A 247,318-nucleotide genomic window follows, 5' to 3' on the forward strand; every position below is an offset into this window, starting at 1 on the left:
TTAACATTTTCATTATTTTCAGTGTATATAATAAATGATATTTCAATTATAACAAGTATTTAATTGTAGTTTATGTCTTACTGTGATGGGTTTTATCAAGTCAACACAGCACACTCTCCCTTTACTCAGAAAACACTTTCTATTAAGATACTGTCATTCTTATTTTTGTACTGACAAAATTCATTAATTAGTTTAAAGAACAGTAACATCATACACAGTGATAATAAACTGCTACCTGTAAATGTTTAGTTAGAATACGTGAAAGGTAAAATCATGGCATTATATAACTAGTTTAATTCATCTGTGATGCTATTATATCACTCAACATATAAAAACAGTAGCTGTACATTAATTTTTTCATTTGATCTGATCATTAACCAAATAATTTAACATGCTTATGGAAAAAATGTCATTCATAGCCTCAATTCTCTTTAATTTTTTATCACATATTTCAAGAAGTAATACTAATGAAGTAATGCCATCATTTCAGTAACAGGGAACTGTTGACTGAAGTATTTGAGTTGTAATAAGCCAAAAACATAAGATCCGATGAACATAAGAAGCTAAAATTCCAGATAATTTTTTCTAGAGTTGCAGGTCATTGTTTGTGTTATTTAACTCGTAAACTAACTTCAACAGTTTACTAAACATTGAATATGACAAAAGTATTAAATGTATTATTATATTTAAAAGTCTGTCAAGTTGTGGTGGTATTTGAAGCTGACAAACTCTGATCTTGCAGACTATTATTTTTCTCACAACAATTGTAATAAAATAATCCAGTATTAATGTTTTTCAAAATTAGTGCATTATGTCTTCTGAACTACTTTAGAAGACAATTATGAGGCATTGCTAGATATTTGGATGCCATGTATAATTAACTGTAATAATAAACAGAAAGCAGTGAAGTATAAGAAAACATGTTTAAGGCAATGATGTTTATAGAATAACGACAGCTCAAGGAGACACACCATGAAACTTGTTGCCATGTGATTAATTTATAGCTAGTTTATGAAGAACTGATGCTATCAAGGACAACAGAGGAGTTATTTAAAACAAAGTTTCAGAGAAAACCACTGAAAAACATCCACTATTTACTTAAACTGGAACAGATAAGCACTATTAAGTTTAAAAGAGGTTATTCAAGCTATAAACTAAAGAAGAGACACTGTCCTTTGTATGTTTGAGTTGAAACCAAGAAGAACCTAGGATGGCAAGACAATGTGACATTATGGGCTATGGCGACTGATTAACCAATGTAACTCATGAGTTTTGTAGTTCATGAACAAGAAGAAACTCTGACTGCTTGGCAACATGTTAGTATAAGTTATTATGAAATGAGCTTAAATCATAAACAGGAAGCCAGTTGACACCACGGTACTATGAATAAGCCAACATAATGCCTGTCCACTAGTATAAAAGGATCTGAAACATACAACATGATAGAGATCATCATCTAGAAGGCTCACATCTCATCTTCATCATCAGAAGAAGAAATTGAGGAACAAGTATAAATGTCTCTTGCGATAAGTGAAAACCAGGCCATTTTACACCCAAGCTCTTTGTAATTCTGATGCCATTATTTCATGACATCATTGTTAATCTTAATAGAATTAAAAGAATTATCTATGATAAACATTAATAAAGACAACTGTATATGTGTGTGTAAATACTACCGTGTTTCTCCAATAATAAGAACTACCCATAAAATAAGACGTGTGATTTTTGGGGATAGTTTTAATATAAGCCCTAGTTAAGAGTGGCAGGAAGATGAAAGAAATAAAAAAAATTAATTCATTAATTAGTTTAATAGTTAGTTAATTAGTTTGTTTAAGTATTAATCAGTTAGTTTAATAATAGTTTATTTTAAATGGTTAGTTTAATAGTTTTACTTTGCAACTTCATTTTTTTAATATATCAAAATAAGACATCCCCCGAAAATAAGCCCTAGTGTCATATTTTGGAGTGAAAATTAATATAAGCCCTGTCTTATTTTCGGAGAAACACGGTAAGCGTTTGATAACTAAAATAAATATGTTACTGGAAGTCTTAGTCTCAAGTCTGTGTGCTCCATCATTCACTATATCCTCACTTCAAATAAATATTTCATGTGACAGCAGGTAGTATTAGTCGAAGTCCAATGGCTACACCGAGATAATCCACACAGTCTGCCTGCAAGTCAGCCCATGACCATGTTACAATTAAGCAATAGATATGAGAAAAAAGGGAATAATGGAAATGTCTAAATGTTTTACTCATTCTACTCAACATGAAAGATGTTAAAATAACATCCAATAAGATCAAATTCTTCAATTATATTTTAGCTATAAAACAAAACAGCAGAATCTGTTGTTCTAGTAATGTGATGTAGTTATGTACAGTCATGTGAAAAAATTAGGACACCCTATCAAAGCCTATGTATTTTTGCAACATTTTTGGATATACAGATATTTAATCTCAATTTTAACAATACTGAGAGATTATAGGAATATAACTAAACAATTAAAACTGAAGAAAAGACTTTTCAAGATCTTCTGTAAATGTAGTTCTACAAAAATGCATATTCTAACTGAGGAAAAAGTTAGGACACCCCCACATTTATTCCCACTTAAAATGGCTCAACTCACATACAGGTGTATCACACCAGGTGCACATGATTAGAAGATTTGAATGAGCATTTTGAATGAGGCTTGCCCTATTTAAACCTCAGACATTTAGTTTGGTGTGCTCCTGACTGTTGAAGTGAGAGTGAGCACTATGGTGAGAGCAAAAGAGCTGTCTGAGGCCTTCAGAAAGAAAATTGTAGCAGCTTATGAGTCTGGTAAGGGATTTAAAGAGATTTTGAAATCAGCCATTCTACTGTCTGGAAAATAGTCAACAAGTGGAGGGCTTTCAAAATAACTGCCAACATGCCCAGGTCTGGTTGTCCAAGCAAGTTCAAACCGAAAGCAGACTGCAAGATGCTAAAAGAGGTCTCCGAACACCCTAACATGTCATCACGGGACCTACAGCAGGTTCTGACTACTGTTGATGTGAAAGCGCATGCCTCTACAATCAGAAAGAGACTGCACAAGTTTAACTTGTATGGGAGGTGTGCAAAGAGGAAACCTTTGCTCTCTGAAGGAAACATCAAGGCCAGACTGAAGTTTGCCAGAGAGAATGTAGACGAAGACCAGGACTTCTGGAATAATGTTCTTTGGACAGATGAGTCCAAAATTGAATTATTTGGACACCAGAACAGAGGACATGTTTGGTGTAAACCAAATACAGCATTCCAGGAAAAGAACCTCATACCAACTATAAAGCATGGAGGTGGAAGTGTCATGGTTTGGAACTGCTTTTCTGCAGCAGGACCTGGACAATTCACAATCATAGAATCCACCTTGAATTCTAGTGTGTATCAGAGGGTGCTTGAGGATCATGTGAGACCATCTGTAAGAAAATTAAAGCTGAAGTGGAACTGGACCCTGCAACACGACAATGACCCAAAACATACCAGTAAATCCATCAATAACTGGCTGAAAACTAAGAAATGGAGAGTCCTGGAATGGCTGAGTCAAAGCCCAGATCTTAACCCCATTGAGATGCTGTGGGGTGACTTGAAACGAGCTGTACATGCAAGAAACCCCTCAAACATCTCACAGTTGAAAGAATTCTGCATTGAGGAGTGGGGCAAACGTTCTTCAGACCAATGTCAGAGACTGGTAGATGGCTACAAGAAGCATCTCACTGCAGTTATTTCAGCCAAAGGGGGTAACACTAGCTATTAGGGTGTCCTAACTTTTACCTCCGTTAGAATATGCATGTTTGTAGAATTACATTTACAGAAGATCTTGAAAAGTCGTTTATTCAGTTTTAATTATTTAGTTATATTCCTATAATCTCTCAGTATTGTTGAAATTGAGATTAAATATCTATATATCCAGAAATACACAAGTTTTAATGGGGTTCCCTAACTTTTTTACATGACTGTAACTGTGCAGTTCCTTTTACTGTAATATTTAAATTAATGGTTTTTATGGAAAATAAACATTTGAAATTCACCATGACAGCTTTGTGCACTGTTCTGATCCATGCCTTGGAAATATTATGCTTCTAGCTTGTTATCTCAATATTAATAAAGCTGTGTATCACAGGAGTGTTGGTCTTACCTACATCAGTTATCATAAACACTAGTAAAACCATCTTACTATTTACACAATATATTCTCTTACATTAGAAGATAACATTTCAACACAAAATATATCCAATACTTTATGACATAATGTTTAATTGACTTCTGCAGCAGATTCTTAATACCATTAATATTACTGTAAGTCAAAAATGCAAAATATAATTAATACTACTAAGTGTTTATGTATATCAAATCTCAGGTCCTATACATAACATTTTATTGACTTAAACTAGAAACTACTGTCTTGATCCACAAACTACCATACTTTCACACTTTCATTACATTGGCCATTTCCACTGATTTGGAGGTGGTTCTTGAACTAATGGTTCCCAGGGTTTCCAACCCAACATCTTTCGAGTTAACAATAATTCGTTCTCTGCCTGCAAGATAAAGTACCAATATTTTTTTAAGAATATTCTTAAGCCATCAACCTTTAATGTTTACAGTGACAGAGCCACAAGGTATGTGTAACTAGCCAGACATGATGAAGTGAAATGAGACAAACTTATAAGATTAAAAGGTAACCCAAAAGCATGTGTTCTCTCACAGAGCAATAACACACCATACAATATGGTTAAAAAACATTCTTGATAAAATTACAATAGACCAATACATATAACATTAAGATTTAACTGAAGTACAACTTTAAACAAAACAAGAGTTGGAATTATACTATATACTTATATAAGATATTTTTCATCAATAAGAATTAGAGATATACAAAATAAGTAATATTTTTCTGATGTTTGTCTTATTAAACCTTACCCTATAATTTAGAAATCATCAGTGAGAAATGGTATTACTGTAATATTCGTGTTTTCAATTTCATTTAACAACATAATAGGTATAGAAGGGGTAGTAACAATCTGTATATCCAATCACATTGTCTCAGGCCCTCTATAAACATTAAATGTTGTGACTCTTCTTGTTGCAATTCAATTGATCCATAATTACATAAAAGTGTGATGGACATATAAAGTGGCTCCTTATTGGAGGGTTATATTACAGGCATTTTCAATAAATAGTTCTATTCCATAATTATAACAGCTTGCAAAGTGTAAAGTTTTAAGCTTTCAAAAAAACAAACTATTTTATTTGTAAAAGATTAATTCTAGAAGAGAAAAACATCAGGGTATTCCATAACCATGGCATACCAAAGATGGCAAATATTGTTAACCCTCTAGATATGGGTAAGTCAAACTGTGCCTGTCATGACCTTTCTATAGATTTACATTCAAAATGTAATTATCTTATTATCAATGTAGGTCAATAAACTTCCAATCAAAATATAGTTTATAATTAATCTTTTAACACAAGTTTTAATTTCATTTCAAAAGAAAATATTAAAATTCCTATTCTTTACTTATGTATCACATGACACTTCTTTGTTTTTAGTTGACCATTTTGGAATATCTTTTTAACCCTATATTATTTTCTAAGTTTACAAGCAGTTAAAGCTCTTATAAATTAGATATCCTGAAGTTAAAATGAAATTTTATTACCTAATTTTATTTTGCCTTAATGAGTTATATGCCATAAACTTAAATTTACCACACCACCTCCTAACACAGTCTTTTAAGAAATATTAATAATTTTCTCTGATATTCATTATTGGATTAATAATAGCCAGCAGAAAGAGAAGATCTTGATTTCCTTATAAAGCTAGCCTGTTCTCATAATTGGTTTGAGTTATCCTGTGTCAAGTAATTTTGTAGTTTGCAACTGACCCAACCAGGTACTAATAATTTTTGAACACAAATATAGCTTTGTTAGAAGGCTGCTTAAGCTATAATACTCTTAGGACACTGCTTTTTTGTTGTGTATTAATGTTTTTTAAGTTGCATATTTAAAATAAATGAAAATTAAATAAATTTCTAACAACATCCTCACAACTAAATTGGGGAATCTTTTGTTGAGACTTTAAGAATAAAAAAAACACAAGATACACATGTAAGCACTAAATTACTTATTTTTAATGCATATTTTTTAATTATTATTAGGTTAAATAAAAATACTTGATACCATGAGAACATCTTATGAGTGTAGTATGTTTTCCCTTGACCAAAAGTGCTCATAAGTTGATGCTGTATTTACATAAAGCATCTCCACTATGACTATTAATTTTGCTGTTAGAATTAAAAAATGTACAATTGTCTGTTACAATATGCAGTTATTTTAAAAGAAAAAAGAAATTTAGATTCATTTCATATTTTTTGTGGTGGTTACAAGGTTGGTCAAATGGACTAAACACATATACAGTGTTACATTAGAGAGAATAACAGTAAAATATAAAGTTAAAATGATGTTGATGCCAAGTATATTTTGTAAGCAGGATATTCAACATGAAATTTTTAGGAATTAATCACACCACTATTCACTTTTCAAAATGTAGATTTACCATGGACAGCTCTTAGCATGACTGAACTGCTCAACAATCGCTTTTGCTGTGTATGGAATAAGTAACTCTGAGCAAAACCACAAGTGCAACACAAGTAATCTTTATAAAGTCCATGAAATAAATTAATATATTAACTTCAACTTTTCTTGTCATTGGGGATGGGTAATTTTACTTGTTTTATATACTTTTAGGCTAACTGCAAATAAGTACCATATCTGAAGGGGCTGGAATGCCAATAAGTTATGACTTTTAATAAGACAAATCCTATCCAGCATGGCTGTTACTTCACAAATATAAACAAGAATTCATACCATCCATTCAGAAACATCTACAATTCATCGTACAGGCATTTGGAGTCATTGTCAGTGGACAATTAATGAACTTTGGAATGCAAAGTTACTTTCCTTCTAAAGTTAAAGGACTTCCTTTGTATGTGTTAGATAAGAGCTTCATAAATTATAGCTCCAAAACATACATCTTGTTTCTATCTACATAAGTAGTGTCTAACAGGTGAAAGAAAATGATGATAAAAACATTACAAAAATCTAGAAGGATCCAAAAACATATTCCCTCAACAAGTAAACACTCTACAACACGTCTTTCACCATTTCCCACTGGATGTTAATAATTCAGAAAAATGGGTTTGATGGGCTTCTCAGTGGTGCAGGTGATACAAGTAAAAAAAAATCAAAGAAACAATTTTATTTAATTTTTTTTATACTGTGATAATCATACTTAAAATGCTAAACCTTTGGAGAGCATGCACTTCACTAATGTGTCAATCAGGGAAGAGCATAAACAAACATTTTGTATTTTTGATAAGCCAAAGGACTTAACTGTAGTTTTAGTGAGCTTTACCATTGTCTGAACATTAGAAAAATGTTTAAGATTTTATATAAATTTGTAGTGGAAAACTAGTTGTTCACCATGTTAAATTATATCATAAATTTAAAAATTCAGTTAATAACTTCTAAAATTAAAACACTATTTTTATATTTTTTTTATTCATTTGAGGAGCATATTGCAGAATGGTAATATGGAACTTAGATCCCTATAATGACTTGTCCTACCTGTATTATTAACTCTTCCACTTGTCCACAACCAATTTTATTTTCCAATGTACCTATATCTTCTTCCTATAATAAGAAAAAGAAGTTTTAGAATATACAGGATCATTACATTAACATAGAAAATTTGTGGATCCTTAAATCAGCATAGAAAATGGTTTCTTAACAGATTAGCTGTCTTGCCACTGCTTTTGTCCAACTTCTACTATCAAATGTTACTAGTATCCAAGGTTTTGAGCTTCTTAGACAAACACAAGATGCAAGACAAATCATTCTATAGAATGTTGCAAGTTATGCACCACCAATCTATTTCTAAGTCTCATGTTCACCCTGACTTTTCTAAGTAAATTTCATTTTATTTTAATATATTAATTGGCTGGAATGTAATTATTCTTGTAGAATGTGCAGGGATCCTGCATGTTCACTTGATTTTACACCATTAGTTGTTTGTTGAATTTTTGTGCAGAGATACTTGAGGTCTAGTTATCCTTAATTTTGAAATAATAGACTGAAGATCAACTATTCAACACCAATCCATAAGATAATCTTATTTAGGTAGTAAATATTTTGAAGTATTAGTTTAAATATATTAATTGCTCACATTGAAGCTAAAGATACAAGGATTCCAAAAGTACATTTCACTTTTTCATAATGGCTCATTTTCTTCTGTATTTTTTTAATTTTGACAAAAAAAAGAAAGAAAAAGATATTGATCAAACATAAACCACATGAAAATTTAAGAAGAAACTATTCCATGGTAGGAGAGTATACATGTACACAGAATTCTGTGTAATTCACAACTTGCATGATCAGAATGTTGCGAAAATGCCAGTTTCACAGCTGTTGTTGTTTTTTTTTATTTGGGAGATAACTTACAAGAATGGTTACAGTATCAATTTAAAGACTGTTCCAAAGAAGTGAAGGAAAAATTAGAATACACATTTGGATTCCCTGTACTTCCAGATTCTAGTTAATAAATATGCTATCTATTTATGATAAGTACTTTTAAAAGTGTGAAATACTTGACTTGATCTTTGAGTTTAAAGGTCAAACAGTAAACTAAAATATATTTGCAACACTGGGGCCAGAAACCTCATAAGGTTTCCTATGAAACTATTGTCTGTAAATCATTTCCCTAAGCTATTTTTATTTCTCACTTCTTGGTATTTCTTGATTTTTTTTCTATCTAAGCACATGTTTACATATAACAACATCATAGAACAAGGCTAAACTAACAATAGAATAATCCCAAATAGTTTAGTTAGTAAAACAAAGAAGAAAAAAACAAACCTTTTGGGATAATTTCAGATTTTTATTCATGCTAAAAATCTGGATAAAGAATGATTTGTAATTTTAAAATATGTGAACGATTTCTGTAAGATAATGTTTTAAGAGTGGAAATTTTGTCATAAGTTAAATCAGTAAAGTTTAGGTGTAACTTGCAAGCTTTACATAAAAATTAATTTGAGCATGCAATCAAAAACAACAAAAATCATATTAACAATCTCATACATTACAAATTATGATGTATGCAAATTAAATTAGATATTCAGGTCTCATAACTGGTCCTTCGCTAAATTTCATATGTAACTTATTTTTTGACTGTATTCCTTTAAGTATGCAAGAATCAATCTTGAATCCTATAATTCACTATGTAACAAAATTTTAATTTTTTCTTGTTCCTGGGCAGAAAGTGTTATTTCCAAATTGCTTATGCCTAAAGTAAATGGAAAAGACCATTTCTAATTTTCTCTTTAAACTTTGTTTTTGTGACCTGGGAGCGTATAACAAAAATATGATGGGAGACTATATTTGGGGGCTGATACGTGAAAGTGATTTACCATACAGTCGCAAATCTTGAAAAACTACTCACTTCTAAACATTTTTGTATAACTTTAGTATAAATATATGTAAATCTTGATTCATATGTTGTTTTATTTAGACTTTATGTAAATGAAAATGTGCAAATTTGTCCATTTTTACATAGAAAATAGGTTAATTTCTAAATTTCATTATCTAGGTCACAAAAGCAAAGTTTGAAGGGAATAATGGCCATTTTCTGTACTTTTACAACACAAGCAATTAAGAAATAACACATACTATTCAGGTACAAAATTTATATTACATAGTGTAATTTATCACAAGTCATGAAAACTAGTACATACATTTATCAAGATAGCCTTGATTACTAAACATCTCTTCTTCCTTTTACCCCATCTATAGTAGAGCCTTGGCATTATGGGCATCCTCCTGACTGTGTCCAAATGCCCTCTTTAGTAAGGTGCCTAGAGTTAGATTGCATACTGACCATACTAGGGTGATGTATTTTAAGGGCCCCTATCTTATTTCGTACATGCAAGACATGGGTGTTTGTGAGTTGCACGTTCCCACGACAAAGTTGTCAACAGGAGATTTCAGGGGTGGATTAGTTGTACCCTTTTCCTTTAATATTGGTCACAACATTTCAAAGTACTTCTGTTCAGAGACTGAATTATTAAATATTTCACATTTATTTTCTGTGTTTATTTTACTGAAGTAGAAATCTGCTGAAAATAAAACAACAAATCACTTTGTGTCATTAGACTGTTTACATAATACAGTATTATTTTACACTCAAGATCAATAAAGCACACAAACACATAGAAATAAGCAACTTGAACCCTGGAATTTATCAGCTTATCTATCCAAGCGTTTACAATGAGAATTCCCCAGAGTAATACTACTGAACTTTGAATATGTGAATTAGTGCATTCCAGTGTCTCTCTCACGAAAATCATCATGTGTCATCTATTAACTAATAGTAACAGTGCATGCTCATGTTGCCAGTGTTAGTCCCTCTACACTTCTCTACCAAATCTTCACTTCAACATTTAGCAAATGTGAACACTGGAGAAGTGAGGAGGAAATGAGGGAAGTGCAAGAAGAAATAAGTACCTATCACAAATATATTTTCATTGTATGAAAACTGTAACGTCAGATAAGGTACTTATCTCCTCTCAAATCATTAGCTAGAAATCCTATATTGAGAAGAAAGAGGGACCAATGCAAGGGAACAATAGAAATACTCTTAGAAGCATCTGAAGGAGACCTCTGACCATAAGAGAAACAGATAAGAGGAGAGGATTGGTTGATTTAGTGTTTTATGGCACAAAGCAGCTAGGCTATCTGCACCAAACATCTGGTAAAAAGGTAAAATTGAAGTAAATTTAGTAAAATTCATAAAAGGAAATTAAGGTAAAATGAAACAAAGTTTAAAAAAACATAAAAAGCATAAAGCCAATGTTTACATCTAGTCTACAACATTAAGAGAAGAACTACAGTAATACAAGTTGTAAAGGACTTTCTGTAGCATAATTGTAATTATATCTTGCCAGGAAGGCTAACAGGTAAGTACAAAAACCACTGTCAGTCACCTGAAGTTGGCCTATCCAGTCCTGGTTCTGAGTTATTTGATGTTATGGCCATTTTCAAAAAGTACTAAAATTTTTAAAAGATGTGCAGCAAAATTTTAATAATAACTTGCCACAGTGACTAAAGTATAGTTCAAACAACAGCATTAGTCACCTGAAGTTGGCCTTCCAGTCCTGGTTTCGAGTTATTTAAAGTTATGGCCATTTTCTAATTTCAAATTGAACTAGATGGACCGTGATTCTTAATGAGGAACCATATTAAAAAAAGGTTGAATGTATAAATTAAAAAACTTAAATGGCATTAAAAAGATTAATGGCCTTTGAAAAACTAAAAACATTACCAAGGTAAAGTGTCACCATCACCAATAACACTGTCTAACGTTATGGACAAACCACAGGACAGAACATGTTTAAAATTGTGCCATCGTTGAGAGTCATTATGACAGCAAGAAAGTAACATGACTTAATGTGATCTGAGTGTTACATAGACTACACACTGGTGCTTCAGTTCCAGATAAAAGAAAACAATGAGTTAAAAAACTGTGACCAATGCGTAGTCTAGTGAGAACACCTTCCTCTTTCCAATCCTTATGAAAGCAAGATGGCCAAAGTCCAATATAGAGTTTTATTTGGAAAAGCTTGTTTTCACATTGTCACTCCAAGCTGACTACCAGCTGACATGGAGCCGAGCCTTGAATATAGGACCATAGTCCACGTATGGAACAGGCACAGCAGTGATAGTGCCAGAACTTTGTCTCAGGGACCACAGGCAGCACAACTTCACCAATATGGAGTTCAGGATCAGGGTGAATACCCCATTGGTTTGCTGTGGTCCACTTCAGTAAACGATTGAAGGTAGTGTGTAACTACTGCTCAATATACTTCATGTTAGACGACTGACATCAGATGTGAAAGTTGTCGACATAGAGCCCGTTTGCAACAGTGAGAGGGAGTTGTTCAGTGATGGCATTAATTTTCATAGTGAAAAGTGTGGCACTCAAAACACAACCCTGAAGGACTCCAAGTTCCTGTAGAAAAGAACAGGAAAGTGTCAAACCCCAACGAACTTGGAATCTCCTGCCTATTAAAAATTTTTAATAAAAATAAACAAATGACCATGTAACCCACATATATGGAGGTCTTGCAAAATGCCATACCTCCATGTTGTATCATAAGCCTTCTCAATGTAAAAGAATATTGATACAAGATGTTGTCATTTGAGAAAGGCTTCTCTGATTGATATTTCAAGTTGAATCAGGTGGTCCATGGTGAAGGGCTGTCGTCGGAACCAACACTGGGTGGATGAGAGAAGGTTGTTTGATTCGAGAAACCAAACAAGACGAGCATTAACCATCCTCTCCAAGGTCTTAGAGAGACAGTTTAACAAAGCAATTGGAAGATAGTTTGAAGAAATCTTGGGATTCTTCCCAGGCTTAGAGAAAGGTAGGACAATAGCCTGGTGCCAAGCATCAGGAAAAATATTATCCTGCCAGATCCAGTTAAAAACAATCAGAAGAATAGCAAGAGAAAAAGGAGATAGATGGTGCAGCATGTAATAGTGTACATCATCAGGCCCAACCGATGTACTGCCAGACCGATGAAGGGCCAGTTTGAGTTCCACCAGTGTAAAGGGACAATTATAGTCATAGAGACAATCAGCTCAAAAGGAAAGAAGTGATCACTGTGCCCAAGTCTTGATGGCTAAGAAGGTGGAAGAAGAAGCAAAGTGCTAGATACTCAGCAAAAGCTTTCACCTAGAGTATCAGTGATGCTCCAAGTATTAACTACTTCCTGGCCATCATAGAGCAAGATTGAGAGGAGGATAGAATTATATTCCCCACTGACCTTTTGAATCTTGTCCCATCTGACTTTGGAACTGGTGGTAGAAGATATGCTGGTTGTGAACTTAATCCAAGATTCCTTCTGGCTTTGACATCTTATCCACATAGCATGTGCATGGGCCCACTGGAAAGCAATGCGGTTCGAGAGTGTGGGATTTCTATGAAAGATATCCCAGGACCGTTTTTGAGCCTTCCGTGCCATGTGGTAGGCAGGATTCCACCACAGACGAGGATGTAGTGGAAAACGTGTTGAGGTTTTAGGAATACATTGAGCAGCTGCTTGTATAATACAGTCAGTTACTGCTGCCACATAGCCGTCTACTGATGGCTTACAGATGATGGAAGGATCAAGTTCTGTGAAAGTAGTGAAAGAGGGCCAGTTTGTCTGATCCAGCTTCCACCAGGGCAGGTGGATTGGGTGGCACTGACTACAGCCAGTCTTTCTCAAATTTACAGGAAAATTATCACTGCCTCGTGGATTTTTGTCAACCCTCCATGAAAAATGGGAGAATAATGAAGTGGAGCAAATTGAGAGATCAATAGCAGTAAAGAACTGACTAGGTGCATGAAAATAAGTAGAAGAACCAGTATTGAAAGGAGAAAGGTTGTGATCAGAGAGCATATGCTCTACAGAGCTATCCCTCCTATCAATATCAGCACTTCCCCAGAGGGGATGATGTCAATTCAAGTCTTCCAGGATTAAAAAGGGAGACAGCAACTGTTCAATGAAAGCATCAAGGTCTGATTGGTCACAGGTCTCTCCATGCAACAGGAAGAGAGAAAGAAACAGTTATGGTACGACCCAAGGAAATGCAGATGGCTACAGCCTCCACGAGTGTGTCGAGTGGCAAAGACAGAGTGGGCACATGCTGATCAACTAACAGTGCCACCCCTCAATGCACTTGTCCATCACACAGCCTGTCATTTCTGTACAGAGAAAACTGCCAAAAGGTGACTGTATCAGCAGGTTTCAGAAACGTTTCCTGTAAGGAAAGACATTAAGGATGGTAGGAAGCAATCAGTGTTTTGATGTCATCCAGATTAGAATGTAAACCTTGACAGTTCCATTGTATCAAGATGGCCACTTTTTATTTATGTGTAGGCGAATTGGGTGGAGAACCCTTCTGTTTACGACCACGTTTTTTTCCTCACTGTCCTTATTCGAGGGAGGTTATTCGACCTCCATAGATCTTGCCTGGGTCGACTGGGCAAGTCTTTAATGTTGAAAGGGGATTCCAGTGACTGAGGACATGAATGAATGATTGTTTTGCATCTTGGGGTGGGAGAAGATGTATCTGAGGGAATGCCTGTACCTGGAACCAAAGAATGTGGATCTTGGGGTTTGTTGGTATGTATGTAAGGGACAGAGATGGGTGTTGAAGTTGATTCATCAACTTTTTTTAACCATGGAGGTCAAAAGATGTTTCATTTGTTTTGAGAACAATTCTTTAGGAGGCACAGAGAGATCTGTCTGCACTCCCACTGTAGTTGTGGAACAAAGTGCAGCAGCATATGTCTGAGATGAAGTGGTGGACAGCAACTTTCGTGCCTTAGGATAAGTGATGTTATGAATTGTTTTTAAATGCTGCACCTCCTTTTCTTCCAATCATTTAGGGCAAGAACGAAAGTAGGATGGGTGAGAACCATTGCAATTGATGCAATGAGGGTCCATTTCACACTCATAGGCATCACGGTCCTTGCCACCACAACAAGCACACCTTAGGGAACCACAACACAATGTCTTTCAGTGACCAAACCTCTGACACTGGAAACATCCGAAAGGGTTTGGAACGTATGACTGTACCCTGCAATTCAGATAACCTACCATGATGGTGGCAGGTGGACATGGTGATGTAAACGTGAGAACGAGGATATTGGTCGGCATCGTGATTCCATTTTTGCAAGTGGAGATATGCCTCACTGCAGAAACTCCTCGAGTGGAGAAACCAGCAATAATCTCTGACTCAGGGATGTTTTTCAAATCCCTCTCAACAATAACTCCTCATGATGAATTCAAAGTAGCATAAGGTGTAACCTCAATAGGTATATCTTCAATTACCTTTGAATACAAGAGGAGTTTGCTGTGTTAAAATGTGGATGTTTCCACCAATATGTTACCAAATCAAAGCTTCTTTACTGACTTTGGAGAGCCAGCAAGTCCCTTCAGTCCCTTCTGAATAAAAAAAAAAGGAGACATTTCCCCTAAAGATTTTTCTAAAAGAGAATGCAGGATAAGAAAATGAGGTACAGCAGGTGGTACAGATGTTGAAGATTGCTGCTCAGAAACTTCAAGGTGCAGTCATTTACCTATGGACTGTTTTCCACTATTTTATTTAAGTTTTTATTTGGAGAATCCATAATAAAACAAGGGAAATTTTGGTGCTCACTGACCCCACCCACCATGAAGCCCTACGAGGGGACACACTACAATGTCAAAAAAGGATACTGCAGCAATGCCAGGGTTTCGTGAGCACTATACCCAAATACTAGCATCAAATACGATGTCCACAATACCTGTTGAGAACATCCAACACTGGTTATTGGTTAACTCTGGCCCAAATGGACCAGCCGATTGACCCAAGGGGGGCCACCCCAAGGCCACCCGTCTACAGGAATTCAAGGCCAAAGTGATGTGTTAGGGTTGGACCCCTCAACCACTAGGATCCTCTCCTCCCCTTCACGGGTCACCACGCACAGCAAACACATTTGTTTAGACCCCAGAGGAGGTAAACTGAAAGAACAGAACCTTCCCTGGGAGGTCCTCTCATCACATACAGGAATCCACACCGAGAAGCAGCGTAGAGGAAATGTATCACTTCTGAGGCAGGTATACTCTTTGCCCATGTGTAGAAATTTGTAAAACACAAAAGTAGAAATTGCTGCAATTACACCATATGCATATATGTATAAGCTATTAAGACTTATTGTTAACTCCAAATTTAAAAGTATTTTTTGAATAAAGAATAAAATTAACCTCACTAATAACTTTCATTATAAACTCAGTTTTAAAGCACTGTCATTGATCAAACTGGTTGTAAAAATATATATATAGCCTGAGGTAAGATTCCAAAACATAAACCTGGTACAGACTTTCAGAGATATTCTCTTTGCTGCATTTAAGTAATGGTGTCAAGAAACAACATAAACTAAAAAAGTAAAAAAACAAACAAAGAAGGATTACACAATGTTCATTTCACAAAATTTCCAGTGAAATAATAAAGATAAAAAATAAAATTTTCTCAAAACAAACTTACAGATTCAACAACAGTTAGCCTCCCCTTCACAATTTCCTCCGTGTGTTTACGATAAGCTGCTTCCTGAGGCATTTTTTTTAAAGCTCTTAGAATTTTGTTGTATAGCACACTCAATGTCTAGAAATCAAATGTGTAAATGTAAGTGACTGAAATAACACATTCAGTTAAGAATTCTCAATCACCATACCTTTGTAACATTAATTTTTATTCAGCATCTTTTTATCACATAATAAAAAATATTATTTCACAAAGAACAAACACCAATTAACTCTTTCAACAGGAGTTGGTTCTGGGACCAACCTCATAACCACTTTTTTTTTATAGTTTTCATGTTATAACTCTTAAATTAGTTAATGTACATTAACAAAATTCATTAGATTATCAGCAAACATTACAATGTTTTCATACACCAAATATCAATTTTTTTTTACCAAGCCTTAGCATTTGTTAAGTAGTGTTTTTCTTGCACATTTATTTTTCTTTCTGTATGTTGTCAAAACAACATGCAAAGTAATTTTCATTTCAAGATTAAAACTACATTTATGCATCAGAAAATTTTCAAACACTACATGCAAAATCTTTAATCGCCAGACAGTTATCAAACATTTCCTAAGAATAAAACTTTTTTTCTGTTACTTCTATCAATGAATCTCTGCAGAGGTTCAGTCAATTTGACCAATTTCGTAACCATTGTAAAAAATTAGGAAACAAATATAAATTATGTCCAAAAATTATAAAACTTTGCATTATAACAAAGTGACAACACATTGTAACATCAAAACTTTGATGTTTAGACTAAACAGCTTAAATCTCATAACATTTTACATTCATTTATATATTTAATATTTTTATTGTATTGACCTTTCAACCTTGTCTAGCTAACAATACAAAAGCTACAATGAGGTGGTAAATATGCAATCATCAAACCATATTCAATTATGTAAAACTGACCTTTAGTCTTTACAAAGAGACATGGCTTGGCTGTATTTTAGTAGACTAATATTTTGTAAAATACACTATGTCACATTTCAATTATTAAATGTTATTATGTATTTAGATTATTACTCTTTAGAAATAAATTAAACACACTTGTCATAAAACATAGAATTGTAAAACAAGAAGTAAAGCAAACAATTATCTTCTAGTTATAACCTTTATACTCAGTTGCTGCCTGATTTAGGTTGCTAAGCCTTTTAATATTTTGCACATGGAGGATATGAAACAAATGTTTTTTTAGGTTTGATATATACAGTTGAATAATCAAAAAAGTCAATAATTACTATTGATACCATAGAAATTTTACTATAAGTTATCAGGTTTAGAAATTAAACTGAATTTCGGTCTAAAAAATATGAAATTTTAAGCAGACTAAGGACAAAACCTCTTTGAAACCTTAGCTCTAAAGAACAAGATATTTTAATATAGCTGAGAAAGCCACCAGGAAAATATTCTGAGCTTTCAATTGGTCATGTCATATAATAAAGTAAATATATAAGGAATTGTTTCCAAAAATAGAAAGATGAGCAGAGCCACTGTTTAATTCAGTACATAAGTGATATCTCAGCACATAGGAAAGATATAAGGATCTTATTTTATATTCCAGCTTGTCAATGTCAGTTATCTGAGTTCCTAATTCAAATAAAACTACAAACTTAATATGTTGACATCACAAACATCTACTCTGAATCAGTGATGCATTTAACATAACTATGTGGCACAACAAAATTTAATGTTTAACTGTATTTTATAACACTTTTAGATTAAGAAATTAAATAATGTATAATATTAAAATTTGAATCATAATCTACAGTTTGATACCAAACTTACTGATATAAATTAATGAAATAGTAGTTCAATAAAATTCAACAAATGCAATGACATGGCCTTTGACAAGTGACCTGTTTTGAAAAGGTTAAAGTTTTTTGTACATTTGACAAGTCTATGATGCACTCAACATTCAATGATAATCCTCCATCAATATGAGGGTAATACATCTTCCATACAATATCACTCTTGAGCCTACTGTACATACAAAATACTCATTTTTAAAAAGGCAAAAGAAACACATACATTTTCAGGTAAAGACAATGTTAACTATAAAAATGCTTCTCACATTTCCAAAGAACAGACAGTTAGAATCCAACATTTATATAAAAGTGCAAGGATCAGTGTAGAAACAGAAGTGAAAAAAGATTATCTGTTTTTTGAGAATATGATGGCAAAAAGGGAGAATTTATGAGCATACCACAAACTGAAGAGGGTGACTTAGTGGGAGAATCACTTGGTTGAACATCTCATCCATATAATGTTGAGAATACTATTTGCTCAAAAGAATTAGTATGGCAAAAGATACTGTCAAAAAGAACATCCTGCATGGTGTTAAAAAAGCACAAAGGTGGTTAAAATGTTCAAGTTGCTCAACCAATCATGTATATGTAGTGTGGCTAGGGCAATAAGTCAAGACATCCAGTACCTAGGAAATATTTATCAGAATACACAAAACTAAGATGATTATATACCTAAACCTGTACCTAGAAGAGAAAGTTTCATCCAGTTAGCCATGACTACTAGAAAGGAATCCTTAATACAGTGGATGACCTGTACAACAATTACAGGAAAACCATCCTACCTCTGACTGAATGGTGCATCCCATCATCCTTACACCAGTGTGATTATACCATTCACAAAGGGAAATGCTCCATATCAACCTCCCCAGCAGTTTAGTACTGGGAAAGAAAGAGTTCTCATACTCCACTAAAAGAAATGAGGGATAGGGATAAAATTTACGTAAGTGGAAATGCCACAGAGATGCACAGGTAAAACAAGAATTTTCTATCATCTATGTAAGGTCACGTACTGTTTGTTAACTTGCACAATGGAACCATACCTGAGGCTTTTTTAGAGCAGCTTGCAATGTAAAATATATAAACTGCAACCAGTCTTGTGAAAAACCCCATCTCAACATTGGTCACTGAGCAAGGACAATGGGCTTAACATTTTCTGTTATCTCTTACTCATTACAGATTTCAGGAGAGAGAAGTATTTCCTGCAAGGCAACACTGGATTTAATTGTCTCCACTATATATACGTTTTTTTTTTGTACGTTGGGTCAGTTTTTTCTTGTTTTTTTTTCATGGAAACTGCAATAGAAAGTAAAAACTAACAACTCACTTCTTTAGAATCTTTTGGAAAATTGGAGAATGGCAATAAGAGAAAGATCAAACCCAATAAAAAAACAAAAGTGCAATATGATTCAAATAATGTGTCACAGAGGTATTAGAAGTCATCCACATAACCTCAATACAATATTACATCTCAATGATGTTGAAAGCCAGATTCCAGATATAAAAAACTATAGTATACAAGAGAGAGTATGAAAAAGACAAAATAAGTGACTTCACATTGAAGATGAAATAAACCACATAAGATATTTAATTCAACCATTCAAGGTCAAATAAGATAAATAACAAAAAAAGAGTAACTCCCATTACTGATTGCCTTGAAAGCAAAGCCACACTGGGCTATCTGCTGTGTCCATTTAGATAATCTAATTCTTGATTTTAGTATTATAAATCTGAGGACTTACAGCTGTCTCACCAGATAATGCCTTGAAAGGGAGCAGTGCAAGCAACATCACAGAAAAATACCTGAACAGGATGTAAGAGATAATTAGGGCCTGTATGACTGTATAGAGATGAAAGGGAAGAGAGGACAAATGAAAAACAAATTCAATCACTCTTTCAAACAGCCGAAGTCATGGGGAGAAATGAGTAGTATAGGAAGAAGATCAACAGAAATGAGAAGAGACAGTGAAACATAACGAACGTCAAATGATTTATCAGAATCTACTGAAGGGCACACAAAAGAAGCAAGAGACTCATAAAGAGATAGAACCTCATTCATAGGAGAAAAAAAGAAGAAGAAAACTAGAGTGTCTTGAAAACCAGAAGTTCCACACCTTGAAAATGTAATGGTGATGGTTGAGCTGACCCAGCAAATAAGGTAATAATTAACAAGGTATTGAATGGAAATCAAGAGACAAGAAGTAGAGAGGATCAGTGGGAAATATAAGTGGAGGTATTGATTGGACATGTATTTTCAGTTTAGAAAAACTTCCAATACAATATCTTACCTCCTATCACAATTAGATAAAATTCCACACATGAATTAGTGAAAGGTCCTGTATGAGATGATCCCTTTTCAGAAAATATCCACAGCAAGACCATGGAAAGTGTGAACAAATGGAAGACAACACCTCCTTCGGAAGACCGCACCATTCCTAAGCTTGGTATACTATTTCCCTTGTGAAATTGTGTCACAGTAAGAGAAGAAACAAAGGAGTGGCTTCCTAGCACATCCAACAAGGAAATTACCATATTTGCCCAGAACTGACATCTGGAGGACAGCAAAGTGAAGGTACATCTCCAGTCCATTACAATGTGGGGTTTGAAATGTATTGTTTAATCTGCTTTAGGAGGAGAAAACCCAGCCACACAATAAGTGTGATGTTAAGGAACCCCAAATGTAGAGTGGCTAGGGTGCATAGAAGTCTAAACAGAAGACCAACCTCAACCAACACCAGCTGAACTGTGATAGGGATATGCGACCCATCAAAAGAAGCAGGGTCCTCAAGCTTTAACCTCTGATATTGGAATTGGTAGGAAAAATGAGCCTCCATACCTTAGTAAGAATCTGCATTATTATGTCCACACAACCATCACCATACACACTGAAAACAGACATCCAGAGTGCAGTATGAATGTGGATAGCAAAGTGGGGGTGAATCTCAAGTCCATCACTAGATGGCCTGGTAAACGTATCATCCAGTCCATGGTAGGAGAAGGGCACTTAGCCACACGAGAGGACTTATGTGACTGTTTCAGCTCCAAACATCACCATATACACTGGAAACTAACATCTGGAGGACAGTAGGAAGGAAGATACCTCAGCAAGAGTGGCAAACTACTAGTTGGCAGAATGCATCACCCAACACCAGATGGCATCAGGTCTGCAGTAGGATAAGCATCAATGCCATTTACTCTAGCAGTACACTGCAACCATATCCTTAAGCTGGTGGCTAGAAACTGATATCAAGAACTTGCATACTCTACTAAAATAAGGGAAGAAACAGTGCACTGGAGAGTTCAAAGAAATGCTGCACCAGAGACAGTGCAAATAGGTAACCACAATACCTATTTTGAAAAGCAGGCTGAATCTTGGGATGGGTAGTAATCCCAGTCTGCTTTACTTATGGCAGTCCATGAGTGTAAAGACTGTGTTGAGCATCTTTATGAAGAAAAATATCATGAGGAATAGCTACAAGCAGTTTTACAAACCACCCAATCTCAACAGTTGGTGTATACGACTCACAGATTGTACAGTGCAGATTTAAAAATAAGTATATGTGGTCAGGCAAAACCCACCACTGATCAGGATTCAAACTGTGTCAAAAGTCCTTTCAGAAAAAATGGTCATTTACCCACTCAGAGAGAAATTGTGGAGCTCACAATAGTGATATGGAGAAGAAAACCTGCAGAACAAGTAACAGCGAAGTGGTGAAAATAATGAGCAGTAAAGGTATGGGAAGTAGTCCACATACTGACACAAATGATGAAAATGAACAGCCAAGGACATGTAAGTTGATGTATTAGATGGAAAGATAATAAAAAAGACAATCATTGTTCAACAAAGGGTATTTGATCTGTATGTGTAATAGGAAAAATATCCTGGAATTGTGAAAATGTCCAATGAATAAACAAATGGTAGCATAAACCATGGAATGAATCAGTGTGCACCATATAACAACAGAGAGCCTTGATCAGGCAGAGGAGGAAATCAGGAACAGAAAGATAAAAAAGGTGTGAAATGAAAGGGTATGAAGGTGGAATAACTCTCTCAAGCAGCTGAAGTTTTGGGCAGAATATAATAATCATGGAAAAGGACCACAGAGGAACTGTGAAATAAAGTGTAGTGGACATCAATAGTGAACATATTCACAGGAGGATGAAAAGGTGAAGTAGTGAGCAGGATGATGAGAGATAAGGACAAGAAGGATGACAATGAAGTTCCAATAAAGAGGATATGAAATAAAAAGGGCAGGACAAATGAACGGAAAACACTGGTATATTGTGTTAAATGAAATGTGACTGATAAAGGAGGGAGGTTGGACAGAATGGAGAATAACCATGAAAAATAATGATAGTAGATGTACCACTTCCATTAGTGCACAGCCATGGAGAAAGGACATATCAAAAGGAAAATCAAAGATGTCACATGCTGGAAAAACCCTGTCTGCCAGGTAAGGGAGCAAAGAAAAGCCACACATGAAGATGGAAAATGGGATCAGATGGATGATTTATGCCAAATTGGGGCTGAGGTAGGAGGGTGAAGGAAATGAGAGTGGAAGAGGAAGCAACATCAATAGACAGTGCAAAATGGAGTTACCAAAAGAACCTAACATAAAGAGTGGTCTAGATGATGTTTCTAAAGGACACAGAAAAGCCAACAAATGAGAGGGTAAACACTGAAGTATAAATGTATCCAGTCATAGCTGAAAGCATCTATCACTTCAGCCAATAAATGTTGAACAGAAAACCAAAATAAGAGAAACCAAGAACTGTCATGAGTGCAAAGGTATTCAGATCTGGAACATCCCAATGGGCACATAGTAGTTTTACTCCCACAGGACCCAAACCAGCAACACAGACACCAAGACTTGCAGTTGTCCCAAAGACAACACCTAAAGCACCAAAGGCGAGTCTCAGTAACACAAGAGGCCAGAACTAGCAACGAAAAGTATGCTGTGAGTATATGTAGGGAAATACAAAATGAAAACATGCCCAAGCATGGTTGTCCAGAGTATGTGTGGGACAAGGCATACTGACAAGAAAATATTACTGGTCCCAAAAATGTCTCATGCAAACCACAATAACCGGAGACAGTTGGAAACACTAAATCATGACCCAACAGCTCATCATTTGGAAGGGCAGAAAGTAGAAGCATAGGACACTGAAGATAGAGAAAAAACATAACATACCTGATTAAGTATACAAACGGGGAAGGAGGCCTGAGCACCTCCCCAGAACAAAATGTTACATTGAAACAAAGAGAGGAGGAGAAACAGTGTGTCCAAATCCTCATCATAATGGTAAGGGAGGACAATCATCAAGTGACTCATAAGATTTCATAAAGGTAGTTAACTCCCTACACACCAAATCTGTTAACTCCTGAACAGATAAAGTTTGCTGAAATGACACTGAAGTGACAGGCAAATCAGTTGCAGTAGGTACAACAGCTGTGGTAAATGCTACATGGAATTTAGAGCACATAATAGATTAAGTTGACTGGAAAAAGAAAATTATCTCCAAAAACAATCCTCAAAATTGTAAACATTTGATAAAATGCAGGTAAAATAAAATACATGAGTGAAAAAACTGTAAACACAGAGCACTTACAGTACCATGCAAGTGTTAGGACAAGAAATTTTTTTGTAATTCTTTCCATTTTATGAGGTTAACTATTCCATACCTTTACAGAAGGTAAATGTTACACCATGATAATGCTTCACTGATCCCTGTTGACAACTGAATGGGTAAGGGTTAGAATAGTTACCATTCTTTAGAATTCCCATATACTTGTACCAAGGGCATGTCATAAAGGTTCTGCTTGAATAAGCATACTGATCAAATTTAAAGCCTGTAATAAGTGTTATGGTACCCCATGCAGTGTCCTAACTATAAAGGAAGGAGCTGGCATACGATACTGGTATGTGGTATAAGAAATCAATTTAATAACACTCCATAAACAAACCTTGATAAAAATATTGTTAAACACTATATATAAAGTTTAGTAGTCATGCCACAGCCCAAAATGTATAGAAAATTGTCATTAGAGCAGAAAGTTAGCATAAAAGCTGGTTGGACTCTTGATAAATTGCTGCAGACTTGAAATGCTTCCCAAATATTGTACTCACTAAATCATTAAGCCGAGACAGGAAAATTTTGAAAATAGGAAGGAAAGAGATAAAACACCTGAACTCATTAATACTGATGTTAAGTATCTTCATTATGCAACCTTTGGGACAGAAGTAAGACTATCAGAGATGAGACAAAACACCTAAACTTAACAATACTGATGTTAAGTATCTTCATTATGTAACCTTTGGGACAGAAGTAAGACTATCAGGGATGAGACAAAACACCTAAATTCAACAATACTGATGTTAAGTATCTTGAAACAATGCCTGAATGACTGTCTACAATTATTAAACTTAAAGGGGTACACATAAAATATTAACTGTTTGCTGAACTCAAGCATTTCCAGAGTTTCTGTTGTTCTAGATATGAAGATTAATAAAATTCTAATGTTTCACCTGTGATTTACATTTCATTGTTCTCTGAAAGTAGCCCAAAACCTAATTCTTGACTTTGTCCTAATACTCCTGCACAGTACCGAAAGTTAAAAAAAAAGTCTCAAAACATGTCTGTCAGACTACCAACTGAGAATTGATTTCAAGCTTCACAGAAGAGAGCTGTGTTGCCCACTTATTGGTGAAGGGTTGCTGTAAGATGATATGTATTATAGCATGCAGATACCTCAAATGAATATGCATTAGGAGAGATAGAAGTATCAAGTCTAGTTGTGAGGAAACATTTTCACCTGTAGAGTGTAGTATAAGTTGAAAAAAGCTATTTGTGACAGAGGGTGAGATACAGTCATGTGAAAAAGTTAGGACACCCAATGAAAGCCTGTGTAGTTGTGTAACATTTTTGGATATATAGATATTTAATCTGAATTTCAACAATACTGAGAGACTGTAGGAATATAACTAAACAATTAATACTGATGAAAAGACTTTTCAAGATCTTCTATGAATGTAATTCTACAAAAATGCATATTCTAACTGAGGAAAAAGTTAGGACACCCTACCTCCTAATAGCTAGTGTTACCCCCTTTGGCTGAAATAACTGCAGTGAGACGCTTCTTGTAGTCATCTACCAGTCTATGACATCAGTCTGAAGAAAGTTTGCCCCACTCTTCAATGCAGAGTTGCTTTCAGCTGTGAGATGTTTGAGTGGTTTCTTGCATGTACAGCCCGTTTCAAGTCACCCCACAGCATCTCAATGGGATTAAGATCTGGGCTTTGACTCGGTCATTCCAGGACTCTCCATTTCTTAGTTTTCAACCAGTCCTTGGTGGATTTACTGGTATGTTTTGGGTCATTGTCGTGTTGCAGGGTCCAGTTCCGCTTCAGCTTTAATTTTCCTACAGATGGTCTCACATGATTCTCAAGCACCCTCTGATACACAGTAGAATTCATGGTGGATTCTATGATTGTGAGCTGTACAGGTTCTGCTGCAGAAAAGCAGTTCCATACCATGACACTTCCACCTCCATGCTTCACAGTTGGTATGAGGTTCTCTTCCTGGAATGCTGTATTTGGTTTACGCCAAACATGTCCTCTGTTCTGATGTCCAAATAATTCAATTTTGGACTCATCTGTCCAAAGAACATTATTCCAGAAGTCCTGGTCTTTGTCTACATTCTCTCTGGCAAACTTCAGTCTGGCCTTGATGTTTCTCTTAGAGAGCAAAAGTTTCCTCCTTGCACACCTCCCATGCAAGTTACACTTGTGCAGTCTCTTTCTGATTGTAGAGGCATGCACGTTCACATCAACAGTAGCCAGAGCCTGCTGTAGGTCCCGTGATGACATGTTGGGGTGTTTGGAGACCTGCTGTCACATGATATATTTATTTGAAGTGAGGATATAGTGAATGATGGAGCACACAGACTTGAGACTAAGACTTCCAGTAACATTTTTATTTTAGTCATCAAACACTTAGTATTTACACACACATATACAGTTGTCTTTATTAATGTTTATCATAGATAATCCTTTTAATTCTATGAAGATTAACAATGATGTTATGAAATAACGGCATCAGAATTACAAAAAGCTTGGGTGTAAAATGGCCTGGTTTTCACTTATCGCAAGAGACATCTATACTTGTTCCTCGATTCCTTCTTGACTTCTATCCCTTCTTCTTCTGATGAAGATGAGATGTGAGCCTTCTAGATGATGATCTCTATCATGTTGTATGTTTCAGATCCTTTTATACTAGTGGACAGGCATTATGTTGGCTTATTCATAGTACCGTGGTGTCAACTGGCTTCCTGTTTATGATTTAAGCTCATTTCATAATAATAACTTATACTAACATGTTGCCAAGCAGTCAGTTTCTTCTTGTTCATGAACTACAAAACTCATGAATTACATTGGTTAATCAGTTGCCATAGCCCATAATGTCACATTGTCTTGCCATCCTAGGTTCTTCTTGGTTTCAACTCAAACATACAAAGGACAGTGTCTCTTCTTTAGTTTATAGCTTGAATAACCTCTTTTAAACTTAATAGTGCTTATCTGTTCCAGTTTAAGTAAATAGTGGATGTTTTTCAGTGGTTTTCTCTGAAACTCTGTTTTAAATAACTCCTCTGTTGTCCTTGATAGCATCAGTTCTTCATAAACTAGCTATAAATTAATCATATGGCAACAAGTTTCTTGGCATGTCTCCTTGAGATCTTGAACAGTCTTTTCTTCAGTTTTAATTGTTTAGTTATATTCCTATAATCTCTCAGTGTTGTTAAAATTGAGATTAAATATCTATATATCAAAAATGTTAAAAAATACACAGGCTTTCATAGGGTGTCCTAACTTTTCACATGACTGTACACTGGAATTTCTTTTCACTTTACATTGATTATTTAGCCACATTTAGTACTAGGCTACAGAAAATAAATTATAAAATTTTATTAAAAAACGTGTGACATTCATTTAGGACATTCTAGAAGTTATGCAAATGAAATATGAAAACTGTAAGATCAAACAAAGAATTTGTATTCTTAGTACAAAAATCAACTTTCACACTAGTAAGTATCTCAAACCAAACTGACTTTGTAAACTCAGACTAATTTGTAGTAAAAATGCTTTATCAAAAAATATTTTTTTGTGTTTAAAAATACTTGTAAACTGTAGTAAAAGGTTGCTATATTTCATGAAGATACACACAGCAAATTCAGAATTACAGCATAGTTATTTTCATGGTTACAAAGTTGGTCAAAATGACCAAGCCCATATACAGTGGGTAAAAACAGAAAAATAATTTTCCCTAAAGCATATTATTACTAACAAGTTTGTCATCTGTTTATACTCAATAATTTTGAACTTGTTACTGCTTTAAATGCTGAAGTTTATTATGTTATTTTATATCAAGTTATATTTTACAATGTATGTAAAGAAAACTCCAAATGAATTGGTCTTCACTACACTAAGTCCTAAAGTTCTTAACTGGTCTTTGAAGAACTGTAGAAGATCTCAGAAGATGACCCCATCATTTGTTTAATATAATAATTTGAAGTATAATAAGACCATGTTATGAGTTTTCATTCTGAAGTTTACATGTGTTACTAATAGCAGTTAACAATTAAAAAGAAGCACATTTAATATTCATATAACTGAGAAATTTTATGAAATAAATTCAAAATCACTCACATGATGAGGATTTTTGGCAACAGCCAATCCTGTTAAATATGTTGTCTAAAAGAAGAAGAAATAACAGAATAAGTGACATATTAATACATAAAAATAACTACATATATATTCTCCATAATAAAATTCTACTTGGTTAAATATTTCATTTTAACAATTACAATGCCTTTCAATCTTAAAAAAAAAAGGCTACAAATATTGGTCGTCACAAACAGTAATTATTTATACAACCTTGCAATGGAAATTCCAGGTGAAGTCTCTTAAGTCCAGTTCAGTGGTGCACAAACTTTATTTATGGCACTCCCCTTTCTAAACATGCATTTTGTTGTGCACCCCTCTCTAAAAGATAAAACAGTCTGCATGTGCTCACAAATACATCTATATATATTATTCTAGGACTTTTGCAATAGCTTGATAGGTGTGTAAACACTTACAGGAAGATGAATAATCAATCTGGATTTCTCTAGAGATTTTTAGAAAGAGCCAAGACCAAATTCACTCAACAGCTTCAAAATTGGTCAGGATATATAAATCACACATTAATGAGAGCCCCTTTGATAAACTGATTCTGTTCAAGGCATTATTGGATGAGAGTGGTATGAACAGCCTTAGAAAAGTCACAATGTATAAAATACCTTTCTCAACACAGAAATTGTACTGAGAATTTATCTCCCACTGACAATATCCGACTCCAGTAGTGAAAGATCATTCTTTATCAACTTTATTTTAGAGAATGATCTTTCACCACCAGAGTTGGATATCATCAGTGGGAGAATCTTGCATTCTTGCATTTGAACCAGATATTCTGGAGCCCTTGGACGTTATAGACATTTTACTTAATTCTGCAAGATGTAAAATAACAAAGAAATTTGTCAAGAAATTTCACCTGTTCTTGTGTGACTACAAGTTTATGTGTGAAAATAAATGAATAATTTGAAAAGAAGATGACTTGTCATATGTATATAGGCCAATCCTATTATTTCAAGCTCTGCCTTTGGGAAGGGCCTCATCATAAAATATTTGTCCTAGGTCTCTCACAACTTTAATCTTGTATTGATGATAATTGTTGTATTAATTAATTAACAGTTATACTATTTACATGGCAGTTTTAAAACTACATCTATACATTTGTATTTTCAGTTTGTTGGTAAGTATAAACATAAAATGGGCTACCTATGTTGTGCCCACCACAGGTATTAAAATCCATTTTTTAGTGTTGTAAGCCTTCAAATTTACTGCTGAGTCACTGGAAGACTGTATTTTGAAATATAATTTACATGCTCCTATAGCCACACTTGCATGCCACTTTGGTTGATTCTCTGCAGCTCCAAAAGGAAGGGGTGTTCAACAGTTTATTCACCCTGATTCTAATTGACAATGTATATTAGATATTATAAGCTGTATACATAAAAATATCATAACAAAGTGGAAGGTTTTCACCATTCATTTTTGAATGTGCTAGTTACACCTGATTTAGAATGTTGGCTTTAGTTTTTACTGTATTTAAAAAAGAGGGTTGAGAGAACAGCAACCAAAATGACTGAATGTTTTATGGAGAAATGTAGATAGTTTAAAACTGATAAGGTAATGTAGATAGTTTAAAACTTTGACAAGGTAATGTAGATAGTTTAAAACTCTGATAAGGTAATGTAGATAGTTTAAAACTCTGATAAGGTAATGTAGATAGTTTAAAACTCAGGCAAGGTAATGTAGATAGTTTAAAACTCTGGCAAGGTAATGTAGATAGTTTAAAACTCTGGCAAGGTAATGTAGATAGTTTAAAACTCTAGCAAGGTAATGTAGATAGTTTAAAACTCTGGCAAGGTAATGTAGATAGTTTAAAACTCTGATAAGGTAATGTAGATAGTTTAAAATTTTGGCAAGGTAATGTAGATAGTTTAAAACTCTGATAAGGTAATGTAGATAGTTTAAAATTTTGGCAAGGTAATGTAGATAGTTTAAAACTCTGATAAGGTAATGTAGATAGTTTAAAATTTTGGCAAGGTAATGTAGATAGTTTAAAACTCAGACAATGTATTGTAGATAGTTTAAAACTCAGACAATGTATTGTAGATAGTTTAAAACTCAGACAATGTATTGTAGATAGTTTAAAACTCAGACAATGTATTGTAGATAGTTTAAAACTCAGACAATGTATTGTAGATAGTTTAAAACTCAGACAATGTATTGTAGATAGTTTAAAACTCTGACAAGGTTTCTCTGGAAAAAGGGAGGCATGACCAAGATTTTTAATATTGGTGAAGTTTGTAATCATTAAATCTAGATGATGTTTCCATAAGAACTTTGAAGGTTTAAGGTATGGAAAATCTCAAATATGTCTTCAGTACAGATAAGTTTACTTTTCTAATAGGATGGTTGGCCTATGGACTAGTTTACCTTGAGGTATGGTAGAAGATTAGAGAAGAATTTTAAAGATAGGAATAATGGTAGAGAGAAGTTTGTAAGGAACTCCACCTTCCCTGTTTTAAAGATATGCTTAGAACAACAAATGGGGTAGTTGGACATAGGGAATATTTTTTCAAGGTAAGATTGAATTGTATGCAAGATATGGATTTTGCTTATTTAAACTAGATAAGATATTTAGGGAAACTAAAAAAGCTTTATTACACACATTATAAACTAAAATGATATAATGAGAATTGTTTACTCTTGGTTGGATTTGGAGAACACTAATACAAAAATTTATTTTGAACTTCCAAATAGTGATTTAACAAAGATATACTTTTCAAAAGAGTGAATTTTTATATAACAGATGAACTACATCCTGTTACGAATGAAGACATAAAAAAAGGTTGTTAAGAAACTGAGTCTATGTGTTTTACTATCATCAGGAAAAGAAATAGTTTAACTGTCAAATGTTATAGGCCACCTATTCAGACAGATTATGTCAATAAAAATGTATATAATGAAATCAAGGTAATTATCAAGAAGGATCCTGACACTATTGTTACAAGAAACTAATTTCACACAAATTGATTAGCACAATGAGTGAGAGACTTCTTGAAGTAACTAAAGATGATATTCTATGCTAAGTGGTCAGAGAGCTAACCAGAGGGGATGCAATTTATGATTTGTTAATAACCATTAAGAAGGATGTGTTTGCAAAAGTTAACGTGATGTAGACAAACAACAATATATAAGCACAAGAAAAAGGTTTATTGATGGTGGATTGCTTAGTAGTGATCACAACTGAAAAAGACAGGTCAATGTTCTGTTGAAACATGCATGTTCTATCATCAATAAAACATTTCCTTATACTTATAAATTGTTGTTTGCCTACCCATTGTATTAGCATATTGTTCTCTTACTCAAGTTGCAAGCATTGAAACAGAGGAACGTTTGGGACAGAGTAATTATTACATAATTAGGTTTGGTGTTTTGGTAAATGTTAAGATAAAAATAAATTTTAGTTCCTAATTTTTAGAAATTTGATTTTAAGGCAATGAAAGGTATATTTGGACGATGAGTTCAGAGGTAATACAGGATAAAACTGGGAGAGATTTAAAAATAAACTACTTGGAATTCAAAATTGGGATTTCTTTAAAAAACATGGAAAAAATAACAGGGAAGATCAAACCTAACTGTCTGACTGAAAACACAAAAGAAAAAATCAAGGATAAATACCTTAAATTTAAAAGTTTTAATCTGACAGAAAGAATGAAATATTTATTGAAATAATGAAACCTGTATATCTGGTTTAAAACAAAGTTAAAAAATCCAAAGGTGCTCATAAGAATAATATGGATGCATGATCATCAGCTGGTTGACTTTCAAATGTTTTCTTTGCTTCTGTTTTTATAAGAGATGGTGCAATATTCCTGACACACCCTTCTAAAATACATGTTAGGACTGGCCTGAATTGTGTAGATACTACTCCCTTGTTGTAATAATAATAAAAAAAATAAAAGACTGATATATTACAAACAGATAAAGCACTAAGACCAAACAATGTTTTCCTATGGTTTTAAAAAGAGATAAAAAATTATATATGTGAGCCTTTCTTTTTCACTTTTTGTATAACAATAGATAGTGGGCAGGTGCCTGCAAAAGGAAGAAATGCTGTTGTTACTTTTTTTTTTAAAGAAAGTGGCAAGAGTTGCCCTGGGAATTACAGATCAGTTACTGAAATATGGCATCATAAAATCTACATGGTAGGTTTACTGAACAGAAATCTTCTCTTACTAATCAGGAACTTATTTTTTATGATGTTACATGTTATCTGGATAATTGAAAGGATGTACACTTGGTGTGCTTAGATTTTCAAAATGCTTTTGATAAAGTGCTGCACAAAATATTACCTAAGAAAAATCACATTAACTGGAGTTGGGAAGAATAAGTAAACTGGATGGTAGCATGATTAGATGGAAAAAGCAAAAATTTATTACTGATGGAATCCAGTCAAAATGTCCCATGTTTCTAGTGATATGCCCAAGAAGTCTATAAATGGACTTTTGCTTAATTGTGAAATTGACAAACTTTGCAAATGACATTAAACTCTTGTTATTTATATCTGTATCAGGATGATGAGATACTATAGAATAAGTAAGATCACCTACTTAGTTGGAAAAATATTTGCTAATTTATCTTTAATTACATTAAGTACAGGATAATGTATTTGGGTTACAATTTGGATCACACATTTAATATGATAGAAGAAAAGTATCTTGGCATAGTTGTGGATAAGCCACTCAAACTATCTACACATTGTTCTGTTGCTAGTACTAGAAGTAATGCTTAAAAATGTTTGTGCATTTTAAGCATACTCGTTAAAAGTGAATAGAAACCTCTTTATATAAATTCAGGGTTATACATTAACTGTTTTAAAATACTAACTTGAAGCTAATGGCTTTATTAGATCATTACCTCAGACCAAGTCCTACCAAAACTGTTTTGCTGATAAAACAATATGGACACAAAACACCTATAAAAGCATTATAAAATGTTCAAAATCTAAATACCGTTTAGTAGTTGTTTAAAATATTTAATCTCTTTAGTAAATTAATTAAAAGGATTAAATACTTCAGGTACAATATATATACATTCAAAGATGCTTTGGAATAGCAAACCACTACAATTGTAGTCTTTGAAATAAATTGCATAGTATAGCAATGTCAATTTGCAAAGAAAGAAAAGTTTTGGATTGGCTGTTAAGTTACTTCCTTTTATACTTTTGGAAATACACAACTTGAGCATGCAGATTTTGAGAAATTAATATCATGATTTTGTTGAGAAAAAGCAACAAATATGTAAGCATACACAAATTTTAAATATAAAACAGCTACTCAATATAAATCATATAGCTCCATTAGACTAACATGTCACATCACCAACTTGACAAAATGCATTTCCTATTTGTTCTTGGCTAACATTGATGTTGAGCCCTACACAGGCATCGATTTTTGTCTCCTTTTCTAAGAAAGAACATCTTACGGAAAATAAAAAAGTGGTTCAGAGGAGGGCTACTAACAGCAAGATGACTTTTACTTAAGGATGAATTTGAAAACTCTATCTTACGAGCTACGTAAGATAATTTCTCCTCTCTTGAGAAAAGAATGAGTGGAAATAGAGGATGTAATGTTTTGAAGTTTACAAGATTACCTGGGAAATCAGCAGGATAAAAACGTGTGATTTCAATCAAATTAAAGTTTAATCACTGAGTTATGTATAACATTCTGGAAAATATAGAGCGAAAGGGTATACGTTAAAGATTTTGAAAAAGAAAAGTTGGACTCAATTATGGTGGAATCTACTAAAATAATTTTAAGAATAAGACTAAAATTATTATATTAGTTAAATATTCGACTTAAATAAATAAATTTCGTTTATACTTTCTCACCTTCTTCAGGACACCAGCCATTTTTCCCTACGCCCTCTAGTGCTAAAATGCTATTAGGTTTTAGTGCTTCATTTTTATTTTTAAAAAAATGCCTACTTCGTCTTATAACTGATAAATGTTAGATAAAATTGATGCAACTAATTTATTTATTAAACTTCTAATGTATGTTATTCTTTATAAACGAAAAGATCATAATTTGAATCTTAAAGCAATTTTATGTAGTGGACCTAAGGCCAATTTTGTCCAGTAATAATTTCCGGATAAGTTGAAGCTACTACATAACTGGAAGTGTGTGTGTATGTTTTCTTATAGCAAAGCAACATCGGGTTATCTGCTGTGTCCACCAAAGGGAACCGAACCGACTGAAAGTGGAATAATAAACCATGTTTGACGCTATCTTTGAAGAAGGCATAAATTTCTGGTTTTATAATAAATACGTTAGATTCATTTTTTAAAATCTTTGGATTTAAGACAAGCTTTGCAATCAGTTTCTTTTGTCCACAAGTAAAGCGCATAAAATACAAGGCTTTTGTAATTCATAATAAACTTTCTCTCATAGTGAAAACACAGACTAAAGAATCTATAAAGGACTAAATCAAAGCGTTTTACAGACGTGGTAAATGTTTTCAATATTGTTCTTTTGCAATGCTAAATACTAGAAAATTAGAGGTTTTAATTATAAGTTTAGGTTACAAAGAAATACTGTAATATCTTAGATACAAAACAAACTCTTCAGTGATATAATACAAGTTATTTGATATAAAATAAACAAAAATAAAATGCAATACAAAATAACCCTTTTACAAAACCGTAAATATAAGGTACAAATTAAACCTATTAATGTTTAGAATTGATAATGACAGTTACAGTATAGTTTTATATGACTTTTTTTTGCAAAATATAAAGACAAACCCACATAGTAATCAGTTTTTAAATAGTAATTATCTACACAACTATAACAGTTAGAAGAAAACAAAAACTAAAAAAAAACCCTTCCCTAAATACTTAAAACACGCAAGACTTTATTTTACTTATGTTTGAGAAAAATGGCGAAACATCACATTATGTATGTATATGCAAACACACATTTGACTGTTTTTATTTTATAAAAATATTACTAAAAATAATAAAAAATGCAAAACGAGAATAGTATATAAATCTGTAGCAGTCGTGTGACTTGTACTGGTGAATAAGTTTCACTTCAAAGTAGTGACCATAGTCATCATGGTTTTGAAAACAATACTGACACAGTAATTTTGATATATAACTTTTCGGGCTGGATGGGAAGCCTTTTAGTAAGTCTTCTCTTTAGCTATGTTTATTTTTTACTTTTTTATGATTTCTAGAAAACCTTGAGCTATTCCTTGAGAAGAATATCTTTCTATGCGAGAATTTGGGTGATTCAGTAACTGCACTTGTTTCGGTATAGTTTTCTTCTTTACGTGTAACGTGCATTCTTTACTGTGTGTTGCGCAAGACCCACCTGTTCTCGAAATTTGTAGCAGATTATTGAGAGTAAGAATTAACAATATTTGTTTTAGGAAAACGCGCCAATGTTACGAGCATTATTGAAACTTCGAGAAACTCGCGTACTTTGTAAAAAGGTGGCTAGTCGAGTGACAGAAGTTTGTTTTTGAATTTTGCACAAAGCTACACGAGGGCTATCTCCACTAGCCATCCATAATTTAGCAGTGTAAGACTAGAGGGAAGGCAGCTAGTCATCACCACCCACCGCTAACTCTTGGGCTACTTTTACCAATGAATAGTGGGATTGACCGTAACATTATAACGCCCCCACGGCTGAAAGGGCGAGCATGTTTTGGTGTGACGGGGATTCGAAACTGCGCCCCTCGAATTACGAGTCAAGCACCTTAACCACCTGGCCATACCGGGCCGTTAGCTCGTAAAGGTGTAAGAGGCTAACCAAGAAAGGAGAGCGTTAGCTTAAGCGAGGTGTGACAATATCAACTCAGAATTAATTTGTTCGTCGTGGACCTAGATCGTCAATGAAATATTATGTTGTAGGCCTGATATAAACATCAGTATTGTCTGTAAGTTTGTAAAACTCTTGTATATGAACCATTATTTGTTATAACTATTAGTAATAACCGTTATTATAAGTTGTATTGTTTTGTTTTTTTGCATATTAAAATATATTTGTGTTAAAAAATAAATAGTGTGTATTAATTGTGTTGGAAAATATCATAAGTTTAATATATATTAACATTTACTGAACTTCAAAATTTAAATTTCCGATTCTCTGAAATAGTAATACGTAACATAATAAATCGGAGACTCGTCCGAGATAAATTACAATGCGTAACATAATAAACTGAGGGCTAGTGCCGAGATCTGAATCAGAGACAAAATTGATTCTAAATTAATATTCAAATCTTAATTCAATTTATATTTACCCGTGCCAACAAGATTTCATCGTGTCTGATTATCAAAGTTTTCTTGAATCACTCTCCCTCGTACATAGAGAAAAATATAACAAATGTGAATTGCTCGAAATAGCCAAAATTGTAGAATTAGAAGTCAGAAACTCAATGAGATAAAATGAACTAAATGAGCATAGTTGAAACATTAGTTGATCATGATTTTTTGCCTGAGAAATGATTAGAGGAATACTCTAGTGTTTCCACTAGCCAATCAGAGTTGAGTGATAAAGATATGTTAGAAATCCACTAAAAGGAGCCCAGCATGGCCAGGTGGGTTAAGGCACTCGACTCGTAATCTGAGAGTCGCAGATTCAAATCCTCGTCACACCACACATACTCGTTCTTTCAGCCGTGGAGGAGTTATAATGTTACAGCCAATTCCACTATTCGTTGGTAAAAGAGTAGCCCAAGAGTTGGCGGTGGGTGGTGATGACTAGCTGCCTTCCCTCTACTCTTACACTGCTAAATTAAAGGACGGCTAGCGCAGATAGCCCTAGAGTAGCTTTGCGCGAAATTCAAAAAGACAAAAACAAAACAAACAAATCGAGCGTGAAAAAGCTCGCATCGAAGCTGAAAAAGAGGAAGCCCTTATCGAGGTGGAAAGAAAAAGTAAACGTCTCGAGTTCGAACAAGTTTTTATCGAAGCCGAGAAAGAAATTAAGCTGAAAGAAATAGAAATTAGATTAAACGTCGATCGACCAAGGCAAAATGATAACTTTCGATATATTAAAGTACCACCACTCAATGAAATTGAAGTTGATAAATATTTCCAACATTTTGAAAAGGCTGCTAAAACCATGGAATGGTCCAAAGAAAAGTAGTCATTATTGTTACAAGCTGTTTTGACTAGTAAACCATAAGAAGCTTATCATGCTCTCTCTCTGGAAGGTCGTACAGATTATGATAAGAATAAAGCAATTATCCTCCAAGCATACAAGTTAATAACGAAAGTTTACCGTCAAAGGTTTTGAGGTTATCACAAGCAAAATAGTCAAACGTGTATGGAATTTGCCCACAAAAAGGAGTTTTATTTTGATCGATGGTGTAATTCTATGCATATTAGCAACAGTTTCGACAAATTAAGACAATTATGTCTAAGTGAGGAATTTAAATGCTGTACAAGTGATGACCTCAGAGCTTATTTGGATAAAAAGAAAGTTGAAACACTACAGTAAGTAGCTGTTCTTTCCAATGCTTTTACTTTAACATATAAAATCACTTTTTATAAAAAGAAAATCCTGCGAATCTACTAAAGTTGAGGATTCTTATAAAAATTCCAGTTCCTCTAGTTCGATATCTTCTGACATTCAGGATAAAACTTCATCAAGGCTTGTCTGTAATTTTTTTGCGAAAAACCTATTAATGTTATGTCTGATTGCTGGAGTTTGAAAAAGAAAAGAATGCAACACCAAGTTTGTGTCCACATATGGATGTAGTTTAACCAGATCACTCGATGTTGTTTACTTGGCCACTGATAAAAAGACTGATGTAATTAGGGGGAATTCAGACCTTTTATGTCTATTGGCTCTGTGTCTTTGACAAATGGCACTGCTAATTCCATACGTATTTTACGTGATACTGGGGCGACTCAATGATTGTTGTTAGAAGTTATATTGCCTGTAGTTTCGAATTCTGCCACTGTTGAGTGTGTTAGTGCACATGGTATTGAGAACAGTTTTTACTAATGTTCCTCTTTATAACATTTATTTAACATCAGTTCTAGTTTAGGGACCAGTCGTGATTGACGTAAGATCTACTCCGCTAATTAAGGGTCTATCATTATTGTTTGGAAATTATTTGGTTGGGGGAAAGTTGCTTAACCCAAGATGGTTAGCGAGCCAATCACTATTTCATCTAAGAATGATGTTGTTGTTGAAGAGAATCCAGATGTATTTCTCTTGTGTGCTGTGACTTGAGCTCAGGTTAATAAATTAAGCCGAAAAAGAGATGTCAGACACGTGTTCAAAACACTACAAGACAGATTTATCTCAGAAATATTTTGGACCCGACGAGGATCTTGGAAATGACTGTCCTATTGACAATTCATTAGCTAGTGACAACTATGAACGTGAAGGATCTGGTTCACCTGGTGAAGTTCCGTGTGCTAGAAGTAAAGTGACTGCTGAGCAAGAAAAATATCCAAAGCTCTCATCACTATTTAAATATGCAGTCCCAAAAGATGAACTTGAGAAAGTTCAAAATGGTTATTTCTTCAAAAATGGTGTACTTATGAGAAAATGGAGACCACTAAATATACCAGTTTTAGAGGCCTAGACTATAGTTTATATTCTCAATACGGCTAGTGTGGATATTAACACTTTAATTAAAATAAAGTACAGAACAACATTTTGACCTTCTTAGGTCATCTTTAGATTGACAAACCTAAAGATGACCTAAGAAGGTCAAAATGTTGTTCTGTACTTTATTTTAATTAAATTGTTAATATCCACACCAGCCATCTTGAGAATGCATTTTTACTTCAAGTTGGTTTCTCGTCATCAAGAATTAAACTGTAGTTTATCAAATCGTTGTTCCAAAAGCATATTGTTCTGAAATATTAAAAGTTACCCATGGACTTCTCATGCAATGCCATTTAGGACTCGACAAGACGTATAACAAAATTATGAGATATTTATTTCATCCAAAAACTAATCAAGATGTTTCTCAATTTTGTAAAACTTGTCATGTGTGTCAATTGGATTGAAAACGTAATAAGAAAATCCCTCTTATTTTTTGAAACTTGTCCCAGTTTTCGAAGAACACCTCAGTCATGTGATTATTGCTTGTGTTAAGCCAAAAATATAACATTTGTGTTTAAGCACTCTCACGTGCAATATAATTTTATTATCATAAGGTTATTTGTATTGATTATGTTACATATTGTCATGATTATTGAAGTTGTATAATTGTTTGACAATGTATTATACTTAATATTGCTATTAATGTATATATATCTAACATCTTAGTTAAAATTGTTTAACGCCAATGGTACATTTATTTTAATACCTACGCTTGTTTCTGTACAGTTTTCTCTTTTATATGTTATGTATATTCTTGACTTGTATTGCGCAAGTACTGCCTGCTCTATAAATTTGTAGAAGATTCCTGAGAATAAGAATCAACAAGATGAAACTTCGAAAAGCTCGCGTAATTTGTACAAAACCGACTAGCCGATAGACAAAAGAAGAATACTTTTGGCCAGCTGTATTCAGTGTGCTAGAGGCCTCGGAAGCTATAATTGTGATGAACGCTTATTAACAAGAAAACTAGAGAATTGGACCAGGAACATTTATAGATTTTGAACATTACAAACTTCAGTGAATTAATCACGGACGTAAGTATTTCTACGAAGACATTAAATGTCTTGGTCGGAGAAAGTCAACTTGTAAGGATGTGAGGCTAGCCAAGAAAAGACAGCGTTAGGGAGGTATGATAATATCAACTCAAAATTAATTTGTTTGTCGTGGACCTGGATCGTCAATGAAATATTAAGTTCTAGAACAGATATAAACATCAGTATTGTCTGTAAGTTTGTAAGACTCTTATATATAAACCATCATTTATAATAATTATTAGGAAAAACCGTCATTATAAATTGTATTGTTTTTTGTTTGTATGTTTGTATATTATAATACATTTGTGTTAAAAATGAAAATTGTATGTATCAATCTTGTTGGCAAATAAAAATAAATTTAATACATATTAACATTTAATTAACTTATAAATTCAAATTTCCGGTTATTTGAAATAATAATATCTAACGTACGTAACATAATAAATTGGAAACTCGTCTGAAATAAATTATAATATAATTAACAAGTAATAGAATTAGTGCACTAAACATTAGGGAAATAAAGTCAAAGATGAGATAGCACAAGTAAACAAAACAACGACAATAATTTGATTATATATAACAAAGGTCGAAAATAAATGATGTGTGGTTAATTGAATTTTGATTGGTGAAAAACCTCAGATAGAAGGGTGGCCGTGAAAGGTGTGACAATCTGGTCATAACTACCAACTAAATATAACATTGGTCAAGGGTCATTGCTACAGGTTTACGTGTACTCATGTATATATTGCCTGTAAGTAATGTCCTTTTCATCTGTGGATGCCACAGTCCACCAAGTTTCAATGGTTTGGTTATTTGTTTAGAATTAAGCACAAAGCTGCACAATGGGCTATCTGTGCTCTGCCCACTACTGGTATCGAAATCCGCTTTTTAGCGGTGTGAGTCCGCAGACATTCCGCTGTGTAATTGAGCGAGACATTTTCAATGGTATCATATTTAACAAACATTCAGTTTTGCGACATATCTGTGTCAGTCCTATGACAAAACTACGCCAGAACCTAGACACATTCCTTTTACTAATCTCTGTTTGTTATACAGGTAGATTTCAAGTTTTGTATGAAAAAATCGGGAGTGGAACTACAGATATTGGTTCCCACACAAATGACCAAAATGGACGAGAACAACACAGGTGATAACCTCTCTAACCGTAGAAATTCATTAGTACTGACGCATGGTAACTATCAGATTCCTTTCAAATGCAAGTTTTGTACAGGTTAAAAAATGACTATAAAGTAATGCTGCACGGGTATAATTTCTTGCCTCTGGGTGAGCACTCATAACATGAACTTTCAGGGATTTCAACTGCAAATTTTAAGGACACATTGTTAATATAATATATATAAAAACAAGGGGGTTATTAAAATACAGTTTGTATGACTGAAAATTTCAGTCTTAACCAAATATGTGAGGTCTAGTCTGATACTGTGTGCAACTTATGGATTTCTTTTTTAAGAGTTTCACCAATTCACGATTATTTCGATTGTTTCTAACAAAAATATTGTTCACAACTGCTAGAGAAAACTTTAGATTTAACTGTGTTTTGTTCCACACGTAGTGTGAGCTTAGTCATTATTTCTATTCCTTTTATGAAAATACTCCACCTACCAAATACTTCAGTGTTAAAACCGAAATACTTTTTAGCAGCATTCATGAAAATATCAGATGTACTGTATCTTCAAATAACTCTCTACAGACCAGTAATAACAGTTGACCTCATATATCAAAGTTTAACTATTCAGAACAAATCCTATGTTTCATTAATTTCTTTTGCTGGATTTCTGTGTTTTGAGCGTAATTGATTCAGTTATGCTATATAATGTTCGTGAACGACTTTATTCACCATCTATATATATTATATGTTCAACACATGTATTACTATATACATATGTCTCATCATTACGCATCATAATACATACTAGGGCATTATACAGACTACGTAGCTTTGGTGCTATAATGTGATGCCATACACGACCACTTAAACTCAATATGATATCTCGACATCACTAGCAGAATTTAGATGGACTAAAACGTTTCAGTAAAATTCTTAGAGCCAAGATTAATATTCTTGTTGTCTCTATAGTGTTTAATAATGTCCTTTCAGACCAACCTAGTCTAAGTATAATTTCCTGCAGAAAATACATTTCCTGCTCTAGATGGTAACCAAACTAACGATATCAGTGATGCCGAGAAAACCCACTTGTAGAGAAATATATATGCAAAAACGGCTCGTTTGGGTTGAGAAAATATTTTACATAGAAGAGCGAACAACGTTTCGACCTGACGATGAGAAGGACGAAACGTTGTTCACTCTTCTATGTAAAATATTTTCTCAACCCAAACGAGCCGTTTTTGCATATAAACTAGCGATATATGTATTGTATCACCATTCATAAATTGGTCCACTCACTACAGCTGGTGTCATAGAACAATAAATACAGAAAAATACATTGAAACTTAGATTATTTCAATTAGATTTACAGTAATCTTATTTATATTCTGTACTAAGAAAGAATACAGCTCCCTCACTGACATGGAGGGATGATATACACTTAATTGTACTGAGGGAAGTCTAGGGAGTGTTATTTGGGTTACTCTATAGAACTTCCACTACTTGGTTAGATAGGGTGAACAACTTATGTGGAATGCAGGATGACGTTTTGTTTAAGAAAATTGATTCCAATCTCAAAAAGCAAGAGCTGCTCTTTCAGTCCTGTTAATATTACAATAAAGAAAACTAAACTAACTTTGTAATGACCATGGTCATCACACACATTATACTGCATACAGTTCACCTCGAGACATCACTTGATAGCTTGAAAAGCAAGTAATGTCACTTGTTGTCAGTCATTGATTGACTTTACAATCAAGTAACTGTTTTAACTGCTGGTCTGTAACAGTGAAGAAGTCATATTTGTTATATTGGTTGACCACTACAACTATCTTGCACTTGTTCTTCAAATGCTTCCACATCTGACTCATCTTCCACAGTTGGATAAATACTTTCAACATCTTTCTCCTCATCAGATGAGCTGAAATGAATTTAAATAATACCGTCATTTCTCTGAAACATTTAGGTTTCGACTTTTAATTCCTGGTCAAGCAAGTGCATTAGAGGTTCATCATTAACATATGACCTTAACTTGTTCATGTATTTTGCGTGCTTATATGTATCAAACGACCAGTGTAACTCATATTTCAATGTATTGACCTGTCTGAGTACTAGATAAGAACCTGTCCAGCCAAAGCTGGAGTGCTTCCATGTTATTGACATGTACTAAAACCTTATCCAGTCTCAAAATTCTGTTTCTTCTCCTAAAAGCAGGCAGAATTTAGTATGAAGCAGATACAAGACTGCCAGAACACTTGAGATTGTAGGTCGATGATTATACAAGTAATTTGAATTACACATAGAAACAGACATTCAGAGAGTTTCTGGTTAAATATGCCTATGCGATTGTGGAATTCAAATGACTTTATGAGTTAGATATCCATAATTTACCACCAAATAGATATAGGTGGCATGAATCTGATAAAACAGTCACCATGCAGTCTTATCTGAAGCACTGTGGACGTAGCTACTGATAAAATACAAGGGGTGTTGAAGGATTGAAGCACAAAGCATTCACAAATTGGTCGATGGTGATTGTCATGAAAAAGGAGAGCATGTCAAAATTCTGTTTCAATTTTTAGATGGACAGACATGGTGTCCCACACTGATGCTTTTCCATTCCCATGGACAGATGAATGTTTGGATGTACTGGAAGGTTCCTGTTGGCTCAGCTTTTAAACCTTGCTTTTAGATACTGGCAAGTCAAGCAAGATGACCAAAATATGTATAAAAACTACTTTCAGAACCCGATACCGCCTGTATAAATGCCATATCACGCTATTCAATCTTTGTAGCATTATTGCAACTTTTGAGCTTTTGATGGAGCACTAATAGGGCCACAATGAGAGATATGTGTGATTTACGTTGACAATTATAATGTCTTGGTTTTTGGTCGAAACTTCCTTTCTGCTATTGAAAACTTCAGCAGATATGAAAGGCAGGATTGAGATTTAGCAAAACTACATTTATGTATATGCAGTTGGAGTTCCGTGACTGTATTGTTGGAAAGGATGACATTTCAGTTAATCTGGCATTTTCCTTCCAAGATTACTGCGTAATTATCTACTTTTGCTAAAATTGAAACACATTTTAGATTTTAGATAGAATGAGGACTATGACTTTGAATTTCCATTATTAAATTGTGTTTTATTCGCAAGAATCTGTGCCAGCACACTCAAGGTGAGATGATATGTTCCTTTTTAATACTGATACCCGTAATAGCAGAATTGTAGTGGCATTGTTTCAGCTGCAGAATAGAGTAGAATGTGTAAGGGCATGTGGTAATTGTACTCTGATGTCTTCTAAATGCAGATGTTGAACAATAAAGAAACAACTGCTTGCATTTATAATACATGTTAAACATTACCAACACTACTTGTATGGTAGAACCTCACTATTTACGTTAGCAATGCATCAATGAAATGGCTTGTGAACTTTAAGAATCCTAAGGAGTGATTGCACATTTGGTCACAACTTTGCAGATGTACAATATTGTTGTGCAGCAATACCTATGGATTTTTTGTTTTTGAATGTTGCGCAATGCTACGCGAGGGCTATTTGCGTTCCCTAATTTAGCAGTATAAGACTAGAGGGAGGCAGCAAGTCATTACCACCAACCACCAACACTTGGGCTACTCTTTTACTAACAAATAATGAGATTGACTGTCACATTATAACGCCCCCACGGCTGATAGGACAAGCGTGTTTGGTGTGACAAGGATTTTAACCCGCAACCCTCAGATTAAGAGTCTAACCTCTTAACCCACCTGGCCAATTCTTTATTAAAATTTTCATACTGTGCTTTAAGTTGTTTAGTCTTTGATAAAGCTTTACTCTTTACACGTAGGTTGTGTTAGGCTTAAGTACATAATTTTACTCACATAACAAAATAAAATCCCAAATCTACCTATACGTACATTTCGTTTATTAAATAATAAGAATACTCTTATATTATGAGTTTGGATATTTGGGTTTTTTTTTAGGTTCACGCTGAGTATTTGGGGGACGTTTTCTGAAGTTGTCGCAGCTAAGGATATTATTTTCATATTCTTTATAAAACATCCTCAAATCTGTCGTCCCAAAAATAAGGGAAAAAAAAAACCTTGTACCACCTCAGTCTACGACGTTCCTTATACAACTATAAACACCAACCCCGGTAGCCCAAGTCTGGAAGCTCATAATGCTACAAAATGGGTTTCGATACTCGTGGTCAGCACAACAAAGATAACCCATTGTGTAGCTTTGTGCTTAACAACAAATGAGCAAGCAAACCACCAGCACCTTGACTTCAAGTAAGGAGGTATCGTGTGTACAAACTGGACTATTAGTGAAGTGTTGTGAAATACATAGGTACAGATTCTACGTATTTCAAATATTTATCCAGTGAATAAACAAAATCAAAATCCAAGTCACTACTCTAATGTTACTCCTTTTAAGCTTTTTTATAAGACAGAAACGTGTCCTTTTTTTCAGTGAAACGATTTTCTGTTTACTCTGGTGTTATACTATTGATCAAACCTGTTATTAAAAGCTTTCCCTGTTTGTTTTTGTTTTATTCTTGGTTAAGTTCTAATCGCATGTTTTCCTACCTGTACACATAGCATTTTCGGAATCATATATATTGAATGTAGAGAAAGGATGTGATATTGATAGGTATACTATATTTCTTTATTGTAGTATTATATATATAATTTAAATTTTTAATTCTGTAGGCGGAATCCCAGATTATACTTTTGTAATTCATTAAAAAGTAGAAACACCAAAATGTGTTATTCTTAACAAATACCTTATCATAGCATCCCTCGGTTCCGTAAGTATACAATACTTACGCACACATGAATATATATGTATATTAGTATCGTTGAACAAACTGATTATTAGAAATTTATTCTTTACGTAGCTCGCCAAGTGGCTAACTATTGATCTGAAGTTCCACAGTTCATGTTCTAAGACCAACAAAAAAATCGCGCTCTGCATTTTTGGACTATGAGTGCGTTATAAGTGTGTCAGTCAGTTAGTCATTTCCTACTATTCGGTCACACAATAGTTAGCGGTTAGTGATGTTTATTAGCTGCATTCATATCAAAATTAGAAGCGGCTAAATAGCCCTTGTGTAGCTTTGCGCGAAATTCAAAAAAATCTGATATAAGCCAATATATATATTTTAGCAAGCAAGCATACATTGCAAATATGACAATCTGGCTCAATCGCATAAGAATGATGACGATAGAGAATCCAGTTTATCTTGTTCTGAAACTTTTAATATGAATTAGTTGTGTATTTAATTTTGTAAGATTTGCTGCATGATTCTATCAAATTTTTAAAAATAATGTTACCGTAATTCCATAAAGAGTTTGAGTGACCGTCTCTTTGCTTGATTTTTTGAATGTCGCGAAAAGCTACACGAGGGCTATCTGCGCTAACCGTCCTTAATTTAGCAGTGTAAGACTAGAGGGAAGGCAGCTAGTCATCACTACCCACCAACAACTCTTGAGCTGCTCTTTCACCAGCAAATAGTGGGATTGACTGTAACATTATAACGCCCCCCAGGGCTGTTTGGTATGACAGGGATTCGAACCAGCGATCTTCGGATTACGAGTCGAGGGCCTTAACCACCTGACCATACCGGCCCATGTGACTGTCCGTGTATAAGAAAACTATTTTCTCGGTGACATTGAAAGAAGTATAACCCCATATAAATTAAAACAATTAAAGACAAACCACATATCATAGTTTGAATTCAGAATAAAGATATTTCTAAGTTTGACAAGCCTTAAGTTGTAATGTGCCCGGTGTTAATATATATGAAACCCGTAAATGAAAGAAAGCACAGATAGCCTAGTTGCTTTGCGCCATAAAACACGACCAAAGGAAAGGAAATGGGTTTTTCTCAGCACCAGATGTTTCAAGTTCTTCCAAAATCTTGACATTTAAATACATCAAAAGTACATTATTTAAAATAATGATGTGTTTACATATACTTAGTGTATTTTCGTATTTTACTCGTGTTATATGGTATATTTTTATATTCTAGATGTGGCTGAATAAAAAATACAATGAATAAACTATTATTAAAGAAAACAAACGAACGAACAAGAATAACAGGTAAGACAATTTTGTTCTTAATCTAGATGGCGCTAATATACGTTTTGTTAAAGCGTCAGTTTGTAACCGTTTGCTTGCGAAAGTGTGTACGGCTGTATTGTATTTTACGCTAACATCTCCTGGGGTGGGCATGACAGACGACGTCTGATATCCACTCCTCTGTTAATTTTTGTGTGTATTGCTCTTTCCAGTTATAGCCTAAAAAGGTAAGACATTTAGTACTTTAAAATATTAAAAAATATGTTTTTCCCTTTAATCAGTACTGCCTTAAGACCTTCATAACTAAACTAGTTCTTAAAATAAATATTATTCGTTAACCATTGGAGAGTAGAATATGGAGAAATCTACCGGCGATTACGGTTACGAAACGAGAGATGCTGAAACTAGCTTGCTTCTTCTTGAAACGACTAGGATGAACCTAAGAACAACGTTTTTCTGTGTATGTGTGCAAAAATCCTTCAGTAAATGGGGAAGAACAGTAAAAAGGAAACATACATCATTTACGAACTTTGCACAATAATATATTTTTTTTTTACGATTAACCTACAAATACGAAAGCAAAAATGAAATCCATGACTGTTTGAAAATAGCTATAAATGAACTTAGCTCCCTTTATAATATCTTAAATTCCATCTATATATGAATATTGCATTGTAAATATTTAACAGGAAGTGGTAGTCGTATTGGCTCCTATGTTTGGAAAATGAAAATAAAAAAGTTTATTTTTCTGTATTAAGAATTATGTTTTAAGTTTTAAATGATATATCAGTTGCTTATTATTAAAGAGCCTATACGAATGAGAGACGGTTTTTTTTTTTTTTTTGAAATACTCAATGGAAACATACAAGTATTATTCAGACCTTCTACATTATAGTGAAGCAGTTAATACGATTAAATAAGTTTGTGTGAGAGAACCTTTTAATGTAGGATAGCTTAACATAAGCAGATAAAGCATGTCTAGCTATTTTTAAAAAGTAGTGTTAATTCCGATCCGCTACCTTAAATATTTCGGCGATCGTGTCTTTTAGAAGCTTTACGCTGTATTATTTCTTCGAGGGCGACTGATTGTCGGGGTGAGTCAAGTGATGACGTCACCACCTACGTAACTTATCGACTTTACTGTTTCCGAACCGAGTATTTTTCAACAAGTCTCTTTCAGTGATCAGTTCAGATAATTAAGAATAAATATAATAACCCTGGAATGCCATTTGGCTAAAATGTTCGTTAATTCCTTCCCAATGTTTATCCTGGCTGTGGTCACCGTGTAGCAGATGTTACTTGATATCGCGATTGAGAAGATACGGTACTGAGAAAATAAGTTCTTAAAATTATCTAGTCATGATTTTGATACAACTTGTGTCTAATTTCGTTTGTTTTATTTTGTGTATGTGTTTTTTGTTGTTTCTTTTATAGAATTGAGACTAACAACGCAAAGCCAGTTTTTCTTTAACCTAACATGTTCAAAATAAATAAACCAATCTGAAGTTCGCGCAAGTTCTAAAAGGTACGTACAATGGAAATTAATCACAATATTTCATTGAATAGCACTACGGTAAAGAAACTGGTCAACTACAAAAAAAAAAGAAAAAAAAAGAAATGACAGAAACAATTGTGTTTAACAATTATCTGAAGAAAATGAAACGCAAGTAAACCTCAAACAGAAATACGTACTGGTACTGGAGGTAATTTAAACATTATTTTGCATATGTAAACAGAGGAGATGCATGGTTCGATGTGTTCCGGAGACAATATTTTGGGAGTATAAACAGATGAGGTATCTGATCATAATGTGTTCGCGGAACAATTATTTTGGAGATTTAAACAGGAACTGTCTGATCTTAATTTCCATGAAACAATGAACCATCCAAAGGTTAGTTTCTACAAAGGCTTCCTTCGAACATTCAGCCCACCACTGCGTGAAATGAATAAAACTAATAGAAGAAACAGAAAAAAGGAGCTGAGTTAAAAAAGAAAATCCGTACAATGATTTTAAGTGCAGATCGAAACATGAAAATAAATTCAAAAGAGGATTATACAACCGTGGCACGTTTGTTTTTGGTTTTGGAATGGGAGCAATTACCTTATAAAATTAGAAATGAGTAACAGTTTCAAACTCTTAAACTTAAGTGAAAATTTATAATATTGAAAATGAGGCCCCGCATGGCCAAGCGTATTAAGGCGTGTGACTCGTAACCTGAGGGTCGCGGGTTCGCATCCCCGTCGCGCCAAACATGCTCACCCTTTCAGCCGTGGGGGCGTTATAATGTGTCGATCAATCCCGCTATTCATTGGTAAAAGAGTAGCCCAAGAGTTGGCGGTGGGTGGTGATGACTAGCTGCCTTCCCTCTAGTTTTACCTTGCTAAATTAGGGACGGCTAGCGCAGATAGCCCTCGAGTGGCTGTGTACGAAATTCGAAAACAAACCTTTTGGAGGTACTAAGGTTTCGTAAATCGTTAGTACTATAATCGAGTGTTAACGAAACGTATTCTGTAACCGAAAAATGTTTTGTTAACGCTCGTGGAAATCTTCAATAATTTATATTTCATTCAAAATAATGTTGAAATATTTTTATTTTTCCCTGCGAATGCTTTGTATTTCATTTGACACATTCGTTACTCGTGCGTTGCCAGCTTATAACATCCATTATATAAATCCATTAAATAAGATATAGAAATATGTCTGTAGAGTACCAAATTGTTAAATTTTATTTTTTTTATTCAATACAGTATTTTGCATTATTTTGTTTGTATTTGCACCGAAGAGTGACAATCATATTTTATTTATTTGTTGTTAACCACTAAGCTACACAATCTATATCTGTTATGCCAATCACAGGTATCGAAACCAGATTTCTAGCGTCACAAGCCCATATATTTATCATATGATCCTCTTTGTGTGTGGTTCTTTGGTTCTAATCTCTTTCTATTCCAGCTTAGAGAGAGCACGTGCAGTTTGAAAGCATAGTTGAGATAGAGTTGATATTGAATAATATAAAATGTCGCAAGTTAAGTAAAGATTTAAAAAAAGTTTCCTTGGGCTTATGTACGAATTCTTTCTTCTATTATTTTCGTTAATCCGTGTCACATGAGCTTGTATTCTTGATATAGATTCTAATCTTAAAACACAGTCTTTGTTTGCGTCTTCATTTATAAAAACAATATATTTAATTTCTTGTCAAGACACCTGTTTAACAGTATATTATTTCAGTTTCCAACAGGTTTCTTTCAGGCTGTTCCTGAACCTCATCTATTTATTAAGAGAAATATTACAAATAAGTTAAACCTTATTATAGTCAACGTTTTTGAGAGCGAAAGGTAAAATGCAATATGTAGAATACGTTGTAAACCCACCGTTAGTGATTAATTTAACTTTATTTAAAAACAATCAGTATTAAAAAAATATATATACATAAGGGTGTGTTTGTGTGTTTTTCTTATAGCAAAGCCATATCGGGCTATCTGCTGAGCCCACTGAGGTGAATCGAACCTTTGATTTCAGCGTTGTAAGTCCGTAGACTTACCGCTGTACTAGTGGGTGGCGTATACATGAGGAAGACGATAAAAATGTTGAAGAATAATGATGTAAAGTTATGAAAACATTAATTAATTAATTTCATTTTTTTTAAACTTTTATTTCAATTTTTTCGCCCCATTAACACATCGATATGCCTGTGGACTTGTAACGCAAAATACCGGGTTTCGATACTCGTAGTGGGCAGAGCACAGATAACCCCTTGTGTAGCTTTGTGTTTAACTTTAAACAAACAACCCCCCCCCTTCTTTTGTTTTGCTCACACTGGTAGTTCTTATAGCTTCTTGGTGTTTTTGTACAGCAATTTGTAGTGTTCGTTGGCGAGTCAATTGTATTAATATATATATCGACAAAATTATGAGGACATTACAGCTAGCCACTGTAGTCACTATTCATGTCAAAACTGGCCCTTGTTTTCCCGCAATGACGTGACTAGTAGCTGAACAAAGACATCCAATATTCAACATGGTAACAGACTGCTTCGGTTTGGGCTATAAGAATGCCTAAAATTGATTGTGTATTATAGATGCCTGCTATGCTAATGAACGTGAAGGAAACCATTCTGCAGATGTAGCTTTTTGTATATCGAATAGTTTCATTCAACCGTTTACAACGTCACCTCAATGATCAAGCCATCGTTGTAATAAATGATGTCCACAGATTCGTGTTGAAGTTAGTAAATCGAAGATCTGTTACTATATAACAAAGATTTAATTTTATCTATATTTGAACAATTCAGAAACTTTTATAAAAGTCCTGTACAAACATTAATTATTTATTTTTTTATGAAATGATTTGTTTATTTTGCCTCTTTTATATTGCGTAAAACTACACGAGAGCTATCTGCGCTAGCTGTCCCTAATTTAGCAGTGTAAGACTCGAGGGAAGGCAGCTAGTCATCACCACCTACCGTCAATTGGGCTGCTATTTTACCAACGAATAGTGGAATTGACCGTAACATTATAATGCCCCTACGACTGAAAGGGCGAGCATGTTTAGTGCAATGGGGATTCGAACCCCCAACCCTCAGATTACGAGTCGAGCTCTTTAACCACTTGGCCATGCCGGGACTGATATAATGGAAAAAGAGTTATGTTATTGTTGTTTTTGTTTCTTTCTTGAATTTCGCGCAAAGCTACTCGAGGGCTATCTGCACTAGCCGTCCCTAATTTAGCAGTATAAGACTAGAGGAAAGGCAGCTAGTCATCACCACTCACCGCTAACTCTTGAGCTACTATTTTACCAACGAGTAGTGGGATTGGCTATCACATTATAACGCTCCTACGGCTGAAAGGGCGAGCATGTTTGGTGCGGCGGGTACTCGAACCAATGACCATCAGATCACTAGTCGAAAGCCTTAACCCACCTGGCCATGCCGGGCCATTATTATTGTGAAAGTAAATAAATACTGTACTGTGATATTCACAATGCAGTTTTTAGATAGGATAGTGCATTATATAAAGACTTCTTCTTTGTAACGGTGGCTTGTTTTAATTGTATATAGACAGATACTTAGTCAAAAAAATAATTCTCACTGTCATTCTTAAAGGTGGGGAAAAAGACCAAACATTTATTCGTGACACTGTATTATAGATAAACGGACAAGAAGAAAGACTGGCAAACTGATTTTCATATAACAAACAGAGATTCGTGAAATTGCTCTTAGGAATTAAACAAAATGAAAGAATAATTGCAGGAAAAAAGTGAAACGAATTTATCCAAATATTCCCCCGCTGGGACAGCGGTAAGTCTACAAAATTGTGTAGCTAAACTGAGGGATTCGACTTTCCTCGGTGGACAGAGCAGATAACCCAATGTGTCTTTGCTATAGGTAAAACACAAATACACACAGCCTGGCATGGCTAGGTGGTTAAGGAACTCGACTCGTAATCCGAGGGTCGCGGGTTCGAATTCCTTTCACACCAAATATGCTAACCTTTCAACCGTGCGAAAGTTATAATTATGTTGGTCAATCCCACTATTCGTTGGTAAAAGAGTAGTCCAATAGTTGGCGGTGGGTGGTGCTAAATTAGGGACGGCTAACGCAGATAGCCCTCGTGTGGGTTTGCGCGAAATTCAAAACAAACCAAACCAAATGCACACTCAACTAAATAAACAGTCGATAGATTTCTCTCACACAATTGATCAGAGACATCTGTTTTTTTTGTTTTGTTTTGTTTTATTTTTAGTTCTTAAAACATTAATACAAACTTGTTCTAGATGAATTAGGATAAACGTTAGAGATAATACATTTAGTGTAGATAAATCAATAAAACTGAGGGAGGTGATACGTTTGTAAAATTTTAGTGTAGATAAAGTAATAAAACTGAGGGAGGTGATACGTTTGTAAAATTTTAGTGTAGATAAAGTAATAAAACTGAGGGAGGTGATACGTTTGTAAAACATTAGTGTAGATAAAGTAATAAAACTGATGGAGGTGATACGTTTGTAAAACATTAGTGTAGATAAAGTAATAAAACTGGTGGAGGTGATACGTTTGAAAAACTTTAGTGCAGATAAAGTAATAAAACTGATGGAGATGATACGTTTGTAAAACTTTAGTGTAGATAAAGTGATAAAACTGATGGAGGTGATACGTTTGTTAAACTTTGGTGCGGATAAAGTAATAAAACTGATGGAGGTGATACGTTTGTAAAACTTTGGTGCAGATAAGGTAATAAAACTGATGGAAGTGATACGTTTTTACAATTTCAGCGTGGTTTGAATAATAAAACAGATGGAGGTGAGATACTTCTGTAGATTTAGTGGAGTTGACTTAGGTAAATCAATAGAGAAGAAACGTTTCTAAAGTTTTAGTCTAGGTGAAGTAATAAAACCGCTAGAAATCTGCTATATTTCAAAGAGCTAAATTTAATATCTGAAAATAGAATTGTTTTCCTGGGTTCCGGTAGGGAAGATTTATATTCTTTAAGGCTACACTAGTGTCCACTGAATAACAGGTAATGGGTTGTTCAAATTATTCCCAAATACCAAATAAAGAAAATGTGAAAGTTTGTGTAATGTCTGCTGTTGTATGTACACGTTGGATTTACAGATGAAGTCCAAAAACACGTTAAAAATGGTTAAAAGTGTTGAATGCAGAGCGACCTAAATATTTGGTTTCGCCGTTGAATATCTACTCAATACGAATGTTTTAAATTTGAATTCAATTTTAGTGACGGCTAAGCTAACATCACATAATTTCCAGTATTTTTTTTTAAACGGAAGTCATTTTAGTAGAAATTAATCGCGAGATTATATCAAAACTATAGATGTTACAAAAATTCCCCCAGTGGTTCAGTGGTAAGATCACTGACTTAGAATACTAAAAATCGGGTTTTGATACCCAAGGTGGGCTAAACATAAATTCACTATTGTGTATATTTGTGTTCAACAAAAGAACTACAAAGGTTACAAGAAACATCACTCGTTTACAAATCATTATTAAAACTTGTATAATATTAACGTATGTTTAAATTTTCCCTTGTTTTATTAACTTGTAAGCTTAATATCACATTTTGATAAATTACTATTAGGATTCTATGGCTTTTGGCTTTATTTCTCAAAGTTATTTTATTTGTAAATTTAATTCTATAAACAGAACAGCAAATTGTGTTACTTGGTTAAAATGTAAAATAAACATTTGTTATTATAACAACAATATCTGCCATTGTTGTTTTTTAATTATAAATAAAATGTATTAATAGAGTTCTTAATCAAAATGAACTTTTCACAGTTTTAATAAGTTTAGGCGAAGGTTGACTCTATAGTAGAGCTCTGTATTTCTGATTGTTTGTTTTGGAATTTCGCACAAAGCTACTCGAGAATTATCTGTGCTAGTTGTCCCTAATTTAGCAGTGTAAGACTAGAGGGAAGGCAGCTAGTCATCACCACTCACCGCCAACTCTTGGGCTACTCTTTTATCAAAGAAAAGTGGGATTGACCATCACATTATAATGACCCCACGGCTGAAAGGGCGAGCATGTTTGGAGCGATAGAGATTCGAACCCGCGACCCTCAGATTACAAGTCGAAAGCCTTAACCCACCTGGCCATGCCGGGCCCTGTATTTCTGAGCTGGCAAACCAAGTTTGAATCCTTGCTATACTACAAAATTTTTCCTTCACTTTAAACTGTGAGTACGCTAAAAGAGTGACAGTCAGTTCCTTAGTATATACGGTGAGTAGGAGTGTGCTGGTGATTGATTGTCTTCCCTCTGGTCAGGGGCCCGACATGGCCAAGTGGTTGAGGCACTCGACTCGTAATCCGAAGGTCGCAGGTTCGAATCCCCGTTGCACCAAACATGCTCGCTCTTTTAGCCGTGGGGGCGTTATTATGTGATGGTCAATCCCACTATTTGTTGGTAAAAGAGTAGCCCAAGAGTTGGCGGTGAGTGGTGATGACTAGTTGCCTTCCCTCTAGTCTTACACTGCTAAATTAAGAACGGCTAGCGCAGATAGTCTTCGTGTAGCTTTGCGCGAAATTCAAAATAAACCAAATCCTCTGGGCAGTAGTCCGAAACTAGGGATGATAGAAGATAGTCATCTTGCCATAAATGTTAATACTATTAAACAGTCAATCAGTAATTCCTAAATCTCAGTCGTTTTTGACAAGCAAGAGTCAAGCATGCTGCATTTTTTAAAAAGAACGGATTTACATATTCACCACTAGGGGTGACCGAGATTGAGTTACGTATACTGTAATTTTAAATCCGTAAAATAATTGGTAAAATACTAAAGAAACCTATGTATCACTTCACAATAGTTTTAATTAGTTTCTTTGTCACACCTTATAAAAAACAACTTTGTAACTTGTGCTCGTTTTCTTCGTCACCTTGCTATTTGTCTATTAAAATTCGTTATTTATATAACATTATAGTTTATTTAACTAAACTTTACATTTTGTACAAATAACCTAGTTCCTAGTTCATTCTAAGCGTTTTTTTAATATTGATGCCTGAACTATTTTACTTATAAGTTTTTATGCTGAGATCAGTTAATCATATGCTGATGACACAGCTTATTGTATCAGCATGGTATGTTATATAACGAAAACAAGCTAAACACCGTCTACTTTTCTTATAAATATGTTTATGAACAAAGTACTGATAATCCTATATAAAGAATATACTTCTTTTCCCCATATTGAACGCTTTTTATTTTCATAACGCTGAGTTAGTTTGCCTGCACTAAGTATGGATACTCTTTTATCTATTAACTGTACAAGTGTTTTTTTTATTTCAAGGATTATGATATTCAAAAGCAATTTCATTTTTTAAACTAACATTAGACAAGAAGAAGCTTTCAGCTTATTAATCAAAACTTCTGTTACGTGTACCTTGCAGTAATACTTATATGTCAGTATGATACATTTCAAAGTCGTTTGCTCTAAAAAAAAAAACTAATTAATGGAATGTATCCATGTATCTCAAAACGGCTGGTAGGAGTATTAACACTTTTACAAATAAATTAGAGAACAATGTTTCGACCTTCTTAGGTCAACTTTATATTAACCCAAAGATGGCCTAACAAGGTCGAAACGTTGTTCTCTGCTTTAGGCCTAACAAGGTCTAAACGTTGTTCTCTGCTTTATTAGTAAGTGTTAATACCCATACCAGCTGTCCTGAGATATATTTTTACTTTAAGTGGGTTTTTCGTCATTACGAATTAATCAATGTAATATGTAATGACTAAATAAGTCACCTACCTTCTTTTATTTGTTTGTCTTATTTATAAATGGGACGCATGCAAAATTACATCATCATGTTGTCCCCCTCTTTTAAAACCAGTTTCATGTCCATATCCAGATGTTGAAAGTGTTACTTTTAAAATAAAGAAAATTATAATTGAGCCAACTTCACGCTATATCTAAAACGTGTGTTTTTTTTAAGTTCTCTAAAATATTACTAAAATCGTGTTTGTCTGTATGTGAGAATTAAATAATGATTTGTTAAACTAAGAACGTTTTATTAGCGGAAAAATGTTTTCAAAGACTTAATGTTTAATAAAAAGCATTCGCTTGAAGGGAACAACAACATTTTTTACAATGCATGGCAATCGAACTTTAACGAGCATACCGTGCTCTAATGGTGTAGGACAGTGATAAGTATTGTAATTTACAACGTTAAAATCAGTGGTTCGATTCCTCTCGGTAGCCACACAGGTACATCCAGATGTGGCTTTGTTGTAACAAAACACACATTCTTATGTGCATAATTACACTTAACACCAGCGAATGTGCTGGTACTCTTTTCCAGTCTCTAAAAATAGTTTAATGGTAGTTATTTGGAATAAATTAAACCATAATTAAACTTAAAAGGCAAACTAATGTGTAATGTTTCTTAATTCGAAAAATGTGCAAATATATCGACAGACACACAGACGGATAAACTGAGATATTAGACAGATATGAAGGGATATAATTATCATATAAATTGGAATTGCTGCTAGTCTCATGGTGACTTACGTTGCGTCAAACATAATAACTTTATCGACTTAATGTGAAAGTAGCTTAAGAAAAGAGCAGGTGTGGCCATTGTTTTGTTGAAGAAGGCTGTTGCCCACGCCTCCATTGCAAATTGTGAAGAATATTGGTTGTCAGGAAAAACTTATGACCTTTGACATTTCTGGAAAGAACGATGCAGGGAAGAGCACTGCGTGGGATCAATAGACAAAGAATCCTGTTCCTTTAGACTACAAGAATCAATTGAAACTTGTATTCCTCCGCTTATATTGATGAAACGTTTTCAAAACATGATTCAGACATGATAATGACGGCAAGTATGCCAGATCTCGGGGACAAGTGTATCATTAGTATGATGGATTAAAGTTGTTGAAAAAAAACAAACGTGAATCCTTTTTTGGTGAGGATATTTGAAGAAAAATCTTGGGATTTTCTCATGTGTAAAAAATTCTTTAAACATATATAATTCCAGAAGTCGCTTTCAAAAGTATAGGTGTAGCTTTCAGTGCAAAAACTCGGTGTTTTCAAAGACATCTGACGAAATAACATGAAGGTTGGTGAGGTGTGTGGCTTCAACCAATGTAACTTATTAACGTTTGTTTTCTCGCATGCACGTTGAAAAATATGTTTGAAATATATGAACTATAAAAAAAGATTTATTTTTGTACAATAATTTACTGTCCGACATTACGGTAACAGTACATGTGTGAAGGAACGTTGTACACCAGGCTGGTTTCAGTGATTTAAACCAGTCTTGTATCAACAATGGTTCGCAATCCTTGATCGATAATGGCTAATGAACAAACAGATATTTCGACAATATTGACATTAGGACTTGTAACGCTTTACTGCTGATTGAGAACTGGGTACTTGTTCACGAAACTAACGGTTTTATCAACAGTTTGTGCACCAATCTGGGGATCAGTGAAATGACAAACATTTTGTTCTACTTCTATTAGAAGTTCTATTTAATCATACACCAACAAAGACGCACAAAACATTTGTGGTCAAATTAGCATCTTTATTGCAACAGAACTTTTTTAGAAGTACACAGGCTCTATAGAATAATACAAAATAATTTTAATCGTAGACTCGAAAATCTGTTAAGTCCACATGTCTTAGGCTTAACATTAGTTAAGCTTTTATTAAAATAAGTCTATATGAAATAAAAAGATAAATTCACACTGCACGTTTTTCGCTTTAGTTTCGTTATGGATAAATTTTACCGAACTTAATACTGTAAATAAATTCATTTGTAGCGTGATGATATGACCTGGTATTAGACATGTAAAAACAAACAACAACTTCGATGAGCTTACAATACATTGTTGCACAAAATGTCAACTAAATATACATTTAAATTCGTCTTTTGTTTATACAGGGTGTTCGGAAAGTCACTGTACAATTTTGTCTGTTAATAAATATATAAGTGCACAGTGACTTTCCGAACACCCTGTATTTGTTGAAATTAAGTGCGCTCGCATGCGCATTTTGATATTAAAGATCACGCAGTTTTCAGGATAGGCAAAATCTGAGTGTCATTATAATAGATTAAATAAATATAGGCGAACGACCTATGTACATCCTGCAAGGTATCAAGTCCATTGTGATCAAAATTGATTATTTTAAGCCCAGTTTATAATGTATTTTAAAAGTGTTTTTTTCGTCAGAGCAGTGTCAGGCTTTGTTGTGCTTTTAGTTCTTAATTAAGAGTTTTCGTACGCTTTTTCACGCAATGATTCCAGACGCTTCAAAAGTCTAAACAATAACACAGAAACTGTTTATTCGATACAATTACGTAGAAAAAATTAATACATTTTTTGAAATAAGATCACAGATGAAACATTCTCACAAATTTTGATTACTCACTTCCTAACGTCTTTCTAGAGATGATCATCAGGAAAAAAACTACTTATTTTTTTATGCTTTTTTTAGAATTTTTCCACAAAGTTTCCCAAGAGCTATCTTCGCTGACCGTCCTTAATTTTGAATACTTACGCAGTAGACAGAAAACAGATAATCAACAGAACCCACCGCCAAGTCTTGGGTTACTTTGATCGAATAGTGGAAGTTGGCCGTCATTCTTACAACGCAACCGTGGACCCAGATTGTGAATTGAGTGCCCTAATCATCAAGCCATGCAACTGACCGAATAGTGATATTTGACAATTACTTTTGTAGCTCTTCCCCGGTCTAAGATGTGGACCATGTTTATGCGGTAACGTGACACGAACCATTAAATATCAGAATCAGACGGTAACCACTAGGCCACGCCTGGATATAGAGAAACATTTAATGGAAATGTATGGTTGTCCTCACATATGATACTTTAGAATTTCCACAGTGAGATAGTTTTAGCTACAATTTTACAAGATGGGGCCCATTATGCTCAGAATTTATCTGTATCTAAAAGAGACACCTCTATATTGTGTAGGCTATTAAACATAAAACTACCGGGTTTGAAACATGCACATCAACATAAATCATTTTTAAATATTTCGTATCTCTTACCTAATTAACTAGTATTTGTATTAATATATTCTGCGTAAAGGTAGTTTGCGATCGCCATTAATAAAATAGTTTCTTACGCCACCACGATGGCAGTTTAACTTGCGACAGTTTGTCTGTTTATTGTTATGCTTATAATTACCCAATAGGCTATCTGTTCTCTTCCTACTGCAGATGTCGAAATCCGATTCCTGGCGTTATACAACTTGCGACATAAAAATTCGCTTTCCTCACTTCGGGTTATGAGTGCATTACAAGAGTAAAGGTCAGACTCCAGTATTCGTTGGAGTAACTCACGAGTGAGATGGATGGTGTAGATTAGTTGAATTCCGTCTAGTCTATCACTTACAAATTAGAGACGATTTGTATAGTTTCCATCGACTAAATTTCCACAAAATTTAACGAACACGTTCAATTATCCTGCATACCGCCCAAAATGTATTTCACATTGATGTGGCTACAATTCCCAATTTTTGTCTGATAAGAATGATTTATAAAGGCACTATAACCGCGAGACACTGACAAAACATAAACTGGATATACGTACGTGGTTGAGCAAGCCAATGGAAAATTCGCGCTGTATATCAATTTAAAACGTGTATTACCACACTTAACTGGTTGACTTTTACGGACGGTGTACATAGTCGATAATAAAATACAAGATTTTGCCATTCTTGTCTAAACATCATACACTTATAGTCCTTTTTTTTCATTATCCAGTCAAGCCGTCTCTAAATTCTTATTTTCTACAAAGTAGGTTCCTCGTTATCAAGATGTAGGTTCAAAGTGGAAACAGTAATTTTTGTAAATGGCTTTACGACTCTTGATGAAAACTGGCGGTAAATATAAAATTCTTTCTCACAAACTACCAGAACATTAGCTAAAAACTCTTTATTACCCGTCGTTACTATTTTGTCCAATTTATAATTTGAAGTTCAAGAAGTCTCACAAACACTACATGTTTCAAATCCTGAGGAATATATAACAAAAAGATAAAAAAAACATAGCGTGAATTTTACTATTTAATCTGTTTACGTAGCCCTCTAGTGACTCAGTGGTAAGTCTAAAGGCTTATAACACTAAAAAACTGGGTTTCGATACCAGTGGTAAGCATGGAACAGATATAAACTTTGTGCTTAGTGTAAAGGAAACAATATATTCTCTTTGTTTTTGTATTTTGTTAAAGTTACAAAATTTTAAATTAATTTTTAAGATTATGATAATTTCGTGCTTGTTTGATTTGAATTTTGCGCAAGGCCACACGACAGCTCTATGCGCTAGCCGTCCATAATTTAACAGTGTAAAACTAGAGAGAAAGCAACTAGTCATTAAAATCCACCGCAAATTTTTGGGCTACTCTTTTTAACCACGAATAGTGGGATTGACCATCACACTATAACGCCCCCACGGCTAAAAGGGGTATCAGTTTGGTGTGGTTACGAGTCAAGCGCCTTAACCATCTGACCATGTATTTCCTAAAGATGGATACAAAGACAGAAAAGAGCCCCCTGAGAAGTGACATGGTGGGGTGAATCTGAATACCAATATTGGAATAACTCCAAAAGTACCTTCAAAGTTTAGTAGATATCAACAGAATAGCACCGGAAACACACAGGTAATGCTTGCTGAAAGGAATAGGATGTTTTGTGTAAGGGGGATTCGAACTCATGACCCCAGATTACGCATCGAGCGCCCTAACCACCTAGCTATGCCAAGCCAGTTTCGTGTTGAGATTGACATAGTGAAAGTCATGGTGACGATAGTAAAAACATTAGAAACTGTCATCGAATAATTCTGATATATTTTCTTTGTTTCAGTGCTAAGCTACATAGTAGGCTAGTTAGCGCCTGCCCACTATGGGGAATTGAATCCAGGTGTTTAGCTTTGCAAGTCCGTAAACTTACCACTGACCTACTGGGAGGCTAATAATTGTGAAGAAATACAAACGGACAAAGAAAAATTATATTTTCTTTTTTTTTAATACAAAAATGAATTGAAGTTTTAAAATATGAATAAACTAGTAAATCCTATCACTTGTATGGTTTAACTGAGCATGAGAAACTGTGTATCAAAAATAGTAGAAAAAGTGTAATAGTACAAAATATTTGTTAACGCGAAATAAAGGTCCAGTGGCGTTTCTATTAATATGTTTTCAGTTCCTGTTCCGAGTGCATGTACACACAATGTGTAGACACTTAAAAAGATGTAGATAGTATTTTGTGGGTCATTTGTGTAACCGTCACAGGCGAATGAAAGAGACAATGTTGTCAAACTGGTGCTCATTGAACCTGATTTGATCGCAAATATATTTACAGTTTTGCTAATAGAATATATGAAAAGTTTCCAGTCATTTCGTGATGACGAGAAACCTACTTGAAGTAAAGATGTGTTCTCAAGACAATCAGCAGAGATGTTAGCACTTTAATTAAAATAAACTTCATAACAACGAAGGTCGAAACATTGTTCTGTACTTTATTTTAATTAAAGTGCTAATACCCATATCAGCCATCTTGAGAATACATTTCCTGTCATTTCTTTTCTGAGTTTCTATCAGCAACGTCATGTTTGTGTGTCTTTTACTACCTGTATATTAGAAAGTCGAGGTTCATTATACGTCTTTTCATTGTGTTCATGTTGTCTTTTAATTCATTATTCTCTATCTGGTTTTATTTTTCTTTATCTGTCAATTTATTGTGCCACGTTTGTGATTACTAAGTGTTCAGTGTACACCAAACATTTATCTTTTATTTTACACTGTTATTTGCCTATTGGGTTGTAGAAAAGTGTGTGTATAAAGTTGGTCTATTGAAATTACTCCTCTAGTTTCCGTTAAAACTGTTCTCGTATTTCAGACAACCACATTTCTATCCCACAGGACAAATACGTACAATTGAGTCGAACATACATGAACTGATATCTCACCAACGCTGAAGGACTTGTGAAAAGTAGAAAGACTCTACCTAGTATTGTAAGTGATATGTAAACCTGTATCCACCAAGTACTTCAGCCTTTGATTGTTAGTGGTCACTCTGAGTTACTGATTCTATTAGCCATCTTAAATTCGTTGGAGTTGAGGTGTAGTCATAAGTGGTGACCAGCATTATTTGGTCAGGTTGTTCTACCATTTATTAGACGTTAGTCAGTGGTTCCTCTTCGTTGAAACAGATCAATGTAAAAGAAGTGGCCGATAGATTGTTTTATTAAAATTATACCACTTTTCCACTCGATGGAGATGAATTTAAAGGTTATTTCAGATGGTGTATCCTCCTTAAAAGAGTGATTACAAGGTGGATAATAAATGGGAATGAATGTCCTACAAATCAACAAGATAACATGTTTGCATGCTTAGAGAGCACAAAATTCATCTGGATTTGGAACAGTGTTTTGCCTTCATAGAAAGGCAGAGATTCAGTTACACTTGTATCTATACCCATGTGTATCGTAATTAGTAGTTCTCTCTCAAGGCCTGGCATGGTCAGGTGGTTAGGGCGCCAGACTCGTAATCCGAGAATCGCAGGTTCAAATCCCTTCACACCAAAGATGCTCGGCCTTTCAACCATGGATAGGTTATAAAGTGGCAATCAATCCCATCATTCGTTGGTAAAACAGTAGCTCAAGACTTGATGGTGGGTGGTAATGACTAGTGGCCTTCCCTCTACCATTACACTCATAAATTAAGGACGGCTAGCACAGATAGCCCTCGTTTAGCTTAGTGAGAAATTCAAAAACAAAAAACTCTCTCTCCACAGATCGTATTTTAAGCATTGGCCTAACCAAACTTTTCGGAGAATGGTGAGAAAAACGAATCAGCCTAACAACTTACAAAGAAAAAACAAATAGGTATTTAGATAATTCTTTAGCAAATTATTAAAGGTAACTGTATAACTTATATACCATATTACACTATACAGCAACAAATAACGTAACTATATAATATTTATATACCAATTTACACCATACAGCAACCTCAAAGATAACTGTATAACACCTATATACCAGATAACACTATACAGCAACTTGTAAGGTAACTGTACAAATTATATGCTATATAACTTAAAAACCAGATTATACCACACAGAAACTTATAAAGTAATTGCATAATACTTCTGTACCAGACAACACTATGCAGCAACTTATAAGGTAACTGTATAATACTTCTGTACCAGATAACACTATACAGCAAGTTGTAAGGTAACTGTATAAATTATATACCAGATTACACTATACAGCACCTTAACAAAGGTAAGTGTATCATGCTTGTATACAAAATTACACCATACAATAACTTGTAAGGTAAGTGTATATTACTTGTATACCAGATTACACTACACAGCAACTTATGAGGTAACTGTACAACTTATATACCAGCTTACACTATACATCAACATTATAAGGTAATTGCATATTGCTTCTATACCAGATTACGCTATGCAACAGTTCCTGCTGGCCCAGATTAGTAACTGGAGGCTTATTGTAGGTAACAGCTAATACATATACACTCTTTTGTAAACCGTGTTATCCACTGAACAAAATATATAGTTGTTATGTAGGCACAGTGAAAATGAGTCGCATTACTATAGTATACAATATAAGATTTTCTTCGTGGATAAATTGAGTCTGTTTTATGTAGTTTCATTGCATCACTTAAACAAAGGAATGTTTTGGACCCTTGGAGTAGTGTCGGTGGTGACAAGGGCTTGAGGCCGTCACCATGTGGTACCTCTACAAACTGCACAGCTTCCAGAGGCTCCTTCAAAATAAACCCGAAGCAGCTCAATTCTTCAAACCTTTGTGTGCTCCAATAAGACTAGGATACAAACAGCCTGTCACACATACAAAATCATTTATGTGACAAGATAACCTTCAAGCTAACACCATGAAATTAATCAAGGCAGCTATTATAATGGTTCTTATCCTGGACATTAAATGCGTGAAAGCTTTCATCTTATTTGAATTTTGGATATAAACCATCAGATTCCATGTTTAACTAGTGTTGAATAGCATCAGGAAGGGTGAAGAAAAAAAGGCCGAATAAAGTAGTTGGCCCGAGAGTGGATATGTCTACCACTCTTGGAAGATACAGTGATTATTTGTGTCAGAGTTCATAGTAACTTGCAGGGTACCAAACGTTTCATTATCGCTCTTAAACTCTAGCTCTCTGTCGGGTTTAAGCTAAAAATGAGTGGAGAAACTGACTCTTGTTTTGTATTGATTTTAACTTGCAGTTATAACAGATATAGGCCTGAACATGATATATTAGACTACATGAATTATCTGTAAGTATGAACTATAAAACGAGATGAGCTGAAGATGTGAAAGAGTCATTAAACCTGGCAAAGTAAAGTCAGGTAAAGCAGTATCCGTATGGTTTGTTTTGTATTTTGAGCAATGCTACAGGAGGCTATCTGCGCTAGCCGTCCCTAATTTAGCAGTGTAAGACTAGAGGAAAGGCAGCTAGTCATCACCACCCACCACCAACTCTTGGGTTACTTTTTTTACCAACGAATAGTGAGATTGATCGTCACAAAGGCGAGCATGTTTGGTGCGACGGGGATTCGAACCCGCGACCCTCGGATTACGAGTCGAGTGCCTTAACCACCTGGCCATGCTGGGCCGGTATCTGTATGTACACTTAGATAATATGACAACAGTCTGTTCGCGAAGAATGGAGTTTACACGTGGAAAACGGATTTCTCTCGTGTTTACTCATACGATATATTATAGTGTTGGTATATATATCTGGAAAAATAAAAATGAAGTTACGAGCTGGAAGAATGATACAAAAGGGTGTTGCAGGTGTTGCTTTAATTTCACCATATATGTGTGTGTGTGTGTGAACACAAATTTCGAAATTAAGGTCTCTGTTACAAGATTGTAGCAAATTGATCTAAAAAGTATAGAGTTTTCAGTTTCATGTTTAAAACTTCAAAATATATTGACTAAAATAAACGTCTTCTCGTGGTGTCTGAAAATCGACCACAAACCGTCGTCTCCTGTTGAGATGGTTTCAGACAAGAACGAAGTCTGCAATGGTTTTGTACTGTTGCTCTGATCTGAACGGCCAACTCCAAGTACGCGTGTTTTTATGTGTGAGTGTTCGTAAACTGCTTCTTATTTTATTAAATAACTAAAGTTAAGAGCATTACGACCCGAAACGTGTTTACCCAACCGTATTGTTAAAAGTTTTCTCAGCTATAAGGTTTTGTGTCGAGACTTTGTAAAATTTATTTGTTTTATTTAAAAAACACGTACTGGGTATCACCCCAAGGTAACCTTGAGGAGTTACGACGCTAAAATTCTAAATTTGAACCCAGCGAGAACACAATGCATATAAGCCTTTGTGCAGCTTTGTACTGTAACAACAACCAAATCAACAAATGGAATCTTTTACGGATGGAGGCCACTTCTTATGTTTCGTTTTCTTTTTATAACATTTTGATCTATATTCTGACGCCTTCTTGTATCTGAAGAAAGCTTCGCAATAGAGAATGAAACGTGTCAAAAGTGAAGAAAACATAATCTATTGTGTATACAAGAAGTCCATAACTCTGTCTAAACCAACACTAAAATAAGGTTTACTGGATAATAACAACATTTAATAAATGAACTGAAGATATAACAGTTTTGAGTGCAGCAAACTGATGTTCGAATCACAACGTGGAAGTTCTCGAATACGATCTTGTAATGTAATACATTCGACCTGGGAGAGGAGACGCCATTTTTAGTACAAAGGATGCCAGCATTCATTTCAGCCTCATATCTTTAAAAGTAACTGACTTTTAGTACAAATAATGATTCATTTTAATTGTTTATTTGTAATTAAGCACAAAGCTACGCAATGGGCTATCTGTGTTCTGCCCATCACTTGTATCAAAAACTTGGGTTCTAAGTTTTAAGTCCACAGACATATCGCTCTGCCACAGATAGGGAGCGATTCATTTTAAAGGGATAAATACTATAAAAGTAATTTGGTAGTTGAATATTAAAAGTTAGAAAAATAAGATACAAATATAAAAGTTGTTACATTGTTCATTTTCACATCATTTTCCTTTCTGTTTCTATTTCTATTATATCTTAGCCCCAATATTTTATTAATAATAATAATAAATACATATTTTAATTATTAACACGTAACGTATTAGCATACCATTCTGTGGTGCTTAAAGATTCATCTGTTAGAAAGGTATAATTTAACATAAATTATTCCCCTCGGTGAACTCAACAGATAGCCCGATGTGGCTTTACTATAAGAAAACACAAATATACGTTAACATAAATTAGTTTTAGTGATAAATTAATAATGCAATGTAATGATATAATATAATACAATAGACAAATCAGAATGTATTCTCAAGATGGATGGCATGGGTATTAAAACTTTAATTAAATTAGAATACATTTTTACTTGAAGTGGATTTATTTGGTTTTTGAATTTCGCGCAAACTTACACGAGGGCTATCTGCACTAGCCGCGACTAATTTAGCAGTGTAAGACTAGAGGGTGGTTGTTTTGTTGTTTAGAATTAAGCACAAAGCTACACAATGGGCTATATTTGCTCTGCCCACCACGGGTAACGAAACCCGATTTTTAGCGTTGTAAGTCCGCAGACATACCGCTGAGTCACTGGGGGGCAAAAGACTAGAGGGAAGGCAGCTAGTGGTCACCACCCACCATCAACTCTTGGGCTACTCTTTTACCAACTAATAGTAGGACTGACCGTCACGTTATAACACCCACACGAATGAAATGGCGAGCATGTTTGGTGCGACGGGGATTCGAACCCGCGATCTCAGATTACGAGTCGAACGCCGTAAGCCACCTGGCCATGCCGGGCCGCTTCAAGTGGGTTTCTCGTCATCACAAATCAGTGTTTCTACTTATGTATGCCAGTAATTAACATTAACTATTATTTTGTTTTTATCGGTTTTTAAACATTAACATATATCTTAAATTCCACTAAACTTCTTGGAATTATATTAAATAAACTTGATACTTGAAAATTATTTTTTCCCATAAATATATTTTACTTTAGGTAATTTATGAAAACTTTTTCTTTCTATTTTTATCATTACCTCTCTTAACCTTAAAAGAGCGATAACAAAATAGTGTTTTTCCTCAAGAATCACAGCGGTATGTATGCGCATTTACAACACTAGAAACCGAGTTTCGATACCCGTGGTAGGCAGAGCACAGATAGTTAGTCGTGTAGCTTTATGCTTAAGTTCAAAATAACAACAAAAGCGTTTTATTATGATTATGTACTGGTATGATTTTAACATTATTATGATTATGTGCTGGTACGATTTAAACATTATTATGATTTTAACATCATTATGATTATGTACTGGTATGATTTTAACATTATTATGATTATTTACTGGTATGATTTTAACATTATTATGATTATGTACTGGTATGATTTTAACATTATTATGATTATGTACTGGTATGATTTTAACATTATTATGGATATGTACTGGTATGATTTTAACATTATTATGATTATTTACTGGTATGATTTTAACATTATTATGATTATTATGTATAATTTTAACATTATTATGGATATGTACTGGTATGATTTTAACATTATTATGATTATGTACTGGTATGATTTTAACATTATTATGGATATGTACTGGTATAATTTTAACATTATTATGGATATATACTGGTATGATTTTAACATTATTATGATTATTTACTGGTATGATTTTAACATTATTATGATTATGTACTGGTATAATTTTAACATTATTATGGATATGTACTGGTATGATTTTAACATTATTATGATTATTTACTGGTATGATTTTAACATTATTATGATTATGTACTGGTATAATTTTAACATTATTATGGATATGTACTGGTATAATTTTAACATTATTATGATTATGTACTGGTATAATTTTAACATTATTATGATTATGTACTGGTATGATTTTAACATTATTATGGATATGTACTGGTATGATTTTAACATTATTATGATTATTTACTGGTATGATTTTAACATTATTATGATTATGTACTGGTATAATTTTAACATTATTATGGATATGTACTGGTATAATTTTAACATTATTATGGATATGTACTGGTATGATTTTAACATTATTATGATTATTTACTGGTATGATTTTAACATTATTATGATTATGTACTGGTATGATTTTAACATTATTATGGATATGTACTGGTATGATTTTAACATTATTATGGATATGTACTGGTATGATTTTAACATTATTATGGATATGTACTGGTATGATTTTAACATTATTATAATTATGTACTGGTATAATTTTAACATTATTATGATTATTTACTGGTATAATTTTAACATTATTATGATTATTTACTGGTATAATTTTAACATTATTATGGATATGTACTGGTATGATTTTAACATTATTATGATTATGTACTGGTATGATTTTAACATTATTATGGATATGTACTGGTATGATTTTAACATTATTATGGATATGTACTGGTATGATTTTAACATTATTATGGATATGTACTGGTATGATTTTAACATTATTATGATTATGTACTGGTATGATTTTAACATTATTATGATTATTTACTGGTATAATTTTAACATTATTATGATTATTTACTGGTATAATTTTAACATTATTATGATTATTTACTGGTATAATTTTAACATTATTATGATTATTTACTGGTATAATTTTAACATTATTATGATTATTTACTGGTATAATTTTAACATTATTATGATTATTTACTGGTATAATTTTAACATTATTATGATTATTTACTGGTATAATTTTAACATTATTATGATTATTTACTGGTATAATTTTAACATTATTATGATTATGTACTGGTATGATTTTAACATTATTATGGATATGTACTGGTATGATTTTAACATTATTATGATTATGTACTGGTATGATTTTAACATTATTATGGATATGTACTGGTATGATTTTAACATTATTATGATTATGTACTGGTATAATTTTAACATTATTATGATTATGTACTGGTATAATTTTAACATTATTATGATTATTTACTGGTATAATTTTAACATTATTATGATTATGTACTGGTATAATTTTAACATTATTATGATTATTTACTGGTATAATTTTAACATACCCAAAGCTTTTTTCTTTCACAAGTAAACATATTCTCATTTCTTTTTTTCTCATTGGTGACAGATTATTTTCTATAGTATCTTGTAACTGCAGCATTTTCTTTGTATGTGAATTGTAAGTGGATCCACATTTTGATAGACCACAAACAATCACGGATTCACATTAAGCCTTGATTAAGATGTATAAATCAAATGGCATACAGAAGGAAGATTATTGAACTGATTTTGTATATCTTACATGTGATTTCTATGTAAAATGAGTGTCTATAATAATTCCTAATTACTTGAATTTTGTTACGTTTCAAATTATTTTACAAATATATTATTGTGCAAAGTCAGTCGTTATCAGGAAAACATTTAGTCAAACAGACTAGTACATGTAGTTAAAACAAGATACGTTTGAAGGATTTCGTTCACAGTATGAATGCACGTCCATTTCATTCTTTGGGTAGGTATGACTTAGACTGGACAATATTTCGAAATACCAATAAAAACCACCTTGCATTTTATATCTTATTTTACATCATTTATTGGTAAGGGAATTTTATTTTCGTTCGTAAGAATAGAGTAATTTAAAAGAATATTTTCTACATCATTTTTATCTATTAAAAAGGGGCCTAGCATGGCTAAGCGTGTTAAAGCGTTTGACTCGTAATCCGAGGGTCGCGGGTTCGAATCCCGGTCGCACCAAATATTCTCGCCCTATCATCAGTCGTGAGGGCGTTATAATGTTACGGTCAAACTCACTGTTCGTTGGTAAAAGAGTAGCCCAAGAGTTGGCGGTGGGTGGTGATGACTAGCTTCCTTTCCCCTAGTCTTACACTACTAAATTAGGGACGGCTAGCACAGATAGCATCTCGTGCAGCTTTGCGCGAAATTCAAAACAAACAAATTTCCCATCTTTATTCTAGATTAATTTTACATCTTTTCTTTAGCAGTAATTTTCGTCTTCCATAAGAATTCTTTGTTCATTTGAGTTAAAGTTTCATGAATATAAATGAGCCATTCTTCTTGTATCAAAAATGTCTAAGTGACCGCTTTAACTGTTGAAACTTTCCAAAAGAACATGCGCTCTAAACTTCTCTCATTTGCACCTTTGGTAGACGCTCTACTGACTATCTTGATTCCTTTAAGACACGCACATTTTGCCTCCGGATCCTAAGCAGTAGAAATAAATTCACCGTTAATGTTAGTGTTGAATAGTTAGAGCAGAATTTCCGACCCACGCTCTGATCCGCTGCCTCAGGGAAGGGGAGATGTCACCAAAGACAACGACGTCATATTTCCACAAATTTTCACCAGAGGCGTAACTAACTTAACGTACATTGAAATTAGAGTCCAATACCAGACAAACAGCTATGACGTAATAGTCCTATGAATACAAAAAGTTATTTTAGGCCGCCATAACAGGCAGCCATGACGTCACAATTCCACAAAGTGAAAATGGTACAAATTTGATCAATATATCTGAATATGACTATATTTAACACAATTAGTTTAAATCACTAATTTATTAGTTAATTAAGTTTCCTGTCCGTTTATAATTAAATCATCTTCAATTAAACGCTTAACACTAATTCTTTAGTTATATACATTTCTAGACCATTTATATGTAAACAGTCGAAAACAAAGGTTTATTAAATATTCTACTTTAATTTAAACTTACACTTCCGCTAGTTTGACTTTGTTATCAATATAACTTCACAAATAATTAATTTACACATGTTTTACAAATGTGAATGGAATTCTACATATACATCCTGTTACTGAAGCAAACTGTTTCTCACTGTGTCTCATTGAGACAATGGAATGAATATTACGTAATAATAAATCTATCCTTTCACTAGTTTGACTTCATGCTACAATTTGACAAAATATTTCGTTTTACACATGATACTCTATAGTCTTCCCTTACATGAGTTTTACAAGGGAGGACACACTTCCACATATGATCAATGTCTATATTTAATATATTAAAACCACTATTTTAACGATTCTCCATAAGATTTCAACAAACGTGCTACGATAGTGTGAAATTTGTCATGTATTTATATCATTGAATATAAGTTTTTGTGGGTCTGTAGTGGGAAACTCCGATTATCTTAGTGTTTGTTTGCAATTTTTACACAGTATGAGACTTTCGAGACTGTCGTAAATATATTCAACACTGTACACCAGTTTATCATTAAAGGAATAGCTTTCATGGATGGTCAGAAAAAAATATATAGCTTTCTCTCATCACTAAACTCAGGATATCTGTAACTTAAGGATGATCATGTGACAATGTGTGGTGACTTTAACTTATTTCTGTAACGACAGTATAACTATTATTTACTGTGATTTAAATAAGCCATAATTACATGAAAGTTAATTCAATCTTGGCAATCCATACATATGTCAGTTTGGGTTATTTGTAGATATCAAACGTTATTATCATCAGAAGAATTTGTTGCTAGATATAGATGACGAACACTGTTCAAATTGGAAAATAAATTCTACTGATGTTTTTTTTTTACGTGTCTGAAGAATTACACCTTCGGAAAGATAGGATGTGTGTGTATACATATATATATATCATTGTGTGTTATATTTGTAAAATTATATTTAAACGACAAAAACATGAGCTCTAGATCAAAAATGAAAACTAGTGATTTAGAAATAGAAAATAATAGTTTCATATTGTATCATCAAATATGAAAAAAATTCATAAATGTATTCAGATTTCTGTATTGTTATGTTAAAGTTCGTGTGTAGAGTTAATGCATAGTATGCATGCAGGTTGTTTTGATTGCAAAGTTTTGGTATGAAACGATAGACAGTAAACCAAATGTTTTGGTATATGTGATACCAAGTCTTTACTTACATATATTGAATATAACGCATCAGATTTAAGTTATAGGGGAGCATGACGGGGGACGGTCAATTTAGCTATGGATTTCAAGCGCAGGATATGTTTTGTTTAGTTTGAATTTTGCGCAAAGCTTCACGAGGGCTATCTGCGCTAACCATTCCTAATTTAGCAGTGTGAGGCTAGAGGGAAGGCAGCTAGTCATCACCACCCACCGCCAACTCTTGGGCTACTCTTTTACCAGCGAATAGTGGGATTGACCGTCACATTATAACGCTACCTTGGCTGAAAGGGAGAGCATGTTTGGTGTGACGGAGATTCGAACCCGCAACCCTCAAATTACGAGTCGAGTGCATTAACCACCTGGCCATGCCGGGCCTCAGCTTAAGTTATAAATACAAGCAACCTAACAATTTTAGCACAGTTCAAAATATTCATTGAATAAAAACACATTTATAATAAAATTTTAGCTGGAAATATTCAACAATAAGATTCCAGGTTTGACATCGTTTAATTTCTCATATTTCAGATACATGATCACTTCATAGATAATTTACAATAACTTCTGGTCAAGCCAAGCTAGCCCGGCATGGCCAGGTGGTTAAGACATTTGACTCGTAATCTGAGGGTGGCGGGTTTGAATCCCCGTAACACCAAACATGTTTGCCCTTTCAACCTCGCGACCCTCAGATTACAATTTCAGCGCCTGGCTATGCCAGGACACGTGGTTTAATCTACTTATTAAATTTCTTTTCATTATGAATCATAATGTTTGAGCAAGTATCAGAATGAGAAACCCGTGTACATTCTACCATTCTGAATTTGATAAAACGAAAAGAATGTTATCATATGTCATACCAATAACACGATAACCATATCAATACGTAAACAAAATAGAATAAATATTATTAACACATCCAACACGGATTACACCATTCCATCCTTCTGTACAGCTACACAAGTGTTCGAGATCTACTGTTTACCCTCTGGAAGAAAAGATGGTATCTTCCTTGGTTGGATATCGTTTTCATTTTCCAAAGCCCTTGAACTGTCGAATATAAATATTAAATTATTCCCGAAAGTTGATAGAGCGACTTAACGATCATTCCCAATAGGATAGGCACAAGACGAGTCACGTGTTTCTTCATGTTGTACAATAGTAGAAAAACCTAACTGTCGTTTTATTTGTTTTACTGGTTCGTCTTCCGTGCTGGATTTGATCTTTTTCACCATTTCGTTTTTATCAGCAGCACTTTTTCTTTACAATAGACTAAAATATAAAAAAGTATATAATTAGTAAGTCACAACAACCATCATTATGTATTAATATAATGTGAATCACTAAAAACAAACATTGCTATATCAAAGAAATGCAGAAATTAGATTTATAAACAAATATATATATGTAACTTTATACTTAAGTTTAAAGGCTGGTTCCTGTATATTCTCTAATGAGTGGCCTTGAACTCGTCAGACTGTGACCAAACTGAACTTTAAATTTTATCAGGCTCCTTTCTTCTTAGTCAAAGGTTGATAGAAGAGTGGATGATAATGACGTCAGCATTGTCACCATGGTTTCGTGCACTGGAGAAGAAAGATGTACGGGTGATAAACTCTAACTGTTACAAACAAAGTGACGTCGGTGTCTACTTTGCGTACCTGTGATTTCCTAATAGTGTCTTAGCATTAGACAATTTCAAAGTGTTATGCAATGTTAATCTTCAAGCGAATATTATTATTTTAAATAACAGTTAAACAGTAAGTCGCGAAATTCAAAACAAACAATAATGTTTTTACGTTCTGGAATTGGTTTCATTAATAACTTTATATACTGATATTGGTTTCAGTGATGTATATATTGATGTCGCATTCAAAAATGTCTTTATGCATATAGTGTTGTTTTTTAGTAATGTCTATAAATACTGATGTTGGTTTCAATAATGTCTTCATATAATGATGTTGGTTTCAATAATGTCTTCATATAATGATGTTGGTTTCAGACGTATCTTTAGATACTAATGTTGGTTTCAATGATGTGTTTATACATCGATGTTGATGTCAAAAGTGTTTGTATATACTGGTGTTGGTTTGGGTAATGTTTTCTTGTACTGATGTTGGTTTGGGTAATGTTTTCTTGTACTGATGTAGGTTTCGGTAATGTTTTCTTGTACTGATGTTGGTATGGGTAATGCTTTCTTGTACTGATGTTGGTTTGGGTAATGTTTTCTTGTACTGATGTTGGTTTGGGTAATGTTTTCTTGTACTGATGTTGGTTTCGGTAATGTTTTCTTGAACTGATGTTGGTTTGGGTAATGTTTTCTTGTACTGATGTTGGTTTGGGTAATGTTTTCTTGTACTGATGTTGGTTTGGGTAATGTTTTCTTGTACTGATGTTGGTTTCGGTAATGTTTTCTTGTACTGATGTTGGTTTGGGTAATGTTTTCTTGTACTGATGTTGGTTTCGGTAATGTTTTCTTGTACTGATGTTGGTTTCGGTAATGTTTTCTTGTACTGATGTTGGTTTGGGTAACGTTTTCTTGTACTGGTGTTGGTTTGGGTAATGTTTTCTTGTACTGATGTTGGTTTGGGTAATGTTTTCTTGTACTGATGTTGGTTTGGGTAATGTTTTCTTGTACTGATGTAGGTTTCGGTAATGTTTTCTTGTACTGATGTTGGTTTGGGTAATGCTTTCTTGTACTGATGTTGGTTTGGGTAATGTTTTCTTGTACTGATGTTGGTTTGGGTAATGTTTTCTTGTACTGATGTTGGTTTGGGTAATGTTTTCTTGTACTGATGTTGGTTTGGGTAATGTTTTCTTGTACTGATGTTGGTTTGGGTAATGTTTTCTTGTACTGATGTTGGTTTGGGTAATGTTTTCTTGTACTGATGTTGGTTTGGGTAATGTTTTCTTGTACTGATGTTGGTTTCGGTAATGTTTTCTTGTACTGATGTTGGTTTCGGAAATGTTTTCTTGTATTGGTGTTGGTTTCGGTAATGTTTTCTTGTACTGATGTTGGTTCTGGTAATGTTTTCTTGTACTGGTGTTGGTTTCTGGTAATGTTTTCTTGTACTGATGTTGGTTTCGGTAATGTTTTCTTGTACTGATGTTGGTTTCGGAAATGTTTTCTTGTACTGATGTTGGTTTCGGTAATGTTTTCTTGTACTGGTGTTGGTTTCGGTAATGTTTTCTTGTACTGATGTTGGTTTGGGTAATGTTTTCTTGTACTGGTGTTGGTTTGGGTAATGTTTTCTTGTACTGATGTTGGTTTGGGTAATGTTTTCTTGTACTGATGTTGGTTTGGGTAATGTTTTCTTGTACTGATGTTGGTTTCGGTAATGTTTTCTTGTACTGATGTTGGTTTGGGTAATGTTTTCTTGTACTGGTGTTGGTTTGGGTAATGTTTTCTTGTACTGATGTTGGTTTCGGTAATGTTTTCTTGTACTGGTGTTGGTTTCGGTAATGTTTTCTTGTACTGATGTTGGTTTGGGTAATGTTTTCTTGTACTGATGTTGGTTTCGGTAATGTTTTCTTGTACTGATGTTGGTTTGGGTAATGTTTTCTTGTACTGTGTGGGTTTCGGTAATGTTTTCTTGTACTGGTGTTGGTTTGGGTAATGTTTTCTTGTACTGATGTTGGTTTCGGTAATGTTTTCTTGTACTGATGTTGGTTTCGGTAATGTTTTCTTGTACTGATGTTGGTTTGGGTAATGTTTTCTTGTACTGTGTGGGTTTCGGTAATGTTTTCTTGTACTGGTGTTGGTTTGGGTAATGTTTTCTTGTACTGGTGTTGGTTTGGGTAATGTTTTCTTGTACTGATGTTGGTTTCGGTAATGTTTTCTTGTATTGGTGTTGGTTTTGGTAATGTTTTCTTGTACTGATGTTGGTTTCGGTAATGTTTTCTTGTACTGATGTTGGTTTCGGTAATGTTTTCTTGTACTGGTGTTGGTTTCGGTAATGTTTTCTTGTACTGATGTTGGTTTCGGTAATGTTTTCTTGTACTGGTGTTGGTTTGGGTAATGTTTTCTTGTACTGGTGTTGGTTTGGGTAATGTTTTCTTGTACTGGTGTTGGTTTGGGTAATGTTTTCTTGTACTGGTGTTGGTTTGGGTAATGTTTTCTTGTACTGGTGTTGGTTTGGGTAATGTTTTCTTGTACTGATGTTGGTTTGGGTAATGTTTTCTTGTACTGATGTTGGTTTGGGTAATGTTTTCTTGTACTGATGTTGGTTTCGGTAATGTTTTCTTGTACTGGTGTTGGTTTCGGTAATGTTTTCTTGTACTGGTGTTGGTTTCGGTAATGTTTTCTTGTACTGGTGTTGGTTTCGGTAATGTTTTCTTGTACTGATGTTGGTTTCGGTAATGTTTTCTTGTACTGGTGTTGGTTTCGGTAATGTTTTCTTGTACTGATGTTGGTTTCGGTAATGTTTTCTTGTACTGATGTTGGTTTCGGTAATGTTTTCTTGTACTGGTGTTGGTTTCGGTAATGTTTTCTTGTACTAATGTTGGTTTCGGTAATGTTTTCTTGTATTGGTGTTGGTTTGGGTAATGTTTTCTTGTACTGATGTTGGTTTGGGTAATGTTTTCTTGTACTGATGTTGGTTTGGGTAATGTTTTCTTGTACTGATGTTGGTTTCGGTAATGTTTTCTTGTACTAATGTTGGTTTGGGTAATGTTTTCTTGTACTGATGTTGGTTTCGGTAATGTTTTCTTGTACTGATGTTGGTTTCGGTAATGTTTTCTTGTACTGGTGTTGGTTTCGGTAATGTTTTCTTGTACTGGTGTTGGTTTCGGTAATGTTTTCTTGTACTGATGTTGGTTTCGGTAATGTTTTCTTGTATTGGTGTTGGTTTCGGTAATGTTTTCTTGTACTGATGTTGGTTTCGGTAATGTTTTCTTGTACTGATGTTGGTTTCGGTAATGTTTTCTTGTACTGGTGTTGGTTTCGGTAATGTTTTCTTGTACTGGTGTTGGTTTGGGTAATGTTTTCTTGTACTGGTGTTGGTTTGGGTAATGTTTTCTTGTACTGATGTTGGTTTCGGTAATGTTTTCTTGTACTGATGTTGGTTTCGGTAATGTTTTCTTGTACTGGTGTTGGTTTGGGTAATGTTTTCTTGTACTGGTGTTGGTTTGGGTAATGTTTTCTTGTACTGGTGTTGGTTTGGGTAATGTTTTCTTGTACTGGTGTTGGTTTGGGTAATGTTTTCTTGTACTGGTGTTGGTTTCATTAATGTTTTCTTGTACTGGTGTTGGTTTCATTAATGTTTTCTTCTACTGATGTTGGTTTCGGTAATGTTTTCTTGTACTGATGTTGGTTTGGGTAATGTTTTCTTGTACTGGTGTTGGTTTGGGTAATGTTTTCTTGTACTGGTGTTGGTTTCGGTAATGTTTTCTTGTACTGATGTTGGTTTCGGTAATGTTTTCTTTTACTGGTGTTGGTTTGGGTAATGTTTTCTTTTACTGGTGTTGGTTTGGGTAATGTTTTCTTGTACTGGTGTTGGTTTCATTAATGTTTTCTTGTACTGGTGTTGGTTTCGGTAATGTTTTCTTGTACTGATGTTGGTTTCGGTAATGTTTTCTTGTACTGATGTTGGTTTGGGTAATGTTTTCTTGTACTGGTGTTGGTTTGGGTAATGTTTTCTTGTACTGGTGTTGGTTTCATTAATGTTTTCTTGTACTGGTGTTGGTTTCGGTAATGTTTTCTTGTACTGGTGTTGGTTTGGGTAATGTTTTCTTGTACTGGTGTTGGTTTGGGTAATGTTTTCTTGTACTGGTGTTGGTTTGGGTAATGTTTTCTTGTACTGGTGTTGGTTTCGGTAATGTTTTCTTGTACTGGTGTTGGTTTGGGTAATGTTTTCTTGTACTGGTGTTGGTTTGGGTAATGTTTTCTTGTACTGGTGTTGGTTTCATTAATGTTTTCTTCTACTGATGTTGGTTTCGGTAATGTTTTCTTGTACTGATGTTGGTTTGGGTAATGTTTTCTTGTACTGGTGTTGGTTTGGGTAATGTTTTCTTGTACTGGTGTTGGTTTCGGTAATGTTTTCTTGTACTGATGTTGGTTTCGGTAATGTTTTCTTTTACTGGTGTTGGTTTGGGTAATGTTTTCTTTTACTGGTGTTGGTTTGGGTAATGTTTTCTTGTACTGGTGTTGGTTTCATTAATGTTTTCTTGTACTGGTGTTGGTTTCATTAATGTTTTCTTCTACTGATGTTGGTTTCGGTAATGTTTTCTTGTACTGATGTTGGTTTGGGTAATGTTTTCTTGTACTGGTGTTGGTTTGGGTAATGTTTTCTTGTACTGGTGTTGGTTTCGGTAATGTTTTCTTGTACTGGTGTTGGTTTGGGTAATGTTTTCTTGTACTGGTGTTGGTTTGGGTAATGTTTTCTTGTACTGGTGTTGGTTTCGGTAATGTTTTCTTGTACTGATGTTGGTTTCGGTAATGTTTTCTTGTACTGATGTTGGTTTCGGTAATGTTTTCTTGTACTGATGTTGGTTTGGGTAATGTTTTCTTGTACTGGTGTTGGTTTGGGTAATGTTTTCTTGTACTGGTGTTGGTTTCGGTAATGTTTTCTTGTACTGGTGTTGGTTTCGGTAATGTTTTCTTGTACTGATGTTGGTTTCGGTAATGTTTTCTTGTACTGATGTTGGTTTGAGTAATGTTTTCTTGTACTGATGTTGGTTTGAGTAATGTTTTCTTGTACTGATGTTGGTTTGAGTAATGTTTTCTTGTACTGATGTTGGTTTGTGTAATGTTTTCTTGTACTGGTGTGGGTTTCGGTAATGTTTTTATATATCAATGTTTGGTTTAATAATCTTTGCATACTGATGTTGGTTTATTGATCATTTAATAAATGAGACTGGTGTAAGAAGAACAGAATATTAAGCATCTGATCTCAGTTACAAACAGTGATGTGTAATTCACGCTTCGGATTTATGGGTGCTAATATATTCACGGGCAAGTGTGCTCTTGAAACTTGATATATAAACGATTCTACTAAATTCAGCAATTTTATATTTAAAGAAAAATTTATCTTTAGACATGCTACTACGATCCTTGGACGAACTATTTAATATGAATTTCGTCTTATCTTCGTTGCAAGAATCTCAAAATACATTTTCAGTTGAAAGGGAACTTTAATTATTTTAGTCTCACAGAAAAAAAAAAAACAACACATGAAGAATTATAATGTGTGAAAGTCTTCGTTCGATACTTTTCTCTCGTAACTATGGCAACAAAACAGAAGAAATTTTTAGTTTTCTGACTACAGCCGAGGGTGAAAGGCAGCCAGACAGACGTACCATATATTCACTTCATAAAAAACGGTAACTTCGAATGATTCGAGTGTTTTGCGATCCATTATTTGAAAGCATGACTTCTTCATAAACATTGATCCTTCCATTAATTCGATTTCAGTGATCACACTAGTTTATACCTTCGCAAATTTATATACAAGACAGAAGAAACTCCAAATCTAATTTCAAAGTATTAATTTACAAAGTATTCTTAGGAGTGTTACTATACAACCAATATCTTTCCACTTATGTTTATTCTACAAGCAGTTATGTAGTAGTTTTTTACTAAATTGGTGGCATACAGTTAATCTTACTACGATATCTTACGTAATATGCAAATCCATAAAAACATGATCTTGAACGTCCAGCTTTTTATACACCGATTAGTTGTATTAATATAATTTTATGTCTAATCAAATATCTCTTGCTAACTTTTCCTTAACGTGCTGTTTCAAAGAAACCTTTCCCCAAATTATGAAAAAGTAATATCCGAATCTTTTACGTTTTTATAACAGTGTATATTTCCCTTGTGACACTTCTGTCAGAGTGTAAACAGCAGTTTTTATGAGCGTTATAAATAAAGAGTAGACGGGTAGTCGAGACTGTACAGTTGTTTTTGTCGCCTGTGGCTCTAACACGCTCTGTGTTCAAACTCGTGCTTACACGAAAAAGAATCAAAACCGTTCAAGATAAGAAATTAGAGAAGATCTAATCGTTTGATGTCTATTTTTCTTTAGCCACCGCCAGGGATCTAGTTAGTCTACAAAACGTTCTGCTTCACCTGAATTATTAGTGAGTTTACGAACGCTTTTATGTATGAAGTTGGCGAGTCTGTTGAAGCGAAAAAAATGTGAATTATTATAACGTTGTTCATAAAGTGAAAAACAGCAGACGTTTTATTTTGAACTATACTTGTGTTGGATACATTTATCTTGTTGGGTAAGAAAGAGTTTACTTCCTGTTTTCTTTAGTTACGTTTACATTTTGTGTTTCTTTCTCTTTATACTTGGAACATCAGCCTCTAAGTATGCTGTTGTTCATCACATAAAAACGTTAAAATAATGATATATTTAAATTACTAAATCCAATCCATTGAACCCGTTGAACGACTAGCAGTGCGTTATTTGCGGTAATAAAGATATTTATATTCCCATGTTTGTTATTCCTTACAATTATATATTTGATCACTGATATTTTTAACCTGCTATCATTTTACCAAATAAGAATTTATTTATACTTTATTATCCTTATAGTGTAAAACTGTTACGCAACAAGACCAGTTGAGAAAACTATAGTTAAAATAATTTAATGTGTTTTAGGTTTTAAAATAAATTCGAACTACTTGTACAAGGAATTTATACCCACACATTTAATTTTTGAATGTCGTTTATAGACACAATGTTCCACAGAAGTCGCTGATGACCGTATTAATTCGTCGAAAAGGATTCAATAACTGTGTGTAAAGACAAATGTGGCAAACTTTGCACAGATTGATTCATCGTATTTTGTAGAACATAGGGTTTATTTGTAATTAATCACGAAGCTACACAATAGGCTCTCTGTGCTCTGCCCACCAAAGGTATCGAAGCCCGTTTCTAGCGTTGTAAGTCCACAAACATAACCGCTATGCTACTGAGGTGCCATATAACATGAGGAATTCAATAAAACTAAATTGTTCTAAACTTTGATTTTATGAAGACAGGTTTTGGTATGAAAAAATCATGTTGTGAGGGAATATAATTCATTATATCGTCACTAGAGGCGCTGAAAGAAACAATATATTTATGTGTATTTGTTATCAAAATTGCTTAATCTGTGATACATTCAGAACATTGTAAGGGCTTTGTTAAATGCTATCTTTCAAGCATCAAGTATAAGATACCTGTATGTGTTCAGAAATTTTGGGGCCTCAGAGAAATTCGAAAATACGGAATAACAGTTGTCAGTATATTATAAATTCGCTTGTAATTTATACTACTCTAAATACAATTAAACAGCAGGGTCATAACTATCAAATTCCAAAGTAGCGATAAGGTTAGGCTATTTAAAATCGTTAATTATATCCAAAAGTGTAAACTATCAAGATCAGTGCCACATTAAATCCAAAGTTATTTAACTTATGGTGGATAACTTTTAATATAGCAAATGTTATGTTTTGGGTGATGGGGAAGATAAGAAAAAGGAATTCCTGGACCATTCTGCCCAGGAATCTCGGTAACTGGTACTCTGTATGCAAATTTTTGACAATGATCCTGGGTAGATGTCGAAATGTTATTGCCATGAATGGAATTCAAAAGGACTATATTCTAACATTTGTTTACCTCTTCAACAAAGAAATGTTAATAACTTTCTAACACGTCAGCTTTACAAGTTCTGTAACCTGACCTTACATAATTACAAAACCGAAATGTAAGGAATCTCTTTACTTGTGAAGCCCTTTCCTCCAGCAGTACAGCTGTATATCTGCAAGCTCATAACGCTAAAAATTGAGTTTTGATACCCATGGTGGACACAGCACAGAGAGTCTACTGTATACCTTTGCACTTAACAAACAAATAAATTGTACTATAGTTAATCGAATCGCCACCAATCGACACTACATTGAGAATTATATTCATAAATTATTTGTTTATTCTTTTACAGTTTAACTTAAATTTTAATTTTGTACTAACAAAATTTATCAAAATAGAATGAAAAATACACAGTAGTTCACTCTGTCGTCACTATGAGGTATAAGACATATCATACTATAATGGAATTCTTATATGATACTGGAGAAACTTTTTTTTCTCGCGATGTGCAACATCCAACTTTGCGAAATTTTTATCCTGTGTGCATATGGATTTGCAATAGGGGTCAAGATTTTCCCGTTTTGCCTTTGTTTACCATGATGGAGAAATGTATTTTTCTTCATTCTCAGGGTGCATATGTGACGTTATGAATACGCCACACGCGAATTTAATGCACTGGAACCACGAATAATTAAAAATCATCTTTCTACTTACAAAATAGTAGAACCGATCCTCCAAAAAATAACTTTTAGACTAAATAAGTAAATCTATCATAGAAACATCATTGCAGTTACTTGAAACTCGCCGTGACAAAGAATGTGAAAGTATTAAAACCAAAACAAACGTTATTTACTTTTATTACGTAAATATAAAAACGTGAACCTTCTAGGCATACAATAATGAAACTCTTGTTTATACGTACGATACTGGAAAACGTTTTTATTACGCGGTGTGTAACCTCCAATTTTGCAAAATTTTTATTCTATATGCATGTATATTTGCAATAAAGGTCCCGATTTTCCCGTTTCCCCTTGCGAAGAACTTTATTTTTCTCCATTCTCAGAGTGCAGATATGACGTTGTGAATACGTCACACGCGGATCTAATGCACTGGCGCCACGGGTAATCGACTAGTGAATAATAACTTATTTCTAAATTAGACTTTCAAGAAAAATGTCACAAATAAATGCCCGTGTCTTTTGAATCTTGGTTAAAGTCATGTTGTAAAATAACAAAATCTCGCTACGAGTAATGTGATCTGCAGGACAAAACTCCAACTTAATAATCTTAACTTTACATACCTTTGTATCTCAGAACGGCTGCTATGGGTATTATAACTTTCATTGAGAACAACGTTTCGATCTTCAAATGAAGTAAACTTTCAATTTATCCTCATTTCTTCATCAGTCACACAAGAATTATAGTTTCTGAACGTAGAGTCGTGTTAATAATTTATTTAATATGTTTCTAGACTTCCATATGGTTCCTGCATGTAATTAATCACACATGCGTTGTCGGGATGCCTAAACATATACCAATTCTTTTACACAGGTACAAGCTATATACTGACACCTCTGTTATTAAGCCTCAAGCTAGCATGTATATGTTTCTTGAAAGGTATCTTATTCAAATACAATATAAAAACTGTTACATTGGCTTGGCTTGTGATTGTGTGTAAAACACTGGTTGAAGTATATAACCTATGGACCAGTGACATACCATACTTTATTTCTTTCGTTAATGTATTTAAGTCAGATATTTTATAGTTTTGTTTCTTAGTCTTGAATTTATTAGTCTGTTCTTGAGCTTCGGTTTCGCTAATGTCAACACCAAGAGTCAGAAGATCCCGGCTAGTTTAGATAACCTAACATCGTGTTTGGTAATCAACGGATTTTTGTTTCAATCTACACTTGTGTTTATTTGCTTTCCCATAATGTCCTTGTTCAATTTAATTTTCGATTAATAGTTCTGACTCCTGAATTTGCGTTTTTAGGGAATTTTAGGCTTTTTTGTAGGGCATGATTTTAACTGAAAACCGCAGCCGAATGTCTATCTGTCTTATATCTAACTGTTCAACTGTCTGACAACATATCTCATCTCTTGACCATCCACCTATTTTATATCTGGCTGTCCACCAGCCCGCTTGTCTGTCTAATATTTTATGCTTTTATTATTGTGTCTACAACTGCTGTATCAACTGTAAGTCTGAGAGCTTATAACGCTAAAATTCGAGGATTCGGTCCCTGCAGGGGCATTTAAAAATATCTATTTTTATACAGACATTTAAATATATTATTTAATAAAACTAGCTTTACAAAAACACTGATTGTTTGTTTGTTTGTTTGTTTTTGAATTTCGCGCAAAGCTACTCGAGGGCCATCTGCGCTAGCCATCCCTAATTTAGCAGTGTAGGGCTACAGGGAAGGCAGTTAGTCATCACCACCCACCGCTAACTCTTGGGCTACTCTTTTACCAACAAATAGTGGAAACTGACCGTCACATTATAACGCCCTCAAGGCTGAAAGGGCGAGCGTGTTTGTTGTGATGGAAATTCAAACCCGAGACCCTCAGATTACGAGCCGAACGCTTTAACCCACCTAGTCATGCCGGGCCATCATATATATGGAACTTTTGAAATTATATTGATATTGTTTCACATCAATGTCTGCGTAACAAATTAACGCCAAGTTCAAGCACATTATTTGTTTCTGATTTGTTCTAACGAATTGCCTTTTTGCTAAATTTTAAATTATCTAATAAAATTATTATTTCACAAAACAATCTGATCTCACTTTACTTTTTGTGTCCACTTTGTACACAATATAGTTTAATGCGTATATGGGGTTGCAAAAAAATCAAATTAACATCACTATACAATAAAACAAACAACAATTTCTTGCAGGTCGTGTTTTAAAATGTGAATAATGTAGGTGTTTTCTAAGAACGTTAAAAATATTCCCTCAATTTTCAGAGATTTCATTTGGAAATAATAATCATCTCTTCAGTTACTGCTAGTACAAAAAATATTCTAAAACACTTCAAAAGCAAATTTTGCCGCGGGATCTCTTCCTTGTTAACCTCTGTTTCGTCCTGCAGTTGACAGTTTGTGTAGACTACCTAGCGAAATTATCTTACACAAGAAAGATAACTGACTCAGATTGAAACACTCTCAAAAATGGGATTTCGACCAAAAACCTATTTCTCTATAAAGATTTTAATTAAAGTTAGAAATTGTAGGAAAACTACCAGATAAAAAAAAATAGGATTGTAGAAGTGTTCTGAATATATAAACGAACTAATTTACTCTCACTTAAAGGAACTGGCTGGAGTCGTTGTTGCAAGATTGGTTCCTGCGCTTTGATCTAAGAGTGACAGTCAAATCCTACTATTCAATCAAACAAGAGTAATCCAGGAATATATGGCTGGTGGTATTTAGCTTCTTTCCCTCTAGTCTATTAGCTCAAAATTAAGTACGGCTATAAATAGATAGTCTTTATGCAACTTTGCACAAAATACTGAAACAAAGAAATGAATTTACTCATATGAATTAGCTTCAAAAAGGTTTTACTGAAATTTGAATGTTGAAAAAACACGAAAAGATATTATATTATCATTGGTAGAAGATTTAAAATGTGAATCCAGTAAAAGTAACGGTTAAAAAGAGTAGCAAGTAGTTTGTGATAAACTTGTACAGTAGTGAAATGACTCGAAAACGTTGCCTAGCATTTCTCTCGTGCGTTCTGCGGTTTTGAGATATTGAAGCTAATAGTTTGTTTCCGAATTATCGATCGTACAGAATTTTTGTTGTAATGGGTTTCAAACTGTTTGGTTACAGTTATTGGACAACTACCAGGTTCCATAGGTTACATGTACAATATACAAAGATATTTCACCGAACTAAGGGGCATCTTCAATTTTCTTTTTACCGTTACAAATTAATCGAATGTTCCTATTGTTCAAAGTATTGATAACAACAAAGCTGCCCTGAGTATCATATTGTTATATCCTGTCACTAAACGAGTTCCTTAACTATGATACATTCCGGTTTTTATAATGAGGTTCTTCTGATTTCTTGAGAATGTAGGGATTTCTATTGCTAGTTCTCATCCATCATTAATAATTTGCGGATTTCTGTTACTGGTTTTTACTTCTCATTAAAAAAGTTCGGATTTCTCTTGATAGTCTTTACTTCTCATTAACAATGTTTAGATTTCTGTTGATGATTTTTACTTCTCATTAACAATGTCCAGATTTCTGTTGATTATTTTTACTTCTCATTAACAATGTTCAGATTTCTGTTGATTATTTTTACTTCTCATTAACAATGTTCAGATTTCTGTTGATGATTTTTACTTCTCATTAACAATGTTCAGATTTCTGTTGATGATTTTTACTTCTCATTAACAATGTTCAGATTTCTGTTGATGATTTTTACTTCTCATTAACAATGCTGAGATTTCTGTTGATGGTTTTTTATTTCTCATTAACAATGTTTAAATTTCTGTTGATGGTTTTTTATTTCTCATTAACAATGTTTAAATTTCTGTTGATGGTTTTTTATTTCTCATTAACAATGTTCAAATTTCTGTTGATGATTTTTACTTCTCATTAACAATGTTCTGATTTCTGTTGATGATTTTTACTTCTCATTAACAATGTTCAGATTTCTGTTGATGATTTTTACTTCTCATTAACAATGTTCAGATTTCTGTTGATGGTGTTTACTTCTCATTAACAATGTTCAGATTTCTGTTGGTGTTTACTTCTCATTAACAATGTTCAAATTTCTGTTGATGATTTTTACTTCTCATTAACAATGTTCAGATTTCTGTTGGTGTTTACTTCTCATTAACAATGTTCAAATTTCTGTTGATGATTTTTACTTCTCATTAACAATGTTCAGATTTCTATTGATGATTTTTACTTCTCATTAACATTGTTTAAATTTCTGTTGATGATTTTTGCTTCTCATTAACAATGTTCAGATTTCTGTTGATGGTGTTTACTCCTCATTAACAATGTTCAGATTTCTGTTGATGGTGTTTACTCCTCATTAACAATGTTCAGATTTCTGTTGATGGTTTTTACTTCTCATTAACAATGCTGAGATTTCTGTTGATGGTTTTTTATTTCTCATTAACAATGTTTAAATTTCTGTTCATGGTTTTTTATTTCTCATTAACAATGTTTAAATTTCTGTTGATGGTTTTTTATTTCTCATTAACAATGTTTAAATTTCTATTGATGGTTTTTTATTTCTCATTAACAATGTTCAAATTTCTATTGATGATTTTTACTTCTCATTAACAATGTTCAGATTTCTGTTGGTGTTTACTTCTCATTAACAATGTTCAAATTTCTGTTGATGATTTTTACTTCTCATTAACAATGTTCAGATTTCTGTTGATGATTTTTACTTCTCATTAACAATGTTCAGATTTCTGTTGATGGTGTTTACTTCTCATTAACAATGTTCAGATTTCTGTTGATGGTGTTTACTTCTCATTAACAATGTTCAGATTTCTGTTGATGGTTTTTTATTTCTCATTAACAATGTTTAAATTTCTATTGATGGTTTTTTATTTCTCATTAACAATGTTCAGATTTCTATTGATGATTTTTACTTCTCATTAACATTGTTTAAATTTCTGTTGATGATTTTTGCTTCTCATTAACAATGTTCAGATTTCTGTTGATGGGGTTTACCTCTCATTAACAATGTTCAGATTTCTGTTGATGGTTTTTACTTCTCATTATCAATGCTCAGATTTCTGTTGATGGTGTTTACTTCTCATTAACAATGTTCAGATTTCTATTGATGGTTTTTTACTTCTCATTAACAATGTTCAGATTTCTATTGATGGTTTTTTATTTCTCATTAACAATGTTTAAATTTCTATTGATGGTTTTTACAATAGAAAAAAATGTTTTGTTTTATGACGATAGAACAAATGTCTTAACATAAAGACATTTTTATATGTTAAAAATTGTTTTAACACTTGTAGATAGTGTTAACTATCTACAAAAGTAGATATTTTGTCCAATGTAATTCTGCTCTTGTTGTGAAAATTCCAAATTGTTTAATATCATCGTAAACAAAATCCGACTTAAACATTTATATAAATGAGTTACTTCTTATATTTCCTTTAGATCCATACTCCCCAGTGCCACAGCGGAATTTCTCTGTACTTACAATGCTAGAAACCGGGTTTCAATACCCGTGGTGAGCAGAATATATTGCGTTGTGCTTAACTACAAACAAACACATCCCTTTGGTTCTTATTGAAAATCATATTTCACTATGATGATAGAACAGGAATAATCCAGTCGGGTCGATTTATGGTGTAACGAAAAATGAAATGAAAAAAAAACTTCATAGTTTGTTTGAATTTTCCGTTTTAAAATGTTGGTTTAAACTTTTAATATTAAATATTATATTTCCTCTTCTTCCATATGTCGTGAAGTACAGATGAGAAGACGCTTTTACAGGCGCATTCTCAGTGCTTGACCTATAAACATTTCAAGCTTTTACAAATGAAACGTATATGTTATCAGTTGGTTATAATTATGTATTCAGCCATCTGCCGTTTTGTATCTTAAACGTTATGCAATTACATGTTTAATTCAGACAATGAAACATTAAGCACTCGCTGAAAGTTAAGGTTATAAAAGACGTATAAAAAAGTTTGTTATAATTATGTATTCAGCCATCTGCCGTTTTGTATCTTAAACGTTATGCAATTACATGTTTAATTCAGACAATGAAACATTAAGCACTCGCTGAAAGTTAAGGTTATAAAAGACGTATAAAAAAGTTTGTTATAATTATGTATTCAGCCATCTGCCGTTTTGTATCTTAAACGTTATGCAATGACATGTTTAATTCAGACAATGAAACATTAAGCACTCGCTTATTGAACTTTAAGTGTTTTTTTTTATTTATTTGTTTGGAATTAAGCACGAAGTTACACAGTGGGCTGTCTTTGCGCTTTCCATCACGGGTATCGAAACCATGTTTCTAGCAGCGTGAATCCGCAGAGATACCACTGTGCCACTAGGGGGCTGAACTTTATGTGAATTGTTAAACAAAACCGTTTCACCTTTAATATCGACTCCAACGTACTCACCGGTAAGTCAGAAGGCTTATAACGCTTAAAACAAAGCTTCTGTACTCATGATGAGAACAGTACAGACACCCTCGTGTAACTTTGCGCTTAACTACGAAGAAACCCTTCAACTTCATTGTCACATGATATCTATCCTTGCCTTGTTAGTATTAAGTTTCAACTTGTTTTCTATTAATTGATTTGCTTGTTACGCAGCCTTTCTTTCTGTAAATGTAGCTGTAGAAACAGAATTCTTAAACACGCTATAAGATTGGTTTAGTTTCTTCTGAATTTTTCGCAAAGCTACACAAGGGCTATCTGCGCTAGCCGTCCCTAATGTAGCAGTGTAAGACTAGAGGGAAGGCAATTAGTCATCACTACCCACCGCAAACTCTTGGGCTACTCTTTTACCAACGAATAGTGGGATTGACCGTAACATAATAACGCCCCCATAGCTGAAAGAGCAAAAATGTTTGGTGTAACGGGAATTTGAACCCGCGATTCTCAGATTACGAGTCGAGCGCCTTAACCACCTGGCCAAGCAAGGCCTTTGGTGGTGGGGGAGAGTATTATTATAGTGTTGGCACGAAATCGAAAACAAAGTCAACCAAAGTTTGTTTTCTTTTAGTATGTCTGATTACTAAGCAGTAAACATAATAACTTGCATCTTAACATTTAGTGTTTGATCCCTATGTATATAGTCCACTCTGCAGCTTTGCATTCATGTAACAAACAAATGATGTTTATACGTATGTTACTTTTAACCTTTAACCTGTTGACTGCCAAGTATTTCAGCTGCTACAACACAACTCTAATGCTTCTTCATTTTGTAACTTTTTTCGTGACGCTACTTTGGATCGAAAGTGAAACAATTTGTAAGTAGGTCACATGCATGTATGGTGCTGGCATCTAGCGTTGATGTTAGGTATTATTGAGAACGAATTAACTCGTCCGTGGCACTGTTACCGATCGGCTTGGACGAGTTATCTCGTCTATGGCATTGAATAGGTTAATTTTATAGAAATGTCTTATTTATAACTCTATATGATACATCGCACAATACATATTTAACAGTTGAAATTTTTCAGTGAATATTGTTAGCCTTTTAATAGTCCTTATGTCCAAAATATTTGAAAGTTTCTCCTTTTTATTAATTTTCTTTGAAGCAAATTTATGAAAACAAGCTAAAAATTATTGAGTTAAAGTTTTAAGTTTAATCATATTGTATTCTGAAAAATACAAGCTTTTATTTGTATCATTATCCACGATGCTATAATCTTTACTTCTTTACGTTCCAGCCATTTAATAGGTATTACGTCAGCTACAGGTGAATCCTTTAGCTCAACTTCTTCAAGACGTTTTGCATTCCAACCGCCAACATTTCTTTCGCAAGCTTCCGTCAGGGTTTTGCCTCCACGACCAATTATTTGCGGAGGCGATTCTCATCTGGGGATCTTTCAGGAGAAGCACAGAATGACGGAGAAACGAGTGACGTTCAGAAAGCCAAGCGGCAGACTTCCCAACAGTCACGTGACCCGGATTCGTCCACTAATCTGAGATCTAGTTCCATTACTAGTGCTCCAACATCTCCTGCCAAATCAGTGACTTCCGTTTCGTCACGTGGCTCCTCGCAACCAGGCACATGGCACGGTCGATCGAGTTCAGTGAAGGAAAAGCAAAAGACTTTGTTAATCATAGACGACCACCATACAGACTGGTGAGTCTTTGTGTTTGATTTTCACAACATATATTTGACACGAATGTTACTGAAACATACTTTCTTCGATCTCAAAAAGCCTATAAGTAGTATGTCCATTTTTTTACTAAACGCAATTTGCTGAGCAAACTATTCAAAACAAGTGCGTTTTTCTTATAGCAAAGCTACATCAGGCTATCTGCTGAGCCCACCGAAGGGAATCGAACCCCTAATTTTAACGTTTAAATCCGTAGACTTACCGCTGGGCTAGCGGGGGACTCTAAACAAGTAAATGATGATCCAGATTTGTAACAAGACACAGAAAAGAAAACACTGTTATAAAATTTGGCAATCAGTCCCTGGGCCTCAGTAGTTATTGTGATAAAAATCGGGTATCTGATTGTCAGTTTGATTTGTCATATGATCTGAAATCCTAGTTATTGGTCATTGAGTTTCATTAAATCTTGCTTCACTTGTCATTTTGAAGTTAATAAAAGAATTCAAAATGCTTCGAAATGTTCATGAACCATAGCCTGACCTCAAAATAAGCGAATGTTTTTTTTTCATGTGAAGAGCCATCAAGGAAATGAAAGCCACCCAATCATAATCGTCTGCAAATGTCTCAAAGTGTTATTAGCAAAATCTGCAATTGCTTCCAAATCAATGCTACAGTTGTTCGGGCGCTTGAACTAGAACAAATAATCATATGCGACACTAGTAGGTAACTCCTATCTGTATATTATGATTCATAGCACTCGTACAATAATGTCTCCAGGATTGAATCAGATGTTCGCAGCCACAATCTGACATCGTGAGAGATGGTTAGAAACAAGCTTCGTAAGGCCAATATGTATGTCAAACGCTAAAGATACTAACGAACCCCATAATAAGGTATAAAAAGGGTAACAACAGCATATGAAGCAGTATTACCTTCACAAACAAGTCACACTTTATCCTGTAACCAGATAACATGTTTATACTCAATTACTAAAAATCTGGATTCTTTTCATCCGATTTTCATAAAAGAACATATACACACTGCAATGGTGAAGGTATAATGTAGCTATGGGTGAGGCATTTGTGGACATAAAGACCTATAAATCCTGTGGGATGTTATAACTGATGATTAAGAATATTGAGACTAGCCTTATAACTCTTACCACTACCATATGCTTATGAATATGGTCCTCACTATAAACTAATGGATGACAATGGTCGATCCATTCTGCTAAACTGGTCGAATAGAGTACTTGCACGCTCTCTAAACGTAATCCTATTGGTTATTTATAATATGTTCTTGAGAGACTTATTATATTGCCTCGAACGACTCCAACTATTAAAAATGCTCCGCAAATAATTATTTCCGTTGGGAGATCTGTTACATTGTGTTAGGTGACTTTAGACGCTAAAGATGGTCTAGAAACAGCTCCATCCGTTAGAAGACACGTTATAGTACATCAAGTGACTCCAGATACTAAAGATACCCTTAAAACAGCTCTTTCAGAAAGCCAAATGCCAAATGACCCTTGCCTTTTTTGTGACCATTGTCCATAGTGAAGTACATACAGTAAAACTACTTGTATGGAATGTTAATTTACGATAGTAGGCTGAATGACCAACCACTGCATTTCTAGTCATACAGCGATACGTCAGTAATATTAATACAGAAAGAGAAAGTAACATTATCTTATAGCAGGAATTTCTCGTTCATCATAACTATTATATTACAAATTCGAATATTCGTTTGGAGCAATGTATTTGCCTTGTGATATTTAAAGAATATCACGAACTTAATGAATTCAGAAAGTGCTAAATAGATATGAATCCACTATTCAATATTGAACCCAATTTTACAGAGCTCCAGTTTGAAAAACGAATTTTATAAACCCTTTAGAACAATATGAATTTTTTAAACCCTTTAGAACAATATGAATTTTTTAAACCTTCGAGAACAATCTTCAATGTTGGGTTGGGATGAGTGTAGTAATACATCCTCATAATAAATTACTTATATTACTCAAATATTCTTGCTATTTACAAAATAGACCCGGCATTGCCAGGTGGTTAAGGCACTCGACTCGTAATCCGAGGGTCGCGGATTTTGTTAGTTTATAGATAACACAAGTTAGTTTCATACGAAACGTGTCATTTACCCCATCACAATGTCCAATCATATCATACGTTAGAAAAACTTCCTAGTCAACTAATATAATTAGGCTTAGCAAAGTGCTCTATTTCTCCTTGTTCTTTTATACTAAGTATTTCATATTGTAATTATGTAGCTAAAACTATTCCTCCGTTTAAAAGAAATGTTCGTTATTATATTGATATGTTTACATTGCTAAAACAAAATTAAATGTCATAATATTTTTTATATTTATTATGACTTTAACCCACATTTTAAAGAAGAACAATGGTTTTTTGACCCCAAACATTCTTTCCAGACAACGCAGTGTTAGTTGCTGAGATTTAAAAGTTTTGATTTAACATTTAGTAATATTATACTTATAAACTATTAATTTCTACGAATCCCCTTCACATCAAACATGCTCGCCCTTTCAGCCATAGGAGCGTAATAATGTGACGGTCAATTCCACTATTCATTGGTAAAAGAGTAGCCCAAGAGTTGGCGGTGGGTGGTGATGACTAGCTGCCTTTCCTCTAGTCTTACACTGCTAAATTAGGGACGGCTAGCGCAGATAGCCTACTAGTAGCTTTGCGCGAAATTCACAACAAACCAAACAAAATTACAAAATAGTTCGGCATGGTCTAGTGTTTAGGGCGCTCAATTCCCAATCTGAAGGTGACGGGTTCAAATATCTTCCCTGAATAGGTTCACCTCTTTAACAACGGAAGCGTTATAATGTAATGATCAATTCCATGATTTATTGGTAAAGAATAGCCCAATATTTAGAAATGGATAGTGTTGACTAGATGGCTTCCTGCTAGTCTATCACTTCAAAATTTCGCTTACGCAAATAACCCTTGAGTAGTTTGGGATGAAATTCAAAACAAACAAATAAGTACATACAAACATATTCCTTATAGCAGACACTACTACTTGAGTGCTTCCACTGATACAAACAATCTCACATTTTATTAACCATCATCAATAATTATTAACAACGAAAAAAATGCATTTTCCGACTAATGTTATTTTCGTAAAGTTTTTCAAAAAAGCTTAACAATAGCCATTAGCCATATCATCAGGTTTGAAAATTGCACGTTTGTTCGCACCCTTTGAAAATGCACGTCGTTTCCCTGTTGAGTCGATACTTGGAATAGAATCCCCATCTAGTGATTAGAAAGTGAAATTCTTTAACAATAACAGAAAAATATTCATGTCAACCATTATTCAATTTGCAGTATAAGTCAGTCATGTTTGAACTTACTTTTACTTACTACTATTATAAATGTTGCTACTTAATTATTATTGTTATGATTACTATTATTTTAATTCAGAATATTCTTCTTTGTTTGTTTTTTGTTTAAAGTGAAAAATATTAACATATAAACAACTCTTTTTTCTAGGTCCAAGTATTTCCGAGGAAAACGTCTTCAAGGCGACTGGGAAATCAGATTAGAACAGGTTTGTTTGTTTCTATTATCTCATCCTTCTCTTCATCTGGTTCTTTCATAATGTTTTAGTTTTCATTTTATTACTGTTTGTCCCCAGTGGTACAACGGTATGTCTACGGAATTACAAGGATAGAAACTGAGTTTCGATACCCGTAGGGGAAAGAGCACTGATAGCCCATTGTGTAACATTGTGCTTAACTACAAGCAACCAAACAACAGTTATTGTTCTTCATGTTTTTACTGAAAAAAACTAGAAATGAAAGCGTAATAATAAAAAAGTGGAATACGCAATAAATTTACGGTTACTTATCTTGTTAAAAATTCAAATTTTCAGAAAAAGGAATAAATCTACTCATATACATTATTAATATCCATATTAATATAACTCTTAACAATTGCATAGTACAGATAAATAATAAAAAAATGTAACTTGAAATAAAATCTCCATTAGGAATGGCAATAGAAATTCATGAGAGTTAGAAATGTTGACACCATCAGTATCCTATATTGTATTCATGAGAGTTAGAAATGTTGAAACCATCAGTATCCTATATTGTGTTCATGAGAGTTAGAAATGTTGAAACCATCAGTATCCTATATTGTATTCATGAGAGTTAGAAATGTTGAAACCATCAGTATCCTATATTGTATTCATGAGAGTTAGAAATGTTGAAACCATCAGTATCCTATATTGTATTCATGAGAGTTAGAAATGTTGAAACCATCAGTATCCTATATTGTATTCATGAGAGTTAGAAATGTTGAAACCATCAGTATCCTATATTGTATTCATGAGAGTTAGAAATGTTGAAACCATCAGTATCCTATATTGTATTCATGAGAGTTAGAAATGTTGAAACCATCACTATCCTATATTGTATTCATGAGAGTTAGAAATGTTGAAACCATCAGTATCCTATATTGTATTCATGAGAGTTAGAAATGTTGAAACCATCAGTATCCTATATTGTATTCATGAGAGTTAGAAATGTTGAAACCATCAGTATCCTATATTGTATTTATGAGAGTTAGAAATGTTGAAACCATCAGTATCCTATATTGTATTCATGAGAGTTAGAAATGTTGAAACCATCAGTATCCTATATTGTATTCATGAGAGTTAGAAATGTTGAAACCATCAGTATCCTATATTGTATTCATGAGAGTTAGAAATGTTGAAACCATCAGTATCCTATATTGTATTCATGAGAGTTAGAAATGTTGAAACCATCAGTATCCTATATTGTATTCATGAGAGTTAGAAATGTTGAAACCATCAGTATCTTATATTGTATTCATGAGAGTTAGAAATGTTGAAACCATCAGTATCCTGTATTGTATTCATGAGAAATAGAAATGTTGAAACCATCAGTATCCTATATTGTATTCATGAGAGTTAGAAATGTTGAAACCATCAGTATCCTATATTGTATTCATGAGAGTTAGAAATGTTGAAACCATCAGTATCCTATATTGTATTCATGAGAGTTAGAAATGTTGAAACCATCAGTATCCTGTATTGTATTCATGAGAAATAGAAATGTTGAAACCATCAGTATCCTATATTGTATTCATGAGAGTTAGAAATGTTGAAACCATCAGTATCCTATATTGTATTCATGAGAGTTAGAAATGTTGAAACCATCAGTATCCTATATTGTATTCATGAGAGTTAGAAATGTTGAAACCATCAGTATCCTATATTGTATTGCGTTCAGTTCCGTATTTTTTGTTGGTTTATAGATAACATAAGTTAGTTTCATACGAAACGTGTCATTTACCCCATCACAATGCCCAATCATATCATACGTTAGAAAATCTTCCAAGTCAAATAATATATTTAGGATTAGCAAAGTATTCAATATTGAACCCAATTTTACAGAGCTCCAGTTTGAAAAACGAAATTTTATAAACCCTTTAGAACAATATGAATTTTTTTAAACCCTCGAGAACAATCTTCAATGTTGGGTTGGGATGAGTGTAGTAATACATCCTCATAATAAATTACCTATATTACTCAAATATTCTTCCTATCTACAAAATAGACCCGGCATTGCCAGGTGGTTAAGGCACTCGACTCGTAATCCGAGGGTCGCGGATTTTGTTAGTTTATAGATAACACAAGTTAGTACGAAACGTGTCATTTACCCCATCACAATGTCCAATCATATCATACGTTAGAAAAAATTCCTAGTCAAATAATATAATTAGGCTTAGCAAAGTGCTCTATTTTTTCTTGTTCATTTTATACTAAGTATTTCATATTGTAATTGTGTAGCTAAAACTATTCTTCCGTTTAAAAGAAATTTTCGTTATTATATTGATATGTTTACATCGCTAAAACGAAATTAAATGTCATATTATTTTTTATATTTATTATGACTTTAACCCACATTTTAAAGAAGAAAAATGGTTTTTTGACCCCAAACATTCTTTCCAGACAACACAGTGTTAGTTGCTGAGATTTAAAAGTTTTGATTTAACATTTAGTAATATTATACTTATAAACTATTAATTTCTACGAATATAGTCTATTAAACATGAACCCACTTAATATGGATCAAAATAAACACCCTTTACATCAAACATGCTCGCCCTTTCAGCCATAGGAGCGTGATTATTCTTTCTCAATAATTTTAGTCCTATCTCGTTTCCTCCTTAATCTAATTTGATAAAGTACTTAACTTCAATTTAGACAGTTTCAAGTACACGTAGAATTTAAAGCGTACTTTTCAACTGTTAGTGTTTTAATAAGAAGTTTACGTTAATTCTTCCAATATCGAGTTTTTACAATTACTTTTAATTTTTTTACAACATATTAAAACCGTTAGGCGTAAACCAATAGGAAGGTTTGTAGTTAATATTTTCGCTTTTCATCTTAAGTTTGTTTTGAATTTCGCGAAAAGCTACACGAAGGCTATCTGCGCTAGTCGTTCCTCATTTAGCAGTGTAAGACTAGAGGGCAGGCAGCTAGTCATCACCACCCACCGCCAACTCTTAGGCTACTCTTTTACCAGCGAATAGTGGGATTGACCGTCACATTATAACGCTACCTTGGCTGAAAGAGAGAGCATTTTTGGTGTGATGGAGATTTGAAACCGAAACCCTCAAATTACGAGTCGAGTGCATTAACCACCTGGCCATGCCGGGCCTCAGCTTAAGTTATAAATACAAGCAACCTAACATTTTTAGCACAGTTCAAAATATTCATTGAAGAAAAACACATTTATAATAAAATTTTAGCTGGAAATATTCAACAATAAGATTCCAGTTTTGACATCGTTTAATTTCTCATATTTCAGATACATGATTACTTCATAGGTAATTTACAATAACTTCTGGTCAAGCCAAGCTAGCCCGGCATGGCCAGGTGGTTAAGACATTTGACTCGTAATCTGAGGGTGGCGGGTTTGAATCCCCGTAACACCAAACATGTTTGCCCTTTCAGCCGTGAGAGCGTTATAATGTGACGGTCAATTCCATTATTCGTTGGTAAAAGAGTAGCCCAAGAGTTGGCGGTATATAGTGATGACTAGCTGTCTTCCCTCTAATCTTACGCAATTAAATTAGGAACGGCTAACGCAGATACACCTCGTGTAGCTTTGCGCCAAATTCAAATTAAATCAAGCTACCCATAAAGATCAGAACCAAACGTTAACCATTTATGAATACAGGGAATTTAATATATTCTTCCCCTATTAGTTCTTATAACCATAGAAACACATGTTTCTCATCGGTTAGAGAACCCCCGCTGTTAGTGACATCTCAGATCGTATTACTAATTGTAACAGTAAGAGAAATGAAAAAAAAAAAATGCTGTGGGGTGGGGAGTTTAAATCTCTGACTTAACTGAGTTTGAAGAAAAAACAGAACATGGTATTAAATGAAGTTAATATTTATTTATGACAGAGCAAATCTAACAGAATGATTGCCCAGAATGTTGGCAAAAAACCTGGCCAAAGTCGAAATGAAATGACAGCTAGATTGAAAGAGATAATCATTATATAGAGAGAACACAATATGATGATTTCTCTTCCTGTTTGCAGTAGTTATTCTAGTTACTTGGTCACTCCAGGAGTTCAAATATAATGGAAATAGTTTCCAAATATTGCTCAACTTCTACACTGTTGATTTACTAAAAAGATATATAATGCAAACCACATAGTTCTTCCATTGAAAAGTTAATCACCACCAAAGGGGTGAAGACCTGGCACGCTAGCAAGTTAGTCAAAATTCAGAATTGGTCTTTCTCTATCGCGTGCTCTAATACGAAGACTTTCGAAAGGGTTTGTTCAGCTTTCTAAAATATATTAAAAAGGAAAAGAAACATCTGGTGCCCAAAATGTAAAAGTGTTTTTGTTCTGATGACGTTTTTCTTGTTGCAGGCTGAGCTGAAAGACATCAACCTAACAGCCAATTCAGAATCAGGAACAATTGTCAGCATGATTGTGGATAGAAACGGCACTAAGGTTGTGAGGTTAGTGACATACCTGACAAAACGTATCTTTAAAATATCGTATCGACCACGCAATTTTACTACAAAAACATTAGTTTAAGTTTCATTAAGATTACGAAAATTTGACATTCTGGTGATTTGGCGCAAATACTGATCTATTTCTCGCAATGTACTCCTTTTTTTTTACGTTAATTATGTAAGAGCAAAAATAATGGCTAAAAGAAAACACCATAAAATAAAATGTAAAAGACCATTATGGTAGGAAATATTAATCTTGAATATTTTCCTCTAGATGTCGCTAAAAAGGAATTTGTATTTTCCTGAAGAATCTAATTTACATTTGTAATAGCAAGTATATTGTTTTCATTGTTATTATGTAGAGACAGAACAATGACAGTTCTTTAGAATAGTTACAAAAATTAACATAAGAGGGAAAAGAATTACAACCAATAGTAATAAATGTTTCATTTTCAACATATAATAACACGTGTTTTCCTTTATCGTTTTTTCTTTAGGTCTTTTAGCCCCGATTTTGTTCTCTTTCGCCAAAACATCCGGGACTCCAACAATGACTTCAGAAATCTGCTGCTGGGCTTTAAATATGGAAGTATTCCGAGCATTAACACGGTTCACAGTTTATATAATTTTCAGGACAAACCTTGGGTGGTAAGTTTTTGTAGTTCTTTCAATACTACAGCACTGAGGACTCTTATTTAGTTACTTTAATTCATAAACATCAAAGATCTGGTATGGCCAGATGGTTAAGGCACTCGACTCGTTATACGAAGGTTGCGGGTTCGAATCCCCGTTACACCAAACATGCTTGCCCTTTCAGTCGTGGGGGTGTTATAATGTGACGATCTATCCCACTATTCGTTGATAAAAGAGTAATTCAAAAGTAAGCTGTGAGTGGTGATGACTAACTGCTTTTTCTCTAGCCTAACACTGTTAAATTAGAGACGGCTAACGCAGATAGTCCTCGTGTAACTTTGCGCGAAATTCAAAACAAACCAAAACCACAAACTTGAAAAAGATCTAAGCTATTTCTTGTGCAGTCTTGGAGTTAAAAGGGGTAAAAACAAGGTAATCAGCCAGTAGTAAACGCCGCTACACGAACTATGTATGACTCTTAGTTTATTGTTTTTATAACGTACTCCACGCTTAAAGTTTGGAGAATAACTTAGGGTCATTACCTCTCAAATCTTGTAGTTCTTAATGCGTTAACCACCCAGCCGGTATCAATTAAGTTATGCTAGAAAATGTTTGTTTTCAGATTTACAGTGGTCACACAATATAAATATTTATGAAACTAATTGTTACTAAATAAAAGTGTTTAAGTGTGTGCTTTTCGAATTTTTTACGTGAATCTATGCAAGTGTTATCTATGCACAGCTATCGCTAATAGCGAACTGATACACAAAGGGAAGCCAACTAGTCAATAGCGTCTACTATGACTTCTTGGGTTACTCTTGTCTTGTCAGTTTTGCTGCTTCTTCCTTACAGGAATCCATGCTTCTAAAGTGTGGATTGTGTTTCTGCAGAACAAGGCACGAACCCTGATCTTTCAGATTCCTCTATCCACCAGACTCAGTATTTTTCACCCTCTTTGGATTTCACGAAAACTAACAATTACACAAAAACTGATAGAATATTAATTTGTACTTCGTAATGCTTTTCGTTGTATTTGCTTGTTAGTACTACCAAAAGTTTAGGATGGTAGCAAACCAGTTCCTGGTGTGTATGTTTTGAATTTCGAGAAAAGCTACACGAGGGCTATCTGCGCTAGCCGTCCCTAATTTAGCAGTGTATGACAAGAGGGAAGGCAGTTAGTCATCACCACCCACCGCCAACTCTTGGGCTACTCTTTTATCGACGATAGTGGGATTGATCGTCACATTATAACGCCACCACGACTGAAAGGGCGAGCATGTTTGGTGGGACGGGGATTCGAGCCCGCGACTCTCAGATTACAAATCGAGCGCCCTAATGACCTGGCCATGCTGGACCCTGGTTTCTGGTATAGAAAAGTTTGAGAAACGTTACACTAGACCTTAGTTTTTCAAACTATGCTCCGCGAGGAAATTTTGGAATGTTAATTTTTTTTCCTAAAACTATAAAATTGAACCAGAATACGCTGTACAAAAGAAGTAAAATATATATTTAATCTAATACGTTTATTGCGTATTAGGCCTTTTAATATTTTATTCTGCCTAACGTCAGAGGATTTTATTTAGCTTATGGGAAGTCCTCGTGGTGAAAGTGTTAATACAATCTCATTTAACTTCGACAGTGGCACCACTGGTTGCTAGAAGATATGGTACCATCTCAAGACCGCATGCGTCATTGGAGATGCAAGTAATTTTCGTATGAAACATCGTTCAGCCGTGGGTAGTGACGCCAACTCTCTCTTGAAACCCAGATCTGGATTAGCGGCTAAATCTCGAAGGAAATGAAGCAAAGTGAAACACGACGTCATGGTTGAAACTTGTCCAAATTTGAAACATTGTGATGCAATTAGATGCAGTATCAATTTCAAAGTATATTTATATGAAGTATAATTATATTTCTGACAATTATAAGTGGTAATTGTTAGGTTAGGTTAGATTCATTGTAGTTTAATTAGATAAACTTGGTACCAATGAACTCTATGACGTCATACGCTCGCATGACGTCATGTTTCGTTTTGTTTCATTTCGTTCGAGATTTAGATGCCCGTCAGATCTGGCTTAATATTTTGTTATTTGGCTTAAAATTTCTGCTTAAAAAACAAAAAAATAAAATAAAAATAATATGTTACCATTTTCTTTTAGAAAAATATATTATTCTAGAGGCCTACTCTTTTTTTCAACAAATCTTTATTTCTGACTTCGTTATGACAACACTGACCTTAGGTCAGCATGTCATTGTATGATGATAAAACTCAAGTTTTTAAACGAATTTTCAGGCCGGGCATAGCCAGGTAGGTTAAGACGTGCGACTCATAATCGGAGGATTGGGGGTTTGCATCCCTGTCGCACCAAACATGCTCGCTTTTTCAGCTGTTGGGGCGTTATAATGTGACAGTCAATCCCACTATTTGTTGGTAAAAGAGTAGCCCAAGAGTTGGCGGTGGGTGGTGATGACTAGCTGCCTTACACTGCTAAATTAGGGACGGCTAGCGCAGATAACCCTCGAGTAGCTTTGCGCGAAATTCAAAAACAAACAATGAACGAGTTTTAATTAAGAAGGTATTTTGTGCCCGTGAAAATACTTTTGAAGTGCTACTGTTTGTCCACCAGGATAACAAAGATGCTCTTATTGCTTCATATCGTGTTAGTTACCGCATTGCAAAAGCAGGTGAAGCTTATACATTTGCAGAAGATTTGTTAAAACCATGTGCCAAAGATTTGGTAGGGTGCACGATTGATGAGAATTATCTTAACATTAACTCTGTGCCCTTTTCTGATAACTCAGTTTCTCGAAGAGTCAAGGATATATCAGCTAATTGATTAACGGAGTTAATAAGGCGAGTAAAAGAGTTCAACTTTCTTGCTTCAGATGGATGAATCAACAAATGTCGCAGGTTGTGTGATGTTGCATATGTTTGTTCGCTATATTCACGAAGCTAGTTTTGAAGAAGACATGCTAATTTGCAAACCTTTGCCTACTCAAACAACAGGCGAAGAAATACGTACAACTGATCGATTTATTTATGGAAGAACATGAGATCCCATGGCAGCTTTGATCAAGTACTTGCACTGACGGGGCTGCAACTATGACTGGAAAATTTTCAAGTGTAGTGGCACTCAAAAAAAACCGGATATCGAGAGTATCCACTGCTGTCTTCATCACTTGCAGTGAAACGAATGCCAGAAGACACAAGGGGTATTGAGTGATATCATAAAAAATATTTAATTTTATAAAATTGAGATCACTCAACATGAGGATCTTCAGTTTACTCTGTGAAGATATGGGAAGTTTTCATAAGCATTTGCTGCTTCATACTAAAGTCTGATGGTTTTTCTCAGAGAAAAGTGCTTGTTCGGTTTTACCAGCTGCGTGAGGAAATGGGTTTCTCTTTATCTGAATGTCATTTTGAACTTGCATGCAAATTAAGGGACAAATGCTGGATACATAAAATGACTTACCTTTCAGACTATTTGCCTATCTAAATGAAGTGAATGCTACAATGCAGGGTAACGTACTTCAAAGCTCAGAGTAAAATGGAAGCACTTCAACGTAAGCTAAATTCTGAGGTGAATGTATACTTATGGAAGAACTCAACTGCTTCGAAAATCTCAGTGGGTTTTTACTTATGAATTAAATTTTTTAAGTGAAGATGTAAAGTTTGTCTTGCAGCACACATCTGATTTGTGTACAACTACTGTGGAGTACTTCCCTCCTCATTTAGAAAAGTTACTGTGGATTCAAAATCCCTTTGTTGACTCTGCAAATATCAATGATTTACCTTTGAAAAAGGAAAAACAGCTTATAGAAATTTCAACTGATTACACCCTAAAAACAAAATTTCAACAGAAAGAAATTACACAATTTTGGATTCAAATGTTCATGGAATAATTTGAAATAAGTAACAGATCTTTGAAAATTTTGATGGTTTTCCAACAACATAGCTTTGTGAGCAAACATTTTCACTGTATACAGCTACAAAGACCAAATTTAGAAACAGGCTAAATATTAAAGATGATTTGCGCTTACAGGTATCAACTATGACTCCAAATATTGAATTACTTTGTGAACAAAAACAAGCCCATCCGAGCCACTAATAAATAAATACACTGTACTTTTACTGATAGACTTTTTGCAATCAGAAATTCCTGAACAAGTAGAAGTAAAAATATTTCTTTAAATATTGATACTTTTAATAAATTTATATTCTAAAACAACTGAAGTAAACTTTATCTAGTGCTAGTGATCGATCGTTTGTATTTTTAGTGTATTTTGTATTAAGGCTCCAGAATTTTTTTCTTTCTTACGTGAAGCTCCGCAGGTGTAAAATGGTTGTGAACACCTGCACTAGATTATACTTGGTACAGTAAATGAAATAAAGAAATACAGTCAAACATCGATATAAGGCGCTAGTTGGGGTCCAAAAAATTCGACCGCGTTGTATCTGATTGCGCCTTATACCGATTTGATTATATATTTTTTTGACCCTCGGGGTGAGCGATAATGCAAAATTTACGCGTTTTGTAGTGAAATAAAGAAAAACAAACAAAACTACTTACACCAATGATATAGCATTTTTTTATTTATTTTTATTTATTAAACTCAATTTTAAGACTGAAATTAAATGTAAAAAGCAGAATTCTAAAGAAATTTATCGAATTCATTACTTTGATGGGGGGTGATATTCTAAAAGTAGTTCCGTCAGAGCAATCATGTGATCGTTTTTACGATTAGACGCTGATTAAAATTAGTTCAATTTTAAAAGTTAATACATATAGTAATTAATTTTGATAATTTATTTACTAATTATTAAAATCTAAGTACAAACTGAAGTCAAATAATTACCAGATAAAAAAAATGTCATGGCAAAGTTTAAATTACGAATTCAGTACTGAAACAAAAACGGATTTTTGTAGAGTGCGGTAATCTTTCCATCTCTGCTGGTAAGGTTCTCTGCCGGCGGGTGTGCTGGGCAATTATCCAATAGTAGTACGGCCTTCTCTTCTTTCTTCTGTGTTCTGAGGTGCTTCCTGACCGCTGGGACGAATTCCTGATGAAACCATTCTTCAAAGATTGTTGCTGTCATCCATGCGTTTTTTGCTGCTGTTGTAGTCAAGTGGTAGTGTCTTCATGTTGAGGTGATGGAAACATCTTGGTTGTCGAAACTTGCCAATGAGTAGTGGTCGAATCTTGTGGGTGCCGCTCCAGTTACAGGTGAAAAGTAAAGTTGCTCTGTCTTTGACTTGCTTGTATCCTGATGTCTGGGTCTCTGTCCGAAGTGCGAATGTCCTATCTGGCATAGCCTTGTAGTAAAGTGCTGTCTCATCACAATTGTAGATCTGGTTCAGTTCCAAGTTATTCTCCTTGATGTAATCCTGTAGTTGAGGGATGAATTCCACTGCTGCTGCTATATCTGCCGACTTTGCCTCTCCACAAATCTTGATCTGGTTGATGCCGTGCCGCTCCTTGAAAATTTGGGGCCTAAGACCCCATCGCGCCCAACTGATTATCGCGCTTTATCGATGCGTTTTATATCGATGTTTACCTGTATTATAGAGATTTAATATGTAAATGTTGTTGTCCTAAAAACGTGTAATTTTTTCATGATTAATGAAAATTATTATTGGAATATTATCACAATACGTTTTGATTGAGAAGAGATTATTATAAGAAATTTATTTTTGTTCCAGTTCTCCCAGTTGTTGCATATTCAGAGGCGCCTGGGTAAGGAAAACTTTCCACTTATTGAACAGACGTTTTATCCCAACCATCAAGAAATGGTAAGCTGAATCTTAACGATATATTTCTGAAGTCTCTCTTTCATGAGTTGATTTACTATTTATTGACGGTTATCTTAAGATTCCTCTACATGTGAAAATAACTCAGTGAAATCAGGAAGTAAAACGTGTGGAACTAAATAAGTATTCAAAACTAAGGAAAGACAGCAATTAAAACTTACAGAACAATTCACAATCAGAAACTTAAGTCTTGCAGAATGCACAAAACAAGGAGAAATCAATAATAAATTATCAGAAGAAGCAGAAAATAAATTTTACAGGATCTACTAAACATAGAAGAAAATCAGTAATTAAAACTTGTAGAACTAAATGGACTCGTCAGGCGTAACAAAACTAAATGAAATAGCTAGGTAACCATCAAAACTAACCGCAATCTCAAGTATAACTAGGTTCGTCAAAACACACGAAACTTTTAAATATTACAGTCTCAGCAAAAAAAAGTATTGAAGAAATAAGATAAATAGGTAAGTACGTTCTTCGATATCTTATTACATATTTTTAACACCTCTTCTTCGTAAACTTTCGGTTCAACAAAATAGCATAAATATGGCGATTCCTGCACTGGTTAATCACATACATGTTACACTGTTTTTCTGCTGGAATTCCTGCTTTTGTACCTAAGATATGTCGTTGCCAAGGTTACATTAATAACCTCAGCCTCAACTTACGTTCTAATAGACAGTTGGTACCATGCGTAATTAAATAAGGTTAAGATACTCACTTGACAGTTATAAATTATAAATTAAAATGTAAGGAAAATTTATTACTTCTAAGTCTAGAACCCAAAGTGCATCATATTATAATTCTTTCTCCACTTAATCATACTGAAACTTTACAGTCGTTTCGAAAGTTTGATTTATTAGTAAATAATTAACCTATTCATGAGTAACCGTAACAGGGAGCAACGCTGGTCTTTAGAGAAACTTGAGTAAATGGTCGAAACGTAATAAGTGGAAAACATATTTCGTACGGGGTGATACGTTTTCAATAAAAATAGTTATTATTTGGGATGGGCGGAAGAATTCTAAAACAATTATTGACGACTTCAAAATGGAGATATTTTGTTTGGAGGCAGAAAACTTTGCTGCTGGTTTAGTAATGAAAATATGATTATTTTATGTTCGTGAATTGAATCTCATGAATGTCATAATATGTCAAAACTATTCTGCATTAAAACTGTTTAAATAGAGTTAGAATTAACATACGAAATTATATTGTACATTTATGGTAAAAACATATCGAAAGCTAAAGGAAATACTTTCTTTAGACACACAATTTAGGGATACACCAAAATGTATCATACATAAAAAATTAGTACAAAGCCTGTTTGTAACAACTTGAAAATATGATTACTAGCCTTCCGTGGGTTTCTCCCTACAAATTTACACAATACTGCAGTAATGAAAATTATTTAATTGTAGTTGATAAAAATAAATATATCGTTTCGTGACATTTTCAAACAATAAATTTCTATGTAAAGTTAACAAACTATATCGTCCCAAAAACATCATATATATATAAATATAAACACAAGTATAGTTTTAGTTATCTACATATATATATATATATATATCATCAGTAGTGATAGTAGAGATATAGTTATATGTATTCATCAGTAGTGATAGTAGAGATACAGTTGCTTCTCTCGCCTCACGCCTTTTTGTAGTAAATTTCTACCATCTAGTGAGTTTTGACATCTTTTTAGTTGTTCTATGAATATCCGTATTGTTCGTCCAATCGTATGTATTTATTTTTGTACGTCATTTGAAAGTTTATTTCCAGTAATGAAAGAACTATGTAATAACTGACACACAATGTAGGCCTATAACTAAAATCTTGTGTTTATATATACGTATACACATGTGTGTGTGTGTATATATATATATATATATATACATATAACTATATCTCTACTATCACTACTGATGAATACATATAACTATATCTCTACTATCACTACTGATGAATACATATAACTATATCTCTACTATCACTACTGATGAATACATATAACTATATCTCTACTATCACTACTGATGAATACATATAACTATATCTCTACTATCACTACTGATGAATACATATAACTATATCTCTACTATCACTACTGATGAATACATATAACTATATATCTCTACTATCACTACTGATGAATACATATAACTATATCTCTACTATCACTACTGATGAATACATATAACTATATCTCTACTATCACTACTGATGAATACATATAACTATATCTCTACTATCACTACTGATGAATACATATAACTATATCTCTACTATCACTACTGATGAATACATATAACTATATCTCTACTATCACTACTGATGAATACATATAACTATATCTCTACTATCACTACTGATGAATACATATAACTATATCTCTACTATCACTACTGATGAATACATATAACTATATCTCTATCACTACTGATGAATACATATAACTATATCTCTACTATCACTACTGATGAATACATATAACTATATCTCTACTATCACTACTGATGAATACATATAACTATATCTCTACTATCACTACTGATGAATACATATAACTATATCTCTACTATCACTACTGATGAATACATATAACTATATCTCTACTATCACTACTGATGAATACATATAACTATATCTCTACTATCACTACTGATGAATACATATAACTATATCTCTACTGTGAATACATATGATATACTACTGTATACATATAACTATATCTCTACTGTCACTACTGATGAATACATATAACTATATCTCTACTATCACTACTGATGAATACATATAACTATATCTCTACTGTCACTACTGATGAATACATATAACTATATCTCTACTGTCACTACTGATGAATACATATAACTATATCTCTACTGTCACTACTGATGAATACATATAACTATATCTCTACTATCACTACTGATGAATACATATTACTTTCATTGTTTGTTTTGCTTATAAACTATACGCTGTTAGCAAATTTAATAGGAAAGTTATCCGCAAAGCCTACAACAGTCATAGTCAGTACGATCAGCGATTTCAAAGTTTATATCTTTATTTATATTAATGTGTTTGATATTAAAATAAAGAAGGTAAAGACGAACACTTCTCATTTTGTAAATAAAACTAAACAGTTATAATTATATTTGGCGTTCGTGAACAGGATGCTTGGTTTGTACTTTAGATGTTGTCACTCGCACAGTCATTTCAAAATAAGTGAAAATATACGACCAGAAACATCTTCCTCGCAAATACTGTAACTTCGAAACAATGAAAAATCGATTCTGCAACAAGTCTACGCGTAATGATAAAAAATTTTTGTTATAAGCGTGTGTTTTAATATTTGTTCGTTATTGTTTCCACGTCTTGCGGTCTTTTTCCACTGAATGTTATAAGAGCTGTAAAGCGCCTAACCAGTACTAACTTTGATTTATTTTTTTTTAAATATTAGATATATTGATACAATGTCTGATAGAAACCAAGGCGTAAAGTTTTATCTTCCTACTGCAAACTGACATTTTTACCGATTTATTCGCTTAGAAATAACCATTTACTGACTGAGACGGTAACCACTTCGCTGTAGATTCCAGCAGTGTTAACTTCAGAAAGCCCGTAAAAATTTTTTACATTAATTAATAGACCAATCAGTTAAAAACACACGTTAATTTTTGTTTATTTCATGTGGTAATGTAAAGATTGTTTTTATTAGTTTCTGAAAATGAAAAGGATTTCCCACCAATCTGCACCTATTTATATTACATTGAATAATAGTTATTAATTTCTCAAAAAAATAGGTGAAGGAATGGGATCAGGGACCATTCCTCTAGATCCACTACTGTTGGTATCAAATAATGTAATTATTAATTCATAAAAAGGCCTGGCATGGCTAGGTGGTTAAGGCATTCGACTTGTAATACGAGGGTCGCGAGTTCGAATCCCTGTCGTACCAAACATGCTCGCCCTCTCAGCCATGGGAGCATTATAATGTTCCGGTCAATCCCACTATTCGTTGGTAAAAAGGTAGCGCAAGAGTTGGCGGTGGGTAGTGATGACTAGCTGCCTTCCCTCTAGTCTTACACTGCTAAATTAGGGACGGCTAGCGCAGATAGCCCTCGTGTAGCTTTGCACGAAATTTAAAACAAACAAACAATTCATGAAAAATGGTTCAGATTCCTAGACTCCACCTCCCCTAGTGTGTTTTTCTTATAGCAAAGCCACAAAGGGCTATCTGCTCAGCCCACCGAGGGGAATCGAACCCCTGATTTCAGCGTTGTAAATCCGGAGACATACCGCTGTACTAGCGAAAGGCCCACCTCCTCTACATCCACGTTTGTTAATACAACATTAACCAATACAATCGTAACTAAAAAAAACACACACACAATGTAAAAATATAGTAAATTTGCACTTTCTTAACACTGGCAACTGGTAGTGAGCGCCACCAACCCTTTGACTTCTATCTATTTAGCAGCTCAAAATTAGTTAATTGTGCTTAACAACAACCAAACACGACGGCAGTGTTTCGACTACTTTAAAGTTGGTATAATTGGAAATCCTAATTTCGATTACTTTCGTGATAATTGAATCCACTTCAACAGGGCATGGCAGAGTGTTTAGTGTGTCCAAGACCGTGAATCCAAAGATTCGTGGTTAGCGACTAATTGCCGCAAAAATGCACACAATAGTTGAGGGAGTTTAGTGCTCCATAAGAATGAGGCTGAAAAATAACCCAAGAGTTAGCGATGAGTACTGTTGACATCTTCCTAAACTATCAGTTCTAATTTGGGGACAGATGTGCTTAAATAACCCTTAATAAACTTTGCGCTAAATTATGGAACAAACACACTTACAAGGACATTCTGTGTGGCAACAAATCCTTCACAAAGCAAGGGCTAAGAAATTAAGTAGAGAAGTGCCAGTCAAAGTTAAAAAATTCATATAGCTGATATAAAAATAAATAAACTTTTGAAAATTTTCATCATAAGGCTTAAAAGGTAAAAAACAAACCTGAGGGTACCTTTCAAACGTATTAAATGACGCTTTAGCTGATTCGGCCTAAATATTTTCACTCTGTTTTCTAACTTTTCCATATGAAAATATTTTTCTCCGCAAGTATTTGCTACCTTACTTTAATTTTACAATTTCGAACAGTAATTATTTTCTTTGCATATTTTAGTAATTTTAAAAATATCCAATTGTAACATAGAGAGATTAGGATAAATCTCATCGTTCATGGTTAGTCTGCTTTAGATTTAAAACTTTATTCATCTGTCAAAAAAGGAAGATTGTTTGTTTATTTTTGAAATTCTCGCAAAGCTACACAAGGGTTGTCTGCGCTAGCCGTTCCTAATTTAGCAGCTAGTCATCACCACCCACCGCCAACTCTTGGGTTACTCTTTTATCAACGAATAGTGGGATTGACCGTCACATTATAACGTCTCCACGGCTGAAATGGCAAGGATGTTTGGTGCGACGGGGACTCGAACCCACGATCCTCCGATTAACCACCTGGCCATGCCGGGATCAAAATCGAAAAAAAAAAAAAAGGAAGAAACGTACACTCCTATTACCACATGACGTTTCTGCTGAATTTTTTTTTTGGGGGGGGGGGAATTTTAAATTACTTTCGATTGCTCTAAACTTTCAGACGATAGTGAAATACACCAAGGGACATTTGCTTGTGTTTAAATGTAAAATTGTAAACTATTCGTGAATAAATGCAGTGATGAAATTTATATAGCAGTAATTTTAACACCAGTTATACCTGTTTTTGATTAATCTAAAAAATAGATGGCGTTGACCTCTTCATGTTTATGCCAATATTTCTTAAAGTAAATAAATAAGAAACGTTGTTTTGAATTTGTAAACTATTGTTCATGTTATAAATTTAATCAAACGTTTTATTTAAAGGGTGTGTTCTCGCAGTACCAGGTAAAGTTATTACCTGAAAGCAATTAAACTTTATTAGTGATGTAACACGTAGTGAGTAAGTAGGTCAGTTAATAATAAGTTATGAAATTATAATTTAATTTCGTTCTATATTTTAACAAGTGGTATGTGGCGTTATTTTTTAAATTTTCTTTCTACTCTGTATAACACCGTATGTGGTGGTGATTTAACCTTTGTTTGTAACACTTTATAAACACATATGTGATATGATGTTATTTAACTTCATTTGTAACAGTATAATCCACCACAAGTTGTACTTTTATTTGTAACATTATATTACACGTTATGCGATATTAATTTTAACTTCATTTGTAACACTGTAAATCACTTTAATTCGCGCTGTATAACGAACAATGGCAATTTTATGGATTACGCTATGTACAGAACAAATATCTGAATATTTCAAGTTCATGTTAGTAACCGAGCAAACAGTGCCGGCTCTAGGAAGGTTCCCCAAAAACTTTCATTATTCTTATTTTTAAAGTACTATATATTATTGTCGTTTTTTATGCTTTCTGTAATTGATATTTTACAATATAATTTCATTTGTATATTTTCTTTAAAACTATTTAAATGACTCCATTAAAAGCTAAGCCTCCACAAGATGGCGACACAAAACTTGGCACCAGGCCTGCGTGCAAAACGTTATACATTGAAGAATCATTACAATTAACACAAATTTAATAACACCAAATGTCACTATTTTGTGTTATATAACAGAACATACACAATGATAACCCGATTACCAACTTTATTGAATATAATCTGTAATACAGAACTATAATGTACTAATTTTAATATATTGGTTGGAAACAATGGTTGAACGTTAAATATCAATATGAATTACTCCATTTCTGTCTTTTGTGCAGTAGCAGTCGCCACCTCCTTTTCTAATTGGATAATTTACAAAACTTTACTTTATTATTCACGTACCATAAAACAAAAACACTGTAATAAAAAGTTATAAAACTGAAATAATATCTTCTAATTATAAAACACGAATTTAAAAAATAATAACTTTTAAAATAAAACTTTTTTGTATTGATAACGATCATTTTAATTTCAGTTGTTTTCGAAAAACCAACAACACCATATTTATTTTTAAGCTAATATTCTTATGTTGTCAGCTATTGGTTAAAGGTAAAGAAAAAAGTCCTATTAAGTTTTTTGGTGAAATTTGTCTCAATTTTCATATCTTTCTTCGAAAAGCCTTTAACATTAGAAAGAAAAGGGATTATAGCATTTGAAACTATGGTTTTTATACGATTGTTTTAGTTCGTTGGATTTTTCTTAACTAGTTGTATATATGTGTGTACACACACACACACATATCCTCTAGGTTACTGTGTATGTCTGCGTATACGTATGTGAAAAATAGATAGAAATTACTTATTTTGGTACTGTTGATCTTTAGACTTGAACTGAACATTACATACTCAATTTAACACGTACAAATAGGATAAGTTCTAATTCATGAGGTAACTATATATATATATATATATATACATATTATACATATTATACATACATACATTCTGTACATAATAATGATACACATTTTGATATGGTTACTGCTCCTTGCTACTCGTGTAGCACTACGCATCACATACAGGTAACCATGGTAACGCCTCATGTAATCCTCTAAAGAACATCGCACGAAAAAAGACTCCAAGGTTACTCTTAAAATAGTTAAATATCGTACGTGCTGCCATCTATTCACAATTTGTGAAAACTATTTGCAAATAAATATAATAAAACACGATAACTTACACATTATTGAACGAATTTTAATAATCAAATCATAATTACTTGTCGTTCACTAGCGTAACACAGTTTCGTATCGTTCTAGGTGAACAGATCTGGCTTGAAACTATAAGAAAACAATGTGATGCTCTGAGTGTTTTGCGATTTATTGATTTTCACGGCAATAACTCTTTTCTATTGAACTTTTAAGTAAGTGTCGTAATTATAAAAAAAAAATATTTGTTCTGTTATCTTAAGATTCGCAGACTTGGAAGGACTATTGATAAATTACATAAGTTATAGATTTTAAAACAAGGTTATTTAAAATATCCAATAAAAAGTAAAAATAGTTACAGAACATTACTTGCTAAGATATTAATATTAAATATACAGTATAAAAAGGAATGAATCATTTTGCCATGAAAACTAGAAGAACAGGTTAAAATATAATTTTAAAAATAACTAATTACAGTATGCGATATGGCGTAAAAATACGTAGCGATTTGACATACAGAGCTTCTATTGGTCTAGGTATTTCTACTGTTGGGAAAAATACAGATATACTTTACAGTACCAACCACTTACAAATACACACAAACAAACACGTATACGAGATCTCAACTAATCTATAGTATCTCTGTGTCCGCAGAATTTCTCACTGACCGTTGTACATTGTTTCACAAACCACGGTTTCTTACTGACCAACACCTTAGTCCTACAACTGACAGAACATTTATGGTTCGTGTTCCCTTTCCAGTTCTTTTTTCTTTTGCCTGTCCTTCATGCATTTCCTATAACGCCTGTTTCGGCTCCAAATACACCCTTTGTTTTCGCGATGGTTTGGCACGCACATAGTATATAGACTCTGGCAATCATCTTTTCCCTCATCAGCTGTGTCCCATAGACAGTAGCGCTCTCTGCTGGATCGAAACGGCCTGGGCATTCGAACCTAAGAGTGTTAAAAAAAAAAAAGGAACATATATATTTTTAAATGAGGTGTTGCGACTTTTAAATGTTTTTACAAGACCTAATTAAAGTTACAGCTTGGAATATTTTCACAAACCGTGTAACTTGATTCGTTAGCTGATACTTTGTCAAAATGTTGCTGACTTGATATTATTTAAGTGTAAAAAAAAAATGATTATTCAAGGTTTAAAATTGTTTCTTTCTCTCCATCTTGTAAAATACAAAGAAAACAAAAAATATTTCTTATTATTATGTTTATGTTTATTTATTCTTAAACACTAAGCTACAAAATGGGCTATTAGCGCTATTCTCACCCTGGGTATCGAACCACGATACTACCAGGGGCATTTAGATTTTAACAAATATTCTTCAAATAGTTAAAAGCTTATCATACTTTGCACTGACATCCTTGGTGGTAAAGTTTTCGGAATCCTTTTCTTTGTTTTCTGGACAAAGTAGACCACTCCTGCACAAAGTTACAGCGCCACACCCAAGCCTTTTCTCCAATTACTCGTCCTAAATCAGAAAAAAAAAAAAAAACTCAAATTTTTTTCCGCAGATATCGTCAAAAGATATAATCGATTATAATTCGTGATGTTAGGAAAACACGTAGCTTAAAGAAATTCATTTAACAGAGAAGTTCATAAAGTTTCCTATCTTTGTGTTATCAAGAATAAAATAGTTTTGTGAATATTCAGTGGGCACGGCCCGGCATGGCCTAGCGCGTAAGGCGTGCGACTCGTAATCCGAGGGTCGCGGGTTCGCACCCGCATCGCGCCAAACATGCTCGCCCTCCCAGCCATGAGGGCGTTATAATGGTCAATCCCACTATTCATTGGTAAAAGAGTAGCCCAAGAGTTGGCGGTGGGTGGTGATGACTAGCTGCCTTCCCACTGGTCTTCCACTACTAAATTAGGGACGGTTAGCACAGATAGCCCTCGAGTAGCTTCGTGCGAAATTCTAAAAACAACAACAACAGAATATTCAGTACCAACGTCGCCCTCTATCGAACCTTCTTACATCATCTCGCCACTGGTTCATACATCTAAAACTATTTTTAAACTATATCTATAAGAATTGATAGAAACTACAGAATATTTTAATTTCTCCTGTTCAGATTTTTTTGTTCGTAAAGAGCTAGAGCTAAGTTTCTAATTTAACGTAAGTTATCTACTTTTCACAGATTTTAACATATATATTATACAATGAATTCGCTGTTTAATGATTCTGATAAATGGATGTGTAGTTATTTGTTCACTTTACAGCTTAAGTCTAGATGCTATTTAAGCTAAAGTTGAGATATGTTTACGACAGTTTCTTTATACACTGCGATTCACGTGAGAGATAAATACGATTGTTTTTTTGTCTTAAGCTGAACTGGAGTGTTTTTTTCTTCGTATTTTGCGAGAAGTTGAAAATATGTACAACGTCTTTTTTTCTTTTTCTTCTTGCTATAAGGGGAGAGACGCGAATAGTGTTTTGCCTTGTGATCTAAGCAACTGTCTCTCTACCTTTTCGTGCTAAGTAGGGAATTTAGTGACCGTATACAAGTGCAATGTTTTTTCAGCAGTTTATTTACCATAACAACTTTTGTATGGTTGATTTCTTACTATTAACTATATACATGTTTTGCCTGAAGTAAAAGTTAACAAACTCCAGTTTTATTTTTCAATTTCAACCTTAAAATTATACCAGGGGCTTTAAAAAAAAAAAAGTTTTTTTTTTCTTTCCTAGTCTTTAAATGTGAATATACTGCTGTCGACAAATGATCTCGATAATGTATCAATACCCCTTTCCCCACTAAAAGTTGCAATACGAAAATGCTAGGCCTTGTACTGCTCGCCGTGCAGTGATTTCGAAATGCGGATTGACAGTTCTTCCATGTCCGGTGTATAGGCTTGACCTATACCTCATTATTTTTATCTTTTTCTTGTCTTCTTAAGAACAATCTTCGAGACCTCCGATATTCTTAACGCAACTGTAAACAGCGAGATTCGTAATACAACTACTACTACACCTACATTTTACTGAACTGGATAAAGAAAATTATGCTTATATTGTGCGCATACCCAAAATTATTTATATAAATTTATTGTTTGACATGTAGTATGATTAGTTTGCAGGAACTTAAATTCAATCTCTTACCGAGTTCCCTTCAATAGTAGTAAAAACTAAAGATTTCAGTAGTTTATAATCTAAGTTAAAGTTAAGATTTTTAAATTTAATAAAACGTGAGTTAATCGAAGTTTTTTTAAACTTATTTTGGAAATCATAACACGTATGAAAGTATTTTTTAATAATATATACATATTAAAATATTTCGTTAATTATAAAATTACTATTAATTATTATTATTAATTCCCTCTAGAGAAAGTTTATATAGTTTTGTCATAGAAATATCTATTACTACTCAAGAAGTAGTTTGATGTTTAGTTCTAAGTGTTTTTATATTTGGTTTCGGTTATTTTAAATCAACTGAAAGTTTATAATTGGTCAATCTTTAATATTAAGTTGATTTTTAAAATCAATACGTAATCATGTATTTCATAATTTCTCAATGTTTAGTTTAGCAAATGTATAAATAGTTTGTTTGTTTTTTTTCTTTTATGGTTGATTATTCTTTGCTGTGACTTTATAATTAAAATTAAAATATATACCTGAAAACAATGAAGTCGGTAAAACTCATTAAAAATTGCGTAAAATTGAAGAAACCTTATTCAAAACAGCAGTAAGCTAATATAACGAAGAAAAATGTTTCATGAGATTTACTTTTATTTCATGTGTTTAATGAGCAGCTTTTTCTAAAATTTAATATCATTGAAATAAAACATAAATAAATATTACTATGACTAGATGGCGCTACGTACCAGTGATGAGATATTTAGTATTATTGAACTTTACTCCACAAACGTCGTCACCGGCAGGTGTCCAGATTAACCCATGACTCAAGGCTTGACGGGCCTTTTCACTCATCTAAAACAGTAGAAAACACATGTTTACTTATAGTAAGTACCGCCTCAATATAGTCAGAATAGCATGTTTTCACATTAACGCTGCAAATATGTTTCAACACAAGCTTAATTTTTCAAGTGTCATTTTACATCAAAATGTATAATTTTCTTGCTTTGTCAAAAGGATATTGTTTGCACCGTATTGTAGGCACTTCAGACTATACAGTGTTACTCATATTTGGCGTTCACCTCATGAATATTTAAAACCGATGCTTCAAAACTTGATACCTACGCTAAGAATCCGAAAGTTTGTTTATTGATTGGTATGCAGGAAGTGAAGTCATTTTGGCTACATCTGATATAATATTAATAGTACTGATAGATATTCGAAACCAAAACACATGAATGAATTTACTCATTGCGATACAATTTTTACTATTTATGAATACACTTTATAAAACAAAACAAAATATGTTTGAGATAAGTTGACTTGGCTTCGTTTATTAATAGGAAAACTGGAACCGATTTTATTGTCAGACTCCAGTTACAGATAAAATACTAATTTCTGGTATATGAACATAACACTTCCAAGTGATCTTGAAATATGACACTTATCACTAATGTTAAATCTTCTGGTAGAATTATTATTATTTTATTTTGTAATTTTGAATGCAAATCATTGCTATAGTTATTTCTGAAATATCACTAACTATCTAATTCTGACGGTTTGTGGCATGACGAAAATCGACGAAAAATTACACTTCAATTTAATCAAGTTCTCACTGCAACTGTTATTTTCAAACAATTTGCTGATATAAATGTCGTCTCAACCATTAATATGTCCGTCGTATCCCTGCTGGTCTGAAGAGCCCTGGTATTAGGTAAAAGGCCTCATCGGTATTGGATATAAAAGATGTAGTGTGATTGGTATATTATTATCTTCTATACTCTCATTCATAAATTATTCTTATTTCAATTAGTCCAACTCCTTTAATTTAAAATCGCTATTTTAAGTAGTAACGGATAATATTAATTAATAACTGGAATTATTAATTTTTCTGAACTGAAATATTTACCTTAAATTCCTTCTTCAATCGGATCTGGTATGATGGCGCCATCCCGTCACTTTTGCCTTCTTTTTTTACTTTCACAAGCGCCACTGTGATTGAGATTAAAAATATATATTGTTATTTATATTCGCTCACCATATAATCGAGTACAAGAAATATATGGTTAGAAATCTTACAAAATTCTCGCCAACAGCAAATTCTACAGTGTATCCAAATTATTCATTTATTTTTATATCGAGTGTCACACCATCACACAAAGTGGTTGACTTAACTAAATGCTATTACAAACAAAATCATGTTAGATTCCCTTTGTCACACTGATAATCTCGGAATGTTACAAAAGAATTATAACAATATTCTGTTATTGTAATTTTCAGTTTTATCTGTCCTGAAAATGCACGCGCACCTTTCTAACTAAATAGCTTGCAAAATACAAAAGCCGGCTGTAAATATACTTTAGTAGACATTTTGTACAACACGCTAAGAAAGAACTCATGAATTTTTTTAAAAGGTCTAACGTTGTGTCATAGAGAAACATTCATTTATTGATAGTATTAAGTACGGTAAAGTTTAATTTAACTAAAATAAAGCATAAAATGTACACAAGTTACATGTGTGAATTTATCTCTATGAAGTATAAGCCATACTTGAGAAAGGCTTAAGTAATGTTAGGCCTAAGACAGGTAATGTATATATTTCGATGTCTAAGATTCTTTAAGTATAGGTCTATAGGACTTCTAGAAGTACTGTTGCAATAATTAACCACAAATTTTACGGGTCTCTGATAATAATAATAACAAAGACGTGCGTTTAAGTAAATTGTCCATAGTACTACAGTCTGAGTATATTTTTAATGAAGCGAAGTTTTGATATTTTGCTTCGATCAATACTTACAAATAAAGTGTATTTGTATCTTTAAATACATCAAGTCAGATTATCATTTCTATCTTTTGTATTAGCACAAAGCTATTGCAACGAGACAAATAAAACTAACAGTCACTGATAATATTTTTAAATCCAACATTGTTGACAGTCAAGACACATGGCCCGGCATGGCCTAGCGCGTAAGGCGTGCGACTCGTAATAGGGTCGCGGGTTTTTAAACATGCTCGCCCTCCCAGCCGTTGTATAATGTGACGGTCAATCCCACATTCGTTGGTAAAAGAGTAGCCCAAGAGTTGGTGGTGGGTGGTGATGACTAGCTGAGTCTTACACTGCTAAATTAGGGACGGCTAGCACAGATAGCCCTTTGTGCGAAATTCCCAAACAAACAAACAAACAAATATAACAGCTATGTAACACGGCCATAACACAGAATGAAATGTTATTGTTAAAATAATGGCTTGAAATTGTGTGGTGATGCAAGCTAACGTTTGAGGAAGTATTGTTATATGAATAACAATAAGCATTTAGAACGAAGCTATGTACATATATTACTGATAGATTAAGTCCAAATCCGATCAAGTGATAAATATTTCATTCCAATTAGTTAAACGATAAACGACATACGGTCTTACCCGTCTAAAACTACAGTATTGCGCAACGCGTAATATATTAACATGCTTGTTTCTAGCTGAGTCCTTGGCCTTGACATCTCAACAGCTGGATCACGCCTCCAGCTGATCACGTGATAGCTCCTATAGAAGCTCGTGGCACCCTTTCCTATCAGAATAAATAAATAGTACAAGTGCATAAAGCTAGTAGAATTTGTAATGTTTGTACCCATGTGTCAGTTTCAGTGTCAAAACGAAATAAATATTTATGCGCAATTCATATACATATATGTTGACTATTTCTCCGATAGCGTTTATCAACAGGTTTACAGGGCGAGACACACAAGTTACACAACCACTGGGTTTTTCCTCCATTTTAAAACCATTAATGTGCCCGTGGTGTTAGTTGAAAAACAAAAAAACTGTCACCATAATCTTGTAAGACAATAGTCTTAAGGTTTACACTTCACGATTACCTAAATTGATAAGGCTTTTACCTCCAGCCGTTTGTTTTGACTCAAACTGATCTATCCGATTAAGACATACATGCACCTGTTGCTGATACCAGCTGGCTGAACCAACTTCCATTAAATGTGGTAAAATTACTCAAGCAAACCTCTCCCAAAATCGTGTTTAAAATCGATAAGCAATCGAATGCACCATTCAAGTTTCACAGCATTTCAGTTATACTCTTTTGATACCTGGAATGATGGCTAAATTAGTGGTTAAAGTGGAGCTACATACCGGTAAGAAAAAAAATGACGGCATGGCATCTCATTAAGGAGAGTTTGTTTGTTTGTTTGTTTGTTTTAAATTTAACGCGAAGCTACACGAGGGCTATCTGTGCTAGCCGTCCCTAATGTAGCAGTGTACGACTACAGGGAAGGCGACTAGTCATCATCATCCACAAACAACTCTTTGGCTACTCATTTACCAACGAATAGTGGGATTGACCGTCACATTGTAACGCCCGCACTATTGAAATGACGAGCATGTTTGGCGTGACTGGAACTCGAACCCGCTACCCTTAGATAGGGGATAATTATCCGGCAATGCCGGGCCGTAGCAGGAGGAACAATAAGCTATTCTGCAACAAGACACTCAGCTTACTACTCTTTGGTTTCATACAAAAATAAGTTTCGATTTGTTGTTTCTACAATTACAACGAAAGTATGTTTCCCCTCAGATCAAATACTGAGCTATCTGCATGCCCCTCAAAGTCAGACTTTATCAGACTAATTTATACACAGGGCTTAACCGAACGAAGAGGTTGACAGTAAATTTCGAAAATTCAAAGCCAGATGAAAGTGGTCCACCCAAAGGACCTAAATATCGAGATTGCCGTGTGTAACACAGGTGCTGTTTCATCGAACGATCAGTTCGTGTGCTATAACCCAAAAAGTAGCAGAGAATGGCCCACGCTACCATTTACAGCGTTACGTTTTGTGTCCGGCAGTTCCGAGTATCTTTACTGGTCTTTTTATGCTTAGAACCCTTATAAATCTGCTCGTATCATTATGTTATAACAAGACCACACTTGTGGCTGTTCATAGTCATTACTGAACGAAACAAATAATCGTTAAAATATTACCATTTTATGAAAACGTAAGGACTATGTGAAAGATAACACTTCTTTAAATTAACAGGACAAGGCCTGAAGTGGTTTAACTTCGCAATCGTGAAACACCTTATATGTGGCTACTGTTAGAAAAAGCCATGCAGAGTTCGATGTAGGAAAAGTCCCTTAGTGGCACAGCAGATATGTCTGCGGACTTGCAACGCTAGAAACCGGGTTTTGATACCCCTGATAAGCAGAGCACAGATGGCCCATTGTGTAGCTTTGTACTTAACTAGAAACAACAATGACCAAAAAAACAAACAAAGAATAAATGGTTCTTATGGTAATCAGACAGTTTAACAGCTGTATGTCATAGAAGCAGAGTGTCTTAAACATCTGAAGTTGGATCAACAGAAAGTTTCTGATCATAGTAAGCTAAATATGAAGATCAAAACCTAAATAAAGTAGTATACATGTTAATGAAGCAAGTTCCGTTAAAAAATATATCAAGCTAAAGAAATCGGCTCCAAAAAAATGTTCGATTCAATTTGCCTTCTCAGTGATTAGTTTGGTTTGATTTGTTTTGAATTTCGCACAAAGCTACACGAGGGCTATCTGCGCTAGCCGTCCCTAATTTAGCAGTGTGAGACTAAAGGGAAGGCAGTTAGTCATCATCATACACCGCCAATTCTTGGGCTACTCTTTTACCAACGAAAAGTGAGGTTGATCGTAACTTTATAACGACCCCAAGGCACGGCTGAAAGAGCGAGCATGTTTGGTGTGACGGGAATTCGAACACGAGACCCTCAGATTACGAGTCGAGTGCCCTAACCACCTGGCCATGCCGGACCTTGTCCTCCAGTGACACAGCGGTATGTCTGCAGATTTACAACGTTAGAAACTGGGTTTCGCTACGCGTGGTGGACATAGCACAGATTGCCCTTTGTGTAGTTTTGTGCTTACTACAAAAAAACGTGTTTCAGTGTTTTGCGTACAACTCACAAGGAAAATCGGCTCATGGCCATTTTTATTTCTGAAATGAATAGAGAAAAGGTGACTAGTCAATAATGACAACAGTCAACTGTTGGAATAATCTTCCCTTAAGTAGCTCGACTCGTAATATGAGGGTCGCGGGCTCGAATGCCTGTGTCACCAAACATGCTCACTCTTTCAACCGTGCCGTGGGGGCGTTATAAAGTTTATTTTAATCCAACAATTCGTTGGTAAAAGAGTAGTCCAAGAGTTAGTGGTGGGTGGTGATGACTAGCTGCCTTACCTCTAGTCTTACACTACTAAATTAGGGACAGCTAGCGCAGAAAGTCCTGACCATCTGGCCATGCCTGGCTTTTCCTGGTGTGAATTGCCCACCTACCAACCCACGGAACCCTTTAGTGACATCTCCGATTAACTACCCACCAACCTGTCGTTTTAATCATGTTTTATTAACACTCAAAACAGTGAAAATACGTAACCTTAGACCTAATTTTTCCAAAATAAAGTTCCTGTTACTAACTTCTGAAACATATTTTAATTCACCAACAACTCAGGTCCATTTGAAAACAAGATGCTTTTCATTAATTAGCTTTTAGAGACGAAAACCAGCTTTATCATTATGTTTATTTTCGCCTAAAATTACCATAATAATAGCACGTGAATAAATATCTGCGTTTATATTGTAAAGGAATTTTAATTTCTATCCCAAGTAACCCTGGGTAAAACCTTGAAGAAGTTATGGTTTCCAAAGTGCTTGTAAGTAATTTAGAATTACTCAGTCTAGATAATTACTTTAAATTTGTAGAGACGGTGGTTCTTATCCTCACTTAAACCAAGGAGTTTGTATTACTTTCAAGTGGTAGCTTCGAGGAGACAAGCCTCGTTGTCGTTGCCCTTGAAGTAGCCCCTCTCTTTTCATTTCTCTCTTACATCGGATCGCTGTGAAAATATTAAATCACCCAACCCACTTCACATACCTTTGTGCCTACTTCTTCTTAGAATCTAGAAATGAATGAGGACGTTAACCACAATCGTCGACCATCGCCCACGTGCTTCTATATACCTAATGATAATCTTTGATTATGGAGTAAACCTATTGGAGATAACGGACAATCCAGCTTTAACTATTATCATTTTAGGAAAAGAAAAAAAGAAATTGGGTAAATCAGAAATTGCTGAAAAAAAATTTTAATATGTTTAAAGCTAATGTAGCCACCTGGTTTGTTTGTTTGTTTCTTGTTGGGTTTTTTTTTTGTTTTTTTTTTTGCTTTTCCTATAACAATCTCTGATTATAATGTGAACCTGTTGAGAGTAATTGATAATCCAGTTAAAAGTATAATTATATAAAAAGAGTTAGATAAATCTGCAAAGATTTCTTAGAGATTTGGGTTGTTTGAACTTTCGTGCAATGTCGTCCCTAATCTAACAGTAATAGACTAGAAAGATGGCAGCTAATTAACATCACCCGTCATAAACTTTTGGACTACTCTTTTGCCAACGAATAGTGGGATTGACTGACATTATAACGCCACCATGGCGTAAATGATGGGCTTGTTCGATGTGACAAGGATTCACTCCGCGACCCTTAGATTAGGAGTCGAGCGCCTGGCCCTTGCTAGAGAAAATGTCTACAATTTCTAAAGGCTCATGTAGCCATCAGATGTTTAATTATCTGTGAAGAGAATAAGTTTATACACCTTTGTACATAAAAACTACATCAATCAGAAAAGTGTGCATAAACGTAGATGTATTTTTTGTGTGTATTATATTATAAAACACTAAACTGTAAAACAAACACTGATCCTGGAAGTTTATTATTACAACCCTCGGGTTGACCTCGTTTGATGTGTGAGGTTAGCGAAGAAGGCGACACTCTCGATTCTACCTAAAGGTGGTGTGTATATGCACTTTGTAAAGTATTTTCCTTGTGGTTCCCATTGGAAGATGCTATTTTTGAGGTGCGTTTTTTAATTAAAAATTATCTGTATTTGGCACTGTTGGTTTATTAAAAAGACAAACTGTTTTAAAATAAAAATTTAGTTAAGAATTAACATTAGTGCAAGATTTGTTTTGTTTTTTTTATCTTTCCTTGTTGATTTACGATACCATAAAATTCAAACGTTGAGTCCAGTTCGAGTGAGTGAGTGAGTGTTCATGTTATCGGAATGCAATTACACATAATGCAATCGTTCCAAACTTGATAAAGTCCTGCGATGCACACGCACACACACACACTGATATCGTGCGATCACGTTCCCCTTATAATGCAGCTATTGTAAATTTAAAAAAATCATTATTTCAGAAAACTGATAACGTTGACATGGATTAACGAGCGGTTAAAAACGAGCAGAAATGTAAGGGCGCCCTCTGTGCACAACTGGGGGAAATGACCGATACAACAATGAGATATTGCTCGGTGTACTCACAAGCAGCTATATATATATATATATATATATATATATATATATATATATATTTATTTTGTTTGTTTGTTTTGGAATTTCGCACAAAGCTACTCGAGGGCTATCTGTGCTAGTCGTCCCTAATTTAGCAGTGTAAGACTAGAGGGAATGCAGCTAGTCATCACCACCCACCACAAACTCTTGGGCTACTTTTTTACCAACGAATAGTGGGATTGACCGCAACGTTATAGCGCCCCCACGGCTGAAAGAGTGAGCATGTTTGGTGCGACGGAGATTCGAATCTACCACCCTCAGATTACGAGTCGAGCGCCTTAACTACCTGGCCATGCCGGGCCTTGAATATTTTAAAACAGAATACATTATTTTTAATTAATTGTAGATAAGACACTAATTTTTACATGTTTACTTTCCTTCCTGTCTCTCAAAACATAATAGTCGATTACACGGCAAGATTATTCTAGTATCAAACCTGCACATCCGTTAGTTATAAACAGAGTAAGTTTAAAAATCGGGCCTCAAATGACATTAAGTTTTACCTTTAAAACCGAAAAGTGACACCTTTATACCAATCTAATGATGCATTAAAATAGGGTTTTCTTTTAATGAATACGCTACTATAACTTTAGGTTTCAATATTGTTCGGTAATTTCTATAAACCTGAGTTTTTAATCCTTAAGAAAATGTATCCCGCGTCGGAAAAAAAGTGGGTTCCATGCAATGTTTACTAAAGTCGCTATTGGTGGAAATATTCAGCAAGTTTTTGTTGTTGTTTTTTTTCCCCACAAGTGAATACCTGCCTCTCATGAACTTCGTTTATGGGCGTGACAGTTAAAACAAGTTTGTTTTATTTTCCCTTAAGAATTTCGTTTTATAATTTTTAAGTCGATTCTTTATATCTGTACTTGTATTAATATATATTGTACGGAACGCACCAGATTCAAAATGTACTGCAGTTTGGTTGTTTTACGACAAACCCGCATTGGGCTATCTATTGTGTCCATCGCACGGAATCGAATTTTAGGACAAAGTCGAATTAGGTTATCTATTGTATCCATCGCAAGGAACCGAATCCCGGATCTGAACTTTGCAACTACAAAACGTTACTGCTGTCCCACCGGGAGACTGAACTGTAGACTTGGTGTGATTATTGTTTACTTCAAATGACGTGATGTCGAGCTCTTGCTTGACGGTCTTTAAAAAGAAGTTTCTGTTATCTCTACTTTTTCATTTAGACGCAATTAATCAAGTGTTCATATAATTTATATTCTACTTTAAGGCACCAGTTTACTTTTGTTTATATATTTGATATTATTTATGTTCAGTAAGTAGTCGTAACTGTCTTAAAACTTACTGGCTACTATGGTTACATCAACTTTGGGATCCAGACACACTTTAACAAGTGGTTTATAACGAAACTAGTTCTACGAGACGAACTGAAACGTGCATTGTGTGCGCAACAAAAGCACCCAAATGAATGTGCCAAACAACGTCTCGGACGTACATACGAATACTTTACGTAAATTCCATCCCCAGCACATTTTAAATACTGTAGTCAGCGTGCTTTATGTGCTCTGTTTCGGTAATTTTGTCTCTTCTGTAATTACTATTTGGATAAAAATATATTCACAATTCAACACATTTGTATGTGGTATTAGTTTTGTTAATTTCGTGTTCGATTAATGACCAATACGTTCATTGGTTCTTCGTGTCTTCGTCCGAATCCAGTCTGTTCACGTGCTGTTCAATTTTACGCTTCACTGGTTTAAAGTAATCTGTTTCCGGACTTGAACATTAAAAACTGGTAGAATCTCGATCAGAATGTTTCATATCCATAAAGATTTTTTGTTTGTTTTAAAACATGAAAAAAGCAGGCAAACTGTAAGGCCTAATCAAATTATGTTTTTAACTCGTAAACAAAAGCCAAATTGTAATTTGTAAAGCTTAAACAAAGTAGGTTTTTGAATTATATATTTAAAAACAAAAAGAATCTTATGGTTCAGGCAAACGTTTTGGTGACAGTTGAAGTATTTTTGTATTTACTTCTATATGATTTTTATTCGACTAGAAATTAATGATCGATCAATCAGAAAAAAAAATCAAACTTTATCATGAAGAACGAACTATGTAGTTATCAGAAAAGGAAGGAAAGTGTGTGTCAGTTTTACTATAGGCTGCAGAACGAGCCAGCTAAAAAGTAACATTGCGTTGCTTACGTCATATCCCTAACCCTTAATAATAGATATACCAAAAATTTATTTTCAATATCTATAAACATTTCCCGAGTTAGAGATTATTTAAAAAAGGTGAAATGTCGTGTTTTAGTGTTAGAATTTTTCTGAGACCGTATGGCCTCCACCCTCCAAATTGTACCGATAAATGACGCTTATGACCGCTGATCACCATATCTTTGCTAAGAACTACAACTTTTCTCGGTACGTCTTTACCTATTTGTGCTGTGTAGTATAGTAGCGTTATAAATTTATTTATTGTTAAATCATTGTATTAAACAGTAAAGTTTATCTTAATACTGCCTAGAAATTTGTGTTGAAAAGTTAAGCTTACGTTATTAGTACTTGCTAAATTACTTCGAACTGTGTCAGAAATGTGTATACTAATACTATAACTTACCAAAATGTGCAGAACAGTAGTGTTCTTGGGGATGAGATGACAAACACACACATCCTTCAGTATCAGGTAAGAAAACAAGAACCATCATCACTCCGTACGCCAGCCACGTTCTACAGCGCCACCTGCTGGTCAGCATGACTGAAATTGTTTCTTCGAGACTCTGAAAAACCGAGAAAACTTATTTGCGTCAAGTTCTTTTAAAATTTCTCAATTCTTAGTTACTTGCAAAAGTTTTTCATTTGAAAATAATACCACTTTGCATATTTCTAAGTGTATGAGAAATTCGTGAAGAGATCCATTTTTAGTTCGAGATTTTCTTTTTTAATCATTCAACTACAAAAACCTGTGACACTCCTGGTGTTGAAAAAATAAAAAACACAAACGCCTGAATGCTTTGCCGTCTTTCGCTACTCATGAATTAGGATTTTTTTTCAAAGCATAACTACCTGTTTCCAGCGAGTGGTTGTGCGATAACTGTAAACACACAAACCTTTATTTATATTTGAGTTGTTCGTGACATGAACTACACGCCGTTCTGAGATACATTTTTATTTCAACTGCAAAACTTGACACGAGTATTACCTAAAAATGCCATGAACTATATTTTTACCTCGTTCAGTTTTGTCCTTAGTATGCTCTATATAATTTTAGTCTTTTTTTTTTTCTTAGCTAGATCTTATAAACAACATTTTTCTCATAATTCGTAGAGATAATTCCTGTGGTAACGAAGCAAAACAATTTAACAGATTTTGCTTGCATAAGATAATTCATGGTTGAGTTGATTGTAAGATCATTTTGTTTTCCAAAAAACATTATTTATATATTTCAATCTTTATTACCGTCATTTCGTCAGTACCTTGAAGAAACCAAAACCGAATCACGTGAAAATGTATCTCAGAACGGCTGGTATGGGTATTAACACTTTTATTGATAAACAGACAAGGTATCGACCTTCCTAGGTCATCTTCAACCTACGAAGGGCGAAACTTTGTTGTCTGCTTGTCAATAAAAGTGTTAATATCCACACCAGCCGTTCTGAGATACATTTTTATTTCAAGTGTGTTTCTCGTCATCATGAATCACGTGAAACTGATAGTTTACAATTAATTTATTTAATTACGATTTAAAATTATGAAACAATAAAACAAATATGGTGATCACCATAAGACGCTTCACACTGTCAATATTTCATTACGATGGAAGAAGATAAGTTAATATTTTCTTATTGTTGTTTTTAAATCAGTAAATGATCTAATGATTTAAGAAAATTTAACGTGGAATATGAATCTTCTGTTAACCTGAAGATGACCTAAGAAGGTCGAAACGTTGTTCTCTGCTTTATTTTAACAAAAGTTCTAATTCCCATACCAGCCGTCTTTGAGATACATTTTCACGTAATTCGGTTTTAGTTTCTTCAAGGTACTGACGAATGGGTTTCTTTTCATGACAAAGTGAAGTACCTTTTTTTATTTATTTATTTATTTTTTTTTTTACAAAGCTCCGGTATAAAAATATTGCTAAATTCTAAGCCCGGCAGGGGCCAGGTGGTTAAGACACTTGACTCCTAATCTGAGGGTCGCGGGTCACACCAAACATGCTCGCCATTTCAACCGTGGGGACGTTATAATGTGACGATCAATCCCATTATTATTTGGTAAAAGAGTAGCCCAATAGTTGGTGGTTGGTGGTGATGGCTAGCTGCCTTCCCTCTAGTCGTATACTGCAAAATTAGGGACGTTAGCGCAGATAGACCTCGAGTAGCTTTGCGCAAAATTCAAAACAAACCAAACTACATTCTAAACAACTGTGTTGAATAAAGTGACTGGAGTAATCGAGATACTTTTTTTATATTATTTTCAGTAGCTTTAATTGCGTTGATCTTGGTGCATTCCGCAGTGTTCAGTGGTTACCGAAACTCTAAATATGTTTGTAACAAGAATTTGCTTCATTAAGTAACTCCAGCTGAGCCTTGGCGATTAAAGACACGCGTCCCACGCTGGCCTTGAGGTTCTGCAGCAGCCTCGAAGTCCAGATAAAAACTTCAACACCTTGATGCACGAAAAAGAGGCCTCAAATGGCAACATGTTTCTTGCATTCCATCACTGTTATTCCTAACAAGGCATAGGCTCGTGGAAGTTGATTATTTCAATATAGTTCATATATTGAAGTTAGATATTAAACATGACCTTGATATTACAATCCTGTAAATAAAAAGGTACAAGAGATGTACTTGGAACAGTTGATAGATAAACGAAGTCTAATTCAACTCCAGTAAGTACGAAACTGTTCTTGTCAAAACTTAGCCACCCCTCACTATATCTGTGATGACAACATCCCACTCTTTAGATCCAAACGATAGATAACAAAACAATGATAAAAAGGTATGTTTAAAGAACCAGAACGTTGTGCTGTATATAGCTTAAAAGACAAGGAGATATGTAATTTGTTCTATTAGTCCTTCACTGGATCATCGTGAATTTTTTTCTGTTTTTTTTTTTTTGTCACAGATGATTGCATGTACCAGATCAGATTTCATAAATTAATTGGTCTAAACCCACGAAATATAGTATGAAGTTACGTGACCTCATGTATTAGAAGTTCGTGTAATATCGCCCGGAAATTGCATAGTTTTGATAGGAAATTGCGTCATTTTTGCTTATAAGAACTATATATATCGCAATTTATTGGTCTAGGAATTTGATACTGATGTTGTTAGTTCTATTAAAACGCCGTAAATCAAAGGCTGGACTTCAATTGCTAGAAATAAATCTGCGGATGATTTTTTAGAACGACATATTTCTACATTGGTATGGATGTTAGTAACCATGTTAAGTGTGCAAGACAAGGACTTTCGGTGGTGGCACCTAACCACTGGTACGGTTGTAAGTACCATGCCAGGGCAGGACAAGGGTTTCGGGTCGTGGAACCCTGATGGTGCACCACTGGTTTAGATGTCAGAACTATGCCAGGGGCAGGACAAGGTTTCAGGTGGTGGAACCCTGATGGTGCACCACTGGTTTAGATGTCAGAACTATGCTAGGGGCAGAACAAAGGTTTTGAGTGGTGGAACCCTGATGGTGCACCACTGGTTTAGATGTCAGAACTATGCTAGGGACAGGACAAAGGTTTCGAGTGGTGATGGTGTCAAATGCTTAGTCCTAATTTTCATCCTCGTCATTTCATCTTTCCTCATAAAAGGAGTTTAGTTGATCGCGTACTACTACCAAAACGCTTTACTAACCCCACGTAACACGATATAATGGGTTTAACACCGACAAAAATTTAAAGCTGTTTGAGAAGACCATTTTATTTAACTTCCATTTTGTCTAGTGGCATGTATTGCGACTACGAATGAACGGTTTAAGGATATTCGGATATCAAGACGATTTCCTGCTTTAGCCAGATTTCTAGAAGTTAATCTGAGATTTTGTTTTTTCAACATAAACGACAATTATCGGAAAAGAACGACTTCAAAAAGTCGTTTTGGGGCCAACGTGTCTGATAATATTAATGAACGTCCCACGGTAGCTCAGAGATAGACTTGAAGGCTTATAACACTAAAATTCAAGGATAAATCCTTACGGTAGGTACAGTAATCATTGTGCAGCTTTGTGCATTAAACAGTTTGCGCAGCTGTTAATATTTGCTTTTCTTCTTTTACTCGTCAATTGTTTGTTTGTTTTTTTAATTTCGCGCAAAGCTACACGAGGGCGATCTGCGCTCTAATCGTCAATAGGACACATTTATAATTGGCTTGTTATGTGTGTTCTGGTAGTTATTTCTTTCAACATATGAATATTAAAAAAGTTGATGAACTATAAATGTCCAGCGTACGAAATACACATTTATGTTAAAATAAATAAGTCGTTTACATTTCCACATTAATATGACCAGGTTTTATATTAAAAATATATCGTACAATTCCTAGGATACTTTGATTTTTAAATTATGTTAGACTAACGTAAAGTATGATGAGTGATCCAACGAAACACAAACGTTTAATTAAAAGTTGCATTTTTATAACAACAAATCAGAGAATCAGAAAAAATATTTCGACCTTGAGTTTATATAACCTTTTTAAAAGTACACAAAAAGTAACCTATGTTTAACAATTTGTGATCTACAAAGCAAAATTACTCACAAAGAAACATTGTAAAACTTGAAATTTTGAAATACAAAATGTGTTTAAATATAGGCAAAGGTGTGTAGACTTTAAGATAAGTTAAACACCCTACAATAAACTGTGATGATTAAAATTGGCATTAGTACTAGCTGCCCATTCATACTAATAAGTTTAGATTTTATGAAGTAGCGCTGATGATCTGAAAACTTATAACGAAACTATATGTTTGTTATTATTGCGACGAAATTTTAGTTTTGCATATTAGTTTCCTACCCTAGATGAGTTTGGTATTATTTTACCAAATAATTTAAATTTTAAAAAAAGTCTGCTCACGTTTCGTGCAATAGCGAGTTTTAAACTTTTTTTTCCTATTATTCTTATTAACATTAAAAATTACTCAGAAAACAGTAAAGATTGCATAAATAGCGGCCTCTGGGGTTCAAGGAAACATCCATAAATCTGGTATATCCAAGTAAGGAACGTGTAGGTATTTACGATATGAAATTGAAAGGATTTGGATATGAAAAAAAGAAAAGAAAAGGGGATAGATAGCACGTGCGCGGCATACCTCTCTGAAGCGGAAATGATTGTGACTTTGAAATAACGTTTCTCCATGTGTGTACTATTAAAATAGCTAGGTGATCATGGAGGCGCGTGCGTATTAAATATTCGTCTTCCTTATTTGAGTGATACAAGTACTGGACATTTCTTTTGTTTTGCTTTCCTGAAACCAAAGTGGCATTTATGTCGCTTTCATGTCAAGAATAGCGTATCATTTTCTACCACCATTGAATTATTAAATAAAGTAAAAGTACGAACCTTTTTCCTTTTGAAAACTCAAGTAGTTAACTATTTACACTTACCTGAGATAGTAAACGATTGGTAAGTGAGAAGTGACTAACTAGGTGGCAAAAAAAAAAAAAAAACTTTTTTTTTTCTTAGAGCAAAGCCACATGAGATTATCAGCTGAGTCCACTGAGTGGAATCGAACCCCTGATTTTAGCGTTGTGAATCCGTAGACTTACCAGCGGGGGACGTGGCAAACGCATACTTTTATATCAGCTCAGCTAGTACTCTCATAAAGAAGCACTTTAGAAAGAGAAATTGTTTGGTGATAAATATTAGAACGACGGCAACAACCAACATTTGATACGTGTGTGTGTGTGTGTGTGTGTGTACATATTTCATTTTCAATAAGTTATACTGAACAACGTAAAATATTAGGTGCAAATATTTCTAAACTTTCAACATTTTGTAAAGAGAAATTAAAATTACTTAGAGAAAATGGACGAAGTCAATTTAAAAATTAGAGAAATAACTGTCGGTATGTCCTTAGTGAGAAATCAGAGGGAATTGTGTGTTGTCATCTTGTACGTATCTCAAAAACACCTTGTAACTATTACACGACAAGACCTAGATAGGAACGTGATCTATAATTTATACCATACCATTACATCATAGCATCGAAAGCACGTGCACATATGGAACACCCTGTAAAAGCCATCACACGTGTATAGGAACGTGTGCGTCTGTATACATACACGCATACAGTATATGGTATATTAAGTGCATTTCTTTCCTGACGTTACAAGCTCCCCCAAAGTGGCACAGAAGCATGTCTGTGGACTTACAACGCTAATAATCGGGTTTTGATACCCGTGGTGAGCGTAGCACAAATAACCCATTGTGCAACTTTGTGCTTAACCACAAAGAAACAAATTTTAAGTCGTGATTAAAAGATAATTATGAAAGGTTTTATCATTATTCCATTTTTCTGCAGTTCGACATTCGCAACGTATCTGTGAAAAGATGGCGACCAACTACAGATATATTAGAGAAACAAAGTAATGTCCTAAACCTCCATGTTACGATTTCCAAGGGTGTATTACAGAATCGTAGTTATTACTTTAATACAATAATACAGCTACAATGTACTTTTAATTTAAAATACCCTGAATATTAATACAAAAATTATTATTTTCTAGATAGAATTAAAATACTTCTCTGCATTATGTTAACACATTAGCTCTATTATTGTTTCTCTTATGACTGATTTAAAAAACAACGCACATTTTAGCATACCTCAACGCCACCAGGCAGACCTGGTGGTTAGGGCGCTCGATTCACAATTTGACGATCGTGGGTTCGTCACACCGAATGTGCTTGCCCTTTCAGCTGTGGGGGAGTTGTAATGTGACGATCATTCCCACTATGCGTTGGTAAAGCTTAGCCCAATAGTTATCAATATTAGATGCCTTCACTTTATAATACTACTGCTAAATGAGGGACGGCTAGTGCAAATAGCCCTCACGTAGCATTGTGGGAAATTCATAACAGACAAACAATCCTCTTAAGGGAATTGAACAAACAGTAAAAACATAATCTACTCGCACAGTTTTCTAGTTAAACGTTTGTCCAAAAATAAGTTATTACCTGTAATATAAGACCATTCTGTTTTACTCTTTAATGCTAGACTTCTCGTATTTTATTGTTTCTGTTCTGTAGAGAAAAAAACCCAGCAAATAACAACCTGGTCTGTCTCTAGGATCAAGGTTTATCATTATAAAGATCATGATAAAATTTCTAGTTATTGAAGTTAATTTGTTATTACATTTAGCGTAACTTTCCTCATTAAACAGGGGTAATCAGTCGACATTCGGCATTGCTGTAACTTAGTGGTGATAGTTCACCTAAGTAGGTCCTTATATAAATGTGAATAGAAATGTGAGGTTATAACGTGACAGTCTCTCCACCCGACACATTTACTTATTTATATCCGTTTCTCCGTCGTGTATTAGTCGACGTTGTTGTTACTTCTTTTAAAGTTAAATATCTGCACTCTGGCTAAATGATTTATATATTGTATTGCCGTGATGTAATGGGGACAACGTGCAACGAGAGTACAGACTCTTCGTGACGTTAGAGATGCAACGTGCTAGGGTTAACTCCTCTATCAGTCATCAGTAAATAAAGTATGCCAGAGAAGCTGGTATAATTGTTGTAAATGTGTGCTTGTTTCCCTCTATGTGTGTGTTCGGACCTGTAGCGTCGGGGTCGATATGTGTTCAGTATCATGTGAAGTAACCCATTATAAATCAAGCACGAACCTTCGAGGATAGCTGAAACAATGGATTTTTATGTAATCGAAATATTCAGCCGGTTAGACAAGTAAAGATTACAATGATAACAGTACTGGCACATAGTTTTAACTGTTGTTGTCAAAGTGTTTACAGTCCACGTGTGGCAGGAATGGGTCAAATGTTTACAAGTTATTGACTCTTGATCAAATCAAAGTTATCAAGTTTAAAGCTCCATTTGTGTTTGACGATAAAAACGTATTTTTATGTATTTATTTTTGCTGCAAGAAATAATACGCAGAATTTCCGCCAGTACTTGGCCTGTCAGGAAATAAAGCATTGTGTTATACAGTACATCCTGATAAAGTCTTGATTTATGGATTGCTTGATAGTTCAGGCTTAGGTCTCCGAAACATCAACTCATGTTATTGCTTTCTTATTACACCAAAAAGACGTTTTAAAGGGAGTCGTACACGGACCTGCCAGATAGTGACTGACACCGAATTGCATTCCCACAAACATACTGGTGGAAATTTTTACTTGTTATTGGCTACCAGCAACATAATGATGGAAATCTGAGTTTTCTATTGGCTAAGTTATAACTGTTACTAGGTCTACATGCCAAGACCCAATTAATTGGTTATTAAAGTCACTGCAAAAAATAAAGAAAAACAAAAGTTTTCTAAATTAGGGTAATTGATTAGTGTCGCCCTCTTCGTTTAAACGTTGAACTAGTTAATCAAAATATCATTAAAACCATTACTTTTTTAACGCGTATTTCTCAAATCTGTCTGACAGAGTTGTTCAGATTCTCAAGGAGAGAAATTCGTATCTGGACTTGGTGGAGTTCTGGACTTCGGAGCTGACGATCTGGATTCGAACCTATGTAATTCCGTAAAATATGTCTCACACATTAAGATGTGGGGATGCGTTTTAACAGCGATAGCCAATCTTTTAGCGTGAATAGTGTATGATCAATAGGGCGCTTGTAAATAGCGATCTTTGTTGTCAGTGCATCAAGATGAGGGGCAGTGTTAGAGGGCGTTAGTAGCTTTGCCATAAATAAAAGTATGCAAATAACTAAGGGACAAAACAACAACAAAATTTACATTTAGAGATTCTGAATTTTCATTTGAAAAGTTTCCAACACACACAGTGTACAGTGTCACTAATTGCTCAATAAGAAAACCCTTCTTGTGTAAGTAATGTATGACAAGTTCAGGTTTGATAAAAGTGATCCTCCGCCTTGCAAAACAATCCATTCCTACGCCACTGACCCCTTTCTCATATTTTAAGAGGCCAGCAGTCGAAAGAAATAATACTTATAGAAATCAGTGCTTTCCAAACTCATTTTCACAACTGTTATACATCAATGATTTAAATCAATATGATGAACTCTGTTCTAAAAGTTCATATTTTTGAACCCCGTCATTGAATGCTTAGTTAATCAGGACGTATGTACAAGAGACATAAGTTTTCTCTAAAGTTCGTCCTATCTTTGAGCTATTCATTATGGCTGTTACTACAGCTACAACAGTAACCCGCTTGGTTGAAAACAAGTGTGCGAAACGAATAAACCAGGATGGTGTTTGTATTATATTTCAACGTAGAAGAGATTGGTGACCTGAATCATCTGAAGCATGAAAGTAAACAACAAACATGAAATAAGACCCAAAGTGTGGGGCGCGCCTCCCCAGGAGGACGCGACACAAATGATCTTTTCGAGGGGTAGGGGGGAGAAGGTTTGTTTGCTTTTGAATTTACCACGAAGCTATACGAGGGCTATCTGCGCTAGCCGTTCCTAATTTAGTAGTGCAAGACTAGAGTGAAGGCAGCTAGTCATCACCACCCACCGCCAACTCTTGGGCTGCTCTTTTACCAACGAGTATTGGGATTCACCGTAACATTATAACGCCTCACGGCTGAAAGGGCGAGCATGTTTGGTGCGACAGGGATTCGAACCCGTTACCCTCGGATTACGACTCGAACGTCTAACCCACCTGGCCATGGCGGGCCGATTTACAAGATACGTCCTGAATTAAACTTTAACAATAGAATGGAATAACATCGTTAAGCAAACCGTCTAATCATTATCCAAGTATTATATGGCAAATTAAGAACAGACAGAACTTCAGTGATTATAGTTAGAATATCAATATTCTTCTTAATTGGAGTTATTTTGAGCATACAGTGGATTCATTAGTTTAGCTTGTGCAATTACATATCGGGTATGTTAGGCTAGGCTAGCGTTTGTTTGTCCTGTTGCCATAGTGTCGAACAGATGTTAACAGTCTTGATCACAACTTTTTTGTATTAAAAACGAAGTATTTTCTTGTTTGTATAGGGAACTTGATATGAAAAAAATTGTATAGAATAATAGTGAATTATTAATTAAACTAGGCAGGTGGTAGCACTGTCTATGTAGGGATGGCTCGGATTATTCGTCGAAATAATATTTTAAGTATCTCATCAACAGATTATCAGAACTTTCCAATACTATACAGTGTTTCCTTTTATAACAATATCTATGTAATACTGATTCATTAGTTGTGATAATATGTGTAAATATTATAGTAAATAACTTGAATTTATTGTTGTTCTTTCTTCAGATTATTTTTTATTACATGGTAACTCAAAATCCAAAACAATGGTGTCAAACAAAATTCAGATGTGACGTAGTTTCAAACGGAGCATCCACTTTTATAAGTATTATTAACAACTAGTAGTAATTGTTTTTTCTTAATTTATTATTCTAGTGTAAACGATGTTATCATTACCCCTTGAAATCAGCTTTCTTACGGTAGTTTGGTGTTCCTTTAAAAAGCGTAAATACAGGGTGAAAAAAGAATTTCCAGCCAATAATGGATAAATAATAACCATTACAGTTGGAACCTCATTGTGTTTAGAACTTAGTTATAAGTGCAACCTTCTTATGTATATTGAAACACTGAATTAAAAACCAGTAAGTAAACAATGAATTAAGAAAAAAAGGAAGTTAATGTGTAACGATAGCTGATGTCAATCCTTCAAAAACAATACAAACTGGACAGTGAGGGATGGCTTTTGGATCATCCGTGTACGGTAACACGGGAATAAAGTAACATATAGCAAACTGGACAGTGAGAGATGGCTTTTGGATCATCCGTGTACGGTAACACGGGAAAAAAGTAACATATAGCAACTTAATCACAGTTGAGTTTGAGTTATTTTATTATTTTGTCTGTACTATTATGTGGGAATAAAGAAGTGCCATCCATTCTGTTTTGTTTGCATTGTTTTTGATGGTTTGATATTAGCCATCCCTGCATTAAATTCATTTTTTGAAAAGGTTTCTTTTTAGTTGTTTTAAATAATTAAATAACACAAAAAAACAACACTGCGTTACTGCTGACCGGTTGCTTCCCTATGGGCAGCGATTCAAAATTAGGGACGACACTACCGATCTGACTGAGAATCGTACTGTGACAGGTCTCTGTAATTGTAGACCTTTAGCCGGTGTTTAAAACATTCTTGTGGTGTAACCAAAACCATAATAATACTTTGTTTTCATTATATGTACGCTCTACATAACACATTCACAAACAAAAAATCTTGGTAGCCAATACTTTGTTTTCGTTAGGCATGACTTGTATTCTGTGTAAAAGGTACACAGAAAGCAGTCTTTATAGCAAAGAATACGTGTTAGTTATACAGTTTGCAAAGAAATAAACTAATCGTTAAAAATAATAGGAATATATTAAGCTATATTTATGTGCGTGCTACATATTTGGTATTCGTGAGTCACTAAACACGCGTGATTCATTACCCCGCATTTTGGGCTATTTTTCTTCACGTAATTTGATCAGTTAGATAACTAGGAATGTTATATGTAAGGTTAGAAGAAAGAACTCTCGTGTTAAAATGAATGACAAGTTTTTCGCCTTAAACTGGTACAAACAACCTGATATCCTCTATAATAAATAGTATATAACTGACACGGTCGTGAAACACCCATATTCATCCATTTATGTTTCATATGCTACATACACTACGTGTGTGAAATCAAACATACAAATACATAGAGAAACACACATGGATTCGTACAAATGTTTACATGTGTGTGATGACAAAGAGGTTGAATTCTATCTGAATTAGGCCAACAAAGGTGAGTTCATTGTTTAACTAAACGTTATTTTATAACAAGGTGTGAAATCAAATCACTGCGTTCCTGTTTTTTCTTCTTATTGTAGTTGTTGCTTTCTACGACAGAACAATAGAAGTAGACTTATTTTATTTAGAATTTTTATCCACAGATTGTGCCCGACAAATCGAGGTCGAGCACCAATAGGCGAGTGTGTGAGAAGTGCAGATACATGACCTGACAAGCCTTGTGCATGACGCCAGTGAAACGTTTGACCCAGAAGTTACCCCGAGTTTAAAATGTAAAAGTCCAGATTAAGGTGTGAAAGGCACTTTTTCTTTAACCCCGACGAAATAGTTGTATAATGGGAGGGGTTATTCTGCAGGGAACAGAGCATGACCCCACTAACTTACGATTCATGGTTCTTTCACAGGGATGTGGCGCCACCAAAGTCGTGATCGAGTAAAATGGGAGAGTAAGACGGCAAGCTCACAATTTCTATAGCTCTATGTTCAAAGAGTAACAATTTTAGCACATCGAACAACTAACAAGACATTAACTGACCGACTTTATTTACAACCAGTTTATTTCTTCCGTTTCCCCATAGATGGCACTACTAATAGTTTTTGTTTTGTTTTTTAATATCAGCCGCTAATGTTTTGATTCGGCTGATATTTTGAAAACAAAACTAAACTATATAGTTAAGCGACTCAAAGTCTATTTTTAAAAAATAGTTTTAAAAATATTCGCCATTTCTGTAAAAATTATACAAGTTCAAGCTCTGTTCAGGTTGAAAGAAATGTAAACTGTTGTGATAAGATAAACGTTACAAGTTTTGCACTGCAAAGAGTATATATGTAAGTAAACTCAGAAAAGTATACAAGCTGGAATACCCATACCATGAACAGAAGATATGTAAATTAATGAAAGATTATTTTAGGACAGAAAATTGTTTGTTTGTTCTTGAATTTTGGGCAAAGCTACTCGAGGGCTATCTACGCTAGGCGTCCCTAATTTAGCAGTATAAGACTAGAGGGAAGGCAGCTAGTCATCACCACCCACCGCCAACTCTTGGGCTACTTTTTTACCAACTAATAGTGGGACTGATGGTTACATTATAATGCCCCCCACGACGAACTCGCAACCCTCAGATTACGAGTCGCACGTCTTAACCCACCTAGCCATGCCGGGCTAGGCCAGAAAAAGTTACCTCCCTTATACGTGATTGTAAAAACGCAAATTCGCCCGTAAAAATTGCAAACACACAAAATATGAAATTGAAAGTTTGCATGTATCTCTGCGTGGACCTAACGGATTTTCAAATTTGGTGGAGGTTCACATAAAGGAAGTGAAGTAGTGGTAAAAAAAGAAAAATGCTCATAAAACTCCGCAAAATGTACCTTCAAATGGACTTAATGGACCTACATGCCAATTATGGTGAAGATCCATCCACACCCTGCAAAGTAGTTACATGGACATACAGTATTATTATATTTATACAGATTAATAGAGATTTTAGTTTTCAACGTGTATCATACATTCTGAAGAAAACAAAACAAAAACTTGTTTGTTTATTTATTTTAGAGCAAAGCCACAATGGGCTGTCTGCTGTGTCTACCGCGGGAAATCGAACCCCGGAGTTTAGTGTTGTTAATCCTTAAACACACCGCTGTTCCACCGGGGGACAGACCAAACTTGACAGACAGACTAGGGTGGCCTCAAAGATTGTCCCTATCTATACGGCGCATCTCTCCCTGAGAAAAAAAAAAAAATGGCTAAAATGCCCCTGGAATAACACACGGGCATGGGGAGGGTTTAAGGTTCTTAGTGTCGCTGAACCAGGAACCAGCATTAGAATTTGTGTTAATGACCCCCTTGTGAAACCGAGGGTGCTATGTTTGAACCTGTGGCCATACTCCTATTTACAAGCTAACGAGGATAAGCATAGTGGTACACGTGCTCAGGTATCCTGGACAGGTGTCCTAACAATTTTTTTTGTTTTTTTCGGTTACAGACTTCTTCCTACTTTTGCAGTAGCTCAAGAAGTAATTGGGAATAATGTCCGAGTGTGGTCGGAACACTGGGGCCCTCTATGAATTACGAGGGAGACTTTGAACCCTAAAGTGAGGCGCGAATAGTTTTATGCAAGTTGAACTAAAGGATGTTTTCTACCAAAGCAGATGACCATATTAAAAATTCTGGGACTTAAATTTGTAGAATCAGCATATGACACGAGATAGATGGCGTCTTCTGTCATCTTCTCGCATTTGTTGAAGAGCAGACAAGAATGCACCATGACCTTCACCTTGAATTTTTGAAGTGTTCTTTCTATATATGAACTTTTTAATCTCCTTTTCTTACCCAGTGAAGTGTCATGTGTGGGTCAAATGAATAACTTTGTGACTGAGTGGCTGGAAAACTTTTCGCAAGACTTGCATCTACTATTATCATGTAAAAAAAACGTACGCTCTTCTATTTGGGCATGCGCTGAATAGGCAAATTAGTTTTATTTATGTGCTGAAAGGAGAGTCCGACAGTCGATAAGCCTGGAGAGTTTACAAGAGTGTTCGTTTTAAGTATGTTGTGAAACCAAAACTCAACAGACGTATTATTCTACATCTGAAGTGCATCGTGTCGTCTGGCTTCCTGTCCTGTGCTCAGTAACGGAAATAAATCCTTGTGAATACATAACAAGATTATTGTAATTAACTTAAACTACTAATGAAAGAGTAAGAAATGACCTTGTCAAATCTCTGTAGGTCATCAAATATTACAATTGCCGAGCCAATTACAGAACAGACGTTTTAACTTAAATTTTATTTTGTGGCGTTAATTATATATTTCTAATAAAAGTTTGACATAGACACTTATCGAGGTGTTTTCAGTCTCATCCAGCGTAACACCTCTACGTTAATTTCCATGAATGTTTGAAAGTTTACCTGTTTATGTTACCAAATAACATTCGAAGGCTCGCCATGGCCAGGTGATTAGGACGCTCGACTCCTAATATGAGGGACGCAGGTTCGGGTCTCCTTCACACCAAATATATGCTCGCCTTTCAGCCATGGGGGCGTTATAATGTTACGGTCAATCCAAATATTCATTGGTAAAAGAGTAGCCCAAGAGTTGGCGGTGGATGGTGATGACTAGCTACCTTTCCTTTAGTCTTACACTGCTAAATTAGGGACGGCTAGCGCAGATAGCCCTCGTGTAGCTTTGCACGAAATTCAAAAACAGACAATAACATTCGAAGATGGAACGTCAGGAACATTCCTAAGTTATTTGTTTTGGAGGACACTAAATTATTCGTTTGTTGTTGTTTGTTTATTTAAGCTAATATTTACAGCTTCTCATTAAGTTTTTCTTTCAAGGTCGTTTCTATGTCATTTTCACTTAAACCTAACCACTAGGAGCTGTCTTAACAAGCCAGCAGTCTTTTAAGTTATAATTACTCCCTCTATTTCTCAAGCTAATTGAAGCTGACATTTTAGCTTATAGGTCTTGATAGAAAACAATTTTCCATGGAAAGTTATCATGGTAACACCTTGTTAAACAATTAAGTTTAATAACATTATGTTGCTTTGACAGAAGATGGCCTGAGCACGTACACAAACCTGCAGGCGTCGAAAGTATTGTGAATACAGTGTTCTGTCTTTTTTCCTTTCTACTGTGACTGCTGGCTTAACTATGAAATTATTAACAATTCAAGAACGTTCTCACCGATAGGGGGTGTCTCTTGTTTTCTTCCGAAACAACCGTAAGCTGTGAAAACGTACCGCAGTTTTACAGCTGTTGTTTTTTGAGTATAATTTTTATGTTTACCATCTAGCTTTAACTGATCAAATTGCACATACGTGCTTACGTTTGTGTTACGTTTATTTTTTAATGACGATAATGTTGAATAAACGAACATGTATCTGCATACATTTCTTCTTGGTGACACTGGGAATTTTCTTAACGTGAGATTGTCACACCTGTACATCAGCTAACCACGTTGCTACTTTCACTAAACTGAACAGGTTTCCTACACAACTTTTAGCCCTGCTTATTTGAGACGGCCCGGCGTGACCAGGTGGGATAAGGCGTTCTCGACTCGTAATTCTGAGGGTCGCGGGTTCGAATCCCCGTCGCACCAAAGATACTCGCCCTTTCAGCCATGGGGGCGTTATAATGTGACGGCCAATCCCATTATTCGTTGGTGAAAGAGTAGCCCAAGAGTTGGCCATAGGTGGGGATGACTAGCCGCCTTCTTTCTAGTCTTACACTGCTAAATTAGGGACGGCTGGCGCAGACAGCCCTCGAGTAGCTTCGCGCGAAATTCAAAACAAACAAACAAATTATTTGAGGTTATTGGTTTGTTAAAATTAATGCCCGACATTTCATTTGAGTTTGCACTAGTTTTGGCGTGCATAAAAACATGGAGTAATTACAACATTGCCTAAGGTTAACTTAAAGATGAAACAATGGTTCATTCAGGTCGCATGGGAGTCTTAGGGCAATTTGTTCCCTGACCATCACGAGAACCACATTTTTTAAACAACTAAATCAACGCAACTTTGATAACAGACAAAAAATATGGGAGGATCTACTGAAGTTTACCTTCTTTTCATATAGTTACATAAAAATTTATTGTCAAGGGCAAATTTTATCATACACGCCAAGGGCCGAATAACGTGAAGAAATACACTGAATGCCTTGTCGTAAAAAGAGCCGAATGAATCGGTGAAAATATAAATCAACTAAAACTTGTAGTACGAAGTTTATAGAAATCGCTTGAGCCCAAATGAAATGCAGCTGACTCAAAGACCTTTTTTTCTCTTTTTTTTAATAATAAACTTGTTCGTTCTTCTTCGTTCCAAATGGTAAAGTATTATCTGGTATTCAAACAGATTCCAAAGTTTTGTAAATCATTTCAGTAAAATATTCTGTTCCGTTTCTTTGTTGAACTTGTACTTTTAATTTACCGATTGACTACCTTGAACGTTCACCTCAAAACTATTTCAACACATTTTTCGAATCCGCTTGCAACAAAATTGGTATTTATATCTCTTGTTATTAACCAGATTTCGGTCAATGCAAGGTTATGAACTTTCCTGGAGCATTGCGTGCTTGTTTTTTACCACCTACCTCAGGTTGTAATAGAAGTTGATATTACAAAAGGAAATCTCGCATTTTATCAGAAGGTAATTGTTGTTCTCAAAAAATCTTTTGGATCTTTCTTGAGGCCGTTCGTTGATTTTTTGAAGAAAAAAAATATGTATATTGATCAATTACATCCCCTAGAAGACAGTGTTTGGTTCCTAAGTATTAAACCTGGCATGGCCAAGTGGTTAGAGTGTTCGACTGGCAATCCGAGGGTCGCGAGTCCGAGTCCCTGTCGTCCAAACATGCTTACCTTTTCAACCGTGGAGGCGTTATAATGTGACGGTCACTACTCGTTGATAAAAGAGTAGCCAAAGAATTGGCGGTGGGTAGTGGCGAGTTCCCTCTAGTATTACACTCCTAAATTAGGGAGGAGTAGCGCAGATAGCCCTCGTGTAGCTTTGCGCGAAATTCAAAAAACAAACAAACATTCTTAAGTATAATTGACTGAACAGCTTGTTACAAGATAGGACTGGATTCGTTGTATAATTAATTATTAAACCTGAACAGAGAGAACGGTTTGGACGCTTTCATAAAATACGAACTTGATTTTAACTTGTTTCATTGTTTGGATTTCTGAATGAACTTTAGATATTTCCAAAATTACGCGCGAGGTAATTTAATTATAACGCTGATACTGCACAAGCCTTTCAGAGAATACAGATTCGGGTATACCATAGACGACGATTCAAATATCCAGTGGATAACACGTTTGGACACTACCATCGCTTGTTTAAGAAAGTCGAGAAAAAAAAAACAAATAGGAAATATATAGAGGACTGGACTTGTCTTTCGTCGACTTACGTGATTCCGTTTTCTTCGTTAACGTTGGCGCCAGGTCTTGAATTATCACCCTTCTGATCTCTATGAGGAAGGTATCAGTTTTATAAAGATTAAGATCTGCAATCACTTAAAATCCGTGAATGAAAAAATATTTGAGTTTTTTTTTTTTTTTTAATATCCACTTGTTTTTGTTATTTTAGGAGACGCATGCGCTTTGGTTTCCAGAGGCGTCAGACGATATTTGATCAACAGAACCATCATCATGCGTGCATGTAGTTGGGCCTCTTTTAATCAATAATTTTTTTTAGCTCTGACTGATATACAGTGTTCAATTTATTTATTTACTGATATACAGTGTTCAATTTATTTATTTACAGATATACAGTGTTCAATTTATTTATATGTTGTTATTAGTAGTTAGAAATTACAGCTAATATAAGCTCTGTTAAATTATCAATCATTGACTTTTTGGAAATAAAACTCACAAAGGGTACCTAATAAAGCATCTGCGTTATGGGTACATGTTACAGTTTCAAATATTTTCATAATATAGATTAGGCTCATTTATGTCATATATCTACGATATCAAGAACCGTAGACGGGGTTGGAAACGTAGTCCCCAGTCACTGGATCGTATTAAGGATATAATCTGATATAGTTTATATATTTTGGAACTGATATCGATGAAGACCTTGGATCGTATTAAATCTTTTAAAGGCTCTACGTAACAGAACTTAAAAGAGCACGTGGCCTATATTAATTCAGTCTTAACGCCGAGAGAATGCTGTTTGAAAACACCGTAGTCCATGTAGCCAGATCTGTCGCTTATTCCCTTTCACCCGTCCACATTGATTGGATATTTTAATAAGTTTCTCTTATTCCTAGTTGTGCTTCCTGCTGGTACACATTTCTTATTTCAAATACACCTTTCGTTGTGAAACACTTCTAGTTGCGCATCATAGTAGAACATGTCTCCTATTTCAAACGAACCTGTCGTGTTTCACGCCCTATTAAATGTCAGGAAACTATTTACAGTTCTTAAAAACCATAATAGGATAAAAACCCTAGGAGTTGTCAGTGTTACTATATATGTATGTGATCAAACCGTTGATGGCTAAAAGACGTGTAATGTATGTTACTAGGCCAAGTGCACCCAGTATTTACCAGCTCGATGTTTCTCATACAAGGCAATAATACCCACCAAACACTTTCGATCGTAAAGCTATGAATCGCGTGAACCTTTTCGTATATTTAAATTCCCTCATCCTTCAACCAATAAGAAACAATAGGGATACATTTACAAGGTATCAGTCAGGATAAATTTTCGCTAAGACACATATAAAACATTCGTGGTAATGAAACGAAACTTCACACATGGTTGCTCTTCTTATCATATGTACTCGTGTTTTTCTTCTTCAATTACATCATAAAACCTCTTAATTTTATGGTATATTATATATCATAATGGTTATCTTCCTTTTTTTTATGCCTTTATCCGTGAATGTTTCTTATAGCATCATATCTTTTCTTGCTTATCAGTTACCTTTGACTTCAAAAATTGTGCATGATAAAACAGTTTGTTTTGGGGGCTTATTACTTTCTGTGATGACTGGTCTTAGTTCAACAGTCCTTCTTAACAACTAACATATCCTTCCAGCCTATTACTTTTAGTTAGATGAAAACTCTTAATTAAATCCATATTAATGTAACACAATTTTTGGTGGGTAGAAATTGGCTTTATCGGACCATTGGATATCTAGTTATTTTCATAATGCATTCTTTGTTGTTATTTTCTTGAATGCTTTATCTCTTCACGTACGTTTAATTATGGATTTTTTTTATACGTAAAATAAATTACGTCATTATCTAATCTTCGAACGTTAAATAACGAGAACGCAGTGACGTAACAGCTGTTGACCATTTTTCCTTTCGTGGTACAAGTCACGTGACATTCTAGTCCAGCTCAGCTCAAGAACTAAACAAGCATTTGTTCCCATATCATATGCATGCGTGTGTGTTTGATATATAGTTACATCATTTAAATCAAGTCCATGTATATATATATATATATATCTCAAAGCAATCAAAAATCAGAACAGCAACCACAATTAGCCCGTGACTCACGCGCCAGCAAGAATACCTCGTGTCCTAGTAGGTTCAATCTTGATCGTGAATTAGAGCACGGTCCCTGAACGATATTACCCTCCTGGTGATGTCATAGATGTACAAAGGCAGGGAACGCGTTTCAGCCAAAGTGGAGATGCTGGGTTGCACGGGCTATCAAACATCACCCGTGTAGCGTAAGTTGAGATGGCTTTTAAGGTTTTATGTCAGTCGGGAAGAGAAGGGATTGTGATCGACAGCATTGTATCTAAAAGCGTATGTCGATAAGGGTATTACACAATATACAGAGCAAATTAACTGAGTTGTTTGGGTGCAGAGTGAGTGGGTGTGTAAGAAGTTAACGACAAAACAGCTCAGTTTATCAAAATGTGAATCGTTAGCCTAGAGATGATATTCTTCAGACGGTAAAAATAATGCTTTACCCCCCAAAACGACAGTTGTTTCTCTTCAACACAATAGGTCTTTTATTATCATAACGAATGCATCAGAAATTATTAATTGAAGTTATAAAATTATCGAAATCTTAATAACGTTATTTGTACATGTGTGAAAGGGGAAAGATATTGTTCTAAGTCAAAATAACTATATATGTGTGTGAAAAGGGAACATTTTGTTATAAGTACAAAATAACATACACGAAAGTGGAAAAATCTTGTTACTAGCAGATTAAAAAAAAATATTGGACGTTTTCGTGTTTCGTGAATCTAGGACTTTCCGACGACACAGTTTTCACATTAGGTTGTTCAATAAATCAAGGACATTAAAACAATTACACCAGGACAGATGAGATAATCTAAAGCCGTAAATAAGTCCTAATTTTTTCTCCCAAAATAACTAATTAAAGCTTTGAAGAAACTATGGAGAAACGCTTATTTCACAATGAATAAAATTAATTAATCTTAATTAATTAAGAGCGTAGAAAGAGCTGGAGTTTAAGTAGAATACAGTTTTCTACCTTAACATTAACTGTTGTAATAACTATCGCCAACATTTAAAATAAGACACATCATACAGCTGTTAAAATATTATGCTGCTAATAATTAACTAAAGTGCATCATACGATGTTAACAATACTATGTCGGTAATATTTGAATAAACCGTGTCGTACACTGTTAACAACAGTATGTCGTTAATATTGGATAAAACGCACCGTACAGCGTTTGCACTGTTTTGTCGCTAGCATTCAGGGAGATCGCGTAGTACAGTATGTACGAAACAAAAAACATTATAGGGTTAGTTTTCACAGTCACTCTGTCGTTCAGTGTTACAGACTGCCGCTAACGTTTAAGGTTTCTGGTGTTTTACGTCAGTTAAAACGTATTTCAAACGCTAAAGAGCAAAGTTTCCTATGTCTACAATAGCATGTTTATAATAATGTACAAGTACAATTAAATAAAAAACTATACCTTAGTTTCCTACAAATAAATTACGCTTTTCTTTCAAGTGTCTACAAAAACATATCACATACCGCTATCTGTCAAGTAAACAGAGGCGGGCTGGCCCACCGATATACCGGTGCATTCTTAGACATTTATTTTAATTTTAAATTCTTTATCCAGTATGAAGCATGCGATATTGCGCGGACCGGTCCTTAAATGTCAGTCCGTCTCTGCAAGGAAACCATGTCTTGGAGCGTTTACGACAGTTCCCAGATAATCATTCGAAGAAACTGCGCTTGCGTTTAACGTGTCAATTATCTGTCAAAGAAACCATCTTTTCAGTGCACAGCGAAACTGAGCGTTACCTGCAGCGTCTACGCCGTCGACATCGGAGAAACTAACGTCTTACAAGGAGTACAGACGAGCTTGTAATCGCAGGTGTCATCGTCCGTAAATAGCATGAACCATCAACACGATTTCATAAACTCAACCCTTGAGAAACATGTATTAAACCAACTAGAGCAGGTTTTACAAGTTCAACGTCGGCCACACAACTGACATTACCTGCGGTGCTCGTCCATCAACCTTGAGCTTACGACGTCACGAAAAAAAAAAAAAAGTGCAATTTTATACGTAGTAGTGAAACTTGCTGGTTCATCATTAAGTACTGTCCATGGATTCTTGCTAATTCATCCAATTAAAACCCATTTTAGGACGTTACCCCAGCATGTTTTATTGCATCAATCAAGCTAATCGTAATCGGTTAAAAGTACAGGTCTTTAAAGTCAGTCTTCCACAGAATTCATGGTAACAAACGTTGCGAACCTTGAAATAATACAATATTTTGTTCTTATAGATTAACGGATGCTATCAATTTCTAAAGTGACCAAAAACAACAACAAGAAAACGTACAACCTCACTTGGTAAAGAGAAAAGCTAACTCAAGGGGGCGTGAACTCTTTCAAATGGTGAGCATCATCTTTCTTGGGAGCGAGATAAAGACTCCTGCATCTTCAGTAGGCAGAACCTGTTGGTGCAGTGAAGCCAAAAGCCACCTAAACTGAAGTTCTCTAGCTATTAGAAGTGGTTTTAACTGCTCATTTCCAAAGACTCAAATCCAAATGCTACTGCGATATTTATTAATAAACTTGTATAAATACACACAAACGATATCGTACCTGTGAAAGTATTATCACAATTTTACTAGTTCATTTGTTTAAAGGCAATATGGACAAATATGCGCAGTAGACTATCCGCGTTATGCTCATCCAGGACGTACTTTACTAAAAAGAAATTGATGTCCTTTTCTATGTATAAAAAATATTTGATTTTGAGAGATTCACATAATGGTTCCCGTTAGTTTACCTTTTCAGCTGAATAAGAGTGTTTCGTAAGTTACCACAGCAACAAATGTTTTACAGTTAATATGGATGAGCATGGCTCAATGAATGTATAGTGTACGGGGATGCGAATCGGAAGGTCCAAGGTTCGTGCACGTAATATGTCTGAACACGCTCGAATGCGTTATAAAAGTAGCAGTCAATTCCGTTCTTTGGTCAATAGTGGCCGTATAGACGTTTAGCGCTGCTAACTGTTCACCCTCCTTACAATCAGCAGTTGAAATTTAGTTTCCGACCTGGCTGTTTATTCTTGTGCGACAAAAAATGTCGCCAAGGTTGAAAATGACAAGTGTCTTCTCACTTTAATATGTTACGAGGAACTACCTGGAAGTGAGCCCGTTCCATTTTTCATATAATGAAAGTGTACTTTCGTTTACTAATCTATCTTTAAAACCCTAGTCTATTAACACTCTCAACTTGTACCATAACAATGTACTATGATTTACATTAATACTTTTATTTATATTATCCCCAGCGGTAGATTGCTACCTTTCCAACTCACCAGTGCTGGACTAGTATCTTTACACGTTGGACTGATGTCTTTCCACCAAGCCATCTCTCTACCAATGTGCATCTTTCCAGCCATCGTTCTCTCGGGTATCAGTACACTAACTATGGAGTTATATTCATTCATAACTTGAAACATATCCCAGTTCACTGTACTATCTTCAACCACTTTCAGCTACTGAAACGTTTTTATTTTACTAGTAGTCTGTAGTATAATCGCTAATTTCATACCTAACTTTTGGTTACATTTCCATCTGCTAGTTTGCCAGTAAAAACTCTGTGATTAACTTAAAACGTGAGAATAAACCGGAGTATACACAAAGGAAATATCACAAGATGCTAGTGTGTTACAAGAAGTGTGTATTAATTCTAAAATAATTATTTATAATAATTCTATTCCAAATCAAGTAAGGTGTCAATAGTTAATATTTTGTTAATACGCTTTTAAAATAAACTGTAATATCAAATGAAACGCTTACCAATATCGGTTGACGTCTGGTCCTTTAATTAAAGGGTTCGCTGCTACTTCTGGGACTTTTAAAAGTCTACACTTTTATTTAAAAGTGTCCGCGTAAAAGATCAGAAACTGTTCTCTTTCCTTGGATAAATTCTAAATCTGTGTGACTGTATATGGGAGTCAAAGCAAACGTCAGGTAAGAGAGCTGCCAATGTAAAGTGAATCACGTTGAACTAACTTAAATCGAAAACAGCGAATAACGAATGAGATAGTCAAGTACCTTCACGTCTTCTTTCATGTAACTCGTCTGCACCACTGAAAAGCGCTTCTCGACTAGGCCCTTATATTTAGCCCCAACACGTGTATCTGCTGCTCGCGCACAACCTTCATAGTGACAGTCGTTTATACACTGATGACGTCACTTTTTTCTGTACCCATTCAGCGATATCGCTCGAGCATCAATGAGTTCTAAGAGCTATACATAGTGGGCACAAAACATTAAAAGTGCTTAAGTGTATCAGGCACGTGAATCCGTGGGCGGATGGACCGGCGCTTCGGTTCTTACGCTTAAAATATAAATTCTAAATTTTTACCTAAAAAGGAAAGTTGCTGTTGAGTAAAATGATAATAATCACTGAGTGAAAACTGTGATGAAGTTTGAACTGTACAAGAAATGCTAAGAACACCTAATATAAAAACATTATTGCTTTATTATATGAGAAAACGGATGTAGTGGAACAGTTCGTGAGACACGGATATAACGAGCACCTACCTACAGCAGAAATGTCTGTTTACGGCAGAAAGGCATTTCGAACTTTGTGCTCTCGGGCTCAATGTAAACGTGGTGGTCAAGTACTACTATTGGGTTAAACAAGGGCAACCAAATAACTGGTGCTGGGTGCTGTTTACTGCCTTCTCTGTAGGGCGAAGGAAGACAATGCGCAAATAGTCCCTCTGTAGCTTTGCACAAAACGTTTGAAACAAATAAAAGTATGTGTCACAGCTCTTATGTTGCTATTCAGTGTCAGAAAATCATTTAAAAATTGTATTTACGAAGAGACTGTGTTTTTTAAAGTGTTGGCGATTGAATATCAGCGTTTCCAGTCATTTTCAAAAGTTGCAGCAGACACTTTGATGCTTAAAATAAAATAAATATCAACTTCCAGGACTAACAGACAGGTGAAGGTAAATTATATATAAATATTATTATCTTATCTTTTTACTTGTTAAGAGTTTATTTCGCGCATAGTATCTTTCCAAAAGGTCAGAAGAGTGAGGAGTTGCGCAAGTTAAAAAGTTATTTTACTTTTGTTTCCATCAACATAGAGTCGACTTGTGGCGCCCTCTCTCTTGTGTAAACTACATTGAAATATAAACAACACCTTAGCTCTCCGGATGTGTGGTGAGAATGTTTCCCGCAAGAATGGACACACTAAAATGTTTTCATAAATATTGGTTTAAACTCATCCTATAGATGGACTTTATTAAAATAAAAACAATGCCTGAAACTGCACCTGTGGTGTAAACTGTTGGTATATTTATTTTCTTTAAGTTATATGTGCGAAATAAATGCCTGTGCTTTACCGGTATCTATAAACGAGTCTAAAAAACATTCAAATGACTTAGTACTCGTCTTGTTTATTATGTTCACTTTCAGCACTATGTTTTCAGATTGTGACTAAGCTTAATTCGTAAGCTTTTTTTTCTTTACAGGTGTCTAATAACTGCTCACATGTCGTAACATCTTCCTTGTGTATTAAATTCACTTTCAGTACTATTTTAGACTTTGACTAAGTTTCAGCTACGTATATTTGTTTGAATGCCAACATGTAAATATATTTATTTTTGTTTTTTTCATGGGAATCTCCATAATGATCTTGTTGTTCTGTGGCTAGTGCTGGTATCGAACCTCGAATTTCATCATTATTAGCCCTCAAGCTTACCCCTGACCCAGCAGGATGTTTTGTAAAAATGTAAAAAAATATAAGTTAAAGCAATATTCTTTAAAATAGAAAACTCTTTCAACAAGTTGTATTAAAAATAAATTTTCACTACTTTTTCGATTATTTAGCAATAGGATTTAGTTTGTTAATTGAAACTGGATAAAAAGACCAGAAACCTGACGAGAAAAAAAGTGATAGTTTCCCAATGTTACGACGAAGGTTCGACTTTCAATCCTCAAAACTCTCACTTGTTTTTTGTTGCTGAAAAGAGATAGTTGTTTAAAAACGGCGTCCTCGATATATAAATTGAAAACTGGTGATTTAATTACGTTTTCCAACGTGCTTTGTCTCCCATAATTAACTATGGAGTGAAGTAATGTCTTTCGTTTTATATCTAGGAACACCACTCCTTGGTAAACATCATCTATAAAACACAAAAGAACTACAAAGACTTTATTGTTTTTGCGTTTCCAATTAAAACAACTAAATATCGTGTTTTTGTCAGTTTTTTTCCTAGCATATTTCAACATTTATTAACTTCTTAAACCCAAACGGTTACTAATAGCGTCTGACCGAAAACCCCAATTTTCACAAGGGTTGTGACAGCGTCTGGTCACATTTATTATGCTTTACTGACTGAAAAATTAATCCAAACCGTGTTATTATTCACCTTTTATAAGTAGACCGGAAACTGTATAAGGTGTGGGGTAATTAATGGAACATCGTCAAAATAATTTCGGCGGAACGCGCCGAAAATAATGGGTTTAAAGAGTTAATCGAGTAAAAAATAATAAAACCGGGCTGGGCGTATAGTTATTTCCGTTCTTAACGTGAAACATATCCCAATTTATCGGGCCCGGCATGGCCAGGTGGTTAAGGCACTCGACTCGTAGCCTTCGGGTCACGGGTTCGAATCCCCATAACTCCATACATATTCACCGTTTCAGCCGTGGGGGCGTTATAATGTGACAGTCAATCCCACTATTCGTTGATAAAGAGTAGCTCAAGAGTTGGCGGTGGGTGGTGATAACTAGCTGTCTTCCGTTTAGTCTTACACTGCAAAATTAGGGACGGCTAGCGCAGATAGCCCTCGTGTAGCTTTGCGCAAAATTCAAACCAAACTCAATTCACCCAATACTTCTGGTTCACTGTAAGAATGACGGTTAAAATCAACTTTTTTGGTCAATGTGTCGATCTTTTCTTTAGTCTATCAATTCAAAATTATGATCGGTTATGAGTATTGTCATCCTGAAACAATCAAAGCTGACAAAACTATTTATAATGATAAAATACTGAAATCTTATTTCACTATTGCCAAATAGGCAGTTGCTTATAAGAGCTTTTCACATTCTCTGCATATAATGTATGATATAACTGGTTATGAACCGTTACGAAAACACCACGTTAGAGCTGCGTGTGGGCACATATGGACGTTTATATTTGTCACAGTTAGTGCAATGAGCCAATACAGCTTTGTTCACATACGTCACATTGTTGAATTGATGGGTGATAGAACTGTTTATTTAAGAGTGTGTTGTTTTTTTTTGTATCAAAGCCACATCGGGCTATCTGCTGAGCCCACCGAGGTGAATCGAACCCCTGATTTTAGCGTTGTAAATCCGGAGACATATCGCTGTACTAGTGGGGGGGGGCATTTTTATTTAAGAAAGTAGCTGTACTTAACTCTTATTTACCCTGGAGATAAAATTCACTTTTTGGTTTTGTTATAAAAGGAAGGTAATAATAAAACATAATATCTTATGCGTGTGAGACCTGATAATCCAGTAAGATTTTGAATGAACCCGTTCAGCGGTTGAGAAAAGAATAGCCTGAAATTGCTGATAAGTTATTCACAATCCTCGTTAGTGCATAGGGTTCAACTTATTGCAAGATTTAGAATGAAAAAAATATCTTTTTTTTACGCTTATTATGTTTAAAACGTCTGAAAAATAAATATAAAAAAATAAGGACGTACAGTAGAAACTCTTATGTTCAATCTTCAGACCTTGACATGACTTACGTGTTCCCTATTTCCACCTTCTCGAGAAGATTTGATTTGGTTTACGAAAACAAACATTGTGCCACGCACCGGTAACGCTCTTGGAACGTGGTACTTACGTGCACACGCGGTTGGTACTATTTTCAGACTCTTCTTGCATCATGCATACCTTGACTGAAGAAGACCGGATTTCTGTCGAAGGCTGTTTTCGCTCTTAAAGACAACATCATCACTGACATGCTTGGATCAGGGCTATGAAACCACTTAAAGCTGCCAAATCTTTGTTGTTTTCTTTCTCTAGTTTCTCGTTCGTATTAAGAACCACGGGAGATAGTTTACCGATTTTTTTAATCCAAAATAAAATAACATTTATTAGACAGTTATGAACGTGCTTAAACTTAATATTACTATTGTCAAAGGACAGATTAGTCGGTGTAACAGTTTATCATATTGTATTCCTTGTCCACCATCTCAACAATCATTACCCAAGTGTCCGTACGTTAATGAGAGAATTACAATAGTTCAGAATAATCGGATTTTATTGGTAATGAACGAAATGGAAAAGTTCCTTTTTTCCAGATGTTACATGTTGCTGTGTATTCGATTGAGTAACCTTGCTTTCACTTCTTATAGGAATAAATACGTAATCTCCAATAAATAATATTGTCAACGTTGATAATAACTTCCACCAGGGGGTCAGCGGGAAGTTCGTATTATGTAAGAATAACAACTGACCGACTTGAACAAAGGCTCTCTGGTTATTGTTCCATAGAAATGTTTAGAACAATCGTGGTAACCAACAGTAGAATGGGCGAGTTGGTGAGTGTTGTCAGCTCTGCCTTATTTGCATGTGAATGTTGTGAATTTCAGACAGATAAAAACGTTGATTAATTAACATTGTACAATAAAATCGCACCAAATTGACCATGAATTTATTTGATTTTCAGTTAAAGCTTGATAAGATAGTATATGTGCAGTTTATACACGACATACGTCGTGGATGTGGCACGTGTTTGGGTTTTTAATTAGTGACAAACTTGATAAGATAGTATATGTGCAGTTTATACACGACATACGTCGTGGATGTGGCACGTGTTTGGGTTTTTAATTAGTGACAAACTTGATAAGATAGTATATGTGCAGTTTGTACACGACATACGTCGTGGATGTGGCACGTATTTGGGTTTTTAATTAGTGACGCTTTTCCTAGGGTTGTACAGATGAACAGCGTATCGTTAACAAAGGGTTTACATCAGCATGTGATGGAAAAAAATACAGTATCTGATCATTAAACAGACAGAAACTAATTAATAAAGACTTCATAACAGTATATGATCAGCATGCAGGAAGTAATTAAGACGTTATAACATTATCTTATCACTAATCAGATAGGGACTAATTAATAAAGACTTGATAACAGTATATGATCACTAAGCAGATAGTAATGACTGAAAAAAGGGCTTACAAACAATAGCTAGTCAGTAAACTGAAAGTTGCATCTTTCCATACGTTTGTTACCAATACCTTGATCACATTTTTTTATTGGATGGTTCTCAGTGTACAATAAAATGTGGTGTTTATGTTTTTGTAAACCTCTCGTGATTATTCTCTTCAGAGGTTTTGTTATTGTTGTTGTTATTTTCGATTTGAACTGCAGCGTAAAGGACCGCCTCATGCGGAAAATCCGAAAACTAACAAGTATAATTCTTTACAACAAGCTAATTGTGGTAGTGAATGTTGTTGTTAAACATTTCGAATGTGATGTTGTACTCCTTGATTATAATGTATCCACTATTTGAACAAAGGAGAGCGGTACAAAACACATTCTTCATTACTCGTCTGACAAATAGCTCCTGACTTTCTCCTTCAGGTCATCCTGACCTCTCATTTCAGGACGTGATACCAAGGTCGTTGCACGTGAGGTATATTTTTACGTTTATCGACCTTGTAAGATAAGTTCATTATTGCACAACCGAATTAGTGTAATATAGAGATTAGGGATTTTCACTATTGGTATATATAATCATTAAGATACACTTCTTATGGTTAGGTTTACATTTGACCCGTAAGCGTTATTAAGGGCTGACCTGAATGAATACTGTTAAGGAAATACGTACGCTGTAATTCCCACTATATTAGGGGTGTTTGTATTGTGTGTTTTTATGTGTGGGGGAGACGGTAACAACAGTCAGTTATATAGTTTTATATTGTTTTATAGTAAAGTAGTATCAACAACAGTTGTGTCGGTTTACATTAAAGAGGAAGACGTCATTGTTTAATTCATCTCCAATTGGTGCTTGAATTTTCGAGTGAACAAAACAGACATCGTAATACGGAAAGTATTAGTGATATTATGTTGTTTGTTTCGAAGCGCTTCAAGGTATCCACGTATTAAATTCTCCAAAATACAAAATGTGTATGTGTTTGTGTGTTTTTCTTATAGCAAAGCCACATCATGCTATCTGCTGAGCCCACCGAGGGGAATCGAACCCCTGCTTTTAGCGTTGTAAATCCGTAGACTTACCGCTCTACTAGCGAGGGGTCCAAAATACAAAAGAAATAAAAATACTCGAAACGTCATCAAGTCTGGCATGGTCTGGTGATTAGGATGAATTCCACTCATCAAACTTGCTTACCCCTTTCACTAATAGGGGCATTACAACGTGACATTCAATCTCATTATTCGTTGGTAAAATAGTAGCAAAGAATTAGCGGTTGATAATGTTAACTAGCTGCCTTCTCTCTTGTCTATCATTGCTTAATTAGGGACGGATAGTGTACATAGCTCCTGAGTAGCTTTGCTCGAAATTCAAACAACCAAACGAAACACTATCATAAATTAAGTTCAGATGTCGCAAGCGTAACATTTTGGCGCGATTTTCGTTAGTAGAAGTAGTTTTAGACCACGTAAATAGAGCTTGAAGGTAGGTCAGGCATGTCCAGCAATTGGTGTGTTGTAATACCAGAAACCAGATCTTGTACGATAAGAAATTAATCCCAAAACGCTGTCGTCTGTTCATCATAAATGGTTTTCTACAAAACGACACATCCTGTTCCATTTTCAGGTTTTGTTTAGTTCATAATAAGTTAGTTTTTGATATCATGATAATTATAATAGATATCTTAGTTTTCTTCTTCGTTAGGTGTAACCTTGTTTGATGAAAAACACATTTTATATATTCAACCTAAAGTTTTCATGCGCAGTTGGTACTGAACCTCAACAATTCTGGTCATTGTATTTCCAGAGATAAACATTCTCCCAGGATTCTAGGCTTTCACCATTTTCCCCTTGTCCGCATATTGCCTTTTCTGAGAAATAGAACCTTCATCAAAATATAACCAACTGTTATTACAATTTTGAGTTGAAAACTTTGCAAATGGATGAAGTTTCACGAAATTCCAATTATTACATTTTTTTCCAAAATATTTAGAACATTTCTACAATAATGACACAAAAAGGGGTATTTGTTTATTTACGTTTAATAGTGTGTTTTCATCATTGCTATTGACGGCTTGGATTCCACATTTTAAAAATTATCTGTTGAATTTACATATTACCATTTGGTGACTTAAAGGCAGGCCTACATTTCTTAAAAATACAGCCTTTTATGTTTTATAACAACAAAGAAAATGAAAGCTCCTCTCTTGGAATTCAGAACACTTAATATTAACATCTGGAACTCGATTCCACGCAGATGACACAGTGCAGGTAGCCCAAAGTTTAGTTTTGCGCTTAAAGAAAGAATAATAATAATTTTGAGAATAGGGAACCATCAGGTGGAGTAAGTAGCCCATTCATTAATACCATTTGAAATTTACGTCGTGAATAACTAATTATCGTGTTTACATAGACAAAAGACCTGCTGGCGACTAAGATGTAAGATAGTCATTTAGTTACCATAATCGAGTCATCTAGTTGCGCATAATCGAGTCATCTAGTTACACATAATCGAGTCATCTTATTACACATAGCCTAGTCATCTGACGGTACATGAAAGGGTCGGTTTTTCGTCATTTTTCATTATATCGATTACTTTCAAAATAAATTCAGTTTGATAGGCGTGTGTTGGCTGAGTATATTGATCGCCTCTCGTACTACAATTGTTAGCCGTACAGATAAATAACAGTTAATTGAACAGGTTATGGTACAGATACATTAAAATACGGAAAAAATAATAACGTATCTAGTGTCAGGTGCAAAAGTCATTCGTCTGTTACTTAAAACATTTGGATTTTATTTTTTGAACTGGTCACTTTTTGTTTATATTTGTTCAAGTATTTAACCGAATTATCTTTTCACATATTATTTCTATCTATTTGTAAAAGTCACGTGATAGATTATTAACTGAGCTTCGAAACGTACCAACCAAATAACTCGTGTTTCGTAAAAAATATATAGGTATAATTGTTCTCCAAACAGTTCGTAACTTAAAATCATGTACATACTGATTGCAGTACGTAAAGAAACGCTGTATGAATATGGACGTAACGCAAGATTTTTGAATAGAAGAGAGGAAGTGAATTATGCTAAACACAAGGATGCTCATTGAAACAAAAAGAGGGGATTGGGCCCCAGAGGCTAATCAAGGCTCAGGGAAATTGCCGTAATGTCATTATTATAAATGGGTACATTTTTATCTTATTATGTTACATGCGTTTTATTTGGATTTACATACGTGTTTCGAGGGTAAAATTACAGGAGAAATATTGTACATAATTGTTACGTCATACATGTCTTCACGCTGACCAATAGGTACGTCAAGATTGCAGTATCTGCTCACATCGCATTTTAGAAAGTAATGAAGTTCCCTTAGACATGACCTTTACTGCGGGTGGTCGCCTTTCTGTCTGAGCGGAAACAGATTTGTTTGGGTAAATTTTTACCCCAGTACATACGCCATGTTCAGATGGTGAAACTTGTTAGAACCTTTAGTATGTTACTTCATTTTCAATCTTAACTATAAGGATAAAAAAACAAACGAACATAGTTTTGTTTCTTAACCGGAAACTGGTACGAAACGCTTTTTATAATTGACATAATTACCTACATGATAACTTCGAATCGAAATGTCGTTACAAGGACATTCGTTACAGATTGTTATATTGCTCATTGAATTTCTTAAAAGGATAATATTTAACTACTGGTATCAAATCTTTACCACATTCTTCGTATGAAGCCCTTTCTCTTTTCAAAGAGAATAATATTGTTTTAAAAAATATATAAATTAATCCTAGCGTAGCGATCTCAGAGATTTCTCTGTTGTGTAATAAGACAATAAGGATCTAGTTTTATTACGTCCAAGAATTCTAGGGTATAAAGAAAATATATATATTTATTCCTTGACCGGCATGACCACGTTGTTAGAGCACTCGACTCGTAATCCGAGGGTCGCGGGTTCGAATCCCCGTCACACCAAACATGCTCGCCCTCTCAGCCGTGGGGGGCGTTATAATGTTACGGTCAAACCCACTATTCATTGGTAAAAGTGTAGCCTAAGAATTGGCGGTGGGTGATGATGACTAGCTGCCTTCTCTCTAGCTTTACACTGCTAAATTGAGAACAGCTAGCGCAGATAGCTCTCGTATTGCTTTGCGGGAAATTCAAAAACCAAATACATATTCCAGCTTTATGACAAACGATTTTTCGCATTATATTTACAATACTGAATATTGTTTTTAAGTTTGTAATTTTTTATATAAATAATTATTTGTAGTAACCGTTATTATAGACTATATTTTTTATATTCAAATATACTTATGTTGAGAAAGAAAATTACATGTATCGTAAATTTGATATGTATTAATATTTAATTAACTTTTACATTAAAATTAAAATGTCTGGTTATTTGAACTCGCAATACCTAACATACGTAACATAATAAATTGGAGATTCGTCCGATATATATATATATATATATAACACGTAACAATGTAATATGATTTTTATACCGTCACAAAATATACAGTGTGTGGGTGCTGACACTACAACATGCCTATGGCACGAAAGTATCTACGGTGTGCCGAAAGTGATACTAACATCGCTTCACAAAAGTGGCGTATTCACGTGACTTAAAGAAATGGAAATAAATATAGATCATTCCGTGCCATTTTAATGATATTATGTGTTATTTTTAAACCTCATTTTAACTGTTTAAATCTTCTCTCTCTGGTTTAGTGTGTATATTTGTTTGTTTTATTTTGAAAGCGATACTATTATGTTCATCAGAAAAGCAAGGTGCGATGAAAAACGTGTTTCCCATGAACTCCATAACTTACACACATAATCTTATAAAACAGGATTCAGGTATGACAGGTATTTACGATTACTCTTTAAAAATCGTGTATATCTCACGCAGTATTCCGTAAACCGGTCTTTCTTACATAGCGAACCTGCTGTGTTAGAAAAAGTTCACTTAACAATATTCGCAACCTTAAAGGGAATAAAATTTCTCCATGTCGCAGTATTAGTCTTCTGGTTGACGCTGTTTTGTTCTCCAAAGAGCCTCTTGATTAAGCATGTATTGTACGTAATTGTAAATAAATATGTAATAGTTTTATTACGCGTTGAGCCTCTTGATTAAGCATGTATTGTACGTAATTGTAAATAAATAATAGTTTTATTACGCGTTATACAGATGACAATTATTACATGAGAGACGCACAAAATTATTGTGCCTTTTCTAGTTTCCTCCCCTTACGACAGAGTGAAGCATTCTAAGTTCATCTTTTTTACCTCTTTAATATTTAGTTGCTTAAAGTGTTTCATGTCAGTTCTTTATTAACATCTGTACACATGAAGTAAACACCGATAAACAATGGGATTTGACTTTAACAGTAATTAAAAAGTAAGTCCAAGCCAGCTGTATCATACCTCATTCCCTTTAAATATATAGGAATATTACATAATATATAAATTTGTCTTTTTGAAAGCTCTTGCACTGAATGAACGTTCCTCATAAAAAAAAAATCGAATCAAATCCTTTACTTCTCTGAACGTTCAGAGGTTGTGTACATCTGTTTTAAGTTATGTTTGCTTTTCCATTTTCCAAATATGGAGATTAGTATATAAATATATAAACTTTATGTAATCGCTGTTTTCTGGTACAGCCTTCCCGCTGTCTCATCCAGATCATCCCCGTCGCGCCAAACATGCTCGCTCTTACAGCCGTGGGGGCGTTATACTGTGACAGATCAATCCCACTATTCGTTGGTAGAAGAGTAGCCCAAGAGTTGGCGGTGGGTGGTGATGACTAGCTGCCTTCCCTCTAGTCTTACACTGCTAAATTAGGGACGGCTAGCACAGATAGCCCTCGTGTAGCTTTGTGCGAAATTCAAAAAACAAACAAACTCATCCAGACGAAAACTGGTTGTTCAAATGTTTAGTTAAATTCAAATCACTTTTTAAGCCATCGTTTGTCAAGAAATTGGTACAAATACTAATGTTATAAATAGTTATTCACCTTGCTGAATACAACGACAAAAAATGTAAACTCATGTCAGAAAGTTATTTTAAATCCGGACCTGACAACTCTTTACAGAAATTTCAAATCAGAGCCCATCTGCCTTGTCCGAAATTTGAAATTCGGACTCGACAATATTGTCACTAATTTGAAATCTGGACCCTGCGATAGTGTCAGAATTTGAACTTCGATTTCTATGGAAAACGGAACGTAAAATAAATGATATACAAAAAGGAGAGAAATCGACATCGATGCGTTAAGGTTTATACAGACTAAGACTTTCAGTTAAACATTTCAACGAGATTTATTTGAATTATTCGTTGTTAAAAAACTGACTTTCCGTACTGTTGTTTTTAGTCTAACAATACTTTGACTAGACTGGTCACGTTGGCACAGTTATGTCAGTTATACTGTTGGTGACTTTGGTCAGGGTCGATAGGGGTTGTACTTTTTTGCTTCAGACCGTTTATTATGTCATGGTTAACCTTTGTTACCCCAAGTTTTCCCAGGATGTTTGTTTATTTTCAAGCGTTCAATCTCAGTTCTAGCGCAGCCGAAGTAGAACGCCGGTTTGTTGGCGCCCTTTAGAGGTCGCTTTTAAATTTAAGACCCCAATTTTTGTTTTTATTTTATTTATTTTTGTTTTGGTTGTTTCGCTGCAAATAGTCAATTATTAGGCGTAGTGTGACCTAACATAGTTTTAGATAAGAAAAGAGTGACAAAAAAAACCTAAGATGCTGAACTTTAGGATGTTCTGTCTTAATTAAAATCAGAGTAAACGACAGCCTTATATGAAGAAGTGGTTATTTTGTGTTTCTTTCATATAAGCTATATAGTTTAACACAGTAGATTTTGATGAGTTAACTGACGTTGCTACAGAGATATATATGCATATTTTTGTGTTTGCTATGAATATTTCAGAGATATACCTGCATATATTTCAGTTTATCATGGATACTGCAGATATATAAATGCATATATTTGAATTTGTTACGGTTACTGGAGAGATAAATTTTTATTTTAGTTAGTGTATACAACAAACTTATATACATGAATGTAATAAATGTTAGTGTATTCGTGGATACTGTATAGTTAAGCATTTATATGATAGGTATTACTGTATTTGTGGCAGTACACTTTAGTTTGTGAATACTGTACAGCTAAGCATTTATACGGTGCATTTTAACATCATTCTACGAAGCTCTCACTAGAGTAACTTAGGCATTTCTTTTGATGAAAATACACTAGTGTAAGTAATTGGTAGTTCCTGAAAGTAATTATAGAAACGAAAAGTTTAATGGAATATACTTGTTATGGTGTTTATGGTCCTTTTGTTCATCACACAAAGTATTGAATGTTTAAGTTGGTAGCTATCGTACAGGTTTTACACGTATATTTTCAATTTTAATTGATACATGTTCTAGAACTATATATGTATATAGGACATTTTAATTAATGAACATTGTAGGGTAATACATGTATATACAGTAGATTTCAGTTAGAATATGTTGTAGTTATACGTATATATACCATATTTTAGTTGATATTGTAGCTATACGTATTTAGGTAATAAATGTTACATAGTAGATACTACACAATAATACAGTAGGTGTTTAGTTAATTGATGTTTTAGAGCTATGAGTCTACATAGTAGATTTTTGCTATTCAATATTGTATAGTTATGAATGTTTGTAGTAAAGTCTAGCTAAAGATATTGTGTAGTTTATGCGTATATATAGTATATTTACATAGTGATGTAAAACACTGGGTGTATGTAATATGTTCCAGACAATAAATGTTATAGAGTTATGCAGGTACAGATTAGATTTTAGTTAGAGGGTGTTGGAGGGCCCGGCATGGCCAGGTGGGTTAAGGCGTTCGACTCGTAACCTGAAGGTCGTGGGTTCGAATCCCCGTCGCACCAAACATGCTCGTCCTTTCAGCCGTGGGGGCGTTATAATGTGACAGTCAATCCCACTATTCGTTGGTAAAAGAGTAGCCCAAGAGTTGGCGGTGGGCGATGATGACTAGCTGCCTTCCCTCTAGTCTTACACTTCTAAATTAGGGACGGCTAGCGCAGATAGCCCTCGTGTAGCTTTACGCGAAATTCAGAAACAAACAAACAAAGGGTGTTGGAGAGTTATACATCAATATATGGTGCATACCATTATTAGATATTGTACAGTTATGTTCGTATATAGTACATTTTAGCTAATAGATATTGTAGGGTTATACATGTTTATAGTGGATTTTACTAAGAAGATATCCTAGAATTACGCATTTATTCAGTAAATTTTATGCAACATATATCGAAAAATTATGAATATGTATATTATATGTTAATTATAGGATACTGTATGATTACAAACGAATACAACTGTTTGAATGTGTTATTGAATATCTTAGGTTTATATGAAGTTACATATGAAGAATTACACTTAACTATGGAATACTCTTTAGGAAACAAAATAGGCCTACATTTATAAAAGCAATTAAAGAATAATGGCAGATTCAACTAACATCTTTGTTGTTTTTTTTTGGAAAGTGGAGCTTTACGGGAAGTGTATGACTAGTCGTGTCACGTGTTTCACATATGCTTGAAAATCAACATATACATACATTTTTATTTAATAAAAGAAAGAGATTTTAGTGTATAATAACAGTACAAAAAAACAACAATTGTAATCCGACATACTTCATATAAAAGTAAGAGAATCAGAAATGGACTTTCAATCATTTGTGGACAAGTAACCACTGTGGAAACAAAGGAAGAATTGCTTAGTGTGAACACTTTCTTTGGCAGAAATGAATACACGTGATTACACAACCCCTTTCAAATATGTGGCCAGCTTCCGGTCAGTTACCTCTCTCTTTCTTTGTGAACCTGACAATGACCGAAGGTGGTCGAAACGTTGTTCACTCCTCTACGTAAAAAAATTTTATCAACCCAAACGAGCCGTTTTTGCATTTATATTTCCAGCCATGTTTCGAATCTTATTTTGATCTCTCAAAAAGTGGCTGGGAAGAACGCAATTGCCTAGACCATTCAAAAGCACGTGCCTCTAGGCATGCCCAGTTGAACTTCTGTAATGTGAATCACGGGGGTGTAAAATGCCATACATGTCACGTGCGTGTTGTATCACCTCTCAACATACTTGCAAGCGCGTGGGCACAAACAACATGGTAACGACTACTGTACAGACATCAAGAAGGAAGGAAAGGATGTCATAACACATCCGGCGATAGTGGGGTATATAGCTTATGCAAAAACTGTCAAGCAGGATACGCGTGGATGTTGTTGTAATTACAGATAAAACTTATTTCCTCAGGTGCTTCTAGTGCACGTGCAAAGCTTTATGCGTGACCAGTCTTTGAATTTTTTGAATATGTTTATTTTCGTATTAAATACTTTAAGCTACAGAACCATGATTTTTCTCTCTCTCTTTACCAGAACCGTATTTTGATATTTTGGGTTGAAAACTGGGTGTGGAAGCATTTATAATTAATCAATCATAATACAAATATCTTGGTTAAACGTCTGTTTTGATGAAAAGTTTCTTAAATTACACAACTACTTTACAAATCTGTTTTAGAAAGCGATATTTTTTATTTACACAACAAATTTAGATGTTTGTTTTGGTAAGCCGTTTTTCAGTTAAACAACTATGTTAAAAGTCCGTTTTGGCAAGTTATTTTTTATTGTTAAACATCTGGTTTGCATGTCTGAATTAGTAAATTATTCTTTTATAATTTGACATCTAAGTTGCATGTATCTTATAGTAGATTATTTCTGTATTGTCAAACATCTACCTTACGTGTCTATTTTAGTATAGTATGGTTTTAGTTAAAACTATTAGGTTGCATGTCTGCTATATCAAGTTATTTCATTGCAATTAAACATCATGGTTAATCATTTGATGTAGTACGTTATTGCTTTAGTTGCAGAAGTAGGTTGCATGCCTGTTTTAGTAAGTTATTTCTTTATTTGAAAATATGGGTTACATGCCTTTTACAGTAGGCTATTTCTTTAGTTAAGTTTCTAAGTTACATACCTGTATTAATAAGTTAAACTTCTATTGCTCTAGGTATACAATTATACCATATGCCTGTTTTAGTAGGCTGTTTCTTTAATTATACACACTGCTGGCCAAATTCTTAAAGCCAATGAACATAAAGAAAAAATATACATTTTGCGTTGTTAGACTCAACCACTTGTTTGAGTTGAGCTTCGAAAGATGACAATAATAAAAGGGAAAATAAAAATATTTTTTAGCGTTTAATAGGGAAAATGTGAACAATATGAAATTAGACTAACTACTAGCTGGTCAAAAGTTTAAGACCATACCAAAAAGAAGTCCTAAACAGGGTAGGAAATGCCCAACAAGAGATCTCAGTAGTGAGTTGCACGGTCGTCATTGTGAATAACTTCAAACATTCCTTTGGCATGGTCGATATAAGCGTTTGCAGAAGGCTGGCTGGAATGTTATTCTAAAGTGATGAAGATGGCTTCACGAAGGTCATGCACTGTTTAAAATTGACGTCCGTTTCTATAGACTTCTCTTACCATCCACCGTCAAACATTTTCAATGGGGTTCATTTCGGGCGAACACGCTGGATGGTCCAAAAGAATCACGTTATTCCCCATGAAAAAAGTCCTTTGTCCTGCGAGCATTGTAGATTGCAGCGTTGTCCTGCTGAAAGATTTAGTCATTTCCACACAAGCGAGGGCCTTCAGTCAATAAAGATGCCCTCTCCAACATGCAAATGTAGCCAACTGCTGTTTGACACCCCTGTATAACCTGAAGCTCCATTGTTTCATGGAAGGAGAAAGTGCCCCAGATCATGATGGAACCTCTTCTACTGTGTCGTGTAGAAAATGTATTCGGTAGGATATCCTTATCGTGCCAGTACGTTGGAAGCCATCTAGACCATCCAGGTTAAAATTTTTTCTCATCAGAGAACAAAACCTTCTTCCACTTTTCTACGTCCCATGTTTGGTGCTTCTCAGCAAAATTTAACCGAGCTGTTTCGTGGTGTGAAAGGAGGCGTGGCCTTTGAAGACGTTTACGGTTTTTAAAGCCTTTCTCTCGTAGATGACGTCTTATTGTTCTTGAGCTGCATTCTGCGTCCGTAAGGGCCTTAATCTGATTCGATGATCGGCTGGTGTCTTGCCGGACAACCCGTCGAATCCTCCTCCTCAACGCCGGCGAAATTTTCTTGGGCCGACCACTTGGAATTTTCGTTTCGTATCCCTCAGGGTCTTTTAAGAAATTTGCAACAGCAGTTTTACTACGCCCAATCTCACCAGCGATGACACGTTGAGAGAGACCTTGCTTTTGCAGCTCGACAATTCTGCCACGTTCAAACTCTGTCAACTTTTTAGCCTTTTTCATGTTTTTACCCAATGTAACACAGGCGATGTCAGTGGGAAATGTTGACAACGCTAATGCTTGAACACAAATGAATAAATTTCGTCACGTGTTTACCGATTAACACTTCGTTTCAGTATGGTCTTAAACTTTTGACCAGCTAGTATTTAGGCTAATTTCATAGTGTTTACATTTTCCCTATTAAATGCTGACGAAGTTTTTTAGTTTTATTTTCCCTTTTCTTATTTTCATCTTTCGAAGCTCTACTCAAATAAGTGGTTAAGTCTTTATGTTCATTGGCCTTAAGATTTTGGCCAGCAATGTATCTAGGATACACGTTTATTTAGTAGGTAATTTCTTTAATTAAATATCTAGGTTGCATGTATGTTTTAGTGGGTTATTTCGTTAGTTAGGCATCCAAATTGCATATCTAATTAGTGAGGTATTTCTTCGGTTACATCTAGGTTACATGTTTGTGTTTAGGGGTGTGAGTGAAATTGGAAGGTAGCTGGGGGTAACTTTTAAAATGTCTTCAGATAAACAAAATACCTTTATCTTGTATCTACGAACTCTCCGCGTAGTGGCTCAAATATCTTCCGCCAATTTAAGTGGAAAACTGTCCCCTGGGTCGAGTTCCAGTCCTCCAAAGAGTCGGAGTTAGCCGGAAGTAGCTATTAAAAGGCATTTCGTTTGTCTGAATACATGTTAAAAGCTATCTCCGGCATTCTCCTACTTTTACCAATTGCTCTGTTTTAGTTGGTTATTTCTCTGTAGTTAAACATATCGGTTGCATATCTGTTTAGTAGGTTACTTCTTTACTTGAACATCTAGGTTTCATGTTTGTTATTAATGGTTAATCGTTTAGCTAATCATTCAGAGATTATACGTCTGTTTAGAAGATTTGCTTCCTTGGTGAAACGTGTTACATGCCTGTTTTAATAGGTTGTTTTGAAGTTAAACATTAAGAGTACACTGATGTTTACACTATTTTCTTTGTAATTAAGCACAAATCTTACTATGGGTTATCTGTGCTCTGCCTACCACGGGAATTGAAATCCGGTTTCTAGCGTTGTAAGCCCACAAACATACCACTATGTCACTGGGGGCGCCATTTTCTTAACCGCATTACACGCCTGTACAACTTCTTTCTGAAGTGCCTGGTGTGAAATACACAGTCTCACGTCGTTAACCTCTCAGAATGTGGAAGGTCAAGTAAAATCAAACTTTTTTCTTCGTTCTTTTAGAGTAAACACTTCTCTCACACAATTATAAGTTTTCTTTAAAGTAAAATAATTATAAAATAATAATCATTCCACCACAGCTGACATACGATGAGTACGTGAAGATCACGTGAAAAATGTAATGTGACTACGTTTGTTATCTGACAAATCCATGGAAAATCTTAAATATGAATATACATCAAGATGCCATTTATGGTGGCAAACAAAACAACAACATTGGAAATATTACACTTAAGATAATAAACAACAACATTGGAAATATTACACTTAAGATAATAAACAACAACATTGGAAATATTACACTTAAGATAATAAACACTACCTCGTAATTTTCTAAATTTCGCGTGTTTCCAACGTTGAATTCTAAGGAAAACACGTGTGGCGATCACAAAAAAAACACATGAAAAGTATGTTCTATGTTCAATAAACTGCTTTCCTTTTACGTTACCATGACTGTACTCCAGGATTTCCTTCCAAACACTATTGGAAAACGGAATTACACTACGTTGTCCTACTTAGAGAGAAATTCTATTTATTTGTTACTTCAGACAGCCATGTTTTAAGTGTTGATATGGAAAGGAGAAAACGGAAACTCACGTGATGATTTTATGTTGTTCAATGGAGAACTGAAAATAAACTAAAAATAAGAACAGAACTTTCTTTTCTAGTTGACAGACTAGTGTAGAAAAAAAATTGGTTGGTGTTCAGACGGACGATTTGTGTTATCAGCGAACTGATACAATATATTAATTATTTTACGTCTTATAGTAAACATTATTATTTCTTATTTTTGTTGTGTTCTTCTCATTATCAGTAAATTTTTAAAACATAATTTGGCACTTTGAGGATGAAACTCTCAACGAAAGCACCTCTCTATATGAATAAAGTTAGAAATGTAACTTTAAGGTGATTTTTGTTAAAAATAAACTACACAAATGGTTGATTTATACGTGTGTGTACATATATGAAGTGCTTGTAGTAGTTAATCAACACAAATGTTAAGTTTATTAGTCATGGACTTCAAATGTATCTCAGAACAGTTGGTATAACACGTTTACTAATAAAGCAGAGAACCTGTTAACCTGAAGATGACCAAGGAATGTCGAAACGTTGTTCTCTGCTTCATGAGTAAAAGTGTTAATACCCATACCAGCCGTTCTGAGATACATTTTATTTCAAGTGGGTTTTTAGTCATCAAGAATCACTTCATGAGTTTCAAACTCAGGCAAGTTGGTAAATACGTCATACCGATGAAACGGAAGATTAATAATACGTTAAAATAACCCACATGTACTTACACCAACATTATTAAAGATAGAAATTCCTATGAACCATATATGGAGCTCGAACAGTGTTCTTTTACTCCATGTGGCTCCATCTGCATTTACAGATAATTAAACCCGTGAGGCCTAAATGACAAAACAACAGTATTTATCCTTGTTTCTAACATCAATAGTTTTGAACATTTCACTAATTTTACCTGCTTTGAAAACATTAGCAAATTTGAAGTCGTAAATGACAGTACATACATGAATATCACAACAATTGCCTGACACGTGGTATAACTAAATAACAATAAAATAACTTTCGGAAGTAAAACAGAGTACACAGAAGTGGGAAAATACTGTAATATATATATATATATATATTAAGCCGGTTCAACCTTGACATACATTAGAAAAAGGCAGAACTACAGAATAGTAATAAAGACAGAGAAGAAAATATAAACGTTTCAGTTGCCAAAGGAACTTGAAGTAAAACTAAATCAACAAAGTTGCTCGCAGTCACTGAATGCCAGTTTGTTTGAGTGGTTCTAAGTGCTGAAGGTTGAAGTTTCTCAAACTGTCGTAAAAGTGCCTGCCCTGCGTCATCTTGTCACGAATTGATAGACAGATGGAGAAGTGGCCGATGTGAACAATATTTAACTAATGATACGACAACTTAAGTCGATAAGTGTTGGAAGAACATTATACAACGGAACTACTGACTCTTGAAGTCAACAATACAGTAAAATGCAAGCCCAAGGTCATCGCTAACCACAAGTTAGAACCTAGTTTTTCTATACAATTGCAACATTCCTACCATACTTCGCTAACATTCCGTTGCAGTGTTAAGAGATCAGCTCCCAATCCACGTGCTCGCTTCATATAACTCTCATGGCGCCTCACAATGTGAACTACACCGCTCCGCCCTCCCCCGCCACACCTTTCACTGGAGTCTTAGAGACTAGCCTCATGAGATAGCGTTATGGGCAGCTGCTAATTTGTCGTTAAAACTCCTATTTTTTGTGGTACTATTAATAGCATTTAATGAAGGTTAATAAAAAATAAGTGTGTCAGAATATAACATATTTTTTAGTAATATTAATAAAAACAATCTGGATTTGAAAGAGTGTTCCATTTTGATGTTGTTTAAAAGGATTTACATGCCAAGTTTCAAATGATATGTTTGGTTTCAAAAACAGAAGCATAAGGTTGCGGTCACGTGCACTTTGCTAAACGTTTACATGTTAAGTCAACCATAAGAACGCCACCACGTGTATTTTACTAAAACTTTACATTGTTAATTGTTGCGTCAAACATAATGACTCCATCACGTGTATTTTACTAAATATTTGCATGAATGACTGTTACGTCAAACACAAAAACGCCACCACGTGCATTTTACTAAAAATTTACATTGTTAACTGTTATGTCAAACATAATGACTCTGTCACGAGCATTTTACTTAATGTTTACACGGTTGATTATTACCCGCAAGCAAAAAACTACCACCACATGTATTTTAATAAATGTTTACATGGTTAACTGTTACGTGAAACAACAACAACAAAAAATCACCATCATGCGTACAATGATAATTAATATTTATGTGAGTTTTTCTTTCAGCAAAGCCACATCAAGCTATCTGCTGAGCCCACCGATGGGAATTGAACTCCTGATTTTAGCATTGTAAGTCTGTAGACTTACCGCTGTACTAGCGGGGGGGGGGGAATAATATTAATAAATTTAACTTGTACAGCTTTCACAAAGTAAGTGTTGTGGTTGTTGTTTTGAATTAAGAACAAAGCTACACAATGGGCTATCTGTGCTCTGCCCACCACGGGTATCGAAACCCGGATTTTAGTGTTGTAAGTCCGCAGACATACCGCTGAGCCACTGGGGGGCAAGTGTTATGGTGCATGTGTCTTTGTTTAATTTTGTTGGTTCTTTTTAAATGTTTCGAAAATAACCAAGGGGAAAAATGTGCTCGAATTGGAAAACAAACAAAAAAAAACCACCAAAGTGATGTTCAATCCCTGAAGAAATACTTTGTTTCTAATGGTTCATAAAATGATAAACCGTTGAAAATAACCTTATTTATCCAGTCATTCTCATTGCATCATCATGAAAATTAATGTTATTGCCAGGGCCGTACTTATCGGCAATATTACGTGAACCAAGTGGAAATGGAACGTGTACGTTACATTGCACGTGAATCATGTAAGAAGGAGCGCGTGTACCACGTTGCATGTGCATTACATAATATCGACGTTTGCTAAATGATGTCGAACATTAACGCCACCACGTGTCACACACGGTGTGTAAAATACTACTTCCACGGCATAACTCGTGTTATTTTTTTTATGTTTGTTTGTGGTTATTTATATAAATATTGTTAGTAATAACTACATACTGTTGTATCGAAAGTACAAGGATGAATCTTACTAAGATGTTCAAGTTGTTTACTGTAATAAATAAATAAAGCCTATTTTTATTAAGGTATTTAGCATCAGAAGTACTTGGATCAAGAGACCTGCTTTAAGTCTGATTTATGGAATGATTACAAAAACGACCTTGAGTTGTGAACTGGTATCTAGGTCTTTATATATATATACAACACGATGTTCTAGTTTGATCTTGAGCTCTGTCAGCTCTTCAGAAGAAACGTCGAGAAACATAAGTAGAATCCTTAGCAAATAATTCTGATGACGTCTCGTTTGATTATAGTAGATAATAACGATGATCTATCGTTTGATTATAGTAAATAATGACGATGATGTATCGTTTAATTATAGTAAATAATAACGATGATCTATCGTTTAATTATAGTAAATAATAACGATGATGTATCGTTTAATTATAGTAAATAATAACGATGATGTATCGTTTAATTATAGTAAATAATAACGATGATCTATCGTTTAATCATAGTAAATAATAACGATGATGTATCGTTTAATTATAGTAAATAATAACGATGATGTCTCGTTTGATTATAGTAAATAATGACGATGATGTATCGTTTAATTATAGTAAATAATAACGATGATGTATCGTTTAATCATAGTAAATAATGACGATGATGTATCGTTTTATTATAGTAAATAATAACGATGATGTATCGTTTAATTATAGTAAATAATAACGATGATGTATCGTTTAATTATAGTAAATAATAACGATGATGTATCGTTTAATTATAGTAAATAATAACGATGATGTATCGTTTAATTATAGTAAATAATAACGATGATGTCTCGTTTGATTATAGTAAATAATGACGATGATGTATCGTTTAATTATAATAAATAATAACGATGATGTATCGTTTTATTATAGTAAATAATGACGATGATGTATCGTTTTATTATAGTAAATAATGACGATGATGTATCGTTTTATTATAGTAAATAATAACGATGATGTCTCGTTTAATTATAGAGAATAATAACGATAATGTATCATTTAATTATAGTAAATAATGACGATGATGTCTCGTTTAATTATAGTAAATAATAACGATGATGTATCGTTTTATTATAGAGAATAATAACGATAATGTATCATTTAATTATAGTAAATAATAACGATGATGTATCGTTTAATTATAGTAAATAATAACGATGATGTATCGTTTAATTATAGTAAATAATGACGATGATGTATCGTTTAATTATAATAAATAATAACGATAATGTATCATTTAATTATAGTAAATAATGACGATGATGTATCGTTTAATTATAGTAAACAATAACGATGATGTATCGTTTAATTATAGTAAATAATAACGATGATGTATCGTTTAATTATAGTAAATAATGACGATGATGTGTCGTTTAATTATAGTAAATAATAACGATGATGTCTCGTTTAATTATAGTAAATAATAACGATGATGTATCGTTTTATTATAGAGAATAATAACGATAATGTATCATTTAATTATAGTAAATAATGACGATGATGTATCGTTTAATTATAGTAAATAATAACGATGATGTATCGTTTAATTATAGTAAATAATGACGATGATGTATCGTTTAATTATAGTAAATAATGACGATGATGTATCGTTTTATTATAGTAAATAATGACGATGATGTATCGTTTAATTGTAGTAAATAATGACGATGATGTATCGTTTAATTATAATAAATAATAATGTCTCGTTTTCTTCAACAGTTGACATGATGTCTTGTTTTATTTTAATAAATATTGTTATGATATATAGTTTTATATAAGTAACCATAACTACCATGCATTATATTTAAAGATAGTTTAATCTGGCTTGTTCTTTTTAACACGCCCCTCCCCCACCTTCCCGTGACTCAGCAATAAGTCTGAGATAACCCACTTAACGACAAACAGTTAAAAAATTATTTTCAACCCATGCTACTAGTAACAATTGCTATTTATCTGGGCAATATTCGTTTTAACAGTGATATCTGTTTGCTTGTAATGCAATAAATCAATTTCATTATTTAGTTTTATCTATTATATCAATACGTGAATGCTTAATAGTCAAGGGTTACGATAATTTGACTTCGAATACTCATAAGTTCAAAGTATCCCTGGGTTACGTTTATTGTTGAAAGCTGAGATATTTGATACGCATAGGAATGACATTTAAATCATTGTTGTGTAATTTGTAGCGCATACATATCTAACTTGCTGTTTCAGTTGAGTGGGTTAATTCCCATTTTCACTATTTGAATACAGAACAACTGAAGGCAGTATAATATAAGTTTATATCCAACCTCAAGATCACACCTACAAAACAAAAAGAATAACTGAGCAAGTGTGTTTTAAATGTTTCTTCCTTTACTCATTTGTGTGGATACTATAAAGTTTCTGTTTGTTTTGTTTGTTTGTTTGTTTTGAATTTCACGCAAAGCTACACGAGGGCTATCTGCGCTAGTCGTCCCTAATTTAGCAGTGTAAGACTAGAGGGAAGGCAGCTAGTCATCACCACCCACCACCAACTCTTGGATTACTCTTTTACCAACGAATAGTGGGATTGGCTAATACATTATAACAACCCCACGGCTGATAGGGCGAGCATGTTTGGTGCAACGGAGATTCGAACCCGCGCCCCTCAGATTGCGATTCAAGTGCCCTAACCATCTGGCCATGCCGAGTCTGGTAGGGTAAGGAATGAACAAAGTAATTTGAAAAACTCGTTTTCGTTTTGTGTGTTTCATAACATGTTCGTGGCGGTAAATGTGATACGTTTTTAAATATATTTATTAAAGTAATAAGTAGAAAAACAAACTACAACTTGCTTTAGAACACGGTGAAAAGATGTACATACTAAAAATCAGAATCTGTAGAATCTTGGATAAAAACACTTTACATTAATTATTAAATATACTAATAAGCCTTCGTCTTGAACCATACGGAATCAAATGACGTCGAAAGCGGTCTCTTTCACTGGCAAATAATTTGTCTATATGGAATGTTTCAATTTTACCTTTTCAACAAGTAATTATGGTATCTATGTATGTATTTTGTATAAATGGCAAAGCTACTAAGACTTTCTGTTTATATCTCTTATGTTGAAGTTCTCGCCAGACCGCCCACTATCCACTCTTGCATAATATATATAGTTTAAAGTGAGATGGCACTAATTCGAACTCAGGTCGTCTGCCAGCCCTAAAATCTTAAAATTTACCGTAGGGTTAAACTCGTATCCTATTAAATATGGAAAGCCATCGTGTAATGATACAGTAAACCTCTGAGATCTTTAAAGTTTGACATTATAATAACTACTGCCGCAATCTTACTCAGTATCTTCCACTCTGAAAGAATATTAGCTTCTATTTAGATTTTAGTTTAAGAACAACAACAAAAATCTGGTATTGTTGACAATTTGCAATTGTAAGGCTTTCATTTGCATTATGATGTTGGCCTTTGACAAAAATTGTCTTTGGGAGATATTTATTGTTTCGCATATTTTATCGAGTAATCTACACTTTGCGTACGTTAATTAATTAATCTTCGCTATACGTATTTTATTAAATAATATACACTTAGTTGGTATATTTAAACTATGTTAACTGTGAGTTTTATTAATTAATTTTGAATATTCATGTCTTATTAAGTAATGAACATTTTGTTTCTTTTTATTCGCCCTGTAAGAAATAACAACAAACAAACATATTTCCTTTGACTTAAGGAAATTCTGGAGTAAGCATATTGGCACGTTCCACTATTAAGACTAGAAATTAAAATATTTAAGGCAATGGTATCGTAAATATATTATATAATAAAGTTTGTTTATCTGACAGTCATGGCTGAAAATGATTCATATGATGAGAAGTTCAGTCTTGCTGCTATGAAAACCACATGGAGGTCAACAGTTAACCACATAGAGGTCAACAGTTACTCGGTTAAGGTGCCTTATCAGAAAAAGCAAAATGGGGCAAATCACAGTTTCAGGAATTTTTTACAGATCGACCCACATGTAGTGAAGAACATTTGTTACCCATCAGTCTTTAGTCTCGCCGGAATCGTGCTGCGCCCCCTACCGCCAAGTGGCGCCGTGTTTAGCAGGTGTCCCTTTGTTGGTCAGGTTGCGTCTCCCGAGATTTGCCCGTTGTCATTTTGTTACATCTTTTTGTCCTCTTAATGTCAATTCTCACCATTACAAGTTGTCCTGCACATTTGTCTGTCTGTCCTGTGGAAGCCTAACCGAAAGATACCGAACAAAATTTTGTGTAAAAATAGTGGTTCATCTGCCAAGTTTGTCATTTTGTTACAGTTTTTGTCCTGTTAACGCTAGTTCTCACAATCACAGGTTGTCCTGCACATTTGTCTGTGTGTCCACCGGTAACCTAATCATATGATCCTAAACAAAATTTTGTGTAAACAATAGTGGTTCATCTGTCAAATATTTGATTAACAAATCGATTGTTTCTAGTTCGGTTCAACAGCCTCACCTTGTACAATTCAGGAACTAAACACGTTAACTAATCACGGAAATTAATATATAATGTTTTGATATACAGGGTGTCTGAAAAGTCTGAAACCATGGGTGATTTGTAGCTTTTCATACTTTCAGGTACGTGACCAATTATGGTGCTATAAAAGTATAAGAAGACTGAGGTAATCCAAACTATTTAAAAGTTCAAGGACACAGTCTGTAATATGTTCAGCCCCTCTTTATACGCATGTGGAGAAATTAAAGCAAATAGATTAGAACAAATATCAAGAGTTTTCGTAATCTAAACCAAGAGGCGCAAACAACACAAGATTATAAATAAAAGGTGGAGCCACGTAAAAAAATACAATAAAATGTTTGTTTTGTTTTTTAATTTCGCGCGAAGCTACACGAGGACCATCTGCACAAGCCATCCCTAATTTAGCAGTGTAAGACTAGAGGGAAGGCAGCTAGTCATCACCATCCATCGCCAATTCTTGGGCGACTTTTTTACCAACGAAATTGTGGGATTGACCGTCATATTATAACGCCCCCACAGCTGAAAGGGCGAGCATGTTTAGTGCAACGAGGGGAGCGATTAGGAGAGACATTCGTGCAATAGCGTAAAATATGAACGTTTCAATACATTTTTTACTATTAATTAAAAATAAGTAATTAGTACAACGCATATAGTATTTTGATGTATTATTTATTCAAGGGGAGGGAATTACAAAACTTTGGGAAACGCTGACTTAACGAATGATAAAATGATAATTCACCAAAATCACAATAATGTCATCTGTGCGTTACATCAATTCAAAAATATAGGACTTGCTAACATAATAACATATAAATTACGGCCATTAACTACGAAGTGTCTCGAAAGCAATTGGCTACTAGATTCTAGTGTATGTAGAAAAAATAAGTATAGTCTTCGGTTTCCAGATAATACACTGTAAACTCAAATGTGTTTGAAAATAATTTAATAAGTTGGTTCAAATAGAATTGTAACATTATGAGAAATACTTCTACAATTAAGTTTTGGGGTTTAGTCACCATTTCACTCCAGACATTAAATAAATAGGTAGAAGTTCGCCAGAATGGAAAATGCTAAGAGCAGGAAGGAAAGCAGGTGGACCAAGTTATTTTCTAATTGATATCAGCATATTTGTTCCTTTAAATATCTTTGATTGTGTTAGAAATGCGACGTAAATGTTGTTTCTAAACACTTCAACATACTGGGGAGTGAGTGTAGCAACGCTACGCTACGCATGAAAGAAAGTTTGTGGATTTACAAGATTGTTTGTTTGTTTGTTTTGAATTTCGCGCAAAGCTACACGAGGGTTATCTACACTAGCCGTCTCTAATTTTCCAGTGTAAGACTAGAGGGAAGGCAGCTAGTCATCACCACTCACCACCAACACTTTGACTACTCTTTTACCAACGAAGAGTGGGATTGACCGTCACATTAGAAAGCCCCACGGCTGAAAGGGCGAGCATATTTGGTGCGACGGGGATTCGAACCTGCGACCCTCAGATTATGATTCGAACGCCTTAACCCACCTGGGCATGCCGGGCCATCCCAATAAAATGAAAGCATGTTGTTTATAACAGAACCTTTGAGGATAAGTACAGCTTACCTGCTAAAGGCCCCCCCCCAGTGGCTCAGCGGTATGTCTGCGGACGTACAACCTAAAATCCGGGTTTTGATACCCGTGGTGGGCAGAGCACAGATAGCCCAGTGTGTAGCTTTATGCTTAATTCAAAACAACAACAACAACAACCTCCTAAAATTGGCTTTCCAGTCTACCTAATTGTCACATAACCCATTTGAACCGTGTAATAAGATATCGGGAAACGTAGTACTAAATAAAGATTTGGTTTGTTTTGAATTTCGCGTAAAGCCACACGAGGGCTATCTGTGCTAGCCGTCCCTGATTTAGCAGTGTAAGACTAGAGGGAAGGCAGCTAGTCATCACCACCCACCGCCAACTCTTGGGCTACTCTTTTACCAACGAATAGTAGGATAACCGTCACATTATAACGCCCCCACGGCTGAAAGGGCGAGCATATTTGGTGTGACGGGGATTCGAACCAGCGATCCTCGCATTACGATTCAAGAGCCTTAACCACCTAGTCATGTCGGGCCGCTAAATAAAGAAATAATTAGAAAGAAAACCTGTTGAATCACGCTATTCTTCACTGTTCAATTTAACATAATTTTATGTTATTCTATAAACACGAACACATAAATATATCTAAAAATTATCAGACACCACAAACGATTAATAAACAAGCTGTCAATTATTTATCAATTATTTTCCAAAATTACTGGACAGTTTTTCTTACTTATTTGTTAAAAGAATTAAATATCTGTTTAATAATCATATTAGCAATGCTTTACAAAATTACTTTAACTCGTTCACAGACGATTTTTGGTTTTGGTTTTGGTTTTTGTATGTTAAATATTGAAGACTAAACCTCATGACACCTTGTGTTTAAAATACGTAGTGTGTGAACGTTTAGTTAAAATTCTAATGGCCAACATTCATAGCTGGAATGAATAAATTGTTTTATACAGAACCTCATTCAACCAAAAGATATATATAAACCTTCTGTAGAACTTCATTCAGCCAAAGGATATAAAATAAAGAAAAAGAAACAAACAAACAGTTTAACGTCCTTGTGGTTCTCTTCGACAGAAAAGTTTAGTTGATAATAAACGAAGAACAAATGTTGGTACCACAGTTTATTTGGTTGTTTTCATAAATGACGTGAGTTGTTATTTTTATTAGGTGTACTTAGGTGATACGGAGCAGATTCCCGTCCAATGAAAGATATCGTTTTAACATACTTTAACCGTGGCCTTGAAAAACGCAACTTGACCTGGGCTGTGTAGAATTCAATGCACTGCCTTGGTGATTTAAGCTCAGGAACCACCCAGTTTAAAATGTAAAGTGCACTGTGGAGTGTTACGACTATCAACCAGACTTGTCCTTGTTACGTGATGAGAATTGTTTGTGAATTTGATAAGACTTAACACACGTCAGTTAAGTTAAAAACTAATATATCTGAATTTATAGAAATTATTTTCGGTTCATTATATACATATATATTAACTACATCGAACAATAATAATGTAATTTGGGTCAGTGAATGGTTACGTAGAATGATGATCTTTCGGTGTATAGTTACGTAGAATGGTGATCTTTCAGTTTATGGTTACGTAGAATGGTGAGCTTTCAGTTTATGGTTACGTAGAATGTTGATCTTTCAGTGTATAGTTACGTAGAATGGTGATCTTTCAGTTTATGGTTACGCAGAATGATGATCTTTCGGTGTATAGCTACGTAGAATGATGATCTTTCAGTGTATAGTTACGTAGAATGATGATCTTTCAGTTTATGGTTACGTAGAATGTTGATCTTTCAGTGTATAGTCACGTAGAATGATGATCTTTCAGTTTATGGTTACATAGAATGTTGATCTTTCAGTGTATAGTTACGTAGAATGGTGATCTTTCAGTGTATAGTTACGTAGAATGATGATCTTTCAGTTTATGGTTACGTAGAATGTTGATCTTTCAGTGTATAGTCACGTAGAATGATGATCTTTCAGTTTATGGTTACATAGAATGTTGATCTTTCAGTGTATAGTTACGTAGAATGATGATCTTTCAGTTTATGGTTACGTAGAATGGTGATCTTTCAGTGTATAGTCACGTAGAATGATGATCTTTCAGTTTATGGTTACATAGAATGTTGATCTTTCAGTGTATAGTTACGTAGAATGATGATCTTTCAGTTTATGGTTACGTAGAATGGTGATCTTTCAGTTATAGTTACGTAGAATGATTCTCTCTCAATAGATTATTTCTATCAGTGGTTAATCACTGTCGTGTTCTCCGCGGGTGTTATTACTGTACATGATTACGTAGTATAATGTTCTCCGATGTTTTTTTTTTTCTATATAATAATTCATAGTATGATCGTCAAAGATATTCTTTCTGTTTATGGTTACGTAATACGATGCTCTCCGAAAATGTTCTTTTTTATATGATTTTGTAATGTAGTGCTTTCCGAAGATGATGTTTTCTCTGTTTGACTACCTGATATAATGTTCTCCGAAAATGTTTTTACTCTTTATGGTTATGCCCCCAGTGGCTCAGTGGCATATCTGCGGACTTATAACGCTAAAAACCGGGTTTCGATACACGTGGTGGGCAGAGCACAGATAGCCCAATGTGTAGCTTTGTGCTTAATTCAAAACAACAACAACAACTTTATGGTTACGTAGCATTATGCTTTCCGTTGACGTTTCTCTTTATGTATGAGAACATGACATAATGTTCCCTGATTTGTTTTTGGTGTATAGTTACGTAGTATGATCTTTTCCGAAGATGATCTTTCTATGTACTATTTCGTATAATGATGGTCTTCGACGACTTTGTTTCTGTGTGTGGTTACGTAGTGTACTCTCCAAAGAAGATCTTTCTATGTATGGTTGTGTTGTATGATGCTTTCCAAATATATTGTTTGTCTTCTTATGTTTACGGTTACGTAGTATGATGATCTTTCTCCATATAGTTACATAGTTGTGATGATGTTTCATCATATGGTTACCTAATGCGATGTTCTTTCTAGGTGTAACCACCTAGTATGGTGTTCTCCGAAGATTTTCTTCTTTTTTCTCTTTACGGTTACGTAACATGATGATATTTTTGAGTTACTTATTAGACAACAACTTCTTAACTGTAAATCTGATTTCCCCAAAACTAATAAACTATCATTGTTCGTATACACAGGACGCGGATTCTTAAACATGCAGAAACTTATAATGTTTCAGTTTTTTTCAGAATATATTCTTTTTGTCCCCATAGAATTTTGAATAACGTTTTTTGTTAATAAATATCTCTCACGTATCTTTCAGTGAAGTTAAAAACGTTGTTCGATCTGAATCATCGTGGTTTATACAACATGAGCTGGCGGAACTCTGGAAACTATTTTTGCGCATCTGATTTTAAATCCGCAAATGATAAATTAATAGAAATTAATGTGGAAAGAATATGCAGTTAATGCGATCCTTGTGACAAAATTTAATTCGATCTTACGTTAAATGAGCTATGTTTCCCTTCTCTCTTCTTCCGATATCCAGTTACGTCACAACCCTTAAGGGATCGCTATAATTAGTGTCAATTTCAGCCCGATATTCGTCGCTGCTCTTGCGCGAGATTATATTGTTGAAATGCTAACAATGAGAGAAGAAAGTTTTATTGTTTGTTAAATATCTGGATATTTCTGTCTTATCTGCTCTACTCTTCATACAAGGCCCTACTGGTGCTAGTTTGAAAACAAAATTGGTTCAAGATATATATAAAAAAGGACCTACTTTATTCAACATACATACAAAACATCAGCACAGGGTGGTCCATAATTACCTATTCATATTATAACCATACACAGTACGGTGCGTAATTATGTACTCATAAAAATTATACTAGTAATCTTAGGTTCTGGCTTATAAAGCTTAAATAACAGATACACTCGATCTCTGAAATTATAGTGTTATAATAAACATGTTATGTTTTTAAACCAGCAAATGGGATGGAATAAATGGAGGGTCGGCAAGTAGAAAATTGTACAAAGTAATAACTACCTCTTCAAGGTATCCTGCGGGTGCGTTGGGAAAATAGTTTTGTATTTTATGTGTAAAGCATGTTATGAAATCTGTAATATTCGTAACAGATCAAGTTAAACCTTTTGTTCATAAGCAATGATTACGTAAAGCTTTTCATTGCAATGTCTACTAAGCGATATAAAATTCTTACAACGTAGCAAGTTAAGTTAAGGAATACTTTATTAAGCCTACATACATATATTTGAAACATTGTTTGCTTGCAAATGTAACATACATAATCTTCGAAGTTTTTAGCAGTTTCCTAGCAACTGTAAAGTGTATAATTTTCAAAGTCTTTGTCGGTTTCTAAGCAACTGTAACGTGCAAAAATACCTAACTATATAAAAATAACAACGTAGAACATTTTCAGTTATATAAGCAAACTCACTGATTAATCTTAAACTTCTGAGTTTTTTTTTGTATATTTAATAAACACGACTTTTGTATCAAGTCTGTTTTGCTTGAAATATAAAACTAACAAGATGTTTGAATAGAAAAATTCATTTTCGAAATCTCGTGACCCAAAGTTAATGATAATCATGAAATATTCTAATTATGTTCAAAGGTTTAGTTCTCTTCATGATGTTTAGTCACTAAATAATTTTCCTGGTCTGTAAGTTGAATTTCCAACACTGCGGTTTTATTTATTTTGATTAGTGCAGGTTTAGTAATACCATAGCGGTGTCTCTGTAATCAGAGCCTGCACGTCACGTTGTGGTGTTTTTCTCTCAGTCTGTCAATCTGGGTATTCCTTCAAGCAGAACAACCATGTTTCCTTAATTTGCATACAATAGATAATAGGGGAGGCGCCGTGACTGAACCTTCTCATCAGCGGTAAAATAAAAAGGTTTTGTTTCGTTTCTCTGATTTTATCAGTTGTTGACTAAATGTAGATATACTTTGAATCTTCCAGGCTCATTTATCATGACTCCATACCAGTGAATTAGGCATACAAGTATCATGCACAGCTAATTATATTTTGATGCTCTCTTTAAAACTTATTATTGTTACATCTTATTTGTAATATTTATATCAGACATCTTGTGTGTGTGTGTGTGTGTGTGTATTTGTAGAACAGAAGTGTCTGCTTTTTACGTCTAAAGACATTTCGATCGATCTAAACCTAATTTGATATGTATCTCTAATGGAACGCTCATGGAGTGTCATAAGAGCCAACATTCGGATTCGATACCCCATGTCATTACTTGGGGAGGCATTGTTTGTTTGTGTGTCTACTTTTCACATCTATAAATGCTACCCCCTGGGGTTGTCTGTGTGTTGCCGGTGCTATTTTATTGATATATGTTACATTTTTATGGTACTTTTAGGGCACTTCCAATATTGGCATTCGGATCTACCCCACCATGTCACTTCCCTGGGGACTTTCCTGTCTTTGTATCCATCTTTAGGAAAGACATGGTCAGGTGGTCAGATCGCTTGACTCGTAATCGTAATCACACCAAACATGTTCGACCTTTTAGCCGTGGGGGCGTTATAAAGTAACAATCAATCCTTACTATTCGTTGGTAAAAGAGTAGCCCAAGAGTTGGCGGTGGGTGGTGATGACTGGTTGTCTTCCCTCTAGTCTTACACTGCTAAATTTGGGACAGCTAGCGCAGATAGCTCGAGTAGCTTCACGCGAAATTAAAAACAACAACAAGAAACTATGTATCTTTCAGGCCTTCAGTCACTGATTCATCTCAACCAATTTTGGTGTGTACTCTTAAGGTCCCAGAGGAAAGGCATAAGGGTGGCGAGATTCGGATCTCATCCCCCGGTGTCATTCCAATGCGTTGATCGGGTACGTCAGCTAGTATTATATGAATTTGTAGTCGGTGTTGGGTGTCATTGTGATTTTATCGTTGTCCCATTGCTAAGGGGAGAGTAAAAATAGTTTCACTTATCTCTCTATGATTATTCACGAACTCAATTTAAAAAATAAAGTTTACAAGTACTGTCCTTGTCAATTACTTTAGTTTCTTGAACTTTGACATTTATATTTCGAAATGAGACCAGGCTTGATATAGTACGTTCGAAAGTTCTGTTGTTTTTTGTTGTATTTTTTTCTGTTGTGCCGATGTAGTCAACGTTGAAATATCTTTGGTTTCTCTTTATTGATTACTTACATAAACCTTATAGCAGCAGAATGATTTTCCATTGTAGAGAAATCTTTTCTTTATCGAGAACAGCTCAGCTCCCTAATTAGTTTACCTAATACGGTTTTAGCCCTGGTTTCTTTCTACATAATTCGCCTGAATTAATTTTTTTATTTTTTTTATTTAACGTATCCATGGATAGAACATTATCTCAGTGATACTTTATTATTGCTTAGTAATAATTCATTATAGTTAACATTGTCTTAAGGCTTAAGCGTAAAATTATCTGAACATTAATTACATTTTCGACTGGATAAATTTAGCGGAATACATCAGAAGTAAAAAAATTAAACTTATCGAAAATATTCTGATTAGACAACTTTTTATAATAACCTAAATATAATTTTAGGCTTGTTTTTTGCAAGTGATTTCAAGAAAATATGATTGTTTGTGTTTATGTTAATTTACACAAGAGGGTAAGTGTGAATATTAGCTTTCTGTGTCCAACGAGGTAAGTGTGAATATTAGCCTTAAGTTGCACAACAGGGTAAGAGTAAATAGTAACCTTACATGTCCAACAGAGAAGGTCCAGAAGAAACGTTTTGTTAACTTCTTAATCGTTGCGTTCTTTATATTCTTTGTAGTCGCCAGATCTAATAAGAAATGACATTTTTCTATATATATATATATTTCATTTCATTTTATTTTAGATTGACAAACAATTAGGAAAAACTATTATTTATTAGTACCATGTTCATAAAATCATGTTGCTAATTCACCAGAACAATACTTCATACTATTCTCAATCCATTTTTCTTTATGTATGTTGATTTCTTCTCGATGCACTGTCTGTGAAAATAAAAATTGTATTTGCACAGAACCGGGATATAGACCCGGCATGGCCAGGTGGCTAAGGTACTCGACTCATAATCCGAGGGTCGTGGGTTCGAATCCCTATCGCATCAAATATGCTAGTCATTTCAGCCGTTGGGGCGTTATAATGTTACAGTCAATCCCACTATTCGTTGGTAAAAGAGTAGCCCTGGGGTAGCTGTGCGAGAAATTCAAAACAAACAAACAAACAATCCATTTACCGTGTTTTGCTTTTGATTCCTACAACACCGTATTAAAGTAAATATCATGGGAAAATTCATTATTCGCGCATGAAACTTGTTTATTGTAATATTTTGTATTGTAATGCACGGTATTTATAAATGTAAAGGCAGTGCTGCATGTTAAAGGTAACTGAAACAGTTAATTGATCTATCTTGACTGTTCATATCACAGGTTAAGAATGAAAGTTCTCAACGAATCTAATGGCCGTGAGGGGAGTCGCAATGCCTGCGAGGTTAAACCTTTTCCATGGCACGTGACATCCATCATAGTGTAAAATAAACTTTGAACCGAACAGTTTGATCAAAAATTTACAAACCGTTCAATTTCTTTAGTATGAGCCATCAGATCTAACAATGCTTTCAAAATCCGGGTATCACGACAAGTATTAAAACCCAACAGGGTGGCGGAATCGGCGCCCTGAGTATCTATAAACAAAGGAAGAAATTCACACGTAAAAAAACCTAACACATAAACACTGCTCTCTGAAGTGAGGCTCTGAGAGATAACAGATCCATTCTCCAAATATCTTTCCTTTTGTAATGCACCCTTTCCTTACATGTATGGTAACACCGTCCGTGTTCCCTGCTCCTAGTTTTATTTTTGCATAGCTTAATGAAGTTTAAACGTTTCCCGTGCACGCGCGCACACACGTTACTCTTTTAATTGTATATATACTTTTTGCCTTGATGGAAACTAATATAAGTGTATTCAAAATATAATAATCTCCAACTTTAAAATGTATTTATGGTAAAGCTACTAACCACTACAAAGTACTGACCAGTTAGAAGGTACCCAGTCAGCAACGCCCTACAATCAACTAGCCACGCTAAGGAATTAATTGTCACCTTTATAACGCACACACAATTTAAAGTTCAATGGATATTTTTTAGCATCGCACAGATTTGAACTCGATTCTGTACCACAGGATCAACTAGCGACCAGTCTAAAACGAGATTAATGTGTAGGTTTATGCACACGATTTTCTACCACAGAATCAAATAGCGACCAGATTAAAACGAGATTAATGTGTAGGTTTTTACTGGTTTTTTATTTGATTAATTTTCAATATTCTTCATCTTTCAGAAGGTGTCATTGTTCATTTTAAACCAGAATTCTTTGTTTCAAGATTATCCATTGGACAATATATCTATAAGAATCCTAACTAAAAGATAACAAAAATTCTACAGTCTCCTAAAACCCTTGTACACTGAACTTTAATGTCCTTTCCGCTTCACACATAATATCCATAACATCAAGTCCGCAAACAGATGTTTCATTTCATGAATTAATATAAAATATAAACAATAAAACTACGTTCTTATAAACGAATTCCTTTGTTACGCCCACAGTCGCTCGATGTTACATGTGAATTTTACTAACCAGTTATATATGTATGCATACAGCTTCCCTATAAGGCATAAGCGTATTGACATCACAAAATGTGTACTTTTAAAGTAGGTTAATAGTTTATATGAAGCTGGTTTCATGATTAGGTCAAAGCCTTTGTGTGTGTAAAATTTGAATATAAAACGCTTTTAAGTATTTTAGCTGACTTGTGAAATTAATTATTTTCAGAAGAGGAAGATTGCACAAGAAGTATTTCAAAACTCCTCAGAATTTCCTTGATTTAGCAAATTCCACTTCAACATAATGGACGTTGTACCCGTGTGATACCTGCTTATATTACCTTCAGAGCTCTGCATCCTACTTATATTACCTTCGTTGTGGTGAACAGTTTGGCCCTGTGGTAGAACTATTGATTTCGTAACTACTGACTCAGGTTTGAGTCCGTACCACACTATAAAGTATCTCTTCCCCCTACTCACACCCACACCCACACACTTCAAGATATGGGTGTTTTATAAGAGTGACAGTCAATCCATTAATTTGGCTGGTGGGCGATAGGATACTGCTGACCGGCTGAGTTCCCTCTGGTCAATAGTTCAAAACTAAGGACAGCAGCAGATATGCGATGAATATAAATACCTTCGTATATTATACACGTTGAAGTAATGTAATACTTTAACTGCTAATATGTTGAAACAATTATAATTAATTCTAAAACCATTGGTATATATCTTCAGGAGGTTTATATTTTTCCTTAAGTCCATATTTCAGCCTATTATGCAATTAATTTTAGGAAAAGACACAATTGCGGTTATCGAAGTGCAACTTGATATTCCTCGTAGCTGATTTTTCATTGGAGTCTCTCCTTAAAAATCACTTAACTAAACATTCTAATTGTTGATTCAACCATAAGTGTTAATTGGTCTTGACAAGTTTTAACTCGCATAACTAAGCACACATGTGACAGAAGATATAAAATTCAGTGTAACATTTCCAAATTAATCGGATATTATATTTCAAGTGACAAAAAGGTTTACGTGATGAACACTTTCATAGCACAGATATTTCAGCCACGTGTTTTTTTCAAATCTGAACTAGAACACTATCCCTAAACGAAATTGAGCTTTATAATAGAGTCAGAATAAATAAGCACAACTTAGAGAAACTAATAATTATTGCTTTTGACACAGACAAATTAGGTAAGGCGCCAGTTGTCACATCACAGGTTATTAACCCTTATTACATTTAAGATATTTTGTCTTTTTTCTTAACCCTTGTTTCAGAGTTGCTGCAATACAGCTAGGCCTACATTGGTCATTTGTGAGTAATGGCAGCAAGTTGTTTTACGCTGAGTGCATACAAAACAGTGTCCCTGTGGGGTTTCTAGATGTCAACGCAGGTGAAAACAGTCAAGTTTTTGCCATAAATAATAATTCGTGTTTAAACTGTACCTATTATTATTTTAAGGAGTCAAGCACATTGTTCAATGTTTAACCTTTCGTGTGTATTCTTCATAATTACGCATGTATTTTTCTGCCTGGTACAATATTTTATTGATATTAAGAAATATTAAACACTACGTCTCTTAACTGTAAAAATAACAAACTGATATGAACACAGAGAGGTTTATTTTCGCGGTGTCGACAAATGATGTGTCACCTGTTAAATGTTTTTAACTTTTAAAATGGTTATGTAACCCGACTCATCTGGTGTGCTGCCATTCAAATATTTAGGAAGGTATTAAAAATGTTACAGTTTTCATAGTTTTGTGAAGTCTTTGAAACTAATATTTTGATTTTTTTTTGCGAATGTGAAGTTAAAATCAACACATTTATCGTTTTTGTAACAGTTGTTTGAAATGCCAAGCTTTCATTAGATCTTATCTTTTCGCGTTTGTGTGTGTTACTTTCTAACTAGCTACGGTTTCATGTTTTGGATGGTCATTAGTATTTAGGTTAAAAGTAGTTATGAATTAAATTGTTTTGACCTCTAAGGGCGAAAAGTTAAGATCATCAGTATTTTCTTACGTTTTCGTTTTGAGGGCTGTTTTGTACAGATCTAGGGTTTTGTGATCAAAAATGCAACCTTTGACCCTGCACATTACGGTAGATTGCGTGTATCAAAACGTAAAAGTTACAGAAACTAATAATCACGTGCATACATTAGGTGAGGCGCTAGTGTCGTGTTACATGTTATTAACCTATATTACATGCAAGATGTTTTTTTTTTTTACTTACTTGACCTTTGTTCTACAGCATTTGTCGGAGTATTTTTGTTGTTTTCTCAAGAAACAGGAAGTATTATTTTACTGGAGTCGTATTAACAATGAGTCCCAAATCATTAGCTTGTGTGTTTTTTTTTACGATATCCACAAATTTAATGTTTCATTCCTTACTTCACGATAAAAATCGGATTTCAAGATCGCTAAACATGATGTTTCATTCGTTCTTGTTCAATGATGGAAAACGAGCTAAAAATATTGCTCGTGTGTAGTTTTGTTTTATTTCCACACAAGAGTACAAGTAACCAAACACGTAAAACCAGCAGCGAGCTTACGAAGGAACTGAAAGTTATTGGAAACTATATGCAATTTTTTTGACATTGACGTCATACCTTGTTTTGACTAATAGAAAACACAGTTAATATTTATGAGCTTTGGTAACCGAAAAGTGCCTTTGCAGTAACTTCATCTTTATTTAATGAAAACTCGAATTTCCTAGAGCTATATATAGGCATAAACAAGGTGTGTGGAGGTGACGTGTAGAAATCACGATTAATAATTTGACAAATATGTCCTGAATTGAGGGTCTCAGTTTACAACACGAAAAGAAATAGATTTTTAAATAGGATACGATTATAGAAAGCGATACAAGAAACTTTGGTATCAGACTTTGGTTCTATATATATATACACACACACACCTTTCTATATATATATACACCTTTCTATATATATATACACCTTTCTATATATATATACACCTTTCCAACTTTAGAGGCGTTTCAGTTGTAAAATTCAAAGCAATTCTAAGGGTTCGGATGCATTTTCGTACAATAAGGCAATAACAGCTTCACTCAACACAGAACCAATAACTCTGGTCTCACTTTACGTGCACATACAGATATAACGCTGGATTTTTCAAACATTCGAATGAATATTACTACCATCCAAAATTATCAATGCAAAAACTCAAATTAGTCACACAAGAATGCATTTTTATCGTTATGGTTGTTGGTTGTTGCTGTACAGTGAATACGTTCAGTCCCATTAAATTCATACCGGTATGTGATACTACCTGAACAAAAACAACTATTAGTGAAAATAGTTTTATACTGGTGTATGATACTAGCTAAGACAAAGTTTAGGATGATTAGCTTTATACTGGTATAGATACTAGCTAAGACAAAGTTTAGGATGACTAGCTTTATACTAGTATAGATACTAGCTAAGACAAAATTTAGGATGACTAGTTTTATACTGGTATATTATACTAGTTAAGACAAAGTTTAGGATGACTAGTTTTATACTGGTATATTATACTAGTTAAGACAAAGTTTAGGATGACTAGTGTTATACTGGTATATTATACTAGCTAAGACAAAGTTTAGGATGACTAGTTTTATACTGGTATATTATACTAGTTAAGACGAAGTTTAGGATGACTAGTTTTTATATTGGTATTAGTCTGTATTACCTCGATTTTACGTTTATCAAGCTCGGTAAATGAATTTTCCATATTAATGTGGTAATCTGTCTTCATCTCCGTTTAAACACAGGGGTTTACACGTGTTGATTTTCATTAACAAAAACAATCGACGTGATGGAAACCGATTCCAAACAGTATCTGAACCGTTATATCTTTAGGTAATTTTTTTTGTTATTGTTATTAAAGCATAAAAATGCACAATGTTTTATCTGCGTCAAGTCTGCCACAGGTATAAAGCCCAAAATTGTAGCGTTATAAGCCCTACACTCACTAAACATTAAGTTTTGAGGTAATATCTGTCTTTACGGCTATTCAGAAAGACAATCCACCCTGTTGATCTAATTTAACTCGTTTTAATCCATCATGGGCTTGACTTTAAACAGTCACTATTTCACCGCTGACAGAAAGCGAAACCTATTTAAAATATTATTTTGAAGTCAACAATGAGACCGTTCTTGCGTTATTTACTGGGATGTTCTCTGAAGACTCTTAAAAGAGTCAAATGAGCAACCTTCTTGTTGTTTTCTGAGCAAGGACTGTTTACGCTTTGACTCTGCCTAATTATAAGGTTTTATTAAACTATTTCTCGATCCTTGGCTTTGCTAAGGGTCATAAGTAGTCATAAACAAAAAAAGAATGGTCATTAGTGATGAACTAATGATACCTCTCACCACGTAGAACCATAATATGAATTAACTCCTTCTGAATAATCCAGAAATTTGAGCACTGTCAGAAGGTAAACATTCGTTTATTAGGGAAGAACCTGATAACCTGACCTCTTTAAAAGATAAACCTTCGTTTATTAAATAAGAATCTAACAACCTGATCACTTCCAAAACATTAACTTTCCTTTATTAGGAAATAACATGTTAACCTCAGCACGTTTTTTTTTTTTTTTATCAGAAATGAAAGAATGTCTACATTCGAAACACCTCGGGATATCGAGTTTTCTGGAACTGTAGTACTCAACCTTCATCGTAATTTATGAGCGTCCTCCACTACAAAGGCTTTGTCTGGTTCTTTGAACTAAATAATTTGATTGACTGTCACTTTTATAACGCGCCCATAGTAGAAACTATTAAGCAGCTTCAGAACTGTCACTGCTTAGATCATTCTACCTGTAGCCGGATACGCTAACCACTAGATCAATAACGCCCCTTCAATACTCCCAAATTAAACTTCTACTTGGTATCGGGGTTATAAAAACAACAAGGTTTTATGCTAGAAATGTAAATATATTATGTCTGTATCTTAACTCCACAATGGACTTCTCCAAACAAACATGTACTGAATAATAATCGTTTATGTTTCTAACAATAATTAACATTCTCTTTTCTACTGATTAATGCTTCACACATGAAACAAGGTTTATGTTTCTACTATTTGTAACTTTGTTGAAAAATGGCTAAATATTTTGAACGATCAAAATAATAAATAATGGAATACTTTCAATTCGTCTGAGTATTGTGTGAAAAATCTTCGAAGTTTCATTCATTTCTCTTTATGTTTCTAAATATATGTTAATATTCGGAGTAAAGTTGGTTACTAAAGTTATTGAGATTGATTATTGCTACATCTACTGGAATATAGTAGAAACTTAAAAGTATTTCAAAACTTTCCAAAGGTAATTTATTTAAAAATACTTACCATAATCTTATTTCTAAATAAAATCTCAGTCGTCGTGACATTGTTTTGGCTTAAATTTTCCTTTCAAATGACTTAATATAAAATAATCAGTTTCATGTTATCCCTGTTGTAATTTACGGAAAGTCTAATTAATGTGTTTGATATTTTCTTTTATATAAACCAACGTTTGTGCGGTGTCTCTACGTTCTAATTTAATACATAAATGTTTAGAAGAAGTGTTGATATGTATATGTGCACACACACACACATATACCAATGTACCAGGCTAAGGTTTTTTTCAGGAAAAAAACACACTTTATTCACAAGTGACTTAACGCCATCTAGGAGTGTTATTGTAAGAAAGCACGTGTCTTCGCAGTGATGAACAAGTGTTAACATTGTTACTAAAGGTGCTCGGAATGCGAGCGTGGGCGTCGAACTATACACTTCCACGTGACCTTGCGAATTCCAGTGACCATGTGGTTCACGATTTACCACAGCTGGTATGATAAAAGCTTTCGTTGCTACTTTAAGCCATCAATTCGACCACCATCTAACCTGGGCTCGTTAGACGCAGGAAGTTTACAAGCACTGTCTTCCAGGATCCAGAATCTTGATCTAAACAAATCCCACGATTTCCCACGGAATCTTTAGCTCGTAAACTTAGCACCCTGATTATATTAGATCATGAAATCTAAGAAAAACTCGGTTAGTAGTAAGAAAGACATGCCTGTTTCTGTAAGAATTCTTTGACAGGTGGCAAAGCAGATGTTTACCAGAATAGCTGTCACGAAGCAATGACTTATTTTAGGATTCTGTAGTTTTGTCCCATGCGACCAACCAGCATTATTTCCCAAGCAGAATTTTCCGAATTTGCTTACGTATGTGAAAATCATAATATTAAGTTGCTCAAGTCCTATTTCTCCATCTCAACAAAATTGTCTTTATTTTCTGTCATTCCTCCACGCCAGTTCATATATTCAGTACATCCTGTCTCACTGAGAGTTTAAAACTGTTCATTTTTAAAGAACATCTAAAAGCTTGTGTTCCTCCCACTTCCTTGACTGCTTACAAAATAATCCACATTCTTGGAAAGCCTCCAACTCCTAGAGTTAAAAGTGGACTTACTACTGAGTATTGAGGGAAACATATCTAAATCGGTACATTACTAACATGCATATTTCAACTGTTTTTTTCTTGTCTCTTACCATTTTTGACTAACTAGCTCGTCAGAAATGTTCAATATAATGTCAAAAGTGCCCCAAATTTACGTTACCACAGGCTGAAGTTCTTTTTCTGGAATGTTCAATGCCCTTTTCAAGTGACTAGATGAGGGTCTTCCTTGTTGGTGGAATGTGTTAGTCTTTGTGTGTGACGAAACTGTCCATCTTACTGGCTGATATTTCTTTAACACTTGGATAGGATAAAAATAATTATTGGGAACCGCTTTCTCGAGGTCTGATTCCTTACTACAAACACTGAGAGCAGCCGCTGCGTTATGGATAAAACTGTCAGTACCATCTCTTTTAATTTCTTTTTAAATCACATATGGTATATATATATATATATTCTTATCTACTCGAAATGAATCTCTGTGTGTTGAACAAAGACCATGATCGCAGAAGATGTGAGAATAGGTGAACATCTCCACGGATTGTCATCTGAGTTTTGTTTATTTAGGGTTAACAATGATCGTTTTCTTAACGAAATGTGTTAAAAAGATGACGATGTGTGAAGAAAAAAATAAGCTTAATTTTTACAGGAAATGAAATAAAAGAAAACTCATAAAAAAAAACATTTGAAAGATTGTGGTTGAAATGATCTCATTGGTAAAACAAAACATTAATGGTACTGCATTTTCCATTTTACGAGTGACTTATCAGCACAGCTTTCAGTAAACTAAATAATACGATATTTTTCAGGAATCAACACTAGAACAGTCACTAACTGCTATTTTCGACATAGAATAATTATTTTGTCATCACATTACCTTGCTCGCCATGATCTAACTTTTTTAATATTATATTTTTAAAGAATAACTTTAAAGCTTTAACTGGCGTTATGTTAACCTTCTCAAACTGATGACGCCCTCTACATCAATATCATCTTTATTTTTTTATGAAAATTTAAAAAAGAAACAAACGATCTACTCGAACTCGATTTTTCTAGACTATTACACCGAGTGTCATGCCACTATCTAGAAATGTACTGTACAAAAGTTTATCTAAGAAACCGCAAAAATTATAAACCAGTTCATAGTAAACTTAACAAAATTAGTTAATTCCAATTACATGGCCAAGCGCGTAAGGCGTGCGACTCGTAATCCGAGGGTCGCGCGTTCGCGCCCGCGTCGCGCTAAACATGCTCGCCCTCCCAGCCGTGGGGGCGTATAATGTGACGGTCAATCCCACTATTCGTTGGTAAAAGAGTAACCCAAGAGTTGGCGGTGGGTGGTGATGACTAGCTGCCTTCCCTCTAGTCTTACACTGCTAAATTAGGGACGGCTAGCACAGATAGCCCTCGAGTAGCTTTGTGCGAAATTCCAAAAACAAACAAACAAATAATTCCAATTAAGGTAATTAGAGTTCCCAAGTGGCCCAGCAGTGTGCCTGGGAACTTGCGCCGCTAGAAACCAGGCATCGATATTCGAGGTGGGCAGAGCACAGATAGCCCATTGCGTAGTCTTATGTTTAATTCCAAACAAACTAAAAGGTGATTAGAAAAGTTAAAAAAAAAAAATCAGGAAAGAATATTTTGGAAAGTTATTTGGTAATTTTTATATGGAATTATTTTATTATTTTAAAAAAGATATTTTCAAAATAAACACGTCATGTTTTCTATGACTCTGTTTTGATTTTATAAAATAACCACTAGAATATTTTATTAAAAAATGGTTTGCAAGATACTTCGGACAGAACATCAAGAGCAACAAGTGCAGTGTGGTACTTTCTGTTTATCAGAAAACAAGTTTGATTTGTTTCGTTATACCAGAAAAAGCTGGAAGAAAAGTCGTGAGCTCCACTTACAGTTCCTCCTGTTAGTGAAGAGGATCTGTGAAAATTAAATGTAGTTTTAATGTCATAACATTTTGTTTGTTTTTTAACTGTGACGTGTAGTTCCAAGTGAAGCCATGTAAAAACCAGCGGCTGATTTTTCTCCTGATACACTTAACATTTAATCTGCATGAGGTAATATCAATACTTTAAATGGTCATGTAGCCACACGTGTGTGCTTCACAGTTTGCCATGTTCGTTATATTTGATCTTGCATTAGCTACCATAGTACACCATCGACTTATCTCCTGGTGTAATTAACATCTTACGTCAACTACAACACAGAAGAATAAAACAAAACAACTCAACGAGTCTTCTAAGAAAACATAGCATCACTCAATGACTGAGAGACGTAAACGGTCATGGTAGAAACTGGTCACCCCATAATTCGAAGAATCAGCCCTTTATTAACGTTTAACCCTTTTTGCTATCCATTTTTAACACTATCCTTATTTACGATGCAAGTTTGGTTTTATTGGCTTTGCTGTTTTTCTTGTACTTGGATTTGTTGTTATTTTTATTGTTTCTGAAAACCCATTTTTGTTAACACTTTGATCTTTATTGATTGTTATTTGACATTGGTTATTGTTTTTAATGATTTGGGGTGTTATTTTATTTGCTTTCATATCTTGCTTCTGGTAACTTTAGACTAATTATCCTTGATGTTATTACTGTCTTATGAATCATCTATGGACTCTTCCTATTTACCCTACTGACCTTCATCTTTATCTGATCTCGACTACAACCATTTCTTATCCTGACCTTTATCTTTACTATATAGCTATCTAGTTTGACCTTTATTGAATCTATTTATTTCTCGTACTTTTTATAAAAGTATATCTTGTTTACCTCTTACCAGTTCTACTTTAACATCGATTTGCTGGTATACTTTGTTGCTTAAGAAAGTGCTGCTGGTATACTTTTTTGCTTAAGAAAGTGCTACTGAACTCATAAGAAGAACTTTGTTTTGTCAACATAATTTTAAATATTTTTATTAAATTATTGTGCCATAAATAATTAAATAATCAATTCTAATCTTAGAATGAACGAATATTTAAGTAGTATTAAAAGCAGCTTTGATAGAAAACAAAAGTAGACGAACTAAGAATATGAACATCTGTGGATATAATAACTGGCCATAAAGAATAACTAAAGACATAAACAGTGATAGAAATGATCATTGGATCGATATCTGTTAAGTCGTTAATGAATTCTCTTTATATAGAGTTGTAAAGCAAAACGACAAATAACGTGCCAAAAACGGCCATACCATGAAAATGAAAAAAAAATAATGAATAATTCAATTTTTATTAATGTTAAAAAACGTAAGAAATAAGTGAATTTTTATGTGTCTCTTACACTTAAAATGCAATGGTAAAAAGAAAGAAAAGACTTAATGCTTTAATGGCAAGTAAAACCAGCTAGAAATTGCTGAGTTGCAAGTTGAAGAGGACCCAAGATGGCGCTTGATGTAATCACGTTTAGAAACACCATTAATCTAACCCTAATGAATCTTGACATTACTTGTACACCTGGATATCAGATAAAGATATTAAACATCAATCTATCGTTTAAACGTGCAATTATTTATATTTATTTCGCCTTAATATATTATTATTCCTCTCCTCACTTCCCACGTTCAAAATGATTCATAGGCCTACTTAAATTGAGTGCCATAACATAAGCTTGATCTTGAATTAGGCACGTGGTTTAATGATCTGCTATAATTTTTCAGTAGCTTTATTGTTAAACATTAACAGCGTTTTCAAAGAAAGGGGTTAGTTATAAGTTAGTCTCTGTGACTTTCCAGAAGTCAAACGGTTATTTAAAATCCGTTATACTCTTTTCAAACATGTTATTATTAACTTTGTAAAACTTGTAACTAACCTCAAAAATATCCCACTCAGTTGATTACTACCCATTGGGGCATTGCTAAAGTAACCCTGCGGCACGGGTGGTTCAAACAAAATTATGACTATTATTCTAAAACACTAACTTTTACGTGGGTTACATGAAAAGTTAAACTGAAAATCCCCTCCTTCTCACACCATAGGGCCAATAGCAAGCCTGCGCGTGTACTAAAAGTGAAGCTGGAGAAGTACGTATCGTAATCAATATATAATCGCAGCGAATTTTAGGCTGCTAAAATTATTTAATCACCGAACTCGCAACTATTACAGCGTAATATGTGAAGTGTCAGTTATTTACCCATGTAACAAGTTCTGCAATATGTATTGTATTCCCACATTACGAAAACAGGGGTTAGATGTTGTAACATAATAAGCTTTCGCTATGTTAAGATATATATATATATTGAAATGTTTCTAGAGTTTCAAATGCCTCGCATTGAAATCCGTCCCTCAATAAAACTGATCCGTCAGACAGATAACGAAACGCTTGACGTGAATACATGTTAATGATAGATTACGTTCTAACTATAACGCTTATTCTGTCAAACACGATTTCTTTGAAGATAAGACTGTTAAACTGTCTGTGTTACTAAAAGCCACTGAAAACTTGTTAACAATATATATATATTTTTTCAGTTTAAGTAAGTTTAATCAGTAAAACTACAATAAGTTTTTGTCTTACGTTTTATATTTAACTGTCTCTATAAGGCAATGGCTTTAAACACCAATTATGACCCCTGATGATTTAGCAGTAAGTCTATGCGTGGGCTTATAACGCTAAATATTGGGTTATTATACCTGTAGAGGACAGAGTACAGATATACTTTTGCGTAGCTCTGTTCGTAACATCAACAATGTTAGTTTTGTACGCCAGTTACGTACGATAGTGGTTTTCATATCAGTTATGATTTCCCTGGTTGTTCAATGGTAAGTCTTTGTACTTTTAATGATAGAAACTGAGTTTCGATAGACATGATTGGAAGAGCACAGATAGTTCTTTTTGAAGTCTTGTAATTAACAACAAGACTCGGCATGAATCCCTTTTACACCAAAACATGCTCACCCTTTCAGCCGTAGGGACGTTATAATGTGACGGTCAATCCCACTATTCGTTGGTGAAAGAGTAGCCCAAGAGTTGGCGGTGGGTGGTGATGACTAGTTGTCTTCCCTCGAGTCTTACACTGCTAAGATAAGGACGACTAGCGCGGATAACCCTCGTGTAGCATTGCGTGAAATTCATTAACAAGCAAACAACAAACAATAGCAACATCAGTTGCGTACGCTGGTTGTTTTTAAATTCGTTTTGAAAGCTTGTGGTTTTCATATCAATTATGTATTAATCGTTTTTACATCAGTCACGTACTCTGGTGGTTTTTACATCGGTTATGTATGCTAGTGATCTTTACATCGGTTATATACGCTATTGGTTTTTAACTCAATTGTCATAAAATTCTTCACGGTTGGAACGTTTAAAAGAATCGAAGATCAGGACAAAAGGTAAAGGTGGAAATAAACGTGAGGCAAAAAACTAAACAAAATAAAGAACAGAGGAAAAAATAATGACGGATGAATAATAGTAGTTTCAAACTATTGAAAAATAAAATATTTTTATAATGGATAAACCTAAAAATATGAATAAATGAAACAACGACTTTTTAAAGTTAGTGTAAGAACCTTATCGTTCGTTATTTTCACTTGAGGGAGAAAGAAAGTGATTTTTTTGGTCATTGCTGAATCGTAGATATAATGTTCGTGTTTTAAGATCTGATTAAGGAAAACCGTTCTTCCCATTTTAAATATGTTAAGAAGAAAGGCACTTATTAAACGAAAACAACAAACAATGACGACCGAAGAGACGTCGTTTCTAACGAGGTTTCTTTACCCTGAAACGTTGTTTTCATTGATATGTTGCAAAAAGAAAAAGTTCAGTTTTCAACTAGAAGGCCTTTTCAGCTGTTTACATTTAACATTATTTGGAAGTAATATTTTACGTTGCTCTTTGAATTTCGCGCGAAGCTACACGAGCGGTACTTGCCTTCTCTAATTTGAACAAGGCTAACAAGAGGGAAAACAACTTGTCAACTCTTATCAGACCGACTAGTGAGAGTTGACAGTTATTCTTATGTCGCACCTACAGCCCCAAGGTGCAGAACATGTGTACTTCTTTTGTCGTTGTTTATTTGTTGTTGTGACAACCAAACTGAACCACGAAATCTCAGCTCTGTAGTCCCTCATGCGCTGTCCTAGAGATAATACTGAAGACATCAATATAAAATAGAAATGTAATATAAATAGCGCTACTTTTTTGTATATTACCTTAATCAAACTACTTTTTTATGTGTATTCTTACCTAATCCACAAACATACATGTTTCGAGAGATTGAGAACGTAAATATTCTAAGTATTACATCGCATTCATTTTTGTTTCTCGAAACGGCAATGAGTTTACGAACTTACAACGCATAAATTCAGGGTTGGATTTTTTTTACCCAATGTAGTTTTGCTTTAAAACAGCCTTGATATTCATCTACTTATTGAACATTAAGCAATTTGAACGACTCCGTAACAGGTCCGCGTGAATTCGGTTCACGATCTATTTCCAAAAAGAAAGTTATAATAATTTTCGTTTATTCTTGTCACAGTTTTTGTTCACTTACACGCTTGTCTTTGCAACTTGCATTATTTGTTCGTGTGACAGTGTTTTATGTAAGGTGTTATAATTATTATCGTTCGTTTTTGTCACAGTTTATGTTCACTCCCACGTCTGTGTCTTTGCTATTTGTTTTTATTGTTTGTGTAACAGTATTTTTTGAATTGTCACAGTTTTTGTTCATATACACGCTCATGCCTTTGCTAAAAGACTTACTTGTTTATCAGATAGTATTAGGACATGAAAATTGTTAAAGTTTGCTCTCATTTCGTGTGATAGTTCTAGATCACAGGTTATGTTAACATTTTAAGTTTTTTTTCTTTGTTGTTTTTTTTAACTAGACCACTGATAAGACTGCTGTCAAAAAGCGAAAAAAACAAAACAAAAAAGCAAGATAACCGAAACTTGAAAGTTTCTAAGCTTCTTATCGTGTTATACTAAACTTATAACCTTCTTATATGTATAACTTGTTTTGTTAATCAGACCTATATTATTTTAAAATTTCGGAGCAGTACAGGTTATGTTAATAACACTGAGGTTTTTTGGTCACACTAGGAATCCGGTGAGATTGACTTTATATATTTCTGGCGACAACTCTGTGTGTGGGTGTATACAATACCCAAAGTATGTTAAGGAACTAAACCTTATCTAGAAATTTAAATAACCAGAAGTAATATATTAAAATTTTTCGAGCCACAAAATTTTGTACAAATGTGTATATTTGGATACGCAAACAATACGACAAGTTTAATATATCACTTTATTTAGTTCTACGTTTATCATTTTTGTAATATATTTTTACCATATTATTTTCAGTGGCGTATTTAGGTAGGGGCTAGAGGGGGCTCAGCCCCAGGGCCCACGGTCTTAATGGGAGCCCATTGATAATTTTATTTTATGTAAAATTACATGGGATGTAAGACCCACAGAAATTATTACCCCTGACCCTTACATCCGCCACTGATTATCTTACATAGGTTTTTACACGATGCTACCTCAAATTTCAATACCAGAAATGTTTTGTTTGTTTTTGTATTTCGCGAAAAGCTACACGAGGGCTTTCTGCGCTAGCAGTCCCTAATTTAGCAGTGTAAGACTAGAGGAAAGGCAACTAGTCATCATTACCTACCGAAAATATGTATTAAAGAGTCCATCTGACGTTGTTAATAAAACTAACATCAGTAACAGTATTAAAAACAAGTTTCTACTTTTCATGTATCTTGGAGATAACATTCCATTCCACTCTCTCTTTAATGTTAGTTTTATTAACAACATTAGATTGACTCTTTAATATATTTAATGTTCATAAGCGTAAGTAATAACAAATGTAATAAACATTATATGTATTAAAGAGTCTATCTAACGTTGTTAATAACACTAACATTAAAAAAAGAGAGAGTGGAATATATTATTAACTACAAGACACATAAAAACTAGAAGCTTGTTTCTAATACTGTTACTAATTCCGTGACCCTCGAAACGTGTAACACATTAAACGTGTAACGATCTACTTTTAGTTTGTTTATCAACGGAGTAAAACTATGTTCTTATCTCACTTTGAAGAATAACATTCCCAGCAGATTCCCCCTCTTTCATATACATATGTTGCCTTCCTTATCATAAATACCTTGTTGTGACCTAGCGAACCTTAGCAACTTTACCTACAGATATAACAATTGAAAACAGTAATTTAAATACTGCAATGTCTTTAGGCAAATCGCTTGAGCGATAAACAGTATCAATTAATCATTTATTTCATCCAAGCTTTTTGAAACTTTCACACAAAGAAACTATGATTGTTATTGCCTGGTTATTTCTGTTAAATAACTTCATAGTAACAATATATAGAAATAAATAAATGTGTTTATATGTATATAAATATAAATATGTATACATTGATTGGTCCTCGAAATGTGATATTTCTTTAGTTGTGTTGTATGTAAAGTATATAATTATTGAGATACAACCGGAAGCATAAAACCACAAGTGCTTTAAACAGATGTATTTTAGGTAACAGAAAATTTAGTTTATCTATTTGCCGCCAGGAGCGCCAAAAGGAATTCAGAGTATTTTTTATTTCTTTACTTTTCATATAAGCATTAAAATAATGTACAAAGATGTATCAAGTATCTACAGTATGCTTCAAAATTAAAAATTAATTGGCTGTTTGTAGTTCTAATTAGTAAATTCTAATTTATAGATATCTGATTTTATTTAATTTTTTTGCTCGTATCATAAGATACTATCGCTAAGACTACAGTATCAAGGCCCGGCATGGCCAGGTGGTTAAGGCACTCGACTCGTAATCCGAGGATCGCGAGTTCGAATCCCCCTCACACCAAACATGCTCGCCCTTTCAGCCGTGGGGGCGTTATAATATAACGGTCAATCCCATTATTCGTTGGTAAAAGAGTAGTCCAAGAGTTGGCGGTAGGTGATGATGACTAGCTGCATTCCCTCTAGTCTTACACTTAGGGACGGCTAGCACAGATAGCCCTCGTATAGCTTTGCGCGAAATTAAAAAAAAAAAAAGTATCAAAGCCCGTATATTGAAATTTGTTCAAAAAAGTTATCTTAAGTTTTAAATATAACTTTAGAAACAAGAATTTGGTCGACTGTTATGTGAAAAAGCCAATTAACATTAACTTGCCTGTCTAAGGTTGTAGTGACCCAAAGCTTTTCTCCTTACAAAAAAAGTGTGCTTGTTGAAGTTGTGTAAGTTGCCATGAAGTGCATAGAATCGATAGATGTACAGATGTTTACTAAGTTGCAACAGAGAAATTATTTTTACAGATTTGAACGTGGTTAGTCATATACTGTATAGAACAAGCGTATTTAATTTCACTCTAGTGACAGCTATATAGCCGGAAGCCGGAACTGCTTTAAGTAGCAACTCTCTATATCTTAAGTAGGTTGCTATGGTTATTACTCATAGAGCTATTTTTCATACTGTTGATATTATAGTTCTTGGGAATTAATGCAAAAGCGGTTGTTATACTGTCAAGTTTATTAATGTTTGGTGGTTAATTAGACTAAATAACCAATTATATATTTAAATCACCTGCTGGAACAAAATTTGTAGCTCAATGCTTGAGATTGGATACCTAATATTGCAATTTGAATCATTAAGAAAGAACAAACCTGCACGAGGAAGGAAGTTGGTAGATTTTGGCACGATGTGAGCAAGAACCGCGTGGAGTATTACTAAACCACAACACGCGCATTACGTAAGTCCACAGGGAGACAAGATAGTGTCATTAACCCTTCACGGAAAAGTTCAATCGTTGGCAAGCACGTGCCACGAAGTGGTCAATAAGAACTTTTTTGATTACTTAACAAATTTCCCTGCACTCAAATGAATAGTTTGTTTACGCCGTTCACGGTTGACAAGAGAGAATGCAAGACCGCTTCCGTTTCCACGGCAACACTATACATCATTACGATGAACATAGAACAAGGCTGCTTCCATTTCCTTGGCAAGGACTGTAAAGCGTTATGCTCAAGATAGAACAAGGTTTATTCCGTTTCCATGACAACGAATATACAACGTTATTATTGAAGTCGAATACGACTGCTTTCGTTTCCTTGACAACGATTAAACAGTTTTATTTGACCAATGAAACTTTCTATGAAGGAATTTTAGTTATTGTCATATATTTTTGTTTCTACTTCTTAATACTGCTATTAACTGTTCATTAGACACTGGACCTTTCTAAAAATACAAGAAATGATTTTTTATACGGAGTCATTTTATATCACCGGGTTCTTAACATAAATCAATCTTACTTTTCATCATTCATGTTTATAATCGTTTTACTTTTCATGCACTAGGTGGTGTATATGCAAAAGTGAAAGACTGTGGCTGAAAAGATGTTACAGAAAATCACACCATAAGCTGCAGTGGTCACTAGGCGTCTCTTTCAGCATATATCCACAGAGCTGTACTCTTACATCATTTTGGTAACGCGAACAATGTGACCCCATCAGATTTTGGTAATGTGAACAATGTGACCCCATCAGATTTACATTATTTATATTTGAAAGTTAATGATAAAGTAACTAGTCAATGGCACCTTCCCGCCAACTATTTATCTACTTTTGATTCATCGAACTGTGAGATTTGACTGTCACTCTTACAGCGCAGCCACGACTACCCAAGGTTCGAAGAGCAGGTCAGAGACAATTGGACTTTAACTATAAATCTTCGAATTCACAGTTCGAGCAAGTTAACTCGTATGTTATTTAGATTAGTCCAACTAACTTACGGCTAGGTAGTTATTGCGCTCGACTCGTAATATGAGGGTCGCGGGGGCGTTATAATATGATGATAAATCCCACTATTCATTGGTAAAAAAGTGGCTTAAGAGTTGGCGGTGGGTGGTGATAACTAGCTATCTTCCCTCTAGTCTTACACTGCTACATTAAGGACGGTTAGAGCAGATAGCCCTCGTGTAGGTTTACGCAAAATTAAAAAAAAAACAAAGAAACAAACAAAACAAAACAAAAGTGGTTCTGACTCTACACATTTTGAAGTGAGTTTCGTAATTATGGTAAAAGAGCAACGTGTGATCTTTATTTTTATTGAAACTCTCACTTATAGTAATCAAACCTGCAAGTATTCTATAAGTTTGTAAATAACAATTTCCGATGACGCAAGAATAATTTGACTTTAGTTTTAAATACTTTACTTATTTTAGTTTTATAACTGTTATTGGTTGCTGTTTAGTTGTTGTTGTTTGCATTTCTATGCATGGTCACATAGAAACATATCTTAGATTATTTACAAGTGGAGATGTCCCTACCGGAAAATGGCGAACAAAGTACAGAGCTCGACCATTTAAAGACGATTCTTAAGTTAAACCAACTACGTAACTTAAGTATGCGTTTGTCAGTTTAGAGTATAGAAATCACGTGATCTTTTAAGGGTGGTATTTCATTGTTGCACAGAAGACCATCCGACTTCGGACTTTCTTGCCACATTCCAGAAGACCCCACTTATCTTCGCTAAGCCTACTTGCATCGCTTTATATCACATTCTTCTTGAAAAATATTCCGAAGTATTACGATGAGGATGAATTTTTTATCAGTCTACACTTCCAGCTCTTGGGTTACTCTTAAATGATCGAATAATGGGAGTTGGCTGTCCTCTTATAACAAACTTAAGACCCTAAACTAGGGATCGCGATTTTGCGGTAATAGAACACGAATCATTGGCCCTCAGATTCCACTGTCCAGCACTAACTATTAGGCCACGCCCTACCCTATCAGGGTTATGCGAGTGGGGTAAATATGTCTTTAGAGCAACAGGCTATTTTTAGTTCACTCTAGTCAAGTCTGCATCAATCAAGTCTGCACAATAAAAAAGGAATAACTTGCTAATAGATATATAAAAAATTGTGTCGTTTTATGTATAATAGTTAATAACTGTAGTTTTTCATGAAGTCAGTTTACAAGCGTCATCAAGCCCTACAAAATTATTTTGAATTAAATAATTTGTAGTGTTGACAAAAAAAAAGTTAGTATTCCTGTCAAGAAGGGGCCAAGCCTGTCGCGTATTGAAAAGTCCAAGGTTCGCTGAACCCACTCCGTACTTTCAGTTGTGTTTGTGTTGAAGGGAGGGGGTTGACGCTATAACCGTGATAGTCGATCGATTAAGGCGAGCCATGCATGTAGCTGATGCTTCTGACCCCATGATTTTAAGCTGCCCTTCCTTTGGTAAGCAGTTCAGAATCAGGGGGTCTCTGACATGTCTGTTTAGCTAATGTCTTCCATAAGGCGCCATTCGGGTTAAAAATACCAGTTACTTGTCAATAATTTTTAAATGTATCACAGTAGTAGACCAGAAGTGTCCTTTCACACAATGTATTTTAATTGCTTACTTTACAACATATTTGTTCCAAAAAAAAAATTATTTGAAAACCAAAACCATCACGTCTTAAATGTAAATTATGTTGTATTTTTACATGTTATCCCTTTTCATTATCCAGATACTTTAAATAAATATTGACCCACAAATGAGAGCGAGATTTAGAATTTTTCTAAATCTAGTTGTGATGCTTAAACATCACATTTTAATAAATTAATTAATCGATTTCTCTCAGCAGGCATATCTAGCATATTGTGTCTGAATTTACACACAGGTATTAACACCTGTTAACAGGTACTATTAGCAGGTAGTTCAACAACATTACGAAAGAGGGCAACGCAAGAAATTTAACCTTTGAAAATCAATAATTATTAATTAATTAATACAAATTTGTTTATTCTTCATGTCTTAGAACTACTTTTTGTCCCAAAATAATATGCCACTACCATAGATTACGTTGGTAAGAAGGTCATTGACCATTTTAGGGACGTTCATCTTTAACCTAAAATTAACCAAACTAAGTGGAATGGTTCAACTGAATAAAATATCTGTTCTGTTTTTAGTAAATATAATTAAAACCCATTAAGTTGTTTTTAATAGAAGTTTGCTAGACATACAAATATAAGATAACAAAACAAACCAATCAGGACGCATTGTTTCATCTGTGTTGAATGCACGATTTCTAAATAGATCGAAGCCAATCTACGAAATCGTGTCATGGTGAACTTGCGTGTGAGGAGACGCGAATTTCCATTAACTCTCTATTCTTCCCTCTCTGTGTGTTTAGAAGAATAAATAAATATAATATTATTTGAGTAAAAAGTTTTATTGGACACATTTCACTGTTACACCAATAGGTCTAATCAGAGCTTGACAAAGAATTCGAAACTTCACCCGATAAAAGTTTTTTTGTTACTGATGTACGAGCCCACTGACAGTGATTTCTGGCCCCAGGGTAAAAAAGTCATTATCCCACTAGAACGGGACTACTTACTGTTATGACACTTTTTTTTATATACTACTGATAACAACAGAAAACAGGTAATTATTTTTTCTCCAATCATAATTTGAGATTAAAAAATAAGAAAAAGTGTATATCTCTCATCTGTCTAGGCCCCTAGGCGGTGGCCCCCTTTGCTACCTTTGTGGACGGGCCTGGTGAGATGAAATTTGCTTATTTACACTTAATGTTTTTATTATTATTTCGTCAAGTACACACGTGTGTATAATATACGTATGCGCGCGCGATTACGTATATTTCTATACGTTTTAACTCGCTCTGTTTTCGTCTGTAACATTATATTGTTAGCTTTAGCTAATGAAGTCGACAAGAGCAAAATGAGCTGTCTTCAAGTATTTATACCGTCAATAACATTATTCAGAAAACGAATCAATAGACGGCATTAAAGTTCCGCAACGAACATTATCATGAACTAATATTAATGTAGCTATTCATCAACAAAACGAAAAACTGACTTCTGTCTGTGGCATAAACTACTTCGTTCCTATACGAATATTTCGTCGAATGAGTGTTAATGTTTTAGTTGATTGATGTGTAAGTAGTGATTTGTAAATACTGGGCATAGAAGATACTTGTGTGTTTGTTTTGAGTTTCGCCGCCTCTAATTTAGCAGCAAAAGACTGGAGGGAAGGCAAATAGTCATCACCACCCACCGCCAAATCTTTTGGCGAATCTCTTATCAACAAAAATGTGAGTGACCGTAATATTATAACGCCCACACGGCTAAAAGGGTAGGAATGCATGCTTGGTGAGACGGGGATTCGAACCCGCGACTCTCATATTGCAAGTCACGCTATATCTGCTGTAGTCAGGTGATTAGGATGCTTTTGTTCGTGTAGAAGGTTATTCTAATAGCAACCCGCTAGTACAGCGGTAAGTCTACAGATTTACAACTCTAAAATCAGGCGTTCCATTCCCCTCGGTGGACTCAGCAGATAATCCGATGTGGCTTTGGTATAAGAAAAACACTCTTTCTAATAAATACACTCAGATTTTCAGTATTTCATCATTGAGAGCAAATCGTCTTCTTGGAAATCAACTAGTGATTGCAGTGAAAGAATAAACTTTATAAACTGATAATTCAAGTTAACGTGGCACAAAGTTGAGTATCCGTATCCTGTAACATCCCTCTACATTCACAGTGGTAAGTTTGACCACACATCAAACTTCTTTATTCAATGGTCACACCAGGCTTGCGTGTACCTTCACTGGATCCCAAGTAATGAATGAAGATTGTACCAAGTAATTATTTTTTTAAAACAGTAGTAATTGAAGATCCAATACCTTTCCATATTTGATCATTTAAGTCAATTCACACGATTTGTCATCAGAAATGCGGACAAATAACGAGGTTCGGTAGGAACTAAGTTCCGTGCTGAAAGGTGATGATAAGAGATGGGGTTCATGGTTTTAGGATGGTCTTGAAGCTCTGAGGCAAATGAGACGTGTTTGATAGCGTAAAATGCATCAAGCATGTAGAACACAATAAAGAGAACGATTACTGTACAATGACGCAATATGGCAGTGAATGGGTACCCCTTAATACCGGGTTATAGGGAGAAAGGTGCCAGTTATTTGACTTAAAATATTTTCTGAGATACATTAACTATCAAGTAGCAATGCTAATAAAATGGCATCAGCATTTAAAGGGAAACTTGAAATAGTATTCTGTTAACAATGGGTCTTAAATGACAATGGTCTTTCATTCTTATAAATCCAACCACGCAACCCTCAAAACGTCTTTTGATATTGGGTTACAAAGAGAAGCGGCTGAGAGAGATGAAGTCGTTAAAACAAATTCCAGCATTGTATCCATTTTTTAAAACATGCAATTAACTGACACCTGGTGTATGTATCATTTGAAATATTATTTAAAATTGAAAACCATCAGCCACGTACCACAATTTACAGAAACACATCAGCTGAATCTGCATTTTAAATTAAGATGTTTGAATTTATATTACAAGTAAGCGTTAAAAATGTAAATTATATAAATTAAATTTATGGTTTTGAAATTGAATATTTGATTTTTTAGACCTAGATGCTTTTCCTTAACTAACGATCCCATGTGGGTTCACTTTTTCTTTTTTTTTTTAAGAGAGGTTATATCTCGAGGGAAAGCCAGTATAACTTTATATCTCGAGGGAAAGCCAATATAACTTGTAAAACAAATATTACAGATTTGTCGCAATTAGTGTGAAGTAGAATTTATAGCGAACTTATAATTATATTTATTATAAATATCTCATAGTAATCATAAAAATTTAAGGCAAAAATAAGATTTTTTTAGCTTTTTTTGCACTGCTAAACAAAAGCACTAAAATATACCTTAGCCATTGGAGATTAGAAAATAAATGATACATACCTGCTTTTTGGTACAGATAGAAATGAGATTACCAAACAGTTTTCCTTTTTTTTTCTATCAGGAACACTTCAGACAGATTTAAGGGACGTTCCAGAAAAATGCCGATTTTAACATTTAAAGATACTTTAAATACATACAGCGGTATGTCTTCGGATTTACAACGCAAAATCAGGGGTTCGATTCCCCTCGGTGAGCTCAGCAGATAGCCCGACGTGGCTTTGCTATAAGAAAACACACACACACAAAAGAATAGCCCAAGAGTTGGCGGTGGTTGTTCGATAAGTCGCCAAACAGAAACAGTTCTTTGTTTAATATTTATTTTGTTTTTTTCATCTAAAGTATAGGACTTCAGGGGAGGGAGGGAGGCTATAGCTTTCCTAATTCCCCTGGGTGTGTCCTTTCTTACCACTGTAATTAAGAGAGAACGTTTGACATTGTTATCAAAGAATAAAACATTAAAACTGATCAAAACCAACACTAACCTTTCAAACAATTCATTTGTTTCGTGAAAAATTAGTGTTAACGCAGTAAATAGTTTATTGAAGAATAGTGTTAAACCTCAAATAGTTTATTGAAGAATAGTGTTAAACCTCAAATAGTTTATTGAAAAATAGTGTTAACAGTTAAACTTTTATTTTGTTGAAGAGAAGTGTTAGTACTGAAAACACTTGAAGTTCCCTCCTTTCCATATAGAGTGCACCCTTTAGGATGTAAAATCGTTTGATGACTAGGAAGTAAAATCCACCTGCGGTCAAATTGATCGACAGAGCCTTAATTCAAAATACTATTATAAAAACGTTTATTGAAGAAGTCTAGTTATCAGTGTTATCACTGATGATGTAATATAAAACGTGATGGCCAGGTGGTTAAGGCACTCGACTCGTAACCTGAGGGTCGTGGGTTCGAATCCCCGTCACACCAAACATGCTCGCCCTTTTTAGCCATGGGGGCATTACAAAGTGACGGTTAATCCCACTATTCGTTGATAAAGGAGTAGCCGACGAGTTGGAGGTGGGTGATAATGACTAGCTGCTTTCCCTCTAGTCTTACACTGCTAAATTAGGGGCGGTTAGCGCAGATAGTTCTCGTGTAGCTTTGCACGAAGTTCAAAAACAAAGAAACAAAAAACGTGATGAACGTCATTTAGTCATAGCAGACTAAAATTCATTACAGTGAAAGCGTTCTTTAAGCTGTGAAGTTTAAACTTCATATTTTCGTTGGTCAGTTAGGCCGAAGCTAACTGTTTAACACAAACTCTGTTTTAGAGTAGACGTCGTTATTACTACTTAGATAATAGCGTGAGAAAAGCTAACTTATGATAAAACAAAATGCATTCCTAAACGTATCATGTTCAACTAACAGACAGATTGCATGAAGTGCCCTTTTTCCATAGTGTCACACCCAGTGTTTTGTGTTTATTTATACTCCTGTTTTTTAAGACTTGTTACCATCATATTGTCTTGCAGTACACATGTATATATTAACTCACATGACAGTGAAAAAACAGAGACTGTGTTAATGTAGATATAGTGTAATGACTGATATTTCTGACGGTTGATTTTGCAAATGTAAGGAAATAAACATCTTCCTGTTTAAGATGCCAGAATATATACCTCCAAAAACACTTTCATTTCTTCATAGAAATCAAGGTATAGATATCATCTATACTAAATTTAGAGATCCGTTTAATCAAAAAGAGAAAGACATTCTTTGCTATCATTAATTGTTATTATTATTATTATAAGTTCACGTGTTTTTTTTTAGTATTCAGGACTTCTTAAAATGTTCTGTATAAATGGATTTATAAAAAGAAAGTCTTCAAACAGAAATGCTATTCTGCAGAATATTACTAAATATGTGTCATTGTAAGAAAGTTGCGAGAACTGAGACGCATGCTGAGAACCAATCAAGTGAAAGGCCAGGTGTTAATATATAATCAGTTTCGGTGACTCGGTGGGTTTGCTGTTTGTTTAGTAATTCTCAGAAACGTAATGTTATTAGTTTCTGTAAAACACAGAGATTATGCACACTTAGAAACAATAACGTGTGTCATCATAGTTTATTTTTCTTGTTTAATTTACGCTAAGTAAAAAAAAAATATATAAAAACATGTAAATATAAAACTCAACAACAATTATGTGGATTTCCAAATTGAAAAGGAAAAAAAAATCCGTAAAAACGACATTGCTTCTTATCTCGAACAAAAATAGAAAGTGTAGCACGTAGCAGACATAAATGTAAAACCAAGGCACGAAATACGATTTTATAATGGTAAAATGTTCATTATTAAGAGGAGAAGTAATAATCATGTGCCTTTAAGCCTATTCGTTGGTAAAAGAGTAGCCCTGTCCCCCGCTAGTACAGCGGTATGTCTTCGGATTTACAACGCAAAATCAGGGGTTCGATTCCCCTCGGTGAGCTCAGCAGATAGCCCGACGTGGCTTTGCTATAAGAAAACACACACACACACAAAAGAGTAGCCCAAGAGTTGGCGGTGGGTGGTGATGACTATTTGCCTTCCCTCTAGTCTTACACTGCTAAATTAGGAATGGCTACTGCAGATAACCTTCGTGTAGCTTTGCGAGAAATTCGAAACAAACCAAACAAACAGCGCACCACTTAAGCCCTTACTGACTTGAGATCCTGGGATTAGTAGTCATTTTAACCAGTTCTGTGACATGTTATAGGTTATATGTATATGCATTGTATATTTGTACCTTTGATGTTCATTATCATTGTTTTTGAACCATGACTAACGTATCTCATCTATATTACCCAGTTTAAGGGCAACACAAATAGGTTGCAATGAGCTTCCTTCCTATCTTGGGCATGACGTATAAAATGACGACAGTTTTTATTACCGCAAATGAAGTCCAAAATGACGTCACGTCCGGGTGGCTCAGGGGGTATTAGTAATATAGGTGTTACAAAAAATGACGTGGTTGAAAAGTGAGTATCATTACGTCATTAAGCTTTAAAACTTAGCACATAATTTCCGTAATTAAATATTGAAGAGGTACTAAAAGGTGTACAACATGACGTCATAGCGTTTGATGAAACACCGTAGGTATGCATACGTACCAACACGAGTTGACTGATTTACGACGGATTGCTTTAGTCCAGACTGTAGTTTAAAATTTAATTAACATCTATACGCACAGAGCGACAGTAATCCCTGTGTAATTATCTTGAAAAAACTATCGTTTCTTACTGAGCACAAAGCTATACAAAGGGCTATCTGTACTCTGCCCACTACGTCTATTGATAGCCATTTTCTAGTAGTATAAGTTCGCAGATATGCCACTGGGGTACCAGTATGATGTAGAAAATATAGCTTTACCAACATAAAGGCTCTTCTCCAGGTAAATCACATAGTTTAAAAAATACCAGGTCAGAACAGTCCCTCAAAACAGGTTAGATTAACTAGATACCAAAAATCATTATTTTTTTCAAATGTAGTAGGCGTTAAAGACGTTGAAAATAGAGTATATAAGACTAGGAAAACCGCTTACCCACATTGAACCCCAGCGACTTTTTAAATACGTTCTTAAAGACTATAATTATGCACGAGATACTTGTGAATCAGTGACTTTATTGGTTTTAAAATCTCTAATAACATATGACTCAAACATACAGAATGAAAAACAAAACATCGTCAATATTACGATTAATTCCATTAATTTCAAGTGTTTTTTTTGTAAATGAACAAAATACGTTATTTCAACCATTTTTGGGGGGGGGGGGTTAGCTCTTTACGCTGAGTGTTGTAACAGGTAAAACTATTAAATTACTGAACGCGACGCAACATGTCGGAGCCCATGTACTGTGAATCAAACATAACAGGTCGCTAATGTTGGTTAACTTCCACGATCTTCTACTTTGTATTTAGAGAGAAATTTCTGATATAGATATAGTAAACGAAGGTCATATGTCGTCATTTCTAATGCTATTTAGTTTGAAGAATTTAACAGTTGTAATTCTAAGAAAACAGAAATAATATCACCATGAGAACTATGCTTGAAATTCACGTGTCTTAAAGCGTCTGCCCGGGTATAATTAATTGTCCTACTCGTAATATAAATGCTCACAACTAATGGTCACCATGCTACAGCTCACAAAGAGCGGTGTATGGTGTCATTCTCTGGCAACTCCTTCCCGCTAGCGAGACTGTCGCTGCTTCAGCGAGTGGTATTCAGATACTGGAGCTTGTACTCGCAAAGGAAGAAAAAGACATTAACCAGAATGGATGGTATTTCTTGTAACGAGTCTAGTTCTTGGAAATCCCCACCTCAACAAACAACAACAACAAAAGGAATGGAAGGAATGAAGAAAGAAGATAAGAAATCTGCGACACACCAGTCATAACAACACCATGCTGTATGTGTCAATGTGGTGTACAAGATGTATGTAAACAAAACTTATCAAATTAAAGAGCCACTTGCAAAGCTGAGAACCTTGGAACTTGAAGGCCACGGTCGTATAATGAAAAGATCTATTGTCCTATCAAACCTTTTCCAAGTGAATATTTCTGTTCTCTCATACTTTTGCTCCATTCAAAAAACGTTCAGACCATCAATGAATTTTGCTTAATTAAACATTAACCTTAACGCGTTTTCACTGAATGGCAACATTTTCCGAGAAACTCTACTTTTGTTAAAATTAAAATCTCTCAAGTTTATTTTGTTACGTTAATGTCTCGTTCTACGTTTTACTGACGTCGTGCTTTGAACTGATTGTTATTGTTTGTTTACTATGGCAACTGACTTCGTATTCTTTTCCATGTTTGCAAATATCACTATTTCCTGCTTACTGGAGTGTTTTATGATTTGCGTTATTCAGAAAGTCCTGTTCTGTTCTTCGGTTTAAACGTAATGTCATCATTTATAATGATTAACTGTGAAGATCTTTTTATGCTCAACGAACGAACAGTCTAGAGGTTTGACCGTTTAATGACACCCACTAGCTTTAACGTCGACGCCCATTTATCTTGCAGTTTTATTCTTTAATTTATTTTCGGTGACCTTAATTATCCAGAGTTTATATGTTTCTCACACCTAGCCTTAACAGGTACATAAAAGGAAAACAAATCTTGACAGGGCGGATAGATTTATAAAGAAAAAAACAATAAGAAACTAAGTACCGTACAGTTGTGTTTGCAGTGTGAATTGTTTCGTGTTTGTTTTTTTAAGTTTCGATATCTTGTCTTATTATTCTTTATACATTAACTTTTCTGCTGAACTATTCACTTCATAAACGCAGCGTATCAAACTATCATCTTTGCATTTTTTTTTCACTAGTCATTCACACACACATTTCAGCATCTTGTCATGGTGGGTATTACTAACTGACTAAGAAGAAGTTCCTTTTATGGTTTAACATTTTAATAAATGCAGGATGTTGACATAAGGCTGATTTTGGCATGTTTATTATGTTGTAAGTATCCTAATGATAAGATAAACCGGACACGTGGAAGAGTAGTGCCCTCTAGCGGTAAGAGAGATGAAGGAGAGTACAAGTTTGTCATCACTTTATATTTGTCTAGCAACACTGTAATGTCGTTTGTTGATAACTACATGACGATGACGAAGTTTTGTAGAGACAGTGGCGAGTTTCTTATGTCCATTGTGTCCATTTGCTATCATGTTAAGACGTCAGAAGAAAAAATCTACACTTAACACACGTTTTCACCGCAAAATACTTCTACGAAATGTAATATCAGAAGGGAATTTATCTTCCTTTTCTGAGAACTCAGAACTCCACCATATGCAAAGTTGTTTTGAACGAACTTTATGTTAACGTTAACTCTCACAAGTTAGATGTTCCTTTAAAGGTTAGTCGAAACGCTAGTCTTGATACTAAATTTGCAATATTATTTTCTCATTTTACACCTAAACATCTCTGAGAATTAACATTTTAATTATCTTTATCCTTAATAAGAGAAAGAATGGCATGCACAACTCTTAAAAGAATAATTTGAAATAGATAACTCCATCGTACAACTTGGGGGACATTCTTGTTTTACCAACTACTCTGCTACCTTCTCAAGTTTCTTCAATCGTTTGATTCACGTTGTAGACAGAGGAACGAAGACGCCCCCTGGTTTGAGGTATTTAGGTGATACTTATGCGTGGTTCTTATCATATACGGGGATTTCGATTTTGTCCAGTTGTTTTCGGCAGCTCCCCCCCATAAATATTTATCCAGCTTCAATTGTTTAATACGTCACAGGCTTAAAAATTAGTTCAATGTGTTCAGCTCTAATTAGCTTTACAGTAAATGTATTGTCAATATTAAACATTTCAGTATGTCTAAGGTTGTGTTGATTGCAACTGTTCACTTACAAGTATTATGTCTTCTTATACAAGTGAACAAGTTTTATTCTTTTATTTTTCGTGAAATGTATCACGAGAATTTTAGAGAAAAAAAAACATTTATTGAAAGCTGTTTCGAGCATACCTTTTTATGTGTACACAAAAAAGAGATTACGTCAGTGTATAAATAACAATAATAATAACCCGAGTATTAATTCCAAAACGATGATGTAATAAAACCGTGCCATACGCCAGGCTGCGTTACCAACCCGAAGGAGTCACCAAGAGAAATGTGGTAGGAAGATTATTGCGTAAACGAACCGTATTTATAATCCAAAGAAGGTGTACATCCATAATTAAAAGATCCATGTGAATCATCCAACGTTTATGATTTAAACAACGTACGAAGACGGATGTGATTTTAAAATCTATTTTAAACCAGTATGTTTTAAAAGCTACCAGAACGCCTATAGTAATAACAAAAGTGGCTCGGCATGGCCAAGCGTGTTAAGGCGTACGACTCGTAATCTGAGGGTCGCGGGTTCGCATCCCCGTCGCGCCAAACATGCTCGCCCTCCCAGCCGTGGGGGCGTTATAATTTAACGGTCAATCCCACTTTTCGTTGGTAAAAGAGAAGCCCAAGAGGTGGCGGTGGGTGGTGATGACTAGCTGCCTTCCATCTAGTCTTACACTGCTAAATTAGGGACGGCTAGCACAGATAGCCCTCGAGTAGCTTTGTGAGAAATTCAAAAACAAACAAACAATAACAAAAGGTTAATTTTGTAGTAACGTGTTGTAAATACAGTCTTCGAATAATTTGAAAGGGTAAATTTTTATTTTTGTTTCAGCTAAATCCTTCGCGAGAATCGAATTCCAAATTTTAGGTTTATTAATCCTCATGCTTACCACCGGAGGATTTGTTTGTTTCTTTGGTTTTGAATTTCGCGCAAAGCTGCACGAGGGATATCTGCGCTAGCAGTTCCTAAGTTAGCAAAGTAAGACTAACTCTTGAGCTACTCTTTTACCAATGAATATGGGATTAAACGTCACATTATAACGACCCTATGGCTGAAAGGGCGAGCATGTTTGGTGTGATGGAAATTCAAACCCGAGACCCTCAGATTACGAATCGAGCGCCCGAACCACCTGGCCATGCTGGACCATACCACCGGAGGAGGGGGTCTTGAATAACGGTGTCGTTATTATGGTATTATCGATGTTTTGTGTTAGAGGTACTGTTAACTTTCAGATAAAAATGTATTTTTGTTGAAGTTCAACATCATTCTAAATTATTTATAATTTCACCATCAACATATGTTGAACTTTCCTTTGTTCGAACACAGAACAACATTTACGATGACCACGGAATTATTGAATAACGTTTGTTCATTTATTTGTTTGTTTCAAACATTCGCGCAAAGATGCACAAGGGTTATCTGAGCTGCCGTTCTTAATTCGAATTGGTGTATTTACGAGGGGAACTGGTCAACATCAGTCACCAACAAGTCAGCACGCTAACCACTAAACCACGCCAGGTCCACTGAATTACGAGTCTGTGGTAAAAGTTGTGGACATTTTCCGATAAGATTTAACACAAAACAGATTCCGACAAAACTTTGGTACCGCCACAACCCGTTCATTTATTTACTTTTAACAACATTTCACACAAGTGCAGTTCTTCATATTTGTAACAGTAGCATCGTGCTCCATAGGTTGTTATGATTTCAGGGATTTCTTAGAACCTGTCCTGTGTAAACTCAGAGTGAAAAAAACAACAAACAAACGAGATTATCGTTTACTATATTTTGACAATAAAGATAATAAAATAAATCTTTTCACTTCAGCCAACGTTTCGACATAACAGCTTCATCAGGGCTAGTAATACAAGAACTGTTACAGTTTGCTATGTTTCAGATCAAAATGCTATTGTTGATTTAAATTCATTGTTCAAACATAAAATTATTGCACACGCTTAGCAACGAAATCTTTGTTAACGTTACATTCACAAAACCGTAACCATTTACTGGTTGTGTCATAAAAATATTGAATTTCTATTTTCTGAAAACAGATCTGCGTTAGACAAATATGCTGCATTCTGGCAAAAAAAAAACCAACAAAAAAACTTTTGTGTATACTGAAAATAAATGATGTTATAACAATATTTGTCACTTTTCTTCAACTGAACATTCAACATTTCACTTTACAGATTCTTATGGAGTGTTACACACTGTTTGTATTTATTTCCTGCAATAAAATATTTTTTACACACCAATGTGCACTACAGAAATTAAATATTGGGCCTATTGTCTAATTATCGGATCCAGATTCCACGTTGACTTGCTATAGAATTGTTGTCATCACTAGCATATGTAGGTAAGGGCTAGAGGGGACTTAGTCCCAGGTTTTAATGGGGGGGGGTATGTAGATAATTTTATTCTATGTAAATTTGCATGGGATGTAGGGCCCACAAGAATTATTAGCTCCTGGGCTCACATAACCTTAAATCTGCCACTGGTTGTTATTCTAAGATGCATTAATAGTTTCGTTTTCAGTTAATTACTGCTTACAAGTATTATTTTAATACAAGTTACAGCTTTTACAGTCTGTTCGAAGTTCTCAGTTTCTTTGGGGGTGATGCCTTTTACAAATAATCTTGGAACCCATTTATTCTTAGGTAGATAAAAATATTATTCATTGCTGTAAAAACTGTAATTTGTAATAAAATAACACTAAGATAAGTTTTACAAAACCGAGAGCTTTTGGTCACTGTTTTCTTTATTTGAAGTTAAGCACAAAACTACACAATGGACTATCTGTTCTCTGCTCATCATGGGTATCGAAACCCGGATTCTAGTGTTGTAAGTCCACAGATGCACAAGGGTTATCTAAGCTGCCGTTCTTAATTCGAGCTGATGTACTTATGAGGGTAACTGGTCAACATCAGTCACCAACAAGTCAGCACGCTAACCACTAAGCCACGCCAGGTCCACTGAATTACGAGTCTGTGGTAAAAGTTTTCCGATAAGAAGTGGTTATAATGTTTTGTTGAGGGTCCAGTTATGAAAATTTATATATTTTCTATTTTAGTTTAAGCCTTGCAATTAAAATAATGAACTCTTCTTTTTTATACCACACGTCAGATGCTACAGGCATGAAATCCACATCTAAACTATAAAAACATTTGCTGACGATAATTTAATCTAATGTCATACGAGTAGTTTTTACAAAATTGCTTTCAATCTAAAGGTTTCAATTTTCTTATTCTTTCCGACTTTCAAAATGCTTTTCTTCAACTCGGTACTTAAACCCGGTAACAAACAACTACTAACATCTAACGATAGAAGCGAACACGACTCAACTGTGAAACTAGATTTATGCTGCTGAACTAAGGATAAGTTAACTCGAATGTTATTAGTAAGATGTATTGGTCAAAACAAAACTAAGAACAATCATTTGAACCTTGGACTCGCAGTTCTGTCATTCCGTAATTTCAGATCAGTGAAATTCTTGTTACATTTAGAATCGAGAGAGAGAGAGAAGATTTTGCACCGGTATTCACGAGTTTAGATTAAACATGTTAAACAGTGAATTAAACATGTTAAGTGAATCAAACATGTTAAATAGTGAATTAGTTTGTGTTAAAGATTTCTAAGTAACCTTTAAAAGCTAACAAGTTACATAAAAATGATTGAAAAATGTTTTCAAATAATCCCCACCCTCCCAGAGATCTCCAACTTACAACGTGATGTATATAAAGTGCCCTAAGAAATGTGCTCGAACTATATATATACACCGTGATATATGGCAAATGTAGCTTACAATGTAACGTTAATAAATCTTATACAGTTACACTTCGTTAAACATTAAAAATGGATGACAGCCTAAATTGTTGCTAACAACGTGGACACTCAACCAGAGATTTAGCGCAATGTGTTCATAGAAGTTTTTTGTAGTTTACATGTTGCATATAACTAACACTATTTATTATTAATTGTAATTATTACCATATAATTTAAACTGTCTTCTAGTAATGGTTATTACATGATGTGTGCACATTATTTACAGTCGCAGTTCGTTAAACATCAAATGTGACTAACAGTTACAGTGAGTTAAACATCAAGTATGACTAATAGTTACAGCATGTTAAACGTTAAATACAACTGACTGTTTTGTTTGGATACATCTTACAGTGTTTTACGTGTAGGAGCTTATTGCCAATTTATAAATCATAAAAGTCCCACATTTGTAATGTTTTCGTCATTAATAAATTTTCTGTTTCGAAGAATTATAGTTTCTGTTTCGTATAATGTACTTCTTGAAAGTAAAGCAAGTGATATATGACAAGTCTTTTTCCTATGTAAGAACTTTTAAGAAGTTATAAATTTGGAGATGTAATTGAGTGTAGTTAAAATTTCGCTCAATGTGGTTCAAACATGTCACACTATTCAGTGAAATAGGTGTTAAAGAACGCGAAACTTGTGGGCCATCGAACTATATTTGGCTTTGTAACATTGTAAGAACACACTGAGTAAACGTAAACTGTTAATGTTTTAGTCGAAGTTACATGAATTCTTTTTCAAAAGAAAAATAAGAATTGGATAGGCAATTATATATGTGTTTATGGATTATGCAAGTGAATTTTCGCGCTAATGACATCAGGCACATACTTCCGTGATGACGTCATCTCGTTACGTCACAAATGCTCATTAGGTGGCCTACGCCATTCCACTGTCACAAACCTCGGGTATGGATGAAAAGGGGGATCTTTTATGTGAGTCACACGTGTGTTTGTTTGTTTTACCCAACTCTTAACGAGAAACCCAGTGCGCCGAATTAGTTAGTCCAACTAGAAAAGAAATATTTCGCCACGTACAAATTCACACTAATGTCAGAACAGAAGAATGAAACCATATCATAGAGTAAATGAACTCGTAGTGCCCCATCTCTTCATAAATCTCTCGGTAGGAAAGAGAGAGAAAAAAAAATGCCAAGAAGCCTAGGGTGTAATTGTGTCACTATTTCCGGAACCAAACAGTTTTCGACACATGCAGTTGTTTTTATTTTCCCCTAGAGACACATACCATTCGTCATTAAGAGGCTAAAGCTTCCTTTGCTATCACAACAATACCGTAACTCAGATGAAAAAGATTTTTTTTTTTTTTTTAGCCACTGTTGAACAGACAAACATGATAGATGTTAGGTTGTCGGCAACAGCTGAAATCAAGATGTGCTTCCATTACTCTATTTGGCATGGAATTCAAACTAGGTTGTTATTTAGTTTTTAGATCTGTTGTGCAATTAGAGTTTAGATTTGGGTTGTTATTATTCTAGTACTAAGTGTTTGTGATGTTGTTAAACAAATAAACAAAAAAACTGATATAATTTCATTATGCATTGTTAGGGTTGTTTGTGTATATTCACAATGATTAGGCTCAAAACAGCCAACAAGATGATTTCTAATACACCACATTTATGACTGGCCAAACCCTATTTTCAAATTGAATCTACGTTTCATATTATGTGTTTATACTCCGGAAATTTCCGCATAACCGTTATATTAGTCAATTTTACACAACTCCAAGATCGTTCTATTTTATATTATGTATAGGCACGGAGAATAATGGTAAAATTATTAAAGTGCTTTAACGTTCATTCTATCAACCCTAGTTAAAAATTAAAACCAATACGCTGGCAACAATAATAGAATAAAAACAAAATGTTAGCTCCTAATTTTAGAATTACAGCTCCGATACCACCGTACCCTTATTATTAATATGTTCGGTACGGATTGAAAATGAACACATTGCTGCACTTTACTAGAAACAGTGCCAGCTATATGTACCACAAAAAATATAAATTTATTTATTATTTTCATGAACACGATGCTATGAATAATAACCGAAACCAAAACCTTTATCATTATAGCCTGTGAAATAACACTGATTCTGACTATATGATAGTTTAAAAAATACTATTACAGTTAAGAGACTTATAAACATTAATTTAAATAGAATATTAAGTGCTACACTCTATAAAATTACTTCCTTATTTTCAGTAATAAACTTACCTCTGTCGCCTAGCAACATCTTGACTGATTTGGTAAGTGGTAGTGTAATACTATTCATAGCTAGATAGTGACTACATGCTGAAAACAGTCACTTTAAATCATTGTTTTTTTATTTATAAGTGTAGACTGAATAACCAGACATTCGCACCTCAGATCACGTGACGGATCATCAGATGCCTGAGTTGTATAGAAGTGAATAAAAAGAGGTCTTTGATATTATTTTATAAATTTAGTTGCCAATTGTAGAAGGATATATGACACTGTTGTTGATTCTATGTATCCTACACTCTCTAGGTAACCGTGTCCAGGTTCCCTTGTGTAGTCAAAATAGGTCATGCCCATGGTGGACAAGGCAAAGCGAAAGTGAATTCACATCATGAATATCAAGATGTCGCTAGTGTCGTAGCTGTTATCAAAAACTACTGCACCGTAGAACCTTTCATCGATGCCAAGTATGACGTTCATGTGCAGAAGATAGGAGGCAATTACAAAGCTTTCATGTAAGAACCTTCAGATAACATAATGAGATGAAAACTATCAAATTCAAACTAATCTGTCCCAAGATTACTGTTTTAAACATAATACTGCTTCTCCTATGATTTCAATATATTTTGAAATTAAGTTAATGTGTTTTTGTAAAAAAAATGGAGGCTGTGTTAACAATACGCAATCGTGCAAAAAATTACAATATATTTAGTATTTGTTTCTTTGTTTGCAGTTAAGCACAATGCTACACAATGTACACAAAGTATCTGTGCTCTTTCAACCACGAAAATCGAAACCCGATTTCTAGAATCGTAATTTCGCAGACATTCCTCTGTACCACTAGTTATTTTTAATAAGTGACGAGTTTCATGAAGTCACAATTAGGTGATTATACTTCTGAAATGCAAAATAAAAAAATTAACCTAGCAACTTGTTTAAAAATAAATTAACCTAGCAACTTGTTTAAAAATAAATTAACCTAGCAACTTGTTTAAAAAATAAATTAACCTAGCAACTTGTTTAAAAATAAATTAACCTAGCAACTTGTTTAAAAATAAATTAACCTAGCAACTTGTTTAAAAAATAAATTAACCTAGCAACTTGTTTAAAAATAAATTAACCTAGCAACTTGTTTAAAAATAAATTAACCTAGCAACTTGTTTAAAAATAAATTAACCTAGCAACTTGTTTAAAAAATAAATTAACCTAGCAAATTGTTTAAAAATAAATTAACCAAGCAACTTGTTTAAAAATAAATTAACCTAGCAACTTGTTTAAAATAAAAAGCAACTTGTTTAAAAATAAATTAACCTAGCAACTTGTTTAAAAATAAATTAACCTAGCAACTTGTTTAAAAATAAATTAACCTAGCAACTTGTTTAAAAAATAAATTAACCTAGCAACTTGTTTAAAAGTAAATTAACAAAGCAACTTGTTTAAAAAATAAATTAACCTAGCAACTTGTTTAAAAATAAATTAACCTAGCAACTTGTTTAAAAATAAATTAACCTAGCAACTTGTTTAAAAATAAATTAACCAAGCAACTTGTTTCCACTTGTCTTGTTTACAGTTATATTAAATGCAGATAATATTGTAATTCAGGTTGCGCTCACTTAAAATTCGACCCATTATGGCCAGGTAGTTAGGACACTCGATTGATAATCTGAGGGTCGCGGGTTCGAATCTCTGTCACACCAAACATGCTTGCCCTTTCAGCCGTGGGGGCGTTATAATATGATGTTATATCCCACTATTCGTTGGTAAAAGAGCAGCCTAAGAGTTGGCGGTGGGTAGTGATGACTAACTGCCTTCCCTGTAGTACTTTACTACCAAATTAAGGACGGCTAGCGTATGTAGTCCTCGTGTAGCTTTGCGCGAAATTAAGAAAAAACAAACAAAAATACTCAATATTCGTGTTTTCCTCCTTTATTTCGGCGCTACGTTTGTTTTGTTCTTTGTTTGTAAGAAACATATTTCGTATACATCAGATCTAAATTTTGTTAACTAGAAACTCATGCATGTTTCGATTTGCTTGCTCTTAGCCTAACATTACGTTGTATATTGATAAATCAGTAACCTGCAAATTACACAGTAAAAGCTTAACAAGTCAATACCGGTCTGGTGTTGTATTATTTTAAATTCATCCACGCATTCACGCACATGTCTTATATAATAGAGATAATTTTTCGTTATCAATACTTTGTTTGAATTTCGGTATTGAAAATTTAAAAATATGTCTGTTTGTTTGAAGTTAATCATAAAGATACACAATGGGCTATTCATGCTTTGCTCACCACTGATATCGAAATTCAGTTTCTAGCATCGTAAGTCTGTAGACATTCCACCGTGCTGTTGGGGGGAACTAGAAATACACTGCTGGCCAAAATCTTAAGGCTAATGAACATAAAGAAAAAATATGCATTTTGTGTTGTTAGACTCAACCACTTATTTGAGTAGAGCTTTGAAAGATGAAAATAAGAAAAGGGAAAATAAAAATAAAAAACTTTTTAGCATTTAATAGGGAAAATGTGAACGCTACAAATTAGCCTAACTACTAGCTGGTCAAAGTTTTAGACCATACCAAAAGAAGTCCTAAACAGCGTAGGAAATGCGCAACAAGAGGTCTCAGTAGTGAGTTGAATGGCTGTCATTGCGAATAACTGCAAACATTTGCTTTGGCATGGTCGATATAAGCATTTGCAGAAGGCTGGCTGGAATGCAATTCCAAGTGTTGAAGATGGTTTCACAAAGATCATGCACTTTTGGGATTGACGTCCATTTCTATAGACTTCCCTTGCTATCCACCCCCAAGCATTTTCAATGGGGTTCATTTCGGGCGAACACGCTGGATGGTCCAAAAGAATCACGTTATTCCCCATGAAAAAGTCCTTTGTCCTGCGAGTATTGTGGATTGCAGCGTTGTCCTGCTAAAAGATTTAGTCATTTCCACACAAGCGAGGGCCTTCAGTCAATAAGGATGCTCTCTCCAACATGCCAATGTAGCCAGCTGCTGTTTGACGACTCTGTATAGCCTGAAGTTCCATTGTTCCATGGAAGGAGAAAGCACCCCAGATCATGATGGAACCTCCTCCACTGTGTCGTGTAGAAAATGTCTCAGGTAGGATATCCTTATCGTGCCAGTACGTTGGAAGTCATCTGGACCATCCAGGTTAAATTTTTTCTCATCAGAGAACAAAACCTTCTTCCACTTTTCTACGTCCCATGTTTGGTGCTTTTCAGCAAAATTTAACCGAGCTGTTTCGTGGCGTGGAAGGAGGCGTGGCTTTTGAAGACGTTCACGGTTTTAAAAGCCTTTCTCTCGTAGATGCCGTCTTATTGTTCTTGAGCTGCATTCTGCGTCTGTAAGGGCTTTAATCTGGTTCGATGACTGGCTGGTGTCTTGCCGGACACCCCGTTGAACCCTCCTGCTCAACGCCGGCGAAATTTTCTTGGGCCGACCACTTAAAATTCTCATTCCGTATCCCTCAGGGTCTTTTAAGAAATTTGCAACAGCAGTTTTACTACGCCCAATCTCACCAGCGATGGCACGTTGAGAGAGACCTTGCTTTTGCAGCTCAACAATTATACCATGTTCAAACTCTATCAACTTTTTAGCCTTTGCCATGTTTTTACCCAATGTAGCACAGGAGATGTCAGTAGGAAATGTTGACAACGCTAATGCTTGAACACAAATGACTAAATTTTGTTACGTGTTTACCGATTAACCCTTTGTTTCAGTATGGTCTTAAACTTTTGACCAGCTAGTATTTAGGCTAATTTCATAGTGTTCACATTTACCCTATCAAATGCTATAAACGTTTTTTCTTTCTATTTTCCCTTTTCTTATTTTCATCTTTCGAAGTTCTACTCAAATAAGTGGTTGAGTCTAATAACGCAAAATGCATATTTGTCTTTATGTTTTTTGGCCTTAAGATTTTGGCCAGCAGTGTATGAAGACTTGAGTTATTAAAATTTATTATTACAAACCCGTTTTTTTTGTAATTTTGTGCAAAGCTACACGAGGGCTATCTGCGCTAGCCATCCCTAATTTTTAGCGTAAGACTAGAGGGAAAGCAGCTAGTCATCACCACCCACCGCCAACTCTTGGGCTACTCTTTTATCAACGAATAGGGGGATTGACAGTCATCTTATAACGTCCTCACGGCTGAAAGGGCGAGCATGTTTGGTGAGACGTGGATTCGAGCCCTTAATCACTTGGCCATGCCGGACCCGTTACAAACGTATGTTAAACTGTGGCAGTTCATCTATCAAATAAAGAAAATATAACATAGAATACACAAAGAGACCGTTCTGAACAAAAACAAGTATTTTTAAGCGATGGTTTCGAGTGTAACCACTGGAAGTTTGTTGAATTTTGACGCAAAGTTACTCGTGGGATAACTGCGCTAGATGTTTCTAGTTTTGAAGAAGAACTCAACGCCACCTATCGTCAACTCTTTTACCAACGAATGATGGGATTAACCGTTACGTTCCACAGCTGAAAAAACAAGTGTGTTAGGATACAATTTCAATCCAACGACCCAGAGATTGCGAATCAAGCTCCCCTTAATCACCAAGCCATACAACCTTTAACTGCTACAAGAGTCTATGCACAAATATAAATATTCCTATATTATAGGTCAAAAGTATTAACATTCGGTAAGGTAGAATCAATTTTTAAATAAACTACCAGTATTTAAAAAGAGTTTACCTTAATTATAGATCTTTCTGACTCCTTTAGAAAGAAACGTAATAAAATGGATGAGCAAATTACTATTTTAGAGTTTCAAAACAATGAGTTGTTGTTATTGTTTTGAATTAAGCACAAAGCTACACACTGGGCTATCTGTGCTCTGCCCACCACGGGTATCGCAACCCGGTTTTTAGCGTTGCAAGTCCGTAGACATACCGCTGAGCCACTGGGGGGACTACCAAAACAATGAGAGATAATTCTATGATTTACCTTAGTGAGGAAAGGCTTTTCGAGATTTTAATTTCCAAGAGTAATTTTTTACTTTTGCGTATCAAACAAAACCTTTGTAACTTATGTTTTCCTAAGGAAAAATGAGCATTAGAATAATACTTACATTATATTTAAATGCTTTGTATGTTTTCTATTTAGAGAGAAAATATAGTGAAGGAATTTTCAAGTATTTAAAATTATATCTAATCGCAGTTGTCATGGTAACCTTGCGCGACTACCACTTTTGCTGTTTGTAATTAAGTACTAAACTACACAAGTGGCTATCTGTGATGTGCCCGTTACGGGTATCGAAATCCAGTTTTATAGTCGTAATTTTCAAACACATCACTTGGCTTTAATATTCGTATAATTATATTTGATCAGTGTTACCGCAATAACTTTGTACAAAGATGCATAGTGGGTTATCTCTGTCGTGCCCACTATGGTATTAAAACCCTATTATTTGAATTATAAGCCCGTAAAATTACTGGTGAGCCACGAGGGAGGCTTTGGTAATGATCACCATTTTTGTTATAAAGTTTTAGTATTTTAAAATATATACATATATATTTAATAGCACAGTAACTTTGGATAAATTCTAAAATCTTAGATAAGAAAGGAGAAATAATATGATAATATGTCAACGAAATTATATCTGCCCTATCCAGTGTCGGTAAAGATTTCATTTAATACCAAGTCTCACCATGTTGATATACAACTGAAATGTCATAGTTTTAATACCAGGTCTTACCATGTTGATATACAACTGACATGTCATAGTTTTAATACCAGGTCTTACCATGTTGATATACATCTGAAATGTCATAGTTTTAATACCTGGTCTTACCATGTTGATATACAACTGACATGTCATAGTTTTAATACCAGGTCTTACAATGTTGATATACAACTGAAATGTCATAGTTTTAATACCAGGTCTTACAATGTTGATATACAACTGAAATGTCATAGTTTTAATACCAGGTCTTACCATGTTGATATACAACTGGCATGTCATAGTTTTAATACCAGGTCTTACCATGTTGATATACAACTGACATGTCATAGTTTTAATACCAGGTCTTACCATGTTGATATACAACTGACATGTCATAGTTGTTTTAGAACAACTGTTATGGTATTAACTTGATTAAGTATATTAAGTTTAACTATTAACGATTGTATTTACTATTATTTAAACGTAATTTTTACTGTTTAATTTTCAAACCAAGTCTGCGTCTGAGTTGTTTGAGACAACAGATGGCGTTTGGTTTGGTTTGTTTTGAATTTCGCGCAAAGCTACTCAAGGGCTATCTGCGTTGGCGTTTAATGTAACTACAGCTTATTAAACAATTTCTCGTGTTTCGCATTAGCATTTTATAAATAAACTAATTTTTCATAGCAACTTGTAACATTTGACAAACGTCAGCTTTTTTGCCAAGAAACTGACAAAGAATGACATTTTTATGAATAAAGAAAAACACTTTATCAAGAGGAGGTAAAATTATTTCTTAAGACTGGATGATTTTTATTTGTCAAACTATAATAATAATCTCTAACCCGGAAGTAGACAGACGGTGTTCTTTAAGTGCAGACTTGTCAAAGTATCAAAGTGAGTATACACTAGAAGATGTCACCTTTTCGACGCTTTTGTTGATAGAAATACTGAAGTTGAAATCTTTCTTAATGAGAACAGTCGTGCGTGTCAAGACTGCTTTAAAGCTTCTTTAAAAAGGGCTTAACGGCCTTTTGTCAGCGCCCCTAATCGTAATGGTTCATATACGCTGGAAATTGACATACCTTCAACATTTCTTTTTAACCTGTGAGTGCAAGTGAAACGGGAACTAAAGAACGCTTTGATGTGGCAGTTCTGGGTGAACTCGAAAAGCCCGAGGGAACGTTACACAAAAAACTAAATAAAAAAAAACCACAAGCGATCAATAAGATGTTTATCTGGACTTCGTATGAACGAACTAGCACATTTCACGACATTGTGTTTGATAAAATCTTGCGCAAATATTACACCACGGAGCAAAATTATCTTTGTGACAAATTTTTATTGCACATTTAATGATACAATTTATAAAAATAATAGAGTTTTTTACAATATACCGTTTTTAACTTTCTCAAAAGGTGTAGCCTAATGTGGTTTTGTGTTGATTTTATATCATTCAGTGCCTGAAAATGTAATTTCACAATGTATGCTAAATTTAATGAGGATTTTAAAGTATTTTACTCGGTAGGTGGCAGTATTTTACTAGGACTTCAGTAAAAATGAGCCCGAGTGAATGATCTTAACCTTGCCTGTCCCCTGGTGGGACAGTGGTAAGTCTTGGGATTTACAACGCTAAATCAGGGGTTCGATTTCATTCTGTGGACACAGCAGATAGCCTGATGTAGCTTTGCTATTAGAAAACATACACGCACCAAAGTTTGCCCTTGAAGTAATCGGTCTAAATATAATTATGGTTATATACTACTATATCAGAATATAACTTTATATTTTGTATATTTGACGAATCAGGAGGAAGTCAATTTCTGGAAATTGGAAGGCTAACACAGGATCCGCCATGTTGGAACAGATTCAGATGACGGACCGTTACAGGCAATGGGTGGACGCAGTCTCGGAATTGTTTGGTGGACTGGATATGTGTGCTGTTGAAGCCATTCAAGGGAAAGACGGGCGGGAATATATAATCGAGGTTTGTAATAAGATACACAGGGAAGGACGGGGAAAAATGTTCACAGTAGAAGCGCTCTGGGAGAATATGACCATAAACGTATTATAGAATCTAGTATAAGAAAAGAGCACGTGCAACAGAATTCCCGGGGAAGGAAAGTTGGTTGACAGGAATGAAGGGCGGAGTAGAAAGGTCAAACGAGGACGAATATCCTTTAGATTATCATCAGGAAGGTGGATGGTGAAAAACGAAGAGAAATAATAAAAATGAATCGGTATTAAGAAAGAATGTTAAAATATACTACTTACGTCATTAGAAAACAGCTGCACTTTAGAAAGAGGGGGGGGAAAGAAGATATAGAGGGACACCCAAGGATAGGATACTAAGAGCGTATCATTGAAGTTATCAGGAAGATAATTGTTAGATAAAAAGAGTCGTCGTGAAAGTTGGCCAGGAAGTTAATATATTAAACATGTAGGTAGGTTAGCAACCACCCTGATAAAGATTATTAAAGATGTAGACAGGTTAACTAGCGGAAAGGAGTAAGATATTCCTGTAATTTGCTTATTTTTCTTCATGGATACTAAAGATCTTGCCAAAGAAAAACCATCCGTAAAATCGAGTAATATTACTATTTTATTGAAAACAAAAGAAGCTTTATTAAGGATTAAAACCTCCAAACTACGATTGTTATTTGTAGATGTTAAGGTGTAGTTTCAGTAGTTTTTCATCCGACTTTAGTTCGTTACAATGAAAACACCATTCACGGTTAGGAAATTATTTTTGTCATTTTTGACGGAGAAAAGTTCCATGTTGTTATCTCGCCTGAATCCAATATTCGGTTTCTGCCAGAGTTCTTGAATACGCAGAGAAAAACTAACGTGTTGGTTAAAGGAAGAAATTAGGGTACCAGAAGATTTGTGAAAGTACAGCGTGTACGTAAAACTCTGTATAGGAAAGATTTTGATTAACAAACGTATAGAAATCGAGAAACATATTCAGTTTGGGAAATGTCAAATAGTATAAATGAAGTTTCTTCCAGATATTATCTTTTCGTATAAGTTTTTGCAATTAACGTATTTTAATAGCAAGTTTTGATTAGGTTAACGGTTCTGGTATGACTTTTCTGGGAGAAAGTCAAGAAGAGGACAGAAGACTGGTGGCTGAACTAGTTGTCCAACGTATGCAGACCTACTGTAGACCAATCATGAGGTTAGTAGAAAAACTGGACTTCCATCAGTTACTGGGCCTGGCATGGCCAAGCGTGTTAAGGCGTGCAACTCGTAATCCGAGGGTCGCGGGTTCGCATCCCCGTCGCGCTAAACATGCTCGCCCTTTCAGCCGTGAGTGCGTTATAATGTGACGGTCAATCCCACTATTCGTTGGTAAAAGAGTAGCCCAAGAGTTGGCGGTGGGTGGTGATGACTAGCTGCCTTCCCTCTAGTCTTACACTGCTAAATTAGGGACGGCTAGCACAGATAGCCCTCGAGTAGCTTTGTGCGAAATTCATAAAACAAACAAACAAACAAACCATCAGTTCCTAATGTAATGTTACGTCCTTGTGGTAGATTTCGTTTTCCATACCTAAACATATAAAACTTGGATAATGTTCCCTCTCATCGATCCAGTTTGGCTCATGAAAGCTTACACAGCTAGAAATTACATCACAGTTAGTCACGATATGGTATTTGTTATCCAATATGAACAGATATGTTTTCATGTTTCAGTATTACATCCGTTCAAAAGTCAGGTTGTAATATTGCACGTAGCGTTTCGTTCATTTCCTTTTACTCGTTGTTTTATCGAATGTTTTGAATAATTATTGTTGTAGTAGTTTGGTTTAATTTCCGAGACTTAATACATTACACTTATTTCCAAATATCCTTAATATTTTATGGAATTTTAGATTTATACTAAAAAAAACTACCTCAAAATCGTTGTTAATATTAACAACGTACTGTTTTATTCTACTCATTTATTAACAACGTACTGTTTTATTCTACTCATTTATTAACAACGTACTGTTTTATTCTACTCATTTATTAACAACGTACTCATTTATTAACAACGTTCTGTTTTATTCTACTCATTTATTAACAACGTACTGTTTTATTCTACTCATTTATTAACAACGTACTGTTTTATTCTATTCATTTATTAACAACGTACTGTTTTATTCTATTCATTTATTAACAACGTACTGTTTTATTCTACTCATTTATTAACAACGTACTGTTTTATTCTACTCATTTATTAACAACGTACTGTTTTATTCTACTCATTTACTACGTGTTCAGCTCATTTACAATTTCGCAAGCTGTCGTTTGGTTTTACTCTAAACAGTGTAATATACCACGGTCAACAACGAACAAACAATAATAAATCCCAAGAACCAACAAACTACAAAACTTTACACTGCTGCATACTATATGTTTCCGTTATCAGCGGAAAAAAATAACCAACATTTGAAAAAAAAACAAACTTATAACAAAACACAACATTCCAGTTAATACCAAATTTATTCAAAACCAAGCACAAAACTAAGGTCTATACTGTGTAAAAACTACACTGACAAACACAACACCAACATTATTTATAAAATACAATGTAACAACTGTCACGACTTCTATATTGGAGAAACAAGCAGAAGAATGGAAACCAGATTCATCGAAAGAACACTAAAAAACATCTTCATACGTTTTTGAACACTGCAAATCAAATAAACACAACATAACCATAGAAAACACCGAGATACTAAGTATGGAAGTAAATATAAACAAAAACAGAATCAGAGAAGCCCTGCATATACAACAACTAAAACCAAAAAACCATAAAGGATTTGTTTTTTGTTTGTTTTGGAATTTCGCACAAAGCTACTCGAGGGCTATCTGTGCTAGCCGTCCCTAATTTAGCAGTGTAAGATTAGAGGGAAGGCAGCTAGTCATCACCATTCACCGCCAACTCTTGGGCTACTCCTTTACCAACGAATAGTGGGATTGACTGTCACATTATATACCCCCATGGCTGGGAGGGCGAGTATGTTTAGCGCGACGCGGGCGCGAACCCGCGACCCTCGGATTACGAGTCGCACGCCTTACGCGCTCGGCCATGCAACCATAAAGGAACATTCCTCTATCTGTACTGATTAATAACTTATACTACAACGCCCCCTACAATCCCGTACCCGTTTACACTCTCGTTTCTAAGACATGTTCCCGGCAACATTCAGTTGCAAACTCTCTTTGTTAACCTGAAGATGACCTAAGAAGGTCGAAACGTTGTTCTCTGCTTTATTTTAATAAAAGTTTTAATACCCATACCAGCCGTCTTGAAATACGCTTTTAGTGTAATATACCACGAATTACCTATTCGTCGGTATTTTGCTATAATATATATTGAAGAATATCATTTTCATTTATGTTTTGTTATTTTCGTTAACAGATAGATATGGTCACTCTGATAGAAAAAAAATATATATTTATTCGCCTGCTCTTTTTCAGCTGAAAATATCTTAAGCAGAATAATTTTCTTTGTAAGAATTTCAACCTTGGTTGTATTTTCATTTTCAAAAGAAATGAGCTCCTGGTGATCAAAATGATTAATTGTGTTTTATTTACGTGGTATCATTAGATGTCAGCAGGAGAGAGAGTGATTATGTGTTATAGATGTTCATATGGTTACCATTTTCAGTTCATAAAAATTTCTCAGGTTAATGTCATGCAGCTGATGTTACTTGATTTTCCTAATGAGAGGTTTGGACTATTATATGAATATGAAATGAGAAACAAAAGTAGAAATAGGTATAAATATGGTTTGACAGTCGATACAACTCGCGATTCTTTAATACCAAAAATAGTATGAAGTAATAACAAGACCAGTTATTAGAATACAATCGATCAATCCTGGAAGATTATTGTAAGGTTTTAACTTGAAATTAATTATAATAATTAGTACCGAATATAACCTCTGTGCATTAAATTTTGAGCTTACTGACAAAATTATACAATCCATAAATAACATAATAGAAAAGAAAGAAAACAGCAAAAACTTTTGATGTAGTTGTTCTTTTCAGAATTGCACTTATAGATGTTTAAGTATCTACAGCTTTCAATATATATATATTAAAACTGAATTATCCTGACAAAGAAACAAGAACATGGAGGCCAACGTACACTTAATGCATTTTTTGATCAACTAAAGTTCAAGTGAATTGTAAACACAAGAAATGCTGAATTGACTATTGGTGTTAACCTCCTCAATGTTTTATGTTTTTAAACATGATGCTTTTCAAATGTGTGCCGAAATTTCTATATTTCTTCTAGTAGCAAGCAGTCATCTCGATCCAGCATCAGCAGCCAGTCACTGCCAGAAGAACAAATTGCTCCTTCTTCGTCTTGCCAATCAATGGTAAGTTTACAATTGTTTTTATCCAACTGAAAATGCTATTTCTTTTTATTATATAAATATATATTTAACGATTTTCAATAGTGTGGTATCACCACGCACGTATGGCTGCTTAAGCAGTTGGAATTTAACATTTTACAAATCGGATCTTGCTTTAAGAATGGAAGTTTTTTTTTCTTTTGTGTTTTTTGTCACAGAAATTAACCAAACCTTCTTGTTATAAATTTTACGTTTATTAAAGGTTATTTTGAGAAGGCGATTCTGTGCTCCGCACATAAATTATAAATATTTATCGTATTTAACCGTTAGTTGTTGACAGGTGTTAGGTTTAACCGAAAGTTCCAGTTGGTGGCACATTTTCTGTAACGAACATTACACCTGTCGTCTTCCCTTACAGTGATATTAACTATTTTCCTCTACTTCGGGTTTTATTACGTTACACCTACGTTTGTTTATTTATATTAAAAACAAAGAACGTTTCAGACGGTATTTGAATAAAAATTTTGCAGCTGTGCTTATTAGCAAGAGTGTTAATGTTACGCCTACAAATCAAAAACAGAAACAAGATTACTAAAGCTGAGATATAATGACTTCACTGCTTTTTTTCGATTAAAAATTATCCTTCGAAAAGATGTTCAATCATGAGTTTAACCTAATTACTACTAAATTTCCTGTATTAATATTTTATCTATAGACAGACTCCCAACAGAGGGCACCAGCAGCATCTAAGCAACCAGAAGGTAGTTTTGTTGACAGACCCGCAACAGAGTCGCGTAGAGATTCACAGTCATCTCAAGATAATTCAGACAGAAAGCAAGTGCCTACGCAGGAACAGCATAAGACATCCTCTGAAGTCAAAACAACGACACCAGGTGGCGCTTCCTCCCTTTTTAGGCGGGATTCCCAGTCAGACAAAAGAAAGGACTCGGAAGACCATGATGATACCATGCAAAATTTACGAAAAACGTTTGCAGGAATCTTTAAAGACATATGAACGTTGTCTTTGTTTATATTTTAATTAAGTGTTAAACTTGAAACCAACATTTTTTTCCAGAAGATTAGGTGCTGAATTTAAGTTACTAGATTAGGTTTTACTAGTAATTTAACTAGTTTATAAATATGTGCTTCTGTTTACTGAATTAGCATATTTTTTGTTTAACACAAAACAATGAATCTGGCTATTCAAAATTTATGTAAAAGGTGGGTACAAATTTATAATTCTAGTATTACGTCCTTAAAAGTGTCAAAATAATTCTTAATAGGCTTTTCACGTATGTGCAATTAAAATAATGGAACTGGAACTGGAAATGGAAATAATGATTAAGTTCTCATTGTCTTATGGTTATTGAATTTGTGCTAATTAAAATTTAAGATGCGATAAAATGCGCTGAATCCAACACACGGCAAATTGTTACGTAAGATATTTGAAATATAAAATGTTTAAGGTGTTTCTTATTATTATACATTTTCCTTTGATTAACATCAAAGATGTGATAAAATGCGACATAAAGTACGTTGTTACGCAAGATTCCACGAACCGGAAATCTTATTTACAGTTTCATAGCTTCTGCTATAAGATGCGATTGAATGCGCTGGATCCAATATAAGATAGATTGTTACAAAGGTCATCAGGAATCAGAAATGTTTGAAGTCCTGGTTTTTCTTTATATATTGTATATTTTCTTCTTATTAATATCAAAGATGTGACGAAATACGCTGATTTTAACCTAAGTACGTGATCACTTGTTTATATTTAAAACAGGACACGAAGAAGGTATGGAGGGGGGAGTGATGCTACAAGGACAAATAATTTGAAAATCTCAACAAATCCTGTGAGATTGAAGTAGAGAGAAAAAGGTTTAAAAGTAATTACAGTTTGGATGACAAATGTTGAATTTATATATCCATCCATCTTTACAGCCTCTAATCAAGCGTCATTTAACTTGAAACAGGTTTATTGTCCTGAAAAATGAAATGATATTAGCGAACCTTTCATCCCTGTTCGTAGAACTGGTTTGGCTTTTGTGGCTGGAAAGAACACGTTAAAAAGAAAATAGCAGATGTCGCTACGTGTCTCGTTTTTTCTCTTTTCAAATAAAGCTGTTGCTACAAGAGCAATCTTTGATGACTTTCTTACGTAGGTATTAGCGAATGATAAGAGCTATAAAAATCTCGTCTTAAATAGTTTTTGTTTAAAGTTGTGGTTCTCCGCTTTTGTAAGCTATAAGAACACTTTTCTTTTCAGTTGTCAATTACGTAATAAATATAATTAAAATTTCAATTATGAATTTAGGGCTAAAAACGTCAGCAGTAGCACTTTAAAAAATCTGAATAGGAAAACTGTAGCACACTTTTCTTCATACACGCATATATATCCACTCAAAGTTGCAACCAACTGATGCACTTTTGATCACCAGGTGATTAGGTATAAAAAATAAATTCTCCATTCTACTTCTTATTTTGTTACCCTCGGATTACGTAACATTTTCTTTAGTACATTCAAGTAATTCTGGTTGTTGATTTTTATCATTTGAATTATAAGTTATTTAATTATATGCTATGGCCAGATTCCAGTGTTGAAGTTTTACAGTGTGATATAAAAACGTTTTTTATGTGAAAGTGTCAGTTCTCTGGTGGTAAGTTTAGAAACTTCCAACATTCAAATCTAGGATTGATTCCTTGCGGTGGACAGAGTGTAGGTAGTCCATCATATAGATTTGTACTAACTAATCAACAACAAAATTGTACTGACTGTAGAGTGTACTTAAAAGAATTGAGGCATTGTTAGAAATCTTAGTAATGCTTTTGGAGGTTATGGTAAGGTCTAAAATGTTCCTTATTGGTCAACTAAAGGTTATGGTTGGATTTAAATTATTCATCAGTGGTTAACTAAACGTTATAGCAAGTTTTAAACTACTTCAGTGGTTAAATTACTTACATTGTACCACATGGAAAAAACAAAAACTTATGTTTAGTAAAGTTGAAAGACAAAACGACTAAAATTTATATATCTTTATCTGTGTTATGTGTAAAGCTATTTTCATTCCAGTAGATTATTGATAATCCTAATGTTATGTAACACTTCAGTGTTTAACAATACATATATATAAATTTAAATAAAGTTTGGAAACGGATCACCAAGAAAAAGAATAGGCATTCTTACTTAATTTTAATAGAATTAGATCAGAGATTTCTAGATGTATTGGTAACCATATTGCTGTAGTACTTTGTAGTTTAAATAGTTACTGGTTAGTAAACTCTATGTAACTTTCATCTTTTCCATGAACATAATGTAGTAATAAAATACCTTAGGCTTCTTACGTGTAAAACGATGTTAGATTAGTATTTCGATATCAGGAGTTAGACCTTTACAAATGTTCCGTGTTTAATATTCTTAAAACTATTTAAATGTCTTTTTTTTTTTATCCGCGAAACAAACAATTGGAGTTGGAAATAACAGGTGAATAGTATTGAATACCATAACATCCTATGGTCACGTTCAAACCACAGATATCTCGACATACATTGATAGTTGTGGTGGCGTTGGTGAAGCTAAATTACATCCGGGTATCAACGATACCGTCAAACTGATGTATGTATTGTGTTATAATACATGTCTGAAATTCACATCATTTGAGGAAGAACAAGTGATATGTAGAGACTAATTACTTAACTGAATTATTTGTTTTTTTTTACAGTCTGTTGTTGCTGGTTATTGTGATCGTGGATTGCTGGGAATTATAAAAAATGTCATTTTTACGATAAATTATTACTGTGGTGTAGTGGAACTCTCTATAATGACAAATCTGTTAGAAAAAGAACTGAAATCTTTTGAATGGTAGTTTAGAATATTTTGCTATAACCAATTTATAAAGTTCCTCTTAACAGACAGGCTAACGCTTTTTTGTCTTTTACAAAAAATACTGTTAATTTTGGGTAATTAGTTACCGTGTTTTCTTTAGAAATAATTATTTGCTTAACAAATTTCTTAATTCACTTGTAACTTATAGTAAGATATGTTTAATATCTGTCTTGAAAGTGTACAAAATATACTTTCAATTGATTTACATAAAACATGAACTTAATAGAAGTTTATGCTCATAAATTATTTTAATAATTACTAGCAGTTTGTTTGTAAATCGACTCATAAAATCGTGAATTAGGTTATAATCAGTAGAAACAATGTTTTTATTTTTTGTTTCGTTCTTAATGTTGTTATTTCAAAGAAGATAATTGAGACTGAACCAGAAACATGCGCATTTTAAGTAACTTGAACAGTTAAGAGAAAAAAAAAAAAAGGCTTCGAAAAATTACATTCCTCAAACTTAGCCCGTCATTTTTCTTCATAATTTTCAGAATACAATTCATGATCTCTTTGCTCTTAATCTTAAGTATAAATAACCATGCTGAAACATCCAGAAATGATCAGATTACACGAGAATTAAAACTTTGATATAAAATCATAATGCAGCTGAAATTTCACGTAACATGAATAAATACAAAACATAAGATTAGGTATTTCTATTATGTTACTATATATTGGCTTTTAGATCGCAAATCTGTTGAACAATTTTGTTCAAAAACAACATTCAATGGTAGCCATTAAGCTAAAATCAAATAAAACACACTCTTCGAAACTGTAACGAGGGTAGTGTTTTCAATAATAATGTTTTTATTATTTACTGCTAAAATATTTACAGCAATATGTCTGTTCAATTTATAAAAATAAAAAAATAGATTGAATGTTTTTTTTAATATCTGAAATAGAAATAACAAATAATTACATGCCTATATTGTTGTTGCACGACAAAATCTAAATTAGTTTGGTAATTTTATTATCATTTTTTTTCAACGAAATGTATTTAATATCTAGATAACTAAAACCTATCTAGTGAAGTTCAAATTGGTGAACATAGAATTTTCGTCTGAAATTTTCATTGATCTGTACTTCAGGTTACTGTCTTGTGGCGCCATCTGTTTAGTAAGTAAAAATTAATGCGAAGTAGCAAAGTATCTGTAGTGTAAATCTGTTTTGGGGACATAGTATAATCTAAGCATTGTAATAGTTCTCTCGTACGAGAATGTATATCTTAGCATTGTGAGACTTTTCTTGTGACAAATGTTTATATTAGTGTTGTAAGCCTTACCTTGTGATAAAGTGTGGTACATTATCATTGCTTGTATCAGTGGTTGTTGTATGATATAGTACTGTAAAATTTTAAAATAATTAAACTCAGACAACATGTGTTGTATCATACTAAGGCTCTGTGTTGAATACGAGAATTAATGTAAACTAAATAATAATATATATCCAATAACAGTGCAAAAGCAGGTAACATCTCTAAACTGCTACCTGAAAAACAACATCGTGGACAAACAATCTCATTTAAAGAAATCGTATAGTTATCAAATTAATCAAATTGTTGTACTTTTCAACAAAGTATTACAAACTATCAAGCTTTTATCGTTATATTAATGACATGAATATAGGCCAATAGCAATGGTTCTTTTAGTAATATAATAATGATATAAACAGTAATTAATTTCCACTGCGTAACAATGACACCAAACACGAAGACTATTGGTTACATAAGAACGCTAACAACAGCTAAATTTAGATAGGTAACAACGACACAAAGAATACTTCTTTTAATTAAATAAAAACGTCTTACTTGTTGTTAGGCACGTAGCTACACAATAGACTATCTTTACTTTATCAACCACGAGTATCAAAACCCAATTGTTAGCGTTATAAACCCCCAGACTTATCGCTTGATCACCGAGAGCTAAATTAAAAGTAAAACAGTCGCAAAGACTTTTAGCAACATAAACTTCACACCAACAAGAAGAAAAGTTTTTAGTCACATAATAATGATACCAACAATAAAATATCTTAGTCACTTAAACACAGTCAACACCAATAATTCATTTTTAATCCCATAACAAGGACACCACAAACAAGAACTTCTTTGTTTCTTAATAGTGACAATGCAATACAAGAACATACTTATTTTGATAACAAGCTACATTATAATAAACACAGCACTACTTGTATAAACTTGTAGTCATTGTGAATGTGAAAAATATGGGGGAATTTCATAAAAAAAATCCTGACCTTGTACAATTGTACTAAACAAAGTTTTTTTTGTTTTTTTTTTTTAATACAGAAGAAGAAGTGATTTACTAAGATATAAACGACACAAATTTCTACGTCATGTAACAATGAATAAGAATTATTCCCTGAATATAATTTAATATTACTTATATTCCTTATCTGAAAATCAACATTTTTACATAAAAATTTTTTCATAACATTTTCTTTTTGAAGATATAATTTTTTCTTTCTTCTTCAGTTATTCTACTAGCCAGTAATTTTTAGTGATGAAATACTTGACTGAGTTATCTACGCCACCAATAAAGTTGAGCTTTAGTCTCAAGGCTAATATTGCTTTAGTAGGATGTCGTAAAATGTCGGTCTACTTCTACGTCTAGGCCTAAATTAGTGATAGAGACATCAAACAACAAGGATGTAGTCATTCCCTAATGATGTGTATCGCAACGGTGACCCTGGAGATAACCAGCACAAACATGTGTGCTGTCTGTTGTCGGCTTTTGTGGAAAGTTAAACTCTCGTTTTAAACGTGTTCTTTAAAAATAAACTGTTTCAATCGTCTTTAAAAGGAAGTGTCCAAAGTTCAAGAGAACAATTGGGATTGTTAGTAGTGTAATATACCTTAAGTATTAGTTGTTGTTTTCTGAAAAAGTGAAAAAGAAATTAGATTAACTTTTAATTTTTTGTGAAAGTTATGTGCTTTTCAGTAAATAGTGAATACGAAAATAGGATAAAACTTTAATTTATATGCCACTCAAAGGCAGATAATTAGCTAATTAATCAAACCAGGTGCTCATTAAACCTCAGAGTATTAGAAAGTCCTTTTTCACAAGATATTCTAATACATTAAATCAAAGGTCAAACGTTCAGTTTTGAAATTTTTATAGGTGTTTTTTTCACAACTACTTCGCCCCTATAGATGAATCTTCAATAAATTTGTTGTGGCGTTTCATTGGATCCTTGATACATACACTTTTTTAGTTTCGTATTTTTCTATGGGTGTTTTTGCGTTTTTACCAGTATTTGGCTCATTGTTGATGAACCTTTATCAAATTTGGCGTGAAGGATTGTTGGTTAAATATGGAAATATATGCAAATTTTCGGTTTACATTTTACAGTTTCTGTAGGCGTTTTTAATTTTTTTTTTACAATAACATATAAAGCAAGTAACTTTTCATGTCGTAAGTTAATCTTTCGTTAATCGCGAAGTTTCATAATTTCCGTCCAGTGGATGGACACTTCAACCAGTAACGAATATAGTGTTGTTGGAATATTGTTTTCTCTATTTCTGCCCCATTCTAAAGAAAAACGGAAACGATATTCTTAACACATTGCGTATAGGCCTAACATAAGCAAATAACTGTGACTGTAAACAAAGCGAATGATGTTACTACAGTCGTTCATAGACATTCAAAAGTATCTACAAAACACTTTACAATTTCTTCCATGGGTCATAGGTACATGATATTGAAGGTAGGTCAGTTGCCACGTTTGATGACCTAGACATAGGACTAAAAGGGTAAAACTGCATGTCTAAAGAGTCCTACATTCTTTATTGTGTTTGTAATTTTTATTGGGATATTGATTATTACTTATTTAATATCGTGTGTACAAAATTTTACGAATAAAACTTCACAGTAGCTTAAATATACAGTGTGTGGGGTTACGTGTACTCAGTTTAGGCCTATAAATTGATAATGGGATAGGGAAACACTGAATATTTTTTAAATTCTTCAACAACAACTAAAAACTTTAGACTTAAAGTAGTCCACAAAGGGTTTATTTATCACTTGGAACATTGTTATTACTTCGACAGTTTTGCAAACGTCTTTTATATTGAGAATGAATGCCTGTCATGGAAATGTGAATTACAACAAAACAATCTTCCTTTGTTTCAAACTGAAACCGACCTCATTCTTTAACTTCCTCAAAACAGCATTACCATTCAGTGCTGCTCCTATATACCAATACACAGACACACCTCGGCTCAGTGCCCTAGGCCTCAACCCATTATATGTTTAACTGGTTACGTGACTGAATAATGTTAATCATGAGACTAAAAGTTGTTTTAACCCATTATTCTGTCCACATACGGTATTTCAATTGCATTTGTTTAATAAAACCGATAACTTTGTTGTAGTTTTTCCAGTAAAAAATAATGAAAAAGGTTATGATGTGAAGTGTGTTTCAAGTCACCGTAAAAAAAAAAAAAAAAGGTTAGAGAGAGACTCCTTAGTCACTAGAAGTACAGTACTGTGCAAAAAGTGTTAAGACTAAACCATACATTAGGTTTCAAGCTACTTTCAAAGAACAATGGAAGAAAAATTACTAGCGATACATCAAAATTTGATTAATCTTCATTTTTAGTACAACAAAAACTTAATGGAAGGGTTTGACTTCAGCAAACAGTTAATACAGTGTGTCTTCTTTTGATTTAATAACTGCAAGTATTGCTGCAACATATTTAATCAAAGTGTCCTCTTTAATTTCACTCCAAGTGTCTCTAATATACGCCAATAAACTTTCCTTTGAGGTAACTTTTGATTTGTCAAGTTTTGATCTATCAAATTACAGATCTGCTCAATTGTGTTGAGTTTGGGGCTCTGTGGCAGCCATTGCATCATGTGAATGACTTCAGCAGCTTCTTTCTTAGCTATGTAATTCCTGCCATAGGTTGAATGAATGTTTGAGGTCGTTATCTTCTTGATAGTAGAATCCTTTACAAATAATATACAAATCACTGGGTATACTATGACAGATCAGGTATCTTTCACCTTTCTTCAGCTGGATGCACAAGCTACACTTTGAACCAAATATTTCAAAGTTGGACTCATCTATCCATAACACAGATTTCCAATCATCAACAGTCAAGTTTTTTGTACATTTAGGCAAATTTCAGTCTCTTGAAAACATCTGTAGACCAAAGTAAAGGTTTTTTTTAACTGTTACACGACCAAATATTCCACTCTCGTCTTCTTGATACTGTAATCCGGAAACGTTTCTGTCATTTGGTACATGGTTGTTTATCTCGTACTTGAGATCAGTGGTAATCTTCATTCTGTCCTGAATGTTGCATAAACGAAGATACTTAACATCAGTATCATTGAGGTTAGATGTTCTGCCTTTTTCTTTCTTATTTTAAAATTTACCTGTCTTAGGCTCACAAGCTAGGATGTACTTGACAGTGTTTGGGGACCATTTCAAGTCTACAGCAATTTGTCAGAGTCCAATCAGCATTACCTAAAGCTTTTACACGAACTCTCTGCTCTACTGAGATAATTCTCTACGCTTTTGAGATCAAGACATAACAAAAAAACAACAACTTAATATATAGTGTTAAACACTGTTTTTTATCTAGATTTATTTACGAAATTCTGTTAAATTGATTTCTTCTAACATGTACCGGTACTGCATGTAGTTCCTTCCTAGTTTCTTTCAATATAGTTAAGATACTGTATAGAGTACCATGACCCTAAATTTGATTAGTATATTTATTCAAGTAGGACCTTATAACATGCCCTTGATACAAGTATGTGGGAATTATAAAGAATGTTAAGTATTTTAACCCTGGCTCATTCAATTATCAACAGAGATCACTGAGGCATTACTATAATGTTGAAATTTACATTCTGTGATGACATGGAAAAATTAGACCCATATAACGGAAAGAATGATAAAATATTCTATTTTTTAATACTTTTGTTCGATACTGTAAGTGTCCATGTGTACTCAAGGTCAGTCGATGTTTTATGTTTAAAATAAATCTAGATTTATGCTATTTTCATTACATTTTCACAACTATTTACTTATTATTATTCAGGATAAAAGACAGGGTTGTAATTTTAACCAAAACAGCTAGATTTTAACTGAGGTTTATAGACAAGTATTTTGGTTTGGGTTCTTACATGTATATTGGCGTGTATTCAAGAAATAATATTAAATGTATATTGAATTACATAATATGGATAAGTAATTTTATTTTATATTACTGAAAACTGATTTCCTGGTAAGAGATGCATATAAGTCTTTTTTATATTAATATATTATAATAAAGTATCGTTTTTACGCTGAGATAATAATATATGTTAGTGTCACTGCAACCACACCTCTGTCTCTGAACTTGTGTTAATCTAGTAATTCGTCAGCGGTCGGCTTTAATAGGCCAAACAAACTGATTAGAAGTGTGTATGAAGTAAATCCGTGTTAAATATAATCACCTGCAGGTCACCGAAAATATCTGAATATCCTTCTTTTCCCTTCATTCTATCACTTGGAGATTTATGAAATGATGCATCTTTTGTGTATCTATAGTTATTTTTTACACACGGGTGCACAATAATGCTAAGCCTATGTATGGTGTGCAACAACGGTAAGCGACCACGTTTGAACATTGACGTTAAGAGTCTCGCTTTGAAACCAACCAACATGTGAATATAGTCTATTACTATACAATCTTGTAATTCTTGAAAAATAACGTAATGTTTAAAAACATAATATGTCTAATACTAATGTCTTATGACAAGCAATCCTACTGTAAAAGAATATTTTTAAGTTCGCTATCCAGGATATGTAGCAAAGCTGACATTCCAATGCAAAGATCTATATATGTAAAAACGGCTAGTTTGGGTTGAGAAAATATTTTACGTAGAGTTCGAACTCTACGTAAAATATTTTCTCAACCCAAACGATCCGTTTTTACATATATATTTTTCTCTACAAGTGGGTTTTCTCGACATCACTGAATGCAAAGGTCTGCTAATGAATAGTTGAGCCACGCCAACAGTTGTAAACATTTTTAATGAAAGTTTCGGAATTACGCATATTCGATCTTCAGCAACTTTATGAAAATAACAAATTTGACAATCTTCAGTATAATTACAAATATAACAATGCAATGAATAGTGGTAGAAAATTATAAGCAGTGAATTTAAGAAGAAAAAAATGGGAGAAAACTTTGAAAAAAGCAAAGGTAAAAGAGTTTGAATTTCTGTGAGGTGAGGCTTGGATTTTCATTCATAATTCCACCTAACTCTCCTGAATATTCTCACAACGAAACGGAATCGTATCTCAACACCTTATAAAACTTTTCAATTCTAAGTTTTGAATGTAGTGATTACGAGCTGTGATAAAAGAAAGTTTACATATTATGAAAGATTTTTTTTATATTTTGTGTGAATATGTTTCTTATAGCAAAGCCACAGCAGGCTTATCTACTGAGCTCGCCGAGGGGAATCGAACCCCTGGTTTTAGCATTGTAAATCCGTAGACTTACCGCTGTACCAGCAGGAGGCGTTATGAACGAACTGCCAAGTCTCAACAGAAATTCCAACTCGTTCCATCTTGCTTTATTCAAATAGTTCTCTCTTCTTCTTTTAACTGAATATTTTACATCTTTTTAAGATTATTCTTTACATTAGTTATACTAAAGATTGTTTAATTTATTATATTCATAAATTTGCTGAATATGGAATATGTGTAATTCCGAAACGTTTATTAAAGATATTTAAGATTGTTGTCATAGCTTTACTGTTTTTTATTAGACATCGTTTTACGTCAAATGTATCAATCTGCAGAGATCTATATAAAGCGTTTACGTGTATAAAGCTTCACGCTTATTCCAATATGAAGCGAATGTGAATTCTACCTCGCTTCTCTTAACTGTCAAAATACGTAAACCTGATGCATTTCAAGGATTACCTAGAGGGAGTAGTCATCGATTATTCCAGCTACTAGTTTTTATGTAAAACCTGTTACATGAAGACCATATAATGAAATGTTCCATTGTTAGGACTTTGTAATGAAAAACATTGTTAAATATTATAATAAAATCGAGACTAATCACCAGAAGTTAATTTATTAACACAAACAATGTTCACTTTTCTAAACTGGCATAGCTATATAAATTTACCTCACTCCTCAAGTTTGAGAGACAGACGATATTCACAAAGCATGCCTCAGCACTATTATCTAACTACTAGTTGTGTAGAAGAGTTGGGATATAGAAAAACAAACAAACAAGAGTTAGTTTACTCATCCCGATTGTCAAATTTCTACACTTTTTAATTTTTTTATGGCTAAAATTACCCATTAATGCACTTTTGGCTCAAAAACAGTTTTAAGTCTCCCATCCCCACATTTCCTCTATACTGTTAAAATATAATGTATCTCACAGACTAAAGTGTATGTAATAAGTTTTAAAAGGGAAGTTATTGAAGGTTGAAAGAATGCCAAATTTTCTTTGTTTTAATAACAAGTGTTTTCTTTCCATTCATCAGTGTCTTATAGTGATATGCAATGAAGGTTAACAAGGATTAAACTCTTAGATAGTATTTGATATGTTATATGCACAGTGGGACTTCGATGTGTATTCTTAACCATCTAGTTTACTGTTACCTGTACATAACAGTTAAGCGGTTGGTTAAATGCAAGCATATCATTATTGTCTCCATATAGAAGGAGGCTATTTAAGAATACATCCTTCTATAGAATTGTATTAAAAGATTCGAAATAGGTTAGAAAGTCAGAAAATAATATAAAAAAGTAATAGCTCTAGTCTTATTTAAAGCATCCGAAACGCGTATTTATCATGGGAAGAATAAAACTTATATTATAAAATAGCATTGTTTATTTTTCTGAGAAGTTTCTTGAGTTTGTTATAAACTAATTAATACAAAGCTCCAAGTTATCTATGTCAACAATTGTTATTACAGATTAAAGAAGTTAATTTCAGTAAACGACATAAATCATACATAATTTATATCCATTTGCTCGTGAAACATGATATCTTCAACATTTCCCTTTTAAAAACGGGGAGTGAACATACCCAAGGAATCAACAAAAATGATGAAAAATAAAAATTGTCCGAAGTTAAATAATTAAAAAAAAACATATTATTAAATATTTTGAATCTAAATGGAGCTAATTTCAGTGATTAATAAGTATTATTAAGTAAAGGTCTATAAAGTTAGTAATGAAAATAATTGTTTTTTAAATGATCGCTAAAAGATATACTACTAACATAAACTTCTATTATTTAAATACTTTTTAGACGCTTTAGGTGGAATATGTGAAATAAAAACCAAATTTACTTAAATAAAAATATATATTAAAGAACTGGATATTTTATGAAATGAAACTGAAAATTTACCTTTAAGAAGTTTAAATCCCAAATCTAACAATAAACAACTGAAAACAAACCAGGTTTTAAAACATATGATGGATAAAGTAATATTTAGTAAAGCAGCTAATAGAGATACAGTTGTTGTTATGACCAATACGTAAAGAAATGGTAATAAGAACTTATAAGGATTATGAATTATATGAACGTGTAAAAGATGTTAAATGTAACGATGGAAAAATGGGAAAAAATTTAAAAATGATTTAGAAATATGAAAAATTTAAAATACAATTCGAGCAATTTCTGTGTACTTTCAGAAATACAACAAAAAACAAAATAAATCGATAACTTCTGTAAAAATGTAAACAAGCTATTTTATAATTTGAAACCCTTCTATATATTTCCAAAAATACAAAAAACAAAACAAATCAGCGACTTATGTTAAAATGTTACCAACATTAAAAACTTAAAAATACTTCAATGTTAAAACTAGACCCATTATAGTAGAGCATGACTGATCAAATATCGAAATAATTAACACAAATGTAATATAGAAATTTTATTTCTTTTCTGGGTTTTAATCTTCGCTGTTAAACTTTGAAGGGTTCTGATAATAACACTTCTGTACATAGGTACACTTCATACCCATATTATTACGTAACTGTATCGCTCTTTATAATTCACACACCCTCTATGAAAAGTTACATTGATAATAAAAATAAAAGGTACAGGATCTGCCCATGTTGTCTAGTTCGTTGCGTTTAATATTTTGATAATACGAGGGTTAACAAAACACTTTTAGTTTGTTTGTTTTGGAATTTCGCACAAAGCTACTCGAGGACTATCTGTGCTAGCCGTCCCTAATTTAGCAGTGTAAGACTAGAGGGAAGGCAGCTAGTCATCAACACCCACCTCCAACTATTGGGCTACTCTTTTACCAACGAATAGTGGGATTGACCGTAACATTATAACGCCCCCACGGCTGGGAGGGCGAGCATGTTTGGCGCGACTCGGACGCGAACCCGCGACCCTCAGATTACGAAGCGCACGCCTTAACGCGCTAGGCCATGCACTTTTAGTTTAATTAGCTAGTTGACGTAAAATGTGAATTAGTTATACTGAAAAATAACTTCTACGATTTTACTTATATTGTCGAATTTTGAGACTGGATTACTGTGAGTGTTTGTTTGTTTTGGAATTTCGCGCAAGCTACACGAAGGCTATCTGCGCT

General features: G+C 34.2%; 3 protein-coding genes and 1 long non-coding RNA gene across 6 annotated transcripts; 1 reads left to right on the plus strand and 3 right to left on the minus strand.

Moving 5' to 3' along the window:
- Positions 1-4,250: 4,250 nt before the first annotated feature.
- ND-13B (NADH dehydrogenase (ubiquinone) subunit ND-13B) lies at positions 4,251-33,615 on the minus strand. 2 transcript variants are annotated; one of them, XM_076457449.1, is made up of 5 exons: positions 33,547-33,615; positions 27,693-27,737; positions 16,145-16,261; positions 7,643-7,708; positions 4,251-4,554 (listed from the first exon to the last, which is right to left on the minus strand). In XM_076457449.1, the coding sequence occupies exons 1-5, from the start codon at positions 33,565-33,567 to the stop codon at positions 4,453-4,455; spliced, it is 351 nt and encodes a 116-aa protein (XP_076313564.1). In that variant the 5' UTR covers positions 33,568-33,615; the 3' UTR covers positions 4,251-4,452. The 2 variants fall into 2 exon arrangements, with proteins under 2 accessions (XP_076313564.1, XP_076313565.1); XM_076457450.1 differs by lacking the exon at positions 16,145-16,261 and having other exon boundaries at positions 33,547-33,598.
- Positions 33,616-46,606: 12,991 nt separating this feature from the next.
- LOC143226455 (synapsin-like) lies at positions 46,607-238,119 on the plus strand. 2 transcript variants are annotated; one of them, XM_076457451.1, is made up of 11 exons: positions 46,607-46,758; positions 90,025-90,443; positions 93,954-94,011; positions 98,387-98,478; positions 98,973-99,123; positions 104,814-104,903; positions 221,120-221,325; positions 228,298-228,475; positions 229,557-229,666; positions 232,777-232,861; positions 233,553-238,119. In XM_076457451.1, the coding sequence occupies exons 4-11, from the start codon at positions 98,444-98,446 to the stop codon at positions 233,850-233,852; spliced, it is 1,155 nt and encodes a 384-aa protein (XP_076313566.1). In that variant the 5' UTR covers positions 46,607-46,758; positions 90,025-90,443; positions 93,954-94,011; positions 98,387-98,443; the 3' UTR covers positions 233,853-238,119. The 2 variants fall into 2 exon arrangements, with proteins under 2 accessions (XP_076313566.1, XP_076313567.1); XM_076457452.1 differs by having other exon boundaries at positions 232,780-232,861.
- On the minus strand, positions 111,617-150,184 carry LOC143226456 (metalloproteinase inhibitor 3-like). Its single transcript, XM_076457453.1, has 6 exons — positions 149,842-150,184; positions 126,708-126,867; positions 117,619-117,701; positions 116,459-116,564; positions 113,986-114,107; positions 111,617-113,574 (listed from the first exon to the last, which is right to left on the minus strand). Exons 2-6 carry the CDS (start codon positions 126,841-126,843, stop codon positions 113,359-113,361), a joined length of 663 nt encoding a protein of 220 aa, XP_076313568.1. The 5' UTR covers positions 126,844-126,867; positions 149,842-150,184; the 3' UTR covers positions 111,617-113,358.
- On the minus strand, positions 181,531-221,143 carry LOC143226457 (uncharacterized). The gene is made up of 3 exons (XR_013014633.1): positions 220,826-221,143; positions 184,358-184,440; positions 181,531-183,564 (listed from the first exon to the last, which is right to left on the minus strand). It is a non-coding gene; the product is annotated as an uncharacterized LOC143226457 (long non-coding RNA).
- Positions 238,120-247,318: the final 9,199 nt, after the last annotated feature.

This window comes from Tachypleus tridentatus, chromosome 9 (genome assembly GCF_004210375.1).
Source record: "Tachypleus tridentatus isolate NWPU-2018 chromosome 9, ASM421037v1, whole genome shotgun sequence".
Classification (NCBI taxonomy): Eukaryota; Metazoa; Arthropoda; class Merostomata; order Xiphosura; family Limulidae; genus Tachypleus; species Tachypleus tridentatus.

What these genes read in the sequence shown, in the direction of transcription:
- ND-13B (XM_076457449.1), bottom strand. Translation starts at nt 33,567, where the DNA reads ATGGCTGGTGTCCTGAAGAAG. An exon ending in GGCTAACTGTTGTTGAATCT is followed by an intron (nt 7,709 to 16,144) that starts GTAAGTTTGTTT and finishes TTCTTATTATAG; the next exon opens with GAAGAAGATATAGGTACATT. An exon ending in TGGAAGAGTTAATAATACAG is followed by an intron (nt 4,555 to 7,642) that starts GTAGGACAAGTC and finishes TTTATCTTGCAG; the next exon opens with GCAGAGAACGAATTATTGTT.
- LOC143226456 (XM_076457453.1), bottom strand. Translation starts at nt 126,843, where the DNA reads ATGCTGACCAGCAGGTGGCGCTGTAGAACGTGGCTGGCGTACGGAGTG. An exon ending in TACTAAATATCTCATCACTG is followed by an intron (nt 114,108 to 116,458) that starts GTACGTAGCGCC and finishes TTTCTGATTTAG; the next exon opens with GACGAGTAATTGGAGAAAAG. An exon ending in ACCAAGGATGTCAGTGCAAA is followed by an intron (nt 113,575 to 113,985) that starts GTATGATAAGCT and finishes TAACACTCTTAG; the next exon opens with GTTCGAATGCCCAGGCCGTT.
- LOC143226455 (XM_076457451.1), top strand. Translation starts at nt 98,444, where the DNA reads ATGATTGTGGATAGAAACGGCACTAAGGTTGTGAG. An exon ending in TTCAGGACAAACCTTGGGTG is followed by an intron (nt 99,124 to 104,813) that starts GTAAGTTTTTGT and finishes TTTTTGTTCCAG; the next exon opens with TTCTCCCAGTTGTTGCATAT. An exon ending in CTTCGTCTTGCCAATCAATG is followed by an intron (nt 232,862 to 233,552) that starts GTAAGTTTACAA and finishes TTTTATCTATAG; the next exon opens with ACAGACTCCCAACAGAGGGC.